General features: G+C 39.3%; 3 protein-coding genes across 6 annotated transcripts; 1 reads left to right on the plus strand and 2 right to left on the minus strand.

Annotated features, from left to right (window-relative positions):
- Positions 1–43,834: 43,834 nt before the first annotated feature.
- AHNAK2 (AHNAK nucleoprotein 2) lies at positions 43,835–116,566 on the plus strand. Of its 2 annotated transcripts, none has more exons than XM_070942290.1 (8): positions 43,835–44,058; positions 87,104–87,171; positions 88,202–88,292; positions 89,938–90,000; positions 92,685–92,826; positions 93,471–93,652; positions 96,372–110,229; positions 112,631–116,566. In XM_070942290.1, exons 2-8 carry the CDS (start codon positions 87,143–87,145, stop codon positions 116,203–116,205), a joined length of 17,940 nt encoding a protein of 5,979 aa, XP_070798391.1. In that variant the 5' UTR covers positions 43,835–44,058; positions 87,104–87,142; the 3' UTR covers positions 116,206–116,566. The 2 variants fall into 2 exon arrangements, with proteins under 2 accessions (XP_070798391.1, XP_070798398.1); XM_070942297.1 differs by having other exon boundaries at positions 43,902–44,058; positions 88,197–88,292.
- Positions 116,567–131,901: 15,335 nt separating this feature from the next.
- On the minus strand, positions 131,902–193,234 carry CEP170B (centrosomal protein 170B). Its single transcript, XM_070931585.1, has 19 exons — positions 193,115–193,234; positions 188,773–188,862; positions 181,809–181,887; positions 174,941–174,999; positions 172,454–172,592; positions 161,454–161,570; positions 158,825–159,301; positions 156,609–157,375; positions 154,294–154,479; positions 152,130–152,262; positions 148,869–150,638; positions 144,195–144,441; positions 141,972–142,131; positions 140,558–140,596; positions 138,756–138,899; positions 138,486–138,574; positions 137,667–137,760; positions 133,585–133,636; positions 131,902–132,137 (listed from the first exon to the last, which is right to left on the minus strand). Exons 1-19 carry the CDS (start codon positions 193,232–193,234, stop codon positions 131,902–131,904), a joined length of 4,998 nt encoding a protein of 1,665 aa, XP_070787686.1.
- A 42,210-nt stretch (positions 193,235–235,444) lies between these two features.
- ZBTB42 (zinc finger and BTB domain containing 42) lies at positions 235,445–239,263 on the minus strand. Of its 3 annotated transcripts, XM_070931590.1 has the most exons (3): positions 239,167–239,263; positions 238,632–238,657; positions 235,445–237,409 (listed from the first exon to the last, which is right to left on the minus strand). In XM_070931590.1, exon 3 carries the CDS (start codon positions 237,393–237,395, stop codon positions 235,965–235,967), a length of 1,431 nt encoding a protein of 476 aa, XP_070787691.1. In that variant the 5' UTR covers positions 237,396–237,409; positions 238,632–238,657; positions 239,167–239,263; the 3' UTR covers positions 235,445–235,964. The 3 variants fall into 3 exon arrangements, with proteins under 3 accessions (XP_070787691.1, XP_070787689.1, XP_070787690.1); XM_070931588.1 differs by lacking the exon at positions 238,632–238,657 and having other exon boundaries at positions 239,167–239,249; XM_070931589.1 differs by lacking the exon at positions 239,167–239,263 and having other exon boundaries at positions 238,632–238,646.
- Positions 239,264–274,674: the final 35,411 nt, after the last annotated feature.

Raw genomic sequence — 274,674 nt, forward strand, 5'->3', positions numbered from 1 at the left:
CCTTTTCTTGAAGTCTCAAGTGATGAAGCTCTCACAACTTCCGAAGGCAACTTCTGTTCCACTGGTTGATTGTTCTCACTGTCAGAAAGTTCCTCCTCATTTCTAGGTTGAATCTTTCTTTGGTCAGTTTCCATCCATTATTCCTTGTCTGGCCTTCAGGTACTTTGGAAAATAGCATATATATTTTACCTTCTCAATTGCTATTCATCTACATTTCTCCCACCCTTTAAAAAAGAGCCCCCCTGCATAATCTCAGTGGTCCAAAGGCTCTTCTCCATTTTCTTTATTACAATGATCACATGACTACATAATGGTCGGCAACCATGGAACTTAACAATGATTCTGGGATGCTATGAACCTACAGAGCTATGTTAAAATAACAAAAGAAGAAAGTGATGAGGTTTTCTGGAATGGAAATCTAACTATGCAGTGATTGGTGAAGCAAGTTTTATGACAGAGGCAGGTCTTGTGAGTATTATCTGGGAAGAGTTTGATTCTGTGACGCCCGAAGACGTGGACAGGATACTGGGCAGACTGAGCGCAGCCACATGTTTACTGGACCCGTGTCCCTCCTGGTTGGTGCTGGCCTCTCGGGAGGTTACACGAGGGGATTATAAATGCTTCCTTGAGTGAGGGTGTCTTCCCTGCCGCCTTGAAAGAGGCGGTGGTGAGGCCTCTCCTCAAGAAACCTTCCCTGGACCCGGCAGTGTTGGCAAATTATCGTCCAGTCTCCAACCTTCGCTTCGTTGCGAAGGTTGTTGAGAGTGTGGTAGCGCGACAGCTCCCCCAGTACCTGGATGAATCGTCGTATCTGGATCCGTTCCAGTCGGGCTTCAGGCCTGGGTACAGCACGGAAACGGCATTGGTCGCGTTGGTTGATGATCTCTGGAGGGCTCGGGACAGGGGTTGTTCCTCTGTCCTGGTCCTATTAGACCTCTCAGCGGCTTTTGATACCATCGACCATGGTATCATGCTGCACCGGCTAGAGGAGTTAGGGGTGGGGGGCACCGTCCTACGGTGGTTCTCCTCCTTTCTCTCTGACCGGTCGCAGTCTGGGTTGACAGGGGGCAGAGGTCAACACCGAGGCCCCTTGTATGTGGGGTGCCACAAGGGTCGGTCCTCTCGCCCCTTCTGTTCAACATTTATGTGAAGCCGCTGGGTGAGATCATCCGTGGTTTCGGGGTGAAGTACCACCAGTACGCTGATGATACTCAGCTGTACATCTCCACCCCGGACCACCCCAATGATGCCCTTGAAGTGATGTCCCGGTGCCTGGAGGCCGTGCGGATCTGGATGGGGAGAAACAGACTCAGGCTCAACCCATCCAAGACCGAGTGGCTGTGGTTTCCGACATCCCGATATAGTCAGTTGGTGCCATCACTGACTATTGGGGGCGAGTCACTGGCCCCCATGGAGAGGGTTCGCAACTTGGGTGTCCTCCTGGACTCACGGCTGTCTTTAGAAGAGCACATGACGGCCGTGGCCAGGGGGACTTTTTATCAGGTCCGCCTGATTCGCCAGTTGCGTCCCTTTCTGGATCGGGACTCGTTAAATACGGTCACTCATGCTCTCGTTACTTCCCGCTTGGACTACTGCAATGCTCTCTACATGGGGCTCCCCTTGAGGAGCACCCAGAGGCTCCAGCTGGTCCAGAATGCGGCCGCGCGGGTGGTTATGGGAGCGACGTGGCGCTCCCATGTGACCCCCCTCCTGCGCGAGCTGCACTGGCTCCCGGTGGTCTTCCGGGTGCGCTTCAAGGTTTTGGTTACCACCTTTAGAGCGCTCCATGGCATCGGACCGGGGTATCTACGAGACCGCCTTCTGCTACCAATAGCCTCTCACCGACCAGTACGCTCCCATAGAGAGGGGCTCCTCAGGGTGCCGTTGGCCAAACAGTGTCGACTGGCGGCCCCCAGGGGGAGAGCCTTCTCTGTGGGGGCACCTACCATCTGGAACGAGCTCCCCCCAGAGATACGGAAGATCCCGGACCTGCGCACGTTTCACCGTGCTCTCAAAACTTTTCTATTTCAGCAAGCTGGCCTGGCCTAACTCCCATCTTTTAAATTTTTAAATTTTTTAATTTGTGATTTTACAAATTGGGTGTTTTAATCTGTGTTTTGGCCGAAATATTTAATAATTTTAAGGGATTTTTTAATATTTGTATTATCTGTATTTTATCTTGGCTGTTCACCGCCCTGAGTCCTTCGGGAGTAGGGCAGTATAGAAATTTGATTAATAAATAAATAAATAAATAAACTACAACAAATAGGTAAATTTTTATTATTATTTATTAGTCCAATTTATATGCTGCCCTTCTCTGTAGACTCAGGGTGGCTTACAATGCATTATAGCAATAGCCTGCATTCTTTTTTGTATATATACCTGCTTATTAGGGCTTTCAGCCCCCCGAAGTGGTGTTGTTCTATACAAAGTTGGCTTATTGCCCCCACAATCTGGGTCCTCAATTTACCTACCTTGAAAGGATGGAAGGCTGAGTCAACCTTGAGCCTGGTGAGATTCGAACTTGCACTAATTGCAGGCAGCTGGCAGCTAAATGCTAGCACTTAACAGCACTTTAGTCTACTGCACCACCAAGGCTCTTTATTTGGGATAAGGAAAATCTAATATCATATCAGGAGAAAAGTAATCTGTGGATTTCAACTCCCAAAATTCCTGAGTCAGTGTGGTTTGCTCGGGAATTCTGGGAGTTGAAGTCCATAGATCATAAAGGGGCTACAGTTGTTCACCTTTGGTTTACCTGATTTCTCTAACTAGTAGCCCTTGTGTGTGCGCCATGAGGTACTAAAGAGTGACTGGAACTTTGTTATTATATATGTTGACTGCAGCAAGAATCCTATGTGCCCCAAAATGGAAAGACACATCAATTCCCAAAATGAAAGAATGGATAGAAAAAGTGATAGAATTGGCAGAGATGGTAAAACTAACTGCTTTAATTAAAAGAAAAAACTTATCCAGTTCTGTTTTCACTTGGAAACCACTTGTGGCCTTTATGCTCAAAACAGAAAAAAAAAATAAAACTTTGATTTTAGGATTTGAAAATTATACTAATTCTGTTCTTATATACAGTAAATGGCTAGTACGTAATTATGTAAAGCAAAAAATTGAGATTGTAATTATATTTTGTATTTTACTACACCAAAAAAATATTCATGGGTAACAAGTACCAGTCAAAATAGCTTCCTCTACTTCGGCCAAGTTCAACTTATGGAGGTCAATGGCATTTGCGTATTACTTCTCACTGGCAACAGTGAGACATTCTCCATATAGCAAAGGAAAAATATTAGGACTGGGGAGCAACATATAGTTTTCTGCATAACATTCATCCTTGAATTCTTTATTCCTTCTCTGTTTTTCTGGTCCTGTCAATGCCCCTCAACTGTGACCTTCTCTATCATTAGCTAAAATAAAAGTCACTGAGCACAAATGGCTGGAAATGATGGTATTGTCATACGGAGGCATTTATTGTCAGATTTTGCCTATGGGTTTCCTAAAAGCACACCGCTATCACTTACAACCTCTTTTTACACGTGTCGTGCAGGAAATTCTTGGTGGCCTTTTGCTCCCTGTGCTTACTGAGAGGATGTAAGAGGCCTCATCTATTGCTTTTGACAATAAATCCATAGGTAGCAATACTGCAAGCAGTACAGGCAAAAAATCAGTTATATACAAGGCAGAAGATGTGTCAAATGATAAAGGAGAACAAGATCATGCTAGCAGAAGCTTCCTAAGTAGTGGGAGTGGCAGGCACTCAACCTTAGGAGAATGTTATTTTGCTAGCCTCCCTAATAGAGAATTCTGGTTTGCCACTGACTCTGTTTTATCAACAGCTTAATCTGTGAGGTGGTTTTCTTTTGAGTGGAATTGGATTACCACTTCTCTGCTCTTTAGGAAGGATAAGGATCACGCTGCTTTTCACTCTGCAGAAGATAATTAAAGGCAATACGATATAACCTTTCAGTACATCTGCTCCATTTAAATGCGTCTGCTAAATTATATCTCTTGCCCCACTCCACCCTCTTTGCATGGGAAATGCAAGCCAGTTTTAGAAATTATGATAACAGTAATAATTTTCTTAGATTTCCTTGGTTCCTTTGATCCTGAAAGATCTGATAGAACTTGAGAAGAACTTGCTTAAATCCCTTCATTACACAAAATAATAATCCGTTAAAATAGTTGGACCAGAGCCAATAGTTAAAGAGGTTTTTTTTTTTCCTCATGAAATGATTGGTCAGAATGAAGAATTAAAAACTGCAGTCTCTGGATCATCTCCAATCTTTTCTGCTCCAACACAGAACCTATTTTAATGTCTATATATGTGTATGCAGATGCTGTCTCTCTCTCCCTCCCTTCCTCCCTCCCTCCCTCCCTCCCTCTGTGTTCTGTATGTATATAGATATACATTCTGTGTGTATGTCTATGTGTGTGTCTGTTCATATTTATTTCAGGGCTTATTTAGTCCCCAATTGGGTCTGGAGATTCTGTTGCTAAGCAAAGTGGCTAAGTGAGTCATGAGCTTTTTTTGCCATAGTCAGTAAGTGAATCATGCAGTCATTAAATGAATCCAGCTTACCCCATCAACTTTGCTTGTCAGAAGCTGGTAAGGGAATATCGCAAATGGCAATCACATGATCCTAAAAGACTGCAACATCATAAACACAAGCTGGCTGCCAAATGCAATAATTTTGATCACATGACTACAGGCACGTAAGTCATTTTTTCAGAGTGTCTTCATAACTTTGAACAGTCACTAAACAAATGGTCATAAATCAAGGACTACCTGTATGTGACAGATACATTGAACTCCAGGTCTGCGTAGAAGTAAGCTTTATTGAGTTTAATATATGTCCAGAGGATTTTACTCCACACCATTTATTCTGCCTTAGAAACTTTGGGAAGTATAGATCTGTGACGTTTGTGGGCAGAAAGGAATGCTCAGTATTGCTCAGTATTGCTTACAATTGTTGATTATTGTTGATTATTATTATTTATTTTTATCACCAAAATAAATAGATGCTGAAGGTGACCAAAAATAAAGAATAGTGAACTGAAAAACCAAAAAAAAAAAAAAGATTGAAGCAAAATAACACAAAATTAAAATCTTCACCACTATAAATTTAAATTTGAAAACAACAATAATATGGTAATATCATTGTTCAGTCTTAGTAGAGGAAGAAACCAATGGTTGTAACAGTGTCCTTTTGTTAATGACCCAATCTGTTACAAATTTGGGGGGAATTTATGTAACTACAGCAGGGGTGGGTTCTACTTACCTTTACTACCGGTTCGCAGTGGGGCCATGCGTGCTCTCGCTTCGCTTCTGCGTGCATGCGCAGAAGCATTTTGATGACGTTGGGATCGGTGGGCGGAGCCTCCCGCCGGTTTTACTACCTGTTCTATAGAACCGGTGCAAACCGGGGGCAACCCAGCACTGAACTACAGGCAGTGATGAAATCCGGCCGGATCTATCCAGCTCGCACAAACTGGAGCACCGGTGGCAGGAGACTCCGCCCACCCGAGATGTCATCACAGCCCATTTTTGACCCTCTGCACATGCGCAGAAGGTTCTGCGCATGTACAGAAGAGGCACGTGTGCTCACATTCCTGAACCAGAAGTGAAGGTAAGTGCCTTTCACCGCTGACTACAGGGCTATGGATACAAAGGAGATAGAGCACCAGGTATCTAATTTTGAATGACATCTATTACAGTTAAGGCAATGATAAATTGTCAAATTCAACTATGGCAACTCGAGAGCAGGCCAGGGATGCTTTGTGAGTTGACATTACGTTTATGTTGTGACCTTTCAATGACCAAGGACACAAATGTTTGTTAATTTGTTTATGAAGACCAAGAGCATCAGAAGGCCTGTTGAATTGGGGGCACATTTATCAAAGTCTCAGGAAGCAGGATTTCCAAATATTGGAGAGTGGAACAGTCTGCATGTACATGTTTATGCAAGGCATAAACAAAGATAAGAACATTTTGTTCTTTTTTTGTTTTGTTTTGTTTTCGGTCAGAAGATCACCTTCATATATCAGCAATTAAATGCGCAAATATGGAAACATCATTTCTGGGATCTCAGAGTTTCAAAGAAAAAAGCTGTTCATGAAGTGTATGTACTTCTTGTACATAGGATTAAATCAGAACATTATACTATAAGGGAGAGGTTTAATTTGAGCAGCATTTCCCTAATCTAAATTTCCTATTTTCCCATAAAAAATAAATTTCAACGGTGGTTGAAATTAAACGGTGGTAGAACCACTTTCAGCTAAAAAAAGCCAGAGATTTTTCTTCTAAACCCGAGCAATGTGGCCTTGAGCCACAGTTGCTCTGAGGAAAAAGAAAAATTTTGCTGCGCCTGTTCACCAATTGCTGTCATTTTTTTTTCCTCATTTGGGACTGATTCTTATGTAAGGTACGTAGAATGACAGCCGAAGTCCTGAAATCCTTTTGATTTTATGACATGTAAGCTAACTTTTCAAATTTCTAGATCACTGCCTGTTGAAAGTTAAAAACAGGATAACCACGTGAATTCAGTTATATGCTCCAAGGGATGTTTACTTCTCTCCATGCTTGGTCTGTTTTTAATGGAAACTTTTACTTCCACTGCTTAATTTCAAGCCAATTTCCTTGCTCCAGGACTTCTGACTGTGGGCGGATATAGGTGTGGGTCTTAATTGTTATAACCAATTTCCTGAAATTGCTGACTCAGGAGGGGGTATTTTAGTTGTAGCTATAGAAACCACCAAAAGCTAACCAATAGCCTCCTATTACAAGACAATGCTTTTATTTGGATGTTAACTGGAAGATGCTTTTGTAGAACCAGTGGCTTTGGGGTCTCAACTGTGCTGACTGCTGACCAGCGTGGCAAATCTAGTATATTGTTGGCCATATGCCAATCTCTTCATAAAAGAAACTTCTGTAAATCAGATTACTCCCTCAAGTCATTTGATGCTTCTATGGACAGTGTGCCGAGTCACAAGGACAAGGTTACATAATGTCAAGTTAGCCAGGCAAAATGAATTATACATAAAACATTTGACTTTCAAGATTAGTTTGGAACCACCCAGATTCTGGGTTGGGTATTCATGCGATCACATTTACATTGCCATGATGAACAAACATAATCATATGCACCACACAATTCTCTTCACATTAAATATCGTATTTTTCAGAGTATAAGACACACCGGAGTAAAAGAGGCATCTTAGTTTTTGGGGAGGAAAATAAGAAAAAAGCTGATTGGCAGGTGGATCAGCCTCCCGGAATACCCCCAATCAGCTGTTCCCAAAGGTGAATTTTAGCAACAGGTTCCTTGGTTGTGAGCTCTGTGCCTTGCTTTTTTTTGTTTTGTTTTTTTGCTTTTGTTTCCTGCCTCTGAAACAGTGGTGGGTTCCTCCTGGTTCCAGCCAGCAGTGGTTATGATATGACATCACCGAACCGATTCTGTCCCCCCCGGCCCCCCCCCTGCATTATACTTACCTTTTATTTGGCCCCACCCCTAATCTATTGCTGCCTCCTGAGTCCCAGCTGATTGGCTAGAGGGGGAAAAAACTGTTTAAACTCTTGCCAAGGGGCTTCAAAGGGCCGCCCTACAGCTGATCAGTGTTAAAAGAAAACAAGTGAGTAGACTGGTGCCTGCAAAAATAAATGGGTAGACCCAGTGGTGGGATTCAGCCAGTTCGCACCACTTCGGGAGAACCGGTTGTTAACTTTCTGAGCAGTTTGGCAAACTGGTTGTTGGAAGAAATTATTAGGGCAGAGAACCGGTTGTTGAATTACTTGAATCCCACCACTGGGTAGACCAGTACCTCCAAAAACAAATGAGTAGACCAGTGCCAGCAAAAATAAATGGGTAGACCAGTGCCTCCAAAAACAAATTAGTAGACCGGTGCCTCCAAAAACAAATGGGTAGACCTGTACAAAATTTTTAGAACCCATCCCTGCTCTGAAAGCCTCCGAAACAGAGCTTCAGAAAAAAAGTCTCTGAAGCTGTTTGGGAGCTTCTTTTCTGAAGCTGTATTTGGGGACTTCTTTTCTGAAGCTTCATTTCTGATGCTTTTTTTCAGCCTCTGAAACCTCCATTTGAAAAACTGGGTGGGGCTACATTCGGAGTATAAGACGCACCCAGATTTTCAACCTCTTTTTTGGGGGGGAAAGGTGTGTCTTATACTCCGAAAAATACAGTAACTCTTTTCCAATTGGGCTAACCCCAAACTTGTCGAACTAGAACTTCAACCATTCTCATCCAGATTGGGGAAAGCTACATTAATCCTTCACATTCCCACTTTCTGAAATGTGGAAAACAGAACAATTTAATGTGAAGGGTTGAAGGTGCTAAAATGTGTGGTTTCATCTGTATGCCTACTAGATGTGGAAATGTTGCTCTACTCCCTTAACACCATAACCAACACCACCACGCCCACTGTTGGCATGCAACCCCTCCCAACACGCTTGCCAACAACAATTGTGATCCATGGGCTAAACATGCTTTGTCACCGTGGCATTATACAAATGGCAACCTTTTTTTTTTATGTACTTAAAGCAATACTATCAATGCATAAGAGAGAAATTTCAGAAAATCAGAGAAATGGAAAGGTTTGCATTCATTAAAAATATGTAAGTTTAAAGCAACACACACACACACACACACACACACACCCCTGTTTAGGACTTGGGCATGTTCATGGCTCTCAGTGTTAAATAACTATTGAGAAAACAAAATTAAAATGTGAAATGATGGAATGTAGGGTCACTATCACAATCAATCTGTTTATTCATTGTCTTGACCACCAGATATTAGAAATAAGATAAAACCACACAAAGGGGCCCAAACATTAAGGCAGAATATACACAAAATAATGTGTACAAAAATCAGTAAAACATTAAAATAGTTTTATTACAACAAATAAAATATTAAATAACATTAGAAACTTTTGATAAAACGTTCTCTCAGCCTGTGCAAAGCTTGCTAATTTCCATAGAAATGTCTCCTTTTCATCCTTGATATTCAATTCAATGTCTCCTTGATATTCAATTTTATAAGAACAAGGTCAAAACACTTTTCTAACCAAGAGGGGTTCACAACTTGATCTCCTCAGCCCCCTTCTTCCCCTTTCCAAGGCATTCTTGATGGAATGGGAATGGAGTATGATTGACATGGGAAGGGTTGACTGTCAAGCTAGCTCACTAAACTGGAATCAGGCCTAAAGGACCTCTCAAAGTTCTTCACCAAATGCACGTACAATGGAACTGGACGGGTGATCTCTCCAGGGAAAAAATAACTTCTCCAACTATTTCTCTATGGCAGAACTCTTGCTTAGAAGTGGCAGGAACATTGCTATGGAAGAAGCCCAGTGGACAGAATTCCTCTTTTATGCCTTTCTCTGGAAATCATTTCAAGTAGAAGATGTCAAGGGGTTGCAAGCTGCTGCAGAAAAAACCCTGCATCCATTTATTAACTAAATATAGGAATACTAAATTTCACCAATGAGAATCTCTCCAAAATTCTCTCCTCCATTGAGGAACAAAAATAGGCAAGAAATTGAATTCCTTTTCATCAAATCAAATAAAAAGGAATGCTCCAAGCTGCACCATTTTATTGCAGACATTCTTACAGCACCTACAGTGGGATGTTACTTGTTGTTGTTGTTAGTTGCGAAGTTGTGTCCGACCCATTGTGACCCCATGGACAACTTTCCTCCAGGCCTTCCTGTCCTCTACCATCTCCCAGAGTCCATTTAAGCTCACGTCGACTGCTTCAGAGACTCCATCCAGCCACCTCGTTCTCTGCCGTCCCCTTCTTCTTCTGCCCTCAATCCCTCCCAGCATTAGGCTCTCCTCCAGTGAGTCCTTCCTTCTCATTAGGTGGCCAAAGAGTTTCGTCTTCAGGATCTGGCCTTCTAAAGAGCAATCAGGGTTGATCTCCTCTAGGACTGACAGGTTTGATCGCCTTGCAGTCCAAGGGATTTGCAGGAGTCTTCTCCAGCACCATAGTTCAAAGGCCTCAATTCTTTGGCGCTCAGCCTTTCTTATGGTCCAACTTTCACAGCCATACATTGCAACTGGGAAAACCATAGCCTTGACTATACACACTTTTGTTGGCAGGATGATGTCTCTGCTTTTTAGTATGCTAATGTTTCTTGTAGCTATATATTAAAACAAGCTAATGCAAACATCTACAAAAAAAGTCAGGCTTCCGTGCCATGTTTAATATTAGATGACATAATCTTTGGGCTGTCTGCCCAAGTGGAATTTCTTTTCCATCCACCTGGTATCTGCATTTAAGAAATATAAAAACATTCCATATGTGTGATATAGGTAGCACTGAGGAAAGAAATGACTAATCAAGGGGAAATTCATTTCTCTTTATGGTTGGTTTTTTTTTTTTAAATCTCTCTTTCCCACCCCATCCCTAAGGCAGACTCTCAGTGCAAAGCAAGCCTGAGCAATCTAGAGAATATTTCCCTCTGTGATGCCAGAATCCCCCTCCAGAGAATGGCGGTTGGAGGAGAGGAATGCCTTAAAAATGATTAAAGGTCTGTGCGTTCTGGTAAAATTAACATCCATCACTGCCTGAGCCAGATTTAGATAATGATCTCCTGGGGGCAATTGCAGTACTTTTCTGGTGCAGCACGTAGGAGTACAACCTTGGCATGAAATGGATTCATAATTCATTGGATGCAGGCATGCCAGTGGCTATTAACGGTTTCCAGAACTGAAACGCACATTCACAATGAGTTGCCATCCCATCCTTCTGAAGTGGTGGTTGGATGACCAAAGATAGGGGAGAAACCTCCTTGGATCAAAGCAGTGCTCTCCAACAGCATCGGGGGGGGGGGGGAGGGGATTTAATCCATTCTCCCTCTGCCATGTTTTTAATCAAAATGTTCCCCTGACACTACTGAAGGCTTCTTTTTAATAGACTCATTTTACCACAGAAAAGAAAGTTAGAAATGCATAAAAAACCAGACAAATCCCATCTCTGCAATAGAGAATTTAGCGATGGGCCAAAACAGTCTTGAGTTTTTCAGAAAATGTTTTCTCCTGTCAAAGATACTTTTATTTATCTTCTAGCTTGTTTTCTGAATGCTTGAGAAATTTCAGATTTCTCTTGGTATTTTTGTGTTAAGTAATGATAAGTCCTTGAAGACCTGATTTTTTTACAGAGTCTGGAGGCACAGTTATGTTAATGGTGTTGGTTGGTTTGTTATCTCGGCTGCTGTATATCTTATTATTTTGCTGTGTTGTTTTTATCTTGTTTTTATTTATTGTTAGCTATCCAGAGTCATATATTTGAGATGGGCTGTCATATAAATTGACTAAACAAACAAAGAAGCCTTATGGCTAAAATGGCAAAACTGTTGAAAAGCTTCCTGTTACACATCTTTCCATCACACTGAAGCCTTCCAAATTGTTCACACTTCAAAATGTAAAAAAAGTCCAATGGAAGGAATTCTCTACTTAAGAATTAATGGAAATGTAAGAAGCCATGATTATATTATTAAAGTCTGAACATTCACACATTGCCCCTCTCCTATTGTCCTAGTAACAACACCCGGGCAGGTGGGCGGAGCCTCGCGCCACCATCACTACCAGTTCTCCGAACCACCTGCCACAATCTTTACCAGATTGCCCAATCCAGTCCAAACCGGGAGCATTTCACCCCTGCTATGGGGTCAAGAATTGGTGTCTTGAAGACTACTTTCTGCAAAGTGTTAACTACCTTCAGAATTTCCTCCCTCCATCTTAGTTGTAAGTTATGCATCTGTAATGAATCATAGATTTACCTCCTTGAAAGTACTACTTTTTGCCACCTTTAAAAGAAATGGTAACTTTCAAGATACTCACCTGGGCTTCTTTCATGTTCAACCAACTTTTATAACATATGTCTGCAAGCAGAAATATAATTAAGTTGCTTGTAATTGAGCAGTATGTTTATATTATCATTTCCCCCTGGTAATCAAATGAAAATCTCAAAATAACATTTACACATCTAAGTTAACCGAAACATAATAGACTGAAATGTTGCCATTTTTTTTGTGGGGAAATGAAAGAAAAAGAAAACCGTTTTGCTCAGAGGAAATTCCAGCAATAATGAATATAGTAAAACAATACTACTATAGCAACCAAGGTTGCCTACTAAAACTAGTTAATAGCGGCTCTTCCCATCATCTTGTCTTGTCACTGACTTTATCCAGAAAGCCACTACCTCACATTATATCAGGAACAGGTAAAGGTAGATACTTACTGAAGCACTCCAAAGGTTTCTAGGGTCCAATATTGACAGCAAAGCAAGCAAATTTGCCATCTCCTAAATTGGATGCTGTATTTAAGAAAAGAGAAACTTTGCATGAAAGGAGCAGATTAGACTTGTATTCTATGTAAATCCTGAATCTGGGATAAAACATAGCTATTCAGGAGAGATTTTTATTGCTTCAGGATGGAAAGTAATATTTCTAATGGGTTTTTTTTTTTACTTTATCTAACACAGCTGCAAATGGAAACTTGATACATTTTTTTCAGTTCCAGAGGATTATTTAGCCATCTGTGGCAAACATGAATATTAGTTTTAAAAATGGCACAAAATTAAGCCAATTAGAGCTCATGACAATAAGTACAGAATAGAAAGAGATGGAACAGGTTCAACTCTTCCATAAGGCAATGTGAGAAGTTCCTCTTATGGAGGGAAATGGGGAGTGAGAACAAGAGGAAGATAGAGATGTTGTGCTAGCCTGTTACCCACTTCACACACACACACACACACACACACACAGAGAGAGAGAGAGAGAGAGAGAGAGAGAGAGAGAGAGAGAGAGAGAGAGAGAGAGAGACTCTCTCTCTCTCTCTCACACACACACACACACACACTGGTGCAGTGAAGAACTGTCTCTCATTGCCAAAATTTACTATTCAACTATTATCTTTCAGCATTGGAAGTAAAATGTGATGAATGCTAGATGTCAGAGGCTTTCCTTCTGCCTCCGCTATCAGACTATCTACTCAGTGCATTCTTATATTTCTTTGTAGAATTGTATTAAATGCTCTTAAAAGGAAAATAAAAGCAAATACAAACAAATATAAGGTAAGGAAAAGAAAGAAATCAAAGAGAAAATTAAAAGTGCAAGAAAGGAAAAAGAAGGAAAAGAAAAATAGAAAAGAAAAAAGATACAAAGTAACTTTTGATTTTCTTTGCAACAGTTATAAGTACAATTATAAATTTACTACCTACTGTATGGTTACAACATAATTCTCTTCATTCTGTAATTTATCCTGTCAAATCATCCAAACCATAAATCATGATCTCATTTTTTCTGTTTTACACAAAGTCCACAAGGGATTTGCTTAGTGCATTCTTTTAGAAGTTATCTTTCAGAGATGAAGTGTGCAGCTAGCCACAGTACACCGTAGCAAAATAAATTTAAGAGAGTAGGGTCCATTATCATTGGGGTTTTCAAATTTGGGAAGCCCAGCCTTACAGACTAGCAATGGGAGCAGAAGGCTGGATTCCAACACTAGATTCACCTCCAATGTTGGAAGCTTGTCTCTAATCCTAATAAACAATCTATAAACTGTTCCAGGAACAATAGCATCTTCTAACCAATTTTGGGAGACTGCAGGCAAGCATCTACGACTGGAGCAGGCTTATTCCCCAAATGGCTGCCATTGTGAATGTAGTCAGTCAGCAAATAGACAAACTAGAATATAAATCAATGAGGAGGCTTAGGACCTGGTTATCTACGGGACCGCCTGCTACTACCAATAGCCTCCCACCGGCAAGTATGCTCCCATAGAGAGGGGCTCCTCTGGTGCCGTCGGCCAAACAATGTCAACTGGCGGCCCCTAGGGGGAGAGCCTTCTCTATGGGGGGACCTACGATCTGGAACGAGCTCCCCCCGGAGATACGGAGGATCCCGGATTTGCACACCTTCCGTCGCGCGCTTAAGACTTTTTTATTTCATCAAGCTGGCCTGGCCTAAATCTTCTCCCCTTTTTAAATGTAAATTTTAATTTGTTTTTAAATTATGGGGTATTTTAAATTCAGCCAAATTATTTAATTCATTTTTAATTTATTTTAAATTTTTGTATTTATGTGTTTTATCTTGTGGCTGTTCACCGCCCTGAGTCCTTTGGGAGAAGGGTGGTATAGAAATTTAATAAAAATAAAAAATAAAAAAAATAAAACTAGAATATAAATCAATGAGGAGATTCATCCACACAGTATTTTATCTTTAAGGGATTTTTTCCTCCTACCCGTAAATGCCCATTTCCAAACCAAACATTGGATTGGAGTGCATCATGGGATTTGCCAGCAGGAATATGTACTTTCAAGCAGTGGGTCACGTATCCTTGGGCAATGAGATTGCAATTAAAGAGTATCTCAACCAATCTGCTCTTCATTACTTTGTTACCTCCCAACAACCTGGTACATAGCTCAATATTATTGTTCCAATTTAAACTGAGAGTTTGAATGCTATTATTGTCCTTCTTGTTTGTGTGGCATTTTGAAGTTTGCCTCCTGCACCAAAATTCCTGTGGTGGGTTTTGTCCCAGCATCACATGATGTATAAGCCAAGTTGAATTTTTGGAAAGAGTAATAGCTGGCAGACTTCTCCCAGGAGATTGGATGTGATTCAGCCTGTAGGCAGACAGGCAAGCAAAAACATCCTTGGAATGCCCCTCCCCAAACTTCAGAATTAACATATTTCCTCTCTGTCATTGCTGCAGTGTTTGTTGTTGCTGTTTTTAAAAGATCTCACTGGATCATCCGTGGTGCTAAAAGAGCGCTGGCTAAGATTGCTTAAGCCGTCTTCTCTTATCTTTTAAATCCCTGTAAACCAAGGAGATTTGTGCCAAGTGATTTTTATTGGAAATGAGAATTTTTTGCAGTTTAAGAATATACATAATGTTATTCTGAATGTCATTGTATAGCCAATGGCCTTTTCTGCAGATTAGATTTCCTATTCCTATATCTCTGTTCATAAATGCATGATGCATAATGATAATAATCAATTATGTATAGTCCAGTATTTTATTTTTACATGCTTGTCAGCAAGGTAGAAATACATTTCCCCAGACCAGCAAAAATTTTCCTCTATCTTTTTCCAGCTCTTCCTCAACTTCTACTTTGGGAAAGCTCTTTGTACTATTTGAAATCAAATAACATTTTCCCCCACTCAGACTTTAATGCAACCCTTTGTTAGACTATCTTCTGCATGTAGGTTTCAATTCATGAAGATGTAATAGATGTAATGCAAGAAATTCAGGCAAAGTTGATTTTGTTGTCATCATCATGTCATCTTTGGCTAATAAACAGCAATACCTTGGAAAGAGAGAAGAAAAAATTAAAACAAATATGATAGGATTCCAGGAGCAGTCGTTTGAGCAATGTCTACAATGTTTATTGTTGTTAGTTGAGAAGTCATGTGCAACCCATCGCGACCCCGTGGACAACATTCCTCCAGGTCTTCCTGTCCTCTACCATCCTCTGGAGTCCATTTAAGCTCACGCCTACTGCTTCAGTGACTCCATCCAGCCACCTCATTCTCTGTCATCCCCTTCTTCTTTTGCCCTCAATCTTTCCCAGCATTAGGCTCTTCTCCAGTCAGTCTCTTCAATATTCAAACAATACTACATTTCTTTAATTCTGATAGTATTCAAAATTATTATTTATTATCTGTTGACAATGTGAAGTCACAGCTGCCAGTTCTTTAGCTAGTGTAGGCTTTCATGTGCATTACGTTCTTCCCAATAGTTATCTTTAACTCTTTCTCAGCCCTAAGAAGGAGGCACCAGCAAATCACTTCTAAAAAAATCTTGCCAAGAAATCTTTAAGGACTTCTCCAGACAATTGCCAGGAGTCAACGATGACTTGAAGGCACAAAAATGTGGTATGTACTGATACCAATATTTTGAAAAGCCACTGTTAGCTACTTCTGGTAAATCAAATCTTGCTGTTACAACTAAAGGTTGTTTTGGTCAGTTGGCAATCTGTATTACACATGCCAGAAGACACAGTGATAGACAATAGAGCTGAACCCACTCTCACAGTGACAGGTATATTTAACACCTACAGGATGCCATATTCTAGTTCCTGGTGTCTGTCCTGTGACATCCTAATTAGTTTTTGCATTCAGTGTTCTAATTCTGAAATTACAGATGTGACACATGCATAATAAAAAATTAGTTCGTTATTCTGGTTGCCCTGTCATCGGACTGCTCTATTTGCCTCAAGGAGGAAATAATAAATAACAATGGGATCCTGAAATAAACTATAAATCAACACACAAAACCAAGAAACTTTCAGTATCACAACCAAGTTAAATTTATGAATTTTCAGGCCCTCAGCCTTTCCATTTCCCAATGCTTCTAAATCAGTGGTGGGTTTCTACTGGTCCACCCCAGTTCGAATGAACCGGTAGTGGCGGTGGCGGGAGGCTCCGCCTACCCACCCGGACGTCATCACGGATGCGCTGTGCATGCGCAGAAGCGCCACGTGCGAGCGAAGCAAGTGTGCACTCTCCCAATTTCGAACCGGTAGCGAAGGTAAGTTTAGAACCCACTACTGTTCTAAATCTACTTTCAAACACAATGTTGATCTACAAGTTAACTACTTTTGGCTCTTTTCAGGCATCAAGGCACTATTTGAGAATCTACAGATCTTGCAGGGAACAGCCAGCCAATCAGCATTTGCAGGCCAGCCAGGAACTGAAAGCTTGGTCCTGTTCACCCAAACACCCTTTCCCAACTTTAAAAATGAAAAGATATTTTATTTTTGCTCCAACTATTTATACCATCTCTCCCAGACTAGATAGTATTCTGTTTCATCCTTTTCTTGTATCTCCTTCGTGAGCTTATCCATGGTATAAATGGTTGGAGGAAAGGGGGGGGGAAGACAAAGGAAGACTAAATAATGGTTAAATGAGGTAGAGAAATATAGAAAGTTTGTGTCAAATGTAAATAAAATAATTAGAATAATATATTATAATGATATATATATATTAGAAATATATATAAGATATAATAAGAAAATGTATAAATATGGATTACTGACGCGAAGCTGTTGAAAAGATGTAAATATGTTTTTGTTTGTTTTAAAAAAACTGTTTAAAATATATATATATATATATATATATATATATATATATATATATATATATATATAAAACGAAAATATATTTTATTTTTGAAGTTCCTAAGTAATATTAAGTGTCCTAATATTGGTGCAGCAACTATATACGCCAACATCCCAGGAGCTAAGAGGGTGAGCCAAGAATGCCTTCAAGTACAAGATGGTGATATATTCGTTTAGAAGTGGCATTCCTGGCCTTAAAATGACTTTTCTCTATTCTGGGGCCCAACACTATTCACGCTGAAAAGATTACAATTCCAAGCATCTGTTAATAGTATTATATAATCAAAAGGGAGGAGGGTTACCTCTTATAAGTCAGCATTTCATTTGCAAAACTTGTAACTTTTTCTTGCACTTGACCTACCCCACTTTATTTGTGATTGTGTTTTCTAGGTAGTATGGGTAGAATATTAGAATCAAAGTATTAGAACAGATCTAGCCTAAATCAGGATGCAGCTATAACCTTCTCAAAATATCTATCCAGCTTCTACTGAAGCTCTCCTAGTAAAGGAATGAATGCTCATCCCCTCCCCTCACACACAAATACACTGTGTGTGTGTGTGTGTGTGTGTGAGAGAGAGAGAGAGAGAGAGAGAGAGAGATTGTTCCACTCCCTTACAGTTTTTATTGTTTTAGATGTTGAGCCAATTTTTTCTCTGGCGTTTCCACTGATTGGATTAAATTCTGCCCTTTTGAACATTAGAAAAAAAACAGTCTCTTTCTTTCTAAATGAAGACCTTTTAGATATTCTAAAGCCACCATCTTCCACCCCGCAGCAAACTTGGTGTTTGCTGACCCCTTTATTTTTTTTTCTTTTGAGGACTACAGATCTAAAATACTGTTTCCGAAAGAATGTGTGCTGTCCGTTTCATCTGCTTTTCATTTCAAATAAGCGTTCTTCTAACCTTACATGAATCCAAACAGCCAAGACACACTTTAAATGCTAACAAATGTATTATCACATGAGCGTTTGTGCTCTACAGTCCTCCCAAGAAAGCTTATACAGTTATACCAGTTTCTAAGATGCCATACATCTGGGTTGCTTTGCCTGCAAGTTTAACGAATCAACACTTCTGAAAATATAAACAATGATCTGTGTTCTCTCTCTCTCTGTTCTTCCCCCGCTTCCCTCCCCCCATCCCCATTGGGGATCATCCGAATAAACTCTTGTAGCCCCACTGCTCCGAAGCCCCCACCTGATAGGTAGGAACAGAAATTGCCCATCCAGCCGGCCACTTTAGCCAGCGAGTGCCAGCCAATCAAAATGAGGGAGCCAGCTGGGAATCTTCCATCAGCTTGGCTGGTCCCTGCAAGGAGGAGTTGCATCCGCCGCACCACTCCCTTTCTCTGCAATGACCTAAAGCAGCAGCTCTGCAAGGCTATGAACAAGCAAGTAAGCAATGCAGAGCCGACCTGAACCACTTGGGGCTCGTCTTTTTTTGTTCTGCCGACTGGGGACTGTGTCAGCAGTTGATTCCGACCAAGCTGCACTTTTAGTGCATTCCCGAAAAAAACAACCACACACTCAACGCTTCTATCTTCTGCACTGGGAGTGATTCTTCAAGGCAGCCTTTCTCAAAGGAACCAGAGAAGCTGTCTCTTCTCTTCTCTCCTCTCCTCTCTTCTCTTTCTCTCTGTTATTGCTGTGCCAACCTAATCCACCAAGATGTGTGACTGCTTTCATCTCGTACTTCCTAACTGGCAAGGATCTCCAGCCAGTGGTGGGCTTACTTTTTTTTCCCTTCTAATACTTTTCTTCTGTGCTGGTGCTGCTGCTATTGCCTGTGCTGTGTTTAAACTGTGTTTGTTAGCTGCAAAGTCGGCCTTTGTGAAACCATCCCTGCAGCTTTTAGGGTGTGGCTAATCCCAGATACTGCATGAATCAGATAAGGAGTCCAGAGGATCCTGCAATGTTCAGTCGGGCGGGCTAAACTTTCCTTTCCCCTTTTCTCCTTGCATTGTGAATCCATGTTTCAGAGCTCTGGCACTATGTATAACTAAGTTAATAGCAATATTTCTGTGCATCAGAATATCCGCTTTTCCCTCAGACTGCATGCTTTCAATTTCACTAGCTTTTTTTAAAAAAAGTATATACAGCAATAAGGCTGTTGGTGCACCGTGCATGGCATGATTTAAAAATAAAGTAAAATGTCTTTTTTAACTGCAATTGAAAAATGTGGCATATGATTTATATGTGCAGACTACAGTGTTTCTAGTAAGTGGTGTCAAAAGACTTAAGCAACAGCAGATAAAGTTAGCATTCTGGTATATGTGAGAGTACTAGTAAAATCATTACGTTGGACAGCAATAAGGGTACACTTCCATAAATTTTAGAAGTTTTGAAAATAATGTCACTTTGTTGCCAGAATCCTCTTGAGAAAAGAGGTAAACAAGAGGGTTTAATATTTAAGAGATGAGGTTTCTAGATTTCAACTTTATACAAAAGTCCTGCACCTTAATATTAAACAAGTTAGAAAAGGCGGGGGAGGGGTGTCAGTGATTGGAAAATCATATTTTATGCATCCCCAGGATTTGTCTTAATTTTTTTATGTGTTTTTGTAAAAGCTCGAATAATGGAAGTAGATTAATTGGTAAGAGTTGAAAAAAGTATAAACAACATCAATAGAATCTGCCCTATTATATTATATTATATCATTATATATTGAATCCATTCTATAGTAAATAGCTACATGTATCATACGCATCATTTTACTACATTACCAGTAAAACATCGCACCTCAACTTTGTGCGCGTGCTGACTACAGATGATGGAGGCTGTAATCCTCTCTATCTGGTGGGTTCTAATCAGAAGATGCCGCAATAGAAATGTATCTTTCTGTTTGCCAAATTTATGAGCAATATTGCTACAAGAGTTGTCCCCTATTATAAAGTAAAGGACATACCATTTTCACACGATAATCACAATCCAAAATGTACCGCCAAGTGTGTGGGAAAAGGTAATAAATGCAACAGTCCCTGATTAACTTATTCCAAAGGCAACTTTTTAAAAAGAGAGAAATGTAGTGGTTTAAGAAATTGGTAGCCTGCTATATGTTTGATATATTGGAACTGTAAAGCTGGGAGAGGGAGAGAAAGAGAGGGGGGGAGGGAGAGAGGGAGAGAGATTCAATATTAAGATGAACATCTGATCATTTAGAATGATTTCTGTTTCTTGCAAGACCAAAGTTTACATAAAACATTTTCTATAATGTGTATCCTTTTACATAGCTGATTTTTAAGCGATTTTAAGAATAATACATGCTAAAAGGCCACTGCTTAAATCTTAAAAGGAAGCCTATTTAATGCATGATTTTGAATGTCTGGTTGTTGGGTTTTTTAAAAAGTATTTTATAATCCTGTTTTTAATGCCCTGGAATTTATAAGACTAACTTTATCAGTTCTTGTTTCTCAAAGAACTGCTACAAAGAAATAACTGTTTGAGCAGCCCTGTTGATTGTTACTACTTTATGGGCCCTTTATGGAAAGAATGGCGTTTTTCCACTGGGAGGAGCAAAATATTAGCTGAACTCTTTCCAAATCCCAAGATAATATTTTGATTAATTATCACGATCTCAATATCCAGGTTTTACAACAAGGATAATGACCAAATGGCAGTCTTAACTTGGAAGGGGGAAATATCTGGTTCCAAAAGACCCACCCATTCCCCCCCAAATAATCCAACTAAGATAAAAATTCTTTCCTCAATTTTACAGTAATGCAATAGCTGTGATGAGAGTCTCAGTGCAGAACATAAAATCATGACTGCATCTACTACTTCCTCTTGTTTTATGGTGGAATTGAGTATAGCCATTCGGATCTGACTTGGAAAATATATTGATGTATTAACCCCTGCCCATCTCCAGTTAATAACTTGATCCCAACAGGGGGTTTATGCTCCTTATTTATGAAGCTCTGGTCGTTAGTTAACCACAAGATTATTCTAGGGAATCATTGTTTTTGAACTTGAAAAGACTAAGATTGCAGCCACAAAACTCAATTAAACATCTGTACTGAAAACCAAATATATCCCAAGAATATAAACTCTGGCATCTCTGCTTTAGTATTTTATTTTCTTGATTTACATAAAATACCTTTTTATCTGAGAATGCACTATGCCTGGTCTTTAAAATGGATGAGATGATAAATAAATATTCTGTTCAGAATATATCTCAATGTTTCTGTCCCACAAAGTATTTAAACAGAACTTTGAATGAATCAAAAATGTAAGTTTGTTGACTTCATATAATTACTGCAATATCTCATTCACACATACCTGAGTAAACATCCCACTGTGCCCTATAATTGCATTCATATATGATCCAGACAGCCAGATATAAAAAGGTCATCAAACTAATATCCAAGCCCTTGCGTTTTAATTGCAGTATAGATCAAGCTGTTTGAACATCAGAGGCAGAATTTCCATCTCACCTCAAATGTATCATGGTTTAAGGTGGAGTCGGCTTGTGCTGGGAACCATCAAGGGATGACAGGCATGTTTGAATCAGCCAACCACTTTTGGAAAATCCATAGTTTGAGAGGAGAGAAAAAGAAGATGATTTTATTTTCAAATCTTTATTGTGAAAGTTTTTCCAGTAACAACAATTAGCTCAATAGAAACTAGACAACTGTAGTTTAGAAGAAATTTAAGATTTTCTTTGGTTCCTGATAGGTCAATACATTGTTCTGCAAGGGAATTTGACTATATTAACCTTCTTTGAGGTATTTTTCTACCTCCAGAGTTTTGACTTTTGGAGGCTTGAAATTACTCTATCTGTATCACTATTTAGTACAATTATGCTTCTTTGTGCTGCAGTAGATATGTTGCATAGCAAATAGTCTGTTTATCTCAATATTACAGAGAATTGTAACAACAAGTTGTGCTTTCTCACACTGTAAAAACATTTTTTTGTTTTTATATAATGGAGTAAAATAACAAGAATCTGTTTTGTTGCTGAACATTTAGGATGCAGGAAAACAATGACTGACTTTGTAGTGACTATGAAACTGTTCAAGAGAAAATTTGTTTTCCGTTCAGAACACATTTCATATAAAGGCCATCTTTAACTATTCAGTGTATTAACCCTTTTACATAATAATGGATATTGTCAAAATCTCTCAATCTTTTAAAAAGAATTTAAGGAATTGTGAGATAGCATTAATAAACAAAATCTATAATTGCAGGCATAGCCCTTACTCAAGGGCGCTTGTAAGCACCGTTTAAAAAGCCAATGTATTGTGAGCCGCCTTGGGTCTTCGGAGAGGGGCGGCATATATTATTATTATTAATTAAATTTATATAAATTTATATATATATATGGAATAAATAAATAAATTAAATAAATAAATGCTTAGAAGCAAAAGCTGACAAAGCAGTAAATCACATACACTTTCTGAAATCGTAACATTGATGTACGGATGCTGTTACCTAGTTTGGGTAATAAAACATCTGCAAGAAAGCAATCAAGCTCAGGGAGCACCAAGGATCCCTCATTTCAACCCAGAGCTACAAATATTCTTCTCTATCAGAAATAATTACAGAAATGACGAGGAAGAAGAAAACTGAGAAATTCTAAACACTGAGAAATTCTTTCTTTAAAAAAATACAAAAGAAATATACAGTAATTCTCATCAACCCTCCAAACTCTGGAGGCAGTATGCCAGAAAGCTGGCACTACTACTGAAAACACTCATTTGTGTAATTCCCACAATAAATCTCTCTGGGTGATTATCCAAATCATTCAAATGTATAGCGGAGGGGGGGATTCCTAGCTAGCCTGTTTTCTGTATTGTTTAGAGGTTTATATGCCCTTAATAAAGCCTTCAATTGCTAAGTGGAGGTGCATGCAATTGTTTCAACTAACGCTATTGTCCGGATTGCAAATATCTGGATGACCACAAGATAGCAGCACAGTATATGACTCTTCTGCTTATTACATTACAGCACATGAATAAGAATTATTAGCAGTGCTGGGAATATGGTGAAGATGCAGAGAAATTCACCAGGAGGAAAATAAAACATGGGGGGGGGAGTATGTGGTATTCCAGAAAGGAGGAGGAGGGGAAGGAGGAAGGAGGATTGTCTGCTGCAAAATCAAGAGCAACACAATGGAAGCAGGAAAGGAAAACAGGTTACAGAGGCCATGCTAAACTCACTCTGACCAGGAGAACCATCAGATGGTAGCAAAAGATACCGGAAACTTTATGCTCCTATCTAATGATTCAAAGCGACTCAGGGAAACTTTTGCAGCCTTGATCTGGCTGATGCTGCCTGCCATATCACTCCACCCACGAGAATCCAGAGCTACGATACTGTTATTTCTCTCCCCAACAGGCTTCAGAACAAATTGCAGACACCCTGCCCTTTCAAACATATCCACTAACTCTATAACTCTTGACTATTGTTAAGATGGAAGAAAGAGCATTTGAGATCTAATGGTAGCTAAGCCATCCCTGACCAGAAAAGGATATACTGTATATGATGAGCCGTGGGCATGCAGTGGTTAGAACGCAGTATTGAAGGATAATTCTGCTGACTGCCAGGAATTTGATTCTCACCAGCTCAAGGTTGACTCAGCCTCCCATCCTTCTGAGATCAGTAAAATGAGGGCCCAGATTGCTGGAGGTAATATGCCAACTCGGTAAACCACTTAAAGAATGCTGTAAAACATTATGAAACAGTATATAAGTCTATGTGATGTTGCTTTTGCTATTGTAACAGAGGTTCCAGCCAAAGCTGATAAAAAGTATTCCTGACCTCAGATGTAAATTGAGCCTCAAGGATGACCATTTTCTGAAATCCATCTGAGTTAATTCAGGAGAATAATGTGGTATTATTCTGACGGCTGTGGCCAGGGGGGCTTTTTATCAGGTTTGCCTGATTCACCAGTTGTGTCCCTTTCTGGATCAGGACTCCTTGAGCACAGTCACTATGCCCTCGTCATTTCCTGTCTGGACTACTGTAATGGTCTCTATATGGGGCTCCCCTTGAAGAGCACCTGGAGGCTCCAACTGGTCCAGAATGCAGCCACGCAGGTGATTATGGGAGCGACACGGCGCTCCCATGTAACACCTCTCCTGCGCGAGCTGCACTGGCTTCCGGTGGTCTTCCGGGTGCGATTCAAGGTGTTGGCTACCATCTTTAGAGCACTCCATGGCTTAGGACCTGGGTACTTACGAGATCGCCTTCTGCTACCAATAGCCTCCCACCGGCCAGTATGCTCCCACAGAGAGGGACTCCTCAGGGTGCCGTCGGTCAAACAATGTCAACTGGCGACCCCCAGGGGGAGAGCCTTCTCTGTGGGGGCACCCGCCCTCTGGAATGAATTGCCCCCGGAGATACGGATGATCCCTGACCTACGCACCTTTTGCCGTGCCCTCAAGACGTTATTGTTCCAACAAGCTGGGCTGGCCTAAACATTAATTTTAATGGGTTGTTTTAGTTTTAATGATATTGGGGCCAAATTATTTAATATGTTTTTTAAATTGCTTTTAATTTTATATATGTGTTTGTTTTATTTCTTGCCTGTGCACCACCCTGAGTCCTTTGGGAGAAGGGTGGTATAAAAATTAGATTAAATAAATAAAATAAATAAATTATGAAAAGCCACTGCCTAAGAAGCTTGTCTTTGCCTACAGGAGGTCATCCATCAGAGCAACTAAGACTGTTTCAGTTCCCAAAGCAGGCTTGAATCTAGATTGCAATGAATCAAGATAATCAAGAATAGCCATTTCAGTAATGCCATCTCCAAAACCTTATTCAGATATGTTAATGATTAAATAGTATTTGTCATAAACGCTTGTCTTCAAAGTAGAGTTTTCAGGAGTGGGTAATCCTATGGCTGGCAGTATCTCTCTACCATGCAAACATATATCCAAGACTTCTTGGATCCATCCTGGTATCACTTCTCAGTTCGTTCAAACAAACCTCAAGGCAACAGTCAAGAGAACACATTGTAGGCCAAATAACCACAAATAATGTGAATACATCCTAAGGCTAAAATAAGGAAGCTATGCAGTAAACCTTCTATGTAAGTTTCACCATTATTATTTACTCTCATGCATGTCTGGCCTACTTCACAACAAAAACTGTTTCATTTGGACATTGGCCAAGCATGCTTAAACCAGGGTGAGACTCTAAAAAACATTCCAGGGGGTTGTTGATAAACATAAAGTTTTCCTACTAGAACCTGTTTTTAGTTCAAAACAGCCACTGAGGATACTGGAGAAATAGCTGCCCTCTGTTATGGAAAACTAGTTTTACGAGTTTCTTCCTAAGGAAGTCAATCTTGTATCCCCATGTACTTTCTTTTAGATGGTACCCTAGCTTATTTCCCACAGCTTTTATTTTACATTATGTTTTCTCTATTATTTTCTTAAGCTAAGAAAATGCTGGGAATATATACATGTTTAAAATGTTGTTGAAAACTGAGATAGAAAATCTGGAAGAGTTAGATATGTAGTTATTTACAGTTCGGTTCTGTGTCCAAGTTGGAACTATTCAACAAATCCCTTAGCTCTGCTTGAAACAGTTCAGCAGGCAGGTTTATTTATTTATATATTTTTGGAATAAACAAAACATTTCCCATTACTTTCAATAAAATGGGGAGGGGTGGCTCATTTTAACAAGCCAAACTTAAAAGACATAAAGTGTGGTCTGTATGTTAAATAGAAAGGAATATAGTCAAAGAAAATTGGCACGAACAATAAGATCATCTGCTACAGCACAACTGTTCAGGGAAAATAAGGAAGTGGTTGTAGCTGAAATGGAATGCACTGAGCCCTAAATAGTGTATAAATGTTCTTTTAAAACTTCATGACTGAACTTGGAAAAAACTCTTTTATTTTGCACAATGCCGCATTTTCCTCAAGTGAAAAAAGAGAAACAAACTAAACACTGATTAACATTTCACCTAGTCAAATTTATTTATTTAATTCAAATATTTTGCTCTACTTTTTATTGCAAGGCATTCAAACAAATTCAAATTATAAACAGTTGACACAAGAGAAAATTATGTGAAACCAGAATGTGGCCACGTGGGTGATTGTGGGAGTGTCGTGGCGCTCCCATGTAACACCTCTCCTGCGTGAGCTGCACTGGCTTCCAGTGGTCCTCCAGGTGCGATTCAAGGTGTTGGTGACCACCTTTAGAGCGCTCCATGGCTTAGGACCTGGGTACCTATGAGGCCACCTTCTGCCACCAAGAGCCTCCCACTGGCCAGTACGCTCCCACAGAGAGGGGCTCCTCAGGGTGCCGTTAGTCAAACAATGTCGACTGGTGGCCCCCAGGGGAGAGCTTTCTCTGTGGGAGCACCTGCCCTCTGGAACGAGCTCCCCCCGGAGATACGGAGGATTCCGGATTTACATACTTTCTGTCGGACCCTCAAGACTTTTTTATTTCAACAAGCCGGGCTGGCCTAACTTCTCCAATTGCTTAATTTTAATTTTAATTTTTGGGCCAAAATTGTTTAATATGTTTTTTAAATTATTCTTAAATTTTTGTATTCTGTGTGTTTACCTTTGGCTGTTCACCGCCCTGAGTCCTTCAGGAGAAGGGCGGTATATAAATTTAAATAAATAAATACGAAAATAATAGCTATTTTCAAGTAAGATATAGGTAGATATTTCATTTAGAATTTGTTCAAGAGATTTAGTTTTGAGCAAGCAATGAAAGAAGCAAAACTTCTCCATGGTTTCTCCATCCAGAAAGATGTCATTTCTCATTATCAATAAGTAACTGATGATAGAACTACCAAGATCAAGGTTTTGCCTGCCAATCCTACAGGGGACAAAAGGTTTTAACTGTGAGCTCTAGCTGATTTGGAAAAAAAAAATAACGATGGAGTTCCAAGGAATCTTGCCGAAAACACTAGACTAGAAAATAGACAGAAAAAGAGCACGGAGTTTTTAAACCAATAAGATGCAGAAGTAGTAATGGCTTATTTTGCCACTGAATTCTGGCATGTAATTCATCAACATTTTATTCATCTTTCAACATAGCTTCAGCTCTCAAAACACGAAATATATACCTGCCCTACAAGCAAACGGATGGCATGACCACATTTATAGAAGAGTATTAACAAAGATTCAACAAAAAAGAATTTGTTCTGGGATTTTGGTGTGTCCTAACTTAACAAACAGCAGTTGTGATTATTGCAATGATGATGCAATGAGGGTGGTGGTGTCATTCCACTGACTAACTGGAAGAGAAAAAGCTACTGAAAAGTCAAAGTCCCATTCAAAGGTGACATTTTCATTCTAGGAAATTAAATTTCTTGAGAAAATATATTAAACTTACCATCTTCACTGAGTCAAATATAAAATTAAGTAGTGTTCAAATTTTCTCTAAGGAATTGTAGGCTGTCATTAAATAAATTAGATGCAGTAATTTTGCAGAAGCTCAATTGGCAAACAGGCGACTGTGTGTAAGTATGAGCAGAAAACAGATTGAAAACCAACTGAAAGAAAGAGCGAGAGAGAGACTTCTGGGGAATTTTTTACACATTCCCTACAGTATTGGCTGAATGGCTTGACCTTAAAAATTTAAAATAATGATTAAAATGGCACTTATTGTGTACTGTGGCACTTATTATTTTATCATATAAAAGGTGCATTTTTCAGCACAACCCTTCTTTTGAAAGTATAAAATACCTTGGTCAAATGTCTTTCTGCAGAAAAAATAATTGTGGAAATGAAGGAGGAAGAGTCCTTGAGAAAAAAAAGGATGTTGCCATTTCAGGATTATAAAATCCAAAATGAATCTGATTTGCATGTTTCGACTTGCCTAATCAATGACAATTTATAACGTCCTTAAAATGAATGCCAAGAAGCATCTAAAAAGCCATCTAGGATCTGAGAAATATATGAGCTCCAAAGATGATAAGCCAGTCCTGGATCAACTGCAATTCCCAGCATTGGGAAATAAGACCAAATGGCTGAATCCCCTAGATCAGCACTGCCCCATCTTTCCTCGAGGAGCTTGAAGCAGCATATTTAGGATTGCTCCTGTATTTTAACCCAAACAACCCTGCGAAGTAGATTTTGCTGTAAGAAAGTGATGGTCTAAACTTTTATGAATAAGGGTGAACTTGAACCTGGATATCTCAGATCTTAGTCTCACACTTTTTTCCACTACATCACACTGGCTCTGAATCTTGTATCCATGTAGTGATGTGCTGCATGGTGCAAGCAGGTTGTTGATAAGGCAGGTAGTTTACCTTACTGTGACATTTGGAGTGAAAAGACCCTTCCCTTCCCCAGTACAAAACAGGTCTCTTTCCAGGTCCCTGAAAAAGGCACCTCATATTTTAGCAGCAACATTCATTCTCCTCCATCAATGCCCCAACAATTAACTCAAGCGTTCAGAGAGCGAGTATGGCTATTAATAAATAAGGTTCCCTGGATAACAGCACACAGGGGTGGGTTTCCCAAAGACCCCACATACAAATATAGACGCACTCAGTTACAGGTGGGATTTAAGTGGGCGACAGCAAATGCAGCAGCACAGAAAAGTGGTCCCAGGACACTCTGACGATGCTCCTCGCCCCAAGACTAACTCCCACGTGCTTGTGGTTGCACCGTGCAACTGCACATGTCCCTGCCTCCTTCCCTGACTGCGCGAGGTCAAATTTCAGGTGATGAGGAAGGAGGGCAGCTTGCTGTCTGTCTTCCAGGGACTTGGAGGTAGTGGCGGTGCCCTCCTGTCTGCGGGCTGGGTTGGATGTCTTCAGTCCTGCTCACTCATCTCCCGGCCCTCGCTGTAGCCAAGGCAAGGAGAATCTGTTTTGCTGACGCCTCGGATGGGACGGGACTTGGAGGCTTACTAGCTCTCTGAGCTGCAATCCGGATTATCACTAGGCGGTAGCAAATATATATATATATGGATTTGCAGCCCAGATCTGGTAGATCCCGTAGCCCTCTCGCTCCCCCTTTAAGGTGCATATGTATGTCTTACGGAGGAAGAGAGGGAATTAAGTGAAAGCTATGCTCGTGTATGTGAGGGAGGGAGGGAGATCAAGATTGGAATGAGGGGAGTGGGAGGCAGAATCACACCGATTAACTGGCATGGCCAAAATGCCCCAAAACTGTATTTGGGGCAACAATTTGAAACGATGACCATGATTTTTTTGCATTCCATTTCACCGTGATAGAGACATTGAAGGGTTCCGGAATTTTTGTAAACCTAGAAAGTTTCTCAATAGTTGCAGAAAAAGAGAGAGAGAGAGATCTACAGTAGTTTGTATAGATCTTATGGGAACACATATAACATTTCTCTTATCTCTTTTCTTCCTTAGTTGAAGGTACATTTAGCCATGAGAAAGCATTTCTCATCACTGTCCCTTCGTGAAATATGTCCATCTTTCTTAGGCTTTATTTCATTGGTATTTCTCTAGATCTGTGGCTACCAGTCCACCCCACTGCATAGCAAGTGCCTAACTGGGTCACCACCCCGCTGCCCAGGCCAGGCAATGTCCTTTGTACATTGCCCTGCCATTGACCCCTAAGTGGGAGGGGAGTGTATTAGAAATTTAAAAGTAGCAGGCCAAACATTCTCCTTCCCATTTGATGCCTGTATGCCTGGTAAGGGAGAGGAAGCACCTGGCAACTCATTTTGTAGGAATCCACCTGCAATATTAATCTAGGGTTTTGTGTGTGGGAAGGGCTCGAAATCTGGCCTTGCATTGGATCCCCTCATTCCTAGAACCAGACCTTCCCAATCAGTAAAAAATATTTTGGAGCTGCTTTTTTCCCCTCAAAGTAAACCTGTAAAAAGTAAGACTAACTATGAAGAATCAATGTGCGATCAAGCCATGCTTCTCCAAAATACTGGATTTACTAAAACCTATCTGTATGGTGTGCATCATATGAAACTTCCTGCAATCTCAAATTCTGATTAAAAATATCATCTGTCCCATGCTGGGATTGGGGAAAAAAAATCCAGAGTGGTCATTTTGGTAATTTAAATCAGAAATAATGGTGGCCGACTCAGGGGAAAAAAATCTAAAGACTTCCAAACTTGCTTCTGGGGGGTGGGGTGGGGAATAAACTGTGATTAGCAGAAGGATGTGAAGAACATTACAGGTGAACTTTGAGTGAAGATTAAACCAGTGGATAGGTAGGGAACCGAATCTGGTAGAGGTAAGAGTGGTTTTCTTTATACTGGTTTTTTTAATCTCACATTTGACCAAAAACTGAATTCAAGCAGTGGAAATCATACCCATTTGAGCCACATCTACAGATTTAACTTGCAGCAAACAATCTGCAATTTAATCTGATCCATTCAGTTAATGAATCAAGGAAGCTTAACTATCTCATATCTCACCCCTGCTTTTTATACCCATATTTCTCAGTGCAGGATTTAGGAGTCTGCAAGATGTATTCTTTCATTATGCACTTATCTTAATCCTAGAATCCAGAATCATCTCAGGAAACTGGAAGAAACAGCAGTTTTACAGGGTAACCATTAATTTACTAATTTACTTATTGGCGTGTATTTCTCAAAAGGGGATTTGAGATATTCACAGTGGAAGAGAAAGATCAGACTCTCAATCTAATAAAAATGACTAAACAGAATCCTTTGGCTTGGAGACCAAATATCATTCAGTACTGATTCTCAAACTCTGAGCAGCAACTCTAAAAGAGAAGAGTTGTTATTGTCATATTCTACTCATCCATTTTTTTTTCCTCTTATCAGGACTAGTTTTAATGGGGAAAAAAGTAGGTTTTGAAATTATTTCAAGAAGAAGAGAACTTTGGAGAAATAGGTGGAAGATTCCTGTTCTTATGTCAATGGACAAGGGGTATGTGGATATGCTACTGTTCATTATATGGTACCTATCAGGGGTGGATTCTACTTACCTTTACTACCAGTTCGCATCGCCCGTGCGTGCTCACTTCACTAACGCCCAGGTGCGCTCTTTTGCGCATGCGCAGATCACCTATGATGACGTCTGGGTCAGTGGGCAGAGCCTCCCGCCGGTTTTACTACCGGTTCTTGCAAACAATTCCTATCTGTCTGGCTTCCAAAGGAAAAACATCAGAAGGTTTTCCCCCTTTAGCAGCGTTACTATCACCACTAAGAAAATCAGAGAAAACTTCTTTCCAATTTCTCTGCCCACAAATCTGATTTTTAAAAAATCAGGGAATCATTTAAAAAAAAAAAAGATTGTTCAACTTCCACCCAAAGTAATGCAGTCTAGCCAATCAGCACTTTCTGTTACTACTTCCAAATCTGCTGCTGGCCTTAGTTTTGAAGAAATCTGATGCTCTTTGAATGAGAATATGTGACGAACATGGAACCTATTAAGTATTTTAATATTCAATGATATGTCATATTATTAATACATATATAAAGGACCTAAGATAACTCAGCAGTATACTATGGTGAAATAAAGAGAGCCTCTGCCCAGATGTTCATAATCAAAAGTGACCAATGGAAAGAGTGAATCATAGACATGATCTAAAGAACTCAGAGTGAGCAATGAAATGCATATCTCCAAAAAAAAAAAAAAAAGTTAAGGAGCAGTAGTGAAAAAATACTATGAACATAAGGGAGAAAATATAAGATAGAGAAAAAATAAAATGCCTTGGCTATTCACTAGACTGTGGATCTCAATAATAGGCAGCAAATTATTAGTTAAATTAAATTATTGATAAGTAGTGTATTTACTGCCAGGCATAATGAAGGGATGCTTTTCTGCCTCATGTATTTATCTTGATTTGGTAAGGTATCATTTGCAGCAAAATATCTTTGATAGGCCTTGAGAAAAAACAGTAAGAATATCATGTAGAGTGTATTAATTAAATATTTATTTATTGAACACATTTCTCTCCCACCGCAATCAAAAATAACCAGGATATATTATCAACGTAGTGTGTAACAAACTGCAATGGCAACAAATGACAACAAAACAAATGATAGTTGCATGATGGCATCAACATGAAAATGCTGCGTAGTAATACATACCTTCTATATAACATTTGATGCAAGACCATAAGACATGGCATTTGCATGATGATGTTATTATGCATATCTTGTTGTCTGCCCCACCCCTATGGACTCCGAACAGTAATTGTTGGTTATGACACAATTCCATGGCATTGCTGTATGAAGATTTGTGACATTTTGGTTGGATCTGGGTTTTGCTTTGTTCTGATGGTACACTTTTAATGTACTTTCTGTCAGGCATGGTTCACCATTCATCACTATTTCTGGACAAGGATGGACAGATCCCTTAATATGTAAATTGCAGAATGCTTGTTGGATTTTTTCATTTCTTCCATTTGACGTTAAAATTCATTCCATGCTGCGAAGACCATGTGATATTCTGTGACTATGTGATATTTTTTCTGTCATAACTCTATGAATCAAAATATTATTAATAAAAGAATTGGGAATTTTCTGTAATTCGTTTTAGATGGAAACAAATTTCAAAGAATGAAGGCAAAATGACATTTGCCCATTTGTGTCAGTATAAATACACATTGCTGATTGGGGGGGAATATGATGAGTTTTCTCAGAGCTGTCCCTCAATTCATAATGATGGTGCCACTCTTTAGAATTTGTAGTTCCCCGCACTAATCCTGATAGAGAGCTGCTAGGAGAGAGCATCATGCTCACTTTCTTTAAAAAAAAATAATAAGAAAATAGGAAATATTCACCAAATATATTTTACTTGTAGAGTAAAATAAGGGTTAACGGAGAGCCAGTTTGGTGCAGTGGTTAAGGCACCCAGCTAAAAACTGGCAGACGGTGAGTTTGAGTCCCACCTTAGACAAAGCCAGCTGAATTACTGGGCAGGACTCTCTTTCTCTCTTCTCTCTCAGTCCTGGGAAGAAGGCAATGGCAAACCACTTCTGAAATCTTTCCAAGAAAACTGCAGGGACTTGTCTATGCAGTCACTAGGAGTTAAGACTTCCTTGAAAAAGAAAAAAAGGGGGTGTGTGGCCAAGAATTCTGCTGGAAGCAAATTAGATCCATGACAGAGTAAATTCTAGCCAGAAGGAAATCCAGTCATTGTTTATCCTTCTGCCCTCTTTCCTCTCCACCCTCGATAACAGGAATAAACAAGGGTTTTACTTATTTCCTAAAATATGCAAGGTGGTACAAAGATAAAAGCCCAATTAGAGTAGCACTTGGTTTTTTTGACATTCTATATAAGCTTCTTTTACAGTGCTTTCAGGACTAGCTTTGTGACCTCGTATTGTCATCTGTTGATTGACTGATTAAAACATTTATATAGCTTCTGATTGGCGGCTCCCAATCAGTCATAAGGCTTCATTTATCATTCCAAAAAGTACTGAGAAACACTGCTTTACTCCTTGAAGTGTGGTGTTGTTTCAGTACAGATTCACAATTCACATGCGGTTTCTAATGCTCCCTGTTCCCAAGCAAATGTTTGTCCCAAAAAATGAATTCCAAATTTAGCTCAATTAAAGATGCATAGATATGTTTCATTTCATAAATACTCTGCTTAATACACAGTATCATGAAATAAATCTTATTTTCCATTTCTCCTCCAAAGAAATTACAATAAATTTGAGCATCAGCCAAATATGAAAGCTTAGACAAATCCTTAGTCAAAGCCACATAATTAGGAAAATTGGAGATTGCCATCTTACTGATTTGTCTAGCTACCTTAGCACCATCTGCACAGAGTAGCAGTGATTTTCCATAGCCTCAGAATCTTCCTTTGTTGAATGGATTAGAATCAATTTTCAAAAAGATTTCTCGTTGCTATCTGATTTTTAGCTGGAGACTACAGAGATGGTCTATATATAAGTGCCAAGCGGCAGCCTCCTCTCCTAATTACGAAACCTGATTATACCACTACTACTCATACTGTGGCAAACATTTGAATAATCCTTGCGAATGTATGCATGTGTGTGCAAATATCAAGTGATTCAAACTCAGTGATTTGCTGTCCTCACCCTGAATATCCATGAATAAGCCTTGTAACTCTGATGATCTTTGTAATTAAATAGATATTCATTTTATCTTGCACACATGTAATGCTTCAACATTGTTCTACAGCACAAATGTTTTGAAGAAGACTTTATTTGATCTTTAAAATACTGTCAGTTGACTCTTCTTTGAAAGCTATCTTCTGTTCAAATGTTCAGTTTTTTTCTTTTTCTTTTATTCAAATGCTTATTTTTCTATTCAAATATTAATTCAAATGTTAATTTGAATGCCTTCTGCTTCACATAAATATTCTAGAATCTGAGTCGGTCCCTGGGACCAAAGATCCAAGCTTTCCAGGCTCATGCTGGAACCAATCATCAGGGAACTTCTCTGATCGGTTCCAGCATGAGCCCAAAAGCTTGAAAGGATAAACCTGTGAGTCCTGGTGACCAGCTCAGATTGGATCCTGCAATATGATCCTGGGGTACACATTATTTAGCTTCACCCGTGATAAATACTCTAGTTACAGCATAACATTGGAATATGGCTACTTATAGGAGAAATATCAACAAAACTCAGTAAACATATCTTAAAGTCAAAATAGAGGTTAACATAGTTATGGAAAGTACAGCTCCAAGTACCCTCTCCCCATAGATTTTAATTTTAAATAAGGTTAATTGCCCTGTAGATTATGAACAGGTTGTTGAAAGACTTTGCTCTATCACAATTGCCCTGTTTGAATAATTTCAGTTTAAATAGGGGAAGTGTCATTTTATGATTATGATAATAAGAACTATGAGTTTGCTTTTCCTGACCGCCTGTCCCTACCAATAGAAGGGTAAGAGCATTGCCTGCTCTGCTAAGTAGGGGACTTAATAAAGTATGTAGATAGGATGGGCATATAGAGAGAATTTACATTGTATACTGTAAATGTTTTCTATATTATGGAAACACAAGGAAATTACAATGTATACCAGTGATGGCTAACCTTTTTGCCATCGTGTGCCAGGAAGGGGGGGCAGGGGAGGTTCGCGTGCATGCGTACCTACACCCATAATTCTATGCGCCCTGCCCCACGCATGCAACCTCCCTCCCCCCCACTCCTAGCACGTGATGGCCCAGTAGGCCTGTTTTTCTTTCTCATCTGGCTCCAGATCCTCTCTATGCATCTGGGGAGGGCGAAAACAGACTTCCCCACCCCCTCGGAGGCCCCCTGGAGGCCCAAAACAGCCTGTTGGACAGGAAGTGACTTTTTTGCTGTCCCCAGCCTCCAGAGACTCCGACGCATGCATGCCGGAACTGAGCTGGTGTGCCAGGCGACATGGCTCTGCGTGCCGCCTGTGGCACGCGTGCCATAGGTTCGCCATCATGGATGTATACTATTTACAAAAATTAACTTTTACATCTCAGTTTTTATTTAGTCATACCAAAAAGCTAAAAACTTTCTAGTAGCTAAAACATACTACAGTCCTTCATTGTCCTATTCCTTTGCTTCTCTGCATCAACCTGCAGAATTATGCAAGGTATCTAAAAATATTCATTTGTCTAGACAGAAACCAAGCTTTTTTTGTTGAGGTAATCATAAATCAAAATTTTAATTATCAGCCTGAATACAAAGTAGATTCAGCTCCAGCTACTGGCTTTGAGTTGTATACTATTTTGACTATTATATACCAATGCATGCAATTTTTTTCGCTTTTATAGAACATCCATATGAGTAATGAAATTAATAAACCATGAGAGAGTTGTCATGGGACAATGTCTCATTTTAAAAATGGGTGTGGCAGCATATGTTTGTTTAGTTTCAGTTTTAGGGACAGGATGATGAAGCAAAGGCTGAATACAGAATGTAATGACATGGCTAATCTCCAACTTCAGTTTACGTAACAAAGATAGTATCAGCCAAACAAGACATCAACTGAGCCAACTGCTAGAAACAATATGGAAACAATGATCACTGGGTTGCCCATTCAGTTGACACTCAAGACTTGCAACCTGAAGAAAATTATATTCTGTATACCTACAGATACATATTCTAGGTACTCTTAGAATAGACTTCAGTTTCTCCCAATCCCAGCTACCTCAGCAAAGGACTGTGGGAGTTGTAGTGCAAATTAACTTAAAAACACATGATTGCTTGTCCCTATTTGAGATTGTTCAAGTAGCTAACCCACTTTTTCAGAAAAAATCTGAAATGGCATGAAGACAATGGTGTTTTTCCGTTATTATTCTTCAGTGTCTGGTATTCCGTTAAATACTTTCTCTGAACATAGAGATTCTATGAAATATCCTGATAGGAAAGAGACATTGTTGGTAGGGTTTTGGCCAAAATCTTATTGCTTATTTCATCTGTAATTTAATATGCTTTCAAAATACAATTATGGCTTTAACCGTCTGCTTTAGATGCATTGTTTTACACCAGAAGGCACCATTTTTGCACATCAGAGGATTAGCGCTAGATCTTCCCGTGCTATGTAGCATATATATATAGGAGATGACCAGGCTGAACCCAAGGAAGGAATCAAACACATCATCAGTCATGAGTCCCTTCACGCCCAAGGAGATCTGAGTCCAGCCCACTGTGAAATCCTTATCTACTGTCAAATTGCTTTGACTGTTAGTAGTTCAGGGGTGTCAAACTCAAGGCTTGGGATTTTAAATTTTATGGATTTGGGGGTTTTAAATTGGGAAGCTAATGATTTAATTCTTTTTTAATTATCTTAACTTTTGTATTTGTATGTTTTTTAATTTTGGTTGTTCACCGCCCTGAGTCCCCTCTGGGAGAAGGGCGGTATACAAATTAAATTAATAAATAAAATAAATAAATAAAAGGCTCACAGGCCAGATCCAGACCGCGGGATGCTTAGATCTGGCCTGCAGGGCCGGCCTGTAAATAGCAAAGGACTGGCCCATGGTTCCTCTGCTAGCAAAAATTGGGACGCATGGGGCCACATGCATGGGGGGGGGGACATGTGGCCCCCACACCCCGTTTTGGCCAGCAGAGTGCTGCAGGAGGCCGTCCAGGCTGAAAATAGGGCATGCGGGGACTGTGCGCTGCCCTGTGCTCCATTTTGGTTGGCAGAGTGTGGCAGGAGGCATCCATCCCATCTGCCGTCCATTCCTTCCGCCATCCGCCCTCTGGTCAGCCTGTGGAGGACAACTTCAATGTTGATCCAACCCTAAAGAAATCCAGTTTGACACCCCTGTTGTAGACAGCTTAAACTTGCAATAAATCTTTATACTCATTTGAACTGCCTGGATCTCCTTATTTCCCTGGAGCATGACAATATCAGGCAGCAAGGGATCTCCAGTGTTTTTGATCTTGGACAAGTACTTCAGCATCTTTCCATGTGATGTTTAGAGTTGTTAAGTCTTCCATGTACATTCTTCATCATGTATTTCGAGGCTGTTCTCTTGGTCATTTAGCACATCATAAGCAGGGAAAATTCCATATGGTTACATACATCCCTTGATGATTGCAAGCATATTACACTCCACTAGGCTCCCCTTCTCATAACAATAGTGCACTTAGCAAAATCCAAAAAGATAGATTGAATGCTGTAGCAGTTAATAATCTATGGTATGAAATAATATTTTCCTGTGATTATGTACTGGTTAAGGCACCAGGCTAGAAACTTCAAGACCATGAGTTCTAGCCATGAAGACAACTTGGTGACTTTATGCCAGTCACTCTCTTCCAGCCCTAGGGAGTAGGCAATGGCAAACTGTTTCCAAAAAATGTGGCACAGACTTTGGTTTAGTTCTTTGTTCAGTTTAGTTCACAAGTGATGAATTGATCACTTTGCTCAATTTAGTCCTTTTTTTCTGATCTGAGAACTACCAGGGACAAACTTTTTTTGGTCCAAGAACTAGCAAGGGAGCTGAACAACACTGAATGGGATTTAAAGTCATTTGTACTTCAGGGTAATTAATATTAATTATAATTAATATATTATCTTTTAGATAACTATTTAACAGATTTTCCCTTTTACTGTATTAAATTACAATTTGATGCACTCAAGGTTTTGGAAGCTTTATGGTACCCCGGGAACAAAAATTCAAATTATGCACTTCAAGCCCAAAGACTGTGCCATTTCCTGTATTTTGTACAGTGGATAATTCACTGCCACTGGTACATAAATGTTAAAAAGATTGTATCAGTAACTCCCTTAATTTCTTTCGCACTGACCTTGTCTCCACTGCTGGAGAATATATGATGCAGCTTTGCATTGAAATGCACAACAGCCAATGGCAATCCTACAAACACCAAATCTAGCTTTTCAAAATGTGTGGGTGAATTTGTAGGTGGCCACTCCAAATGAAAAACTCACAGACACGGAAGGCGGCAGGCAACCCATTAATTGATTTCAGTAAGTAAATAAGATTTGTGCAATGAAATTGTTGTAGGGCTCTACCATTTCAGAGTATGAGCTAATTATTGCTGCCCTAGTTCTTATTATTTAAGAGAACTCTTTCAGCATATGTAAAACTAATATTGAAGTTACTATAACTGACATTAGTTATGTATTGAGGCTGGTTCTAATGAAACCAAACACTGAACAATTCAGGATAGGTCCCAGATCCTAAATTGTATGTTAAAACTGCAACTGTGCACAAATGTTCTTTCCACATTCTCCACTTAAAACTGAATGAGTAATTCCACTAAATTACTCAAGGATTTTCCACAGTGGTGACAATGGCACAATTGCTGAAAGAGTCCCAATAGGGGAGATTTCCCTAGTATCTTGCCTTAGGATTCACCAGGGAAGTGGCAGATGACTGAAAACGTGACTTTATAATGAAAGAGAGAACATCTACAGACATCCTAGGCTACTGCATAATGAAGAGCAAGAACACCATTCTTCATTAAGAAATTCTTCAAAATGTTCTTATCCTTGGGGGGAAAAATTCTAAAGCAAATATTATTTCCTTAAACTCAGCGATAAGTGATCAAAGATATTTTGAGCTTAGCAGACATTGGCCGAACAAAGCAGATTTTATTTTCTATGATTAATTCGATTTACATCCCATCTTTCTTCTCAGATTTCAAGATGGTGTACATTAATACAAGTAGCCCTCAATTTATGAACAACTTAGCAACTATTTTAAGTTACAACAGACCCCACCCCCTTCAAAGCTACTACTAACCTGGTTCCTTCAATGGCTGCACACATCCCCATAATCACATGATCACATCTCAGGCACTTGGCAACTGGCTTACCTTTGACCCACTGCAGGATTCCACAGTCACATGACTGCAATTTATGATGCTTTTCCGGTTTTGCCAGCAAAAAAATGCCGATAGGGATACATTGATAATGACCATGGTGTTTGCTGCCATGTTCACTTAACAATCATGGTGCTTGCTTAATGACTGCTGCAAAAAAGTCATAAAATTGGGTTCAGTCATGTGAGCGCCTCGACTTAATAACCATCATGACCTGGGATGGAAATTCCAGGCTCCATTACAGTTGTAAGTCGAAGACAGCTTCTATCCTCTCTTCCCAGTTTTCTCCACAACAATTGACTAGGAGTGTCCCAAAGGTGCTTTTTCAAGAAGCGACTGGACTTCCTGGTTTTTCTTTGAAGACGTTTTGCTTCTCATCCAAGAAGCTGCTGCTTCTTCCTTTGGGACAACCATGACCTGGATGACTGAGAATCTCCGTAGAAATTGACTATGAGGTAGTTGGAGACAAACATGAGGATTTCCCTGGGAATATCAACTTCTATTTCAAATGCTATTTCATATTAGCATTTTTTTTTTAAAAAAAAGTCTGAAATAAGATTCTATTTTTATAAGCAGGACAATCACAGGCTTCCCCAGCCCTGGCTGAGGCCCACCTTAGACCAAGATTCCTTTTGCCAATCTCTGACAGTACAGTGTATTTGCCTTAATATCTCTGTGCAAAAATCATTTTACACAAAAATGAGTAAAGGGAACTTAAACTCATTTTCCTCTTGTCCTTGGACTGAACTCATGGAAGAAGAATAAATGAAGTGGCAAGAAAAAGATGGACCTTGCCCAAGAGGCACTACAAAGGTCCTCTTGTCAGGAGGCCCTAAAATCCTGCAGCCAACATGGTTGTGTTAAAAATATTAGGAATATTAGAAGCTGGACAACCTAGGTCTTTTGCATGCACAATTTATGCTTTACAATACTTTAGCATAAGAACAAATTACATGCTCACATATGAATGTCAATTTGGGTTTCAAAATTATAGATTCAGTATGGCAAATTAGTAATCTAAACCAGGAAGTATTTTCCCTAATAACAAAGAAATGCATTTCAGGAAAGAATAAGCACCATTTACTATTGCCCTTTATAATCTATCACTCTATTCCAATGTTTCTCCAATTTGGCAATTTGCTAGCTGGGAGTTCTGGGAGTTCACATACTTAAAAGTGGCCAAGTTTGAGAAACACTGTGGTAAGAATTGGCAAGTGATAGCTAGTGCTATGTTTCCACTTTGCATGGGCTAGTATTTTCTGTTTCCCATTGCATTTAGGGTGGGATAAAGGTTTCAGCCCTGTAGTTCTTTCAAAATGATGTTCCTGAACCTGATTTGCTTCTGGCATTTTATCAAAGATACTAATCTGCCATTAGCCCTCCCCTTTCCTAAGGGGGAAATCACTAGAGGAAAGTTTGAAATAAACTTGAACAAACCAGTTCCTGCAAATGCTCAGCAACATTTCTCACTTATTTGTAGCTTGGATGCATCGCCAACCCACTCTGACCTGAAGTCACAATAATATTTAAAGCGAATGCAGTAGCCTGATTCTGGATCACAGTGTCACCATGGGACAGATATCAAATTCTTAAACTGTTGAGTTTAAAAGAATGCAACAGGTCAAGGATTAAGCCAATAAATTGCTTTTAGTTCATTAAAACTGTCAATCACCAGTTATTAATCCCGATGGCTATATATGCTGATTCCAAGCTCTGAATAATTTTTTGAACTGGCAATTGGCAGGGAGCAAAAGAGAAGAGACCCATTGCCCTCATGTCTGGCTTGTTGATATTCATCATTAGTGGGACTGACTTGAAAGAGGTGGCATAGTGGTTAGAATGCAGTATTGCAGGCTAATTCTGCTGACTGCTGATTGCCTGCAGTTCGGCAGTTCGATTCTCACTTGCACTTGTTTGCAAAGCAGCTCTCAAAGAGAAAGAAGTGGGCATGGCTCACCCAGAGCTGCCGCTTCTTTGCAACAGCCGAGGACTTCTTCCGCTTGGAGCTCCAAGCTGCAGGGAGGGGGGGACGCCTGCAACGCCAGCAGCTTCAGTGGGCTCCTTCCCTCAGTAGTTTGTTTTCTTTTACCTAATTAAAGGCTGCTCCATGCCTTTTGATCTTTCTACCCAGCCACTGGCGCACAGCGCCGAAAAGACCTCTGGTCACTGCTGCCATCTTCGCGCATGCGCAGCTTTCTTCTCACCGGCTGAAGGACTTTTCGGCACTTTGTGGACTTTTCGGTATTTTGTGGAAGAGCCACACTCAAGGGGCCAAAGAGCCGCATGTGGCTCACAAGCCGTGGTTTGCCGACCACTGGTATAGAGTTTCGTGCCTGAGCAAGGGGGTTAAACTAGAAGACCTCCAAGGTCTCTTCCAACTCTGTTATTCAAGATAGCCATCATCCTTATGTGCCCTCAGACTGAAGGGCTTCCAACATTTTTTTTCACATTTTACTGATTAACTTCAAGTTTTAATCAGATTAGTTCCTATTTCAAAGGAGCTGTTGTGGATACAGTTTTGTGCGTTGCCTGTGAAGCTATGTTATTTCTCATTTGCTCCTAATCCTCTTTCTTGGCCTACTGGGTTTCTCCTCTGCTCCTGAAGTCAAGACACTCTAATGCAGGATTGTGAAACTCGATTTCATTGAGGCCGCATCAGGGTTGTGTTTGACCTCGGGGGGGGGGGGGGTGGGCGTGGCCAGCTTGACATCACTTGTTGGGGGTGCCTTGGTGGCCCAAGCACCCTGCCAGCAAAAACAGGCTCCTGAGCTCCGTTTTTGGATGCAACAATCTCTTGCAGCCCTCTGCCAGCGAAAATGGAACCTGGGAAGACTACCCATGGCCCTCCCAAGCTTTGTTTTCGCTGGCAGAGGCACTGCAGGCCAGTCCTTTGCTGTTTCCAGGGTGGCCTCATGGGCCAGATCTAAGCACCAGATGGACCGGATCTGGCCCCCAGGCCTTGAGTTTGACACCCCTGCTCTAATGCCTTGCCACGATTCTTCAGCTTTTTTCTGACTGGAATCAAAGACTGTTTGCTATGCAGTTACGTTGAACCTACCGTTTAGTTGGTTTTCTAGTGGGAGAACAAGGAACATGATGGGATAGCAGTTCACAACTTTTTAGCCAACTGGAAGAAGTGCTGCTCAACTCAAGAGAGCACTATCCACGCCTGAGATTTAGTCCTGACCCTGTTAGGAAGTCTTGGCTTTTCTGTCAGGGATTAGGGCCAGGATGAACAGTGATGAGCTGTGAGATAGTTTATTAGGAGTCTCATTGCATTATAATATTGTTTGTTTATCCTGTTATATTATGCATTTATATATTGTTAGTATCCAGAGTCACTGAACTGGATTTCAGCCATATGAAATCCAACAATAAATGGGAAGACCAAGATAATTGCCAGGTGCCTGGGATGTAGTAAAAAAAAATGCCATTTACAATTATTAATTGTTTATTAATATTTATTAAAATTACAGTTGCTTAAAGTTCAGAGGTTGAAACTGGTCACAAAAAAACAACTTGGTTAAACTGACTGGCAGGGGAATTCTGGGAGTTGAAGTTCACACATCTGAAAGTTGCTGAGGTTGAAAACGCTGGGTTCAAACATGCAAGATGTTATTGACCATGAGAGGAATTGAAGTTAGGAGCAACAAATTTGTCCGGGGGGGGGGGGGGGGGGGTTAACCATGGCTGAGTTGAGATGGAGCTGTGAAACCAAAACACTTTTGCCTTACTCTGTTCAAGAAATTTGTTGTTGTTAGTTGCAAAGTCATGTCCGACCCATCGCGACCCCATGGACAATGTTCCACCAGGCCTTCCTGTCCTCTACCATCCTCTGGAGTCCATTTAAACACACCCCACAGACTGCTTCAGTGACTCCATCCAGCCACCACATTCTCTGTCGTCCCCTTCTTCTTTTGCCCTCAATTTTTCCCAGCATTAGGCTCTTCTCCAGCGAGTCCTTCCTTCTCATTAGGTTCAAGAAATGCATGCAGCCAATTCATAGGACATCTGTCACTTAAGCAGCGGCTTAAAGACCCATCACTGCTCAGCGGCCACAAACAATGCATTTTTAAGATAGGTGTGATTGGGACACCGCAGCAGGTAAAGGCTGGGCGGTGGGGGGGGGCGACCCAGTAAGGTACGAGGAGACAGCGAACCTGTATTCCTGCATTCCGGAATGGCTGCTGGTAAAGTGACTTTTTAAAACGAAGAAACCGTTTTGTCTTTGGAAGGCTCCGATTTTTGTAAAAGTGTAAACAGAGAGCTACTCTGGGCTCCTTGTAATGAGTGTTTGTGTGGATCTGCTGTACAAGAATGGGTGTGTGTGAGAGGGGTGGGGGGGGGGAGAGAGAGAAGTGTATTCATGACTCATTGGCCCCAGGCAAGCCTTGAAATGAATCCCGGGAAAAGAGACATTTGTTTTGCCCTAGCCTTCGCAGCCACGGGGATCCCTGCTTCTTTCTTTCTCTCCCTCCCGCTCTCTCCACCCCTGCATCGACATTGGTGCTTGCAAATGTGGGCTTAAAGACAGGAGTCCGTCTTGACAGCCATCGCCCCAGCCTCCTTCCCTCCATGGCGGCGGGTGACTCACCCTCGGCACAAGACCTGTAAGTGACTCCAACTTGAAGGAAGCAGTCCAGCTGTGGTCTTCCTGCAGCGGGGATTGGGTTTCCGCGGGCCGCGACAACCGCCACCGAGCGGGCGAGGACTGCGCGGTTTTGGACGCGAGAAGAAAATTCCCCCCTCGCTCATCAGCACAACTAAGCGGTGGCAACAAGGTTCGTTGGGTTCAATTCCTGGGCGGCAGTTTTTGCTAAAGTCTGCTTTGGGAAAAAAAAAAAAAAAGGAGGGGCTGCTCCGGGATTAGCGTGCTTCGATGCCTTGCAACTTCAGAGCAACTTTCCAAAACTTTGTATCTAAATTGAGGTCATTTGAGGGGGGGGTGTCTTTCTCTCCCCCCCCTCTCTCTCTCTTTCTCTCTCTCTCACCCCCACCCCCATCCCTTGCAAGCCAAGATGAGCATTTTAAATATGTATTGTGTGTGTGCCCGCGTGCAAAACGCAGTGCTAAAGAACGCGGCATGTCCGATTGTTAAAAGAGCTCCGGAGTTGCCAACTGAGAACAAGAGGCACACCCCCCCACTCTTAAGTTTTGTAGTGCTGGAGGAGGAAAAGAGCTAGAAAGATCATAGCGGGATATAATATGCGCGCGCACACCCTTAGTAGTTTAGAAATGAGACTCTTTGGATTAAAAAGGTTAAAAAGACGCACACTATTGAAACTGGCCTGGGGTGGAGATTTTTTTTTTTAAAAAACTGAGTTTTAGAAGGAGTTGCAGTCCAAAACGGTGCAATAAATTAGCTCCTGTCAATACATTTCTCTTGAATTTAGGAATTAAGAACTTGCTGCTGTGTTTCTTGTATGTGGACCTCTTATTGAGCCTGACCCAGTTCTGGGAGGGGGCAGGGGTTTGACCAGGATGGGTACCATCCCTCCAAAATTTCTTTGTGGTAATTTTCTGAGACAGTTCAGTTTGCAGAAGAAAAATGAAACAATACTCAGTCTGGAATTTGGCTCTGTGATGTGGTGTGTGTAAATGAAGTTCATTCATCAAGTGTGGTCTTTTCTAGACCATCCCCTATTACTCAACGCAAAAGTCAGTGCTCAGCATTTTGAACACTGTGGTGTGAATGATGACCCCACCCCAAACCAGTGTGCTGCTATGTGGAAGCACACTGCACAGAACACACTTTTTATAAAATGAAGGACAGAGTTGAGTTTCAGTTGGAATATCCTGGAAGCTTCGTCCTAAATCCCACCTGTAGCAGGGGTCCACACCCCTGCACCTATTTCTTCCATAGAAATAAATAGCTCTCGTCCAGCTCTAGAAAAGTGCTACTGTACCATTTGGGACAGCTTGCTGAAGACAGAGAACTACTGGAACAGAGTGGCTGTGGCAGGTGTGGCTGCAACATAGTCATTTTGCCTTGGGAAGTTGTTTCCCAACTTCGAAAATGTTAAGATATTGATGGCTGGGGAATTCTGGGAATGGAAGTCCACACACCTTGACATTGCCAAGATTGAGAAACACTGCTTTATGCAAACCCACAGGAGGAAAAAAAAAGTCATATCCTCAGTCAGATCAATCCTCCCTCTAGCTCAGGTGTGTCCTATCTACAATTTTCCCTGAGATGGTTCCATGATGTGTGTTAGATCACAACTCGCGTATTCCAGGGGTGAAATCCAGCAGGTTCTGACAGGTTCTGGAGAACCGGTAGCGGAAATTTTGAGCAGTTCGGAGAACTGGCAAATACCACCTCTGGCTGGCCTCAGAGTGGGGTGGGAATAAAGATTTTGCAATATCCTTCCCCTGGAGTGGGGTGGGAATGGAGATTTTGCAGTATCCTTCCCCTGCCATGCCCACCAAGCCACACCCACAGAACCGGTAGTAAAAAAAATTTGGATTTCACCACCATTTCCTAACCATCATGGCCATGGTTGATTTATAGTAGTTCTGCAGGCACTCAAGCTGTGATCTGCTTGTAATTCTGGAATCCTGGATCTCCTGGGCAAGCAAAGCTGATTTTGTATGCAGAGACCGCCTGCACACCTCCCCAAAGAGAGTACAGTACCTGCATTAACCAAGTGACTTATATAACCTCTGGCTCATCCACATGGCAATCAGAACACTGATTTATTTTCTGGGGTTATAAGCAATGACTCCCCAAATGTTTCTAATGCAAGAATTGTCAGATTTATGTTCTTTATAGCTGTCATGTTAATTAATCATGGCCACCTTTTATTTTGATCTTTTGTAGTTCCATCTCTGCAGACAGTCACTCCCAGTTTTAAAAACAACTGTGTGCAATACTAAAACATGTGATACCAATTTATGCAATAAATATTGGCTTATTGGAAATGATCCAGAGCTAGGCATTTGCAAAGCCTGCTTTATTCAGATGTTAGCTCAGAAATCCCATTCAACTGGTCAACAGAATTATAACAGCAGAAATTCCATAATGCCTACTCAGAAATAGGTCTGCTGTGGGGCTTACTCACAGATAACTGTGTGACGGACTATAGCCTTATACAGTAGGCTCATTCGTGTCACTGGACAAACTGAGATGTAATGCAATTGCATCAGTGTTTATTCAGAAGCAAGTCCTTTGACTTTAATGGGGCTTATAACTAAGTAATTGAACAAGATTGCAGCCTTACACAACAAATCTCAAGCTTTATTATGATTACATATGCAGATCTAATAGAAGAAACATCAGTGGCATTTTTCAATAAAAACATTGCACTCTGAATATTCATTGGGCACTGATGGTTCTGGTAATACTGCTGTTAGTTGAATCCCAACTAACTACATTTCAAACTATATAAATTCTGGATCAGAAAATGAAGAATGTTTACTCTACATACTGTCATCCCTGATCGTTGACTATGCCAGCTGGAGCTGCTGGACTAGGAGGCCACGAACACATGGAAGACAAAAAATGTTCCATCTCCTTCCCTAGCTCCTGTTGGTAAAGGACCATAATTGGAACTAAATGAAAGCTGGTGGCCTCCCTCCATTCATAGGCACCTCTGCAAGCAAAGGCCTCATTGAATCTCCTCCTCCTCCCCATTGAAACAACGCAGCAAGTTTTGAAATAATTTTTTAGTTAGAAAACTTTAGCATATCTAAGCCTTTGTTTGCCATGTCTACAGGAAACATAAAGCTCCTTAGTGGATCTTGATTCCTAGTGACTGCATCTGTAGTTTATTTCTATTCACCTTTTCCTTAGGTGCCCCCACCCCCCATCCAAGTACTGTATTGTGTACAGTTCAAAAATGATTTAGAGGAAGTGCTTATAGACATCATTGGTGGCCTAGGTGGCTTAAAAAAAAACCAAGGTCATCCAAATTTAACGTTGGGGCTTGGGGACTTTGGTAGATTCCATTGATGGTTTCCATGTACAATTGTGTAAGTGAGAGTAAACCAGCCAGGTCCGCTCTTGTTTTTTAGTAGCATATTTGAAGAAATTAACCCACACTGATTTTACTTAATTCATCCCTGCAGTTCTTATGATCTTTAAAGAAAAGCAAAAGGGTGTCAACTGTATATTTTTACTCTAATTCACAATTGTATACTATGCAATTAAATGAACTGATGTGATTAGAAATATTATTAGAGCAGATTGCCATAAAAGATCTACTGGATTAGTTTTAACGCTAAATGTGAATGTTTAAGTATCACTATGTAAAAAAATATGTGTATAGGGCTGCTCTCCTATTATTGTTTACTTGGGGGTAAGACCTGTGCAATCAATAATATTGATATCCATGTCCCAAAGGTGCTTTTTCTAAAGGCAACTGGACATTCTTGTTTTTTCTTTGAAGACATTTTGCTTCTCATCCAAAAAGCTTCTTCAGCTCTGACAGGATAGTGGGGGAAATTACAGCTTAAAATCTACAGATTTTTAGGGTTACAATTTGGGATGAACACCCTTTGAATGGTGTGGGAGTAGGAATGGATTTCCAGAGAGAAAAAATTGCAGACTACAGGAACTAGGAGTACTCAGATGACCTTGAGGACACAGATAAACCTCCAAGTGCTTCAACGACCCTCTATAAAAGGATGCAAATGACCAGCTGTCTGCAAGGAATATAAATCCTTTCATTCCCCACTGTGAGGCGACACCCAGAAAAATATGGCATACTTCACTTAATCCTCCAAGGAAAGATTGAAGGCAAATGAGGTCCAGGCAGAAAAAGAACATAGTGACTTCAAAATCTAAGGGGCTGGTTTGGAGAAAACTCAATAGCACTTTTTTGTGCAGCTGTTGATAAAAATAGGGTCGCCAACATGATCACCAACATCCGATGACGGATATGGCACAAGAAGAAGAAGAAGAATTCCCCACTATCATGTCAGAGCTGAAGAACCTACTTGGATGAGAAGCTAAATGTCTTCAAAGAAAAAACAAGAAAGTCCAGTTGCCTCCAGAAAAAAACGGGTGAAATGCTCCTGGTTTGGACTGGATCGCCCAATCCGGTAGCGATGGAGGTGGGTGGTTCGGAGAACCGGTAGCAAAAATCCCTCCCCCCGCCAATGCCCAGCTGAGCCGCACAATCATCAGAGGCTTTCTTTTTTACTTTTAAAAGCATTTTTTCTACAACCTCTTCCGCCGAAAAAATGCTTTTAAAAGTAAAAAAAAAGCCTCTGATGATCGTGCAGCTCAGCCGGGATCGTCAAAGGCTTTTAAAAGAAAAAAAACCTTTTTTTCTTTTAAATGTCTCTGATGATCCAAGCTGAGTTTTTTAAAAAGCCTCTGCCGATCAGGCAACTCAGCTGGGATCGTCAGAGCCTTTTGAAAGCATTTTTTTACAACCTCTTCGCCAAAGAGGTTGCAGAAAAAATGGTTTTAAAAGTTAAAAAAAAATTGGCCATGCCCACCTAGTCACATTACCCCCACCACCACCAAGCCACGCCCATAGAACCGGTAGTAACAAATTTTAGATTTCACCACTGGAAAAAACACCTTTGGGACAACCATGACCTGGATGACTGAGAATCTCTTCAGACTATTGATATCCATGTTAACATGCAGTAAAATGGATTGCAGCAAGGGTTTTACACTTTGGGAGTTTCGTTGCAAGCAATGCAAGTTTCTTCTGAGTAAATGGAGATAAAACAGGTAGCACCTTCAGCTGTTTGTACCCCTACTGTGTTGCTAAATGTACCTGACCATGCATCAAACCAGATGACAAGTTCACATGATCAGCTGACTTTATTGAAAGCCTAAACATACATGCAAGAAAGGAAGGCAAGAAAGGAAACATGAGAATATAATCTAAATTTTCACCTGGTTGCATACTGGTTGAATGCCTATTTATACATTAAAGACATTTGAGTACTGTACAGTAAATATGTTTAAGATAATACAGCAGATACAAACTAATCAAGATAAGCGGAGATTTCATCAGCCATATTTTAACCTGACATTTTCAGTTAACCCAGCCCATGTAATTTATGTCCGGTGTGTCTTACAAATTCAGATTATTTGAGTAAACTATGCTTAAATCAACCATAGATAAATATATTGTGAGAACATGTTACTATCTGATTATTAGAATATCATTCATACCTAACTCCTCCTCTTCCTTCTCTTCTACCTTCTGAAGGCTATAGAGCTGGACACTCTGTGGCACTCTTCAGCGAGTTTTTTTCCCCCAGAAATTTGACTTGACAGCTGCATGTTCTCAGTTTGCATTTAGTAAAGTATTTTATAGTAATAATCAGACTATTTGGTTACATAAATATTGTAGTTCTACTTCCTGTCTCATGTAACTATTTTGAGCAAGTCAGCCAGAAGTCGCAATATATTTTCCTATTATAATACATTTAGTGTGGATGGATACATCTGGTGAAGGCTTGAGTTGACAGAGAACATTATGTTACAACTATAATCTGTGATTGGGAACATCAACTCCTTTTCTGCTTTGCCCTATTGCAAGCAAAATATCAATGGAAAACCAGCCAACCAGAACTTAGCATCTATAAAAAGTAATTATACCAATTTAATGATATAGAGAAGATACGAGTTCAGAGACTTTGCAGAGACCCAGATTTAGAGTGCACATAGTGCCTGTCAGGAATACCGTAAAAAGAAAGGTTTTTTTTTTCTTGGATTCACCTTCTGCAGCTGAAGAAATTTGCCCTTCTATGCTGCACAACCTTAATAATTTCTATTAATTTACAGTATCAAGTACATGATTGTTTTTATCAGAGTGAATTTTTTTCATAGGCTACTGGAATGCTCTCAGTTTTCTATGTCACAGCTTCTAGCAGAATTCAAGAGCCTAGTAAAACATAGCATGGGTTCTTTTCAGCTGATCGGCCAACTGGCTGAATCCTGCTGGTCCAGCTCTCCATAAAACAACCTCTTCCTTTCATTCTCCCTCTTTGAACTTCTTAAGCCAATGAAACAGCCAGCAGGCAGTCAAGTGAGCTAATCGTGCAGCCCTTAGAACCAGGGTTGGGCTTCAAAAATTTTAGTAAGGGGTTCTCTGCCTTGTTTCTGGGTGGGCGTGGCCATGGTGGGCGTGGCCTAGGCGGCCTCCTGCACCACAGCAGGGGGTGGCATTTTGCCCTCCCCAAACTCTGGAGGCTTTCCACGATACTCCGGGAGAGCGAAATCAGCCTCCCCAGGCTCTGGAGGCCAGAAATGGGCCCGTTTCTGGCCTTCCCGAACTTCCAGTAGGCCCGTTTTTTGCCTCTGTGCACGCCCTGCATTTACCTGCATCCAAAACTGGCAGCGTGGGGACTCCGGGGAGGGGAGGGGGGTGGGTGGGGCCAGTCAGGAGTGAGATTTGGGGGTTCTTCGAACTGCACAGAATCTTAGCTAGAGGTTCTCCCAAACCCCGCGAACCCCCAACAGCCCACCCCTGCTTAGAATCTGATAAAGGAAAGAATAAGAAATAGCAAGGCCTGGCAGGTGCCATTCCATCAAGTGCTTTGACAAACTCATTTTTTAAAAAATAGCTTAGGTAAGTGTAACTAATTAGTTGCGGACAAATCCCATTTTTAAATTTGTTTTATTTTGATGATGTTGAAGCAATTAAAGCAGAGATTGTTGCCAGTGGAGATTCAGTCTTATTGCTTACAGATCCACCAACTAAAAAGACTTTGTGCCTAAAGCAGGACTAGAATTCACAGTCTCTTGGTTTCTAGCCTTGTGCCGTATCCACTACACCAAACTGCCTCTCTTGCCAGTAGCCCCACTGCTATTTCAAATGCTGTCCTTTGCAGCAATTCAGCACAGCGTCTACAAATGAAATATCCCATTATGAACTCCTTGATCTTATTAAAAATTGCTGCTGAAGGGGTGCCCCACAAGCTTTATTGTTCGTTTGTTTGAAATATACCGGTATGTATGCCACCTATTCATATGATTCCAGGCAGTGTACAATGTGCTTCCATTAAAACTTTAAGAATCTATCCAGCGTTACAACTACTGTACATTGGTTCAGTTAAATCTTCCTCCCTAAATGCTTTAGGAAAAAAGACAGATTCTACAGTCCTTTTAGTTTCCTAAAGGATTCAAGGGGCTGAGCTAGCCTCATAGATCAAACTATTCTGTTTTGATTACTTCAAACGATAATGTAATGGCAGTAATGGGGGGGGGCTAGGTTTGTTCATGTAACACCTTTGTGTACAAGCTGCTCTGACTTCCAGTTTCTTTCTGGGTACAATTCAAAGTGTTGGTGATCACCTTTAAAGCTGTAGATGGCACAGGGCCAGGTTATCTGCAGAACCTTTTCCTAAAAACATCTAGCGATCCTACCAGGTGATACATGATGGGAAGGTTCCTAGTCCCTTCCCCTAAATATTGCCATCAAATGGGAGTTAGGAAGCATGCCTTTTCTTTGGCAGCCCCTGCCCTATGGAACACTCTCCCCAAAGTTTGGCAAAGCTCTACCTAGTTCCCAGCCTTCCTTAAAGCTTTGGAGATCTGGCCTTTCCCCCAAGTCACTAGGTGACTGCACATCAGAAGTATGACTTGGCGCCAGGTTTTTGTTTTTAATGTGTTGGTTTTACAATGTTAATATGGCTCTTGCATTGTTTTAACTTTTGATTGGGAGCCGCCCAGAGTTTGGTTATAAGATTGGCGACTGTATAAGTATTTTAAACAAATAAATAAGTATCCACAAATGAAGAGGCTGCTACTGACAGTGCCTTTCTCCAGGTTGTTTCTCCCCCATTTCTCTTAAGATGGACACTCATCAAATTCTCTCCCTGCTGTGCCTGTCATACAGGCCTCTGGAGAAGATTATCCTGAGAGGAACAATCCACCTTCACACTTCTTGCGAGCTGTATTTATTTTGACATTTAATTTTGGGGTGATGTAGTTGAGTAACTGATAAAGCTGGCTTCTTTGCTATCCGGGGCAGGGTGGGTTGCTAAATGTTTTCGGTATGGCACTTACATAAAGAAAATTCAGTTCTCTGGCTGGAGGGCTAATTTAATGTTCTCTCAGTATAGTGTGGTAAAGATTATCTCGGTCGCTCCTTAAAAGTAGTTCATCAAAGATGGCAACGTTCCAGTGTTCACTACAACAACTTTTCTTGTGTAGTGAATTAGATTGGAAAGAAAGTTGATAAATGTTTCCTCTGAAACTGTTCTTCTAACTTTTCTGACAGTGGAAAATAGTTTAAAATATATTATTCAGTTCAGTTCTTATTCCAAACAATGAGATCAACGTTTTATTTCTGTGCATCCAAATTTGGGATTTGAGGAATCGTAATAAAAGATTAAAATATATTAAGACAGGTTGGTTAGGCTTAGATTGGAAAGCAGGCCTGTATCATCAGGTAGTCCTTATTTAATGACTGCCTCATACAGCAATGGTATTGGTTACCCCGATTACAATGGGGATTTTAAAAAAGTAACTTTGTGACCAATCCTCACATTGGCAATCTTTGCAGGTCTGGAAAATAAAGGAGATCTCATGTATAATCCGAAGCATGGTTACTGCTTCACTTAGATGCCATTGTGTTTAACAACTGAGTTCTTGGTCTCAATAGTGTCTGCTAAATGAGGACAACGTCAATTATTCCCTAGGATGAATAAGGACCATGAGCTATTGAATTGAGAGCTTATTGTTCCTTAATGTCTGAGGCTGTGGGTGACCTGGTACATCAAGAGTAGCACTCTTGTTTAAAAAAATGTTTCACAGAAACAGAAAGCATCAAAGCACTCCCAAGTCCAACCTGATATTCTGATATTCTGACTGGGACTTTTCACTTCCCAAATTCCGAGCATTATGGCCACAAACAAAAGGAGTGATAGCTGGGGTAACACGGCAAGGTAGCAAATACTACGTTCAATCCTATACCATCACCACCCCAATCTGCAAATGTTAAACTCTGCTGGATTTGTAGATATGGTTGAGTTCCTACATCTCTGTCCTATTTAATTTTGATGCATTCATTCATATATTAACAATGCAGTCATTGTTCATATAAAGTCAACAAGTGAAAGCCTCACATCCATATGACTTTCTGAAATGTCATTTGGCCTCCTCGTTTGATTTGGCTGGAAGAAGCAACAGCTTCACCAAGATGTTCCACTATTTGGATATATTATTCCAGTAGTAAATTAGGGACCCAACAGATTAATGTCTGCAAGTGTTTTAGACTATGTTCAGAGAGGCCTATGTTGTCCACCATTGTCTCTCTTACACATTGCATATCACTAAATTTGTTGCCACCAACTCTTGCTGGTCATATTATTCAATATATTTCTAGTTGGAGAAGCTTTGAATTGAAGATATAACCTTCTGGTGTTGCCTGAAAACCACACTGGACTTTTGAGTGAAATGCCTCAAACTAATGGTTGACAGCAAAGATTATTAGATTAAATTTCATTTTATTTAATTTTACCATAATGACATTTTAAATATAGTTAATACAATCCCTCTTCAGTCATAGATTTAATCATTTCTTCTTTCTAATTAAAAATCAAAGAGATTTATTTATTTATTTATTGTTTCGATTTATATGCCGCCCTTCTCCGGAGACTCAGGGCGGCTTACAATGCGTTAAGCATAACTCCTTCATACTTTTGTTTTTGTTTTGTTTTTTTATTGGTTTTTATTGTGAAATATAGAAATACAATTCAACATTTTTCGGTTCCGTGGTGTTAAATATAAATACATATTATTTACATATTATTTACATAGTATTGCATCTTTGCTTGTATATGATTTGGATATTATTACAAATAGTAATGCACAGTTCTTTATGATCATATATACATGTTATTTACTTGTTGTTTACATAGATTACAACCTTAATTCAGTAATGCACATGGTAATAGTTAACTCTTTATGATCATTATTAGTTAACCTTTATACTTCTCAAACTTCACTTTTTATTTCTTTTCTCTATCCACTCATACCACAGCTCCCACACATTATAGTATTCCGTGTTCTCTCTTTCGTTAAGTTCTAATGTTAGCTTATTCATTTCGGCGCACTCTAATATTTTCCTGATTACTTGTTCTTCGGGTGGTAATTTTTTCTCCTTCCAATACTGAGCGTAGATTATTCTTGCCGCTGTCGTTATATGTATGATTAGATACTTCTTCTTTTTTTCATATTCTGCTTTCAGGATTCCCAGGAGAAAGATTTTCGGTTCAAAATCAATATTGTCTTTTATTATTTCCATAATCCATTTCCAGATCATTTTCCAGAATTTTTTCGCTTGGGGGCAGGTCCACCAGCAATGGTAGAAAGTGTCTTGGTGATGGCCACATTTCCAACAATTGGGACTCATATTGGGATATATTTGGGCTATCCTGGCTGGGGCTAGATCCTTCATACTTTTGTATATACCTGCTTAGTAGAGCTTTCGCCCCCCCCCCCCCAAGCGGTGTTCTTTTTTTTTTAATACAAAGTCAGCTTATTGCCCCCACAATCTGGGTCCTCATTTTACCTACCTCGGAAGGATGGAAGGCTGAGTCAACCTTGAGCCTGATGAGAATTGAACTCGCAGTAATTGCAGGCAGCTGGTGTTACTTAATAGCACTTTAGTCTGCTGTGCCACCAAGGCTGATCCTGGCTTGGGGGAAAGAAAGAAATTTAGGAGCTTCTGAAACATAATTAAGTAGTAGAATCCTGCTTCAATTTTGGGGTGGAATGACCCAGGAACATGTTGGGAGTTGCCTTGGGGAATAATGGTAGTCCTCAACTTATGCCAGGTTGCTTGGCATCCATTTGGATTTATAACAGACCACCCCAGGGCTACTTACGACCCAAAGTTGAAGTTCTAATGCCCTCCCCCTGCAGCCATGTGATCACATGTTGGGTTCTTGGCACAGTTCACATTTACAGCCATTTGCAACATCTTGTGATCACATGACTGCAATTCACAATGTTTTTGTACGGGAAATGGGCATAGTCAAGGTTTGACTATGTTATCAGGCTGGAGGTCCAAGGAGATTTTGCAATCATTCCCTTACTATCATTAATATCATCTTCTCTTATTCTGGGTGCCTTTTTATAGTTATTTTTTAAATTGTGACTTTTATGTATTTTTTAATTAAGTGTTATACGCCACCCAAAGTCACTTTCATGTGAAATGGGCAGCTGTACAAACTTAACTGATAAATAGATGATAGAACAACTAGGTAGGTAGGTAGGTAGGTAGGTAGGTAGGTAGATGATAGATAGATAGATAGATAGATAGATAGATAGATAGATAGATAGATAGATAGATAGATAGATACATACATACATACATACATACATACATACATACATACATACATACATACATACTAGACAGACAAACAAAACTATTGACTCCATTTGAGGGATTGTTGCTGTTCAAGGCTGGTACAACATTCTCAAGAAAGAATAGCAGTGGTGGCTCAGGATACTCTTTTGAAGACCTGGAAGGTTATGTTGCCCTAGGACTGGGAGAACTGGGCTGCAATTGCAGGCAACTGCAAAAAGGCAGTAGAGAGTTCTCTTATACAGTATTGGAGTCTTCTGTATCTCTGCTGCCATCTAGTGGTTGCATCTAATTAATGGTCACAGAGTCTGCCCACTGCAGTTGTCCAAGCTTCTGCCAGCTGCTTCAGGCTATCTACCATCCTCCTGTGGGAAACTGCCTAGAAATTTCCGTGGCTGTGGGCTATTCATGCAGCAAACTATAGCCTGCTTTGTTGTTTTTTTTTTAAGATTGAAGGCCATGCTGGAGCCTTTCTGTTGTGAGCTCAGAGGCAAATATCACCCTGGCTTTGACTAGATGCCACTGGCAACAAGAGGCACCTATTTGTGAACCATAGAAGTAGGGCCAGAGGTGGGCAAAAAAAAATCAAGCTGGCAGCCACAATAGTGCTTCCCTCTTTTTTATGTGGCCACCATCTTCATTTTTTATTTTTTTATTTTTTTTGCCACATGCTGCAGACTCTTCTGAATAAGTTGTACCAAAAGATAAACACTTAACTCTTCACTCCTCAAATTTCAAGCACCAGCTAAGTTTCCAACAAGCACTGGAAAGTACAGTGGACTGGATTGCTATAGAAATTGTAGTGGATCCATATTTAATCTATATAATAGACTGATCAGCCCTAGTGGCTCAGCAGGTATGGGCAATCCATGATCTGCATGTTGAGTGTGCCCTCTTGTATCCAGCTTAAAGAACCCCAATACCCCAAAATCACATTTCAGAAGTAAAATATTGGTGGTTTTTACATTTTGTTTTCAAAATTAACAGTGGGCATGAGAGGAAGAGTCTACTAGGAGACACCTCCAAATCTCACCCTTCAGATCTTTTCCAAAACCTCCCAAATGGTTGCAAACCCCAATCTCTGTTTTGCCGTTCTTTTTTCCTCCTCCAGGGCTTTAGGGATGGGATTTAGAACAGGAAACATCTGAGAGTCAAATCACTCCTATTTCCTTTCTTAAAATCTCCCACCTTTCAAATGGCTTGAAATCATTGTTTGTGGGTAATGTTGGACCATTTTTCAGGATCTGGAGTTTTTGTGGAGAATGGGAGCATCTGTACTTCCCAGAGGATTCCTGCTCCAATTCTATCCTAAAGCCAATAACCCAACCACTAAAACAAAACTGAAAAAAGAGAGATTGTTTAATCTAATCCAGCTACACCATGTCATCACTAAATAATTATGATATAAGATATGTGATCCCTGATCCCTAAATGCTTCCCATCTCTGCAGTACTGCACCACTCATTCTAAAGACCAGTTCACCAATCACTAGCCATGCAATTGTCTCAGAAATACATGTGCATAATGCAGCACCAGGGATAAAAAGCCCTTTCAATATCTAATATTTTTAATTGCAATCCTGCAATGACTTCAGTTCTTGCAGAAGTCATAGTTTCATAGGGCTGGAAGAGATCTTGGTGTTCTTTGAGTGTTAACTCCTTGCCCAGTGCAGGAATCCTCATACCATCTCAGACAAATGGCCGTCCAAACTTTTCTCAAAAATCTTCAGTGATGGAATACCTACAACCATAGGTAGACTGTGCCATTGCTTAATAGCTCTCACTCTCACTCAGTTCTCCAAGAACTGGAAAAAGGTGGTGCAATCCTGTAAAGCACAACAGTTGCAACACACAGCTTCACCCTCAGGTACTGGTTGTTCAGACTTCTGCAGCAGTATCTGTCATCTGAAATATAGATTGTGGTTTGCACCTTCCCAAAGCACTAGTATGATGCCACAGACTAGCTTGAAACATCCTTAAGTCTCTTTATAATCTTGTATATGGAATCTCATACCTATAAATGGATAGAGAACATGGAATTGAGGATTGTCTCCATTGATTATGGGCATTTCTACAGTTCAACAGTTTGATTCAGTGCCTTCTACCAGCAAAAATCTAAAACACTCTTTTAAATTGCTGTAATTTCTATTTAATTGTCCATATTTCCTGTTCCCAACAGCCCTGTATATCAGCCAAATGCAGAAGGTCCTAAGATACAAAAAAATAAGTACAGCAAATGTTTGTACGGAATTTTGGAAAATACAAGATCTGAAAATGTGCTTTTCCCTTAGGACAGGAAAAAGGTGGTTTATTTTTCAGTTAACAGAACTGTTTTCACTCTGGTAAGGGAGCTCATTCCAATCATTAAAATACAGCATTTATTAGAATAAATCCTGGAGTATGAATGGAAACATCAGCTTTTCATATTTACTTCAGAGCAAATAATTGTGCCAACACTATGCAGGGATGCTGTACAACAGTACTGGCATAGTATGAGGCTTAACGCCATATCAACAGTTTTATCCTTCTACCTTAGTGTTGCTAACATAAGTTGGCAGCTGCATTTCCAGGGGTGTGTTTGCCAGCTGAGGAAGACAAACTATTTACTTTCAGGTGGTTAAATTTAACGTGTCACTGGAAGTTGAGTGGTTTGGGATTACAGAAAATATAATTTGAAGCTAAGATTTGCTATAGTTTAGGAACTATTTTCCATAGAAGTTATTCTAAATACTGTATAAATGGTAATCTAAGAATTTGACATATACATATTGGTCAATAGGTCTTATTACGGTAGGTTGTATGAATTCAACCAAGGTCTCAAGGAGATTTTAAAGACGTCTTTAAATTGAAGAGTTTAAGAAGTGATGCTAGGATTTTCAGCCTGAAATAGTCTGTACTGCTTTATATCACTATAGTACTTTGTTCTACCATAAACATGTAAAATTACTAGCTTTGTTTCTCACTATCTTAATCTCAGAAACTAATATTCATGTCCCTCTAACTGAGGCCAAATATTGGAGAAACTAAATAGCTAAATAAACTCAATTAAGAAAAGAGATGAGGGAACAAGGACTTGCTATTAAAAGTCAAGAAAGCAATGCCAGTATTTTAAGAAGTGACCTATTAACAAATCTGAGTAATAAACTCAAGCAGTTCTGGTGCATATTATTGTATTAAGGTGCAAGGTTTTAAGTAGACACGTACAAACCTGGCATGGATTTCCATCTACAGTTTATTTGCATAGGGCTTATTCCCATTTTAATTATTCCTTGAGATTGATGATCTTTTAGTGCATTTTTTTGTTTCACTTAAAGTACTACATGTTTTCAACTTTCTTCATAATGCAGTACATCTCTTTAGTTTTTGTCCTGATTGTCTTCATGTAAAGATGTTTGTTGGAATGCATGAAATATCCTAACAGTATCATAGTCTGTTCTTGAAGAATTTCACTGCACTTTTCTGGGGTCATGTGATTACCATTTGCAACCTTCCCAGTTAGTTTCCAACATGCAAAGTCAATGGGGGAAGCCAGATTCACTTAAGAACTCCAGCCAAAAATATCATAAAATCAAGCCCCACTCACTTAACAACCGCATCACTTAGCCACATAAATTTCAGTCCCAGTTGCGGTCATAAGTTGAGTACTACCTGTATTGTGCAGGTAAGAAACAAGTTACAATGTGTGTTGCAGTTCTGCAGTTAAAGAGGTTATTTGGTGGTAGAGAAATTGTAGTCACTGGAGAGACAGCATATTCCATCAAATATGAGAAAAGCCATTAGAAAAAGATATCAATTACAGACTCAGCAAATAAGCCTCTGAAGATCAATTTATTGCCAATCCGTCTTCAATTCAGATAGATCATATTTTATATATGTATTTATGTACCGGTATTTACTTTTCATAAGTTGTCTTGGAAGCACTTTGCTCTGGTAGGCAGTACAGAAATACTTTAAGTAGATGATTTAATTAATTTTTAGAAACCTATGGAGATTTCTTGTCCATGTTTTGTTTTCCAAAAGAAAGAGCCTCCTTCAAGAATGGATTTGAATGCCAGCAAGTGTTTTCCTGAGCATTTATTGCCCATTTCATAATTGCATATGTTCCTTTCAAGCCAGTTTTCTTTCCTTGCCTCCTTCCCTGGCTCATCACCTTTATACCTTTTGGAGCCATATTGGACATAATGGACCACTGTTTTCTTACAAGCCATCAAGTGCTTAAGAAGCATCTTCTTTTATGAGTACAAGCAAGGCTTTTGTCCGACTGAGTACAAATTGTGGTCATTCAGGAAACACTTTTTTTCACAACATGACTCAGTCCATACAATCAAAGGCCATCACCATCACCATCTCCATGCCCATAACTCAGTATTTCTCACTTGGCAACATGGCTAGCTGGGGAATTTTAGGAATTGAAGTCTACCTATCTTGAAGTTGCCAAGGTTGACAAACATTACCATAACCAATGAATAGAGTAAGCTGAGGTCCAGGCATTCTAAGAAAGCAGAGGTAATAAAATATTGGTTATTGTCAAGTGGAAAGCCCATAGCTGTAGACTAGACCAGACGTTTGAAGGACCATCTTGGAAGATGGGAATAATATTTCCCTATCATGGTTAAAAAAAACAAACATGGGTATCTTGCATCACCAGAAAGGATACTTTATCTTTATTTTATCATCTTCATAGTTCTGCAAAAACAATTCAGGATGGGAGGGAAGAACATCTTGGGAGTTACAATGTGGAGCAAAGGTTATTATTAGGAGCCAGGAAGTTGCTGTGCATATAAAGTGTAAGAGCACTATGCAATTTACAGTGTCCATATTTAAAGTGGCCACATGGGAACCAAACTCAAAATACCATTGACTGTTGAGAATGGAATGGTTAATGCTTCGTGTTCTGCTACCTTGGTGCCTTTTACCTTTGTAATAATCCTTCTCCTGAGGCTGTTTATATTTGCTTCTCTTCCTCTGTATTCAGCACATGCTCTTAATTGCAACCTTATAATAAATACCTATGCCTCTTTCTATGGGTAAAAAAGTGCTGATGCATACAAGGTGCTAATATTAGATTCAGTTTTATGTGATGGAATGATTCACAATATAAACATAGATCTTAAATTGAGTGTATATCCAGCTTTAAAGTACCCTGAGCAGAGTACACAGCATTATTTGGTTGATTCATCAGCAAAAAATAAGAAATGTGAAAAAGAAACCAGAAATAAATGAACTGGCATTCAATAGTATATTCAATTGCAAGTGTGGAAATAATTGCTATAATTTAAATTAAGATAGTACAACTTAAGAGCTGGCTTGTTATTTCTCTGGAAAGCATCTACTCTAGGCGAAAGGCTAGGCACAATTATCAGATAAAGGAGAATATTTGTAGGGTTGAAATGAGGGGATCTGTCACAAATATCACCAAGGACCACCCACAAATATCAAAAGAAACATATTTTGAGATAATCAGAAAAGGCCCTTCTCTTTTTCCTTAGCTTACATGAGCGCATTTATTAATAACACATGAGAAAAGTCCCCTAGCTATAGAATAAGAGATGACTGGCATCTTAGTTGTATTCTACTATTTGGCAAAGTAGATCCAGAGTATCCACTGGAACCCGTCTCTAGGGTTGCATATAAAATCAAGTTAAATTAATTTTGTCAGATTTAACACAAAAAATGCCAAGATTTCATGAGATCCAAACTTTATTATTGCATAGACATTGTAAAAATTACTCTTTTACAAATAGAATACAGAATTTTTAATAGTGATTGATATAGTATAATATTATAGTATTAACTTTCTTGAGACATTTAGATATTGTACTGTTATATTTTAAATCTTTGCTCTTTAGTGTATCCCATCCTTACAACCTTTTGAAGGTGAAGCATTCAAGAATATCCAAATTAAGCAAAAATCAATAAGCTATTTGGTATAAAACAATGCAGGATGAATAGGAAGCATCAGCAAATAGACAAGATACATTAAGACATTTCTCCATAACTTGTGCTTTAGTTTGAGCTAATTTCCATAGTCTCCAAGAACTAAATTTTCACTCATAACTCCCTGATGGTTGAGATGGTGCTTTGGTTTCAAATTCATCTGGAGTGGTTAGCTTCAATTTGTACTGCTATATAGTTGACAGGAAGTGAAAAGTGGAGACAAAAATAATGAGATTTCTCAAAAAGGAACTTACATACATCAAGAAAGAACAACATTTATTGACATTACATAATATATTCTGATTGCAGCATTTAATTTTTGTATAATTTAAAATGTGCTTAATGGAACAGAAGAACATACGAACACTTTTCCTCCTCTTTGGTCTACCTTTGCCAAATTTACTTTGATGTGTACGTGTATATGTATATGGCACACATGAAGACAAGAAGCATGCTTAAAAATAGTTGATTGTTGGGGGCAGATAGCTCCATACTTTTATTTCCAACAAAGTAAAGTTGTTTTCCTTTATCAAAGGGTTTTTATTTTAAAACCAAAGAAGATTTTAACAGATGAAGCTGCTTTTTTTTTCTTTAACACAGATCATCTTAATCATATTTCCAGGTACTTTGTAAGATTAATTGTAATTCGTACATTCATATTTCATTTGGGGGCACTATTTTTACTGGAAAGGTCAGATAATTATATAAAGTAAAGTGATAAATCTAGGCACTAAATAATAAATGCTTTTATGGCTGGCAGACTTCCAGAGGTTCAAGAAAATTGTTTTTGATGCTAGCTTGGAGCTGCAAAGATAAAAAGCAACATATTCAGCTGGGGAATAGCGTTCTTCTTTGTGGGTCAAAAGTTGGACAGGTCTGTTCTAAAGTAAATGACATTAGCTATGCTAGTCACAGGCCATGTTGCCCCTGGAAGAATTTGCTGCTTTGATTTAAATAAGGCTCTTGTCAAAAGTAGGAGAAGTCTAAGACATATGCTGTAAAACTGAAATTGTACAATTGTACAACCTATCTATAAGGAAATAATAAAACATCTATAGCCTACACCTCCTTGTCCTTTTGACAACAGAATAACTTCTGTGAGATAGTATTATTCACCCTGGCTAAAAAAGCTGCCAGCAGTAAAATTCCAAGGAAGGCACACGTAAGAGCTGCATTTCTGGTATTTCTGGATTTTATTTTTTTAACAAGCAGGTTGCACAAGATATTTTAAAAAATTTGGGCTGCAGAATTAATTCTCTTTCATCATTTGTTCTGCTTCAGATCAAATGGATTCCAGCGATATCCTAGCTCTATGGTTCTGAACTTTTTCTTCACCATTGACCCCCTTTTTGTGGCCAGGGATCATGGCCATGGACCACCAAGACTTAACTCAAGATTTAAACCATAACATTTCTTCAAGCCTTTGTGGACCTCCTGTGATGATATTACAGATGCCCACAGGTGGACCACAGGTTGAGAACCACTGTCCCAATTGAAACATATACATTCCTGTAGGAATAACATGATCATCAGATGTATGGCTTTTTAAGTTCATTTCTTGCCTTTATAGCACATCAATCTATATTTTTAACAGAAAAAAAAATAACTTTTAAAAATACAATAATGAAAAATGACTTCAAAGGCAGGACATCTCCAATGTCAAAAAGTTGACAAAACACAGATCTGATAAAACTGTCCCCAAGAGAATGCTTGGTTCAGAAGTTAGTTGGGAATACACCATAGGGAAAAATCTGGGAAAACAGAAGTTAAGGTCAACAAAGAGAGCTGTTAGTTTTTCCCTTTATGTGTAACAATGACTGGCAGAAAGTTTGTAAGCTCAAAAAGAGTTTTATTTCAAAATGGAACCATAATAACAAGCCCTTGTTACAAGGCTTTTTGTACAAAACCTATATCAACAGGTAAATGATAGGGAAAAAAGCTTAATTGTGTCTTCTCTTTACTGTAGAACCCTATCTACAATTGATGTTCCACACAATTCCATCTTATACTTAACTGTTTCTCCAATGTATGAGAAAAAATAGATTCCATTAAGATGTTCAGAACTGGAAATTAAAGCTGTGTCTAAAAGAATCTTTATCTGTTCATCTACATCAGTGTTTCTCAACTTGGCCACTTGAAGATGTGTGATCTCCCAGAATTTCCCAGCCAGCATGAGAAACACTGATCAAGATACTAGCCCCCTCAAGTAGCTTATTTCTATTCTACTGAAACTCTCATGTCTGTAACTTTAACTGGGTCAAACAGTGGGGTCTGTTCATAATTTTGAACCAAAAATTCAACAATTTGAAACTTCAGATGAGCTAGTTTACAGAATCCAATGAGAGTTCCATGGGATTGAAATTTTGGCAAATGTGTGGTTGTTTCAGTGCTGCCCAGAGGTTCAGTAGACCAGTGCCATCCCAGCCCTTCAGAGGCCAGAGGTCCCTTGATTGGCTGCAGGAGGCAGTCAGCTGCAGTCAAGCCAGAAGGAAATTAGAAGTTGCCTTTTTTGTTCTGAGAAATACCTAGAATAGCAGTAATAAACGTTATCAACTGCTTTCTACAGATTCTATGTTATAGATGAGTTTTCATTTTTCCTTTTCTAAAACAAAGATTAAAAAGGAAAACCCATATACTCTTTTTCTCTCTTTCTTTCTTTTTTTCTTTCGTTCTTTCTTTTTTTCCCCCCATCTTTAAATACTTCTCACTCTCTTCGTTTAAGATTTCAGTAGTTTTGGTGCCTAAGTAGGTGTTTCCTTTCTCATCTCCTTGTATTGTTTCCTTAATTTCCATTTTTCAGACCTCAGAGACATAAGCATGCCTTTCGACTGATGGATTTGTGGCTGGCTCTATAGCAACAAACAAAAGCATGAGTCAGAAACTGGCAGGGAGCTGTAAACACATTTTTTTCCCTCTGACATTGCCCAGAGTTTGCTTAATTTTCTAAGAGGTGCTATTGCTACATAACAGTCAGTTAAGTGGGATCTGTTCACACTTTTGAATTATGGATCTGTTTCAAAAAAATAGTGCTGACCCTGGTAATATAGTTGCATCCACAGAAGCTTAGACAATCATCCATTTATTAGTCCTCAAAAATGTTGCAAAATGTTATGCTGCTTTTGCTAGTAGATGAAGCTCTTATTGGAACTAGGCAGTACGCTGGAACTCAATCTCTAAAACAGGTCTAAAGAACATGCGGTCTGCCAAGCCAGACTGCTGATGTTTTTTAAAAATCAATAAAATTACCACCACTGTTGCCACCAGCCCAAAAGATGCACTGCTGAGCAGCTCCAATGCCTCACCGCTACTGCTGACTCCAGCACTGCTAGACGCCAAATAGCTGTTTGGTGCACCTAGTGTTCCTTTTCAGCTCAGGATTTTTAATTTATCAATGTGGCCTTTTCCCCTCTATAAATTGTGCAGGTCTGCTCTAGATGGTGATTCAAAGCACATAGGAATGCAAACATAATGCTCATCTGAAACACCTCAAAGCAGCTCATACTAATCCCAAGGAAAAGGCATGGCTGTGTTCCCATCCCTGTATTTTCCAGAATACTTTTGGACAATCAGATCTGGGGCCATGCAAGGCCCTAAATACCCCTCTTGGGGTGTATCCCAACTTTGGGAATAAGCTGAATCTGCTGCACCTTTCTATCCTACAGTTCTTAAAAACATGAGGTGAGAGTGTAGACTAGGGGTGTCAAACTCGTGAGCTGTGGGCCAAATGCAGTGGTGAAATGTAAAATTTGTTACTACCGGTTCTGTGGGCGTGGCTTGGTGACTGGGTGGGAGTGACCAACTTTTTTTTTTTTTACTTTTAAAAGCATTTTTTCTACAACCTTAAGAGGTTGCAGAAAAAAGTACTTTTAAAAGCCTCTGACAATCCCAGCTGAGCCGCGCGATCATCAAAGGCTTTTTTGTTTATTACTTTTAAAAGCATTTTTTCGGCCAAAGAGGTTGTAAAAAAAATGCTTTTAAAAGTTTTTTTAAAAAGCCTCCTGGGCATGAGGGGCGGGCAGGGATATTTGCTACCGGTTCTCCAAACCACCCCCTGCCGGATCAGGCGATCCAGTCCGAACTGGGAGCATTTCACCCCGGCCAAATGCGTCATGCACTGGCCATGCCCACACCCAGTTTAGCAAAGGGGGGGAAAGTCGTGATACGTCACATGACGTATGAGATTTTTTCCCCCTTTGCTAAACCGGGGTGGGCGTGACCAGCGTGTGACGCATCTGGCTCGCAGGCCACGAGTTTGACACCCTTGGCTTAGTTGGTCTTGTAACCCTATGTTGCAATAACAAAAACTAACACCTGCTTACAGCTCCCACGCAACAGCTCTGTCTCAGTGTTTCCATCCATATGGTGTCATTCATTTATTTGGTGGAATTGCAGATGAATGTCTAATAATGGTTGTACCTAGTAGGAAGCGCTGAGTCAGTGCTGCCAGGTGATTACATTCTTTCCACCTCCACCCAACATAGATGTACAGTAATTAAGTCCTTTACCATTTCTGAACCCGCAGTACAACAAGCTGAATACATAAGCATGTTTCTTTCTAAAGAAAGAAACTAAAAAATATTTTACCTGTTCCTGCTATAAGCCTCCCCTCCCAACAACTTAAACCGGTTTATAGTAGTTTTGGCCTAACACAAACGTGCAAAAATCTGCAAAAATCTGGAGAACTACTGAATTGCTGCTGTTGCTTTTGCAATTCAGATATAGTTGCACTACTAACCGTAGCACTATGGAAATGATCCACCTAGCAGTGATCAAAGCTCCTGGTTTAATTTTTTAAAAAAAATCAAAGCAAGTACTTTTGTGAACACCTCATACCAATCTACATTCATTGGCAAGTGGCCTATTTTAATTCTGGCAAGTGAGAAATTGTCTGGGCAGAGCCAAGTCAGAGATTTATTAGTTTTCATAGCTTTGTTTTCTAACTGGCATTATTACCAAATTCTTGCCTAAGTTAGAGCAAGTTCTTTGCTTAAAGGAGCCCCTGGCAAAGTGCCATCTGGTTTCTTTCCCCCCTCCCCTTTCTCCCTTCTTCACAGATGTGCAATTACTTGGAAGCAACCCTGCTACTGCTAGTATGTATGTAGAACAGTCACTACAGGAAATGAATGCTGATGGCCAGGGAATGGGCAAAACTATGTGCTTTATCCTGAGCCTCCTGATAGTACATGATCAGGTGCAACAAGGGATATTCCCTTGTTGCACCTGACAGTCCCACAACTGTTCCATAGCTGCACTGAGCAGCTGCTGTGCATAAAATAAAAGGACGTATCCTGTTGTCCAAAATTGCCAAAATATCTTGAAGTATCCAAAGAAAGAAGCAGACAGCTAGGAAGCCCACACAGTACTTTAAATTCCTTACAATGCCTTGTAGATGCCTTGTGGTCCCAGAGCACTGTAGGAAAAATTAACTAGTGACTGCAAGCTGAACCATCTACCACAAAAAGTCCAATAGAAGTGCCAAAATACTGTCAATTATTAACTCTCTCCAGAACAAGCTTGCACAGCTTCTGAGTTACCTTGTATGTATGACAGCCAACCAGATGTTCTTGAGTACCTGCCCCCACACATTTTTGTAGTTTTAGACAGGAACTGGATTGGGCTCCACAACTCTGATTGCATCAATCATTACTGATAGACTGATATATTTTTTACCTCAGATCACAGACTGAGCAAACTTGCTGTAGAAGGTTTCCACATTTAATTAAACTTGTCTGAGGCACTTGGTCTTTAACAAGGCTATGCTTTCTTCTCCTACTTCTGACAATAGACACATGTGCACTGTCGCCACTGCTCTGCCTTTAAAAGCAACTTTTAGGTGCAGACAATTCATAGTCTAAGACTTTTTTGACATGGAGCTTCAGTCTTTCATGGCAAAAAAAGGACCTATGATAAGGTCTGCTTTTCTTGCCAAACTCTTTGCAAGCCCTATTCTCTTTCTTCAGTACATCCTAATGGGAGAAGTTGTTGGGAGTGGCTTGGAACACTTCTGCCTGCTTAATGCTCTGTTTTTGGTTGATTGATTATGTCACATGTAAATGCCTTATTCTCTAATATGTAAATAGTATATGAACGGGACATCAGGGGTTAATTTATTCTTCACTTCTTAATGTATTCATACTTCACCACTCCCATACCTAGCTCCACCCATTGTATATATAAAGAGCTGCACACACTCTCTTCCCTGCTTCTATCTGTGAATATTCAGTGAATATAGAATGCCTTATGTAAATAAAAGGAAATATATTTGAATTCTTAACTCTTATATAATTTATTGAGTCTGATCCTGAAAATATCGCAACAAGCTGGTAGCAGAGGATGGTTGAATTGACTCAATAAAAACTTAAATATGCCTAAGAGAGATAGGCCCAACACCAGGGCATACAGCAAAGAAATGGAAACGGATCAAGAAATAATAGATGAGTCCACAAATGCAATTTCGAGAGAATCTGAAGAATACACAACTGAAGACAAAGAAATAATAGATGAAGATGATGACCGAGAGGAAATCAAAATAGAAAACAACGAACTCAGGTCAGAGATATTAAAACTGTTAAAGAGCCAGAAAAACGATGAAAGTCTCATCGCGAACCTCCAAGACATGTTGAAAAACAGCGGAGCAGTGAGAGAGAAGCACATCGCTACTGAAAAGTCAAAAGATTCAAAAATAGTGAGTGATACGACTACAGAAAAGAACGCTATAAAGAAGAAAAACGATCCCGCGCAAAATTTTGAATGGCAGCCATCTTGGTTTCAACAGACCTCCAGAGTGAGCGAAGCAGAGCCAATCAGAAAACTTGATTCAAAATTTCTGGCGCAAAAGACACTACTAGATAATGAAAACGAAAAAGAAAAATCAAACACCTCAGAAGGATCAGAATCAGAAAGTGAAGGTGATTCAACTGATACTCAAATAAAGTCAGCAATGAAGACGCTTTTTGCTGCATTTGGACCAAAACTAAAAATTACCAAAAAGTCAACCAGAAAACAAACGAGCAAGCCAACGTCTCAAAATCTACCCGCTCCCATCCTGACGACGAGAGCACCGACGCCTGAACCAAGAGAGCCCTGCAAATACCGCCCCACACCGCAGACCGATGCAAGCACCAACGCTCTCAAGAGAAGAAAAAGAACAACCGCCATCGTCAGGACCCCCAAGATCGAGCCGGAGACCGATTCATCTGAGGAGGAGCTGAACGAGCGAGCCGCAACGACGAGAACCTCTCACGACGACTCCAGGAACGAAATGAGCAACGCGCATGCGCGAGACTACGCAGACGGCCCGGGAAGACATGAATTGCTGAAAGGACCCTGCAGACTCGTCGCGAGCATTCCCACGCCGTTTTGTAATTTCCAGCATTTACAAGACCACGGACTACCTCCGGTTGTAAGTAATGGACCCAATAATGTCGGAAACTTGCCCAGTGACTTCCCAAAGCTGAGAATAGATGGCATTAATTTACAAGAATGGTATCAGCAGCTCCAGGTTGTCTTTATGAAAGAAAACTTATTGTTTTTCATCACTAATCCCCCCAAAAGACCTTGGACTTTAAAGTTAGACTGCTTACACCATAGAGCATTTTTCTTATTAATTTCTAGTGTATCTCCTGCCATGTATCACAGCATTAAGCAAAATCTGACTGTCTCAGAAATTATTCAATGCATGTTCAATTTGTTTCACAGTGATAGTGTAGCTACTACCACAAGAATGTCTAAAGATTTCTTTTCTTCTAGGATAAAACCAGGGGTTTCCATAAGTGAACATTTAATATCTTTAAACAAAATAAGAGCTGAACTGCATCTAAGGGGGGAGGTGATTTCAGACCAAACAATGAAAAGTGTTATCATCAACTCACTTGACCCATCATGGAACAATTATATGTCACATTTAGACACAATCAATCTAGGATACTTATCCATAGAAAGTCTATCCAATAAGTTAATAGCTGAAGACAATTCAAGGAGGAGTCGCTCTAACAACCACATAGAACACAAACCATATAGAAAAGTAGCTTTCCAAGAAAGATATAATGAAACATTCAGATGCCACAATTGTGGATCCAGGGAACACAATAGAAGAGATTGTCCCAAAATTTCAAAAGAAAGACATAGGTCAGAACACAGAAACAAATACACCTATAGACAGTCTTCCATTGATAGACATAGACATAGAAGCCCACCAAATTACAAAGAGTATAGAGGGGGCAGAGATAATTCAAAGGACAGAAAATCTGGTTCACTGAATGGACTAAACAAGCAAGACAACACTAACATAAAGCAAACTGAGGATAATAATTGGCTTATTGATTCTGGAGCAACCAATCATACCACTAATAATAAAAGTATATTATCTTCATTTATAGAAGATAAATTTGTAATAAAGGTAGCTAACCAAGAAAAGGTCCAAGTATTAGGTAGAGGGAATGTAACCTTACCTGGTCTAGGAAAAATAGAGGGGGTATTACTGATACCTGAGATACCTCATAACATACTAAGTGCCATAAAACTAAGCAGAGATTCTGATATTAATATTGTGTTTTCAAAAGGAAAAGCAACTTTGGAGAAAAATAAAATAGATATAGGTACAGTAATGATTAAGGGAGGCCTACCTTATTTAATAACTAAGGAGAAATGGTTACACAACATTGATTCAAATATGGAAGATTGTATTGAACCAGATAATGGAAACATTAGCAACAGTGACAATGATGAATGTAAAATAGCTCATGATAACAAGGATGCACATAATGAAAAAAAACCAAAAGTAGGTAAGCCAATTCATGATGAGTGTGCTCATGTCTTACATAGGAAGTTAGGACATGCCAGTTTTCCTGTAGTACAGAAAATGACTGAACACACAGAAGGTGTTAAAATAAAAAATTGTGAAAACTATTTGGAATGCTCAGTATGTAAATCTACAAAACTAAAAACTAGTCCCAGGCCTAGAAAATCAACAAGGTCAACCAACAAAATTTTTGATTTAGTACACATGGACCTGGTTGGTCCACTAACTCCATCAATCATTTATAAAAAACGTTACTTCTTAACCATTGTGGACGACTATAGTCGCTATGGATTTGTTTACACATTAAAACACAAAGATGAAACCTTTCAGAAATTTAAAGAGTTTTACAAACGCGTAGAAACACAACACAATATCAAAATAAAACAAATAATGACAGATAGGGGATGTGAATTCATGTCTAAGGAATTCTCCCAATGGCTGAAGGACAAAGGAATGTTACATTACACATCTAGCCCATTTTCTGCGTTCCAGAACGGAATTGCAGAGAGGAAGAACTCAACATTACAAACCATGATTAGATGCACATTGGAAGATGCTGGCTTAAGCAAACAATTCTGGTCAGAAGCCCTACAATATTCCAATTACACACAAAATAGAACTTGGTCCAGCATTGTAAATAAGACACCATATGAAGTGATGTATAATAGGAAACCAAAATTAGCACACATGCACATATTTGGAGTCACCGCAGACATACACATACCTAAACAATTAAGAAGAAAGGGAGAAAATGTGTCTAGAAGACTTAGATTTATGGGATATGAGACAGGCACAAAAGGGTACAGATTCATTGATAATAATAACAAATTTATAGTTTCCAGAACAGCTGTGTTTCATGAACAGGCCAACTGGTCTAAAATACATCTTAATGAAATATTCCCAAGCAACAACACAGATACAAAATCCCAAGAGGAAAGAACTATAGAAAAGCAAAATGACAACAAACATAGAAACAAAACTAAAACATGGACAAACAGTCAACACAAAATAAAGACAGATACATTAACAAAAAAGGAAGCAAGATATTTGCATGACAATAATAGTAAATCTGAGAAAACAATTAGAAACACTAGAAACAAAATGCCAAACAAATACAAAGATTATATAATGCATATGGATGGAGAATCAACGACACCTAACACATATGAGGAAGTGTTAAAACTTCCTCCTAAAGAAAAAGAAAAGTGGGAATTAGCAATGACAAAAGAGATGGAAAGTTTACAAGGATTAAATGTATTTACACCTGCAATTGCACCAAAGGACAAAACAATTATTGGCACTAGGTGGATATATAAAATTAAAAATTTAGAGGGAGGCAATACTCTATACAAGGCTAGATTAGTTGCACAAGGTTATGCACAGAAATATCCAGAGGACTATACTGACACATACTCCCCCACAGTAAGAACTGAAAGTGTCAAAACGGCCCTAGTTGTAGCATCAGCACTCAATCTCGATGTATTCCAGTATGACATACAGACTGCGTATTTACATGCAAAATTAGATAAGGAAATATATGTAAGAGCACCTCACAGTCAATACACAAACAAGAATGAGATTTGGTTATTAAACAAAAGTTTATACGGGTTAAAACAATCTGGTAAACGATGGTATGATTGTTTAGTGAAAGTACTTAAAACTATGGATTTCAATGCTACTACTGCTGATAACTGTTTCTTTGTTAAAAAGGGTAATGATTACATAGAATTTGTATTGATCTATGTGAATGACATTTTATATATAGGTAAACATAAAGAAAGAAGAGAAACATTTGTAACAAAGTTAAATGAACATTTCTCATTGAAATCTTTAGGCAAAGTTAATAAGTATCTTGGTGTTCAAATTAGTAAAACTAGAAGGGGATTCAAGCTTTCTCAGAAAGATAAGATCATAGAACTCTTGAACAAATGTAATCTAAGTGATGCTAAACCCTGTGACACTCCAATGCAAACTGATTTCCTAAGAAATGCAGATGAATCATCCCCTGAATTCAAAGATAACACGTTCTATAGATCAATTATAGGTTCACTTCTTTACATTTCCAATTGGACAAGACCTGATATCGCTTTACCCCTCAATTAATTGTCCAGACATGTCAGCAAACCAACAATGTATCATTGGGAAGCTGTTAAAAGGATATTAAGATATTTAAAAAATACTTTAGATTTTTGTTTAATGTTAGAACCTAATAATGTCAAGGAGCCAAAACTCACATGTTACGCAGATGCAGATTGGGCTGGAGACACTTCATGCAGAAAAAGTACATCTGGTTACTTATTTCTCCTAAACGGTTGTCCAGTTTACTGGTACACTGGCAAACAAGATTTAGTGGCCACTTCAACGACAGAAGCGGAATATGTTTGTTTATCTAAAGCAGCAAATAACCTTGTATGGTTTAATGATTTAATTTCTGATGTTTGGAAAAAACCTGCCCTACCTTTTGTCATGTATGAAGACAATAAAGCGGCCATTGAAATATCTAGATCTGACGCCATTGGACAGAGATCTAGACATATAGATATAAAATTTAAACATGTGAGACAATTATCTCAAGATGGATTTATTAAAGCAGTGCATTGTGAGACATCAGAACAATTAGCTGACATATTGACAAAGCCTTTGCCATCTAAACAACATAAATACTTGACTTCTAAGTTATATGTATTATATTGTTCTGAATCTGAATGTAATAGGTGTAGCATATCGAATCGGCATTTAGAGGGGGATTTGTCACATGTAAATGCCTTATTCTCTAATATGTAAATAGTATATGAACGGGACATCAGGGGTTAATTTATTCTTCACTTCTTAATGTATTCATACTTCACCACTCCCATACCTAGCTCCACCCATTGTATATATAAAGAGCTGCACACACTCTCTTCCCTGCTTCTATCTGTGAATATTCAGTGAATATAGAATGCCTTATGTAAATAAAAGGAAATATATTTGAACTCTTAACTCTTATATAATTTATTGAGTCTGATCCTGAAAATATCGCAACAGATTAGTTATTAATGTTTAAGCCTCTCATTTCCCTCCTGGCTTTACAACCCAGACTGAAGCTGCTATGTAGAATTTGGAAAGGAATTCCTAAGCCAGTTGCCCAACCGTTTTAGATTGCATTTATTTGTACCTGCATCAGCCAGCTTGATATGGATATCAAAGTTAATATTTTATGTAAAAGACGTGCTAGAAAATATATTGTAGGGAATCACTATTCATTTCTGTTGGTGCTTGAATTTATTTTCAGAAATTGAGAATGTGAAATAGTCCAGGACAATGGTTTGGAGCAAAGCAGTCACTCTGTTTTTCTCATGGATGAACTGTGTCAAATGATCTTAGATCAGTGTTTTTCAAACTTGGCAACATGTTGGCTCGGGAATTCTGGGAGTAGAAACTCACATGTTGTAAAAATTTCCCATTTTGAAAAGCACTGAATGATTAAGAAGAATGAGCTCATTCTGAATAGCATAACACTGCTCTTTAACTCTTCTGCACAATTTAAGGAATTTTAATTTTTTAATTTTATCGCATGTTATGCCAAGTCCATTCTTTTGCCAGTTCACTCAGAAACATCTTATGAAATTGATATTCTTTTGAATTGGTGATAAATATTAAAGTATGTAAGCCCCAATTCAAAATGTATCCACAAAGTGTAAGTGTGATCCTAAATCAAAATGGAATTATAATTACATTGTGTGTATGCTTTTTTATTCAATAAAAAAGAATATTTGTATCTCAGGGTTGAACTGTGGGGTCCTTGGTGGTCTCTGTGCTTAGTTGTTTTCTTGCAGACAATTCATTACCTGACAGGGTAGCATTATCAGTGATATTATAGTACTGCCAATGATGTTATCTAGTTGGATAATGAAACGTCTTCAAGGAAACAACTAAGCACAGAGTATCAAGGATCTCACATAGTATAATTACATGGTCACACACAGAGATGTATATTTTCTTTGTTATATAATAATTTTATTAAACATTACAATTAAAAAGACAATACAAAGTGGAAAATTAAAGGATAAAAAGCAAAAATAGAAAGTGCAGAAAAGAAAAAGAGAAATGGAAATAAAAATAAAAACAGGTTCACACTGGCTTCTGAAAACTAGGCAACTCCATTGACGCATTTCACCTCCCTTCTGATGCTTCCTACAACAGTTTTGAGTAGTTAAAAGAGATACTATATTAGCTGATTAAGGGGCTACAAAGAGGTGACATAGTGTAAACTATATTATTACCTTGAAAAGAATTGTGTCACATTTGCAGCATGAAGTGCTTCACTGAGACAAAGCCTACCCATTCAGACCTAAACGTTATACATATTAGCCTAGAAATGTGCACTAAAGTAATTCCTTTGATTTAATATTTTCATAGTTTTGTTTGTTTTAAATTACAATCAGCTGTATTTTCACCAAAGCCATTGTCCTAGCCTACAGCTAGGCTACCCACAAACTAAACCTTAATATATTAAGAATTGTAGTAGTTGGTGAACTTCTTTGTTGGTTAGTGTACTTATTAAATTATTTCATGGATTTTTTATTTTCTTGGTTGTGTATGTTTTTATTTCATGTCAAAATGAGAAAAAAGGTAGAGGATTGACAACATAATTCATACATCATATTCAGTAAAGTTCCTGTTGTGTGAATGAATTTGAATATGGAAATAAATCCTTACATCCCCACCAAAGGCCATAATTACAGGAAATGCCAGAAGTTTTGTTCCCCAACCTGGTGCAGCATTCATCATCCCTAATCAGCAAAGGAAAGTATGCATTTCTTCCCTGAATTGCTTAGCATCAATTAAAAAGAAAGTAACACCTGATTCAGTAAAAGATGTGTTAGACGAAATATCCAGGTCCAGGTCCAAGCCGGGAGAAGGGCACTGGAGATAAAATGGAGGCTGATTGGAAAGAAAGGTTCCCTTTATTGATGAAGCAGAACCACCAACCACATGTGATCCTGGGCAGCTGACAAAATGGAGTTTAGAGTGGGTGGGTTTTTATATTGTTTGGATTTCTATGGGGGTCATGTAGGGGTTGTGTAGGGGTCATAGTTGGCTCTATAGGCAAAAGAGGAAATGCAAATCCTAGGTGTTTGTCTGAGCTAATTATGTCAATCTTTTGTTTGTTGCTTATCTGAGTTTCTGTCTTGACCTAGTCTTTCTAAATGGATTACCAAATCTGCATTTCTAAAAGCTGGCCTCATCAGTTTCTGCTTGGGACAGGGAAACTGGGGCTGGTTTCTGTCTCCCTTAAGATTTTTTAAATTTCTCCTTTAGGGGAAATATTTTATCCTGCCTTTTTAATATTTCCCAAAATACTTCATTCTTCTAGGAGGGGGTGGGCTTCCCAAAGATGCATATAAAGAAAGGTTCTGACCAGTTCAGTAACTGAAACAAGATAACAGATGGTTGTTCTCACTTAAAACAGCTGGCATTCTTACTTTACAACCAGCTAAAAACGGTCATATCAGTCAAAGGGTTAAAAGTGTGAACTAGACTGAATATTCCTTCTCTTATTCTTTCTTCATTTCCTAATCAGCAATGTTGCCAGTTTTCTGAAGTTATACCTAACTTTAATTTACTTGAATGGATATGTATGTGGCTATCTTCAGTTTTACATTTTCCTGTGGTGATGTAATGGGAAATGTGCAGATAATTCTTTGTCCAACTGTTCATTAAGAATTAAATCTGGTTTTATTCTACTGGACAATGAGCACGTGATGGGATAATTAACCTGGACTGTACCAGATTTTAACATCTGGTAAGCATCTAGGTTTTTTGAAAAATTAATAAAACCCAAACAATGCTTAATCAGAAATTACCAAAACTAAATGCTATTTTGTCAGAGATATACTGATTATACTATTTGGGCTTACAGAGTACATTTGTTCCACCATGATGCACCCTTTAAGTTTTAAAAGTTGTTGGCTTATATTAAGAAAATAGCAAGAAATTTCCAGACAGCAATTTCAATTAATTTTCATGCTCAAAAATATGCAACTGTCCCATTTTATTACAACATGGTTATTTGCAAGGCTGGAAGCTGGATTGAGATTTATCAACGATTGGTGCAACCCTTTATATTGCAGACTTGAGCTCCCTTGCCTGGGGTCTACTAGCCTTCTGGGCTCTGAGAAACATTCCTGCCCTCAGGACTTGCCAGCCTTCTGGGCCTTCCAGCTGTACTGCCGGACACAACTGGTCATCTTTCTTGACTATTTTTGGACCTTCTTCGCTTCGCTTTGCTTCTCTTTCTTTTTCTGCTCTCCCTTCTCCACATGCCACACCTGCTGAAGACCAAGCTCCTTTTTAAAGTTAGCTTGATTCAATTTTGAGGGTGTGACCACTAAAGGATAATAGGGAATATGGGTTACTAGATATTTTTCTTTCCAAGGATGATAGGCATAGTTGCAAATTTGAGAGGATTTTATGTGCACATTCACAAAATGGCTGCCCAAGGAGATCTGGCCAGTCCCCAAGCACTGATTTACCAGCATGGGATGGGATTGAATTAGAACCTCAAATCATTAAAAATTCGTTTCACTAACTTTTTATTCAGAAAGACAATGAAACATGCAATTCTGGATAGGCACACATTCCTTTGCATTATCTATGTGAATTGATTAACAGTGTTTATCAGAAAGCTTAATCTTCTTTTCAATAACTGTTTAAATTTTTTATCTATTTTATTTTTCCTCTTTTTTTAACAATGCAAACTAATAATACAAACTTTAACCTTACCAAAACAAAAAGGAAATTAAAAAATTAAATAACTCTTAACAATTAAACTCTTAAAATGACAAGACCAGCCAGTTAGATGGGAAAGACGGTCGCCTAACAATGACATTTGTTCTAAACCCATTTCAAATTTAAATATAAGCTACTGCTATAAAATTGCTTAGGCCCGGGGTACTTGCAGGACCATCTCCAGCCGTTCTCCCATCGTCCTGTGCGCTCTCACAGAGTCGGCCTCCTCAGGGTGCCGTCGGCCAAACAATGTCGGCTGACGACCCCCAGGGGGAGGGCGTTCTCTGTGGGAGCCCCGACCCTCTGGAATGGATTGCCCACTGAGCTCAGGACAGCCCCCGACCTTCTTTCCTTCCGTCGCGAGCTGAAGACGTGGCTCTTCCGCCAATTAAACTGATCCGTTTGGGGGTACACTGGTATAATTTTAAATCGTTTTTAATTGGGTTACTGATTTTAATTTGATATTGTATTGTGATTTGTATTGAAGTTGTCATTTTGTAAGCCGCCTTGAGTCCCTAGGGAGAAAGGCGGCATATAAATCGCAATAAATAAATAAATAAATAAATAAATAAATAAATAAATAAATAAATAAATAAATAAATAAATAAATAAATAAATAAATAAATAAATAAATAAATAAATAAATAAATAAATAAATAAAATTATAGGATTATAAAACAAAAATGTATGTTTTCTTTCAGATGGTCTTGAATTTGGAAAACTTGTTTTCTGTAAACTAAGCACATATTTCCCTAATTTTAGAAATAAGGCCTCAATAGTCCATTTGATTTAAGCAAAGCTGGTTTTTGTTGCTATACATGTCAGATTTTTGAAAACAATGAATTGTTATTGTTGCTCTTAATAGAAATTCTACACAGTGGCTTGTTTCGAAACATTACTGTACCAGTAAAAACATCAACTTCATACTGACTCTTTAGCTGTCAATCTTTTAGGATTAGACTTCAAACTGATTTCTTGAATCCTGCCAAGGTTTCCTTCAGTTTAGATAGCAACATCTAGCAGGCAAATGTTTAGATAAAAAGCACTCTTTAGGATTAGGAAGAATAATTGGAAGCGGGTGTGAAACCAAAATTGCTGGATTGGGGTCAACTGTCTTTGGATATGAGCTTAACAGGAAAATAATATGAAAGGCTAGATTAAGGAAAAGCTTCAAAGGAATGCTGAGGGAGATAAAATCAGGATCCCAAGAAAAGAATCAGAAGTTCCTTTCAGGGAAAGATACTGGATGTGCAGTCATTTTACCTTTGGCAAGACTGTATTGTAGGATGGAGTTTTTGTCAACTTTATTAAATATTCAATGGCAGGAAAAGTATAGCATGGACTAAACAGAGTCCCATTTCAATACCTATTTCAGAGATGTGTATCTGCACAAAAAAAATTTAAGCTAACACCTAAATTACTCATGAAGTAAAAAAAATATGTCTAGTGCAGTTTTCTAGGTGCCTAGTGTGTCTACGGTATTTGATTTAGGCAAGTTAATTTATCTCCCTTGCATGACAAAGCTTGTCAATATTCAGTTGTTTCATGTGTTCAAGATATTCAAGCGTAAAAAAAATCATGAAAGGAGAGGAAACTAAAGGAAAAAGATGGAAACTGAAATTTCCTTAATACAGTTTGTCAAGTATTAGACTAGTGTATGTACACTGTCATATAAGCAACAGATAATATTTCAAAAAAGATACTATGTTTTATAGTATGTTTTTGGTTCTATCAATAAGTGGAAATGTTTAAAGTCATTCCATGCTAAAGGCTGTATGGCATGATGTCATATCCTCCTTTGTGTAGTACAGGTAATCCTTAACTTACAACAGTTCGTTTAGTGACTGTTCGAAGTTACAACGATACTGAAGTGATTTATTGCCATTTTTCACACTTATGACAATTGCAACATCCCTATGGTCACATGATCAGAAATCAGATGCTTGGCAACTGGCTCATATTTATGACAGTTGCAGTGTCCCGGGGTCATGTGACCACCTTTTGTGACTTTCTGACAAGCAAAGTCAATGGGAAAGCCAGATTGCAGTGATTCACTTAACAAAGATGGCAAGACAAGTCGTAAACAGGGCAAAACTCACTTAACAAATTTCTCACTTAGCAACATAAATTTTGGGCTCAATTGTGGTTGTAAGTCAAGGACTACCTGTATAAAGAATTGTAAGGTCCCAAAAATATACTTGAGTCACGAGAATGCCAAAGAGAGAGAGGCTCAAGAAGAGACTTGGAAAATAACAGCTTTTATTTGTACAAAGAAAGAGCTGGGTGGACTTATTCCATGGCATATAGACAACAACCATGCAAGGAAAAAGCCACACCCAAGAAGAGTATGACCCCCAACATCTTATACCCACATGTAGTCAACCAGAGACAAAAGTTTGTTACCCAACATGGACAATGATTTGCCCATGCCCCCCATCCATGGAGCATTCTTTGTCCATTCTCTGTCCATGCTTTTGTTATCTTATAGAGCATCTCTTCTAGCCTTGTGTATTCGTGCTCCTGGACAGCTCCCTGCTCTGCCCCTGTTATCTATGGAGCAGGATGTTCCTGGGTAACTATTTTGTTCTATCTTTCTTATTTACTCACCAAGGGTGTGCCTAGCTTTGAAGCAAACAACAGAAGCGAGAAAACAGATAGCAAAGGTTACAATTCTTACTAAGTGAGGGTTACAGAATTAATTCCTAATAAATAATTCCCAACAGTAGCAAAATATTTATTTACATTTTCCCAATTTAATATATCTTGAACTCAAGCTTAATTAGGATAGAATAGAATAACAGAGTTGGAAGGGACCTTGGAGGTCTTCTAGTCCAACCCCCTGTTTAGGCAGGAAACCCTACACAACTTCAGACAAATAGTTATCCAACATCTTCTTAAAACCTTGCAGTGTTGGAGCATTCACAACTTCTGGAGGCAAGTTGTTCCACAAATAGCACAAGCAATTCTTAACAGAATCAAATAGCAAAGGTTAGATTGATTCCTGTCACTATATCCCTTCAGAATAAAGTGTCAGCCATGTTTGAAATATCTTCCTGTCAGGAAAATATCCCAACTGAAGCAGCATCTTCTGATATCAAAACACTTTGATAACACTAAATCTCCCTGCTTCAGAGATACTATCCTGAAATATTTATATAAAAGACATAGGCAACAGTTTTGGACTGGCAGACATGTTTGGAATGCTGAGAATGTTTTCAAAATGGCTGTCATGGTGATGGGGAGACTTGTTTATTGCATCCAAAATAATTTTGAATGTGGTCTAAAATACCTGCTTTCAGAAAAAAACAGAATGGTGAGATTAATTCCCATTCTCTCTTTTTGTTCTTATTGGAAGCTTTTACATCGATAAAAGGTAAATGTAAAAAAGTATATAAAGAAATAAGTAAGAAAAAAGAAAATGAGTGTGAAGAGCAAAGCAAAGAAAGAAGAAAAAAAACCAATTGAAGAAAAATCAGAAAAAGAAAGCATCTTCCTACCTTCTTTTTATAATTATAAACTTTTAAACATCGCCCCTCTTCCCTCTTTAATACTGCAAAAACCCCTTCAACTCCTTATTTAATTGTGTTTCTATCCTGAAATCCATAAATCATCATTTCATTTGTTTCTGTTTTCAACAAAAAGTCCATTAAAGGCTTCCTTGTCTTATACGAAAGTGCTTTTGCTTTTAGCTCTAACCAAGAACAGGTAGTCCTCGACTTACGACCACAATTGAACCCAAAGTTTATTTTGCTAAGTGTGATATTGAGTTTTGTCCCATTTTTTGACCTTTCTTGCTACAATTGTTAAGTGAATCACTGCAGTTGTTAATCAACCACTGTTCAAAACTGCAGCTTTTTTCCACCTAATAAAAATGTGGAAAGTTTGCTTTGTGGGTGGCGACTTCTACTTTTTAAAATCAAATTAACAAGAAAAGAATAATTAAAATTAAATGTAACATGTATATGAGTTTCATCTTGAATTGGGTAATTTAGATAAAAATTTCCCAAGATTTAAGTACTTACATAGATTAGTAAAGGAATAATATGACATCTGAAAATTTATGACCCAAATGGACAGGGGGGATGAAAAAGCTGTCATGAATGTTTTTTGTCTGCTTTTGTCTCATGGTTGTTAAGTAAATCTGGTTTCCCCATTGACTTTGCTTGTCAGAAGGCTGCAAAAGGGGATCACGTTACTCCGGGACATTGCAACTGTCATAATTGTGAGGCAACTGTGAAGTATCCAAATGTAAATCACACGACTATGGGGATGCTGCAATGGTCATAAGTGTGAAAAATGGTTATAAGTCACTTTGCTGAGTGCCTTTGTAACTTCGAACGGTCACTAAGCGAACTGTTGTAAGTCCCTCGATATAGTCTGTAGTCTATATAATATCCCAAGAAGAATGTACGGTAGTTTTAGAAAGTAAATATCTGAGGAGATTGCTTTTGGTAACAGGAATTTAGAGTTCATGAAAATGTACTTTGTCTACTATTTTACTACAGCATTAATTAATCATTCCATTTGTAATTGGATCTGAAAATTAAAAACTCTGCCGAGAAAGTGCATGAAGTATTAAAGTAAACTGATGCTGATGACATCAAGTGAAAAAAACGTGTTAGTCATTCATACTACAAAAACAGCACATTTGATAGATAGAAGACCCAAAATTGCTCAAACCAAATGGTGTATTTAGGGTTAATAAAGCAACTACACAAATCCATATATATACATGGTATAGGGTCTCCTGCTTGAGCAGTGGGTTGAACTAGAAGATCTGAAGTGATGTAGGGTTTCCTGCCTGGGCAGGGGGTTGGACTAGAAGACCTCCAAGGTCCCTTCCAACTCTGTTATTCTATTCTATTCTATTCTATTCTATTCTATTCTATTCTATTCTATTCTATTCTATTCTATTCTATTCTATTCTATTCTATCTCCCAAGGTCCCTTCCAACTCTGTTATTCATTGCTACTCCATTCTACAATGTAATATATCCAAATGAAAGGTAACATTAAAGATTGCACATGTATGCTTTTCTAAGATTTTTTTTTTTAAAAAAAGAAAGAAATTAGCATATTTGTATTCATAAGAATACATGTCCATCCTGATTCTGGAAGGTGCTATACTAAGTTTGGAATTTGGCTTCTTCATGCCAACTGACAGGGAGAGGCAGCAGTTATGTACCTTTATGAGGATTGCAGTTTTTAATCTGTGCCCCATTGCTTTTAGTGGGTGTACAGTTAAACCAAATGAAATAATTGCTCATTTTAAGGAAAAGACGTAATTTTCCTTACTCTTATTTGGACTGCCTCCTCCTTAGGCTTAACCTTTGAAGATTGTACTCCATAAGGGAAAAGGATATATGGTTTCCTTGACCCTGGATGGTAGATACCTAGGTTCAGAAGTGAGGATTTTGAAATTATTTTCCCATCTTGTCACTACACCTGGTTGTAAGAGTTGTTTACAAGGTTTGTAATAGATCTAGCAATCCAGAAAATTTCAGGCAGCCAATGAATAACAGCAAACATTGATCTAAAATTAAATAACCATACTGATTACCTAAAACTTGGGTGAACAACTCCATTCTCCTGATGACTACAAAATTGTTGGAAGAAATGTCCATCTGGGTTCAGTTCCAAGTGGGGAGAAAGACACTGGAAACATGGAGACTGCTTGGAAATATGGTTTAATGGTGGAGAGGATCACATGGGGTTTTTGGGTCCTGGGCAAAAAAAGAGCACATGGAGTGGAGAGAGGGATATATTTATTCACTCTCTTGGGCCCTGCTTTAAGAGTTTCCTGTTCCTGTACAAGAAATGTAGAGCCTGGTGGTGCAATGGACTAAACTACTGTTAAAGTAGTATTTAGCTGCCAGCTGCCTGCAATTACTGCGAGTTCAATTCTCATCAGGCTCAAGGTTGACTCAGCCTTCCATCCTTCCAAGGTAGGTAAAATGAGGACCCGGTTTGTGGAGGCAATAAGCTGACTTTGTATAAAATAGAACACCGCTTAGGGGGGGCCAAAAGCCCTACTAAGCAGGTATATACAAAAGTATTAAGGCTATTGCTTAAAAGCATTGTAAGCCGCCCTGAGTCTCCGGAGAAGGGTGGCACATAAATCAAAAAAACTAAATGTATCCCATTGGCTGTCAGACTCCCCGGGGGCAGGGGTCTTAGCTAACTTTGTAGGCTGTCTGTGTCCCAGGCCTGGTTGAATCTGGGTGATGATGTAATGAAGGGGCTTTGGGCAATTCCTATTATGGCTTAATGGCTTTGTCCTGGTTTGGATCTTGAGTGAGGGCTAATCCTATCATGTCCTGAGGGCCATGTCTTTTGTGTTGTATATAAGCTGGCCCAGCCTTTGTCTTGTAGATAGGTTGGCACCAAAATATGTGCTGGGGGTGGGGTGGGGCAGGGAGCTGAGGCTCTGAGTTTGTCTTTAGAAACATGTTTCTCCTTTAGGGAAAATATAATATTCTGCCTATTTAATATTTCCTAGAATATTTCATTTTCCTAGAAGAGGGGTGGATGCTAACTTCCTACAGATCTAAAATTAAATAACCATACTGATTATCTAACACTTGGGTGAACAACTCCATTCTCCTGATGACTACAACAGGGGTGGGTTCTACTTACCTCTGCTACCGGTTCGCAACGGGAGCGCACGCACGTGCTTCTGCACATGCGCAGATTGTTCATGTTGATATCCAGGCGGGCGGGCAGAGCCTCCCGCCACTGTTACTACCAGTTCACAAGGAACGGGAGCAACCCACCACTGGACTATAATATAATGCAACAGTACTAGTTGATCAAACTATAATCAGGCCAATTTCAATCTATACTTCATAATCTTAAAGAACCATAAAGAGAGAGGTCATTATGATTTAATTAAGTTAACATTAACTTCAACAAGTTTTTAGAGTGAACTTTTAGGGGTTGGGGACCTCTGCTGTAGGTTGTAGAGAGATAAAAATCTGGGTCAGGTTGTATAGTGGTAGATACAAGTGCCAGGCAAATACTAAAATGGATTTCTACAACCACCTACAGCAAACAAGATCTACAAATCTGTAAGATATGAAATATGATCCTGGCTGTTGAAATTCCCCTCAAAATGAGTAATCAAGCATTTAGACATTTACTAACAGCTGGTTTTGGAAGGTACTAATAACAAGCTTTTGAAAATCAGAAGTAAAACAAATCCAAGTTTGAGTATTTTACTACTTAAGTTAAGATTTGGACAAAAATCTCTAGACTATTTTTTGTTCTGCAAAGATTTGTAGTGTTTTCATTCTTTCATAAATCTTTCACAACTGGCGTTTTGTTTCAGCTTCTTTTTCACAAATATGATGGAATTAGTCACTGCAATTGTTCCCAATGGCCACTGGACTGCTTTCAAAACAAAGGAATAATTTTGCAAGAAAAGTGTAGGAGTAAAGACAGATCAGAACATTTTAGATCATAAGACTATAAAGCATAGTTTCAAAGAGAGAAACTGGAGCTTTTTTAAAAGCTGAAACAAAGCTGATTGGTTCATTTTTATGGGGCACACATAAGCAACTCATGGGCTGTATATGTAGCCACCAGCATCCCTTTTGAAACCACTACAATAACCCTCAGTAGATGAGGGCAGTAATAAGTAAACCTTATTTTAGAAAGGTGTGGCTTTGAAAAAAACAGACATGTTTTCCTTTTCTCTGAGGTAAATCAGTATTATTTCCTCCTTTTGTTTTGAAGAGTTTTAAAAAGCAAAATGGTATCCTAAGCTTTAGGCATTCAATTTTATCTCATTTTTATGATTGTTTGTTCATTCACAAACTAGAGAAAACATGCAGAGCATGGCTTCTAGAATTCTTTCCAACTGCCTCATCAACTATGGGCATAGGAGGTGTCTACATTTAAATTGGTGTAATATTTTGTCTTCTGCTTCTGTGTGTGTGTGTGTGTGTGTGTGTGTGTGTGTGTGTGTGTGTGTGTGTATACAGACAGATAGATAGATAGATTCATTTCTGCTCTTTTCTTGCATTGTGTCTGTGGGTGCTTCTATGTATGTATGTATATATGTGTATATATACATATATATATATATATATATATATATATATATATATATATATATATGTAGGTCTTTGGTTATTCGGGTCTTCTCCCACGTAAAATTGGAAGTGTCTTGGCGACGTTTCGACGAAGTCTCATTCGTCATCTTCAGGCTGGTGTTCTCGGCTTCGTGCTTCCAGGAGCAAATGGATTCCATTGCTCCTGGAAGCACGAAGCCGAGAACACCAGCCTGAAGATGACGAATGAGACTTCGTCGAAACGTCGCCAAGACACTTCCAATTTTACGTGGGAGAAGACCCGAATAACCAAAGACCTACATACAAACACCCGCGAAAACCTAAGAAAACAAATATATATATATATATATATATATATATATATATATATATATATATATATATATATATATATACATATACATATACATATACATATACATATACATATACATATACATATACATATACATATACATATATACATACACACACACACACACACACACACACACACACACACACACCTAGTTTGGGTAACAAAATGTCTGCAAGAAAACAAGCTCAGAGAGTGCCAAGGACCCCACATTTCAACCCTGAGCCTCAAAACCTCTCCTTTGTAAATAGGCCTAGACCTCCTAGTCTTCTTAGGCGGTTAAGACACCTGGCATCTTAACCACTAAACCAAACTGGCTGTCTATTAATAGAGAAAGATGGAGCTTTGGTGACTTGCATGTTCCTCACTGCTTCCTATGAGTAGTAGAACTAGAATAAATTGTTCCAAATCTATATATATAAAAGCAAAAAACACTCATGCAGCATCACAAAATCTCCGGAACCGTAAAGCCTACAAACTTGAAATTTGGCACGTATGTTCCTCTTGACTTCTAGGTGCTCACTTAGAAAGGATTTTTCGAAATGACCATCAGAGCATTAGTATTTCTTATATTATTATTAACACACTCTGATGCTAAGGAGTTAGACATTCTACTCCCCCTCCCCACCTGAAAATAACTCTGTTCCAACTGCCACTTGGGCTTGGCCAGCGCGTGACTCATCCGGCCTGCAGGCTGGGAGTTTGGAGAGGATCAATGGGGCCAGCTGGAGGGAGAGAAGGGGATAAGATAGGAGAAACCTCTGTGGGACAAGCCTGAGGGAAAGAAGGGGATAGGAGAGGATCAATGCGGCCGGCCTGAGGGAGAGAAGGGGATAGGAGAGGATCAATGGGGCCAGCTGAGGGAGAGAAGGGGATAAGATAGGAGAGGCCTCTGTGGAGCAAGCCTGAGGAGAGAAGGGGAGATGAGAGGCCGATCGTAACTACTCATTAATTTTCAAGCTGTAAGTGTCGATTTATCAAGCCTGATCACATAGTTTCATAGCGGAGCACGGGTATTCAGCTAATACAAAAATATATACAAAAATATAATATTTAGTTATTTTATTTACATCCTGTCACAATCAAATATAGAATCTCAGGTTGCAGAATGAATTCAGTTTGTTTGAACATATAGTTTTAATTATACTGTACTAGACTTAACTATGATTGTTTCTTATAAAAAAGAGAAAACAGCAGGATGATTTTTTAAAACAAACTTGGCCTGTTATTAATTTCTTGAAAATAATCCTTACATGCGTCCTACTGAAAATGCAAGTCATCATTTATTGCCCAAATTTTGAATAAGGAATTCATTAATATGTATAGTCTAATCAAGCCAAGCCAAGAGAGATCTGTAAAATGAGTCTTCTCGATTTTGCTACTTCATAATGTTTTTCTTTGTCCCATGAGCTATTGATTGAAGACATCTTTTAAATGAAAAATCATTAATGCACATCCATTAAAAATCCATTGGAGGGCAGAACTAGATGTCCTAACAGATACTACTAGATCAGCAATAATACTTAAAATTTAATTTTACATCAAGCTATACATCGCTATGATGGATGGAACAATTTTGATGCTTTTTCATCCTATAATTCCAGCATCAGGTAGACAGCTGAGACCCGACGATACAGAGGCCGATGGTGAGGCCGATGCAGAAGATGATTCTGTAAGTAATCCAGATTGCTCTATTAGTTTTAATTGGGAATTGCAAAGCTTCATTTCCTTTACCATAGAACATCACAGCAAGAAATCAAGCTTCATCTAATCAAATAAGAAGCCAAATTAAACCATTCTTCTTCCTGTATTTAATCAAAATCTGCTCTTGAAAGCCTCTGCACAATCTGGCCCAAACAAAGTTATTTGTTTGAAACAAAGGTTTAATGCTGTGTTAAGTATTAAATATACAGTTAAGCATATTCAATTATACCATTATTATATCATATAATATGGTAGAATCATAATGGATTTGATTTTAACACAACATTAATTGAAAATATTCAGAAATCATTATCAAGTTTTATTAACTTGAACCTGAACAACTTTAGTCACAAGTTAAACTAAACTAGAGCCTTCTAAAACAAAAAATCCATGGCCCATGTTAGTAGAGTATCTAAAGGAAATACAGGATACATTTAATGATCGCTTCTTCAGAAAGTGTCTGAACTTACAATGGTACTGGACAGGTAGTACTTATGTCCAGTTCTCATATTTACGTTGGTTGCAGTATCCCTGCAGGCATGCAATCACAATGCCACAATGTCCTAACATCATATGATCACTATTTGCAACCATTTAGCTAACTTCTTATAAATTAAGGTTAATGGGAAAGCTGGCAGGAGGTCATAAATGAAAGCCATGTGATGTTCTTGCTTAATGACCCATGGTGATTCACTTAATGACAATGGGAAGTACCAGAATTTCAGTCATTAAGTGACATTATGGTTTTATAGCCACATCACTTACCAATAGAAATTCCAGTCCCAATTATCATTGTTGTGAGGACTACTTGTATTATATCCATTTGGCTAATTTAATAAGAATTTGGCATTATTCAGTATCCTGCTGGATCAAATTAAAGGTATAATCCACCTTTTTTTCCCCACAATAATAATTTTTTTAAGGCCATGAAATTAATAGGAAAACAAATTCAGGAAATAAGAGTAAGCTAATGGTATTTCTCCATTTTTATAGATCAGTGAAGTGACAACCGAAAGTGTAAGACCTAGGCCACAAGGCTCTTCTCCAGTGTATGAATATTGCATAGAAGATGAATATTTTAACAAAAAGGTAAGACTCAAAATGAAAGAATTCATAGCATACGTTTCAGTTACGACAACAAGCTGTAAGCCTTTGGAGCCATTGACATTAGCCCCTTAAAGTTAAAGACAAAATTAATATTGATTGGCTAAAGGGACACCCATTTTTTCCTGCCCTGTATATTCTGCAAGAATATCCTGGGGGAAATGCTGTGCCATTACTTATTATCACTTGCATATGATGAAGTGATTCAGAAATGAAAAGGAAAGCTGCAAGGTTGATTAACGTAATGAAAAAATAGCTTTTTTTTTTTCATTTTAAACTAAATTTAGAGGGTTGTCTCTTTTTAAAGGAAAAGTAATTCTTATCCAAAGTACAACAGTTTTTGTGGTCCAGCCACAGGGAAAGATAGAAGGTGCTGAAACTCCCAGCTTTGAAATTGAAAGGGCAGATGACTGTAACTTATACATCAAATTCCCAGCATGAAGAGCAGGAATTAAGTAAACATTGTGTGTACACTTGCACACAGTTGCTGATGGTAAAAGCACTTTCTGGGCAATTTACAATGTCAGCATTATTTACATATTGTCCCCAACAATCTAGATCCTTGTTTTACCAACTTCGGAAGGATGGAAGGCTGAGTCAACTTTGAGCCCCATCAAGATTGAACTCCAGGCTGTTTGCAGAGTTAGCCTGCAATAATGCATTCTAATCACTGCACCACCTGGCTCCTACATGATGTGCATTTGCACCCAGAGTTGCCAGCAGAGAGTGATGGGCAAGAGAGCATAGTATGTACATTTACATGTAGCGCTTGTTGGCCCAGAGAGTGGTGAATGTGCATTGTATTAGATGTTCTGCTGAAGTCAACTGGGGCAGCCATGAAGCATGATAGTCTATGAAGTTGGAGGAGCACAGAGAATGGTATTCTCTGTAACAAAAGTTGAGGCAAGAGTCTACTCTTGTCATCAGTATAAGTCAGGAGTGAAGCCACCATAGGAGGCTATGGCAGATTTGTTTAAGGCTAGCTTCATGTAAACTGCAGAAGGCAGTTAACTGTAAAAAAAGGCAGTTAACTTTGTCAGGTCCTAGAAATATCTAAAGCCTGCTCATATGTTACCTGCTACTACTTCAGCCTACTCAGGTGGGGCATCCATGTTGGCAAATGATGATCCTGGAAAAGCTATCCTTGTATCTGAGGAAGTGCAGGGCATCTGTATACATGGTCACGAATGTTTTTGACCACGACCAAATCGGGTTCCAACCAAAAACTTCACCCAAAAAATTATTTTGTGGCCAATTTCCCCTTCCGTACCATTCTTTTTTTTTTTTTTTTGTAAGTGCGAAATTTCCAAAATTAGGTTCAGGTCACGACCAAATTGGGTTGTGACCAAAGTTATGGAATTAATTATGGTTCTACTGTACTTCACAGTCCACTCCACCATTCTCCTTGGAGGCCAGTTCTGCTATTTGTGGCATGATATCATTCTTAGCACCCCCTCTTGCTAGGCTGATTTCTGTCCAATGCTCTGATGACATTTTATCCAAACATTGTCAGTGGAACTATGCTACCATCTAAGATATATGGATTTCTGAGGCATCTTCCTTTGGTCCATACCTGGTTCACAGTTGATGTCATACAACTAAGCATTAAAGATTGCATGTTTATTTCCAGCTTCAGCAAGATATAGAGAACAGACAAAGAAGAGACTCCACCTTCAAAATGAGTGATTCACAGGTGAGATTAAGTACATGTTAAGCTTCAGGTGTGACTTTCAATATAGGAAAGCACTGTGCTAGAATTCTTGAAAATCCTGGGTCTCATTAGATGACAATTTATTTTTTTACTTGCATTAGATAGGTACAGATGTTTAAAAATGTGAACTTTTCACTCAGTCACTTTTTGTAATTGAACTGAACTTCTGAAACTGACATGTCACTACACTATTACATAATCACATTAATATTCTATCACTCCAGCATAATTTTAAAATAAGCAAGTTGTATGAATCTGTACCCACTATAACATTCTGCATTTTGTTAATGCTTCTGCACACACAGCCCTGAACACATTCACAGCAAATGATTGGCCCAATCAGCACTGATAACACTACTGCAACTAGAATTGGTCCTTTACATCAAATAAGTGATTGGAACTATCCAACCTGGCAAACAACTGATTTGCTACAGATGCAGTCCTGTTCCAAGAAGGGATATCATTTCTGATAAATGCCAATAATCCTGCTGGAAATTATGCATAGATTCCCTTTGATAATTCACTACACTACTATTATACAGGTAGGCTTCGACTTACAACCATTTGTTTACTGACCGTTCGAAGTTACAATGGCACTGAAAAAAGTGAGTTATGACCGTTTTTCATATTTATGACTATCGCAGCATCCCCACGGTCATGCAATAAAAATCTGGGTGCTTGGCAACTGACTCATATTTATCATGGTTGCAGTGTGCCAGAATTATGTGATCACCTTTTTTGACTTTTGACAAGCAAAGTCAATGGGGAAGCCAGATTTATTTAACAACCATGTTACTAACTTAAAAACTGATTCATTTAACAACTGTGGCAAGAAAGGTCATAAAATGGTGGAAAACCACTTAACAATTGTCACACTTGGCAACAGAAATTTGGGTCTCTATTGTCATAAGTTGAGGACTACATGTAGTTGACATATATCATTGAGAAACATTTCTGTTTCTGTTCTGTTTTAAAGGAGACATATAGAACATAATTTTTCCCCAAACCTATCTAGAGACCAATTGGTAGCATAAGAACTCTTTAATTCAAGTTGGTAAACTAGCTGACCCTTGAACAGTTAAACAAGTCCTTTTAAATCCTTCTAAACCCTTTTAAATTTGGGCTCTCCTATCACATTTTATATCTTAGCATGTATGACTAAGTCCAGTAGACCACTTGTAGTTTTCTGGCACTGATCTATTTGAAATAAATAGGAATCAAATTCTGTGGGAAGATTAGTATGCATATTTTTCGACAATGTTTATTCAAGTTACTTTGATACCTGATTTATTTATAATTGAATACCAATGTAAATAAACAGGATTTGCAAGTGGCTGAAGTAAAATTATAGCCACTGATGTCCTAAATAAATTCATTTTACTAAATTAAAATGAATGAGGGAGGGAGGGAGGGAGGGAGGGAGGGAGGGAAGGAAGGAAGGAAGGAAGGAAGGAAGGAAGGAAGGAAGGAAGGAAGGAAGGAAGGAAGGAAGGAAGGAAGGAAGGAAGGAAGGAAGGAAAGGAAGGAAGGAAGGAAGGAAGAATTAAAGTACTATGATTATAAAATTAGGTTCTGTAGAAGACAAAACCCCATCTTGAAGAAGCCATTAATGTTCTGTTTTTAAGTAGACAATTATATTACCCTAGTATTTTTCAAAATTAAGTACTAGAAATTAAGGAATGTGAGAAATAAGTACTAGTTAAAAAAGCAGAATTATGCAACTGCTAAAATGCTCAATGCAGTCTTGTTCTGCTTTAGCAGAAATATTGCATCTAAATTACAGGAAGTAATATTTCTTTGGTCAGGCCATATGTCCCCCACTCCTCCCTAAAAAAAGGATATGGAGAAACTGGAGTAGGTTGAGAGAAAAGATACCAGACTGGGAAACAATGGAAAGCTTGGAAGGCAAACTGTATGAGAAATGAATAAAGAAATCAAGGAGTTGGGTATAAATTAGCTGGGGGGGAAAGAAAACTAAGGAGTAATGCAGGTACCTAAAAGCTTATTACATGGAAGAGAAGGCAAATCAATACAATCCTGTTCAATTAATATATTTTATAATTTTATGAGTTGCTGATGACTGTAAATTGTATTGTCATAAGACACAGAGGAATGAAGATCAGTGTTCTCAGGGTTCTTTCTTTTTCTGAGGAACCTGGCTTTTGAAAAATATTCATACATATGTATAACATTAAGTATAGACATTTTAAATGGAAGATTTTAACTGGTTAGATATTTTATCATTGCTGACTGTTTAATTCTCATTTAAAATCACTTGTCTTCCATTCCAAAAATACCAGAGAGCCGGTGTTTATATCTTCCAAAAATCTTTATCTGCCTGTCATGGATCATTAATAAATACAAATACTTTCTTGTCAAATCCTACATTCTGATCTTGTGATATAGGATTACTCATCCAGCAAGCTAATAATAAATCTAATCTCTAAAGAAACCTTGTTATCTGTTTTATAATTTTGCTTGTCTTTTGGTGCCAGGAAATGTTTGTGGCTTTTTAGTAAACTTAATATGTGCTATTTCTGGCAATGTAGTACAGTCAAGGTTAGGATTATGTTAATGACAGTGTGAGTGACATCATGACATAAATGAATAGAAGAATGAACTAATTTAGAGATGAGATTTAATGGCATACCTTTTGGAACGACTAGGAATCTATGGAAGTGACATTACAAACCGAAGTGGAATCTGGTGCAAGTGGATTCAGTGTAGCTGGTGGGGGAGCCGAAGGAATATTTGTGAAGCAAGTGCTCAAGGAGTCCCCAGCATCAAACCTATTTAGTCTAAGAGAAGGTACAGTATTGCTCTTGTATTATATTTACATTTTCTCTTAAAACCATTAACTAAGAAAATGGTCATATCTTTAAAGCATACATTACAAAAAGTAATAACCATACAGTACTTTTTAGAAAGTATGCATACCTATTGAATGATGAACATGCTGCAGGGCAGGGACAAAGTAGAACAAGTAGTCCTCGACCTACAACCGGATCAAAGTTATAATGGACCCCCAAAAAGGTACAAATGGCTTGAATTTGAAGGTCTGATGATTGCTCCCCCCCCCGGTCATGTGATTGCATCTTAAGCGCTCAGCAACTGTTCTATATTTATGGCCATTTGCAGCATCTTGCAGTCACATGACTGCAGTTTACTGTGCTTTTTTGCCAACTGCAGTGTTCACTTTATGATTGCCACGTTCACTTAATGATCACAACAGAAAAGACTGTAAAATTGGGTATGGTCACTTGATGACCTGCTTAATGACCAGTGTAATTTACAACCATAATTCCGGGCTCGATTATGCTTGTAAATTGAGGACAACCTGTTTATACTTCTAAAAAGTGAATAAAAAGTGCTTTGCAAATTTACTTTGCAAATTCAGACAAGGAACTGAGGGATTTATCTGATAGTCTGAAAGTCTTGTTTCTGTTTTCTAGGAGATCAACTGTTGAGTGCCACAATCTTTTTTGATAATATCAAATATGAAGATGCACTTAAAATACTACAGTATTCTGAACCATACAAAATACAGTTCAATCTTAAAAGAAAACTTGTTGGGAAAGATGAGCTGGAAGCAATGCATTCTGCAACACAGTCCAAAAAGGAAAAATTAAGTCAGGTAATATATTGTTCTTGAATTATATTATGGATTAAGATGTACATCATGAAAATCTAGCCGTTAGTGAAGTAATTTTAGAACTTTTTAAAAAGTTTCCCCACTTACCCACATAAAATAAAATTTTGAGGCAAAATTTTGAGGACAGATGGTTCTTCTCTAGAATAACTACAACAAAAATACAGTGTTTTCCAAAGTTAGGCTGCATGGAGAATTTCTTATATAAATTATTTTAATTGTTTGAATCAATTGTGATTTTCTTCTTAGCACTGTATCCCTAAAATTTAGATGAGAAAAAGTAACTAATCTAAACCCACTCCGTTTGCTCTTGATCTGCTGCTTTTCTGCTCAGGAGTTATTTGTAAGTAAGGAAACTCAATTCTCAATATAAATTTAACAAAGAAAGAATAATTGTACAAAATAATTTTTTATAAAAACACATTACAGCAATCGTTAGTACTACCTATGGAAAGTAATAGAGTCTGTAATCAGAAATTGAATTTACACAATTCCAGCTGCATAATATGTCCAAAGAATTATTGAAGAATTTTTACAAAGATAAAAGATAAGCATGAAAAAGTATTGAAGAAGGGTTGGAAAGGAATAAAGATGAAGAAAAAAGTGTTACAAGCAGTAGAAAGCTAAGAAAAAAGTGGGGGGGAGATAACTTAAAGAAGTGACTTCCCATCTTTTTTTACAATAGTTATAGTAATATCTGGTACCATTTCCCGCTTTCAAAATAACATAATATGTTATTATGTTAACAAAATAACATGTAGGCTAGTGACCCCCAAGGGGAGGGCCTTCTCTGTGGGGGCACCTACCCTCTGGAATCAGTTGCCCCCAGAGATAAGGAGAATCCAAGACCTTAGTGCCTTCCGCCGTGCCCTTAAAACCCACTTTTTCCAGCAAGCCGGGCTGGCTTAAGAAGAAATTTTAAATGTTTTAACTGGTTTGCATTTTTAATTTTGGGCCAAATTTATATTTATTTTAATTGTTTTTTAATATTTGTATTTCATGTTTTTTTTAACTCTGGCTGTACACCGCCCTGAGTCCTCAGGGAGAAGGGCAGTATATAAATTTAAAAATAAAATAAATAAATAAAATAAATAACATAGTTCCCTTCGCATATATAGCCCTTTTTAATCAGTAAATCTAGAATTTACCATTTCATTTTTATGCATTTTCAGCAAAAACTCTATAAAGAATTTCCAGTCTTTTATAAAAGGCGTAATTAGCCCTTTCCTAATAAAAGAAATCAATTTTGCAAGTTCTATAATATTCATGGTCCAGTCCTCTATTGTGAATATTTCTATATAACGTTGGTACAGTTACAATATACAGTATATCACAGAAGTGAGTACACCTCCTCACATTTTATAAATATTTAAGTATATCTTTTCATGTGACAACATGAAGAGATGACACTTGGCTACAATGTAAAGTAGTGAGTATACAGCTTGTATAACAGCGTAAATGTGCTGTCCCCTCAAAACAACACAACACACAGCCATTAATGTCTAAACTGGTGCCAACAAAAGTGAGTGTACCCCTAAGTGATAATGTCCAAATGCTCCTTCAAAGTCTGGGTCATATCTTAAGTGTGGTTGATGATTGATTGATTTTTCATTGATTTTCCACATTTCTGAACTGCCCATCTCCCTCAGAAAGAAACTCTGGACTGTGTACAATGAAATATTAAAAGTTAAAAATGGTATATAAAAGTTAGAAAATTGGGAAAGAGACAAGGATGATAAAACACTTCTAAAATTAATTAAAAAGTGAAAAAAGAATTCCCCATATAGTACTGATACTGATACCACTGCACCAATTGCCAGTTGGCTTCCGGATGCAATTCAAGTTTCTGGTTGTCACCTTTAATGATTCATGACCTGGATGATGTCACCTTCATGGTTCAGAGCCTGGATGATAGCTGCCCACCTAAGAACATCTAGTAGAGAGGTCTTGTATCTACGGATGCTACAGAAGCATGCCCTTAATCATTAATCAGAGGGCCTTTTCTGGAATATTATTCTACCAGATATTTGGATGGGCCTTTCCAATGTGATCTTCAGAAAGACAGTAGTTGGTAGTATTTTACCAAGCCTCAGATGAAAGATCTTTCTGGATAAGCAAATTTTTAAATCATATTTTTTTAAAAAATATTTTATTCCTGATGCCCATAATTGTTTGCACAAATGGTATTTATTTTAATTCAAATTATATATTTGGGGAGTTGATTATGGCATACTATAATCCTTGTAATTAATGGGACATGGTGGCTCAGTGGCTATGACGCTGAGCTTATTGATCAAAAGGTCGGCAGTTCAGCAGTTCATATCCCTAATGCCACGTAACGGGGTGAGCTCCTGTTACTTGTCCCAGCTTCTGCCAACCTAGCAGTTCAAAAGCACATGAAAAATGCAAGTAGAAAAATAGGGACTACCTTTGGTGGGAAGGTAACAGCATTCTGTTAAATGCCTTTGGCATTTAGTTATGCTGGCCACATGACCACGGAGATGTCTTCAGACAGCGCTGGCTCTTCGGCTTTGAAACAGAGATGAGCACTGGCCCCTAGAGTTGGGAACGACTAGCATATATGTGCGAGAGGAACCTTTACCTTTACCTAAACCTTATAATCAAAAAATAAAATGATATAAATAATACTCTATATACATTTTTTCCTAAACAAACATATTCATTTTAGAATTTTTCTCCCCAGGGAATGGATACAATGGAAATATCAGAGAAGACAATCTCAGAGGGAGATAAAACAAACTTAATTGTAAAACAAAGAGTGGGAAGACCAAAAAGAACCAAAAAGGATAGACTCTCGTGGCCAAAATTCCAGTCCATTAAGGGAAAGAAGATTTTGGGACACAGAAGATCTCGAAGTACATCAGATGCATATGAACATGGAATTCCAGATGTTTCTCCTACAAGCACAGATACAGAATCACAATTCCAGCCAGAAGAAATTCATGGAAAAATTAAAAAACAAAGCCAAAAGAAACTAAAGTTTCCAACTATTGGATTTAAGATGCACAAAAGTAAACAAGAACCATATGAAATAAATCCATTCAAAGAATATGAAGATGGTACTGCTGTGGAACTCTCAGATATAACGACAAGAGAGTATACTTCATTAGATGTAGATAGAAAACCAAAAGAAAAAGAGCCAAAAAGAGATGTATCAGATGCAGTATTTCCACTTCCACAACATACAAGAAAATATCCTGATGTTGAACTAACTCTTACAAAATCCAAAGAGAAGAAATTAAAAACCAATATAGAATTTACAAAACAAGAACCTACAGTTACAACAACACAGATGAAAACAGCAGTAATTCAAACAAAAGACATTACAGACTCTCAGATCAAAGTTTCACAAAATATTCCAAAAATGAAGAAAAAAAAGCAAAAAGATTCAAAAGTACAAATTGAAACCCAATATCAGAAAGAGGAAAAAGGAAAAGAAACAAATATTGCTAGCAAGTATACCTTGCCACAAACTGAAGCTTCCAAAGTTGAGATGGACATCAAAATACCTAAAATGGATTTTTCCATTCCCAAAGCTGACCATAAGGCTACCAAACCTGAGCTTAAGATGGGAGAAATTACTGCTGATATAATCATTTCAGAATTTGACATAAAGTCAACAGCAGGCCAGGGAATTTTGGAATTGAAAACAACAGACCAAGATGAAATTCCTGCAGATGGCTCAGCCATTACACTGGAAGATGACGAAACTAAGTTCAAAATGTTAAAATTGCAAATGCCCATATTTGGGATATCACTTCCCAAACAAAAAGGTATTCCACAGGGAGAACTTTCCATATCTTCCATGGAAACAGACTTCCCCAAAACTGGACTGAAAACGGAACTCAAAACTGCAGAGATTGAAGCTGACATTAAGTTGACAGAAGTGGAGATAAAGGCCCCCAATCTGGATGTGGAGATAGGAGAGAAGGGCAAAATCAAAATGCCTGCACTGAAGATGCCTAGCGTAAAGGTCGCCAAACTCAAAGCACCAGAAGAAGGGATCTTCCTGCCAAAGGTGGAAGCTGATGTCACCCTTCCCAAAGCTGAAATGTCTGATGCTTCAGCAGCCATAAAATTGCCAGAGGCTGAAGGCACCATCGACGGGGGAGGACTGAAGATACACATGCCAAAGTTCAGGATGCCCAGCATGGGATTCTCCAAACCAGACATCAAGGGCCCCAAAGTCGATGTAGATGTCAGTATACCTAAAGTTTCTCTTCCCGAAGCTGAGCTCCACATTGAGAAACCTGAGGTGACGGGAGGAGATATTACCATATCAGCATCAGAAGTAAAGATTCCCACAGGCTCAGCCAGCCTGGAACTCAAAGCTCCCAAAGTAGATGTAGAGGCTCCTTCTGGAAAGGTTTCTGTGCAGGGCCCCGATGTTAAACTGGAAAGTGGGGAGAGGAAGTTCCAAATGCCCAAGTTCCATATGCCCAAATTTGGAATGTCACTGCCCAAAGGGAAAGGTGTCCCAGAGGCAGAAATCAGCGTACCCTCTATGGAAGCAGAGCTTCAAAAGACAGCATTGAAAGCAGAAGTGACCCTGCCCTCTGCTGAGCTGGAAACCGATTTTAAGCTTCCAAAAGTGGAGGTAGCTGCCCCTAGATTGGACGTGGAGATTGGAGATGCAGGCAAAATCAAAATGCCCGAAGTGAAGATGCCTAGCATGACGGTCCCCAAGCTCAAAGGGCCAGAAGTAGGGATCTCCCTGCCAAAGGTTGAGACTGATGTCACCCTTCCCAAAGGAAAAGTGTCTGATGCGGCAGTGACTGTAAAATTGCCAGAGGCTGAAGGCACCATCGATGGGGGAGGACTGAAAATGCATATGCCAAAGTTCAGGATGCCCAGCATGGGATTCTCCAAACCAGACATCAAGGGCCCCAAAGTCGATGTGGATGTCAGTATGCCTAAAGTTTCTCTTCCTGAAGCTGAGCTCCACATTGAGAAACCTGAGGTGAAGGGAGGAGACATAACCATATCAGCACCAGAAGTAAAGATTCCCACGGGCTCAGCCAGCCTGGAACTCAAAGCTCCCGAAGTAGATGTAGAGGCTCCCTCTGCGAAGGTTTCTGTGCAGGGCCCTGATGTTAAGCTGGAAAGGGGAGAAACTACATTCAAAATTCCCAAGTTTCATATGCCCAAGTTTGGAATTTCAGTGCCCCAAGGGAAAGGTATTCCAGAGGAAGAAGTCACTGTATCATCTATGGAAGTGGACCTCACCCAAACAGAACTGGAAACAGAAGTCACATTGCCCTCTGTAGGGTTACAAAGTGACATTAAAGTCCCAGATATGGAAGTAGTAGACCCCAGCGTGGATATGGAAGTTGAATATGATGGCAAAATCAAAATGCCTGGATTGAAGATGCCTAGTATCAAGGTTCCCAAGCTCAAAGGGCCAGAAGTAGGGATCTCCCTACCAAAAGTTGAAGCGGATGTCTCCCTTCCCAAAGGAAAAATGTCTGATGGAGCAGCGGTTGTAAAATTGCCAGAGGCTGAAGGCACCATCGACGGGGGAAGACTGAAGATACACATGCCAAAGTTCAAGATGCCCAGTATGGGATTCTCCAAACCAGACATCAAAGGCCCCAAAGTCGATGTGGATGTCAGTAGGCCTAAGGTCGACATTTGTCTTCCTGAAGCTGAGCTCCATGCTGACACACCAGAGATGAAGGGAGATATTACTATATCAGCACTGAAACTAAAGATTCCAACAGGCTCAGCCAGCCAGGAATTTAAAGCTCTGGAGGTAGACACAGAAATTCCATCAAGTAAGGTTTTTCTGCAGGGTCCTGAAGTTATGCTTGAAAGAGAGGATACTACATTCAAAATTTCAAAATTCCGAATGCCCAAATTTGGAATTTCATTGCCCAAAGGGAAAGATGTCCCAGAGGCAGAAATCAGTGTATCTTCTGTGGAAGGAGAACTGCCCAAGACAGCATTGAAAATGGAAGTCACACTGCCCGCTGCGGACCTTAAAACTGATCTTAAGCTTCCAGAAATAGAGGTAGATGCTCCTAGCTTGGACGTGGAGATTGGAGATGCAGGTAAAATCAAAATGCCCGAAGTGAAGATGCCTAGTGTGAAGGTCCCCAAGCTCAAAGGGCCAGAAGTAGGGATCTCCCTGCCAAAGGTTGAGACTGATGTCACCCTTCCTAAAGGAAAAGCTGAAGTGCCTGATGCGGAAGTGGGTATAAAATTGCCAGAGGCTGAAGGCACCATTGATGGGGGAGGACTGAAGATACACAAGCCAAAGTTCAAGATGCCCAGCATGGGATTCTCTAAACCAGACATCAAGGGCCCCAAAGTCGATGTGGATGTCAGTATGCCTAAAGTGGACATTTCTCTTCCCAAAGTTGAGCTCCACGTTGAGAAACCTGAAGTGAAGGGAGGAGATATTACCATATCAGCACCAGAAGTAAAGATTCCCACAGGCTCAGCCAGCCTGGAACTCAAAGCTCCCGAAGTAGATGTAGAGGCTCCTTCTGGAAAGATTTCTGTGCAGGGCCCCGATGTTAAGCTAGAAAGCGGGGATAGGAAGTTCCAAAAGCCCAAGTTCCATATGCCCAAATTTGGAATGTCACTGCCCAAGGGGAAAGGTGTCCCAGAGGCAGAAATCAGCGTACCTTCTGTGGAAGGAGAATTGCCCAAGACAGCATTGAAAATGGAAGTCACACTGCCTGCTGCGGACCTTAAAACTGATCTTAAGCTTCCAGAAGTAGAGGTAGATGCTCCTAGCTTGGACGTGGAGATTGGAGATGCGGGCAAAATCAAAATGCCCGAAGTGAAGATGCCTAGTGTCAAGGTCCCCAAGCTCAAAGGGCCAGAAGTAGGGATCTCCCTGCCAAAGGTTGAGACTGATGTCACCCTTCCTAAAGGAAAAGCTGAAGTGCCTGATGCGGAAGTGGGCATAAAATTGCCAGAGGCTGAGGGCACTATCGATGGGGGAGGACTGAAGATACACAAGCCAAAGTTCAAGATGCCCAGCATGGGATTCTCTAAACCAGACATCAAGGGCCCCAAAGTCGATGTGGATGTCAGTATGCCTAAAGTGGATGTTTCTCTTCCCAAAACTGAGCTCCACGTTGAGAAACCTGAAGTGAAGGGAGGAGATATTACCATATCAGCACCAGAAGTAAAGATTCCCACAGGCTCAGCCAGCCTGGAACTCAAAGCTCCCGAAGTAGATGTAGAAGCTCCTTCTGGAAAGATTTCTGTGCAGGGCCCCGATGTTAAGCTGGAAAGCGGGGATAGGAAGTTCCAAATGCCCAAGTTCCATATGCCGAAATTTGGAATGTCACTGCCCAAGGGGAAAGGTGTCCCAGAGGCAGAAATCAGCGTACCTTCTGTGGAAGGAGAACTGCCCAAGACAGCATTGAAAATGGAAGTCACACTGCCCGCTGCGGACCTTAAAACTGATCTTAAGGTTCCAGAAGTAGAGGCAGATGCTCCTAGCTTGGACGTGGAGATTGGAGATGCGGGTAAAATCAAAATGCCCGAAGTGAAGATGCCTAGTGTGAAGGTCCCCAAGCTCAAAGGGCCAGAAGTAGGGATTTCCCTGCCAAAGGTTGAGACTGATGTCACCCTTCCTAAAGGAAAAGCTGAAGTGCCTGATGCGGAAGTGGGCATAAAATTGCCAGAGGCTGAAGGCACCATCGATGGGGGAGGACTGAAGATACACAAGCCAAAGTTCAAGATGCCCAGCATGGGATTCTCTAAACCAGACATCAAGGGCCCCAAAGTTGATGTGGATGTCAGTATGCCTAAAGTGGACGTTTCTCTTCCCAAAGCTGAGCTCCACGTTGAGAAACCTGAAGTGAAGGGAGGAGATATTACCATATCAGCACCAGAAGTAAAGATTCCCACAGGCTCAGCCAGCCTGGAACTCAAAGCTCCCGAAGTAGATGTAGAGGCTCCTTCTGGAAAGATTTCTGTGCAGGGCCCCGATGTTAAGCTGGAAAGCGGGGATAGGAAGTTCCAAATGCCCAAGTTCCATATGCCCAAATTTGGAATGTCACTGCCCAAGGGGAAAGGTGTCCCAGAGGCAGAAATCAGCGTACCTTCTGTGGAAGGAGAATTGCCCAAGACAGCATTGAAAATGGAAGTCACACTGCCTGCTGCGGACCTTAAAACTGATCTTAAGCTTCCAGAAGTAGAGGTAGATGCTCCTAGCTTGGACGTGGAGATTGGAGATGCGGGCAAAATCAAAATGCCCGAAGTGAAGATGCCTAGTATGAAGGTCCCCAAGCTCAAAGGGCCAGAAGTAGGGATCTCCCTGCCAAAGGTTGAGACTGATGCCACCCTTCCTAAAGGAAAAGCTGAAGTGCCTGATGCGGAAGTGGGCATAAAATTGCCAGAGGCTGAAGGCACCATCGATGGGGGAGGACTGAAGATACACAAGCCAAAGTTCAAGATGCCCAGCATGGGATTCTCTAAACCAGACATCAAGGGCCCCAAAGTCGATGTGGATGTCAGTATGCCTAAAGTGGACGTTTCTCTTCCCAAAGCTGAGCTCCACGTTGAGAAACCTGAAGTGAAGGGAGGAGATATTACCATATCAGCACCAGAAGTAAAGATTCCCACAGGCTCAGCCAGCCTGGAACTCAAAGCTCCCGAAGTAGATGTAGAGGCTCCTTCTGGAAAGATTTCTGTGCAGGGCCCCGATGTTAAGCTAGAAAGCGGGGATAGGAAGTTCCAAATGCCCAAGTTCCATATGCCCAAATTTGGAATGTCACTGCCCAAGGGGAAAGGTGTCCCAGAGGCAGAAATCAGCGTACCTTCTGTGGAAGGAGAACTGCCCAAGACAGCATTGAAAATGGAAGTCACACTGCCCGCTGCGGACCTTAAAACTGATCTTAAGCTTCCAGAAGTAGAGGCAGATGCTCCTAGCTTGGACGTGGAGATTGGAGATGCGGGTAAAATCAAAATGCCCGAAGTGAAGATGCCTAGTGTGAAGGTCCCCAAGCTCAAAGGGCCAGAAGTAGGGATTTCCCTGCCAAAGGTTGAGACTGATGTCACCCTTCCTAAAGGAAAAGCTGAAGTGCCTGATGCGGAAGTGGGCATAAAATTGCCAGAGGCTGAAGGCACCATCGATGGGGGAGGACTGAAGATACACAAGCCAAAGTTCAAGATGCCCAGCATGGGATTCTCTAAACCAGACATCAAGGGCCCCAAAGTCGATGTGGATGTCAGTATGCCTAAAGTGGATGTTTCTCTTCCCAAAACTGAGCTCCACGTTGAGAAACCTGAAGTGAAGGGAGGAGATATTACCATATCAGCACCAGAAGTAAAGATTCCCACAGGCTCAGCCAGCCTGGAACTCAAAGCTCCCGAAGTAGATGTAGAGGCTCCTTCTGGAAAGATTTCTGTGCAGGGCCCCGATGTTAAGCTGGAAAGCGGGGATAGGAAGTTCCAAATGCCCAAGTTCCATATGCCCAAATTTGGAATGTCACTGCCCAAGGGGAAAGGTGTCCCAGAGGCAGAAGTCAGCGTACCTTCTGTGGAAGGAGAACTGCCCAAGACAGCATTGAAAATGGAAGTCACACTGCCTGCTGCGGACCTTAAAACTGATCTTAAGCTTCCAGAAGTAGAGGCAGATGCTCCTAGCTTGGACGTGGAGATTGGAGATGCGGGCAAAATCAAAATGCCCGAAGTGAAGATGCCTAGTGTGAAGGTCCCCAAGCTCAAAGGGCCAGAAGTAGGGATCTCCCTGCCAAAGATTGAGACTGATGTCACCCTTCCTAAAGGAAAAGCTGAAGTGCCTGATGCGGAAGTGGGCATAAAATTGCCAGAGGCTGAGGGCACTATCGATGGGGGAGGACTGAAGATACACAAGCCAAAGTTCAAGATGCCCAGCATGGGATTCTCTAAACCAGACATCAAGGGCCCCAAAGTCGATGTGGATGTCAGTATGCCTAAAGTGGATGTTTCTCTTCCCAAAACTGAGCTCCATGTTGAGAAACCTGAAGTGAAGGGAGGAGATATTACCATATCAGCACCAGAAGTAAAGATTCCCACAGGCTCAGCCAGCCTGGAACTCAAAGCTCCCGAAGTAGATGTAGAGGCTCCTTCTGGAAAGATTTCTGTGCAGGGCCCCGATGTTAAGCTGGAAAGCGGGGATAGGAAGTTCCAAATGCCCAAGTTCCATATGCCCAAATTTGGAATGTCACTGCCCAAGGGGAAAGGTGTCCCAGAGGCAGAAATCAGCGTACCTTCTGTGGAAGGAGAACTGCCCAAGACAGCATTGAAAATGGAAGTCACACTGCCCGCTGCGGACCTCAAAACTGATCTTAAGCTTCCAGAAGTAGAAGCAGATGCTCCTAGCTTGGACGTGGAGATTGGAGATGCGGGTAAAATCAAAATGCCCGAAGTGAAGATGCCTAGTGTGAAGGTCCCCAAGCTCAAAGGGCCAGAAGTAGGGATCTCCCTGCCAAAGGTTGAGACTGATGTCACCCTTCCTAAAGGAAAAGCTGAAGTGCCTGATGCGGAAGTGGGCATAAAATTGCCAGAGGTTGAGGGCACTATCGATGGGGGAGGACTGAAGATACACAAGCCAAAGTTCAAGATGCCCAGCATGGGATTCTCTAAACCAGACATCAAGGGCCCCAAAGTCGATGTGGATGTCAGTATGCCTAAAGTGGACGTTTCTCTTCCCAAAGCTGAGCTCCACGTTGAGAAACCTGAAGTGAAGGGAGGAGATATTACCATATCAGCACCAGAAGTAAAGATTCCCACAGGCTCAGCCAGCCTGGAACTCAAAGCTCCCGAAGTAGATGTAGAGGCTCCTTCTGGAAAGATTTCTGTGCAGGGCCCCGATGTTAAGCTAGAAAGCGGGGATAGGAAGTTCCAAATGCCCAAGTTCCATATGCCGAAATTTGGAATGTCACTGCCCAAGGGGAAAGGTGTCCCAGAGGCAGAAGTCAGCGTACCTTCTGTGGAAGGAGAACTGCCCAAGACAGCATTGAAAATGGAAGTCACACTGCCTGCTGCGGACCTTAAAACTGATCTTAAGCTTCCAGAAGTAGAGGCAGATGCTCCTAGCTTGGACGTGGAGATTGGAGATGCGGGCAAAATCAAAATGCCCGAAGTGAAGATGCCTAGTGTGAAGGTCCCCAAGCTCAAAGGGCCAGAAGCAGGGATCTCCCTGCCAAAGGTTGAGACTGATGTCACCCTTCCTAAAGGAAAAGCTGAAGTGCCTGATGCGGAAGTGGGCATAAAATTGCCAGAGGTTGAGGGCACTATCGATGGGGGAGGACTGAAGATACACAAGCCAAAGTTCAAGATGCCCAGCATGGGATTCTCTAAACCAGACATCAAGGGCCCCAAAGTCGATGTGGATGTCAGTATGCCTAAAGTGGACGTTTCTCTTCCCAAAGCTGAGCTCCACGTTGAGAAACCTGAAGTGAAGGGAGGAGATATTACCATATCAGCACCAGAAGTAAAGATTCCCACAGGCTCAGCCAGCCTGGAACTCAAAGCTCCCGAAGTAGATGTAGAGGCTCCTTCTGGAAAGATTTCTGTGCACGGCCCCGATGTTAAGCTAGAAAGCGGGGATAGGAAGTTCCAAATGCCCAAGTTCCATATGCCCAAATTTGGAATGTCACTGCCCAAGGGGAAAGGTGTCCCAGAGGCAGAAGTCAGCGTACCTTCTGTGGAAGGAGAACTGCCCAAGACAGCATTGAAAATGGAAGTCACACTGCCTGCTGCGGACCTTAAAACTGATCTTAAGCTTCCAGAAGTAGAGGCAGATGCTCCTAGCTTGGACGTGGAGATTGGAGATGCGGGCAAAATCAAAATGCCCGAAGTGAAGATGCCTAGTGTGAAGGTCCCCAAGCTCAAAGGGCCAGAAGTAGGGATCTCCCTGCCAAAGATTGAGACTGATGTCACCCTTCCTAAAGGAAAAGCTGAAGTGCCTGATGCGGAAGTGGGCATAAAATTGCCAGAGGCTGAGGGCACTATCGATGGGGGAGGACTGAAGATACACAAGCCAAAGTTCAAGATGCCCAGCATGGGATTCTCTAAACCAGACATCAAGGGCCCCAAAGTCGATGTGGATGTCAGTATGCCTAAAGTGGACGTTTCTCTTCCCAAAGCTGAGCTCCACGTTGAGAAACCTGAAGTGAAGGGAGGAGATATTACCATATCAGCACCAGAAGTAAAGATTCCCACAGGCTCAGCCAGCCTGGAACTCAAAGCTCCCGAAGTAGATGTAGAGGCTCCTTCTGGAAAGATTTCTGTGCAGGGCCCCGATGTTAAGCTGGAAAGCGGGGATAGGAAGTTCCAAATGCCCAAGTTCCATATGCCCAAATTTGGAATGTCACTGCCCAAGGGGAAAGGTGTCCCAGAGGCAGAAGTCAGCGTACCTTCTGTGGAAGGAGAACTGCCCAAGACAGCATTGAAAATGGAAGTCACACTGCCTGCTGCGGACCTTAAAACTGATCTTAAGCTTCCAGAAGTAGAGGCAGATGCTCCTAGCTTGGACGTGGAGATTGGAGATGCGGGCAAAATCAAAATGCCCGAAGTGAAGATGCCTAGTGTGAAGGTCCCCAAGCTCAAAGGGCCAGAAGTAGGGATCTCCCTGCCAAAGATTGAGACTGATGTCACCCTTCCTAAAGGAAAAGCTGAAGTGCCTGATGCGGAAGTGGGCATAAAATTGCCAGAGGCTGAGGGCACTATCGATGGGGGAGGACTGAAGATACACAAGCCAAAGTTCAAGATGCCCAGCATGGGATTCTCTAAACCAGACATCAAGGGCCCCAAAGTCGATGTGGATGTCAGTATGCCTAAAGTGGATGTTTCTCTTCCCAAAACTGAGCTCCATGTTGAGAAACCTGAAGTGAAGGGAGGAGATATTACCATATCAGCACCAGAAGTAAAGATTCCCACAGGCTCAGCCAGCCTGGAACTCAAAGCTCCCGAAGTAGATGTAGAGGCTCCTTCTGGAAAGATTTCTGTGCAGGGCCCCGATGTTAAGCTGGAAAGCGGGGATAGGAAGTTCCAAATGCCCAAGTTCCATATGCCCAAATTTGGAATGTCACTGCCCAAGGGGAAAGGTGTCCCAGAGGCAGAAATCAGCGTACCTTCTGTGGAAGGAGAACTGCCCAAGACAGCATTGAAAATGGAAGTCACACTGCCCGCTGCGGACCTCAAAACTGATCTTAAGCTTCCAGAAGTAGAAGCAGATGCTCCTAGCTTGGACGTGGAGATTGGAGATGCGGGTAAAATCAAAATGCCCGAAGTGAAGATGCCTAGTGTGAAGGTCCCCAAGTTCAAAGGGCCAGAAGTAGGGATCTCCCTGCCAAAGGTTGAGACTGATGTCACCCTTCCTAAAGGAAAAGCTGAAGTGCCTGATGCGGAAGTGGGCATAAAATTGCCAGAGGTTGAGGGCACTATCGATGGGGGAGGACTGAAGATACACAAGCCAAAGTTCAAGATGCCCAGCATGGGATTCTCTAAACCAGACATCAAGGGCCCCAAAGTCGATGTGGATGTCAGTATGCCTAAAGTGGACGTTTCTCTTCCCAAAGCTGAGCTCCACGTTGAGAAACCTGAAGTGAAGGGAGGAGATATTACCATATCAGCACCAGAAGTAAAGATTCCCACAGGCTCAGCCAGCCTGGAACTCAAAGCTCCCGAAGTAGATGTAGAGGCTCCTTCTGGAAAGATTTCTGTGCAGGGCCCCGATGTTAAGCTAGAAAGCGGGGATAGGAAGTTCCAAATGCCCAAGTTCCATATGCCGAAATTTGGAATGTCACTGCCCAAGGGGAAAGGTGTCCCAGAGGCAGAAGTCAGCGTACCTTCTGTGGAAGGAGAACTGCCCAAGACAGCATTGAAAATGGAAGTCACACTGCCTGCTGCGGACCTTAAAACTGATCTTAAGCTTCCAGAAGTAGAGGCAGATGCTCCTAGCTTGGACGTGGAGATTGGAGATGCGGGCAAAATCAAAATGCCCGAAGTGAAGATGCCTAGTGTGAAGGTCCCCAAGCTCAAAGGGCCAGAAGTAGGGATCTCCCTGCCAAAGATTGAGACTGATGTCACCCTTCCTAAAGGAAAAGCTGAAGTGCCTGATGCGGAAGTGGGCATAAAATTGCCAGAGGCTGAGGGCACTATCGATGGGGGAGGACTGAAGATACACAAGCCAAAGTTCAAGATGCCCAGCATGGGATTCTCTAAACCAGACATCAAGGGCCCCAAAGTCGATGTGGATGTCAGTATGCCTAAAGTGGATGTTTCTCTTCCCAAAACTGAGCTCCACGTTGAGAAACCTGAAGTGAAGGGAGGAGATATTACCATATCAGCACCAGAAGTAAAGATTCCCACAGGCTCAACCAGCCTGGAACTCAAAGCTCCCGAAGTAGATGTAGAGGCTCCTTCTGGAAAGATTTCTGTGCAGGGCCCCGATGTTAAGCTGGAAAGCGGGGATAGGAAGTTCCAAATGCCCAAGTTCCATATGCCCAAATTTGGAATGTCACTGCCCAAGGGGAAAGGTGTCCCAGAGGCAGAAGTCAGCGTACCTTCTGTGGAAGGAGAACTGCCCAAGACAGCATTGAAAATGGAAGTCACACTGCCTGCTGCGGACCTTAAAACTGATCTTAAGCTTCCAGAAGTAGAGGTAGATGCTCCTAGCTTGGACGTGGAGATTGGAGATGCAGGTAAAATCAAAATGCCCGAAGTGAAGATGCCTAGTGTGAAGGTCCCCAAGCTCAAAGGGCCAGAAGTAGGGATCTCCCTGCCAAAGGTTGAGACTGATGTCACCCTTCCTAAAGGAAAAGCTGAAGTGCCTGATGCGGAAGTGGGCATAAAATTGCCAGAGGCTGAGGGCACTATTGATGGGGCAGGACTGAAGATACACAAGCCAAAGTTCAAGATGCCCAGTATAGGATTTTCTAAACCAGACACCAAGGGCCCCAAAGTTGATGTGGATGTCAGTATGCCTAAAGTGGACGTTTCTCTTCCCAAAGCTGAGCTCCACATTGAGAAACCTGAGGGGAAGGGAGGCGATACTACCATACCAGCACCAGAAGCAAAGATTCCAATGGTCTCAGCCAGCCTGGAACTCAAAGCTCCCGAAGTAGACGTAGGGGCTCTTTCTGGAAAGGTTTCTGTGCAGGGTCCCGATGTTAAGCTGGAAAGCGGGGATAGGAAGTTCCAAATGCCCAAGTTCCATATGCCCAAATTTGGAATGTCACTGCCCAAAGGGAAAGGTGTCCCAGAGGCAGAAATCAGTGTACCTTCTGTGGAAGCAGACCTGCCCAAGACAGAATTGAAAGGGGAAGTGATACTGCCTTCTGCTGATCTTGAGTCCGATCTTAAGCTTCCAAAAATGGAGGTAAATGCCCCTAGTTTGGACGTGGAAATTGGAGATAAGGGTAAAATCAAAATGCCTGAAGTGAAGGTGCCTAGCATCAAGGTCCCAAAGCTCAAAGGGTCAGAAATAGGGATCTCCCTGCCAACGGTTGAGACTGACATCACCCTTCCCAAAGGAAAAGCTGAAGTGTCTGATGGTGCAGGGGCTGTAAAATTGCCAGAGGCCGAAGGCACCATCGACGGGGGAGGACTGAAGATACACATGCCAAAGTTCAAAATGCCCAGTATGGGATTCTCTAAACCAGACATCAAGGGCCCCAAAGTCGATGTGGATCTCAGTATGCCTAAAGTGGATGTTTCTCGTCCCGAAGTTGAGCTCCACGTCAAGAAACCTGAGGTGAAGGGAGGAGATATTACCATATCAGCACCAGAAGTAAAGTTTCCAACCGGCTCAGCTGGCCTGGAATTGAAAGCTTCTGAAGTAGACGTAGAGGCTCCTTCTGGAAAGATTTCTGTGCAGGGCCCCGATGTTAAGCTGGAAAGCGGGGATAGGAAGTTCCAAATGCCCAAGTTCCATATGCCCAAATTTGGAATGTCACTGCCCAAAGGGAAAGGTGTCCCAGAGGCAGAAATCAGCGTACCTTCTATGGAAGCAGAGCTGCCAAAGACAGCATTGAAATCGGAAGTGACACTGCCCTCTGCTGAGCTTGAGGCCGATCTTAAGCTTCCAAAAGTGGAGGTAGATGCCCCTAGTTTAGACGTGGAGATTGGAGATGTGGGCAAAATCAAAATGCCCGAAGTGAAGTTGCCTAGTGTCAAGCCCCCCAAACTCACTGCACCAGAAGTGGGCATCTCCCTTCAAAAGGTTGAGGCAGATGTCTCCCTTCCCAAAGGTAAAGCTGAACTGCCTGATTCTGAGGCTGCCAGCAAAGTGGCGGAAGCAGAAGGTAGTCGTGAGAAAGGCAGGATGAAAATACACATGCCAAAGTTCAAGATGCCCAGTATGGGATTCTCCAAATCTGATATCAAGGGCCCCAAAATAGATTCAGATGACAGCATGCCTGATGTACACACCTCTCTTCCAAAAGTTGAGGTCAGCACTACAAAACCCCAACTCAAGAAAGATGATTTCGAGGGCGACATCAGAATAGCAGCCCCTGAAGTAAAGATTCCATGGGTCCCAGTCACTGTGGAGCTGCAAGCTCCCGACGTAGAAGTACAAGCTTCTTCAGGTAAGATTCTTGTGCAGAGGAAATTTTTTGATCTTGGTGGTGGGGTAGTAAGTTCAAAGGTTCAAATGCTCTTGCTGGGAATTTTTCTTACCAAGGAGAAAAGTGTTACACAGAGACGAGTGTCCCTACCTTCCATAGAAGCAGATCACCCCAAAGCACGTTATCTGAATCCTAGTTGATGAACCTGAAGCTGAAAAACTGCCAGAAGTGGAAATTGAGGGGGCCAACCTGGATATGGAGATAAGAGAGGAAGGTGAAAGCAAAATGTCTGGAATCAAGATGGCTAGCATCAAAGTGCCCAAGCGGAAATCTCCAGAAGTAAAGATCTCCCTGTCATAAACTGAGGCAAATATCTTCCTTCCCAAAGGAAAATAGATTCCCCTCTCCCCGCCCCAAAAAATCAAGGCCAATATTAGTGGTGGAGGCTGAAAGCATAATTGAGGGAAGTGAGATGAAAATTCCCATGCCCAAGTTCAAGATATCCAGCATGGAATTATCCAAACCAGAAATGGGCCCAAGTCAACCTGGACATCAACCAAATCTCAGTTGAAGATATTAGAATTCAGGACTGGCATTAGTTTTTCAGCATCTGATGTAGAGATTCCAGGTGATCGTGGAACTGAAAACTCCTGACTTAAAAGTATAGTCTCCATTTAGCAAAGGTTTTAGGGGGGGCAGGAAACAAGGTTAAGATGGAAAGTGGAGAGAGTTAAGTTGAAAATGCCAAAGTTGGAAATTTCTCTTCTAATGTCTATGGAGATTCTCAGTCATCCAGGTCATGGTTATCTCAAGCACCTTTGGGACATTTCTCTTCTAATGGGAATATGGCAATAAAGGAAAAAGTCTTCTTGCCTTTAACAGACACAGAAGTGTTCAAAGCAGCTGTTTATTGCAATGCTGATTTCATGAGTTATTAATCTCATAGTATATATAAATCTTCATGTTGGATTCTAACATTGAAAATAGTTCTAGATCATTAGAGAAATCTTTAGAAATGTAGTTAATTTTAGCGCCTAAGTGTATTATTTTATTCTTTTGCAACATTTTCTTCCTACAAAACTGACATTCTGTCTGAAGGAAATATTAAGACCAGAATTGCAAGTTGTTCCTATCACGCTAAATCTACTGTAAATGTAGTTTTATTTGTGTGAAGGAACTTAATTGTCAGAATTAACTTACTGTAGTTTGGAAAGGTCTGACACAGGAGTTCCTGTATTGACATGGATATTTTGGAATCTCACTGTCATGTTGGTAGAATAAATACCAGTTTGTTTAAGTTTTTATGTACCTAATTTGGTTTCTCAAAGATTTAAATAGCTCCTTTTAAATCTAACAAAAGTTAAAACTTGCCTATTAGCAATATTATTCTGGCTGAGTTGGGCCGGATTTGACTTAACCTTTATTGTCTACATGTATTCAAATGTAGGAGCTAAAAGTGTATATTAACTGATTCTGATTTTAGCACAGCTAAGAGAAAGGCTGACTCTTCTGACTCTTCAAAGGGAAAGATTAAAATGTATGCAAGATTGAGATATTTCTGATGCAAATTTTAGATGTCAGATCATCTGAAATCTCTGAAGTATTGTGAGGTGTTTCAGATATAAAAATGCATTCATTTTTTTTCCAATTTTTAATTAAAACTGACTATGCAGGAAACGACTATTAGAAGGCTTCATTCTAGTTGCCAAAAATGAAAGGTTTTAAAGCTGAAATACCTGTATTCTGTCACTGAATAATGACATGACAGTGTCTGTTTCTAAGGAAGAAAAAAATATTTCACAAGAAACATTAGATAAAGAAATCATTGACAATGATATAAAAAAAGTATTAAAATGACCAAAGTTAAGGTTCCAAGCACAGAACATTTTAGACCAGCAATTAAAACTTCTACAGTACTGTGTTTCCCCAAAAATAAGACTGGGTCTTATATTATTTTTTGCTCCAAAAGTTGCATTAGGGTTTATTTTCTGGTTAGGTCTTATTTTTGGGGAAATATGGTACTAATTGCATCTGTCTGGCTGATGATCTTAACGGGGGCTTATTTTGGGGCTAGGGCTTATATTACGAGCATCCTGAAAAATCATGCTAGGGTTTATTTTCCAGTTGAGTCTTATTTTCAGGGAAACAGGGTAGATATAGAAATCGGTTTACCTACAGTCTTAATTCCTTCACTTAATGTCAGTTTTTAAAATGAGAGTTATAACCAGATGATGTCGATAACAAAAACGATAAATCAGTAGCAGGAATCAAGGTTCCTAAAATGAAAGCATTGGGAATTAAAGTAGAAAGACTGAAATATTTGTAAGTGGAACAGAAATTAAAATTAAAACCTAAAGTTGTATATAAGAAAATTAAAAGGTAACATTTCAAATGGCTAACTCTGGGATCTCATTTTCTACAGGAAAAGTTCCAGATATTGCTGTAGGCCTGTCCAAGGACGTTGATGTTCCCCAGCTGAAAACAACAACGGATATTATTGATATTGCAGTGGAAGCTACAACATTTGAAATGGAGTCTGATGTACTTGGTGAAAAAAAGGATGTTTTGGAACAGAAAATAAAAATGCCCCAAATTATTAGAGCTGATGTGAAGACTGCAGCAGTAGGCATACCATCTGTTGATATTTCTGTCACACAGTCAGAGGTAAGCACTCAGGATTTACATGGTGCAGCTAAGGAAGCTAAGGGACAGATAACTAAGAGAGGAAGTTTAGATGGAGAAGAAAAAGGACATTTCAAAATGCCTAAATTCAAATTGCCCTCATTGAGCTGGTCCCCTAAAAAGGAAGCGAGCCTTAAAACAAATATAAAAGAACCTCTGGAAGAATCTCATCTTGGCATAGTATCAGATGATATGGGCACAGAACTAAAAGTAACTCTTTCGGAAGATCAAGGAGTTCATATTGATGGAAATGTAGACATAGCCACCAAAAAAGGTCAAGTAAAAAGACCTCATTTAATTATGCCCAAAATTTCACTGTCTAAGACAAAGCTACCAAAAGCAGAGGTAGATATAGTAGAAGGTGATGGAGCTTTGGTGCAAATACCTGACATAGAAAGCAGTTTTACGACAAGAAAAGTAGAGGAAACAGAAATAAGTGTAAAAATGCTGAAAGGTGAAACCAAAGAAATCAAAACATTCCAGACAGATACAGATATCAGCTTACCCAAAACTGATATTAAGGTGTCCATGACAAAAAGTTCATTTGAACAGGAATGTTTAGAAACAGAGTTCAAAGGTGACATTTGTATGGACAGTGCAAGTATGAAATTTGATGGTACAGAGGGGGAGTTTAGGATGCCAAAACTGAAAATGCCAAAGTTTGGCATTTCAGATCTGTCAGAAAATGAAATTTCAGATCTGTCAGGCAGTGGAATCACTTTATCAAAACCTGAATCTGATGCCTCTCAGCTTCAAATGACTACAAAATCTGGTGAACTTGGTGGGAAAGCTCAGCCCTTACAAGTTAAAAGTGATGAAGGAATTTCCGATGAAATTCAGACTGAGGAATCTCAGAGTTGGTTTAAAATGCCCAAATTCAAAATGCCTTCATTTGGTCGAACTTCAAAGGCAAAAAAAAGTGATGCTGAAACTGAAGATATCACTGGAGAAGCTCATGTTACTGAATTACAAGTTGAAGTAAGATCTCCTGAAGTTGTAACCATCTCAAGGGAACTTGACAGTGAAAAAATCTCAGAACAAAAAGTCATGCTTCCTCAAGAGGATGTTAGAGTACAGAAAGAACAGCAGTCTACCACTGACCAATTAATGGGTGGCAGGAAAGCTAGTGACCTGGAGCCCAAAACGTATGCTGATATAGTTAAAGATGGTGCAGAAGGACAAAGTTCTCAAACTGAGTTCATTGGCGCTATCCCAAAGATGGATATTGATAGAAACATCCCTAAAAGTGAGATGACCATTCAACAACCTGAAGTCATACCAGACACTATAGCAGTGGCTGAAGTACCATCTACTGAAATTACTATGGGAAAGAAAATTGATGCTACTATTACAGATCCAGAACCTTTGCAAAGCCTTGATACACAACCTGAAGAGATGGGGACTGAAAAGAAGTCACCCAAAAAGGATTCTCAGGGAAAAGAAAGTATATTCAAAATGCCAACATTCAGTGTGCCTTTGTTTGGATGGTCTACCACAAAGAGCAATGCCATTGTTCCCGGTATTGAATCTGACCTAGAAGAGCCTGCTATTACTCTTTCCAAAGTTAAAATGGATGTTTCAATCACTGATGAAGACTTTGAAATCATTGATTTCCCAGTTGAGGGCTTTGAAAAAGATTTGCCTAAAGAAGGTGAAGTGAAAGCAGAAGAGAAAACAAGTAAAACAAAAGCATCCAAATTCAAGATGCCAAAATTTGCCAACTTGCGCAGTAAATCTCAGGGTGTAGAAATTCAGGTTGATTCACCAAAAGTGCAGACTGAGGTGTCATTAGTTAGACCCGAGGGAGAAACATCAGGAATCCAAGTTCAGGATAAAAAACCTGGAGATGCAGAAGAAAGTTTCCAAATGCCCAAATTCCAAATGCTCAAGTTCACACACAGAATTTCTGAAGGAGAAAAACTGACTTCAGAAGAGACAGTGGATATAAAGGATACTGCTGATGATGATATTTCTCAATTGCAGTTCAAGACTACGTTCCCTGAAGAAAAAGGAGATGATATTCAGAAATCGAAAGTCAGAATTACAACACTGTCTGAACCTGCCATTCAGAGACCACAAGTTGGAAGTAAATTCCAATCTACAGACTCTTCTTTTGTGGATACAACAGTGTATGTGCATAAACAAGTGCCAAAGGAATTCAGTGCTGAATTTCTTAAAGAGAAAATAGAGACCATGGACAGTAATGTTCAAAAGTCAGTCGCTAAAATTACAACACTGAAGGAGCCAGATATTCAAAGAGCACCACTTGAAATTAAACTTCAGCCTGATGATCCATTTAGTTCAAGTGCACCAGTGCAGGTTAAAGGATCAATCACTGAAAGTAAAGAAATAAGGATGGAAAGTAAATCTACCTTTGGCTGTGGTGATGATGCTGAAATACAGGAATCTTTCTCCACTCAAATAGTAAAAGAATCTGAGATTCCTCCATCAGAAGTTAAAACTGCTGCCTTTGGATTTTCGCTTCTCAAAGTGAAAATCCAGGAATCACACGTGAGCTTAGATGTACCAGTCAAGTTATCTTCTACAAAATGTATGGGTGAAATATTTGAGGATAAGGATCATCAACTTTCAGGTACAGGAGAAGCAGCACAAAAGGCTGGTTTGAGTGAAGTGAAACCATCTGATAAAGATAAGGATATAATTTATGAATATATTGAAGGAACATCTTCTGCTGCAACACTGACAACGCTTAAATCTTTCACAGTTGACGTACAGTCTTCTAGTGAATTTGCAGAGAGTCACTCTGAGCTAATAGAGATATCTAAATCTGCTATAGAAATTGCAGAGGAAACGGCATTTGCAAGTAGCACAGACGAGGTCACAGATGAAAATGATAGTAAGAGATCTGGTAGATTTAAACTTTGGTTTCCAAGTATTGGGTTTTCTCCCACTACGGATGACACAACATCAGATTCAAAACCTGAAGCTCAGCCGAAAGTACAGCCTGATGATTCATCGAAATTAGACAGTGACACTGCCAAAGAAACTGAAAAAACAGGATGGTTTAAATTTCCTAAATTAGGTTTTTCATCTCCAACAAAAAAGAGCAAGGAAGTGGACAAAGAAAAGGAAACAGATTCAAAAGAAGGAAAGGGTGAAGAAAGTCCAACAGACAAAAATGAAACTTTCTTTGATGCTCAGGAAACCTTATCACTCAAAGAGAAAGAAGAAAATGAAACCTCAGGTGATATGTCATCAGAGCCCATTGTTTCATCTTCAGCAAGAACTGAACTGATCCTCTTAGAGAAAGGGAAAGCCGAACCCAAACAGGCTCCTGAAGACTCATCAAAATAAAAGTGTTTCTCCCTCCATAGAAATAAAAATACAATATCATCTTGAAAAGTATTTTTTAAAAAATCAAAAAATAATATTGCCTTCATTTCAGCAAAATAAATAAAATGCTACCTTAAAATGATCTTTAAAATACTTTATATTGCAATAGTGTTTATAAGTTCAAGGCATAGTCTTTCGTGTCTTCACAGAAACAAGTATTATCTGCAGTATGAAATACATGTATAAGAAAATCCAGACAGATGATGGACCCCACCATTGATTAAATATATACATAGTTCCAGTGAAACCAACCAAGATATTGTCTGCTAATTTCTGTAAAGATATTCTTTTGCCAGATCTATTTTAGAGAAACCAAAGCAAAACGACAGATTAAATATACTGTTCTGAAAATTACAGTGATTTTGTGTGGGATTATTTGCAAAAAGTAATATGAAATTAGTGGTGAGAGAAACAGAAATATATTTCTCCTTTTTTAGACTTATTTTTTTAACTACATTTATGCTGCTATCTTATTAAAAACATCATTCTTAAACTACTCAGTCTAAGTAAACTAGATAAATGGAAGCAAGAATGTAAATCTTATAAAAGTTACTCTTTTTCACCCAATACAATTAATTGAATCAGTCAAAAATATAACAGCTGGATTTGCACATCCAAAATTTGATTAGTTTTAAACTTAATTTTTTTTCTAATTGGCATGTGATGTGAACCCAATCTACAAGCCAAGAAAATGGGTTAATTCAGTAGCATGCTTGGTAAATAAAGCCCATCATCTCATCCACAGTTCAGGTGAATTATTGGGAGCTACAGCAATTGTGTATCTATTATAAATCTATGTTATTGCCTGTGGTGACTTAGTGCCATATTTTCCATTATATTGTGCTGACAAAGCTTCCAATTTATAGATATATCCTAAGCATTTACCAAAACAGCCTATCTAATTCAAATTGCTTTTGAATTGTCTTTAAAATCAAGAATCTTAATGCTGATATATTAAGAACTTTGTTGGTACTCCATCTCGTGATTAACTGTGTGCCTAGAAGTCAACATCCACTCCCTTGTTGCCACTACGTGGGAGTTTTCCAATGTGCTAAGCAAGAATTTAACACTTTCATGCTTCTCTAGATTCTTATCAGATACAATAAAAAATAGCATTCTTCATACGACATAATGATAATGCATTCAGTTTACAACAGGATATTACTGCCAAGTAATAAAGCGAATTTCCCCTATTTTAATTTTAACACTTTTAATCACTAAAAGAAAGATTCATAAGATCAATCTACCTTAATAAAAAGAATCTTTTGAATCAATCAAGATGGAGGTCCTAAAAAAAGAGGTCTGAAGGGGTTTAATGTCAAGTACTTCAGCGTGATATGATTATAAATTGGAATTCAAATAACCTGAGAAGACAAGAATTGTGTGTGGTGTCATCTTTGAACTACAAAGTATAAATAGAAGAGGACAAGTACACATGGTTTTAAAGGGTTCTTGGAGATGTATAGTTATTATTGGAATCCGGATTATATGATTTCTTTTTTATAAATATATAGCTAACAAAACACATATTTAAAAATTATACTAATTTATGACAAGAATGTAGAATATATTCTGGTTATGCTGCCAATATGGAAATAAAAGCAGTATTGTTTGTATTGTGATAATCACTCTGATTACAAAGTAATGCTATTTTAGCCACACGAAGATGTGCTTATCTGACAATGCTGGAAGTCTTAAATAAACCTATGCTTGAGTCATAGGGTCAGGACTCCTAGTGTATTTGTGAAGAGAAGCAACATACCCCAGAGAGATTTCAAATGGAAGCCATACTTTTTAAATTCCACAATATCATCTCCACTGGTGGTATGAAAGCCCACTGTGTTTTCAGAGGTCTTTGAGAGGACCCTGCATTGGTAAGAGTTGCCTATTCAGGTTTTCTTTCCAAGTCTTCCCCTTCCCCATTTTAATCAGATGGGGTTGACATTTTCTACTCTAGGAATTTATAACTTCATTGGTAGAAGTAGAACAAAATACAGATTTCAGGGAAATTAATATATATATATTTTGGAAGGTGATTAAATAAAAAGGCCTGCAGCAGAGTGAATGGGATTAAAAATACTCTATCTCCGTGATAGCGAACCTATGGCATGCGTACTGGAAGTGGCACGCAGAGCCATCTCTCCGGGCAGGCCAGCTGTCGCCCGTTGCTCTTCCAGGTTTGGCCAGCTGGTCTTTACAAGAGCGGGAGTGCTGGAAACCGGAAGAGCAGCTCCGTGGGGTGCATGCATGCGCCAGGAAGCTGAGCTTCCAGTTTCCAGTATGCACATCTGTGCCGGCCAGCTGGTCTTCATGTGCGCACATGTGCCAGAAACCGGAAGACCAGGTGACTGGAAGCACAGCCGGGAAACTGCTCTTCCAGTTTCCAGCATGCTCCCATTTCGGCACTTGGTGCCAAAAAGGTTAGCCAACACCGCTCTATCTTATCATTTAATGGCTGCAATTCATTCCAGTGAAATAGTCACTAAGCAAACTACATGACTAAGAGTGTGTGTGAGAGAGAGAGAGAGGGAAATTGCAAAGATTTCTAGTTACTGCTGTCTCACTCAGATAAAGACTTCTCATGCAGCAACACCAGCCTCACTCTCAATCATGCATTGTTGTAAGGGGCAGAAATGTGAACATTTGTCAGAAAATGTTTTTTCACTACTGTTTTCCTGCCATAAATAATTGTATTTGCAACAGTTTTTAACTGGGGCCATTGCTAAATGAGGCCTGGCTACAGAAGAGATGAAATTATTTGAATTGAAACTAAAATGAGAAACTGCTAGCAGGAGTACTTTAGATATGTATGGGTACGACAATAATAGAGTATGTTGAAGAATGGAATGAAAATGAATGCTGCAACATTTATTAGTGTTAAAGAAAAAGTGATGAAAAAAATATCAAATACTATCCCAAGTGTCAAAAAGTGATGAGGCTGCAAAGATATAACAAGAAATGTTAAAATATGGATGGGAGTACAACTTCTTTACCGTATCTGAAGACTGCATCTATATCTGACAATTGGAAGATGCTATAATCTGGCAGAAGCCTGATTAAAAAGCCAACAAGAAAAATACGGAAAGTGTTCACATACAAAATAGTTTCACATTTCAACCATTCATTGAGGAAAAAAGAAAGCTTGTTGCATTTGTATTTGTTTAGAGAAAACAAATGATTAAGTGAATAGCCTTGAATTATGGAATATTCAATGGGAATGAAGTATTTAAGGTGGTAAAACTAGAAGAGATAATTACAAATGAATGGGTATGAATGAATGTGGACTGAAAACAAAACTGACCAGTTCATAGAACATTGAGATAGTTTAGTCCTATAGAAGGAATAGATCAAATTACAGAACAACTAACTGAAGAAAGAGTGAAGGGACCAAAACAAAGGGAAGTCCAAGAAAGTTGTGATTTGATAATATCCTCAAAAAGGTGAACAGTTTAAAGAAATGAAGGGAAAACATGATGCAGTTTACTGGAAGTAAAGGTAGGATACAAAGATATGCAATGAATGGAGTTAGTATAAGCTAATTTTAGCTATGTTGCCTTTGTTTCTTATCTCCTACTCTTAATTACAATATGTTTGCTAGCTACTTTTACTCCTTTTTTGTGCTCTGCAAAGCATATTCATACCAAAATGGAGTACCACGATGAGTTAATATACTCTCATCAGAAGTTATATTAATTAAAGAAACATTCCTACTGACATTAGCACACAAGAATTTCTAATTCTAGTCTTTTTTAGGCAATTGAGACTTTAAATTCTTCTACAGTAGTTCTGCCTTGGTGCTTTACTTAGCATAGCTTTTCATTTAAAGAGCACTCGGGTGACTGAAGCAAGACATAACATTTCCCAAACATTGCCATCTTGTGGTATTTGGCAAATAACACAAGGTTTTAACCTATTTAAATAATGGGCTTTGATCTCTAAACTGCAATTTGCAATGATAGAGCCAAAGTTTTGTAAAGAATTCTTTAAGTTTAAAATTCTTATTTCATGTACATATTTGAAATCTGGATGTGGTATAAATAAACATAAAATTCAGCTTCTGTGGGGTATGTTCCTTTGCAATTGGGTCAGACTAAAAATACCACACTATAGAAAAGCACTTTATTGAGCAGTAGGTATCATGAATCAAGTATCCTAATCAGTGGTGGGTTGCCCCTGGTTTGCACCAGTTCTATAGAACCGGTAGTAAAACCGGCGGGAGGCTCCGCCCACTGACCCTGATGTCATGAAAATGCTTCTACGCATGTGCAGAAGAGCACGTGCACGAGCAAAGCAAGCCCCCACGCGTGGCCCCTTTGTGAACCGATAGTAAAGGTAAGTAGAACCCACCCCTGATCCTAATCCATCTGCCAATTCATACATGTTCTTTTAAAACAGCTTCCAGTCAACCCCTTATACACAATGTTAAATGCGAGTGCAAAAAGCAACTTGAAAGACATCATAAAACCTCTTTGATGAAACTTACTTCCATGAAATAAAGCACTTTCCATCTGGTGTTAATTTAAATTCAACACACAGCAAATTTATGAGTAAATTTTCATTAGAAATAATTTCATTTTACGGTTTAAATTCCATCTTTCCAAGCACAGTCCTTCTGCCCAATAAGATCTTCCATATTATGCAGTATTTAGAATTTATTTAGAATTCCAGTCTGACTTACAGGAGCAATTACTCCTGTATTATTAGATTTTTCTTTGAAGAACCTGTTGCCTGTTTTGCAATAAGTCCCATTCCTGCACTGATAGCGAAGTTTTCTTCACACCAGACTTTGAAGTGCTTAGAAACTATATAAAATAAAAGAGTACAATATTGTAGTATGCATTTACTTATTACATATTAACTCCCAAAAGGGCAAAGTTCAGTTTTTTTATTTTAAAAATTGTCTTATTTATCACAGTCCTTCCACAACTTTCTGTTGAGAACTCAAAGAATATATAGGAATCTTTCAAGTGTGCCTTCCATCATTTTATTGCCTATGAGGGCTGTTATGATGAAAGAGAGTAACTGATCATAGTCACTCAGAAACTTCCATAGGTAGCTGGAATTTTAACCTAGATTTTGGCTTAATCATTACACCATATCGGCCTGCTGCAATGATCAATATATGATTTTGGTTAAGTGAAATGAGCATTCTTAAGCAGCTACCACTTTGAAGCACAGCTATAAAATTCAGCAGAGAAGATGAATGAGGAGATATGTGTAATGGTATGTGAAAGTCTTTGATTAAAGGAAGCTCTATACAAGTATAACAAGAACAAGAAGAACACAAAGAAATCCCAAGAAAAACAGTTATCGAACAAAATCAAAGATATCTACCTTGTCTATTTACTAGATACTGAGCTGAAATGTGTTTTAGAAGAAGTAACAAGGAAAACATGTTAAACCCATCAACATACAGAAAATATTTGAAGAGTATCAGACAGAATAAATGAAGGGCAATTCTCTCTCACCCCAAAGTACAGAATATAAGCAGCATCTGAGGAAGGGTTCGAAGAGGTCAAGGTGGCAATCACAACCCTTTATAAAGGAATAATGGAATAATTGTATTCAAGTTTTAGGCAGGCATATTTTAATTGAATACTGGGGAAAATGTCCTAACAAAAAGAGCAATTTAATGGTTTAAGAATGACTAAACCTCTGGTCCCAGTGACCAACCCAAAATGGATCCTGCAATTTCAGAATAAAAGTTTTACTCTTTTACTTACCTATATTTATTTGGGGTGGGTGGGTGTTTCTTTTTAAATGTTACACACAAATATTATGAACACACATATCCAAGTGTCCCTGGGGTCAAATTTGTTTCCTTGTGACTAAAAGGTGACAAGGGCTCTACACACTTTAAAAAAGACTTAGAGGATGTGCTTGGCACTAGACATTATAAAAAAAGCTCTCTGGTATTCATTAAATAATTATGATCTATTTCATACATCTTCATTTTATCCAGCAAAAGTCACCTTAACTTTAAGGAGCAGATTCCCTGAATCTTTCAGGGTTACATGGACACCTGAAAAAGGTCAGGTTATTTGAATGAACAGCTCAGTGCAATATTTACCTGAAGGCCAAGCACTTTTTCCAAATCCCATTTGAAGTATACACCACCTTAATGCACCCATTCATATATTTTACTCAGCAGCAAAAAGAAAGTGCTTTGCCATTGTCATGATCATGATTTCCTTCTAAAATGTTTTCTTAACTTCCCAATCTATAGCCCTGGGATAGCTTGGTAGTCTCCTGTGCAAATTCTAACTATGCCCAACTCTCTCTCTCTCTTTTTTAAGAACAGCCAAAAAGGACTAGATATGGCCATCTACTGAGTTTTAGGGTGGCTTACAACACAATTTTTGAGGGAGATGATCAGACTTCATTTCTTGGATATCCACATGAATGAAGTATTTTACTATGTGTCTCTCTTAAACTTGTTAAATATTTCACATTAAAGCAGCAATGCTTTACACACATTTACAGGTAGGAACTATATTCAGTACAGCTTGTTTAATAGTTAAAAGAAACATGCTTTATTAATATGTAATCTTCATTCAAGTGCTTTTCACACTTCTATTTAATCATGCTTTCTTAGTAATCTATACTGCAGATTTATAAGGCAAGTCAGTATTATTAACTGAATTGGAACTGAGCTTAATTATTCCTGAAATGATAAATCTTATCTTTGGAGTATATCGCTTCAGGTGAGGCTTGACTTGATCCAGATTTGATCCTCCCATTAAAAAATACTTCCACAAAAATATTTCCACTCCAATACTGAGTTTGCTTTCTCCATGACATGCTAGTTTTCTATATATTTGTAAGAAGAAATAGTCAGTCATTGTTTGCTCCCATTTCTAGTCAGTAGTGATACAATCCATACAAATTAATTCGTGGGAGAGATCCATTTTATTCAAATTATTCAAGGACCTATGTTCAGATTTAATGATACCTCTGACACCTTGAAAGATGCCAATAGAGACCTATATACATTTTTCTGCATCATAGATAATATAAAAAATGGCTACAAGATCAAAAGTGCAATCATCGGGGCAAAATGAAGAAAGTGAAACCTAGAACAGAGAAGACATTTAATTACTATTACATATTTCAAGATACTCTCAGAGGAATCCTAACATTACACAAAAAAAAAAAGTATGTCCGTTTTCCTTTGGATTCCTCCACCCCTGCACAGGGGAAGAAACCTTGAATGGGGCATGAATGGAAAATACGGATTAAACTTCCCCAAACCTATTCAAATTGCATCACCATTTATTTATTTTTCTCTCATTCTGGCAATAAAATTAAAATAAAATACTAATAAAAACAAGAAATGGGGCTAGAAATTATAGTCTCACTGCACCCTTTGCATCCTAGCAATCTATAAAAATTGCCAGTATGTAAGAAACTCAGACATCCCATTTTATGTGCTGTTGGGCATCAACATTTTAAGTTTAAGGACTAGGAAAAGAATTGGCTGAATAGCTTTGCTAGTGTTCAAGGAGCAGGCTAGGATAAATTAACCTTTGTATGTCATCTGGAGTCATTAATATGAAATGGATGGCTCTTTAAATCATTTAAAATAAATAGATTTCTGGGACTAGAGCAGAAAGTCTACAATCTCAAACGGCCTGTTCAACCTAGACAGACCTCACATTGATCTGAACTAATTCAATTGTGTTATATGAACAAGCCTTATCCTTTTCATATCCTTGTTTATAATAATTAAAATGTGTCATTACATTCCAGATCAAAATTGAGAGCAGGCCATTTTTGCATGTGCCGGGGCACTGCTGAAATGATTTTATCGATACTCCCACAAAATGTGCGTCACAGAGGTGACTTGCCTATCCTCAGTGACTGGCATGGCAAGTTTGGTCAATTGTAAAACACTCATTTATCCAAAAACAAATAGCTGAAGTTCTTCCCAATCACTTCTTACCATGCCTTTATATTTTTTATCAATTTTACACCCCCATTTTCAATTTAGGTAAACATACTGCACCATCTTCTAAGGACCTGGGCTGCAGTCATGTTTTTGTAACAATAACTATGAGACCCATTTTTAAAACAACATTAATGCTAGAGGCTAGCACTTTGCTTTCAAATACTAACTGCCCTTTTTTTAAAACATAAAACTTAGGGCAGCTGGGGCAGTGGGTTGGGTGGGTACAAAGATTTATAACACACAGCTTTCTCCTGCTCTATCTTTATTTACCAACAGAAAGTCCTCCAAAATCCTAAATACAAGTTTCTTTCTCAACATGTCCAAAACAACATACATTCATAAGTGTAGATATTGAGGCTGAATCCGCAAAGTCTTCTTTGTTCCATAATGAGGGCCTCCTGTTTCCTAATCCAGGCCATCTCAAGAGAAAACACCTTCACCAAGAGTCCTCAATGGCCATTAACATACAGTAATTTAAAAATGCTCAGAATTTTGGAAATTAGTCCCATTTCAGGCCTCTACAGGGCCTCTACATCACACCAGATCTCTTGGCAACTATCAGAAGGCTGATTTAAACAAACGTTTAAAACTATTTCCCATCTGAATGGACCATTGGTTGAATTCCCACTTTACAATGAGGAAGTAATCATTATTAGATAATAATGAAAGCTAGGGATTAAGGCATTCTGATACATACCAGGCCTGTTCAGCAGAAAAGTTACACATATGCAGTCAAGCAATTTTCCCTTGCTGTCTTTAGTTAGACACATTTGGCATGCTTTTTGGTGGAGGAAAAACCCTGCTTGTGTGGGATGGCAGGCCACACAGATTTCATGCCAACTTTTTTGTCCTGAAGGAGAGGAGGGGCACCTCTGCCATTCACTGATGAATTTTCCACCTGGCACAGGCATGGGCAACGAATTCTCTAAAGGAGCCACATGAGAAGCTGAGACTGTTGTGGAGGACCAAACCAATAAGCTGAACTTAATTCTGCCGCTCGTGCCACCCACGTGTTGAGGGAGGAGGGAGCACGAAGCCATGCCTCCCTTTGCCTCAGCCTGGCTGCTGCTCTTCTGCTGCAGGTGCAGAAAAGCTTTCTCTTGCTAGCCGACTAAAGGAGCTGCTTCTCCCACTCCCTGCAGCTTACTTATTTACTTTTCATTTTCTAACTTCCAATTGACCTCATGCTGCCGGACAGGGAGAGCCAAAGAGCCAGATATGGCCCAGGCCCATAAAATGCCTAGGTTTGACCTAGCAGAATAGGACTTTCTCTACTGATCTAATCTTGCAGCTCACTTTCTAAACCACTGCTGGAGACAGAGAAGGAAAGGCAGGCAGTAACCTAAGAATTTTGAAATTCAATAGAAGTTCAAGGAGACTGCTAGAGATGAAGAGACAAAGGTGAAGAAAAAGGTAACAATGATCACCCAATGGAACCTGAAAACTAAATTCTGCGGCATGCAGTAGTCTTCAAGGCTTGCACCCACCAAAGGGTTCTTTCTCTGAGATTTTTTAATTGTCCTGTTTTATTTCATTCAATATGCAATGTTGTGCCTCTATATATCATGCAAAGCTCTCATGGGGTTTTTGGGAGGAGCAGAGCAGTCTTGCGGTTCCTTCTAGCATGTTTCTATTCCACTACAACCACTTCCATAGGGATGATGTTGTTTTGGCTCCTAAAAATGTTTACTCCAAACTCACTTGCATCAGGTGAGTGAATGGTGAAAACAGAGCAGCAGCAATTCACCAATCCTTCTCTTGCATGCTATGGATTTATTCCTTCCTTCCTTTGCTCCCCAGCATTTTATAGTCAGAAAGATGTCTGGAACCTTAAAAAGAAAATCTGTTCCTATAGATTCAAACAGGTGTGTATTTCTTACCTTTCCCAACCTGAAGCCTCCAAAGAGATTAGCTCAGGCCTCTAACTTTGTATAAACCTGGTATGAGAATGATTTATTATAGCAAATTTGTGATAAAATTATATAAAATAACCATTTATTTTGGTTTGAAAGACATCCACATTATTCAGAAACAAAATGGTACAGATAAACTGCCTGTCAAGCAAAATAAATTACTGATTTTTTAAAAAAGAAAATCTAAGACAAAGGGGGGAAAAGCATCCTATTGAAGGTCTGCAGGAATCAAATGGATCTTATAATTATACATAGTATTTTAAAGAGGACATCAAATGAAGTAAAAGATGAACTAAAAATGGAAGTCACTGAAACAGTTTTGGGTTACGCAAAGCTGAATTTCAGTAACTCTCATACAGCTCAGCTTGCTTCAGTGTGGCATGCAGATCTAATACAATGATAGCTGTGAAAAAAAATGTTTTTAACAGTGGAAAACAGTTTCAGCAGAGTAACAACCAGCAGATGCTTAGGCACCACTGAACAGGGGACACAACAGAAAGTGAACAAGTAGTTTTCTGGACTTTGACAATGGCAAGATCAGGAATTCATTTGCGAAGGAAGGAAGGAAGGAAGGAAGGAAGGAAGGAAGGAATCCATTTACAAAAGTGAAAAATCAGTAGCAACTTACACTCCCACTTCTTTCAAAAGTAGGTATCTGTAAACATTCAGGGCAAACATTTCCTTTGATTCATGTAAGGATGACTTGGGGATATACACACATTAGGTTTTTAAAATGTACGGTATATATTTAAGACACTCATTGTATAGCTTAAACTGAAGTGTGCATTTAAGGTCCAAGATATTATGTAAAGAGATTTATCATTTCCAATTGGTTTCAAAGCCTTTCTGGGTACACAGGTTTCATGTGATGTAGAAAAACACTTACCCAATCCATTTCTCTCAGGTGAAATGAGAACAAGTTATACCTTCTGCTAATGTACACAGCTGATCATTCTTGAAAACTTGCCTCTGAAATTTGCCCTAATTTGAATTGAACCCAGCCATAGAGGTAGTCCTCACTTAACAACGGCCCTGTTTAGCAATTATTTAGCAGTAACGATAGCACTGAAAAAGTAACTTTATAGACAGTCTTTGAATTTATGATAGTGCAGCATCCCAGAGTCATTTAATTTCCATTTACATGATTCACAGCTAACTTCCAACAAGCAGTGTCAATGAAGAAGCTGGCATGAAATTATAAGTTGTAGTCATGTGATGTCTTGCTTAATTGTGTGGCATAGCAACAGAGTTGCCAGTCTTGATTGTGGTAAAGCAAGGACTATCTGTATTGGCAAACGTGCAGAATCATATGTACACACACCTCTGCTTGAAATCTATACAAAAACTTTGAGACGGGCAAAAATTGCCCCCATTAACTGCTTTTATTCAGTGTTTTTACATATGTATTTATTTAGCACATTTATGTTACTGCACATTCTCAGACTATATGGTAGTATTATTACCACCAGTTTGAGAATGACAGCATTCATTCTCATTAAACAGATAAACATTCTCTCAATGAATCATACTCATTCAATCTTGATCAGTCATTTTAACCTAAGGGGGATAAACTGTCCCTGTCCGTGCCCCGCAAATTTAAGCTACTCTGAAGAAATTAAACATTTGTCACTGAACTTCAAATGATTTGGGCTTTGTAATCCTTTGAAACTGGCTAGCCAAATATAAAGGTTATATTAAAAATTAAATTTTAAAAACTGTGTATCAGCAAGTAGGTCCCGTTTGACTTTCTGCTAATCTGCTAATAAATGGGACCTAGATTGCACCCACATACTGGGATTAAATGTTTAACAGGCTGTATGCATATTGCACTAGAGGGATCCAATATGAGAATATCAAAGCCACGTGGCTTCTTCTTTGACTTAAATGTATAAGAAGTAATATGCAATCTATTTGTACTATATTAATTGTATAACCTTAGTTTGTTTCAATTTTTAATTTTATGTGTAAGGTAAGCCCAAGTCTTTTTTGCTACTTGTGAGCAAACCAGACATCTATGTTCATGCCTTCTGGATGGTCATACATAGATGTAGTTATGGTCTAGGACAAATGTCTCACCTTAGGCTTGAAAATTTATGAAACATATGTTCATATGTGAATGTCCTTCCACATGTGTTAAGCCTGCATTTTCTAGAATTCCCCAGATAAATGTTGCCTGGGAACTTTGAGAATTCTACATTCTATGAATTTGCAATTCATTCTGTTGAGGAAAGTTGACTGAGAAGATGGCATAAAACTACAAAAGTGCTTTTCTAGGGTTTTTTTCTAAACTTACTCAAACTCAGCCTCTCTCTCTCTGCAACAGTATATTTGGAAGGTAATCTAATGTAGACTTGGTGCTGGCAAATATGGACTAGTGTGATATCACTAGTTAATTCACTAATTAAGGTGAAGAATTTTGATGCGTTTGGGTTGTTAAAGACGGTGGAAAAATTTGGTGAGCGGCAAGAATCGACATGTGACATCTCTATGATTCAGAGACAAGTTTACAAGCAGCCATCAAGTACAATTAAACAAAAGATGTATAAATGAATCTGTAACTGGATCAGTTTCTAATGGGAAAAGTACTGGCAACTTTTATTTGGTGCCTCAACATCAATAGCAGCATTTACATTATTTAAACCCGTGGACAATCAAGTAAAATCCAACTGGATAGCAAAGACTTCCTCTGAGCAACTAAATTGAATTCTTTCATTCATTTTCCAAACCAATTTTACTTCTACTAGAATTTAACATTTTAAATATGTTCTCTATAGCAGGGGTCCCCAACCCCCTGGCTGCAGCCCACTACCGATCCGTGACTTATTCAGAAGCGGACCACATGAGCAGCGGGCCAGTGCACATGTGCACACACTCAACTTGTGTAAGCAGCAGGGCAGTGCGTATAAACCCATGCGTGCAGCTCAAGTTGCTCAAGCTGTGTGCACATGTGGGTATGTGTGCTGGCCCACCGCTCATGCAAGTTGAGCTGCGGGCCAGCCTGCCACTCGCACAACCCGGTTCCCCTTTCCCACCCCCCCACCCCCCGGCCAGGCCACCAAGATTGGGGTCCGCTGCTCTGTAGGATATATCCACACTATCCATCATTTTCAGACCTGAATAAATTACTGTCAATACAGTAGTTCTATACTGCATTCGTTTCTCAACTGTATTCATTTCTTAACTGAATTCACTTCTCAACTGTATTTAATCTGGTGGCCTTCAACAATTATTTAGAAATGAAATGAATATTATAAAAGATTTCCCTGTGTCAAGTGATATCAATAAGTATTTCAAATAGTTAACAGTGCTGTTCTTAATCCCATCCTATTTAAAGCATTGCTGATTTGACAAATGGACAATGCGTTTTAATTGGAAAAATGGGCACTTAAAAATGTTTGCAAAATTATTCTTGATATTGGTATTAAGTTTATAATGGGCAGACATGACAATTATAATACTGCACTACTCACTTGACACATCATTAGCCAAACAAGTTTTAGCATCAAGGTTCAAGAAAAGATGGCACCAATATTAGAAATTGTTTTGTGGTTGGTCAATAGAGGAGGTAAGTATTAATTCATGCTTTTTGTTCTTAGGTGCTCAAATTCCCAGCACAGGAATATTGGATAACACTGAATATTGGAGCAAATTAGTTTACTTACATTGTCCTAGAAACTACATTAAACGAAAACTGTTATATAATTTCCAAGATATATCCCAGGATCTACATTCATTTGAGTAATTTTAAGGCAACAGCTACAATATCACCATTATTTGTGGCAACTTTTTGATAGTCCCCATCTTATAATTTGGAGTGGAAAGGAATATGGAATTCCGAATGGCTAGTTCCAGAGGTCAGAGAAATCCGCTCTTTGATGGAACCAAAAGTTCAGCATAATATTTACTGCAGTGTTTCTCAAATTTGGCAATTTGAAGATGTGTGAACTCCAACTCACAGAATTCCCCCAGTCAGCATAACTTCAAGCTGCAAACTATCAATGCTTCAAACACATCTTCAAGCAGTCAAGGTTGAGAAAAACTGATCTACTGATACAACATGCTATTTTTCCCATGTTGCGTGGGATACCCATTAACACTGAACCAAGCATGAGAGGATCATCTCATGGGGGCTTGTTGAGCATGCCTTGTTGAAGGTCCATCCCAAACCCTGAAACTACATGGATATGGAGAAAGTCTGCTCAAAACAGTTTTCCTAGAGGTACAAAAAAGACCTGTACCTTTCTGCTCTTTAAATAGTGCATGAATGTCAGTGAGATTCAGACCAAGTATACACATGCTAAGTTGTGGTTAGCTTAGATCCGTACTACACAACAAGCCAGGATGAGCAACTTTTTCTGCCTAGCAGCCAAACTATATTTTTCTGCTCTGCCTGAGTCCCAAAAGGGAGATGATATCTGCCATCACTAAAGTAGCCTGAGCCATGATTTGGAAATACATTGTGTTACTGTGCAATTTATAGGCAAAATTGGTACCTGTACCTTAAGCGTTGCAGAGCGCTCCCTCTTCCCCCCCAATCTACACATACACAACCAGGGAATATTGGCTTAAAGTTTTAAATAATGCATTTAAACTGACCCCACCCAAAATTGTACTAAGCCATAAACTGCACAAAGCTGTGCATGGTCCAGAATGGCTCATCCACATAAATAAAATGAGATCCACACAATTGGGTTAAGCATGAGTATCCACTCTTGGGTTTAAGCTTAAGCATCATGCTAAACCCAAATCAAACAAGCCACATGGTGGCTTAGCAAGTTGTGATCATGTTACTACTATGGTTTATAGATGAGTCTTGTGTCAGTTCAGGTATTCTGTCTTAATTAACAGGCCATGGTTAAAAAGACCATGTAAACCTTACCACCATAGTGCTGGGGAGACATGGTGACTACTTGCCCAGTTGTGGAACATTTATATTCTTATGCCCCTTTTTAGATAGCATATTAAAAAAAATATTCAGAGCACATAAACACTTTGTTACATGGAGACTAACATGATACAGTAAGAATTTGGCAACCCGGCTATACAAAATCCTGATTTGGTCATTGAATCCTCTCCTACAGAACTACTTATTTGGATTTTTTTCAAATGAATCACATACAGAAAACAATGCAGCCATATTCACAGCTCTCTTGTCTCCACTCTTTTAACAAGTGGAACAGTGAAAACTGTATGACTGGAAGCAAAATTATTCAATATCATCTTTGCTTCCTCCTCGAAGACATTTTTCAGGCAACTGCTCCTGAATTTGTAAAAGTAAGCTACGCTGCCTCCCTTTACCTGACAGTATGAAAAATAAATCCTGACCAAACCATTTGAATACTCCGTATTTAAAATTAATTATACAGCACCAGCTATCCACTGTCTCAAAAAGTATATTTTCAAAATGGATTCTATATACAACTCAACCAATTGCTATGAACAGGCTATATCTGAGAACATATCAGAGCTTCAGCAATAGAGAATGAAGAATATGCAAGGTCTGCTTTGTTATGGCACAATAGAAGAATGGCACACCAAATTGTTTTCTGTTAAAAAAAATTCTCATGTGGATGTGTTGTTCCACACCATTAGCCTTTCTTCCCCACAAAGGGCTTCACCCAAACTTCAACAGCCCACGTAGCAGAGATTGTACCTTTCCCATGTTGTGCAATGTGCTAACAATCTAAACAACTGTTCCACGTGGACTTGCCCACAACCACTCACACACAACTCATATGCAATACTAAACGCCACAGTAAATGACATACTACAGGGTAAGCAATAGAAAATATTCTGTCAGATCACATATTTCTCCCCATCTGGAACAAATGTTTTATCATGCAGGCCAGTAGGTCCAAAGTTCAATTTCTGAGTGTAATTCATTTTCTTGACAGGTGACAAAGACTCCAACACAGATCCAGAAGTGTTGTTGGCAGTCCTGACTTTAGCTGCTTCAGGTTGTAGCACAGAACAGGTCTTGTTATTGGTGAGCAAATCCAAATTCCCGCTTGGGTCAATGATGGCGTTTATAACTGCCAAAAAGGGAAAAAGAAGCATGATCAGCCAGCCCCCTTACTAAATTCCAACCTACTTTTTCACTTGATATTTGATACCTGAGCAACAACTGAATGCATGGACAGTGAATGGCTTCCATTTCAGAAGCATGATCTCCAGGCAGATACAATATTTAATGTTATGAAAGTTCATTCTGTGATAGCTGCTTTGCGAAGACTGAATTATATTGATTTGATTTATATTGCTGCCCCTCTCATATATGTGACTCCAGGTGGCTTACAATAAAATACATAAAATATGTGAAGTTTCCGAAAAATGCTTTAGTTAATTCAGGAGCCTCGAGCCAAGTTTCAAAAGAAATGCAGTCATTTATTAAGAGCAACATTCCGGCAATTACTCAAATGGAGTCAGCTCTAACCCCACGTACTTTCCGGGCCTCCATGACCCTGTCTCCCCCCTCCTCCCTGGGCATGTCATAAATCACATTCTCCAATGGACCACGTTGGCGGGCTGTACAAACCCCACCCCTCCTGCTGACTCCGGTAACCTAGGATACAATCTGGAGAAAGACATGTGTGGAATCTGTTTTCAGTTGGAGCAGCCAAGCAGCTCCGTCAGTTCTCCCTCCCCCCCCTCCTGCTTATGGCAACTTGAAAGCTGGTCTAGAAAGCTTTGCAAGTTGACATAATACACAATATAAAAATAAAATACATAGTAGTTGGGCATCATCTAACTAATTACTGTATCCACATACTGTAGCTAGAGATAGGCTCTATCACATGTCTTGGGCCCCGGGCTTGGGGACAAAACCAAATTACAAGGGCCTTATGGATACTCCTTAACTGAGAGTTCTTGGGGCATGCATCTCCTGCTAGACTGGTAGAGACAGTTGGGGACAGACAGTCCCATTAGTAAATGGGTTCACTCCTAAGCCATGAAGGGTTTTTAAAGGTGAATTGAATTGAAGCATCCTGAATTGTAGCTGAAAGCATATCGGCAGCCAGTGCCACTCATGAAGCAGTGATGGCATATGCACCAAGCAACTGGTTGCATTCTACACCAGTGGAAATACCAATACCCCTTGAATGCAAATATACATTCATCCTCACTTGAATGGAAGGAATATAAATCCTTCCATTCCCCGCTATCCTGTCACCGAAGAAGCTTCCTGGATGAGAAGTGAAACATCTTCAAAAGAAAAACAAGAAAATCCAGTTGCCTCCTAAAAAAACACCTTTGGGACAGCCATGACCTGGATGACTGAGAATCTCTACAGATCCTCATTTGAAGTTGCTCAGCAGACATTTTGTTTTATCTGAAGACAAAAGTAAGTCTTATTTTACACTCCAACACATGGCATGTGGGCAACATCTTCAGCTTTCTGTTTTTCAAAACTTAATCATATTCTTTTTAAGGCTAATCATTTACATCAAAAAAAGAACTATGAAGACAAATATTACAAACCTTCAAGTTGCTTTTGGACTCGGCGAAGCTCCTTCAAAATAGAGCTGATTTCCTAGATTTAAAAAATTAAACAGTGATAAACTTTAGCAAAATAGGCCTGTAGTGTACATTTTTAAAAATTCAATTAAACCGATTTATACTTAGTTTCATACTTGATCTAACTTGTTTTGAACAGCATATACCAAAATATTTTCTTTAAATTTACTTTTAAAGATTTACAACTGGATTTCAATTTCAAAACTCTTTAGTTTTCATTATATTATATTATAATTCAAGTGCTGAGTTGCATAGTGTGAATTTTGTCAGTAGAATATATGTTTATTTACATGTTTCCTCAAAAGTAAAAAGAAATAAGATTAAAATCTCAGCCAGTTCCCAGCCTGCTTTTAACATCTCCTATTTACCACTTTCGCACCCTTCCATGGCTGGCATGGCTCCACGACTGTATTCAAGATCAGATTTATGCGCTTTAAGGAATGCCCCCCATTCCTGGAAGTGGCCTACTGACCTTGCCAAGAAATAACTCAAGGACAGGTCCTGGGATCCCGAGAGGTGGCACGAGGGCATGGGGGATTTTAAAAGGTTTAAAAGTTCTTTGTATTCTTTTTAAATTTGCTTTTTAAGGGGTGGGAGGGAGGATGTAACGTGTACGACCGGGATGGGTTTGGGGGGCAACCCACAGGCGTCGGGACTGGGTCTTAGGGGGGGACGGGGGGGCTAGTTCCTATACTGGGGAGGGCGTTTCCATCGGCACTGTGGGTGGGAGGGGCATATATGGTGGGAGCAGGGGGCCATATAGTGTTAGGAGAGGGCGCACTCGCTACATGTGAGTGATTGCGCGCTCCGGCCCCCAATGCTCTTCTCGTTCCCCAAGTTGTTCGGACCCCCAGGGCCTGGGCCTCCGGTTGATGTTGTGCAATGCCAGGTCTGTGGTAAATAAAGCCCCCCTCATTTGTGATCTGACTCAGGAGGGGGGTGCGAACCTGGTAAGTATTACGGAGACCTGGTTGGGCCAGGAAGGGGGGTTCTCCTCGTCGAGATGTGCCCACCAGGTTTCTATGCATTCCATCAACCAAGGTCCAAGGGGAGGGGCGGGGGGGGGTGGCGGTTCTGGTAAAGGAAGGACTTGCTCCAAGGGAGGCCACTGTACCTCAGATAGCCGGATGTGAGTCCCTCCTTGTGAAGTGGGGACATGGAAGGCAGATGGGCTTGCTGATTACGTACCTGGCTCCCTGTCACGTGTCGGCTGCCCTGCCTGAGCTGCTCAATGTGATTGCCGAGGTGGTGGTGGAGACCCCCAGGCTTATGGTCATGGAGGACTTCAACTTGCCATCTGCTGGCAAAGCATCTGAAGTGGCCCGGGAGTTCATGGCTTCCATGATGGCCATGGACCTGACCCAATTAATTCATGGACCCACTCACACGGGAGGACATTCTCTGGACTTGATTTTTGTCTCTGGTCAGTGGATGAATGATCATGAGATAGGGGAGATAGTGACTGAGCCCTTGTCATGGTCAGATCATTCCCTTCTTAGGCTTGACTTTCTAACCGCCACACCCTGCCGCAGGGGGGCGGAACAGACTAGATGGTTCCGCCCCAGGTGCCTGATGGATCCTGATGGGTTCCAGATGGAGCTTGGGCCATTCCCTGAGGCTCTGACTCACGGCTCGGCTGAAGAATTGGTGGCCGCCTGGGATAGGGCGGCCGCTGACACTTTGGACCGAGTCATGCCTTTGCGGGCTCTGACCCGTCGCCGAGTTTACCTGGCTCCTTGGTTCTCCGAGGAGCTGAGGGAGATGAGCGCTGGAGAAGATGCCTGGAGAGCAGTTGGAGGTCTAGCCATTCCGAATCTGACTGAACACTGGTAAAATCTCATATTAAGACTTACCTAGTGGCGATAAAAGTGGCAAAATGTAACTATTTTTCCGCTCTTATTGCATCTGCAGATAACCGCCCAGCCGCCCTGTTTAGGGTGACCCGCTCCCTCCTCCATCTGGGAGTGCGGGAGGATCCCTTACAGGGTCGGGCTGAGGATTTTGTCCAGTATCTGCATGATAAAATCACTCAGATTCGGGAAGGCTTGGTCTCTGACTGGGTAGGTAAAGACGGGATGATGGAGGCCAGTCTTGAGAATGTCATTTGGGAAGAGTTCGATCCTGTCGCTCCTGAGGATGTGGACAGGATACTGGGATGGCTGAACGCAACCACATGTTTATTGGACCCGTGTCCCTCCTGGTTGGTGCTGGCCTCCCTGGAGGATATGCGAGGCTGGTTCTAGGGGATTATTAACACTTCTTTGAGTGAGGGTGTCTTGCCATCCGCCTTGAAAGAGGCGGTGGTGAGGCCCCTCCTCAAGAAGCCGCTCTGGATCCGGCTGTTTTGGCTAACTATCGTCCGGTCTCCAACCTTCGCTTTGTGGCGAAGGTTGTTGAGAGTGTGGTGGCGCGACAGCTTCCTCGGTACCTGGATGAAGCTGTCTATCTAGATCCGCTCCAGTTCGGCTTCAGGCCTGGGCACAGCACGGAAACAGCATTGGTCACGTTGGTGGATGATTTCTGGAGGGCTCGGGATACGAGTTGTTCCTCTATCCTAGTCCTGTTAGATCTCTCAGTGGCTTTTGATACCATCGACCATGATATCATGCTGCGCCGGTTAGAGGGATTGGGGGTGGGGGGCACCGTCCTACGGTGGTTCTCCTCCTATCTCTCTGACCGGTCGCAGTCGGTGTTGGCAGGGAGGCAGAGATCGACCCTGAGGCGCCTTGTTTGTGGGGTGCCGCAGGGGTTGGTCCTCTCACCTCTTCTGTTCAACATTTATGTGAAGCCGCTGGGTGAGATCATCCGTGGTTTTGGGGTGGAGTTCCATCAATACACTGATGATACCCAGCTGTACATCTCCACCCCAGGCCATCCCAACAATGCCCTTGAAGTGATGTCCCGGTGCCTGGAGGCTGTGCGGGTCTGGATGGGGAGAAACAGGCTTCGACTCAACCCTTCCAAGACCGAGTGGCTGTGGCTTCCAGCGTCCCGCTATAGCCAGATGGTGCCATCACTGGCTATTGGGGGCGAGTTACTGGCCCCCTCGGAGAGGGCTCGCAACTTGGGTGTCCTCCTGGATGCACGGCTGTCTTTAGAAGAGCATATGAAGGCCATGGCCAGGGGGGCTTTTCATCAGGTTCGCCTGATTTGCCAGTTGCGTCCTTTTCTGGATCGGGACTCCTTATGCACAGTCACTCAGGCTCTCGTCATTTCCCACCTGGACTACTGCAATGCTCTCTACATGGGGCTCCCCTTGAGGAGCACCCGGAGGCTCCAACTGGTGCAGAATGCGGCCGCGCGGGGGATTATGGGAGTGATGGGCCGCTCCCATGTGACACCCCTCCTGCGCGAGCTGCATTGGCTCCCGGTGGTCTTCCGGGTGCACTTCAAGGTGTTGGTTACCACCTTTAAAGCGCTCCATGGCACAGGGCCTGGGTACTTATGGGACCGCCTTCTGCCACTGATAGCCTCCCACCGGCCAGTATGCTCCCACAGAGAGGGACTCCTCAGGGTGCCATCAGCCAGGCAATGTCGGCTGGTGACCCCCAGGGAGAGGGCCTTCTCTGTGGCAGCACTTGCCCTCTGGAACGACCTGCCCCCAGAGATACGTAGGATACTAGATCTCCGTGCTTTTCGCCGTGCCCTCAAAACTTTTCTATTTCACCAAGCTGGGCTGGCGTAACCCCCACCCCCTTAGATATTTTAATTGTAACAGATTTTAGTTGGGATGTTTTAAATTTGGGCCAAAATTTGTTTAATTCTTTTAATAATTTTAAATTTTGTATTGGATGTTTTTTATTCTTGGCTGTTCACTGCCCTGAGTCCAGCAGGAGAAGGGCGGTATAAAAATTTAATAAAATAAAATAAATAATAAATAAAATAAAATAAAATCCAAATCCTGAGCTAATTCCACATTTTGATTTTTGACTTTCACATTCATTCCAAGACTTAAAACGTTTGCATATATAAATCCAATAAGTTCATCAACTGATATTTTTAATAGCAAAATTACAAAGCACATAATTTAAGAAAATATTTCCCACCTTGTTTGATGTCTTTAAAATTGGCACTTCATTTTCAGAATTAATTTTGGCTTCCATTTCTTCCCATGTCCTCTCAGTATTCTGGAAAAGAATTCTGATACAAATACATAAATGTTGTTACTTCCAAAGTATAAAACAAACCTTCAGAAATAGGTGCTTTTATTTATTGTGACTATAAAATAATATATCATCATATTCAGATTAGAAGCTACCGGTAAATGTTTCCTTAAAATGGCCACCATGACTAATACCTTCCCAGTTTTTTCTGGTAAGTCTCCCATCCAAGTAATAACCTGCTTAGCTTTTCTAAATTCACCCAGGTTTGGCTTGATATGGATACCCACTTAACAGAATTTTATATCCCACTTTACAAAAATCAAATGTTTTATAGTAGTGATTCAACCACACAGTCTTTTTATATGTATATCTCTGTACCCTACGTTTCAGTATACCTGAATGCTACAAATTATCTATACCAAATTATCAAATTATCTATACTGATATACTGGCCATTTGAAAGCATATTCAATCAGTTAATTGATTTAAAAAGTTAATTATTAATATTTAAATCTTATTGAATAAATTCCAAGCATGATTATTTGAAATAAGTTCCAAGAGTTCAAGGAGCCATGTTCAAGACTATGATATAAAATTTAATATCCTAACCAAGATACAAATGCCATTTTAATTCTCTCCTAAATTGAGAGCCAGTATTAATCAGTGTCATTTTTCTAACTCTGGTATGAAATGCTAGTCTCCAGGATCCATAAGTGGTTACACAAGAGAGCCATATACGGTAGATTGGCACCATACACTCACTTCATTTTCTCTGCCAAATTTTCTGTATTTTCCCGAATGGTATGAGATAACTGGGACACAGGGTTTAGCATCAAATTGTCAAAGATCACCTGGAATACAATTACCAAAACAAATTTCAAAGACAGCATTTTTAATGTGAGTATTTTTGATAACCTTCACCCAGTTATTCATGGAACTGATGATCTCATTCGGAAGTAGTTTCATACGTCCATATCTTAGACATGGAGGAATTTAATTTCCTATACTTCCATGAAATGGAAATACACTTGCCTCTTCCCTGTTTCTTATCCGTGTTCTTTTTGTGATATCCTCCTCCCGGCTGTCATTCATATTTTGGTCAAAATCACGGAATTCCAATGAACCAGGAGGCACCTTTTGGAAGTTTAGACTTGCTTCTGGTATATGCTGTACCAGCTTAAGAATAAAAAATAAATGCTAAATTGAATTATCTAGTTGACAATATAAGAATTAACAAGTAACTATGGTGTGATCTTCTAATACCAGTCTTCTTCATCTAGGTGGGATCAACACATTACGTGCAGAGAAGCTACTGAAAATGACACGTGGTGTTGAGTTCGTCTCCTTCATTTCTATAAAGCATTGCACAATTTACTCAGTGACTCAATATTAAGTAGTTTGTTCTCTTACTGCAGCTCTATGTCACTGCCTGCAAATGGTGGCAAAATTCACAATAGAAATTATATCACATCTTTAGTGAATATTGTAGTATCCAATATAGGAGTGTCATTTTCACCAGCTTTCAGTATAATACATATTACTAGTACTATTCAAGCATTCCAAAATGTTAGAATCTCATTTCAAAACACAAACTAGCATCAGATGAAATGTTCTACTAAAAATTATGCAACTGTAGAAGACAGTCCACATTCAATGGACTTTGTCATTTTATCAATTAAAACTTTCCTTTAGAGAGGGGTTTCTGTTTTGTTTTGTTTTGTTGGAAATATGAATGTGAAATGCACTTAAGATTTCCATGTGCATAATCCTAGTAAGACACCATTTTTTACTCATGGAGCTTTTTAGAAATAGATATTTGAAATTTTACTAAAGCCCCTACAATGGATCCATTCCTAGTGGCTCTTCCTCCAACTTCAGTATCCTGGAAGACTGACTGGAAACCCATGAGAAGTAAACGAGGAATACAAACAGGGCAGGATTCACAATTGCAAGAATAAACCTATATATCCATGCAGTTGCAATTGTATATGATAGGTCGTTCAGGCAGGGCTTCTCTGAATGCATAAACACCCAAAGGGCAAAGGTAGAATACATGCCCTTCCTTCTGCGCATTCAACAAACGCAATAAGTGTGTGACATCTAAACTTGCCCATAGCATGACATGGTTTTATGCAATGAATGCTGTTGATGTGGAGGTAATGAGTTCTAGGGAGAAGGGGGGAAGAAATTATCATTCCCAACTGAGTACAGGTAGTCCTCACTTAGTGACCTTTCAAATTTACAATGAACACTCCAAAAGGTACTTATGACCTAGGTTCAAAATTGTGGCATCCAGGCCACACACACCTTCCGGCCATATGATCACGCTTTAGGCATTTAGCAATTGGACTGCACTTATAGCTATCTGCAGCACCCTAGTTATTTCTAGTTTCCAGCAAAAACCAATGGGTGAACAATTGGTTTGTTTAGCGACCACAGTGTTCACTTAACAACCATGGTGTTTGATTTATGACCATCTACTTAACGAGCACAACCAAAAATATCATGAAATCAAGTCAGCCACATGATGACCTGCTTCACAATTGGCATGACTCAGAACTGTAATTCTGGACTCAATTGTGGTCACAAGTCAAGGACTATCTGTATTCCTTAGGCATTAACTTTTTAAGTTCAATGTTTATTTGAATATAACTAGGTGAGGAAAAAATATAGGGATTAAGCTCTAAATCTTGGTGAAAGAAAATTTAAGATCGAAAGAAGGATAAGAAAAGGTAAGAAAGCTGAAAAGAATGAAAAAATGAAATAAAGAAAAAAATATTTAGAGAATACTAAAAGATTTTAAAACAGAACATTAAGTGGGATGGAAAATGCACCTGATATGGAATTGCTGCCTGCAAAGCTGAATGAGCAATCTGTATTGAAAGAAAGGAAGAGGGGAAGGGAGGGAGGGATACAGAGCAGTCAGTGCTGACCATAAGATTAGAAGAATTAAATGCAAAGTAGAGGGTAGCACAATCAAAAAGGCCAAATCAAAGAGATAACAATACCCATCACATCTAGTGCTACCCGAGAACCATAAGATTTCTATAACACCCTGCTACCATATAGTAGTCATCTCAATTTTGGCAACCTAGCCAAAATCTCATAGCCCTAAACACAAATAAATGCAGCTGGTACCAGCTTGCCCTCCTGTGGCACATCTTGGGAAGTGCGTGAGCGGAGCTGGTAAATTGGTAGCAAACTACTACTTTGCAATAGCAATGTGGCTAATGTAACAATGCCATACACTAATAGTAGTAATAATAATACAAAGCGCAGCCTGGATTTCAAACATTCTTGTTTACCACACCCAGATGTGTGGACAGTGCAGTACTGGAATTGAATCATAGAGTTGGAAGGGACCTTGGAGGTCCTCTTCTTCAACTCACTGCCCAAGGCTGGAGTTGGGAGATCAGGGGCAGAATTCTCCAGGATAGAAACCAGAATCTGGCAATCAATCCCATTTAAAAGCCCAAATGTTAATCTGGTCCCAACTGGGTTCATTTCTATCATTACAAGGGATAGTTTTAGATCTTGATGGTGAACACACATGGTAATTTAAATACATACAATCAATCTTCTGGGTTTATTTTAATTTTGGGTTTGGATAAAGAGAATGAAATAATAGGCAATGGGTTAAACACATTTTAAAAAAACAAGCTGAGACATTCAGTATGCAAAAGGTCTCTCATCCTCTGAGGAAAATTTAGAGGCACAGTCCTACAAAATATTTGCAATCTCTTACTCCAATTATCAATGGAGTACTAACTTTTCCAGAGTTTGTTTTAATGCTGTCCCTTCACCCATGCTGGAAGGTACATTCCAAAAAAATCCAATATTACAATGTTCATATGGGTCAGGTATGACTGAATCCATGAGTCATGTTTTTCTTGGTTGTGCCTTTTATACAAGTTTAACACAATGGTTTATCCAATCATCGCTTTTAAAAAAAACCCTCTCTTCCAAGTTGTAGGGTTTTAGGGTGATTTTTTTTTTTTACCACAAACTGCAAAATACCATATGACTGACAGAAATCCTAAAATCAGGTGTTTCATAGCCAAATTCTGCTATTTAGCAACATGGGTATGTGGCAAGAAGTTTACCATTTCAGTACAGAATAACCATACAGTATATAGAGATAACCTTGCTTGCATATGAAAATAATTGAGTGCTTTATTATGAATCAGGCTGGACTTCTGGCCAATGACGTTGCACCCACTCATTCACAACCTTAACCAGCTCCCATACCTCTTCTCTTGCCGAGATGGTTGAAGCAGGGGTGTTAGGCACAGAACTGTGGGCAGTACTTGGGCCTGTTCCAGATGAGCTCTGGGAATCGCCATCTCCAGCAACATCATGAATCTCTCGCGCAAGGATTGCTACATCTTTTACCAAGGTCTGGCTTAATCTAGAAGAATGGTATGAACACTTTAAGCAGGGCTGATAAATTTTAATACAATGTATTATTCATAACTAGAAGGAACTTTCTGTCTCCTTCTACATACAAAATAAATAGAAGTTAAAGAGTTCAGAGAGAAGGATTCCTGACATGGAAGCATATAAAATGTAATCTAGATGCTAATTATATTCAATTAGAAAAACACACTGGGTCTAGTTTTGCTACTTAAAAACTATAAAAATTGTTTCTCATGTAACATTCTCATCAAACACAGCCAGAATGGCAATGGGAAAGGCCCAAAATCTATATTACACTGTGATCTAATGAGTCAAATTGGGGTTGAGTATGCAACCATGCCATAGGACATCAAAAATTACAAAGTACTTAGAAAACAGTTATATGTTGAATCTAAATTTGATCTATGCAACTTAGTATTGTCACTGTCATTTCAAGGTTTCAGATTTCGGGCACCAGACTGTCCTATAGTCCAGCAGGGACATGGGACTAACAGAACAAGGGACCCTGAGTTGACTGTTGAGCTAGCAGAAGACCATTTTCCTAATCAACTGCTGAAGTAAGGTTTTCCAGCTATTCCCAGTAGTCGTATTACCTGCCCTGCTGCCTCAATTGCTTGGAATAAACAAATCATTAAATATGTCAGGGCAGTAAAATGTATCTGAAAATAAAAATGCAATTGTGACAAATGCTGTGGGACATAATTAGAAATGTTCTGGTTTATGTTTCTAAATCCCATTCTACAAAGTTGGGTTTTCCAGAATTGGAACCTCTCTTTTAATCATATAATCATTGTAACATAACCATTCCAACTTACTATTTTAAACTGCTAATTAGATACAGTACATTTGCATTTTCCTAAACTGAAACATGTTGAAGGAGGTAAAAACTTCACAGCTTTTGAGGCTGGAAAGAGTAATGGCAGCAGATAAAAAGTGGCAGGACTAAAGATTGCCTATTATGGGGCCTATATTACAGTTTTGCAAGTCCCACACCTGAAAATACAAACAAAAGAACCTGCGCTGCTGATCTTCAACCAATCCAATCTGTGGAAGCCCCAAGAGTTGCCAAAAACACAGGCTATCCATTCTTGGGTTGGAGATGCACAGTGGGCTGAAGCAGCAGCTGAATGGAAAAGCACAATTTCTTTTTCCTGTTATTTCTTGATAGGCATGGTAACATGAAGCAGTTCTCAGTTATGACAAGCTTGTGTTGTGGATGGTAGGAAACATGAGGCACCACTAAAACAAGCGCTAAAAAGTGCTAAAATCACTGTACAACATACTCACCATATTGGTTCATTTAATGCCAAACTACCCTTTCCCCCCGAAAATAAGACCTATCCTGAAAATAAGCTCTAGCATGTTTTATGCATGCGCCTAATATAAGCCCTACCCCACCCCCCAAAATAAACCCTACTTAAGAGCTTGCGCAGCCACCCAACTGCCCATTCCATCTGGTTGCTCGTGATGCCACGGCCATGAGGCGAGGCAGGATGGTGGTGGAGCTGCCCCACGCATCCGGCACCATCTTACCTCAGGGCCCTCACAGCCAGGCCATCCACACTCCGACAATTGCCTTCGGGTGGCAGCACCATCAGCCATGTGCAACAGGAGCCCACATGGCCACTGGCTCACTTCTGCTTTCTCGCACCTGCAACAGAGCAGGAGGCCAAGTGGCATGTTGGTGCCATGGTCACGAGGCAAGGCAGGTGTCGGGGCATGTATGGCCTGACTAAGGGGGTCCTGAGGTAAGCTGGTGCAGGGTATGTGAGGCAGCTCCAACATCAACCTGCCTCGCAGCAGCTGGAGTGATGCACCAAGTGGCCTCCTGCCTCACCGCAAGAAAATAGTAGAAGTGGGCCTCCTATACCTGGGGGAAAAATAAGACACCCCCCAAAAATAAACCCTACTGCTTATTTTGGGGCCCAAAAGAAAACAACAACCTGGTCTTATTTTTGGGAAAACACGGGTAGTTTCTCTTTGGATTCAATGTAATTTTTTCTCACCTGTGTCTACTTCAACTGTTTGATCCATTGCTCAAAAGTTTTGCCTCACCTGGCTATTTCTGCTATCTCTGCAGTCTGCACAATGAAACTGTAGGGATCCTGTTCACCATAATCTTCATCTTCCATCTCTCGGCTGTTGCTATGCTTCTGTTTATTCAATCCGGAGCTGCGGGTCCTGGGAGTCTGGGTGGCTGTTGAGGTATGGGAGCGTTTGTGTTTAGGGGAACTGTGATTTGAGCCATACTCCTCCTCGGAAGTGGAAGTATAATCTGAGCCCTGATGCCGCCGCCTCGAAGCTTATATAAAATGAATTGGTTTTCAGATGGTGGTAAGGAAGAAAAAAATTGAAGAAAAGTAAAGACAAGACTTCAAAAAAGCCATAACACAAATGCAATCAGCCCAAGAAAAGAAGGGGTAAGAAAACTTCTGTGCATACCATGAGATGGAAGAGATTTTTAATAGGTGAAAATCAAGTAGCTTGCACTTTAGCTGGAATGGATGTAGATGACCCAATTATCACACACTTATCACACATCTGTCATACACTGTATTTCCAATCATCTGGTAGCCACTTGTTAATGTTTTCATCATTGCTTGATAAAACATGCTCCCCTGTGAAGAGATATTATTCCATTTGGAAGCTGAGCTGATTACATGCTCAACTGGATCCCTTTCCCCAGCCCCTCAATCAGGTAGGACAAGGCCTGGCTTCACTGAAATGACACAAGCACTGGAAAAAATAAAACAATGCTCCAAACTGCACAAAATCTTCAAATTTCATTTGAAATCTCCTTAGAGATTTTTAGTACAATTTCCATGTACTATGATACCTCAAAAGATTTTAGATGAGAATACCAAACGTCTTGCCTGAAGTCTTGAAAAATATGAAAAAAATACAAAACCACCAGAAATTTAATGATCTTCTGAGAGATCAGCTATCTTTTACAGTATTTTTGTGGTTCCGTCAAATTTAATGTTGCCAATTCCTGTTGTTTAGGAACCTTCTGCAGTTTTATCTAATGTGCAAAGATTATGGGTAGAGTTAGATGGGCACATAATATTAGGGATGAACTGTTTCACATTGACCCATGCTCTACATTTGTTAGTTCCTCATATAGCCAACAGAGCTACAGGCAGACAACCAGGGAATAGAGTTACAGGCAGACAACCAGGGAGAAGCAATTCATCCTATAGGGTTAAGAACCAATTTATATCAATCTCTCAAGCAGTAGGAATAATTCATCAAGTCAAGCACAAATGTGTGATGAAATGTGTGGTAAAATGGTCATCTCCCATCTGTCTGTTGTCATAAGTTAAATTAATCATTATCAATTAACGAAAAATATTTTGCAAGGTAGATATACATATAACCGTAAACTTTGACACGGTAGGATTTTTCTACACGTGGCATGGATTTTTCATCTCAATGTGCACGAAAGGCCCCAAAAGAGACAATTAGGCAAGTTAGTCTTCCATGTATTCACCTTAGGAATCATTAATTTCAGATGGCTCCATTTCCAAGTACAAGTAAGTAGCTCTAAGGCCAGCAGGAAAAGCAGAAATGGTTGGCTTGTTTATACAGTCAGGAATACTACAGGTTCCAATAAAGGAGAATATTTGTAGCTCAGGGTTGAAATGAGGGGTGCTCTCTGAGATTGCTTGCTTTCTTCCAGACGTAACATCATCAGTGCTGGTAAGCAGCACACCCCACTCCTTATACTAGACCCCTCATACTACCAATTAAATTGGTATTCAATTCAGCATTGCTATTTTTTATTCAGTGGTTTCAAACTTTCCGAAGCTGCTTATAAGAGGTTTGAAGATGGAGATAACAATTTTAATAAAACAATGGTTCAATCCTCTCAGCAGTATGTTTACAGCTAAACTATTGACTATAGAAACTGCAAAAAGAAAAAGAAAAAGAAAGCAAAAATTCAAAACTTTAGATTGGAGCTTAAAAAAAAAATCTTAAGTCTGCATTCTATACTTTATAGTGGCTGTGACAACATGGCGGTAAAGAAAATTTAGAACAAAGCCAGTGAGCCAAAGCCTTTATTTTAAATAAGACTTTTTTCCTTTTGCTATGGAATGACCCATTTGATTCTGAATTGCCTTGTTTATATTTATTAAATTTATATGCCATCCATCTCACTATTGTTTGACTCTGCAGCTTGCAACACCACATCATATGCTGAAGCCCAGAAAACTACCCAATAGCTAACAAATCTAGCTTGTTTTAGACACTATCTACATTAACTTACCGCAATTTTCTAACTGCTAAAAACTGATCTTCATCTTCTGAGATGCCAGAAATGAAAATCAAGCCTTTCAAAAGAGCTTTTATTCCTGAATTATAGGCTTTACCCTGATCTCCAATCTCTACTAAACTAAAAGCTCAAGCCAACAGACACAGGCTGGTACTACATGGCTATTTATCTCCGCAATGAACAGCAACCTACAGACGACTTCAACTTTCCAAGTTTGATTTTAATTTATACCATCCAGCAACTAAGACTTGTTAACAAACAATGGGGAATTAATTACTTCAGCATTACTGATTGCGTAAACAGGCAGTGAGTGAAAAAGAAAACTCTGCAAGAAGGGTAACTTGGTAGTCTCACATGTTATATGTGAAGTCTGTGTGTGGCCTTCAAATTGTACATAATGATGAAGAGTTAAAGGCAAAGGCCTGCCGAAATCAGATGTCCCTGGTTGCATTTGCCGAAGGACTAATCCAATGATTTTTTTCAGCTCTCCTGAACCCTGTACAGACAGTCCTTGACGTAGGCCACAATTGAGCCCCAAATTTCTGTTGCTGAGCAAGACAGTTGTTAAGTGAGTTTTGCCCCATCTTATGACTTTTCTTCCCACAGTTGTTAAGTAAATCACTGCAATTGTTAAGTTAGTAACATGGTTATTAAGTGAATCTGGCTTCCCCATTGACTTTGCTTGTCAGAAGGTCGCAAAAGGTGATCACATGATACCAGGACACTGCAATTCTCATAAAACATGCTAGTTGCCAAGCATCCAAATCTTGATCACATGACCATGGGGATGCTGCAATGGTTGTAAGTGTGAAAAATGGTCACAAGTCACTTTTTCATTGCTGCTGCATCTACAGTCACTAAACAAATTGTTATAAATCGAGGACTATCTGTAACTTCCAGAACTGTTGGACTATACTCCAATCTGTTTTTGGAAAGTAATGATTCAGAACTGCTATATGAGGTTCTTTTATCTAAAATAACACTCAGTTTAAAGTTATCTATGCTTATTTGTGTCTCACCCATCCCATAATGAATTCATAAGAGACAAAACCATGTTGTATAGGCTATTAGTCAAGACTGAATGTTGAAACACTTGTAGAACTGCCCTTCTACAAACTAGAGTCAATATGAAGTAGAAAGTCCACAACCTACAGGGCATTAGTTAGGATAGAAATATTAGTCATGTGGTGATTGGTATGGACTCCCAATCTTAACTTCTACACTGAAACTTGTTAGCCATTGCTGCAAAACACTAGAAGACAGAAACCAATTCATTTGAAAGAAAGAGTGGGCAAAATTAAGATTGAGGTGAAAACTGAAATAAGCAGCTTTGCCCCAAAAATACATGATCTGTAACTTTGGGTCCTTACTGTCCATCATGTGTACTATTATTTATGTAGTCCATTTATATGTGGTGCCATCATTTGAACAGCACTTGCCTTAAATATTCACAAAAGATAAACCGAAATTCCTTATAAATAAATGGTTCTGCATATTCCAAACTCATTCCCTGGGGATACATCAAGTTATAGTAATTTCTTACACTCTTGGTTTCTCCCAGTGCTAAATAAAAAACACAGGAGTTGGTTAGTAAAATCATGCAGTTTGGCAGGAGTTTCTTTAGATTCAGGGAACTTGGTGCCTTCAAAACTTTTGTGTGCCAACTCCTATTGGTCCCAGATATTATTGCTACCGGCCAAAATTGTGGGATGTGCAATCCAAAATATCTGGAGACATAGTGTTTCATACCTCATCCTACACTGATATGACTTGAACTATGTGTGCATATCTGATGAAAATGAGCTACACTGGCAAATTGTCTTTTCTCTGAATATAATCCTCTACAGAGGAGACCATGTCAATTATAGCTGCCTTGCCATTTGAAGCTTTAGAGTTGTTCTTTTATGATTTATTAAATTTATATGCTGCCTGTCTTCACTACTAAGTGACTTATATCACACCTATTTTGCTAGTATAATCTAGAATTCTAATTTAGAAGACACTGGAGGGAGATTTATGATTCCCCATAAATTGCTTGATGTAAGAAATATGCAGTTTTGGCACTTTCAGGAGCCATAGAAAATGCAAAAGAAGGATATTGAGGAAATACAACCATTTTTTTCCTAGCCACAAGTAGAAGCATTTTATCAGTACCTTATCTAAGGAGCTATCCAGAAGAGTGTGATGGAAATTATAAAAGACTGGACATGCAGGATGGAGACACGGTGACTTTGAACATGACAGTTGCATTATAATAGCCTTTGAGATTTGAGATAAACAAATAAGAAAGGAATTCTGTTTTGATTATTCAAATGCAAAAAGTAAAAATATGAAGGAGGATTATATTATGACAAGGGGTTAGAGTCATCTCCGTTATCTTTTGCATAACTTAGGCAATTTGTGTTGGAAAATCATAATTATAAATGAAAAAAAAGTGCAAAGACCCAATTACTTACTGGAGGTAGAGCCATATTTCACACTGCTGGAACGTGTCCTGCTGAAAGATTGCTTGGAAGCAGCTACCACTGATGCTGTTTTCTTAACAGCAGTTTTAGCTTCTGATACAAGCGGTTTTCGAGTAGAATAGTACGACTCTGCACTGCGCCCAGAAAAGGTTGGCTTTGAGGGGGCACTCTCAGAGTCACTTGGCACCGTGAAAGATCCTGCCCGTTTCCTTGGCATGGCAAGAATGTCAAGCCTTGAGAGTTTCTTGGCCTCTACGGGTTGCTTGGAAGATGCTGTGGTTCCTTCAGGATGTGCTGCTGTTTTCTCCGTGTCGGCACTCTCGTTGTCTGAGGTATCTCCCAAGCGGGCTCGGCGAAGTTTGGAGGCTCTAGTGGGCCTTGGGGTCGATAGACTATTTGACCTGGTAAGAACTTGTTGAATCTTTTGCACCGTTGTGGTTACCTTGCTGTGATCTTCTTTGGTTGACTGTGAGAAAGGCTTCTTTTTAGAAAGAGGCCTTGAGGGGGGTTGTTCCTGGTCAGAGGAGGCTATTTCACTTGGAGGCAAATACGGGAGGCTGCTACTTCTCTCATCATCTGTGTAATCCTGAGATCCACTTGTTCCTACGCTATGTTTCACTTGAAAACGCCTTGCATTTTCACCTTTGCTCCCAGTCTCCGGTGGAATTGATTTCCGTTTTTCTGAAAGCCTGTCACGTGCACTAGCTTGAATATTTTGCTCTTGGCCAGATGATGTGGATGATGGCCTCTCTTTCTGTAAAGGTGTCACCGGTTTTTGCTTTGGTGGGTGACTTGGCAGATTTTTACCACTTACCAAGCTGACAGTGCTGGCTGTGTCCACATCAGACTCTCCAGATAAAGAGTCTTCTAAGTGCCCAGAAGGATTTTCTGGAGCATCGAGCTGGTGAGTTTGACAAAGAATTTTGGCTTCCAAGGCTGCCAGGGCATTTTCAGTGTCTTTAAGAAGGAGATGGGTCTCAGGATTATAGTCCATACGATTTGCTCGTGTGACCTCAAGATCTTTAAGTAGAGGATGACTTGAGATATGCGGTAGCCTGTTTTGAGGAATGTTGCTGCTTGACTTCTCTTTGGTAAAACTCTCTTGTCTAACAAAAGATGAAATTTCTTTTGTGGCTACAGTTTGTTGTTCTGGTAGTCCCTGGTGTAATGACATAACCATTTTTCCATTTGAGTAAAGACATGTATTGTTCATTCCTTTGGCAGCTGTCTTTCCATACTTAAAAGGAGGTTCTTCTTTGTCTATTTCAGGAGGAAGAGGTATGCTTGAGGTCAGCTTTGAAGGAACCCCAATCTCTTCTGCTTCATCACCCATATAAAAAGATGTTGACAGTGGATCACTTAATGCTCTCAAGCCTGAAAGTCTTGGCACAGGACACTGAGAGCTTCTAGACTTTGCACTTTCAACCTTTATTCGATTCTTTTCAGACATTTTGGTGGCATCTTGGCTTTTCCTACCTTTTTCCAAGTTGATACCATCATCAGATTTGCTGGCATCACTAAGGCTATCTGGATCCAAATCTTCCTGAGTTAACAATCGACTGTCAGAATCCACATATATTTCTTCCCTGGAATCATTACTAAAGTTCCTTTGGGAAACTTCAGGAAAGGTTTCGTGACAAATTAAAATAGTTGGTGTTGGACTTTCCAATTTTTCACCTGGAGGGAGTTGAGGAAGAAGTCGTCTGGTCCGTGATGCCACTGAAATCTCAGATTCTCCCAATCTGGAACTGGAATCCTTTTCTGAGAAAGATAGGGAGACAGTCATTAAACTCAAAAATTAGGATATCTTGTTGTATGCAAAGATAGACAGCTTTGTGTCATCTTTGTCTTTCTTGTGTTCTTAGCTTTGTCCCTTTGTCCCACTCATCACACTCCATAGAGAAAAATACTACTGAAACTGCTTTTACCCTCCATGGAGTTTCTTGCCAAGATTTTAGAACTGATTTTCTAGAATTCTAAAATATTCCAGAAAGCATCATAAATAAATTCAATCACATTCCATGGGAGAAGAAAAGACATGAAAGAAGGGAATTGGCACAGAAAACTTGTTTCCATGTTTAGTGTTTCGATACATGGAGAACAACTAAACTCTGCTTTAAAATGTGTCATTTGAAGGCATTTCATCTCTCCCTTTTCCAGAATTTTTTTGACATGAGTAAATTATGGCAGCATGAACGGGCTATTTCATCAAACTCAAATTATAGGATACAATATTTTTAAGCTTAAGTTTTAAACTTCATCAAATGGATTCTGTCGGATTTCAAGCCAATGTCTAATACCATTGGTTATGGCATTTTTCTGAACAACTTGACGGAACTGAGACTTGAAGTCATTGCATTGCAACATCTCCAATCTTTCCTATTAGTTTGTGTCCAGATAGTATGAAGTGAGTGAATCCATAGATAATGGACCTATGAAGTCCCACAGGTTTCTGTCCTGTTTTTATGTAGTCTCATTGGGAAGGGTTCCTCTGGAGTGAAATGTTAATAGTGACATTCATCTCTACTATTTTATAAAATCTAACTCCAAATGACTGGTTGATACGCTTTAATATTGCCTAAATGAGATGGTGAGATGGCAGAGGTGAATAACCTGAGATTGTATCAAGAAAAGATGGAGATTTTGTTGTCAGTAGGGATCCCATATTATATTGGAATGCAACGATTCATGAATAAGTTACATTCTTCTGAAAAATCTGGTTCACAGTAGGGGCTAGCTCCTTCACTATATGCTGTCAAAGGATTGCCAAATGACAAGGAAAACTTGGCATTTAATTTAGTGTGACAGCTGTGTCCATTTCTGAATTATCTACATTCTATCTAAAATATTGCAATGTAGTATATGCTAATTCAGAGTCATTGACAAATAGACGGCCTATATATTTAAACTAATAAACCTTGAGTTGAAAAGTTTACATTGATACAAAGTACACCTGCAAAGTAGTTTACTTTAATCATATCACTTCAATACTGAAAGATTTACTAGCCAATTTGAATTCCAAAGCAGAAGCTACTCACATTTGGGCATGGGGGAAGTTCTTCAAGAATCACGAAGTTTGATATTGCTGCCTATATAAAGGAATTCTTAGCAGCAAAAATAACCAGTTTAGGAATTACAAGTTTGGAATATAAACCTAAATTTAAAACAATGGAAAATGGGTACAGAAACAAGGTGATTTTATACAATTAAAATCCTTTGAAATGTGAGAATGATATCAGTTGCTTTACGTACCTGTGCTAACCTGACAGAGGGAGCCCTGCTCGGCTTCCCCAGCTCCAGGGGCAGAACCTGAGCCTGTGTAGCTATCTGCAAGGCTTGCCCATCTTGAGACCCATTTTTGGCTGCTTTGGGCTGAAGATGACATCTGCAAAAGGCAAAAGTTGTGAGATGGTTAAAACAAGATCATCCGAAGTTTAGTGTGGCATTTTAAAATTCCATCATAGCTAGATATTCATAAGTAACTGCTATGCTGAAGCACAGAGATGGATTCAGATCTGAGTTTTGAAGGAAAGCGAGGGATCAATGGAAGCTTCAATGGAGAAAAGATTTTTTTCCTCTTCAATCCCCCTACAGCAGGGGTGTCAAACTTGCAGCCCATGGGCCGCATGCATCACATGCTGGCCACATCCGTCCCCCGTTTAGTGAAGGGGAAAAAATTGTGATATGTCACGTGACAACAACGTGACACCGCAAGTTTGACTTCCCTGTTCTACAGTTCCCAATGCTGTCCTTTCAGGTTTTTCTAGGTAGTCCAAAATTGCTACCCGCTTCTTCACCCAGGGCAATAAATATAAGTCAGAATCAAACTGATTACTGATAGTAATCAAAGTCTAAGGACAAATATGAGCTTGTATTACATGATACTTACAAAATGGTAAGAACTTTTTAAAGTCAACACAAACTCTACACTATCGTTTATTAATATCATATTTGTTTAAACATTAAAATCATATATTTCAAACCTAGGCTGGAAAACTCCCAATCAGTACATTTATATCAGCATCAAAGTAATATATTCTATGTGTAAAAAAAATCAGCCATAGATCAAAACCTTAGTTTTAAAATAATAGAAGATTGAAGTAATGTAAGGGGTGGATTTAGTTCATTAAGTTTTTTTTTTTTTCAAATTCTCTTGTACCTGTAATATTAACATTGGTTTGGTTATCTATTGATTTACACTGCTGTGAAATTTCTGGATATGTAGATATAAAAGAATGCAGATAAAAACATTAGTCTCTGTCCATAAACTCAAAAATAAGACCCACTGAGTTACTCCAAAGTAAATGGATATGGACCTGAAGTCTTAAATATTTTAAGGTGTTTCAAAATAGTAGGGATGTTAATTCTAATCCACACATTATACATACGATTATTCACTTTCTATAATAAATTGCACACTGCAGGTTATATTTCCAAATAGTTTCTCCTAGAATTTATAGCTGGCTATGTATTTACATTAGCATTTTTTTATTATTAAAAAAACCCTGTGCACCATATTGCAAAAAGTAAAACCCCACTTTAAACACATTCCCATCTGCACATTAGTCTAGGACATTTGTTTCTTTTTTGCAACTGAACTTTTCAAGCATCTCTAACTACAAATCCATTTTGTGCACCTTTTGAGGCAAAAAGATATTAATTATCTGGTTAATATTAATAAAACATCCTACTGTAAGTGACATGTACCGTATTTTTCGGTCTATAAGATGCTCCAGACCATAAGATGCACATTAGCTTTAGAGGAGGAAAACAAGAAAAAAAAATCTGCCTCTGCCTCCCAGCATCCATCCGGTATTCATCTGGCTAGCATCCTTGCAGCAAACAGCAAACAGCCTGGTCAGCTTCAGCACATTATCGTAGCCCCAGCATGTGCCTCATCAGGGCTCCGCTCCGTTGCGCCCACCACCAATCAGCTGAACGACAGCTGGATCCCGGCCTCCCGTAGCCCCGCCGATCAGTGGACTGGTCGACCAGAAACGCTGCCATTGCTGCCTCCTCCGTGTCTGCTGCCTCTGCTGGAAACGCTAGAGCCTTTGCTGCTGAGCAGCTGATTACTGCTGATCAGTTGTTCCAGGCGGCGGGAATTCCCCAGGGCGAGCAGCAGTGGCGGTGACAGGCAATGGCAAACGCTGCTGTCGCCGCACCAACCCCTCCCCCCACCGCAATATTCGCTCTATGACGCACAGACATTTCCACTCACTTTTGGAGTGGGGAGTGCATCTTATAGACTGAAAATTACAGTAGATTCAAACTTTTGATTACCATAAATTACATCAAAAGGAAACATTCTTTTAAAATTGCATTAATATTAATTGCAGTCCTTTTCACTTAAATATTCAAGCCAAGTGTGTAGATGAACAAGAAGTTAAATACTATGTATACATATCCACTGTACCTGTATATCTCCATGATGACCGCTTGCCACTTTGGATGCAATGACCTGCATCATCGTCACCTTTGGAGTTGAGCCATTTTCCCCAAGCAAATGATTGTGCCCTAATTCTTCTTTTTCACCTTTTATAACAGGCCTGAAGGTTGAAGAAATTCTGGAAAATTCAGGAGACTCCAAAACACCAAAAACCTGGTAACAAGAAAGACAAAGGAAGCTTAAACAAACCCCCCCTTAACATCCTCATAATGATTCATCTTCAATTCTGGGTTAACAGGTTAAGAGTCACTTTCTTACAGGTTTTTTTAATTTTTGCATGAAAAAGAATCAAGATCTGGGAGGCCAGAAGCAAGCAAATGAGGTTCAATTAGGCAGCTATCAGGTGTCAAGGATGTTACTCTTGCAATTATTAGTCTAGTATGGGATGAATCAGTGAAATGTGTCACCACGGAAAAACTGGGAAAGGCAAACTTTGCCTTCCTGATATTTTGAGCTTCCAGGTCCACCACTGTCAATCCACAGGCTGAGATGCTTGACAATATGATAGCGGTATTGTAATTTAAATTACTGGGGATGATCAGGGTACCTCTCCTTTCACATCTTTTTTTAACCATATTTTATCTATTTTTGCATAAGAAAGCATTAGTTTAGACTTTAGAACAAATAGGGATACAGCATTATCAATTATTATACATGTTTACCCGGCCTGTAATTATTAACCAGAATGCAGGTGTTCACAATCCCCCTATTCTTGCAGTTAATGCAAGGGCAGGTTTATCAACCCCAAAGAGGCAAAACTGTTATAGTAGTTCACAGGGTTCCTTGAACAAGCCGTAAGAATATATACACATACATAGCAGAGAACGTGTGCAATTCAAAGTTAGCCTGTTGTATTGTTAGCTATATTTCATAGTTGTAAATGTCATTCCCATACTAGATAACATGATCATGCAGGGATGATGAGGGGAAATGAAGTCTCTTGCTTGGCAATGGTTTGCATCTCAGGAAAGTTAGACACTTCCCTGAGTGGGAGAGCAGCTGTTGTAATTACAACCTCCTGTCCTTATTTGGTACAGTTCAAGGCAGCATGCAAAAATGATCCCACCTTCCCACAACAACTTTGGGGGTTGGACTAGGCTGAGAGAGTCACTGGCTGAAAGCCACTCAGCCAAAGAGAGGCCTAATACTCACGATCTCCCAGTTCCTACGTAGTTTTAACTACGTAGGAACTGGGTACTATAACTACTGTACCAAATTCTCTTCATAGTTGAATTCCCTGGAAAGCAGTTAATTGCATGGAAATGAAACAGGATCTAAGCCTATTTGTCTACTGATTGCAGCTTGGTTGAGTGCCCTGTTTCTAAGCACTCTCACATTTTTTTAAACCTGGCTTGTTCTAAATTTTGCATTATTTCCTAACTGAAGTGAGATTAGTGACATAGCATTGTATCTTTTGACAACCAGCAGAAAGCACCAGCAGGTAGCAGTCAAGATGCTTGAACAGTCACATTTGACTGGAAGGTTACAAGCTGCATAAGCCTAGCTAAGAAAAACAGAAATCCAGCTCTTTCGAATATTGCATGTAACACAACACAGCCCCAACATCCTCTCTCTTTGTACATGAAATGATTTTTTTAAATTTTGTGTAAAAGATGCAACCCCTGATCAACCTTATTTATTTATTTATTTACTTACTTATTGAATTTAGTTGCCACCCATTTCCCTGATAAGGCAAACTTATCACCTCCCCTGTTATACATGATAATTAAGACTTAGCTACTGCAACTTTTTGTTCGAGTGGAGGCATGACATTTTCAGTCAGGATTATCAGATCAGGATTCAGCCACAGGGTTTGTATGATCCCAACTCTTTGGCTCTTACATACACAAATCCTTTGGCCCTTTTCCATAAATGCCTTACTTAAAGGTGGCTTTTGCAATAGTTTTAGTTGCACCAGGTTAATCTGGGTTTTCATCAAAGAAGGGTTTGGCTGCTACCAAACCAAGCATGATAAAAAGAAAACTAGTTTAGAATTTGCCATATTTAATTCAGTGCAAGCGCAAGTAAACTCAGGAGCAAATGCAAAAGGAGGCCAAGGAAAGGCTATTAATCCTATTAATTTAGTTGGTCTGCAGCACTTTAGTGGATGTTGTTGTTAGTTGCGAGGTCATGTCTGATCCATCGCAACTCCATGGACAATGTTCCTCTAGGCTTTAATGGATGTACCAGGCCTTACTATTTTTACCCCAAAGTTTTGGTTAGCAAACTCCAAATGGCAAAAGTGCACTAGTTCCTTTTGTTTCTAAGAAATATGAGCTTACCTGATCAATCATTTTTCGAGCTTCTTCTACTTCTTTATCCTGTGATTCAGTTTCAATAGTGTAAGTGCCTGTTTCACTCAAACTATCTTCCTCTTCCTGTTTCCTAGCTTTGGCCAATTTAGGATCAGCAACTGGTGGAGGAATTGTTTCTGGTGCTGTTGGGACAAGTACTGTCCGTGAGCTTAGTGGTGTTGGCGCAGGAGGGGGCTTTTCAGTGTTGGGCTGAGTTGCTTGAGAATTTTCCCTTAAACATTCAGCAACAAAATCTTGAGATAATTTTGACTTCCTTCCAACACTTCCATGACTTTTTACAGATGTTCGTGATGTGGAGGATGAGGAAGGGCTGATCCGCTCATCTGCCTTTTCCCTCCTGAAGGAACCTGCTCTTGGAGTGGTGAATGCATTGCTTGGCCCTTTGGTCCCTGTTGCAGGCGGATGTTGGGAGGGCATAGAACTTACTGGTTTCTCAGCAGGCACTGTAATTTTGCGTTTTTCAACTTTTGTCTTCAGGGTGGGATCAACCTCATTTTGGGTAGAATGGCCACTGTGTGTGAAAGACTGAGATCTTTTCTTCCGGGGCATATCATTATCAAAGAACTCAATGACAAAGGCCTGCTGATTGTGGAGCATTTCCTGGGGATCACGTCGAATTTGGCGCTGAAGTTTGGCTTGCTCTACCAAATGTTCATTGCTAACTGTCTCTTTCTCTGGCTTAGGTGCTACTTGGTCCTCTGAGTCACTTTGGGTTCCATCTTCATGTCTGTTACCTAAAGAATTGGAACATAGATCAGATTGTTCTAGGATAAGGCATGCTTCCTTTCTATGTCAGTATATCAGTAATGTCTCCTTGCCCCTTCTTTTAGACAGCATTAGACAACCCAGGACATATTGGGTCCTCATTTCAGAGAAATTTCCTTACCTAAACAGATAAAAAGAATTACTATGGGCAGACAAAAAAATCAGTGGGAGTGAAAGCAACTTTCAACTGTCTTTAGGCTTCCCCACTGATTCTTCTTGTGAAAAGCACGCAGGGATGTTAGAAATGATGACATGACCACAGGTGACTGTGGTGGCATGGCAGTACTGAAGTGGCCACAACTTTATCAAAGTTCAGTCCAATGGGATTTGAGATGAATTATTTAAAGGTAAAGGTTCCCCTCGCACATATGTGCTAGTCGTTCCCGACTCTAGGAGTTGGAAACGGAGATGTGCTCATCTCCGTTTCAAAGCCGAAGAGCCAGCACTGTCTGAAGACGTCTCTGTGGTCATGTGGCTGGCATGACTAAATGCCAAAGGCACATTGAGCACTGTTACCTTCCCACCAAATGTGGTCCCTATTTTTCTACTTGCATTTTTTACGTGCTTTCGAACTGCTAGGTTGGCAGAAGCTGGGACAAGTAACGGGAGATCACCCCGTTACATGACACTAGGGATTCGAACTGCTGAACTGCCGACATTTTGATCGACAAGCTCATCATTTTAGCCACTGAGCCACCGCGTCCCTCCATATTATTTAAGGGAGTCCATTTGAGGTATATTGCTTCAAAAATTGTTGCCCTGTGATATACCATTTCACCCAATTGAAAGTTACAAACAGACAAAACAGGATATTTTTAATAGTGTATATATATTTGTCTATTAAGGATTACCAATTACATTTACACAGCACTAGGAATTTTAAACCATAGTTTTTTATTTAAAATATATACATTTTAGGTCTTAAGACTTTTTTTTTCTGTAACGATTTGAAATTGTAATCTGAAAAGCTCTTCCTTACAACAAACATATTACCTTAAAGAGAGCAGTCAAATGGTATGGAAGATATATTAAACCCAAGAACCACCTTGTTGACATTTTTTACTAGAAATTCTCTATAATGCAGGAATCCATAAAATGTGTAGTTTCCTATGTCTTCCTATTCAGATTATTTGTTAGGGGTCACCACAAATCCAATGATTGTTTCTTCAAATCATGTTCCAAAGCATGCTTGGAAACTTCATTTACAACGAAACAAGGCCTGCAGAGCTTCTCAGGCTAGCTCAACCCTTCTCAGAAGGGAAAAGAGGTTTGAACCTATTTTGTCTGGATTTCTACATGGTGCTCCTGCTCAATATCTTTTACTTCCAAAATTTCTCTGGCTCTGAATTTTATTGTTCTATTTTTTACATATAACCAACAAAGGATAGCGCATCAATGCCTTTAGTGAGAGGTTTTACCTTTCAGAGTCTTCACATGAACAGGGAGGTCACTTTTTGTACTATATACATCATCTCCGGGAGACTGCCTTCTTATGAGACTTGGATCATTATGCACCAGCCAGTCAGCCACTTTACTCTCCGCGGAGATAATTTCCACATGGCCAGCATCCTTGCTGAGGTTCCGTCTCTGCCTGAGGGAAAATTTAGTGACGTGGTCTTTTATCTTCATTTTACCTGGAGTGCAATCATCAAACTCAATGGTAAAAGAAGCATGGCTCTGCACAACAGGTAACACTGCCACATCGACATCTTTGGTGGGGATCTCATGGACTTGCACCTCTGGAGTTTTTACTGGCTGATGGAATTCTTTTGTTGGAATTTCAAAGTAGCTGGGTTCCCTACGGAATGCGTAGACAGACTCGCCTTGAGATTCTCTGTAGCCACTGATGTTACCATTGATTTCTTCTTCGTGTTGGACTAAGTCTTTTGTTCTGTCTATATAAGGAGGGAAACGGCTCTCAGTTAAGTTTAACACCCATGAAATGTCAGCAATTTCACAATTTAATAACTTAATAACATAACAAGTAATGCAGGTCAAACAACAAACCAATCCAAAACAAATATTAAAACGAATCACATCATGTCAAATTCCAACAAGCAGACGTAGAAAACTATCAGGAAAAACTACTTTTTTTTAAAAAAAAATGTTCCTTTGGGGCTCTTTTGAAAGACGGTAAAGAGAGATCCTTGCATACTCAGCTGATCCTGAGTTCCAGAAGCATGAAAAGGATGTAAGCCTTGTTCCTGCTATTCTACTCTTTCTCACAGATTGGCAGACAAGAGGGGGCCCCAGTGGATGAACAGATATATCGATATGGACTAAGGCAATCTATCTTGGTCCCTAAACACTTAAAGGTTAGAAAGTAAACAGCAAAGTTTATGGAGATTCTCAGTCATCCAGGTCATGGTTGTCCCAAAGGTGCTTTTTCAAGAGGCAACTGGATTTTCTTTTTCCTTGAAGACATTTTACTTCTCATCCAAGAAGCTTCTTCAGTTCACTGAGGAAGCTTCTTGGATGAGAAGCAAAACATCTTCAAAGAAAAACAAAGGAAGTCCAGTTGCCTCCTGAAAAAGCACCTTTGGGATAAACAGCAACCCTTTGAATTGGGATGGGAAATACGCTGGCAAGAATTGTAGCTGATGAATTATGTATATCACATGATCTGACTGCTCAGTATCTGTTACTACCTGGACAGCCATTTTTTGCTGCCTTGGGAAGTTTTCAAACACTCTTTAGAAAGCAAAATGTACTATAATTCATCTAGCCAAGACAGCACCAGTTAGAACTGCTAAGATTCACCTTGGAGCAGTGGCTGCCTTTGTGCCTACTCTTGCTCCTTTCAAACACCGTCTTCCCTTTGGAATACCCTTCCTTTCCATGCCTTACTTCTCCCACACCATCTTCATTTTCTGCTTAAAGACAAAGGTTTGGGGGGGGGTTTTTTTTTTTTTTTTTAGCATATAAAATGGCAGTGTTTTGCTGGTAGGAACTGCGTATATTTCTCTTATTTCTCTTCCCTTTTTAAATATGTAAATTTTAATCTGTTTTTAAATTATTGGGGTATTTTAATTTGTCTGGGCCAAAAAGTTTAATTTGATTTTATCGGGTTTTTAAATTTTGTGTATTTATGTATTTTATTGTTGGCTGTTCACCGCCCTGAGTCCTTCGGGAGTAGGGCGGTATACAAATCAAATAAATAAAATAAAATAAAATAAATAAAATAAAATAAAATAAATAAATAAAATAACATTTATTGAGGGTTAAGAGCAGCAGTGTGAGGGGACACATCACTCATATACCGTATTTTTCGGAGTATAAGATGCACCTTTTTCCCCCAAAAAAGAGGGTGAATATCTGGGTGCGTCTTATACTCCGAATGTAGCCCTGCCCAGCTTCTCAAACTGAGGTTTTAGAGGCTGAAAAAAGATTCAGAAACGAAGCTTCAGAAAAGAAACCCCCAAACACGTTCTTTGTGCTGAGATTCATCCTCAGAGTAGATCAGGATGTTATTCCAGATAAAGGACTACAAATTTATCAATGAAAACAGAGCTTCAGAAAAAAAGCCCCGAAACACAGCTTCAGAGGCTTTTTTTTTTTCTGAAGCTCTGTTTCAGAGGCTTTCAGAAGCAGAAAAAAAGTTTTTTCTGAAACAGAGTTTCAGAAGTTTCAGAAGCAGAAAAAAAAAAACAAAAAAAGGCAAGACACAGAGCTCACAACCAAGGAACCTGTTGCTAAAATTCACCTCTGGGAACAGCTGATTGGGGGTATTCCGGGAGGCCGATCCACCAATCAGCTTTTTTCTTATTTTCCTCCCAAAAAACTAAGGTGCATCTTTTATTCCAGTGTGTCTTATACTCTGAAAAATACGGTAAGCAGAGGTCAGGGCACTCCATGGGCCCATATTCTCATGTTGCTTCTCTGCAATCCTTCCTTCCTAATAAATGCACCTGTAGATCCTAATGCAAGACAGGTGTATCTTAATAAATAAGGGCAAGATAGAGATACTAAGTATGGAAGGGTTGGATCCTAAAGCTTATTTATGAAAAACATGACTTTGCTGCTAAATGGGAGCTAAGCTATACTGACCTGAATATTGTTCTTCGGGCCTTCTTTCACCTGTTGAATCCAGTTTATTGTTGGCATCATCCTCTCCCCACCATGATGGCCGGCCATAGAGTGGTGTGCGATAAGTAGTTGTCACCTCTGGGTACAAAAAATGTAGACAAGAAATAAACAGGGAGAAGTATGTGTTTTAATTAAGAACAAAATATCAACCTTAAAATAGTCAACCATTCACTTGTTATCTACCTGAAAACAATACATATTTTTTAAACAACTTCAAACTTCGGTTTCAAATAATTATTCGGACTACCTGGATAAATTTAACCACAATTGCATCCAGTGTATAAAAATATACAGGTAGTCCTCAACTTACAACAGTTTAGTGACTGTTCAAAGTTACAATGGCACTGAAAAAAGTGACTTATGACCATTTTTCACACAACAACTGCAGCTTCCTCATGGTCACATGATCAAAATTCAGATTATTGGCAATTGGTTCATATTTATGATAGTTGCAGTGTCCCAGGGTCATTTGACCCTTTGCAACCTTCTGATCAACAAAGTCAATAGGGAAGCCAGATTCACTTAACAATCGTTTTACTAACTTAACACTTGCAATGATTCATTTAACAACTGTGGCAATAAAGGTTGTCAAATGGAGCAAACGTCACTTAACATCTCATTTAACAACATAAATTTTGGGCTCAATTGTAAATCGAAGATTATCTGCACTTAAGAAAGAGAATTTACAGAAAGGCAGCAGTGGCACAATCTGAAGGTTCATTTATTTATTCTTCACATTCCTCAAAGGTGCAAGGTTGGCTTGTAATCAATACTGGCATAATTAAAAATGAATCAATGTAACACCTGCATCAGGCCTCAATGCAAGTTACAATAAAAGATAATAAGATCATCATCATCATCATCATCATCATCATCATCATTATTATTATTGGGACATGGTGGCTCAGTGGCTAAGACGCTGAGCTTGTCAATCGAAAGGTCAGCAGTTCAGCGGTTCGAATCCCTAGTGCCGCGTAACGGGGTGAGCTCCCATTACATGTCCCAGCTTCTGCCAATCTAGTAGTTCGAAAGCACCTAAAAAATGCAAGTAGAAAAATAGGGACCACCTTTGGTAGGAAGATAGCAGCGTTCCATGCGCCTTTGGCGTTTAGTCATGCCTGCCAAATGACCACAGAGATATCTTCGGACAGTGCTGGCTCTTCGGCTTTGAAACGGAGATGAGCACCGCCCCTTAGAGTCGGGAACAACTAGCATGTATGTGCGAGAGGAACCTTTACCTTTTAAGATCCTTTAATTTGTCCAGTGGTTAGAACGAAAACAGATCTGTGATCCATGATTTAAATGAAAATTTGCCATCTTTTTCCTAAGAATCTGCATGACATTCCCATGAATTGGCAAGTAGGCAGCTTTAATATTGGCAATAGTCTTACAGTCATCACAATATGTGTTTCTCCTCTATATTATTGGCTACTGCTGACAGGAAAATACATAAAGTCATATTGTCAAGGCTCTGTTGATTCTACAAACTTCTTTGGAATTAGAAGAAAAACAGTCCAGGTCTACCATGTGCTTAGCATAACCTCAAATTTGACCATAAATATTTATCCAATAGTCTGTCCAATTCCACAACTAAAAAAACATGATTCCAGCTCTATCAGGATGGAAATAATTTTAAAAAATGGAAAAGCAAAACAAATTGGAGCATGTTGCCATTTCTGTATCTTATTATGCATTTGTTTTTTATAGCACACCCCAGTCCAAGGATTCTAAGAAGGATACAACAGAGTAAAACTGTAAATATAATAACAACAGATCAAACAAAAGATTCATATTATACTTTTTCTTTATTCTTTGTTAAATAAATCCAAGTTTGGCTGGTTAATCCCAATTCAGGATTCTGTCATCAAAAACCATGACCTACAGCCAAGAGCATTTGCCAGGAAAAGTATGGTTAAAAACATGAACTGCAAAGAACACTTTTACATCTTGGGACGAGTCAAACATGAAGAGAATTCTTCTTCTGGAGACATTTACCCCAAATTAGCTTTCATAGATAAATATGTAATTCTGTTAACATTTAAGAAAAGCCCAATTAAGCAATACCTTTTCCTCTTTAAAATCATTTTTAACTCTATTATCACTATTTCTTTGCAGTAGTATGAAGTTAAGATGATGTGGCTTTTGACAGCAGAGCACCAACAGAGAAATAAGCAGTTCCTACCCTCCAATTTCCATCATGCCCCCTCACATGATTTTGGCACTGCAGCGTTTCAGACCCCTCTTTCTAATGCAGAATTTAGATTAGTGGCATTCTGGATGGACAACTAGAAGACAACAAGACAAACTGTCTGTCAATTGACGATTATTTGCTCGGAAGGGTGCGCATGTATAGAGAACAAGGATAAAGTAATTTGGGTGGCATAGGTCATTCCAGAGACCTAGGGGTGTAATGGAGAACATACAAGCCAGTTTGCCTTCTGTTAACTGGGTGCTTTAATCACAGTCACAATGGCAGTCTTTCTATAAGAAATCTGCAATATGTTTTCAGAATTCAAATGTATTTGCCAACTCTTATGTTCCAGTTATTTTCCGTCCATAACATAGACAGAGGTAAACTTGTAAGCATTCTTCACCAGGCACAGAGTCTAGCTATGCTTAGGTTGTTACGTCATATGCCTTGGGACTATTAATTTTCACTGCAACTTAAACAAATAGTAAATAAACTGCTCTGTCATTTTAACTGTATTAGAGCTGGTTTCTTTGAATATAGCTCATTAATTATCCCCTTCCCTCCACCACCACAATTTTTATGCCAATCTATCCAGATGGCACTAATCCCTCAAGCACATTTCTTGCCTCATCAATTCAAGCAGAAAGCTTAAGGAATGCAGAGTAGGGAATAGATCTATTTAAAGATAGGATCAAGGTCAATCGGGCACTTGCCTACTGAACTACAAGTAATCCTCACTTAATGTCCATTCAATTGGTGTCAGTTCAAATTTACAATGGCATTGAATGATTCTCGGCGCAGTATGGAGTGGCAGGGAAAGCTGGTGGCAGTGGGTAGGTGGGTGGTCAAATGGGTAGAGATGGTGGGAGTTAGGTGGATGCTGAAATGTAGGCAATTCTACTTCCTTCCAACAATGGGTTGGGTCTGGATTGGAAATGAGTCCTCGTCTAATGACTGAATGGGATTTGCTCAACAACAGCAACTGGTAATACTGGAACTGCCATCACTAAACCAAACTGTCATCTGATATTTCACTTAACAACCACATTGCTCAGTGATGGAGTTTTGTCCCAATTAGGGTTGTAAACTGAGGACTATAAGCATTTTTGTCAGTGTGATAAAGTGAAAGCAACCAATAGGCATGTGACCTCTTTACAGATTGACCCTTGCAGCTGTCATCTATTAAAAACACTGGGGTGGTAGGGTCAGCATGGAATTAAACAAATTAAAATCAACAAAAATGGAAGCATAGGTTCTTAGAGAAATGTATTTAATCCACATTTGTTACTCAGTTTGAAGCACCAGCAATATGCTAAAGAAGTTCTTAAATAGTGTGTATGCAATCCGAGGAGGAGAGGGAAGGGAGGGAAGGGGAGAGAGGCAGAGGGAGAGGAAGTGGGAGGGAGGGAGGGAAAGAGAGAGAGAGAGAGAGAGAGAGAGAGAGAGGGAGGGAGGGAGAGGGAGAGGGAGAGGGAGGGAAATACACACAAATGTGCACACCTACACACCCCAAGAATTACCCAGTTGACTACTATGTAAAACAAAATGCTGAACTAAAGTGAACCTTGGCTATTCTTATGGTCTTACACTAAATAACCACAAACTTCATTATTCATGGTCAATCTTTATATAACCAAAGCATTACTGACAATTAAATAGCGGTATCGGCAAGCGTGATAGAACCAAAATAATGTTATTCTTGAAAATGAGGTCCCCAGATCTGATAAATGGTTCCATTTTTAAAATGTAACTTATGCTGAAGAGAAAAAGAATGTGAAGGTGTGAACTTTTCCAGGAGGAAATAGTGTTAGCAAACCTAGGATAAAGGCAGAAAGTCCTCAACTGAAACAGATGATCAGGGAGGCAAATTATTTCCTGATTCAGTGGTAGATTTTGCTTACAGAGAATTTAAAAGAAGAGAAAAAGATGGAAAGGAGTCTTGTATTGAGACTAAATGGCAGTCTGAAAGAAAGCCTGCTTTGTCTCTCAGAGATGGCGACAATAATTATCCAAAACTATTTTGTTCATATCCATAGCCTGGAGAGGGGTAGACTCCCCTGGTACATTTCTAACTGTCTAACTAAAATTGTCTCTCTTCTCAGGGCTATGGTTTCAGTACACATTAATGAACAAATATATGAAGTCCCCTTATGTCGAGTCACATCTCTACTTCATCAAACCGAATACTATTTGAGTTACTAGCAGCTGTTTTAAGGCAGACATATTTCTTAACCCTGCTATCTGAGGTTATTACAAAGTAGAAATACCAAGAACTGAGAACCAGTAGCATATTACCTCTGTTTTACAAGGGCGATGTAAATCATGTCATAAAAAGTGAAACGTGAAATAGATGTCCTTCCATTCTTTCACAAAGCATATAGAATGCCCAAACTAGAGAGGACCAACCTATCAAGAATGCTGAGCATTTTAGACAGATAAACATTTTTTTAAGGAAAGGCAAGTCCAAAAAAAACATATGGGAACAAAGCCACAGCAATCTGTACAGCTGCTGGCAAAAAAGAAGCCAACTTGTAGGCATTTTTATCCTACTTCTGTTAAACCAGTGGTTCAGTCACTATTTTGCATGAAATGGTTGTTGATTCTAGATGTCGTCAATAAACTTCAATTAAAATATCTTGGAGATATATAGTATAGCAATTACAAATTGCTTCATTTAAGAAGACTCTGGAAAGTTCTGGAAAGTTTCCCTCTGGAAAGCAGAGGGAATTGCCTATATTTACATCATCTGGAGACCTTGCACTTGGTTTTGCTGCTGAAGGAGGAAATCATCAGTAAATGCGATAATGGCAGGGATCAAAAAGAAAGAACAAAGAACAAAAAAAAATCTAGCAAGCAACTGAAATTAAAGGACGGAGAGTGGGAAGCATGTTAATTTAGGAAGCCTTAAAGACAGCAACACTCATCCATATCTACTAAAAAGTCAGTGACAAGGAACTGGAAGATTAGAAAGAGCAGTCTGCCAACTCTCTCCAGAGAATGCAGTTGTGCTAAAAATACTGTCTAATCAAATGTAAGGAAGAAGAGCTATAATATGATTTTTAAAAAACTCCCAGAGGCAGCTTTCAATTGATATCTCATCCATATTTGTTTACTCCAATACAGTATATCAGCCTGATTTTACTGAATTAAAAATCCAAATGCACATGTTTTCAGTTTAATCCACCTAACGTAAGAGGAAAGTTTTTATGTACAGCCATAGAGGGCCAGCATCACAGGTGGGTTTCAGCAGGTTCTGACCAGTTCTGGAGAACTGGTAGTGGAAATTTTGTGTAGTTCGGAGAACCGGTAATAAAAATTCTGACTGGCCCCGCCCCCATCTATTCTCTGCCTCCCAAGTCCCAGCTGATCCGGAGGGAATGGGGATTTTGCAGTAACCTTCCCCTGGAGTGGGGTCGGAATGGAGATTTTACAGTATCCTTTCCCTGCCATGCCCACCAAGCCATGCCATGCCCATCAAGCCACACCCACAGAACCGGTAGTAAAAAATTTGAAACCCACCACTGGCCAGCATCTAGGATAGGAAGAAACATCCTTTGTATCTGAAGGTCATTATAATTTGGAATGAAACTTTTTTTAAAAAAAATCTGTATTTGTATTGAACATACAGTAGCAGAGTAATTAATCCTACCATGCTTGTCAGTGCCAACTCCTAGTTCCTATTTCTGCATGCATAGTTTTGTATTAGAGAAATCTTGAATGCTCATCTTTTTTAACCCATTATTCATACCATAGAACTAAATACTTTAAAACCTTTAGTTACAAAACAGCCACTCACACATAAAAAGCATCCATGCAATCTTAAGCAACTGCCAAAGAAAAAAAATGTAATATTAACTATACTGCAGAAATCAGACTTGCAATACAGCTTCTTCCACCAAATTGTTACTTCCTTCAGGCTGAGAATATGAGCTTTAACCACCTTCTACTGCAGTGGTTCTTAAACTGAGGGTAATTCAGGCATATTCTGGGGGTAATGGAGCAATTTGTAATTGCTTGTTTGTGAGTTGGGGATCCACTTTGGGACTGCCACTGTCAAGATACTTGTGAAAAACAACTGTCTGAAGGATTTTTGGGGGTAGGGGTGGGGTAGTAATTACATTTGAGGCAGAGTCAAACAGATTAAGGATCACTGTTCCAGAGAGCAATGCAGCATGTTACCTGCTGCAATTACTAGGTCCATCACAGATAGAGCATATACATATGGGAGAATTGTTTAACCAGAGCATAAAAATAATAAGGAAGCAGATCTATAAACAACCATGTATATGCACACACGCACACCAATTTAAATACATAGAGGACAAGATATATGAGGTAGTCATTTTTCCCCCCTTCTATCATTATCCAGAAGGAGAGGACATATTTCCATGAGTTTTTTGAGCATCTGTGATTTGCATGGCACTGGCAGTTTTTCTGGGTTTTCCTTTAAGTAGCTTTATTGTCTCCAGTCATCAATTATGTTTTTAGAGCTTAGAAATTCTTGGACCATCAGTGAGAATCACCCTCTTAAACATCTGTAGGAAGTTAGCACCCACCCCTCTCCTAGTAGAATGAAATATTCTAGGAAATATTAAAAAGACAGAATATTATACCTCCCTGGATGAGATATGGAGAAACATCCAGGGAAGTATAATATTCTGCCTTTTTAGTATTTCCTAGAATATTTCATTCTTCTAGGAGAGGGGTGGGTGCTAACTTCATACGCATCTCTTTCTTCGTGTTTTTGTCTTTAAGAGCATGAGAGTTCCCTTTTTTTGGAAATTAAGACAAATATTATGCTTATATTTATTTTTTTAGAAATACTTTATATATTGCCCCAATTGACAAGATTCCAGGTACTATAGTAAGAACAAACCAAGAACAGAATTATCTCAAACAAAATTTTTAAAAAGCTTCTTTTTTACATTGTCTTCCCATCCCCCTCAATTTTAAAGACCTTAATTTAGTTCCAAAGCATTTAATCCAAATTAAATATTTACTTACATGATTTACTTAAATGAATCATGCCATAATAACAGCTCCTGGCACAAATTTGCTAGTCAAGGTTTAACCAAAGTTTCAGAATAGTAAAGTCTACAAATGAGTAGATCTCCTTTTCATTTAGAGACATTCATAATTGTATTTTCTTTTCACATTTTTTTTTCTTTTGGGGTTGCTTGTATGAGATCATACTTCTACACAGCATAACAGTCAGTCTTGAGATCCATTCATTATTGTTCATTCTCTGAATTTTGGGTCTCTGCATTGCTACTTGTATAGTAATATATACTTAGACGGGCCACTTTTCAGCCACTGATCTATTCTTGGAAAACAGTTAACTGATTACACCCAAGAGGAGGTCAAAATACCTTTCTGGAAGCCACATAGGCATGGAAGACAGGGCTTGAAAATGCAAACACAACCAGATGAAATCACTTCCAAGAATTCCTAGGAACACAACTTATCATCTTCCGTTATATTGATTTATTTTGCCATGCTATTTATATTTTATTTCTGCAACAAACAAAAGCAATTTCTGAAGCCAAAAAGCAACACAAATCACATATTATCTGAGTTACAGAAATCATTAAAAAAAAATCAAACTGCAAAACTGCTTTGCTGTAACATCTTGTTTAAAAATGTTGTGAGAAGTTCGAAAATTTGAATATATTGCCAGTTATGATAGATCAAGGAAAAAAAGGAAGATGTTGGATTTGTTTTTGTTTTGCTTTTAAATTTCTTAAAGTATTGTTATGCTTTTATTGCTTCATGCATTTTTAGCTGATAAACTAAATATTAAAACTTTATGAGTTGGTTTATAATTGTTGGTACCAATGATAGACTGATGGTAAGACAATGAGGAAAATTAAAATAAAGTTGTTTTTATTGTTTCCCCAAAGTTGCAACAGGTGATTCAATTTGATTGTAATTTCCTATGGAAATACGCTCATCAGAAATTTTGCATTCTCTGCCCCATGAATCATCTAAACCAGTGTTTCTCAACCTTGTGAACTCTCAGAATGGTGAACTGAACCTTGTAAACTCCCAGAATTCCCCATCATGATTGGCTGAGGAATTCTGGTAGTTGAGATCCACCCATCTTAAAGTTGCCAAGTTTGAGAAACTCTAATCTAAACTGTTCATACATGACTTACAAGAGAAAGACAAGTTTGCCTAGCCTGCAGATTTTTTGGAACACCTATTCATTTGCCTACTAAAAAAAAAATTATAATAAGCACGTACACAGTCTTCAAGCAAGAGAAGAAAAACAGCAAGAAAAAAATGGAAAAGACAGATACAGGGAACTTATTTTAAACTCTAAAGGCATAAAATACTTTAAAAATATTAGACAAGAGCTAATCTAATAAATAAATACATACATAAATATTGAAGTTGCTTAAAATGGGGGGGGAACCCTCACATTTTAAATAAATCTCCTCCAAAATCCTTCTGATAGCTTTTAAATTTAATAATAGTTAGCTTTTAAGTTTATCAACTTTAAGTTTATTTTTTTTTTTTTTTTTTTTTTAATTTGATTTATATGCCGCCCTTCTCCGGAGACTCAGGGCGGCTTACAATGCTTTAAGCAATAGCCTTCATTCTTTTGTATAATTTATACAAAGTCAGCTTATTGCCCCCACAAACTGGGTCCTCATTTCACCTACCTTAGAAAGGATGGAAGGCTGAGTCAACCTTGAGCCTTGGAGAGATTCGAACCAGCAGAAATTGCAGGCAGCTGTGTTAATAACAGGGTGCACTAAACCCTTGTACTATCAAGGCTCTTGATTTATTTATTTATTTATTTATTTATTTATTTATTTATTTTTGAATTTCTATACCGCCCTTCTCCCAAAGGACTCAGGGTGTGTACAGCCAAAAATAAAACCATGACAATATAAAAATTAAAAACAATTTAAAACAATTTAATAAATTGGCCAAAAAACTCTAATAAAACAACCCATTAAAATAGTAAAATGTTATTATTATTTAGGCCAGCCCTGCTTGTTGGAATAATAATGTTTTTAGGGCGCGACGAAAGATACGAAGGTCAGGAATCCTACGAATCTCCGGGGACAGCTCATTCCAGAGGGTAGGGGCCCCCACAGAGAATGCTCTCCCCCTGGGAGTTTATAACGTGCTAATGTTCAACTGAGGTAATTTGAGTGTGACTTTCAATTCAAGTAAAGATGGGACTATCAGCCAGAGTATGTTGTGGTGAAAATACACAATACAAACAACTGCAATATTAGGGGATCCTTTATATTATCTAGGCAGCGTGATGGCTCAGGGGTTAAGACGCTGGGCTGGATAAACTGACAGCCTGGGTTTGAGCCCTTTGCGCCTGTTGACCGGATGAGCTCCCATCTTCGCCTACTTTCTGTCCACCTAGCAGTTTGAAAGCATGCAAATGTGAATAGATTAATAGATACCACTTTGGTAGGGAGGAAAACGGCATTCTGTGATGTCATGCTTGCCACATGACCATGGAAGCATCTTCGGACAGTACTGACTCAATGACCCTTGAAACAGAGATCCCCCTACAGTCGGTTATGACTAGTGGAGTAAAATCTGAAGGAACTTCTTTCCTTTTCCTTATTAAGTCTAATCCCTTGCTCAATAAATGCAGTGACAGTTTTGTTTCTAAAGGCAGTCTACAAATATTTTAAAAATGATAAATATAGCATCTCAATCCTCTTTTGACTAAATTATTGATCCCACTGCAAAATTGATTTCATATCAAGCACATGAATACAGCATACTGTATACACTGGGTGCACACATAATAAGATGCTTTTTCTAACAATCTATTAAAATCTATCACTTTAACCTTTGGATCCCAGTTTCCCTCTGGAAAATAAAGAACAAGCTTCAATAACCCTCTTCAAGCACTAATTTCAACTTCAATAGGAAGAAACAAAGGAGGTAGTGGTTCTCACTTATATTATAATGCTACTCAGGGGTGAAATGCTCCCAGTTCGGACTGGATTGCCCAATCCGGTAGCGATCATGGTGGGTGGTTCGTAGAACAGGTAGCGATGACAGTGCGAGGCTCCGCCCACCTGCCTGGTTGTCATTACTTCCTGGTTTTAACCAGGAAGTAATGTTTTGTACCCTCTGCGCATATGCAGGTTTTGCTTTTTTGCTTTTAAAAGTAAAAAAAAAAGCTCTGATGATCACAGCTGAGCTGCGCGATTGTCAGAGCCTTTTTATTTACTTCTAAAAGTATTTTTTTACAACCTATTCGCCCAAATAGGTTGTAAAAAAATGCTTTTTAAAGTAAAAAAGAAGATTGCGCACCACAGCTGATTCCCCTCCCCGCACGCTGTTCTACTTATCCCAAGCCTCCTTTTGGCGTGCACTGCGCGCACGCACCTTGCATTTGGTGCATGGTATGCACTGCGCATGCACAGCCAGCGAACTGGTAGTAAACCAGTTCAGATTTCATCACTGATGCTACTCATGCAGCATCAAGCAGATGAGCTCTGTTGTTACAACTATGTATTTTTCAATGAGTAGGGCATTTTATCATTGGCCACTGACAGTTACACATGGTAATTTTTTCTGTGTTTTAATCCTTGTCAGCTGCCCAGTCACTTATATGAGAAGGATGTCTATATATATATGAATTAATTCACCATCATTTTAGCCATTGCCTATCCACTGCAGGATGAAAGCCTCTTTCCAACCTAAGTAAATATAAATCAGAATTCTAGAGAAGAAAGGCCTTTCCCATATCTTAATTAAGTGACTGATTTTTCTAAACAGGTACCTGTAATTGCTTTCTTCTCTCCTTTCTCCAGCTTGGTTTGGGACAATTCAATATTTCCATCATGTTCCATTGGCTGTTCTGCTCTTTTCATTGCTGTGCCTTTAAAGCTCATCTGAAGTTGGCTGGTATATTTCTCATGCTGAAAAGGAAAGGCAAGAAATTTGGTGTGCATACTCCGAAATGAGCAGGAACTCACAAAGAAAGGTTATTTTGTACGGTAGATGGTGAAAAGGATTTTATACCAGGAAAATAACTGTGAAATATTGCATTATCTATTTTTCCAGAGTTTTGGTTCTAATCCTAATCTCTGTATCACACAATTTGTGTTTTTAGAAAAGTTTCAAGTTTTGAATTAGGAGGCTTCAGCAATTTATCTTTTTGGCCACTGAACAGCAATTTCTGAAATGATACAAAAGCAGAAGGAACAAGAAACACAAGTGGCTCCTGTTCTTCCAGACATGTCTAATTTTAAGCAGAATACTTCCATCCTCTCCCCACCACACCTGATTCAGGAAGACAAAGCGTTCATATTTTTTAGGATTACCTTGCTCACTGCTTTCAGCAGAAAAATCAGATGTATGGATTAAAACTGACAACTCTTTTAAGTATTACTCAATTATTTTTTTTTAATGTTTATTGATTTGTATTCCACATTTATTATTAACAAATAACTCAAGGCAGCAAACGTATCTAACCCACCTTCCTCTTCCTATTTTCCCCACAACAACAACAATCCTGTGAGGTGGGCTGGGCTGAGGGAAAGTGACTGGCCCAAAGCCATCCAGCTGGCTTTCATGGCTAAAGTTGGGCTTGGACTCATGATCTGCTCCTTTCCAGCCTAGTGCCTTAAGCACTAGACCAAACTGGCCCAAATAAGAACAAGCTATAAATATACAAGGATGAAACTAAATTATAAAGTATTTTTGCTGCCAAACATGGAACAGGAGGCCAAACCTTTAGGCAACTTCTTCCTTGCACGTAACATTAAATCTTAATGTAGAGTTACATGCAAATCTACCCCAGGCAAATCCTGGCATACAGGAAAAGCTTGACTCTGTTGCAGTGGAGATACAAACAAACAAGAGGCAAGGTACACAGATGAGTTCATTTCAGTAGCTTGGCAGCTGAATTCATTTAATTTATTATATTTTCAGAGACAAAATCAACAGGTAAACTTTAGGAATCTTTGGTTGTTTGGGTGAAAGTGTATGCAAATTTAGAGAAAGGTAAAGAACATTGTGTTGATATAATCTGCTGCTGAAAGTTAAGTCAACTATGTCCATTTTAAATGGCTGTTCTTTGCCAAAATACTGCCCCATTAGCTTCTCACTGAAATTTGGGTAAGGTTATCAATCAGTACTGCTATAAAGCCCATGATTCATGTTTTCTGACCAGCAATGGCATGAATGTAATGAAAGATGGCATCTTTCCCGCAACGCATATTTTCTCAAGAGTTGGGCAATCAAAACACAGTTTATAGCCCTACTTTGTGCAAGCCAAGATTTTTCAATGTTTTTAATTGATTTGTTTTAATAAATCAAATCTCTAGAACTCATGGCTACCAGTAAAAACCTGATAATGTGAAGGAATCCTGTCCTAAGGGCTAGGTGGAAGCGTAAAATTATAACTCTGGTCTTGGCAAAACACAGAATTGCCTTGGGGGAGATTAGCCGTGATCTAAGATTATTTCAGCATCTCGTGTTGGTAATTTCTCATGGGAAAGCTTTGTGCAAATATATGATAGAGGTAGTACAAATCTGCATCTCAGGTTTAGCAGAACTTTCACATCAAAGAAGCTTAAGCAAGAAAATATCTAAACTGACTGTGCCTGGTTTCATGCTGGGTTTTCTGAGGACGAGCACATGAAAAGTTCATTCCAATTATTATACATATGAACTCGGATTTCAGTGATTTTCAAATCATTCATTTTTGTAATTTTCCTGAATATAATGTGTTTTGGGAAAGATTTCTTGAACTTTCTGCTTTGAAAGATTTGGAAAAGTAGAGTTTTTAGCAGCTAATGCGTCTAATAAATTATATACGTTTAGAAAGTCAGAATTGGGCATCTGAACAAACAAAAATAATAAGTACAAAGCAATTTACCAAATTGACTACTTGGCTACCTAGACCTGTATTACAGGTTTTCTAAAAGTGACAAGCCACTTTCTATTACGTTCTCTAGTTTGATCCTGATTTAAAAGAAAGTTCTTTAGGACTGAGCTTAACATTTTTATGTATAAAATCTATACTGAGCTTTCACTATATGAATGATTTAGGACTACAGCCCTTCTGTGAATTCTGGTCCTTCCTTCCTGTCTTGCTTTCCCTTTTTTAAAAAAAATCTATGTAAAAGATGGCAAAAATAAAATAGTGTAGTAGCACTGATGCAGGTCAGTTAAATTCCCAGCAGAATTCACTACTAAAACCATGGCTTAAGTATTTTATTTTTCTTCACTTTGCCACTTAAAAGAGAACATAAATACTTACTTTTAGCACTTCTTCTGGAACCTTGTGCTGGATGTGTTCTAGGACATACATGTTTGCATGTAGAAAAAGTATTAAGGAAAAATGCAGCTTCAGGAGAACATATGTTAACAGTAACTTTCAAGCAATCTATCATTCACACAAACAAATCCCATCTCTTTTGGGATTATTTTAAACAGAGGTAGGCAACATTTCACCACATGAAGCCTTCCAAACATTTCAGGGCTACAATGTTGGGGGAAGGTAAACTCAAAAAAGGTGGAAAAACCAGGACTGATAAAGCAATTATTAAAGGGTTAACATATGGTGCATGCAGTAATACTGATTCATTGATCAGCATTTGAGAAGCCAAAACAGATACATCTTGATATTTTTTTTCTATTGAACGATTTATAACTGGGCATCATAAAAGAGAATTTAGCTATCTGGCATTATTGCAACTCTACAGAGGAATTATTGAGTCTGTCATCTGCACCTCTATAACTGTCTGGTTTGGTTCTGCAACCCAACAAGACAGACACAGACTTCAGAGCATAATTAGAACTGCAGAAAAAACAATTGCTACCAACCTGTCTTCCGTTGACGACCTGTATACTGCACGAGTCAAAAAGAGGGCTGTGAAAATATTTACAGACCCCTCACATCCTGGACATAAACTGTTTCAACTCCTACCCTCAAAACGATGCTATAGAGCACTGCACACCAGAAAAACTAGACACAAGAAGTTTTTTCCCGAACGCCATCACTCTGCTAAACAAATAATTCCCTCAACACTGTCAAACTATTTACTAAGTCTGCACTACTATTAATCTTCTCATCGTTCCCACCACTCATCTCCTTCCACTTATGACTGTATGACCGTAACTTTGCTTTGATCCTTACGATTTATATTGATATTGTTTCCTGATTGCTTATTTGTACTCTATGACATGTTGTACCTTATGATTCTTGATGAACGTATCTTTTCTTTCATGTACACTGAGAGCATATGCACCAAGACAAGTTCCTTGTGTGTCCAATCACAGTTGACCAATAAAAAATTCTATTCTGTTCTGTTCTATTCTATTCTATTCTTAAAATTTTTATTATAACACAATATGACAAACACAAAACATACACACACACACACACACACACACACACACACACACACACTTTTTACAGCTATTTCATGGTTTCTATTCTATTCTATCTTGTAAGAAGCCTCTATTTAAGGTCATTTTTGTTGTTTCTTATAAGCACTTTTCTTTGTTTAGAATGAAAATATTAATTCTAATAATAATAGAGGAACAATCATGACTTTTCTAAAGATTGACTGAATCTAAAATCTTCTCTGTAGGGAAGCCCAAGCTATGAGATGCTCCAACAGGAATCAACACCACATGAAATGGATGATATCACTCCTTTCCTTGTTTCCCCTACTTTTTCTTACAACTATTCATCATACTACATTACATACTAACTGACAGAAGGAACTCAGGAATCCCTCAATGACTGCATCAATTTGGGCATATATTTGCAATATGGTTCATTAATGGGCTCTTATGGAGAATTGTTCATTATGAAGGGGTCATTTTTAACAATAGCGATTAGCAAAAAGGGACAACTTACACATCCCAGAAAGGTTGCCAACATACTAGTGTATGTCCCACTGACTATCAGAAATAAATAGTATAATAGAACAGCAGGAAGTAACACACCTATCTAATTCCAACGATGACTGATAAGGTGGCACATCGCGAGCTGCACTGGCTCCCAGTGGTCTTCCGGGTGCGATTCAAGGTGTTGGTTACCACCTTTAAAGCGCTCCATGGCATAGGACCCGGGTACCTTCGAGACCGACTTCTGCCACCAATAGCCTCCCACCGACCAGTCCGCTCCCACAGAGAGGGTCTCCTCCGGGTGCCATCAGCCAAGTTATGTCGGCTGGCGACACCCAGGGGGAGGGCCTTCTCTGTGGGAGCCCCATCCCTGTGGAATGAACTGCCCCCCGAAATACGAAAGATTTCCGACCTCCGGGTGTTTCGCTGCGCTCTGAAGACCCTGTTGTTCCGCCAGGCAGGGCTATTAACATAACGTTTTAAATTGGGGTATTTTAAATTTCTGGGATTTTAATTGGAGCCTAATTATTTAATGATTTTAAATTTTAAATTGTTGTCGTGTTTTTGTGTTTTTAAATAGGCTGTACACCGCCCTGAGTCCTTCGGGAGAAGGGCGGTATAGAAATAAAATTATTATTATTATTATTATTATCAACAGGAAAACTCCAGCTGCAATATGCAGTCCCTGACCAACACCATCATCATCACATGGCAATTCCCAAACTTTTATTAATTGGGCCATAAATATTTTTTGTCTAAATTAAAACTGAATCCCCTCTTCACCATTCCACTCAAAGAATATCCATTTCTCTAGGCTGCTGTATTTATTTATTTATTTATTTATTTGTTTAAATTTCTATACCGCCCTTCTCCAAATAGGACTCAGGGCGGTGCACAGCCTAAGTAAAAACAAAGCATACAAAATTTAAAAAACAGTATTAAAATAATTAGATATTCTGGCCGTGAATTAAAACAACCCAATTTAAAACCAATTTAAAATTTAGCTCAAGCCAGCCCAGCTGTAAAGCAACAGTTTCTTGGGAAAAGAGATGCCGATTAAAATTAAATTAAAACTGCCCTGAGTCAATCAGATATTGAGATGGGCAATGTATAAATTTGATTAATAAATACAATGGCTTTTAGAAATTTGATCTTTGCCTTGACTTAGTTCACAGATGGAATTATTCCTGCTAAACAATGGAGATGTTTCTGAGATTTCTTGTGCCTATCACAGGCATTTGTCATTCCTTTCACAGGTTAAATCAGGTGCAGCTTTATTCTTTCCTTCATTGCTCACGATTTCCCAGCAGAAAAGAAATATTAATGCACCGAGGTGCCTGCCTGTTCTAACAAGCAGGGAGAGTGTTGGATGCTGCCCAAAATAGTGGCTTAATTCTTCAAGAGTGTCATCTTGTCTTTGCTGCACAGCTGGGGAGCCAATGCTGCTAAGTTCTGTGTCTGCACTGCACAGAGCGCATCTCCTTATTCAATCTCTGCTCGATGACAGATCCTGGCAAGAGCTCCGTCTTCTGCTCTGCAGCGTTCAAAAACCAAAGTGTTTCTTTCTAGGATGGCGGACCTTCCCTATAAAAATCAGTCTTTGGTTAATGAGGTTCTATCTCCACAGAGGCACTGCAGCATCTGAAGGAAAGGAGGCAGATGCTTGCAGTGGCACTACCAAGGGCAAATTCCAGTTTGTCCAAAGAAAGAATGGACAAATATTCTAATATACATTGCAACAGCTCTTAGTTAAAAAGAAAATCTAAGTAGCAAAAAGCTCAGAATTCAACAATTCTTGGGCATTTTCTGGAAGCTCTCACAGAAACATCATAGACTGTGATTGTCTGTGGAGATTCTCAGTCATCCAGGTCATGGTTGTCCTAAAAGTGCTTTTTTCAAGAGGCAACTGGATTTTTTTATTTTTCTTTGAAGATGTTTCACTTCTCATCCAAGAAGCTTCTTCAGCTCTGACTTCCCCCCCATCCAGTCAGAGCTGAAGAAGCTTCTTGGATGAGAAGCGAAACATCTTCAAAGAAAAACCAGAAAGTCCAGTTGCCTCTGGAAAAAAGCACCTTTGGGACATAGACTGTGATGTTTCTCTGTGCCATATATGTGTGTATATGTGTGTATATGCATAATGGTTCTCTTTTGAGATCTGAATGCAACGAAGTTTCATTTTAATGTAGGCTGATTAGTGTACATTTCAAGTGACAAATATTCTGTTCTGTTCTGTTCTGTTCTGTTCTGTTCTTCTATTCAAAAGCTTGAGGGAATGCATTTGGAGACCTGGAAATCTCATTCAAGCAACTGACAAAACCAGGTTCAGTTAACTGACTTAACTGAAACTGTTATTCAAATAAAGCTGCTCCTTATGAAATCTTGAAGCTTGACTATTCAACTTACCTCTATCAATGGAACTTGAATTAACTGCCATAGTTATGTTCAAGCAAAGGAATGCCACTATTGCATCTCCAATATGCTTCTATCTGACATGATCATCCTCTTCCAGCAAACTTTGATCAGAATGCACATGGAGTGGTGGGAAAGGAAGCGATCGCTACTTAGCCAGCAGCATCGCGCAAATCAAACTGCTAATCAAGGGACAACAGATGCCACAACTTGCTTGTCCTCCAACAAAAATAGCAAACTGCCACAAGCAATACCTCATTTGAATCCATTTGCAATCTTGAAAACCTGGTATGAATTGCACACTAGCCAAGCTTTTTATTCCTAACCAGAAACACTCAACATGTGGGACATCCCCACAGGAAAAAAAAAAAGTAATTGTAATGAAAAATGACAACAGTAAGATTTGCACAGGCTCTTGTCACAGTTCCAGAACACAGTTGGGCTGCATTTTCCCAAAAGGGTGGGGAACAGGAGGAAATTAAGAATGCCAGAAAAAGCAAGACAAGATTGTTAATGTTACTTTAAAGAAAGCAGTAACAAAACAAGGACAAGCCATATTTTGGCACCGTAGGAGAAATCTGCTTGTTGGCTACAGTGGACAGATGTGTGCATGGGAACTCTGCTGATTCAGGGAATGTAAAAATGGAGTAATCTATAAAGAGCCAAGGGAAAAGGGAACTTGGTAGGGGAGTGGTTTTCTCTTTTTTGTTTCTTTATGCTGATAGTTCAGTAGAAAAGGGAGGAATAAATTGAGCTGAATTGTGGAAGCATATCACTTTGTTTTTAATGATTCTATTTCAGCAAAACTCTCCTGTTTTCTCTCCTCCCTTCTTTATCTAGAACACATGCACACACAAGCACATACACACACATATAATTTCAGACAGTCCTATGTCTGCTGCCAAGAGCTGCCAAAATGTCAACCGTGCCTTAATCTAGTCTTGGGGGCAAAAGGGTTCCTTGCCAAGAAAAGAATATACGACAGTGGTGCCTGGGCTTGCACCCTAAAACACAATGCTAAACTCAACGAAGCAAGAGGAGAAAAACTCAGAATTGAAAAATGGTGTAGATCACAGGCATAATTCTGGAAGTTGTTGATTAGTGGGGAAGAGGAATTTAAGCCCTGACCTGAGTTTTGCATCCAGGTTGCTCATTGAGAGAAGACTGATGGGAAAGCTGTGATGAGAATGAAATTGCAAGTGTCAAGCTACTTAACCTGGGATCAAGCTGTTCTGTGACCGAGTAAGCCATATTCTGTACACCCCAAATCTCTTCTCAATACCAACATAAAAAGAGATGGATTAGTCTCCTACACTCCGAAGTATCTTAAACCTGGAAGCAAAGAAATATAAAGAAGGATACAGGACGAATTTTATTTCAGAAAATGGTGTGGGAAAGTAATAAATTTGCATAACATAACCAAGAGTAATCACATAAAAATATTTTCAAATACTCTTCAAATGCCAGCAGTGGAGTAAATTGGCCCACTTATTGTTGTCCACACCAACTTGCATCTTAAGAGTAGCAGCAATTAGCAATATATTCCTCTGCTTATAAACTTATAAACTGTGATCTCCCAGTAACTCTCAGGTGGGAAAATGTATGTATTATATTTTGAAGACACATTTCGGAAATAAACCAAAAAGTAGAAGGGTAAAGATCTCAACCTCATAAAGCTCGCACTTACAAACACTCTGCATTTTTTATCCACGTGAGACTATTTGTTCCATCAGAACCAGCATTGACTAGATTGATTTATTACCAAGATACAGTTTGCAAATCTTTCCAAAAAGAGTTAAGTGTGGACATATCTTCATTTCATAACTAATGGCAAGTAAAATGTTATAGATTGCAATTCTTATCTAGAAGATATAAATATACATACAAAAACAGAATATTGTTACTGCCAAGAGAAGATCCATCAAAATCTTTCAACAGGAAAATTCTTACACTAAAGCTAATAAGAAGCAGCTGTTTCATCAAGCTCAAAATTGAACCCATTTTCAGTTTTGCCAAGCCCCCTCCTCCATGTAAGAGACCAAAGATCTTCAACTTCTTTGTTGAAGGCTCAGTGAAACAAATATTATTAATAAGCTGCTTTTTTTGTTAAGAGTTCGATTTACATAATACAGGTGGATCTCATTAAAAACCACTTGTTCAGCGACCATTCAAATAAGTAGTACTTACGAATGGTCCTTGAAATTTCAGCCATTGAAGCACCCCTGCAGCCACATAATCATGATTTGCAATCTTCTCTACTGGCTTCCCACAAGCAAAGTCAATAGGGAAATTATCAGGAAGTCTGAAGCCATGGTCACCTGAGGTTTCTTGCTTAATAATCCTTGCAATCCTTGTTTAACTACGGCAACCTGGTACATGACATCACACATTACAATTGCATCACTTAGTGACATAAATGCTGATCCAATTACCATAGTTGTGAGGACTACCTATATGCTAACAGCAAACAAACCATAGATAACTTTGCATGAAGTATGAACGCTGCCATTGAATGGGACTATTCAAATCTGCCAAAGGGAAATCCAGGGTCCCATCCTCCCAACAATATTTTTTAGGCTGAGAAATAACCCAAGATCAAAACTACAGTTCATGGCTGAGTGGGATATAAGCCTGAATCTCCCCAGTTCTAATTTGATACCAGACTAACTCTCAGAATGACAGCAACAAAAGAGCATATATTTTCTTGAGTTCATGCTGGTGATGTTCCAAGTGGAATATAATTCATATAATCCAAATTTCAATTTTATAAAAAAAATAAGACAGTGTTTTTCTTAAAATAATAAATCCTGAACCTTGACGATATGTGCACTTGTGCTTCTATGACACATCCAAAAGGATATCATAGCCGAAACGAATCACGTCATTCAGTTTTAGTGTGATGTACTTCTGGTCAGGGATTCGTATGTCGTTCACAAAAGTCTATGGAAAAGAAACACAAAAAATATCATTCAAGTGACATGTGAGGAGGAGGAGGAAGTCAGTGTGGGTAAGTTTAGAGAGGAAGCTGTCTTTAGCTTTACAAAATATCTGTCTATCCTTTGCCGATCAACTGGTACCTCTTTCCTTCCCACATACAATTCATTTGGTTCTTGGTCGATCGGCCCCTTTCTCCTGTTACTGAAAACAGCTTCAGCAAAAGACACTATCAACTGCATTTCAAAAAAAACAAAAAAACAAGCAATCGCTTTTTGTCAGCCACACAAACCATTTGACAGAGCAACTGAGGCAATACCACAAGTTTATTTTTCCAAACCATAAAAGCTCCCTTATTGCATTTTCTGGCTAAACAGCAAGCCTTCTAAAACTTCAAAGGAACCAACTTCACAAACTTAACCTATACTTTTAAAAGCATTTAAAAACATACAATGTCAGTAATCTTTATAACAGATACAAATTTATAACAGGCTGGTTAGGATTATCCACATAATGAAGACAGGAAAGAGGGCCCAGAAAGGAACAGTCACTTGTCTTAATCCATGGCTGAAAAGGAATTTGGACCAAGCATCTCTTCCTTAACCACTAGATAACAGAAATACTGAAAGTGCTTAAATTTATTCCAAAACAATTGCAAGAAGTAGATACTGCATGTCATGGTACATCTCAAAGCCAGAGAGACTTAAGTATGATAAATATAGAGTACTGTCTTCATGCAGAATTGCACTATACTAAAGATTTCTCTGTCAAGTCAGGGAACATGACACTCCAGGCTACATGTGTTTTTTGTGATTGACTCCCTCTCTGTCCACAATTGCTGAAAACTGATGACATGGTTTCTTTCCACTTTCAGACAGGAAACATATTAAAAACAAGTAGTGAACACTACTTTAAAAAGATTTAATGTTGTTCAGAAAATAAAAAGCTGCCCAGAGTCGCTTTGGTTTGTGAGATGGGTGGCATAAAAAGTTATAAATAAGTAAGTCCTACCTAACAGGATTTTTTAAAAAACAAAAAACAAAAATCTGACGAAGCCTTACCTTGAGTGCAACATAGCTATGACCACTCTGTATCACTTCCCATCTACTGTACCCCTCATCATACCTCCATCTTAACTTTAAACTTTATTACTGTCAAAGATAAACATATAGTCCTGAGCTCTAAAATACTGCCCATCTCAGTAGTGTTAAAACAGCATGTGTTCTAACGTTTTTCTAATGTTTTAATGTTTTTCTTTTTAATATTTTTTATGGGATTGTTCACATTGTTTTATTCTTGTTGTAAGCCGCCCAGAGTCCCTTGGGAGTTGGGCGACATAGAAATGCGACAAAATAAATAAATAAATAAATAAATAAATAAATAAATAAATAAATAAATAATAACAATTGAAACAGTTCACAATACTTTACTAAGAAATATACTTTATTTTTGGCACCAGGGTGCTGCACCCAAACATTTATCAATGATGTAAGATTCACTGAGAGGCATCCTCAGTGTTGCAAAATGTGTCAAGACAATCTGAGAGGACTGCAAGAGATGGGGGAAGCATTTGGAAAAACCATCCAGCTGAAGAATTTGCAATCTGTTCTATTGTATGTATACTGACTGCCAATGTGCATCAATGGCTTTATCCTTCTTTGATAGCTAGAACAAGAAATACTCTGCAATTTGATAAGCCAACTATAACAGATAACTGTTGCTCTTCAGTAAATGGGATTGCTTTGCAAAATGTTTTCAGATGCCAGATTCTAAGTGAGATCCAAACTTTTAAGTAAAAACTACCCTAGGGTCCAGGAAGACAAATGCAGAGAACATGATTTTTTTTTTTGGCTGATATTAGTTTAACGTGATTGGAAACAGAGGCGAGTCATGGCAAGAAAAACAGTTTTATTTGCACCAGAATACACAAAACTAGAAAATGTTGGACACGGTCAATGTTTTACAGATGGGCCTTGGGCAGCACCCAGGCCCAGGAAATTATCTGAAGCGAGGCCTTCAGAGGTGGTGCAGACTTAACTTCATTTTACCCTGTTTTAAAAGTGTGGGTGGGGAAGAGAAATGTCAAGCAAAAGGCTCTCTCCAAAGAACTCTTAACTATCTCACCATGATTGCAGTCAAGAGACATCAACTATCAACAAACACCTAGTGCAGATACAGTATTCCTCCTCTCCTTTGAACTAAAAGATGCAGCCACCAAACAGGCTCATACAATCTATTTCACCTGCCTTCCTCTGTCCCTGGGGAATTTTTTTGTCATTCCAAGCTGGGAGTTAGTCATGTCCACAATAGCATCTCTACTTTTTTCTATACTATATTTCACTAACCCTGATTATGTTCAATTTACTGTTCAAATAATGGGCTAGAACTGAGTCTCAGGGAAATCTTTTTCCTGCTCCTACTTTCAACTTGGGAGATATAAGAGTTGGGGCAATGCTCTGCTTCTTTGTAGATTTTTTTCTGTTCTTCCTTTGTAGAAACAGACTTCAAAAAGAAACTGGAACATTAAGACCAAGATGAAACTGCCTCTTTCTCACTAAACTTGGGTGGTTTTCAGAGCAAATAGATGCTCATTGCCTATCTCTAAGTCCATCTTTTTGTCAGAGCTGCACATTCTGTACCAACAATAGCAGCACTCTTGGAACATCTGGCCGTCACTTTCTTCCCCACACTGAAGACATATTGAAATTTATCCTGTTCCTCATGACTGTTCAATGCAATGGCATAGTATCCTCTTAAATAAAGGAAAGGATAAGGAACACAATATGTTTGGGATACAATTGAGACTTTCAAGGTTATACTAAACCATACGTACCACTGACCATGGTGCCTGAAGCTGCTGGCACTTGTAACTCAGGGGCCGAAAGTTCTCTCCCTTTTTCTCTCTTTATGATGGGAGACTGAAGAGATGGCAGCTACAAAGCTTCTAAGGAGCACCACCACTGCCAGCTGCAGATTCACCATCTGCTTTCAATATTCCCCTCTGTAAATATCTAAAGTACCCCTCCCCAACCCAATTCTGTCATAAACTAAAATCTCCCTGATCAGGAGATTATAGCCAATACTAATATGCAAAATAATCAGATCTAGCTCTAAATATGCAGTGCAGTAAGATAATGCAATGCTTCAGATTCAAAAGCAGAAACATATTTTTAAACTCATGTGAGACATGTAGAACTTATGGCAATTTTTAAAACCAATTATATATTTTCCTGGACTGTACTGCTGTTGCAGCTGCAGAGGGCAGGTATGCAATCCCAGCAAACAATACAGATATTTAGGAATTTCTGTCAATTTTGTGAGCTTCCATGGTTGACACAAGTTTTTCCCTTCAAATCCAATGCATTGTTTAGTCCTATAAGATGAGATATCTCTGGACGATAGATAGGAGGTGGATATTCTTTTCATGAATTCCTTATGGTCCCACTTCATCTTGACTTCTACTTTGGATGATGAATTCTTACTCTCTTAATGATCTCCTTGAAATAACAAATGCCTACACCTACAAACCAAGAGGATTAGAATAAATTTCTTTGGCACCAACAAGAAAACTATAAAAGTCAGGATAAGATTACTTTACTTTCTGAAGTGTAATTCTCAAGCAGGCACAAACATTGCACAGCAGTGCTATCTACTTCAGGTTATGCCAGGTGCACAAGAAAAATGTGATCTCCTGTAGCAGTATTCATCAATCTGAGAAGTTTGCAAATACGTTGGCTTTCAACAGTCATAATTTGCAATCTAAAAGAACTTTAGAACTAAAGTCAGCATATAGGGAAAATGTTAAGATAGGAAAGGCTGATTAAAATTCCTAAAAGCCACTGAGATAGCCAAGAATATCAATAAAGGCATGATCTCCAAATGAAAAGGGTAACAAGGATCTTGCTTTCCCAAATTAGATACTGGGGATATACTCAAGGCCTTTGCTCTTGTATGCCTAATAAGCCTGCAACAGTCTTGTCATGCACAAATATATTGAATCATAACTCTGGTCTAATTAGCATTTTACAATGATTCTTCCAGCTTGCAAATGTCAGAAATTAACCTAATTTTTTTCTATGCAAACAGCATGGTTTTGACTACTAAGTTGTGCTCTTCTCACAAAAGATGTCATTCATTCCTCAAATTGCTTGGATCTACTTGGGTCAACTAGAGGTACTACAATGGACTCTATGAGGACTTACCCCAAAGACTGGCCAGAAGCAAGAACTACCCTGCTAATCAGGACATGGAAATATGACCAGATTATACCTATGGTGAATGATCTGCACAGATCATTAATTGCTTAATAAGCTTGGTTCAAAATGTTAAAGCTCTAATTGGATATCTATCTTAGAAACCTATTTAACATCAGAAGCTGCTCTAAGAATATCTCATTTGCAGAAGCAGACAGAGAAAATGGTCTTTCCCTGCACTCATTGCTTCCAAACTATTGTGATTCTGGATTTATAACTGGTCTCACTTCATTCAGCTTCTTCTTCATTTGGAGGGTGGTGGTGCGAGAGGAGTTATTATTTTAATACAAATATACAAGTTGTTAAAATTCTCCTCATACAATTGACACTTCTTTATCTTGAAACATGACCTTTTCCCTTTTTATGTACAATGCACCAAACTAAGTGACTCATGCAGTCCATCAACTTGTTTCAATGGGAACAAGATTCCCCACAAGTAGCCTGAAGTTCTCAAATGCAGGTCCTAAGATTATCAAACGTATCAAGGAAATGCCTGCTGGACAAAGGCAAGGTCATTTAATCCAGGAAGTCATCACACAGTTGCTTCAGAAGCAAATGGGATCTGATCCAGGAGGCAGATCACCTTCAGATGATTAGTGCATTTCTTCAGCAGTACTTCATGCAAGGGAATCCTGGGAATCCTCAATGCCATGAGGTGGTGTCACCCTCAATGTCACCTCATTCTTGTTCTCAATGTTGAACAATGTAGTGAGAGTTTCAGAGATAAAAAACCTACAGGCCCTGACTCCCCTATTCCTTTCCATTGGCCTCAGATTATATTTTCCCATAATTTGGGGGCAAGGAAAAAATGTGTAGTGGATGCCCTTAAAAAGTGTTAATGTAATCCGAGAAAACAAGAAAACCTTTAAAACTTCTCCAAAGTGGAGGGGAGAAAAGGGTAGGAAAAAAACCTGAAAAGCTTGGTGCAACCGTACTTTCAGCTCTGAGGCTCTTGCTCACTCTAAAGTTTTTTACATTGGGCTTAATAGAGGCCTCCCCCATTATGGTGTTATTTTCATCTGTTCTGCATGTTATTCTTGGCTGCTAGCTGCCTCATGAAAAAAGGGAATAATTCCAACGATAATCCTCTTGTAGCTATCAACTAATGAACATGCAATAAAGGAGGCAGATAAATGATTATTGAAATATCTGAATAATGATTTTATGTTATTCGTTTTGTACAAAAATAAAGCTGTAAAAATTAACTCTTTTAAAAAATCAAGTTTTAGTGTTGCTCTTATTGCCACTCTGAAATTTATCCTAAACAGCAAACAATTTGAACAAGGACAAAGGTAATATTTAAATACATTTCATATGAGTCATTTGTTTCATACCCTACTCTAAATTCAATACTTGTATTTCAAGTACACAAATCCACAAAATATCTCTTCCCCAGCTCCAGATTCAATACTCCAGACTGAACAGCCACATTCTTTAACAAGGAGTAACAAACTCATGTAAGCAATTCTGTGTCAGCTTCCTATTAATAGTAGTATCTCCTATTGCTTATGTTATCTGAACAATGTGTGATTTTTCCTAAAACAGCACATTTCTCCTGGTAGACACCCTCATTTGGTCAAAACTCAGATTTTCTAGTTTTGTAATTTTTAGTAAAATCACTCTTATTCATTATTGGAAATCATCCAATACATCACTGATATTATTTACCTGCTATAACAAGCATTCCCAACCTGTTATCTTCCAGCTATGCTGTAATAAAACTCTCCAAATTCGCCTGGTTTGTACATAATGCTGAGCCACAATCAATGGACTTAAGAATCATGCTAAGTCACAAACAAGCTAGGTATAAAAATGTGAGTTTGACTCAAAAAAGGAGGAGGTGAATGCCAAGCTATTACAGGAAAAGACATCTGAGTCTTGAGAAATTAGAAAGTGTTAAAAAGAAATGCAAAAAATTTTGATTTGATTGTGTAAGCTGGTACATTAAAGGAGAGGGGGGCTTTCAGATTCTGTAAAAATACTCGAACTGCATTAAAGTGCATTTTAACACTTCTAATAATTCCTGTTTCCTGATCATGTCTACCTTGAAGGGTTAACACTGGGCGATGGCTTAACATTCTTAGGAACAAGCTGTAACATCTAACATTGGTTTAAAAAACAAGTAATTGCAGCTCAGCCAGTAGGCAAGGAATAAGGATGGCCAAAAAAAGAAACTTAGATTACTATCTTGTCTTAAATCAGAATAAGCCTTCCAGGTGAGTACAAATTTATATTAATCTACTGAAAGTACAGAAGATTGAGTTATTTGGATAGCATTGATAACAAACACACACACACACACACACATATGAATAAATGTTTATTAAATACTGAATGCTTTCACACAGCATACTAAGTAAAAATCAAGCAAGTCATACTATAATTTAGAACAGTCTATGAACAGCTAATCTGAACTTGTGGCAAAACTAACTAAGCATCAACTCAATAAAGGAGCGGCCACATAAATCCTGAGATTTCACAAGATTTATCAAAACATTTAAATATTTTCTTTTAGAGCTTATCCTATTAATTCCAATTCCAGGTGTTTCATTTCATTTCTGCAAACTGGAATTGAAAAGTCCACCTACAAAAATGAAACCTGGATATGCACCCTTTGGTACTCAGGGTTATCACTCACCCCATTTAAGCTTCCAAGATCCTTCACCCAGTGCTCATCTTTTTCCTTGTCGTAATTGATGACGGCATGCTGCTTATCCACACTGCGAGACTGGGAAGACCAACAACATTAAATTAGGAAGTTATAAGACAGAGATTGTTTTAATAGCTCCAATGATATATCAAGAGAGATATTAACACAAAAGGAAATGTACCTGTTTAACAGGCATAGTACCTAACAGATTAGGACAATATTACTCAGTAGTACCCCCTCCATAAAAGTAAAATATCTTACAATACTGCCCATCCTGGCATTTACTTAATCAGATCTTAACCTTGCTGATCATGTTTCCTTTGCTTGCCTAGGAGCTACCTACTACCATGTAAAATGATGTTAATTGTCTGGATCATTTCACAAATCTGGTATGGAAAGGGAGTTCCAAAGGCCATCACCCCCCCCCCCCTTCCTTCTTGTCCACAGAGAGCATTCAGCTATGTCAGTCTCCCTACCACCAACACACCACCTACTAAACAATACCATTCAGCCCAAACATACCTCAGTTGAATCTGCATATGGTTAAATTAAAATGGATATCTTGCATGTTGTGGGACTCAACATGACTCAGGGTACTTTTAAAGCCACACAGTAATGTGTTTCTATTTTCTTTGTGATTGGGGCATAATGTAAACAGTGTTACCGGTATGATTTCCTGGGCTATGAGAACTTCACAAGTGATGCTCTCTATAAGGCAGACCAATACAACATTATAAAGCAGATCCCATCTTTTTGGGAAAAAATCAGACTTCAGAATACATGTTTATGTATATTCCTCTTTTCTAAATTCTGAATGCATGAATTTATTGCTTCTAAATTGCAGAAAGCAAGCATTTATACCAGCTATTTCTTTACAACCAGTTCAAAGTTCTAGAAATACCTGAGACATTCCCTACTACAAATAGAAGGAGTACTGCACTGCACAGCAATAAAAAGAAAACTAAAGGGATGAAAGGAATTTTGTTAATGACATCTGAAGAGACTAGTTCGATCTTGTTTTCCCAAGAAAATGCGCAGGGAATCTTAAAAGTTTTATTCTTTTATTCATTGTGCAGACTTATGTAATCTTCAAGAACTCCCAGTTGCTTATAACAAGCTAAAACATCCACAGAAAATTACAAAGGAACATTAAAACTTTCCCAGTAAAAATGCATCAGCATAATAACATACTGAAGGCAAAAAGAGAAAACACCCCAATTATTTTTCCAAACTTCCTTCAGAAAAATACATTTTTAATCAATTTTTGGAGAGCTAAAGAGAAAAAGTTAGATTGTTTCCTAAAGGAGGCTATTTTAAAGAACACCTTCACTGAAAAATGTTTCTGAGCCCAAACCCCATAGAAACCAAAATGCAGGATTGCAAACAGGACCTCTCAGGACACGACTTGGGCAGATTGATTCTGAATGGAAAAAGGGGTCCTTCAGGTACCCAGCACCCTCCTATGGCTAAAATCAGAACACTGCACCACTAATATGTAGAGATCCAACCCTCAGATGCCACAGTCCTACCTATCCTGTTATTCAGCAAAGTGAAGTTACCGTAGTCCAACAGGATTTATCCTTTACCTCACAAGAAAAATGTTATGGGCCAATCCAGTTGCTTTTAGGGATAGAAGCTGAAAAACTGGTTTCAAATTTGTCAATGGAGCATTTTTGTACCATTAGTTTTGCTCCCTGCATTAGGAAAGGGGAGGGGAAACATTCATAGTATAAACCCAGCAAGAGAAACCAGCATCTTAGAAGCTGCTGAGATACAAATTACTCAAGGAGGACGTTCAGGAGAATAGCCAATGTCACTTCTCTCCAGGTGTTTTCAAGTTCTCTATTCAGCTACATTCAGTCTTTCCTAACCTCTGTTCCTAATCTTTAATTAGAATATCAGACGGGGAGAATTTTACTAGGAGGACAGCAGCAAGGCTTTCAATTACTATCACTTTTTTTGTTGCTTTATCACTAAAGTAGGGTGAGAAGTAATGCTTTGTCAGCTGGTTTAGCAGAAAAACAAAAGGCCGCAGAGGTTATTTTAATGTCTATAAGGAGCGTGCTCCATAGGGAAGTACATATATTTTTAAAGTATCAGTAACTTCGAAATAAGAGGTGTTACTCAATAGCTCTGTATTCATCTGCATATTGAATTCCATCACTTTCTAATTAGATTTATTCAGGAGAATGGTGTTCTTTTTAAAAGAAATTGATTACCTCATCAGTATTAGTGTGGGACATGGAGCATTTTTCTGAATTAGAGGCAAAGTTTGCTCTTCTCAAAACAAGGCAGTCACATATTACACGGATGCAAAGAAAAGAAACGGAAGATTGGAATGAGTCGCAGGACCTCTAAGAATCTGTGGAAAACCTAATTAATGCTGCCTTCCATCTACTCTCAAGGATGAGAAACTGATCTCTAAGAAATCGTAATGCTTCTAGAACTCCTCCAGCTGCCCATCATGATTTGGGCTACAGTACTTAGCAGGAAAATTTGCTTCATTCTCATTCCACCTCCAAAACAACGTAGGAAATGGGTAGGGGGAGCTGGCTGACGCAGCAAAAGTCATTGAAAGGTAGATTACTTAGAAATCTAGAAGATTTACAAGTTGCCTGTTAAAGTGCTACATAAGCACAACACAGAATAAAAGGAAAAGATGCAAAGTTGTTTTCTTAAAACGCTCAACATTAAGCTGATATAATTGTCCACTCTACCTCCTAAAGTATATGAGTATGTCCCATCACATATTTCTGCTACTTTAATTAACATAGGCCTAATGCTTTGCTACCCCATGCAAAAGAATTCAGATCAAAGTTCCATGTCATTCAGGGGAACAAATATTTATAATAGCAGCCCAATTATCCATTTGTGGAGTTGTTCTATTTCCTCCATAAACCTTTTCCTTCAGTGTTGGCTATTTAGTGCAAGTTGGAATGTCTGAAGCACAGATCAAGCATATGTCAACTCTACAAGTCCAGGAGCATTTCCAAATCTAAACACAGAATTCAGAGCAGACGTAGAAGTGAATTCCTGGCCAAAAACCACCCCCACAGCAACTGAGTTTTGTCCACAACTAGTTCAAACATAAAGCCTTAACAAAGTTCCCATTTTTCAGTATATAATAATTTCATCTTCCTTAATCATAATGAGTATGTTGAATATTTTCAAATTGTGAAATAAGTCAGAAAGCTTATAGAAAGATTAGGAGTAAATCACATTTAAAAGAAAACAGTTGTTAGTTGTTCTATAAGTAGATATATACCGGTAATTAAGTATTCTGTTCAGCCAAACTGTTTAGCTTACAATCTTTGTTTAAACCAGTCTTTCCCAATCTTGGCAACATTAGATGTATGGACTTCCAATTTCCAGAATTCCCCAGTCCATACAAGTTAATAGGATTGGGAAACACTGGTTTACACCAACTCAACTATTGCTCCATATTCTCAAAAGCTGTTAAGAAGAAATTGATGCCAAGCCTTAAGATCCGGCCCAAGGACAAACCCCAGCAAGCATCTAACTCACATAATCCCCAATTCATTTGGCACATCCTTAAAGACTACTTAAGAAGCATTATGTTTGTTATTGCAAGTAAAGAAACTACAATTATTAGACAAAATGCGAGTAAACCTTTTAAGATGAATTAAAATAAACTAATTTCAAACTATATATTGTAATTTATATCTCACTTTTCCTCCCATAGAAATATAGTTAAGATTGTTTCAATTGTTTTGATTTACCATGACAATAAACCATGGCTTGTTTTAAGCACTGTTTGTTGAAAGGCTAAAATGCTGGATTCACTATTACACTATTCAATAAACCATGTTTTACGAGCCACATTAGTGAGTTCACATATTGGTATAAGTCATAAAACTAATCACATTATGGCTTAGGCACTATATTTAAAGCAGTATAATATGTTATCTGAACCAAATTCTGGTTCATCTAAGGTGAATATTTTCAAGGTTTTTTTTCAACTTTACCAAAAAAAAAAAGGAGGGAAATATCACCTCCCAAAGCTTTATGTGCTTGTGTTGATCATGAGAAACTATGGTTCAGACAATAGCTGGAGCTGGGGAATTCTGGGAGTGGAAGCCCACAGCTGTAATGGGGGGGGATGGGGTCCATCATATCTTTGAACGATTGCTAAGCAGTCTGTCATAATTTGAAGCCTGCCTGTATAACAAAGATGCCTATGGCTTGACTTCAATCATCCCTTCCTGCTTCAAAACTGAATATGAATAATGGTAAGTATTATGGTTAGCTGAAATCCTGCTCTCATGATGAGAATTAAAACTCTGCCACTTTATGTAGAGAATGCATTTACCTGGAGCATGAGTTCACAGTCTTCCCTGCCAACAAATATCATCTCCCGAGGAAGCCGATGGCGAATACCTGTCCCACTCACCAGGAACCATGATGTCGTGCTCATTTTGCTGTTTGGCATTTTAACTTTTCACCATCCTATCTGAGCAAAAGAGAAAATCTGGTTAGGTTTGTAATAATAATCTTTCTAGAAGTCCAATTACTTCTGATTAAAAATCCATCATGTTTATATTACAGAAGATAGACACTATACAGTATGTGTCTATGTCCCATTACAATAACAATCAATGGTTGATATGAATGAAAGCTCAACAGAAGCCAAGCCGGGGAAAAAATTACCAATAGAGAAATTAATTTCTCAAACACATTAAAGAGAGACAAGACAGTTTGTCTGTTGATTATTCTGATGTCCTAATAGAATATAATTTTCAGTCCAATACAAAACAGTCAAGTACGTCAGCAGAGCAATGAATGAGGCTTTAAGAGAGAAGAGAAAGTAGTGCATCTCGTACAAGATTCAGAGACAGAACATAAAGAAGATATATACTAAGGTATAAATTTAATTTTGAGGGGTCTTTGGTGCTGATGTTACCTACTTTGGGTAATGAAACATCTGCAAAAAAACAATCATGCTCAGAGAGCACCAAAGACCCTTTATTTCAACCCTGAGCTACAAATATTCTCCTTTAATGGTACATTTATATTTTGTTAGCAAATTAAATTGTCTGGCATTTAGACAAACTGTAGGTTACACAACATGCTAAAGTACAAAACAACAAAACATATCTAGTATGCTGTGCAAATGTAACTGACATGGTTTAGCACAGTGTATAAATTCAGCCTTGTAGTCAAGAGTGGTCCTTCAAAAAAAATTGTGACTACTTAATCCCCATTTAAACTGATAATCCCGATTTATTCCTCTTTTAAAAGGCTATGGTTATAACTCAGGGTTTGCTTTTAACTCATTACTCTTGGAGGAGGGAAAATGTCTATGCTGTTCATGTTTATTTATTTGGTCAATCCCAATTAATTAAGATTTAAAATACTCATTCATTAAATTTATATTTACTTCAGGAATTCAAGGCAGCGTACATAGCATACCTGCCTCCAAATATTCTCTTAACAACTGTCTTATAAGATAGATTGATCTAAGAGACAGTGATTAGCCAATAGTCATTCAAAGAGTTTTTAAAATTGAGATTAGACCTGCAATTAAATCTCACCAGATATAATTCATCATTTAAACAACTCTCAAATATATACCACTCTCAAAATTCTATAATATCCAGGCTTGTTATATCTGACTCCATCTACTGACCTGTAGTACAGTAGTGGGGAAACTCACAACCTGCCAATCAAATGTCGTCCCTGAACACTGTTGGTCATACTTCAAGCTTTATTGAATTTATGCTGCTAAATTTCAGAATGACACTCCCAAGAAAAACAATCCTAATTTTTTACTCTGTTTCCAAAATAATAAAGAAGCATTAAAGTATTAGTCTTTCTTTAAAAATGCTTAATAATTAGTTTGTTTGACAGGACTAAGGAGATCCAGGTTCAAATATAAACTCAGCCAGGAAAGTTCACAAAGTGACTTGACTCTTTTACTCTCTATCACACCAACCTGTGTCTCAAGATTGGATAGGTAAAAATCATGAGAATTACCGGTAGTACTACATGCATCAAAACTACATAATCTTCTCTGGGGCAAGTCATTCAAGGAAAGAAATGAAAATATTTTTGTTTTTTTAAAAAATTGTAAATTTTAATTTCAAAAATTAATTTCAGGAAAGCATACACGAAATATAAATTAGTACAATTTACAGAAATAAAGGACAATAACCATAAAACATAGAAAACACAAGCATATTCAACCAGAAATAAATTTCTGCATGTTGGTCTCCTTTGAAAGGAAAAGGTGACAACACTTTTGCATTCTCTTTCTATAAATAATAGGCATTAAATTAACATATCCAGGAAGCAGCAGTGGCAGAAAATTAGCATATCAAATAGAAATACTGGCAGCAATAACAGATCTCTGTATGAACAATTTTACTTATATATTCACTCCCAACACAGCTTAAATAATTTAAAAACAACTCCTTTCTCCTAACTTTCTATCAGGCAGTATTTAATTATCTTAATAATACCACCTGTGTGTAGGCTAAGAATACTCAGAATTAGGTGTATCTATTTTAAAAAGCATTTTATGCATTTCCAAATATTCTCATCAAAAAAATGTCATCAAAAAAGCACAACAAAGAATGTTCTTTCTGCGCCAACTCAGAAAGCTCAAACTGCCCAAGGAGCTACTGATACAGTTCTACAGAGGAATTATGGAGTCTGTCATCTGCACCTCTATAACTGTCTGGTTTGGTTCTGCAACCCAACAAGACAGACACAGACTTCAGAGCATAATTAGAACTGCAGAAAAAACAATTGCTACCAACCTGCCTTCCATTGAGGACCTGTATACTGCACGAGTCAAAAAGAGGGCTGTGAAAATATTTACAGACCCCTCACATCCTGGACATAAACTGTTTCAACTCCTACCCTCAAAACGACGCTATAGAGCACTGCACACCAGAACAACTAGACACAAGAACAGTTTTTTCCCGAATGCCATCATTCTGCAAAACAAATAATTCCCTCAACACTGTCAAACTATTTACTAAGTCTGCACTACTATTAATCTTCTCATCGTTCCCACCACTCATCTCCTTCCACTTATGACTGTATGACTGTAATTTTGTTGCTTGTATCCTTACAATTTATATTGATATTGTTTCCTGATTGCTTATTTGTACCCTATGACTATCACTGTGTTGTACCTTATGATTCTTGATGAACATATCTTTTCTTTTATGTACACTGAGAGCATATGCACCAAGACAAATTCCTTGTGTGTCCAATCACACTTGGCCAATAAAAAAAAATTATTCTATTCTATTCATTATTTATTGAATGTACAGCACATACAGGTGCTCGAAAAATATATAATGTTCCATTTTATTTCTCCCCATAACAATCTTATGAGGCCTAAAGCCACTGCGGTGGAAGATGGATTGCTAGAAAATATATAATTACATAGGGATTTCTTTTTCTATGTAATATTTATTTGATGGCTTAAAACTAAGCACCATCTTTCCTAAAAATTAAAAACAGCAATAAAATAAATATTTTTAAATTAGCCAAACAACACAAAAATAGCCAAAGAAAACAACTTCCACAGAAGTATTATTAAATATATTTGTTTCATTGGCATGAAACAATCTGGTAAGCAGATAGCCCAAATTTGGTAATGTGTTTAATAATCATATTTGAATAACACAACATTTCCAAAATTAGATTGAAACTGAAAATAACGTCAACATCCAAATGAAGCACAATTCTTTTTTAAAATCTAAGTTTAGGAGTTTAAGAGGAGCCAGATTTAAACCAGATCCACTTTGTCTAGAATCTTATTCCCAGGGATTGCAAATCAGATATCTGTCAAGCTTTCTCAAGTCATGAGGACAATAACACCTCTCCAAACATTTCTTAGCAACTGATAATAGAGGCAATCTATATCTATTAAACCAGTATGCATTTATGCTTTTTCCTCCATTATTTGTCTGATCCCCTTTTAAAGCCATTCACATTGATAATTTTCTTTAAATGTTGGGACAGTTCCTCTATTCTGCTGGACAAATGACCTTGCATTACAGGAAAAGAATAGGAATGAATCTGGATGAGCTTTCAAAACCATAAATATTCTGCAAGACTTTTAATATTTATCCTCTTTATCTTATCTCATCTCAATTGACTTTTTTGTAAATTAAAAGAAAATGGTATGTTGTAACTTTTCCATTCAGTTCCAGGACCATTTTGGCTATCCCTTTGACTATGTTTTTACTCACCTTTGCAAACAATTATTTTTTAAAAAATAACTGTGATCATTCCAGTGTGTTTCCATGGAAATAATTTATTCTCTGTGGCACAAACTTAATGCAGCAAATTACTAAAAGCAAACCCATTAACCTATAACTCCAGAACCTATGAAGAGACTCATTTGAAGAAGTTGAGCACAGAATGCAAGAACTACATACAATTTTAGAATGTAAGCATAGTATGAAGAAAGATTGTAATCCTAGAAACATTTAAGCAGGTCTAAGTCTCACGAAACTGAAGAGCCTTACTCCCAATTAAATATATTTAGAATTGTATTCTATGAGATTCAGCTCTAGAACAAGTCAGATTCAAACTGTTTGCAAATTCATAAGAAGAAAGACTAGAATTATAACTCCCATAACCCCCATCCTACAACACAAGCATTGTATGTTGCCAATTTCACAGCAGCTTCTCATAGGAAAATGTGCAAAACTGTGATCTCATGACATAGGTGTGCTCTACCACACAAAATAGATGAATAGCAACTCATGTGGCTGCCATTGTTGTATAAAGTAATATTAACAAGGTACTATTCTAGCATTCCATATAGAAATTAAACAAATTGAACTTAATACCCTCCAATTGTGTGAATCAGAACTGTCATCTTCCCAAGCTTATATATTCAGTGGCCTTATTGGTACTTACACAACACAAGCTGGAGTTATTAGAGACTGTCATTCAACAGAGCTGAAAAGCTTCAAGGTGGAAAAGTCTGTTCATTCTACTTTAGTCCTGCCACTATCTAACATATAAAGATAAGAACCTGACCTATCCCTGAAAGGATTATGAAAATACCGGATGTGTTACTGTAAATACAAGATGCTTCCTAAAAATCCAACTTGAAATAAAAGGAGGTCTGAATTTTACTCTAACACAGCATCTCTCTTTCTCAATCTGCTTGCTCTTCTAATATATGCAACTAACTGCAAAGCCATGTTTGCATCTGTTACTAGAAGGAAGGGAATAAACATGCTAAGCAGGCTCTTATTGGTCCCACAATGCAGACACAAGTCAGGGCAGTAATCAAAGCTTGCAATGCTTATTTTATCTCCTCCCTGCCCCCCCCTTCAGCGGCTGTATCTTTAATCATCTCGCTAAACCTCAGAGGTGGCAAATTCAGCAGCCATGAGTGCTTATTATGAACATTTTCTGAAAAGGAGGGGAAGATTTAAAGGAAAACACAGACAGGCAGGCCTCAATAATCCATCTGATGGAGGGGGAAAGGGGAAGAAGAGTTTAATAAGGAGAATAGGGAAAAATGCAAGAGAGCACAGCTGTGGAATGGAGTAAATGAAACAAATTATTAATAACAGGTTAATAACAGAAGGACAGGAAGGAGCTTAGATCAAAAGAAGAACATGCTCAAGGATGATTGCCTGGTTGGCAGCCACCAAATGCCAGTTCAACTACCTAGGCCAGGATTCATCCCAGATCTTTCACCATTATGAAGCCACTGCCAGCAGCTATCCACACCTTAAGAGAAAAAGGGTGGAGGAAAAAGCCACACCAAGAGTCAAGCCAAGGTGTGACCACAAAACTGCCAGCCAGCTTAAACTGCCTTTCTTCCAGAAAATCTTTGGCAGATCAGTGGGAGGGGAAATAGGGAACAGAGGAGAAAGATGAAGCACCTTTAACATTTACAATTCCAAAACCTAGGTTGGAGCACCATGATTTCTTTGTTTAGAAAGAAGACTGAGGCAGCAGCAAGCATTGGCTCAAAGCAGGGGCAGAGGGGGGGGGGTTATTAGTTCAATGAAAATTATGCTGGGTGGCGGCAGAGCAGGTGACAGAAGAACTAGAGAGGAAGAAAGCAAAGAGGGAATCCAAAGTTCCACTAATCCCATATTATAAACCTGGCAGGAGACTTTTTTTTCCCCTTACACCTGCTTTCATTGAAAACAATGCCCTACCTGTAGTCACTGAAATACTAGTCCCCCTCCCCCTCCCTGCAACTTGCACACCTCTTCCTTGTTCTTTCCACACAGACACGCCCAAGTGACACCCACAGCTCCGCATCCCAGCTGGAGAAGTGGATGTATTGCCTCCGTTTACCTGGCCAGGACTCAAACGGCTGCACCCCGCAGTCTCCTCTCTGCCACACCTGCAGCCTTGCCCGCTTTCAGATCCTCTCCCTTGCTCCCAGCCAGAAGCCTCTTACGGCATCACGAGACTCTTTGTTATATTCACATCTGCTTCCTTTCTTTCCACCCCCCCCCCAAAACCCCCAAATCCGGCGGTAGGGATAGTTCTCCCCCCCACCCCACCCCCCGCGCCGTCTGCCTCTCCCACATCACCAGCTCCACCCGCCCCCCCCCGCGGTCCGATTCTGCAGCAAGGCTACGGCGCCCCCCCTCCTCCCTTCGCCTTCCCTTCCCCTCTCTATCCGCAATCCCGGGCCCGGCTGCTCATCCCCGCAGGGAGGCCTCCGCCTGGGTTGCGCGCTCCGCAAAGCGACCAGGTGCTGCTTCAGCGGGCGGAGGCCTCGGGCAAAAGCCCCGAAGGCAGGATCAGCTGTTTCCTGCCTGAGGAGAGGGAGCCGGCCTGGACTTCCTTCGGCAGGGAGACTGGAGGGCTGCTTCTTCCCGTAAAATCAGCCGCCTCCCAGTTACCTGTCCACCTTACCCTGCCCGCACCAAGGGCTCCGACTTCCTGCCTTTCAGCGCTGCGCCAGGTGAGAGCGGCCCAGCCCAGCCCAGCGTGGCGGCGGCGGCGGCTGCCTCGAGTCTCCCCCTTCAGCCTCTTCGACTAGGCGCTGCCATTATGCCGTTGCCCGCATTTGCTTTTCGGGTTCTCTCTTCCCTTCCTCCTCGGCGCCGGGATCGTTCTCGCTGCCCAGGCACGAACAAGCAGGCAGCGCCGCCTCCCGCCTTGACTTGCACAGCAGGTTCCAGACGCCAAGGGGCGGCTCTCGCCTTCTCTCTCTCTCTCTCTCTCTCCTCCCCCTTCCCCTCCCTCGCCTTTCTGCGCCTTATGCTCAGCCTTAATTCTCCCTTCCGGGCAGCTCCGGCAGCAAACCGCCAGGTTAGGTCAGGTGACGACGGAGCGAAACCTCGTCCCGCCAGACTGGGGCGGGCCGACGCGAGAGGCGAATGCGGGACCGGTTGGCTTCCCGCTTTTGCCGGAGCTCCTCCGGAGCTTGCTTGAGACTGCGAGACCGACGGGTTGGAACAGCCCCGGGGGCGGGATATTCCGCGAGGAGCAGCGGCGGCGGCGGCGGTAGCAGCACGCGGCGTCCTCCTGGGAAAGAAAGGCTGGGCGGGGGCGTTGCGAGGCGGCAAATAATTGGGGGGGGGGGGCGCAGTTGGAGGAGGTGGGAAGCAACAGACTTCAGATGAATCCTGGCAAGACTAAAAAGGCTTTGGATTTTGGGCCCTTTTCCAGAACTATGCAGTCTTCGGTGCTGGATGGAGTTGCGGTGCCCCAGACAGACCTGATGTGCAACCTGGGAGTCCTTTTGGACTCACAACTCCTTCTGAAGAGTAGATGTGCCGATGCACCAGTTGTGTTCCTGTATTGGAGAGCTCAGCTCATAGTCACTCATGGTCACCTCCCAATTGAAATACTATAATGTGCTCTACATAGGACCCTTGAAGGGTATGGAGAAGCTTCAGGCTGGTGAAAAATGCAGCAACACCAGCAGTTATGTGTGCCTCTAGAACAGCACATGTTACACTTTTGCACTGTGAGCACCATTGGTTGCCAGCCTGCTTCTGGATCCAATTCAGGGTGCTGGCTTTGATCTTTGAAGCCTTTCATGGCAAGGGCCAAGTTCTCTATGAGGGACCACTTCTCCCCAGTTACATCTTCCCATCCCAATCAGACCCAGCAACATGCTGTAGGTCCCATCTTTTAGGGAGTTACACTTGGCAGGCCCAAAAAGATGGGGCTTCCCTGTAAAGGGCACTCACATTATGGAAGTAAGGTCGAGTTTATCCTTACTTACTTTCCAGAACTCCTCTATCATGCTTTGTCATCAGGCATGAGGGTCTGAGGGTGCTATTGAGATCTTGAGGCTGCTCCTTTGCTAATCTAATCCAGAGTTCCCAAAGTTGTGCTTTGTGGAGTGGCAGGGGGAGAGGGGATGGTTCTGCACAACTGTGCATGTGCGCACAGCTCCATTTGCTCCATTTTTACATGTTCTTTTATATCTTTGTACGCCATCCAGAATCACTTCTTGTGAGATGGATGGCTATAAAAAAACTTGATAAATGGGAAGGAAGGAATCATGCTGTTCTGCTATCACTATATAACTCAAGATGGCCAATAAGCTGCTCGAGGACACCCATTTACTTCCAGAAATTTTTTAATTTTGGAAATAAATGAAGCAATACATTTGATTAAGGCAGTGTTTCTCAACCTTGAGAACTTTAAGATATGTGGACTTCAGTTCCCATAATTCCCCAGCATGGCTTAAAGTTAGTCCATACATCTTAAGGATCACAAGTTTGAAAAACACTGGATTAAAGTATTGTCATCCTGCTGGTTTAAATCATCTTAATTCAAAACTATTTTAAATTTGTCCAGTTTGGCCCCAGATCTTGAATGTTATTTTATTTTTAGTATTTGCTTTGTGACAGCTGATATTTAAAGAAAATGGTTGCTTTGGTTGAAGGTTATTCAAAGTGAGTAAATCAGCTGGAGGAAGTCAAACAACATAAATAAAAACTAATCAATGTGAAGGTGCATTTGGTCAATATAAATTCTTCTTGAAGATGAAGCTTTCTATAAGGAATTACCCTTCCCCTAAAGTATCACACTGAACATTTGAAAATACTCTTTGAACTTTTGGTGTACGTTTCAAGATGTGGTTTTTCTGGGAAAAATTGAATGAGAAAAAATTTCCTGTAAAATCATGTTTTGAATTAGGACATTTTTTTTTCATTATTTATAGTCTGAATAAGTATTTGAATTCTATTTTTTAATGTGAAAAAATTAAATCTGGTGTATTTTATGAGGTTAGGACATTACATTAAAGGAACTTCAAACTTTGATGGAAAGAAAATACTGGTATTGGAATGTTGTAAACAGGATTGGGGAACAGAGAATAGTAGTATACATTTAGCTTATCAGTGTTAGCAGTGTACATTTAGCTTATCGGTATTTTAGAACAGTCACTTGAAAAACAAACATCAAAAAACTTTGAAACTACAAAGCTTGCCTAAAATAGAACATTTCTGGTTCACGTCCCTGATACATTTATTTTCAGAGTGCAGCTATAGTAGTGAATGCATTTAAACTACAGCTTTATGATGCTTTCAGGGAAACCAGTGGTGTCAGACATAATCAGGAAAATCTCATCAAAGTGGATTAGTTAAATTTGGACAGGAAACCTAATAATAAGTCAGAGGTCCTCAAGTGGCACAAAAGACTCAACTGACAAAGATGAGACCCTATCTGAAGAGGACAGCAGGAAGCAGGACCTTGGATAGCTCCAGATTGTGCCAGTGGGAGCTCTTGTGTTACACCGGACCACAAAATGAGGGTGTTGCCTCAGCACCCTCCTTTGCCTTCATTTGTGATAGTCCATTCAGTTCCACATTCTTTGGGGGATTCAGCAAAATTATTAAAAATATCTCACTTGATTTTTACTTTTTGACTTTTCTGATAGTGGGAAATACAGTAAGGCATGAACCTGCAAGACGCAATAATGACAAGGGTGCATCCTTGGGCAGGTGATTCCCAGAATGCACTTCTTTTGGGAAAGTAATCTAATTTTCTTTCATCATCTGTAATCTGAAAGTTTTTTAAAAAAAAATTGAGATCCTGATGTTTACTAGTATCGTATTTCCCAGTTTGACTGTAGCTATCTGTGTCATGGTTATTTTATTTTTTAATGGATGATGCAATATGTTCTATGTACTCCTAAAGATTCAGTTGATACAAAATGTTGTAAGTAGACTCCTAACCAGTATACCCTTACAAAGTCTATAACATCAATACTTCCAATGTAAGTACTTTCCAAATATGTGTACTTCAACCAGCAGAAAAACTAATAGGGCCATTGCTGAGATTTCTGAGATTCAGAAGAGTACACCTATTTTACTCTGCCTGAAAATCCCAAAAATGAGAATAGGAGTTGAAAATACTGAAACTTTTGAATAACTTGTTATAAGCTATATCTAATTCAGATTGTTAGGTAATTCACTGTTCTATTAAGAATTACTCTTAGGGGAAATGGGGTATTTTCACATCACCTTGCATTTAAAAAAGTCATTAGTAGAGCTTTGCTATCATCAGCATTCTCTATTGCCCTGATGCGACCAGATAGGCAATTCTGATAATTTTCAGCTAATTAAAGGGCCATGTTATTCCCAGTGATTGTCTATATACAAGAATTAGCCAAGCAAGCTAAACTTCCTTTTTTCTCCTAATAGCCATATGTCAGAGTCACAGGGAATTTATTAATAGAGATCAGTAAGATACTGAATTAACTGGTATGTTTGCACAACACACTTAACACAGAGATCAGTTAAAGACTTAGTATTCTATTAACCTAAAGACATTCACATGATTTAAATGTTCTAATTTTTCTACTGGCATTGTATTGACCTACTCTATTTGATTTGTTTTAGATTTACTGTGTTGTTTGAATCCAGATTTTTTTCCCCAGTAACCAGATTAGATATGTTATGTGTTCCCAGATAATTTATTGAACAGTATTGATTGATTGATTGATTGATTGATTGATTGAATTTTGTCTGCCCAGCTCAATCATCATAACTCCAGGTAGCATACAATAAATAAAAAACAAAATAAAGAATTCCAAACAAATTATTTCCTTCTGTTGCAAACACCTGTTTTGCTGGTGCTGACTCTTCTGGCCTTGCTCTTTGGAAAAACTACTTGTAGCTCATGTGTCTGCCTAAATTAATCAGGGGTTGGGCCATCAGTAACTGTTCCTACTTAAACAGTCACAACATGGCTGAGAGCTTTTTCTCATCTACTGTCAATATTAAAAGAACCAGCTTCTGCCAGATTTAAGTCAGCAGCCTGATCTTTCAAAAAGTTTAAAAAACAATAAACACTTCTTTTTATGGTCCTTTATCAAGTTATTTTTGTGGAATATGGCTATTATTCAAATAATAGCGTTTAACAACTGTTTTAAATGGTAACCATCTTTTGAACTATTAAGGCTGTATATTTTAATTATGATCCTAAAATGGATTGTGAAATGTTATTGTATTTATTTCTTGGTGTTGTATCTTAAGATGTATTACACCTTATAACTAAACCTAGCTATAGATGCATGAAAAGTCAGACCATTACTACCATATCTGGTAGTGTTAGCCGTAAAATATTTGAAAGCTAGTCTTAAGATGCATTTGGAATAAGACACAATCTGATGTATTTCAGGGATATTGATGTAGGATTGTATTTTTTTTTTCTTATTCAGGTGGAAGGGTGATATATAAACATATCCCTCATAAAGTTTAACCCAACAAGAATATGAAAAAGTAGCTACAGTATCAAGCAGTGGTGAAATCCAATTTTTTTTACTACCGGTTCTGTAGGCATGGCTTAGTGGCATGGCAGAGGAAGGATAGTGCAAAATCTCCATTCCCACCCCACTCCAGGGGAAGGATAGTGCAAAATCCTCATTCCCACCCCACTCTGGGGCCAGCCAGAGGTGGTATTTGCTAGTTCTTTTTAAATTAATTGGTCAAGAACAATCTCTGTAAGGGAGATTAATTGTTAACAGTCCAGCAAGGCTGATTAATAGAAACTTAAAAGCTGGTAATTGGATACCCAATAAGGTTTAACTATCAGTGTGTGGTGAAATTTATGTTTTCTCTGCTGGAATTGGAGGAAGTTGGAAACTATTTCTGTAGTTTGGGAAAAGAGAAACAAAACTATGAGCTACCCTACCTTGTAGACACCATTGCTGCAAAAAATATAAGATAGCATCTCTGCGTAGGAACTAGTTATTGTTTACTTTAATGTGCCATCTCTTTACATGTGTATAAATCAAATAGTCAAAACACTAGGCTTTCAGTCACTACTCCTCAAAAGTAGCCAATTTTGTGTCATACTACCTGAAATCTGTAGCCATTTGAAAGGAGGAAGGCAATAATTAATATTATGAACCATGATCTTGGAATTGGCCTTAGAGGCTAGTAATTATGATTGTTAATATGATGGGAAAGGGAATAATAATTGGGACTTAATCATATTTAATCTAACATAATTGCAGTTAAATTAGATAAAATGAAATTTAGGTCCAGCTCTGCCCATTTTCATCCTGGGTATCCCTCTAGCATGCTACAAAAGGCAAAAATGCAATCCTAAACCTGAAAAAAAAAATAGTTCAACAGTTTCATTTAAAGTGCTGCATATACATAAACAATATTTCTTAACTTAATCGCAAGGTTTTCGTTTACAAATAATGACATCTTTTCCCATCTTTTAAAGAAATCCAATAAAAATTTAGTTGGAAAGACACTGGTTTGCAATTTGCTAAAGCTTCAGACTCTATGATACAATAGATGATGAAGACGTATCATCAGGGTTTGTTGCAGAAGAGTTTGATTGTGTCTTCTATTGCAATTATTTCCAGGGAAAGAGATCATTACAGATAACATCCAAAGGTCATCTTGGTATAAGAGAGACAGACTGCAAGTTGGGGCAAGGCTACTGAATAATAATCATTATTCATTGTCTACCAGACACAGCTATCAGTCATAGATAATTTTTTCCCCCTAAAATAGAAGTGGGCGTTTCTCATTTTAATTTTGCTTTGATAGGACAGATCTTTTGGTGCTTTGGTTTTGTTTGGGGTTTTAGATAATTAAATGATTGGCACCATTAAGCGCAAATTTTTTTTAAAAAAAAGCAGTGTACACTGTGTTGTATCGTTTGGGTTTCATATTTTTGCATATATGATCTATACATCTACAGGATATTAAATATTTATCTTTTTTCTAAATGGCAAAGAAAAATAGTTTGATTTTTTGATGACAGTAATTTGACCTCCTTAAATATGCTCCCTGTGGAAAAATCTTTAACTTTTCAGTTTGTGTGTCCATCTGTTAAAATCAATTTCTGGACCTGCCTAGCAGGCTAAGCATAAGTGCCTATGTACTTAGGAGATATGTACAATACTAAAAAAAAGCTCAGGCCTATATTATACATCAGTTTAAAAACTTAAGCAGATCCTGCTTGTTCTCCAATTGAATTAAAATGGATGTTGGGGAGAGGCAGCTTAACCTATACTCCTTTACTGAACATTTCCACAACTTCACCTCTAAACCCTGTTACAAACTAGGAGAATATATAAAATATTGATCTCTTTGGTAGACTCCTCCCATGGGACCCCTTTTACCAAGTAAAAGGATTTTGCCTGCACAGAAGCTCCACTGTAAATGTAAAGTGAAAATTCAAGCAAATTTTCCACAGCAGTTGATGAGGAAATGGAAAATATAGGAAAGTGAAAGGAACAATTATATAGAGACATACAATTTCAAACCAAATTGGTATAGTCACCCTGGGTAATTCATTATTTATCCTCCACCTGAGTCCTTGCTTCTCCTTCCTCCCCCCACCCCCCAGCGCTATCCTTGGTTTTATGGAATTTAGAATATAACTGAAAACAGCCTCTTTGAGCAAAGCAATACTTGGCCTTTCTAATCAAAGTCTCTATTTTGGTATCCGAATGGGCAGTAAGCCTAGTACACACCAAGGAAGGTGATAAAATCACATTTATGTCAGGTGGATAATATTGCCTTCCTGCCGTTAAATCTTCCACGCTCAAAGAAAATTAGGAAATTTTCGTGTTTACAGGTGGGTCAATGTATAAGACGACCAATCTGTTTTCGCTGTTCTTCCTCTTTTCCAGATATAGCTGCCTCTCAAAATCAGCTACATATTTCTATAAAAGTATGTGTGGCTTGCTCAAATCAAGTTAACTGTCATGCATGTGGGTAAACGCTCTTAGAAATGGCAAGAAGCTTTCTGGATTTCAGGAGTTAGATATTTAGATGATACTCTGCTTTTGTGATTTTGGGGAGAAGGATTTTTATATACGTATGGGAAGAAATATCCATCTGGTTCAGTTCCAAGCTGGGAGAAAAGCACTGGAAACATGGAGGCTGATTGGAAAGATGGTTTATTGATGAAGCAAAACCACATGTGATCCTGGGTAGCTGACCACATGGAGTTGAGAGTGGGGAGGGGTTTGTACTTGAGCTTCTTGTTCCTATGCAAGAACATGTATTCTATTATCTGTTGTCAGATTCCCATGAGGCCATGTAGAGGTTATATAGGGGTCATAGCTGGCTCTATAGGCAAAGTACAAATTCTAGGTGTTTGTCTGAGCTAAGTTTGGTTGAAGTTTCTGAGGGTGATGCAATGAAGGGGTTTGTGTTCTGAAAGGATGTTGGGTAATTCCTATTGTGGCTTAATGGCATTCCTCTTGTTTTGGCTCTTGGGTCGGGGCATTTGCTTATGCATAAAGCTACCTAGATACTTGGCTTCTTTCAATAAGCCCTTTATCTCTTAAGTGCTGACATCTGCTGAGGGCTATTAAGAAAGGTGGGGGCTGCTTTCTGTCTCCAAGAGCATGTTTCTCCATTCTTCCTTTAGGGAAATATAATATTCTGCCTTTTTAATATTTCCTAAAATATTTTAGTCATCTAGGAGAGGGATGGGTGCTAACTTTCTACATAGGTTTCATGCAGAAGGTTAAAAAATCCATTCCTGACAGGGTCAAAAAAGTCTTCTCTGCCTAAGATCAACAAAAGTAGAAAATTGTTCCTGTTGTGGTATTTTCCTGGGCTACATGGACAAATATTTGGAGTGGTATAAAATAGATTCCAAGGAACGGCCTATGGGACTTTCAGAATATGAAGTAATTTAAAATCATGAATGTACACTCTTGGCAAAGCTGATGTTATCTTTATATTACTATAAAAATACACAAGAGGGTGCTCTCGACTCAGTATTAGGCAAGAGTATACCAATGTCTAAACTGTTTCCATTTACATGTACTTTTATGAAATCAGGTGCATTTATATTAATGCAAGTGTATCACATAAGACAAATGAAAGATTCCAGTCACCATATTTTTACCAGTTAAATACTTTTAATTTGATATTTGTGAAAATAAAAAAATTAGCTGCTTTATAGAATTTGCTTTTCCAGAAGTTTAATAGGCCCTGGTTATATGAGGGGGTTACTGTGATAGTATGATGACTTCATAGGAGTAAAGTTCATATCACATTTCCTGCAGGAAAGGTGTAAAAAAAATGCCCACCTGCCTTGTAGAAAGAAAGTAGGGCCTATATTTTGGTAGGAAATATAGCCTTAGCCTTAGGCTTCATGTCACACTTCAGAAAATGGTTGCAGTGAGGAGAAAATGAGGTAATCCTCATCTAGTGACCACCACTGGGGCCAACAACTCAGTTGTTAAAAGGGAAGAGGTTGCTAAGTGAAACCATGATTGTGCTTAACGGTTTTTTTGTGTTTTTTTTTAATTTGATTTATATGCCGCCCTTCTCCGGAGACTCAGGGCGGCTTACAATGCGTTAAGCAATAGCCTTCATACTTTTGTATATTTATACAAAGTCAGCTTATTGCCCCCACAAACTGGGTCCTCATTTCACCTACCTTAGAAAGGATGGAAGGCTGAGTCAACCTTGAGCCTTGGAGAGATTGGAACCAGCAGTAAATGGCAGGCAGCTGTGTTAATAACAGGGTGCGTAACCACTGTACAATCAAGGCTCTTTTATTTCAGCTTTCCTTCATTTTATAGACCTGCAAATGTGATCATTGCAAGGATTGGTCACAAAGTTCCCTTTTCATCTCTAGGTGACATACACTTATATAATATAGGTAGTCCTCACTGAGCAACTGCCTCATTTAGTGACCATTTGCAAATAGTCCTCAGTAAGGACCGTCTATACCAGTGATGGCTAACCTTTTCCTGACCGAGTGCCCAAAACACGCACACATCCGAACCCCAAAAATGCAATGCACGTGCGGATCCTTCGCATGCACCCCTGGCCTGCATGCACCCTGCCCCCCTCTGCATCCGCACGTGCCCCCCACATGCGCCCCCCCCCCCCGTGCCTGCACGGAAGAGACTGGCCAGTAGCAGGCGCGCGCACATACATGGCAGAACTGAACTGGGGTGACAGCTCACGTGCCCACAGAGAGGGCACTGTGTGCCACCTGTGGCACGGGTGCCATTGGTTCGCCATCACGGGTCTATACTGTATAGTTGTACGTCACCTAGAGCTGCCTAGGTGATTAAAGGAGGTTACAGATGTTTAGCTAAATAAATTAGACAGCAAGTTCTTTATTCTAGGTTGGGCAACTCCCGATATTGCATCTCTTAAGTATAGCATCGTTCAACCTTCCTCTCATCTTAACAAACGTTGCAGTTACAGTAAATATCAATAGCCTTTTGAAATTTTCCAATTTGTGAATGAATTCTCCATATGTCTTCAAGGGAATGAGGAATTCTCCATCATTTCTACACTCTTAAAGTGGGCAGGAGCTCATGATGGCATGTTGTAACCTGCCTTAGTTTGATGCGGATTAGACCAATCACCATGTAAAGAGAGAGAGACCTGTTGTCTTCATGGATGCCTGAGCATCTTAATCCTGCTATGACTTGTCTTGTAATTAGAGTCCTTTGTATATATTGTTGCACAACTTAGGATCCTGATCCTGCACTGCCAATGGCCCAAAAAGAGGTTTTTAAAAAAGACAAGAAACCTGCAATGCCAGAGGCTCTACAATGGATAAGTTTCCATATCCTGCCAAGCCACATTTTTAAAACTACAATTTGAAATGTTGTACTATTTAGACATGCATAAGGAAAGATCTATAAGAACAATAGAACCTGCTCCACCACAAGCAAAACAGAACTAGCTCCAAGGAGCAGCTATCTTATTGGCATCACAAGTCATATAACAAGCTGGTTTTCAGACTCTAGATAAGGGTGGGAGTTACAATGCAGAACTGGATTTCTGATACATTTTATTATCATAAAGGAGTTCCTATTGTAAACTATAATATCTTCAGAAAGTTATTGGAACTATGTAACAGGAAGTTACATAGTTAACTGCTTGGCGCATCCTGCCCTAATTTTACAATATATATCACACTGATACAAATAAAGGATCAATTCAATTCAAAGTGCTGATACTAACATTTTAAATACGTAAATGGCCAAGAGTCCAGAGTCTTGATAAATATACAGTAGCTCTTCCTGTATGAACCAAGACCAGTGAAAACATTTTCCATTTTGAAATTGACACATAGAGGTCATGCCATTTTTCTTAGCCATTGTACCAAGGAAGTGCCATTCTCTAATTAGGAGTCAATGTCACTGCAGTTTAGTGATTAAGAGCGGTAGATGCAGGTTCAAATCTCCACTCACTTATTAATCACACTGAATCCATTTGATCCATTAATTTCTCTTCAACCTGAGGCAAGGATTGTTTGCCAGGATATCATGGTTTGTTTCTTGGATGTATCATGTATTCATTTTATTTTATTGATTAATAGGTTGCCTCAGTCAGCAGAATCCTAGGTGGTTTACAGGATGCAACAGTGAATGAATGAATTTTTTTTTTTTAATTTGATTTATATGCCGCCCTTCTCCGGAGACTCAGGGCGGCTTACAATGCGTTAAGCAATAGCCTTCATTCTTTTGTATATTTTTTATACAAAGTCAGCTTATTGCCCCCACAAACTGGGTCCTCATTTCACCTACCTTAGAAAGGATGGAAGGCTGAGTCAACCTTGAGCCTTGGAGAGATTCGAACCAGCAGAAATTGCAGGCAGCTGTGTTAATGACAGGGTGCACTAAACCACTGTACTATCAAGGCTCTCTTTTTTTTTTTTGAATGAATGAATGAAAGAATGAATGAATGAATGCCACAGAATATATAATTCACAAAGAAAATATGGAGAAAAAAATATCTATTAAATTGGGTCATCCCACTGAGTGGGGTCTACCACACATTCTAACCTAGGATTTGCTTAAAGAGGGCATACTTTCTAGAACAATACTTTCTGCCTGGCTTGAAGGAAACCTGAACACTGATTAACTGATTGATTTGTATGGTTAGGTGAAAAATAGCAGTTAGCAGTGCTTAGAGGTAGATTTAATGGAAATTAAATACATTCTAATAGGTTTTAAATCAAATGTGCTCAACTTGTAGTCTCAAGGTCACCTTTCGAAAGACTTGGTAGGAGCCTTGCTAGTACAGTGGTTTAATGCACCCTGTTATTAACACAGCTGCCTGCAATTACTGCAGGTTCGAATCTTACCAGGCTCAAGGTTGACTCAGCCTTCCATCCTTTCTAAGGTAGGTTAAATGAGGACCCAGTTTGTGGGGGCAATAAGCTGACTTTGTATAAATATACAAAAGTATGAAGGCTATTGCTTAACGCATTGTAAGCCGCCCTGAGTCTCCGGAGAAGGGCGGCATATAAATCAAATTAAAAAAAAACAAAAAACAAAAACTTGGAAGCAGCCCAGTAGAGACCTCCAAAACTGTTACCCAATTGTAATTCTAAGATGACACTAGTGCGAAAACTAAATACATGCTATAATAATAATGTCAATTATATTATATCCTGGCCCCAAACAGATTGGGGTTTTTTGTTTGGCTCAAGCATGCCTTACAGGAACATTTGTACAAAGGGATTTGGTAGGGATAACATTTTAGATACGAGGCAGGAAAATCTATGGCTACTTTAATTCTGAGCTCGAGTGAAAAGGGAACATGACATGAAAGAGGAGTTTGAAAAAAGCTGTAAGTAGGTAAGAATACTGAATCTATAATGTAGATTTCCCAGTGGGGAAAAATAACAATAAGACAGGGAAAGAACCAACAAATAAACAACCAAAAAACAGACCAAGAGAAATACAAGAGACCAAGGACAATGAAAGTTTATCTGTGCCTCCAAATCAGTGTTGACTCTTGGTGACTACATGGAAATGTCCCTGTAGTTTTCTTGACAAGATTTTGGAAGTGATTTGCCATTACCTAGGGCTGAGGGAAAGTGACTGGTCCAAATTCACCCAGTTGTCCCTACAGCGGGACTAGACGCCACAGACTTCCAGCAGTTTCTAGTCTGGTGTTTTACCACAACACAACACCATACTGATTCTCTAAAGACAATGGAAGTGACAGGCGTGAAATCAGATAAAGATTTAAACTATGCAATCAAACTTTCTCCTTCAGATACATACTAATGCAACTGCAGATTTAATATTTTTTCAAAGTCCATATTCTTTTGAACTTAATTCTTTATTGCATAGAAATTGATAACTACAATAAAAATAGATTATCTGTGCCGCTCTTACTGTGCCCCTCTTACTCTTCAAATGAGGAAAGATAACTGTATGCTCCAATTATTTAGTGGATTGAAGACCTGATGTAACTTGTGACTTACAAACAGTAGATGTGGATTTTGGGTATTCATGAAACTTTATTGAAATTGTAGTATAAAATGTCATAATATGTGTATAAGGAAGCCTTTTTATACATACGCTTTTGTTATTTTTGTTGCAATTTTACCTGTTTTATTAAATAAATAAAGGCAAAAATATAGTTGTAGTAGCAAATAATACTGATCTAGTAACAGGTGATACTGATCTAGTGACAAGACAAAGCTATGGGGGTTCCTCAACCCCCCATAGCTTTAACTTTAACTCTCTACTGTGGACCTCACCTCATTCCTAAGAGGTCTGTAAGGGGGCATGCATAAGTACACCAGTGTGTCTACCGTCCCTGTCCTATTGTCCTCATTTATTTGTCCTCATTTCATGTGCTCATATCTATGTTTATACTTATACCTGTTATCTCGTACATGTTTGACAAACTAAATAAAATAAAATAAAAAATAAATATGTGAGATAATCCATCTCGCCTCTCGGCTGCTGCTCCTCCATAGTATAGCTGTGGTGTTAAATTTACTCATTTTTAAAGTTCTGTACCCGGAAAGTCTTAGTGTTGTAGCATGTTCTTATAAGGATAGTCAAATGTGTAACAGAAAAAACTTTTCAAAGCCTAAAAAGGAAAAAAGTTATTTCCAGACAGAATGCCGAGGACCATTCTGGAGAATCACCACTACCACCTCAGAAGTAGGCCTCAATAGGTTTCTTTCCTTGCTTGACTTTCATTAGCTTCCCATTATTCCCAGCAGACTAAGCTTCCCTGGTCTGGGAATTTATCTGGAGGGCGTCAGATTGGAGAAGGAGAATGAATATGCATATTCATATGTATATTTCTGTGACTTTCATAAAATTCAGTTTGTGTTTGTGTGTGTTTAAGTGACCTATTTTGTCCTTTAACAATTAAAAGCACAATTTGTGTATATGGATATGAGCTCTTACTGAAGCGGCTGCTCCTGTTGCCAATTATAGAAAAGAACTAGCTAGAATTTGGACCATGGTTTCTGAAAGTGATTTTTCACTGCAGAGATTCATGAGCTGGTAAACTGCTGGTTGAAATATTGTAATAGGGTCCACATGGAGCTGCTTTTGTAAGTGATACAGAAATTTCAACTAGTGTAAAAATTGGGCAATTGATTTTTAGCTGTGTTTATTAGATCGAAACACATTGCACCGATCTTGCATGAATTATTTTGGCTGACAGCCCAGCTCAAGGTGCTGTTGCTCATTTTTAAACATTATAAATCAATAAATACTTCAAGTAATTCCTTGGCCGTACCTTCCTTCTGAAAACAGATTCTTCAGATGAATCCCCTTTTAAATTGCATTAGCTACAGGTCTAAAATTATGCATATCAAAGGAAAGAACCTTTTCTTTGGTGTTCCACTAAAGCTAAAGTAGATTTAACACTAAAATTTTTAGGGTGACAAGTCAAGATCTGCTTCAACATTTTAAATTCACTTTCTTCATTCTGTTCTTCCCTATAATTGTATGGTTTTGCTATTTTCAGCCTTGTTGTTACTGATGGTTGATATATCGACTTGTATGTTTATTTACGTACTTTCCACTCTGGAATCCACCATAATGAAGGTTGAAAAAACACTTTTAGATTGAATAAATAATAAATATAAACTGATTATATTTGATTAAAATGGGTGAGGCACACACTCATAAATAAAATATTTTAAAGCTGTTTTTGCACAATACATTAAAACATGGTTTACTAATTAAATTTGACTCCAGTATAAATCATGCTAAATGATACACCATAGGTTACAAATGGCAGAAGCTGAGTTCACAAAGCACATTAAACCCTAACAATCCACTTGTTACCTTAGTATGTTATACTTTTATGTAACACATAAAAGATGGAGGATCAGTTGACTCTAGATCCTTCTGACTTTAAGCCATGCTTGTAGGCAGAAATGAACTATCAACATTTGAGGAAGAGTTAGTGGAATAAGTGATGTGCATATAGAGGATTTAGTATCCCTGACTCTTTTTTTGGCTTTGTGAATGTGATATTTGATGTTCTGACATAGTATTGCCGACTTTCAAATGTGTGATGGCCTTCAATTTCCTTTGAATGAGAGAGCACCAGATATCTTTGCATTTTTAAAATTTCTTTGAAAGAGTACAAGCAAATTGGTTTTTACAGCAGTCAGCAAAGTTGCTGATAAAGCAATAGATTTCCAGATCAGCAATATGAATCCTCTGTTGTCTTCTTATCAAGAAGTCCCTATAGCATAATAGACATTGCTTAAGACCAGAATGACAGGACTAGAATTACTGTATCTAGCCTTAAAATTCCAGGCTATCACAAATGGCAGCAACAAGACAGAGAAAACTGTAACTCGTTTTCCGTGTTGCAATGCTCATCTGGAATTGTGCAATTCAGATATGATAGCACTAGGCAATACTTTAGAAAGCTGTAACTAAGTACCTTGGTCTAATAATGTTTATGATGGAGTAGAAAAATTTAAACATTTAAAATTTACATTTTTAAAAAATTATATTTAAAGTCCCTTAATCTGGAGTCTGGTACTTTTCCTCCTTTTTCTTACTTTCCTTGAAACTTGGCTCTTGACCATTGGAAGTCCCTGCATTGATCAAAAGTCTGATCAACTCATGTTCTGAAACTTGGGCCTGAAATCCAGTATTGCTGCTAAGGTATTGCTAATCCATCCGATCTGGCACTTTGCCATCTAGGTCATATTAAATTGCTGAAATTCAAAATGAAGACCATATCTTTGCCACAGTGATCGTTTCTTCCACTAATCCCAAATAAACACACTGATTACTGCTTTAAAAGGTGTCCAAACTTCAGAACTGCCTTCTTTTCCACCACACTTACAGTATGAAGGAAGTAATTTCTCTCCTTATCTAGATAGTAGATTGATCATGAAAAACACTTCTTATACACAAGCCTTCACTGAGGAGATAATGGGGTGCTCAACCTTCAAATAGCAACATTTCTGAGGCAGCCAAGAGACACAAAATGGGCATACAATATGGGTGCAATTGGATTGGTAGAAAAGCTGTTTTTTGTTTTTATTATGATACATCAATTTCAAGGCTTATCCTAGAGTTTTTCACTTGTTTGTTACCTCAGAAGAGCAGAAATTGGTTCTTTCATTCTTTAGCAGCCATGATCAAAAATATTCTCCAAGGGTCATAAAGATTTTGGGATGGAGGGCTTCACATTGTCCACCTCTATGTTGGAACCTTATAAAGCACAGTTGGAACATGCAACAAAATATTGCTGTGTGGAACTGTCCTATTACATGCAACACCATTCTGTTTGATCTCGTATAATATATAGCTAACATCCAGTTAGATTAGTTTTAGGAAATACCTTACACCCCCTCCAGACTTTTATTTTCTTAATTCTATCTGTATTTTTGCAAAACCCGGGGTTTTCCCAGCTTTGTTCTTTGCATGAATGTAGCTGTTTTTGTCGCATAATTTATACCACTCGCTTTAGAATACAGGAGGGAGAGGCAGTTCTGACCATTGATAAAATATGCATCACTTCAGAGTTTTTCCAGTATGTTTTGGGGAACATACAGTACATCATTCTTAGAACTATCTTAGTTGGTCAAGTAAAGGGGGAGAGCTCATTCTTGTTCTAGTCACAATCATACAGACCGTTCTGGCAAATGAAGATTTCTGTAAAGATAACTTAGAAACATATCTAGTTTTTGTATTTTTCTTGATGGGCAGAGCGAGTCAGTGTGGATGCTGCCTAATTATATCACAGTAAATCAGAATCTCATGTGTGAATGCTCATGTGTGCCTCTCAGATTATCAAGTCCCATGGCATCCTAGGGATGACAAGGTTAGTGCCTCATCTGATATAATGGGACAGATTTGTTTTAAAACAAAGCAAACGGTTTAAGCTTAGCCTTCGCTGTCAGCTTTTCCAGACCTTGGACAAATTATTTCTTTATTGTCTCAGTGAATCCCTGAGTCACTTCCTGTCAATATTTACTAGTTTCCTTTCAGTGCATTACAGAATCTCCTCATTCACATCAACGGCTGGCAGCCAAAGATTCTGCCCAGTTCATTATGCTCCGTGATTTGAGTCATGAGCGTGATCTGGCATTCAGTAGCCAGAGTGCATCAACAACTCTACTTAAAATAAAATTGTAGCCTTTTCTAGCACTGTTCAGAGGCTTTTGCCTCTGCTGATTTCAAAGCCAACCAATCCACATTCCTCCCTGAAATCTGTATAGTAACATGGACCAGAGAAAACTCTACTGGACCAGAGATGCACCTAGTGTAGCATCCTCTCTCCTAGCCAAACAGATGCTCCTGAGAAACCCATCCAGTGAATGTTATGGACTAAAAATCTGCTTTGAAAAAGACAGTTCCATATAGTCATTAATCAGTCATATAGGATGCTATGGCTTTTAATTTTTTTAAACCCTTTCTTTAAAGCCATATGCTGCTGATTCTACATTTATGATTTTCTTGAGTTGATTATGCATTGTGGGACAAAGAAATTCCTTGTGCACAGTCCAAATTAACTGCCAACTAAGTAGAAGAAACATATTCCCACTGTGTATGCATCCCACCTATAGTCATTGTCTTCTTTCCACCTTGAAACACCCTCAAAAATTTAGGATCAAACCAGAACCTAGTCTCATTCAATAAAGTCAGGCGTGTTGATTTGCCTTTCAAGTATGCATGTAGGTGACTGTATTTTAAAACACAAAGATGGAAGTGGCAGCACTTGCTCTTGTAAAGACTGTAGCTCAGCATTGCTGCATAGATTATATATGTAGACAATTCTAGACCAAATTTTCACCACCTTTAAATCCAAAGGTGCTTTTTTCAAGCGGCAACTGGGCTTTCTTTGTTTTTCCTTGAAGATGTTTCACTTATCGTCCAAGAAGCTTCTTCAGTTCTGAGGCTTCTTGGGTAAGAAGCGAAATGTCTTCAAGGAAAAACAAAGACAGTCCAGTTGCCTCTTGAAAAAAAAGCATCTTTGGGACAATCATGACCTGTATGCCTGAAAATCTCCATAGAAACCTTTAAATCAGGTCAGGAAAGACTCTATTGTAAGTCTTTGTAAGACTCCATGTTGACAGTACTGAACTGAAATGACCAATTATCAGCAACTTACTTTTAGATTTTATTCCAATGCAATAAGGCAGCTTTTTTTTCCTGCTTCTGACTTTATACTTAACCTAAATTTGTCTCCCTTCAGAGGGCTATGAAGGTAGGAAAGAACAGAGAGAAAGAATGCTCAATATTCGGAGGGATGCCAATATCCTATCTCCACTTGTGAGCTAACCTTGCTTCAAAGAATGTGAATCAATTATTCATTAAGTGAAAATGCAGACTTTTATTATACCAGATGTTTCTCAGGATGTTTGATGCTGCCCATTAACTCACCCTTTGGATTTAATTGCTTTAACTGATAGTTATAACTCAAGGTTAAATGACTTCATACTTTTTCTTATGTCAACGTGAGTGAAGGATCCACCTAATATAAGGATGAAGATCAAAGTGTTGTGCTGAAGGTTTGTGGCTGAATATTGGTCAATGTCTTTCTTTTAAAAAGGAACAATTGGAGGACAATTAAGATCAGGACGATGGCATGGCTGAATTCATACAATGCAATATATCCTAATGTCAGATTAAGACAATACAAATGCTCTGTTCTCATAAGAGTCAAGACTATTTTTAAGTTCAGTGGTACAGCATCTGCCATTTATCTGCAGAAAGTTCCACATTTAATTTAATTGCAGGCATATTCAGAAAGGTCTGGAAAAAATTCTATCACTAATTGTAGAAAAAAGATGCACAACATTTTTTGGAATCAGTGCAACAGTTGCCCTTTAAATAATATGCTGGGTGGGGGAAGGGATCACATTCCCAAAAGTTGACTACAAATTCATTTAATGCAGTTAATATTATATTCTGTACAACTTAATCATTTCCTTAGGGAATCCTGAGAAATCCTGGGGTCCATGGCTTTGAGGAGAGGACATTTCTAGTGTACTTAACAGAGAAAAATGAAACCAATGGTCTGATTGAATTATTTCAGCCACATCATCATCCATTCCATTTGCAGATCATTCCTGGCCAAAAAAAAAAAAAAAAAGCTTTCATTTTATCATGGTGCTATTGTAGAAAGCCTTACAAAGTGTATTGTCTGATTTTCATTTCCAGATGAAGATACATTCAAGAATGTTTTATTTTTATAATACATAATTTGTTTTCAAGAACTCACTAGCTAGAAAATAAAAGGACTTGCATCCCAAAGCTGCATGCAACTAGTGCCACAAAAGTTGCTGTTTAATAGCATTTTCTTAAAAGACAGAAGAAAATTATTATTTATATGGGGATATTCACATGAATAAAGGAAAGGCTTCCTTTGCATAGAGCCTATAGGTATTGTAGTTTACTTTTCTGCTACCCAATACTCATGCACTCTTTAGTGGTTAACTCATAACTTGCTGCAAAATTACAATCAAAATTGTCGTTATCTCAACACCATTTGGCTTAGCCCACTTTGACTGATTTTCTAATGAGGTTCGAAACCGCAAAAATAAATAGAAGTCTTAGTAAGAATAGCTTTAAGTGCTAAATGTCAAATAGCATGCAATGGCAGTTAAAGTAAAAAAAAAAGGGGGGGGGGAATCACCGTACAAAGAAAACAAAGAGCAATGTTACTCCCAGATGTCACTTTGTTTAAGGATAAACAAGTCTTCAAGAAGCCCTTTGGTCTCCACCTGCAGAAAAGAAAAAGAATTCAGTTTATGTATAAGGAAATGAAATTTTTGCTTTCTGAAGGCAAGTGCAGCCCACTGGATTTTATGCAACTTGCCCTTGTGTTGCCTCATGCATCAGTTTTTGATCAAGTATTTATATCAATGATGTGCAATATATGGTCTTCCAGTTATTCCAGAACTTCATGAATACTGCATATACACTGTTATGACAAACCAAATTGAATAATGGTTCTATGGTGAGGCGAGAGAAGAATTTTAATTATAATCTAAATCCAGGATCTGCCTTATGGATTTTTGTCCAAATCATGGCTTCTCATGTCAAGTGAAAAGGAGAGTATGTGTATTAAATGTTAATTTGCTTCACTTTCTAGATCACCCAGGTATATTAGAAAGGGGTATATGAGTATATCTCCTACAGGTACTGGGGGTACGGGAGGCAACTGAGGAAAGATTTAGCCCAGGGGTGTCAAACTCACGTTATCACATCATCATGTGACGTATCGGGACTTTTTTCCCCTTCGCTAAACCAGGGGTGGGCGTGGCCAACACGTGACGCATCCAGCCCATGGGCCGTGAGTTTCACACCCCTGGTTTAGCCTCTCCTACCCCGCATGAAACGGTTATGATTCTAATTAGGATAACCTGCATCTTTTCTTCTTTAACAAAAATGCCTGGCAGTCAGTACTACCAAGATTGCTGGTAATATTCTGCCAGGTCATCTGGCACAACATCTATGATTAAGTCTCTTAATAATGATTAGCACTACAGTTACCTAGGTGTGTTGCATCAAAGCTTCTCCAATTCATGAATTCTAGCAGACAAAATCCATGGTGAGGAATGATGTAAATTGAAATACTGCAATTTTTTTTGTTCCCTCTGAAGCCAGATGGTAGTAGCAGCTGCCTGGCCTGGCTTGGCCTGAGCTGGGAAATGAATCAGGGTTGGGCCTGTTTAGTACTTGGACAGGAGGCCACCAGTTAATTTCAGGGCAGTTGGCTGGTCTGGAAGGACAAACCAAATCAAAACATTCTGGAAGGATGCAATGGTAAACATCTTCCATATTCTTGCCATCTTTGCAAGTCTGTCACTGGGAGCAGAGCTCAACACTAGGCCATATTTTCCTTTTTAAAAGAGCTGCTGCAATTTTTTCACTCATTGCTGCTGCTTCTTGGATCATTTCCATAATAGAAAATTATAGAAGAATCCAATCCTTATAGTAGCAAGAGAAAGAATTGTTGGCACAATGATGCATTGTCTCATGTTCTTTGTGGCTGTTTGTTAATAGAGAATAAAGGTGTGTAAATGAAGGGCTGGGGAGTAAAACTGGGGTTGCCAGACTGTTCCACTGATGCCATAAAAAATAATAAAGTCTCTTGCTTGCTCCCTCTTTATAGCATCAAGATTCTTCATGGAGCAACAAAGAGCAGGCAATTAATTGCAAGAGAGAAGAAGTCTGCATGATTCTTGATTCACCTTTATTACCAAATAAATCAGGCATTCCAAATGTATCATACATCTAAACAAGTCCACACCGCTGTTGGCTAGTAGACTCATCCAGCAGAATCCTGGATGACAAAGAAGATATGCAATTTTTGTGTTTGTCATGATTGTGTTCCGTATTGTAATGTATTTTTGTGTACGTGACAGAATGACTGATTTATTAGATTCGTATCTTGACTTTCCTTCAGGAGTTTAAGATGACTTAATGGTGATGTCCTTCATTTGATCCCCATAACAGCAACCTTGTGAAGGAGGTTGACTGTTTTCTGTAGCCAAAGGTGAATTTGAATTGAATGAGAAATTTTTATAATTCAGTCTGTAGATTACTTTCTTTTACTCCCTGATGCACTTTGTCCTTTCCCAGTTCAACTTTGGAGTATCATTGGAAAAATATTATTATTCACCATTATAAATCCAGAGCCTAATGGAGTTGAATGGCTATAACAAATGTGAATAAATAAATTAATCATAGCTGCTGAATGAGCATGTGATTTTTCTGTTTTATCTTATATCTTTTTAAATAGCTCACAAAAGGAGTGAGGCTAACTATGTTCTTCACTCTTCTCCTTGATTTAAATTGAATCATACACACAGCTGGTAACTTTGGTAACTTCTTGATTAATGCATTGACTGAAGCATTTAATTATTTATTCCAAGGGCTGGAATTAAGGGCACTTACACAGCCACTATTTTCACTCCTTTCCTATTTGGCAGCAGAGTCATTCTACCGTACTCTTGTCTCAAGGACCACCAGTATTCCTTCCAGCTGGCCAAAGAGGGCTGAAAGAGCAGCAGCCAGTAGGCACTCCATCTGTTATCAACATTTCTCTTTACCAGGTTTGCTTTTCACAAGAAGAAAAACTGGGGGAATGGCCACTGTAGGGGAGAGTGACAAACTCATCCTTTTAAGTACCTGGGAAATAATGGGTAGAATTCCTGTTAATAGGAAATCACCTGCCCTCAAATTCTGCTGGAAACATGTTCAGTAGGCTTGTCATCTGAACAGATGCTGAGGTGTCAATGAATTAGTTCTTGGGTTCCCTATCATGCCCATTGTGGGGACATAGGTATGGTTGGGGCAATGCCAATCTGAGATCTGCAGAGTTTATGAAAGGGGCCGAATAGGGTAGAGTCACCATGGTGCATAGCACCATATTTTGCCACTGTAGTTCTGATAGAACAGGTTTGCTAACCTTTTGAAGTGCAAATCTGCAACTGTAAGGCTAGATGACCGGGAAGACAATAGCAGGACAATCTAAATGAGTAAATGCATTACAGGATATGTTTGTCATCCTTGCATTGCTCGGAAGCTACTTCTATCTCTTGCTTCATAGAGATTGAAGAGAAATGCAGTTTCTGTGGCCCAATTCACAATGTAATGATTGTACATAAATGTTTCACGTTATTGCTACCATATAAAACCAAATGGATAGATCTGGGCAGGGTAAATGTATATGTTCCTATGTATCTCTTATATAATTAAGAGCCAATAAAAACTGGATTGACAAATCATGCTCAGCCATTATTTTAGATATGGTTTAGTAAGTGAGTAAGCTACAGTAGCTGTGATAAGCTTACCCATAATTAACCAGACCGGGATTCATTAATTCAGCCCAGGTTTCTGAGTCCATATGGCACTAAGTCATGATAACTATACGTGCTGTGTTCACACAACACTTGAGGTTAAATATGCCTAGTTTGCAGTTCAGCATGCCAAGTAAACACAATGTAAAGTTGAGTTCACAAATTATTTCAGTTTATGAAATGGAATGTAAATGTAGCAAATCCATAGTAAAGCTGAACAAGGCATGTTGTAGCTTAATGAAATATGTGGGCTTATCTCTTGTATAAGAAGTTTGCACCTAGAAAGTTGATCTTAATGGATGCCTCCTACCTATAGAATTCTCTGCCCAAGAAACAACAAAGCAGCCCTCTCAGCATCCAATTGTAACTTTTTTTTAACTACACCCTTAAGCCAGGCTTAATGTTCATTAAACTTATTTATGGAATCTCCCACTAACCTTGCATATATTTCTTCTTAACTATTATTCAGACGTTTAAATAGTTTTGTTAGTAACAGATCTTCATGGTAGGAACTATGCATTTAAAATACCGCAACTACGTGCTGTTCTCAGAAAATTTCCAGCATTATTCAAAATTGTCAGTTTTCTAGCAGATGTTACAAAAGTAAAACTCGTCCTTTGATTTGCTACACATCTGTGGTTTACATATTCCAGTTCTTCCTGACATTACAGCTCAGTTAAAAGTTGGTGAGCCATGTCTGATGTCACTGTATTTAATAACTGACCCCTGATTAAATAGGATTATCTATGTAGATAATTTAGAAACCTGGGCAAAACTGTCAACGTTTTTCATAAACAATAAAATTGGAAAATATCCAGATTTCTATTTTTAACTAAATTAATCAAAATAACAAATGTGGCCAAAACCTTTGGTCATCCTACAGATGCTTAAACAAATGAGATAGTGGTGTGTTCCTATTTAGCTTCTTCCCTATTTAATGCCAAGCACCCAACTAACCTATAAAACCCTTTTTAGAATATCAGATTTCTGGGTACAAATCTAAGCATTTGACTCTTTGTTTTTGAGCTCATTCTTTCCATCACAGGGTCCAAAGGAATGCAATCTGTCCAGATGCCAGCACTTCTTAGGAAACAGGAATACGGCAGCTTAAAGAGCTTATTCATTAAAGAGAGAGCTAGGAAGAAGTAGGAAAACACAGGGGATCCTTAAGCTGCCTTGGTAGTCAGCTGGATCATATGGGTAGTGAAACTAGAAAAATACCTTATACAATATCAAGCTGTTTTGTCTATCAAACATACCATTGGCTTCTTTGATTTGCAATGGATCTTCAGATCTTTAAGACAGTTTGTTCCTATCACAAGATACCTAGTCCATTTTAATTGAAAATGTTAGGAAGAGAATTTGGAGTATTTCATGTACAAAAAATGAACAAAAAACAGGATATAAGTCAACCAATTACACAGACAGACTGAATTACCCTCTCCTTTACTAACTATCCTATTTTTCTGAAACCTTTGATAGCTTGATAGCTCCAGATGTGTTAGGTTTGCAGTGCTGGCTGGGAATTTTAGGAGCTGCTGTCTTAACTCATCTGGAGTGTTAAGTTGAAGAAGAATGACCTGCACTAATTCTCACTGCCCCAATTTAAGATGGCTGAACCTGTACTTAGCGCCCCCCCCATAGACATATGTAGGTAAATGCAGTATATAGTAGCAGGTATTATGCTTTAATATATGAACTAGGCCAAAATTGAATAGATAAGCAATCTTGTAGAAGGTAGGATCCATTACATTACTGTAAGAATTTAGGACTGTAATTTGAATGTCAGCAAGAGATGCACAATAAACAATATACTGTAGTCTCATTAACAAGGTTAATCCCAAAGAAAGCTCATCTGAAAAAAAACATTCCCCAAAAACTCAGTTTAAATGTTTTATATGTGATTGAAGTGCATTTCAGAAATTTACTTTTCATTTCTATTTAAAAAGGAACCTCCCTCCATTATTTCATCTCAATCTTTTTCCTCTCTCTTCTCCCCCAGTGGGAGAATTCTGAACTCTGCTTTCTAATCTAAGATATTAAAGCTTGTGAATTGTTGCTCAGCATTCCCACAAAAGCAGTTGACTTTATATCAACTTAGCTTACTGAGCGTTTTCAAAATAGGTCAGAAGCATTCAGCTTTTTCATCCCTCCCTTTTAAATGATGCTCCAGCTACATAATTATTGAACTCCTGAAACATCTTGGCTTTGGGCTATGATTTAAGAAGTATCAAACCAGAAATTTATCTCCGGTGAATACATTGCTGTAGAGTAGAATTAAATAAGGAACATAGGAACAGAATATTTTTATACTTTTCTGTAAAGCAGCTCAGAACAATGTTGGTTAACCCCCTTACCCTCCTCCCCCAACACTGATCCTCAAAACAAACTTGAAAGATAAATAGAAAAGAAATAATGTGATCCAAATTACACAGTAAACTTTTATTTTTTGTCTAGCTGCAGATCTGAATACAGTTCCCATCTTCCTGTTGTTCTTAAGTCCCATTGTTCTTTCATACACTTCAGTTTTCTTTTGTCATTTTCTGTAACTTGGTCAAAATGCCTGGAACTCAAACTAAAACAAGGATTAAAAAGCAATATGACAATTGTGATAAGAAAATAAGTACAGTAGGGAAATTGTGGACATTAGGAAAAGAAAAATGTGTCAGACTTGGTGTAGGTCATTGAAAAACCTTATTGTGAATATGAATGAAAGCAGAAATCTACAGTTTAGTGATAGATAGTTGCACATAATCCACCAATTTATTTATTTATTGTTTATTTATTGGTTTGATTTATATGCCGCCCTTTTCCGGAGACTCAGGGCGGCTTACAATGCGTTAAGCAATAGCCTTCATACTTTTGTATATGTATATTAGTATATTGTATGTTAGTAGGGCTTTCGCCCCCCCCAAGCGGTGTTCTTTTTATACAAAGTCAGCTTATTGCCCCCACAAACTGGGGCCTCATTTTACCTACCTCAAAAGGATGGAAGGCTGAGTCAACCTTGAGCCTGGTGAGATTTGAACTTGCAGTAATTGCAGGCAGCTGGTGTTACTTAACAGTGCTTTAGTCTGCTGTGCCACCAAGGCTCATATGGCTCACCAAGGCTCATAACCACCAATGATTGGTGGTTAAAGAAAAATGAGCCATTTGCTTTGAAAAAATTTTGAAAGCTGGGGGACAACATAGAAGAGATTTGGTGATGTAAGAATGAATGAGAATGAAGATTAGTTGGTGAATATTTGCTTAGAAGTGGATCTTTTTCAAAGTTACACTGATTAATAAATCTATTTATATGTGCCTGTAACAAAAGAACGAATATAAATCTGAAAAAAAAAGATTGTTTATGATGAAAACGCGGTAGAATTAGTGAAATATATTAAGATGATGAGAGGTCTCAATACAGTATAGATCATTTTTTGGTAGTATCAAGAATGATGGCAATTAACAGAGACAGAAAAAAATGCAGAGCAATTTTGAAGGAAACAAAAACAAATAGTTTTGGAACTGAATGACAAAGGTTAAATAAGGCACCTTCCGAAAAGTGAAGCTGATTAAAAACAAAATTGTTAAATGAGTTGGAATGGAAATGGGAAAAAAGGTATATATAGATAGTGTTATGTTTATGAATATAATAAAACAAATGCTGTAAGTGCCCAAGGGGAAATAATGATGGACCTCATAAATGCTGTAAGAATCATTTAAAAAAAGTAAAACTTCAGTTAGGTGATGTTAAGTGAAGGAATGTTAAGATATAAATATGATTTGCTTGCAAGGATTCCCCAGTCTTGTTCTCTTAAGCAAAGCATTAAATGCAAAACAACAAAGGGAGGTTAAATTTGTAAATGGGACTGGATAGCTGTTTAGCATAATTTTGATTGAAAGGGGAGAGTGAACAAATTTTGAAAAGTGCAGTGTACCTTTATGCCAAATAAGGAATGTGCAGACCAGATTTTTCCTGTTTAGCAATAATGTATGAATTGAGAAATAAAGTTCACTGCACTGTGCTGATTTCCAGAATTTATGGCATAAAATGAACAGCCTTGAATTATCGAATTGATCAAATAAAGAACTTAGTTATTGAATTTGCAAGAGATGTAGGATGAAAGTAAAGCATGTCAGAGAATAAACTGAATGCTTAGCAACCACACCGAGCAGGAAATAAGACAAGGATAAGTGGCATTCCTTTAGTTGTTTTTGGGATAAACATAAAATGACTGTACTAGTACTAGAAGTGTATTGGTTGACAATGTAAATGTGGGGTGTGCCTCTATATGCAGATATCTTGTTGCTAAGTAGTTGAATGATTTGCAAGAAATTTTAAAAAGATTATATGTTTCAATAAAATGTGAACCTGAAAATGAATGCACCAAAGCCAAAGATAATTATGTTGGAGAGGAAAAATTAAATAGCAATAGCACTTATATACTTATAGACTTATATACTGCTTCACAGTGCTTTACAGACCTCTACTAAGCAGTTTACAGAATCAGTATATTTATTGCCCCCAACAATCTGGGTCCTCATTTTACTGACCTCAGAAGGATGGAAGGCGGAGTCAGCCTTGAGCCAGTGAGAATCAAACTGCTGGCAGTTGGCATAATTAGCCTGCAATACTGCATTCTAACCACTGCGCCACCATGGCTCAATAAATAGCATTATTGCAAGTTAATGTAGAAGACAGAAAACTATAGAAAGTTGATAAAATGTGTGAATATTGGTAAAATGTTTCCTAAAGATAATAGAGGCAGAAATGTTACAACATGCAAATTCTGGTAGAAAATGGGTAGCACATGATCTGTTAGGAGGAAGGTAGGTCAAAATAAGTACAAATGGTTGTCTATAAGAGCCCTTTTGCCCCCTTCCTCATGTGGAAATGAAGTGATTTGAGAAGTGCATGTGGTAAAATTAGAAGAAGTCAGATCATGAAGGTATGGTACAAAAGAATGCATCCAGTAGAAAAGAAATAGGTGGATGTGCTGCTTTGGGCAGATAGAGCAGGGGTCCCCAACCCCCAGGCCTCAGACTGGTACCATTCCATGGCCTGTTGGGAACCGGGCCACATAGCTGGAAGTGAGTGGTGGGATGAGCGAGCAAAATTGAAACCCTCAATCCATGAAAAAATTGTCTTCCACGAAACCGGTTCCTGTTACCAAAAAGATCAGGGGCCAAACTGATCAAACTGAGAAAGGATCAAACTGAAAAAAACAATACATGAAGGAAGGATTGGGTTGAAATAAAAACTAAGACTAAGAAACTGATGGATGGAATAAATGAAATCCTGAAAAAGACAGAGGTGAGAATTTAAAGAACCTAAGGCAACATTGAAAGCAGTTACAAATATAGCTAAGAGTAGTTATTAGAGACAGGAGAGGACAAGAGAGAAATGGAATGAAGTCAAAGTCAAGTAGATTTATTTCTTCTTTTTCTCTTTCAGTTCTTTAGTTACTATGTCTTATTCCTTTCCTGTACTTCATGCAATACTCTTATTCTAAAATAGCAGGAGTGAAATGTGAATGTGTGTATGTGTGTATGTATAATCAACAGGTCTTTAGTAACAGGGTTCATGCTATGCCACATCCAAACAAACCACATTATGGCTCTTTTTTTATGTTGTGTGACCTTGGCTATTCAATTGACATGAATCATTATCCAACTACATACTCAGAGAACATATGTCAGACTGTGGGCTGCCCAGCCCCCCGTCTCCTTCCTTGGTATCTCAGGAATTTTGATGGGATCAAGTTGGTGCAAGAGGGGACACTTTGTAAATCACAGAAAAGCTTACATTTCCAATTGAGTTGGAGGACCTGGGTGGGAAGAGGGTAGGCTGAGTCTTCTCCCACTCTCACTATATTCCTGACTCAGCATCTTTGCTGGGATGGGAGCACTGGGAGAAGTGGAGCTATTGCTGCAGGAGGAGATGAGTGTTGTGGCCACATGTGCATTCTGTGTGTTTTTGGGGAGGATTTATGTCTCCCTAACCATATGTTAGCTCTAAGTCTGGGTTAATTTGATATGCAAAGACACAGTTAAATTGAACTAAGCAACCCACAGTTACAGATTATAGCCAAGGCAAAATATCTTTGTTATAATCTGGGTTTTTATCCGAGTGCAGAGAACATGCTAAAACAAACCAGAACAAAATTTAGTATAACGCAGAACTGAACATATTATGTTAAATAAAAATAAAATAAACCATGGCATGCATCTTACTCTGAATCGAATGTACAACACTATGGCTTGATGGAACATGCGAAACTTGTCATATGTTCAAACACCTACAAGAGTGGTAGGAAAGTTGAAATAATGTAAAGGAACCTGGACATCATGCAAACAAGCTCCTTGGCTCCTGTGACCTTGCTGCATTTTGGCAGCACAGTGAGATTCAGCTGAATCATCATCTGACAGCCTTAACAACCATTTGCAAAGAACAGAAAATCAATAGGAGAAAGACTTGGAGGAAAGGAACTCACTTCAGTTCAGTGTCATGAACTGAAATTGATGAACTGGAGGATACTACTGGAGGAGGCACCCAGCAGAGGGCAACAGCAGGAGACTTAGCGTGAATACAAGCAGGTGGCTTAAATGCCAGCTTTCCGCCAATGACCCCTTAGCCTTTGGAAATGCTGTCAGTTCTGGCCAGCATAAATTGTTTTTGGCTAGGAATCTGCTGCTACATCAGATTTTCCTCCCACTATAACTTGTGCCAGCCTTTTCTTACAGAGATACTGCAGAAGCTGTCACTTTGAAGCTCATAAATGGCCAAGAATATTAACGGACTTCTTTGTTATTTTGTTCAAACCAGGTTGGCAAGTCTTAATTTTCTAGGGTAAATCGTTCTGAAAGGACACAAGTGCCAGATGTGTATACTGAAGTGTGCAGCTGTGCTGAAGAAGTGGTATAAAACCAAAAGATTTGGGGGGGTAGGGTAGAGTTACAATAAACAAATTAGCTCAATTAAAACAAGGTAAGTAAAAAAAGAAAATTAATGAGATGAAAGGAACTTGCCATGAGGACACCTTTGTCTGACTGCAGTGTCAAGAATGGCAGAGTTCTCAGGATTTGAGGGGCAATGCCAGACTGTCCTGCCATTCTGCGCTGTAAAAACAATTTTTATGGTTCCAGAATTTGAATCAATTCAGGCAACACTTTTGAGATTTAGGTCTGAATTTACATACATACCTCTGCATAGATCGCTTTTGATAAAATGCCATTGCAGTAAAAAAAAAAAAAGGCATATTGAATGCATACAAGAGTGTTTCACCACCTTAACAAGACATGTGGACTTCAATTCTCACTCAGCATATGGGCTGGGGAATTCTGGAAGTCGGAAGTCCACACATTTTAAAGTTGCCAAAGTTGAGAAATGCTGTTTTATAGATCACTTTTTTCCTCAGCCCTGATTTATGACAAGGAATTCCACCTTGCTTCAGCAAGATATCATCAAATTGCCTCCAACCCCTGGTGACTGGACAGATACTCACCATTTCAACCAATCAACTGCGACTTTGCCAGGCACTTTCTGATGGTTTCCTTGATTCCAATCGTCTACCTCGCCCCTTGTTTGCCCCCTTGGAAATTGTAGTGGTGGTGGTAGTAGACAGCTTAATTCCAGTCCTTGGAGATGCTCATTTTATTTAGTTCTCTTGTGGCTTTTTTCTATGGAGACCTACCCAGCCTTGTTAATTCAGGAATGCTTGGGAGGACTGGATTACAAGTCACATGGAAAACAGAACACCGTGTTTTTCTCCTAAGGCAAATCCTGTAGCACAGAGGACAATTAGCAGTGAATAAAGTTTAACCCTCCCATCTTTGTGTATATCCATTTTTCTCTCCTCCTGCAAACCACTTTTAATCATTTTCTGGGGCATATTTCTTAAAACTTTTTATCACATAGATAGTATTCAAGAGCCAAAGAGCCTGTGATGGATGTGACCCAATTTCATATCACAGGGGGATCACTTTCATACATTACAGTGAATCGTAATAGAGATGACTTAGTCCTGTATGTGACTCAGTTGTGCAATTTATAAAGCATGGATCGTACCTTGAAAGTGTTGCATCAATTCTGGCAATTGTGGCCAAAGCCTATTATTGATTGGACAGCATTCATGCAAGTTTTCATGTACATTTGCAGAGAATTTTCCCACGAGCATTCTATGAATATTCATGAAGCAGGAAAGTTTAGGTGCATGGTATTCTCATATAATAAGTAGTAGCAATGTTCAAAATTGTTGATATCTGTGCACTGAATAAAAGCATATTTTTCTTTCTTAGCATATTTCAAGCGAATGTTCATAAGCATGTACATGTAAACAAGCAGGCATCTGTGACTGACTGCAGATTTCTGAAGCATGTAGAGTGTATTGCAGGACAAATTCATATTTCTTTCTGTGTAAGTGTGAAAGGCTTACCTTTCCTATCTACCTGAGGCTAAGAGTTTGCTGACGTAAACTTTTCAAGCCCTAAGTGGCTTGAGATCAGTCCAATTTAGAAAGCAGCTTCAATCTCCATTTCCTACTCAGTTCTAGCTAGTGTATCCACAGGTAAAACTAATTACCTTCATGACCATGAGATGCAGGACTTTTTAGTGACAACCCCACACTTTGTCAATTGGATTTTTTTTGTAAGCTTGACCTACATTTAGCCTTTTCAGAATAACCTTGAACATTTATTTCTTTACTTGCACATGTTATTTAGTATGGATGACTCAAAATTGTTTTCCTCTGCTTGCCTCTTGTATTGAATCTTCTATATCATTTCTCTTGAAACATCACTTTTTGAAGGTTTCATTCTGAACAATATAAATGTTTTGAAATAAATAAAAGACTTCACTTATAACTCTAGTGTGTTTTATTCAGTAAAGACAGTTCTAATCACGATTGTCACAGTTTTTTCCTTTTTTTAAAAAGCACATACCAACACACAATTTTTTTTAAAAAAAAGGAACAAAACCACACAGAAACTAGACATTGAAGTTTGTCAAAGTCATTTTTATGCGATTGTCGAACCTAGCCTAAAATACAGCATAGAACCAACAATGAGAGGGTGAGGGCAATAATTCACTATAAAACAGTGAAAGAACTTTTTTTTAATAAAATATAGTTCAATCCAATAGCTTTTCTACATACTATACACTATAAAAACTCTCCCACAAAAATTAGTGTCTTTAAATATACATATTTGAATCTGAACTGCACCAAGATTAAAAGCAATTTAAAATAGCAGATTTTTTTCTTTCAAACATTAACTTCACAGTATTGGTTTGAAGTAGAAGACAAATTCAGTGTTTTAGGTAAAGCTGTACTATGATAAAATTCGGACTCCAATGAATAAAATCAGAACGGAGCCCCCAAATTTCCAGTTATGCTCTCTGCAAACCAGAGCAGCTGCTGAATATTAAGGAACAAACCTAAGTATACAGTGCTTAGTAATTTTCCGTGGAGTAAAGAAACATAAAAAAAACAAACAAAACATGCTCAGAACTATTGCAACAATTTTTTAAAAAATCCAAAGAATGAAAAAGATACTTAAATAAAAGTGCAATCTTTTTTTTTTTAAAAAAAAGAAGTGATTAACCCAGAAATTTTGGGAAAGAATAATAAAAAGACAACACTTCAACAAATCCCTTAGCTGGATGCATCTGCCACCTGTTCTTTTTTTAACTGCAGCAGAGAGCATCTCCAAAAAATTAAACTTAGCTAAAAAACAAAAACCTTAAATCCAACCCACTGGTATCCTATGGCACTTAATTTTAAATCCTTCAACAAGTACCAAGATAAGAGGCAAATGGGTTCAGGGACCCAGGTACTTAAATCCTTCCTTGTAGTGTCCCTTGTATTGCGCCTGGGATAAAGCATCTTTTCATCGTTCTCCCCTGCAGTCAGGAAAGGAGAGCTCTTTGCAAACAATCAAGGCTCCATATTGAGATGGGTATTCTTCCGCCATTCCACCCAGCATAGGATCAGCATATAAAGAGCACTACATTCTGTGTACTGGTTCACATGTTCACACATTCACTTTGTAAAACATGTACAGTAATAAAATTAAAATCACCAATTTCACACTTGTTATTCTGAAAAAGCTCCACAGCAAGCATTCCTTAATTTAAAAAAAAAAAAATCTAATAAATACTATATCAAGTATCATCAGGAGGAAAATATATATAGATATATAACTTAAATTTTAAAAAGAAAAGAAATAACTTAACTTGAAGGTTTTGTTCAGTGCTATTTCCAATCTGGGCCAAGGGGTGGGGTAAAGATATGAAGAAAGGACACAGTACTGTTGTCACGTGTCTTAGGAATATGGTGCTCTACCATGTGCCTTGTTAGTAAGAATGTTTATACAGTCACCAATTACCTACAACCAAGCATTCCATAAATGTCAAATTTCACACACTATGGCCACTATCATTTAAAATAGGTGTTAAAAAAGCTTGCACCATAAGTTTTCATCTGAATAAAAAGGAGTCACTTATCCTAACATCTCCCTCTCCAAAACAGCTATATTGCTGTTAATGTAGCAGTTATGCTTTTTCATAGCACTGTTTCCTAAATATTTTGGCTACAATTCAAAGGGAAATGCATAAAATCAGGAAGGAAAAAAATTAAAACTGAGACACTGCTTTACATTAACTCTGGAGATGTTATTGTTTACATGCCTTTTCAGCAGTGGGATATATTATTGTAAAAAAAGATTCTAACAACCACCCACAATCAGAATTTTGGCTGAGCAATATAACAATCCTCTGCGGCAACGTATGCAACCTCCCTTTTGGGGAATTCTAATAATTAAAGGGAAGTGCTGGATAATATTTTTTGCAACATTAATATTACTCACCTTTTCAAAAAAAAAAAAATCATTTCAGTGCATCCAAAATGACAGTAAATTTGTTTTGGCAATCCTTCTCTAGTCCCATTCATTGAACGTCATCTTCTCAGAAATCTAATCACTTATACTTTTTTTTTAATATAAATATTTCACATATGCAAAAATATATTTTGTGGATATCTGAAGGCATGTTTAATAACATGGCAGGCAACAGAATACCGGAATTAGGTAGAAATAAGTGAACATCCCAAATTTGTTCCAAAGGTATCACAACATTTCAATCTGTTTTAAATTCTCCAAAATACCACACAACTTAAAGCCATGCTTTGCTTATAAGTTCATTATGCAAACTAATATCAAGCCTTCCCCATCTATGAATCAGTAGCATTTTACAAGATTTGATCTATGAAAATGAACTGATATTTCAATAAGAACACAAAGTATTCTACAGCAGAGGCAGCTATGGGGAGACTTCAGAGGTAAACTGAATGTCTTTGCTGGCAGATCTGCTTCCAAGAGAACAGTTCCTGCTCCCTTGCAGTCCTATGGAGTAACTCACACTAATTTAGCCTTAACAAGGTTCAGTGCCACAAAATGGTTGTGTGTTTTATGGAGACCAACAGATTCCCCCATAATTTGAAATGCAGAAGAGATCTTTTCAAAAACCTATTTTTTTGAAGATAAAAAAAAAAAGGCATGTGCGTATTATTACCAAGTTTTTTTCCCCCTCAGAAGGAAATTATGCATTAATGTGACTGCCATCTCATCTGATTCTCTCATAACTTTTCAAGGCCCCATTCATTTGAATCCATTTTTCTTCTTCAAACCCAAGTCTATGTCCATCAACTGTTCCAGCCGAATGTGCTTTAAGGGTCAGTCAAAGGCTGATTCTTCAGTTTCCAAGAAATAGCATCCCCTCCCCCCCCAATCAATTGACTTCCTGCAGCAGCCAGATGTTTTAGAGATAGGTCTAAGTCTGTGCTAATGGGAGTAAAGCATGTGTGAATGCGTAAGGAAGAACATTCATCCTTAATACACAAATTATCTGTTTATGTATGAACAGATGGATGGGCACAGCAACTATGAATGCTTCATAGAGAAATGTCTTCACTGGCCTAGTTCAAATAAAAACAGGCCTGTGAGACTCAGTTTGAATTATTCAGTGCGGGAGGGAGAATAGTGTAGTCTGATCTTGCACTTTTAGCAGAATTCTGACATATAGAAGTCAGCCTAGGCATCACCATTTCCTAATGACTGCAATCAAACAACAGTATGGGGAAGATTAATCACAGTTGGCAATCTAAGACCAAAAATAACTTTATAGTTGATGGTAAGTGAGGGCTGGATGTTTCACATGTAGCAAAATAAGGACTAAAAAGGCAATGGGCCTTCAAATACCACCACTTATTTTCATTGTCAAAGTAAAACTATTACAGTATGTTTCCACCACTGAATAATCTGCAGTACCTTGTTGACTGTGAAATCCCACCCCTCCCCATCCTAAAAACCATGCCTGTCAAGTAATTTAAAGAAGGAAGGGATCTTTTGGGAATTAGGAACTCTCAACAACCTCAATAGCCAAAGAACATTTTAAATTTTAAAATTCCAATTCCCCCCCCCATCATTTACCTGTAAAAAGTGCTTTTGTTAGAAGCAAAACTAGAGGACTACACTAGGAAGTATGAATGTGTTGCACTGAGTTATAATGCCTGCATCTTGATTCTCTCCTACACTATTTCAAGATTCATCTTGAAAGGTTCTCTCCTACATTTCCTTCAGCATTAATCCAGGTATGAATGCACAGGTAAGCTCCTTTCATTCCACCCGATTCATTTCACAGCAGGTAATTCATATTAGGGGATGGAGGAACCACTCTGGCTTTCCATATACAAAAGCCAAAGTTCACATCCACAATTCTATACATGATAGCTAAGAGGGAATAAGAGAACACACAATCAGGGCCACCTTTGAATCAGAGCTGCAACAATACTAACAAAGGTGGAGAAAAAGTATTTCACTACAATTCACAAGAAATGTAAATTCAGAGAGAAATTCCAAAGTATTGGCAAAGGCAAAAGAGTAGCAGCACCAGTGAGGCTGATGATTTGGCAGGAAGAGTTTCAAAAGAATAAAACTATCACCTGCTGATAAAGGGGGAATTTTCAGCCTCACCTTACATTGATTTCAAGGCCTCTTCAAATTATAGTGAAAATTATCATAAGAATTCTAGACAGTCCCCATGAGGCACATGAACTCAGATTTCTTTTCTCTCATACACTTCATAAATAAAAAGTCTATCCCTCCCCCCTTTGAATTTTTGCTTGTCTGGAACAGATTAAAAACACTGACTAAAAAAAAAAAGCTACATCCAAAGCAGGAAAGGAACTGGGGCCATTAGAACTCTGAAATTGCCTACTTGAGGCATCTGCACTGCAGATACGAGTGCTAAACTGGAAGGAAGGGAGGAGCTGTTATGCAGGCAAATCTAGTATATCTCACCCAAGGAGCACTTTTGATCAAGGTTTCTATTTTCCTCACCATATTTCCAACTTATCAGAAGCACATCCACCAAGACAGAAGCATACCAATTACAGTAAACCAAAGAGATTAAATCAGCTTCTATCCAAGAACTCAAATTGCGATTCAACTTGTTACTCCAAAACGAACAGAATATTAAGGGTAATTGCAGGCCTACAGTAGGCCTAAAGATAGGGAAAATGCCCAATTGAAGCCTTCCCTCTATGAAATGTAGAATTACATTCTCCCAACCCCTCAAAATATAATTTGCCCGAAGTGAATCAACAGAGTAAAGAAGTCCAATAAATGGTGCCTTTTGGCAACTTCTCTCAAACCACCAGTGACTTTACAAGGCCACAGTGAAATTTACGGATGTGTCTGTATAAATCGCCTGACTGAGTGAATCGTCTCTCGCACCACTTGCAGCCATGGGGCTTTTCCCTCGTGTGCACCACTGCATGGCGGCTCAGGTTGTGAGAATACTGGAAGCTCTTCCCACACTGACCGCAGGTGTACGGCTTCTCACCCGAGTGAGTCCTCTCGTGTCTTTTCAAAGTGTACATACAGGAGAAAGTTTTGCCACAAAGTGTACAAGTAGGCACCGAACCATCAGGGGAAAGCCTGGTTCTTGAAACATCCTTATCGCGGAAATGAGAGCTGAGATGCAGCTGGAGGACATGCGGGCTGGGAAAGACTTTGCTGCAGAGTGGGCAAATACAGATGTGACCTGGAGGTACTAAGACCCCCAAGGACGGAATGTCAGAGGAATCCATGTCATCTTCACTCACCTCCCGCTCGTGATCCAAGTCTTCCTCTGGCTCTTGGGAATTGCCATTCCCTGCAAACACATTTCCCAATCCTGTCATCAGGCTCTTGGCAGAATTCCCCAAATGCTGATTTTCTAGGCACCTTGCCTCACTCTCTTCTCCATCTGATAAAGATTCTGGCTCATCCTTAATCAGGGGTTTGCTACTCTGCTGCTGACCATTGGAAGCCAGCTGTCCAAAGACATAGGAGGGGTGGAAGGAATCCTTCCCGGCCACAGACTTGAAAGACAGGTCTAAAGCGCATTCTATGCCAGATGAAGCCAAGGAGTGGTTAAGAGATCTTTGGGACAAAGGTCCCACTGAATTACAGACATTAGCTCTTGTTTTCTCAGCTGCCACGGTGTCCAATTCTGCTTCTGCTAATGCAGAGTTGATACTTACAAATTCAGAGGACCAGCCCAGATAGCTACTGTCCTTTTCTTTTCCAGCTGATCTTTCATATTCTGAAGCAATCAATTTTTGTTTGTTCCCGGGGCTGAGCTCACGCCCCAAGGGCACTCCTTCATCAAGGACCCGCATGTCTCTTTCCAAAGAGATCCCACTGCCGTTCATCTTTTCATCCCCGCACAACTCCTTATCTTTCAGCTTGCCCTTGCAGACTTTCACAATGTCGTACATGTGAAGGTAGCTGGCTGCAGCCAGCACATCTTCAACCGGGAGGCTGTTGAACTCCAGCTTGCCTTCGTACATGAATTCAAGCAGCAAGCCAAAGGCTGGGGCTGTCACAATGTCACTGTTCAGATGCACAATGTCCCTTTTGTCTAGCTGGTCCCTGTAGAAAAGATGGAAGTACATGCTGCAAGAAGCGAGAACAGCTCTGTGGGCTCGGAACTGAGCGTCTCCAACTAAAACAGTACAGTCACACAGGAAGCCCTGGTGACGCTGCTGACTCAGACACTGCAGCAACTGCCGGCTATGGTCTGGGAACTCCATTCTTCCTTCATAACCTGTTCAAAACAGGAAAAACTTGAATGCTACTCTAAACCACAGGGCTTCAAACCAGCTATTAATAAACAAACAGATTGGCTGGGGAGGGGATAACTGGAACCTTGGGGATAACAGTTCACCTGTTAACTGATTGCAAATTTTACTTAATTTTTTTTATTTTCAAAAATGCTTCCCCACATCAGAGCACCTGCTTGAAAAACAGGAAAAACTTGACTCTTAAGTAAACCAAGGCTTCTAAGGAAGTTACGCCTCCAACCTTTGCCACTCAAGGCTTTAAAACGGAGGGGGGGGGAGAGAGAGGAGGAGATTGACTTCAGAGTTTTATGCATTCCTGGAAATCTTAACTCCAAGGGATCACCATAACTGTTTGATTTTTAAAAAATGTATTCTGCACCCACCCCCCTTAAAATATTATTAATCCAAGAAAAAGCATAATCACATTGGCTTTGTTCCTTTAAACCATCACTTGCCCTTCAAAACAGAAATCAGAGTTATATAAGAAGGCATAGTTAAAACTAAGATGCAACTCTGAAAAGTTATTCAAAGCAAAAAAACGCACACACAAAAAACCCTCCCAATATTTTGCAGTTCCTCCTCAGCTACCTGTAATTAAGGCTCCTCTGAGGAGGACATAATATCTCAGGGACCTTACCTTGAATAGCCGGGGAATACAGACTGAAGGGTTCACAGGGAGGAAAACGAATCCCCCTCCCAAAAGTTCTAGAACAGCCTAAGCTTTTTGCTTCGGGTCTCCCCTCCCCCCATCACCCAAATGTTTGGGAAGAGAAGAGGCTTTCGCTAGCCAGTAACGGAAGAATGCTTGTGTGTGTGTGAAAAAAGAGGGGGGGAGAGAGAGGGGAAAAAAAAGAAAGGAAAGAGCGTCTGGGAGGGAGGAGAGGGATGGGAGGAGTGCTCCGTTTGCTAATTACACCGCAAGCTGGAGAGTCAGCTGCTCTGACTTCACTGCGATGGAAATGCTACCTCCAGCTGTGCCCCTTTTAATGCCATATGTTACTTCAAATCTAGCTACCAGCCAACCACAGCTTGCTGCCTTTTAAAGTTCCAGCAACAACACCCCCCCCCATTTATAGCCATCTATTAAATCTCAAACTTAAACCGAGTCCTTCCCTCATTCTAAATCCTGTCGCCGCCTCCCCCCCACCCCACCCTTCCACACCACCCCAGGAAAGTTGCTTAAATAACAATCTTATTACTAGTTACCCTTAATGGAGGACACACAGCTTGACCTTTGGAGAGGTGCGCGAAAGAGCAGCAGCAGAAGGAAGGGAGGGAGGGACGGGAGAGAGAGAGAGAGGAAAAAAAAAAACAAAGTTCGGGATTTGCAGTTTGCAAACTTTTAAGGATCCTTCTTCTCTTCTCTACCTCCCTCCCCCCCCCCATTTTAAAAAGCACATCGCCCTCTAAGGGCTAAGATGCCTTTGGGTGATCTACCCCACGACCGCTCTCTCTTATACTCTAAAGTAGCAACAGCACACACACACACTTCACACCACCAGTTCTTTCTAACTTTGTAAGGCAATCCGTTCAGCTTCCCCCTTTGTGCTCGGTGCCCGGCGGAGCCAAACGCATCCAGCAAACGGCCCAAAATAGCGCAGAAGCCGAACACTCCGGAGGCAGCAAATGGGATCTCTGCCGGGGAACCCGAAAGGCCTCTCCGCACCCACCCCCTCGGCGGAGGCTCGGGTGAGGGATGGGGAAAACCTGCAGCTTGGAAATATGCTGCTCGGCTACTCACCCGCCTGGCCAGGCGCTGCTCAGAGGTGCCGCTGGAGCACGGCATGTGCTCGAGTCTTTTTTTTTTTTTTTTCTTTTCTCTCCTCCACTTCCCTGCCTCAAACTCTACGCCTTCCCCAGATGTGCTTCCCCCTCCTCCCTCGGCTGCTCCGTGTAGCTGCTCCTTGTTGCTGGTAACCCAGCGGCAGCGCTCCTGTGTGTGTTGCGAAGCAGGTTGTTAGCCAGGGCGCTCTCGCGATACTTTCCGGGGCCCGGGGTGGAGAGGGGGGGGTAAAGAGAGAGTGCGCGCGGGCTTTCTTTTCGCTTCTCGGTCCTCACACAATAGCGATCCCAGCCGAGCTCCAGGCGCTGCTGGCGGGGCGCTGCTCCTGACGCGCCTGCGGCCGGTTGTGTGTACTGTCGTCTGACTGCTGCTGCTGCTGCTGCTGGCAACCCCAAGCTTAAAAAAAAACAAAACACACACACACAAAAGTCCCTCCTCCCTTCCGCCGCCAGCCTGCCTGCCAGGGCTTCTGTTCTGGGCAGCGGCGGCAGCAGCAGCTGCTGTGGGTCCTCAGCTGCTTCTTTGCATTTGTAAATCCTGCTCGGTTTTTTTTTTTTTTCTCTTAACTCAACCCCCTCCGTCCCAGTCCCAACTCGCTGGCAGCTTAAAAGGCTACAAGGAGGGAGGTGTTCGTGGCCAGGGGTGCAGCTTTTGCAAAAAGGACCCGCTTTGAGCAACTAGGAAACAAAAAGAAAGGAACGGCTGTGTATGGGGGGGGGGGATGCAAGTATTTGTACGCAGTAATGGTTCACAGTCAAGACCTCGGGGAAAAAAATAGCCTGTGTTTGTTTTCAGACGGGAAAGTGTAGGATGAAGAGATGAATTCTTCCTCCTCCTCGCCCGCCCCCCCCAATCCCTCCCTCCCTCCCTCCCAGAGTAAGGCAATCCGCCGCTAAACATGAGAAGCAAAATAGCGAATTTAATTCCAGGAGCCTGTGTTGGATTCGGGCTTGTGCTTCCCTGTAGTTTTCTCGACAACTGGCAGCGGTTCGTTGCCCCCTTGGCAGTTGTTGAAACTCCCGATCGGTGCAGTGTTTCTGTTCGAAACCCGCCTCGGTAGTGGGGTTCAATAACACGGGATTCCTCTGAGCGCTTTTTACACAAGAGCCCATTGACAGACACGTGCAAAATCGAGCGGACTGATTTTTTTTTTTTTCCTGAATCTTCACAAGTGCACGGACTAACGCTATTGCCCAACGTTATTTGCTATGGGTCCCAATACGGGTTTTGAAACATCAGAAATATTACACAGCGCGGCGACATTTATCCAATTGAAATCAGAGGAAGGCTACAATCCTATATCTTAATAATCATCATCAATGGGAACACTGGATAAGTTCCAAGTACCGGTAGGTTTATTGAGCTACTGCGGTGCAATGTTCTAAGATTACCGAAAAGCAAGCCCAGTTTGCAATAATTTATTGCAAATCGGCTGCAAGGATGAGATGTCATACATGATCGATACAACCTGTGTTTTATGTACAATAGGCAGAAATGCCACCTTGCAAAGGAATCGCTTGGAACTAAGGAACGATATTGAGTGCAATCACAGATTGACAGGGGTAACATTTGAGTAGATAAGCATAGAATTGATGGACTGCAATTGAGCACATAGAATATCATTGTTTAGGATAGCTTGATGTTTTATTCTGGGTTGTTTTAAAAAAATAGCAGATTTCTTCAAATTCAAAATTATCCTAATGCGCAGTTGCCACAGGAATTTCAAGCAAACCAACTGTGCCTTCGCATTGTCTACGGTTTGACAACTGGTCTTAAAGCCAACGTAAATACGCAATCCTCCCTACGCGGCCAAGGGCTACATCAATTTACCTGGGAAGGAATGAGCTCAAATTTTGAAGCATTTGATGAGACTTTTCCCTAAAAATGCGGGGGTTCGCTTGCACCTTTACTTGATCACATTGGGTCTGGAGTTGACGCTTAGCGGTATGCTTGCTCACATTAATTCTTAAAACATTAAATTAAATTAAAACTAATTCTTAAAACAACTTGTTAATAATCCCGCAGCTTAACTTTAAAGCAAGCAGGATAACTTGCTTTACTCCCATCCTAAAGGTTTTTTTTCCCCCCACCACCATACAGAATGTTTTAGGTTTGTAAAAATCCCAAAGTTCCGCTAATCGCAGCGCACCGGATAAACTGGAAGGATTCTGAACTTCCCCGCCCTCAACAACTTTTACACGTGCCCAATTTGGTCAGTTTGCCCGGGAGGGTGGAGCCAGTGGCGAACTACCGCTACTATTGGCTCCTTTCAAAATGCTCGCTTACAAATGTCTTGGTAGTTGGTCTTCGTTGCAGTCCTGTATAGCAGAGGAAACTGAGGGCGCCTCTGCCGGAAAGACGCGCGTACGTGAGATTGCAAGCCGGACCACGTGGCTGGCATTACGCCATGAGACTGTCATCGAGTAGGCTTAACTGGCCAAAGAGTTGTGGGTTGGGGGAATGTTTGTGGGGTATGATCGTTGGTTTGTTTGCATACTTATTTATTTCCACTTATATGGCAGCCCATCTCATATTAAAAACTCTGACAATATTAAAATGTTTTAATGCTGCAACAAACCATAAGAAACAGCAGAAAACACATGAAAGCAACACCAAAGTTCTGCAAAAGCAAACGGATAGCCAATATGTATCGCTCAGCCACACCTTGTGGTTTTCAGGCCTGGTGACATCTATTTACCTATTTATTCCGCTTTTTCCTGCAGTGCTTGCAGGGTTAATATTGGATTTCTCTTCACCCTGATTTTAAAATGCTTATGTTTATTTTACATTACTTTTAGCACTGCTTATATTATTTGCATTTTAATTGTTCTATTGTCAAACCATTTTGAAATAGTAATAAAGTAGTAGCATAGTAGAAATACAAAAAACAATTGCTACCCAAGTTTGGGTAGGTGATGAAAATGTCCTCTTGCCTTGCTGTATGTAAGCATTCTGATGCTGCAACCTGCCAGATCTCTTAAATAACAAAGAACAAAGTTGCGGCTACAAAACAGATATTTGTTTTCTATCTTCTCTCTCTTTCTACATTTGACCACCTGGATGTGAATGTTCTTTCTTTTTGCATAGATTAGAAATAAGAAAAATAAAAAATCTGCCATGTGAAGCTCAGCTTTCTATTTTTTTTCTTTTCTTTCTTGTCAGTGTTGACTCCTGGCAACTGCCTGGACAAGTCCCTGCAGGGTTTTCTTTTGGCAAGATTTTTCAGAAGTGGTTTGCCATTGCTGCCTTTTCCTGCAGCTGAAAGTATGTGGCTGGCCCAAGGTCACCCAGCTGGCTTTGTGCTCAAAGTAGAACTAGAATTTACAGTCACCCAGTTTCCAATCTGATACCTTAAAAGAACCAAACTGGTTCTTTTTTCTAGTATTACTTCTCCATATTAGGGGAAAGCAGCATTTGTTGAATTTCTAGCTCCCCTGCAACTTTTAAAGCTGCAGTTGCCTTACCAGAAATAAAAAATGGGAGCTTCCTTTCAAATGCAGCAAACTTTTTTTGTCTAGCAGAACTTCCAAGATAGGAGTCATCAATCCGCAACAGATCAGGAGGGCACCAGATTGGGAAGGATACTTTTATAAGAGTTCTACACCATATCATGCTTCATGGAGAGGATAATGCATTATATATAGTTATTTGGGTACATGTGGGGTGGCACACTCCAAAAGTTGCCAGATCAATCCAAAACCTAAATCTGAGAAGTCAAATGTAATACTGTGTGTAAATCTCTGCATACTCCCAACTTTGGGGCTTCAAATATGAAGTGCTGCACCACCCAAGTCCAACAATGCTAGATTGACATCTGTCCAATAATTTCTCAAGTGTTTGCTTCCCTGGCAAAAAAAGACTTGTATTTTTCTACCTTTTCAGGATATTTGATGTTTTCTCAAATGTGTCTTCATGGTATTGGGGTGGAGGTGATAAATATTTTAAGTGGAAAATATATGCTATACCACTGACCTATGTTTCCAATTTAAACAAGACCCTGGTCACTTAAGTATCTTTATATTAGATTCCCATGTGCCAGTACTGTTCTTAATCCATGTATTAACTATATTTAGAATTTTTAGAATTTTTTAGAATTATTTATTTATTAACCAAGTGTGATTGGACACACAAGGAATTTGTCTTTGGTGCATATGCTCTCGGTGTACATAAAAAGAAAAGATAACATTTGTTAAGAATCATAAGGTATAAGAATGATAGTCATAGGGTACAAATAAGCAATATTCAGAATGTATACATACAAAATATATACATACAGAATTTGCTCACCAGTTTCTGCCTAGGGCAAAATGTAAGCATAAAGCTATAAGTAGGTTAAAACTCCTTTAGGTTGATTTTGAACTTGGGGCATATTATAGCATTTGTAGTTTCATTGCAAATTTTATTTTATTCAACATTTCTGGGCTCATATTGTATAGTGTTTATGAGTAATTGCAGCTTACTGGTATCAAGCAGTAAAGGTAAAGGTTCCCCTCGCACATATGTGCTAGAATCTAGGGGGCTGTACTCATCTCTGTTTCAAAGCCAAAGAGCCAGCGCTGTCCTAAGATGTCTCCATGGTCATGTGGCCGGCATGACTAAATGCCAAAGGCGCACGGAACGCTGTTACCTTCCCACCAAAGTGGTCCCTATTTTTCTACTTGCATTTTTTACGTGCTTTCAAACTGCTAGGTTGGCAGAAGCTGGGACAAGTAACGGGAGCTCATCCTGTTATGCGGCACTAGGGATTCAAACTGCTGAACTGCCGACCTTTCCATCAACAAGCTCAGCATCTTAGCCATTGAGCCACCACGTCTCTTGATGATGTCAAATATTTAACTAGAGTCAAACTATGCAATATTTACATTTTAGCTACAATTATATAGGGATTGGGACCAACAGTTTGTAATAGATTGAATGAATTCATGTGTCATGGCCCTGTCGCAGCCTGAGTCTGCGGAGGAGGATGAGTGGCAGCTGGGGCCAACAGAGGTTGAAATGGTGGCCTTGTTGGCTCTGGAGGAATGCTGGAAGGAGCAGGAGAAGGCAGCCCCGGGTCCCTCAGGCCTGGGATGGCTTGCCAGCAGGGAAGAACGGGGGCAGGATGAACAAGAGGGGGGGAAGACAGGGCAGGCAATGGAGATGAGGAGCAACGGAGCTCAGGCAACGAGCAAGGACCACCCCCTCCTGATCCCCGAGTACGGAGATGGAGAGAAGGCTGGAGTAGCGCAGGCCAACCCGACAACTTGGTAGGAGAGCACCCTGCCCCTCTTCACAAGAGACACCTGGGGTCTGAGACTTAAGGAGACGCCTTGGGGAGGGGTGCTTGTCGGGAACAAGTGCTGAATTTGTGGAGTTTTGTGTGCCGTTGCATACGTCTGGAATTCGCTGGACTTCTTGCCTTCTTGTTCCTTAGCCTTATTGGACTCATTGTCTTCAAGCCACCGTGCTAACAGCATTTTGCTGAACTACTCACAGCCAGAGGCCGCTGGAGGTGTGTGTGAGCACTTTGCTCAGGGACTTGCCATAAATGTGGGAGCATTTGGGGGAAAGTTGGAGCAATAAAGGAGAGTTTGAACTATCAGCTGGCTGTGTTGCCTCCGTGCCTTGCTCCAGGTCATCACGTCATGCACTAATAAGGTTTGTTTCATTCTGTCCTAGCTTCTTCTATTAATCCAACCATATGTATAATTTATGGCTTAGCAAAATGTGTGAATCTAGCCCATTCTAAGTTATTAATTGTTCTGTACTTAATCAAAACAAGATTTGTAGCCGAATGCATGAAGTTATTGGCTTGAGATAATTAAGGACTGTGAGGTGATCAGAACCCCTTAATTATGATTTGGCTTGTTTTTACGACCCTTGATTTTGGAGGTACAGTGGGCAAAAACCACCTTGGAGCATTCTGAAGTTTTCATTATGGTGTAGGGCTATCAGATGCCTTTATTTCATAAGAAAACTCATATGCTCCAAATAATGTGGACAAAGTATATTCTCTAATTTTCTATTAGAAAGCATATTGATGGGCAACTCGGAAAGAGAGAATAGATTCCCCTACAGAGTAAACAATCAAATTTAATAGATCTTTGTTTAACGGACTGATAACACAACAGACAAAATCTATCATATACTATATCCTTTATGCCTATATAAAATCCCATTCAACATTTTGCTTTAATGGGTAGCATTTCCTCTGCTAATCAATTAAATTGAGGTTTACTCAACTACCATGCTGGAGATATCTTTTTGGTGGCGAGCTGATGTTACTCCAATGTTAGAAAATAAAGTCCTGCTTGAATAGCAATTTCTTTAAAAATGTAAAGTACCTAATTAAAATCTGAATTAAAACATAACAGATGCTAAAACCCCACTCTGCCTGCTGGCTTTATTCCAACTACCAAATCTCATCCTAGATTAAATATATAAAATAAAAATCTCACTGTCCTGCTGTAACTACTTAGGCTCATGTTTTGGCAGCTCTCCAGAGAGAAATGGCTGGGTCATAAGGCATCTCTGAAGACCTGGTTTCTGAGGGACGACTAAGAGGTCCACAGCACTGAAAACATATTTTGGTCAAAATTAAAACTTTAAGACAATAAAATATTCTGTTTGGTTGTGTTCAATGTATGGTTTATCCCTGGCTAATTATGACTTATTTGGACAATGCAGGAGCCATGGATAACATTTGTTAAACTGCTCATCCAAATCATAATTTTACTCCTGGTCTAATTTAATGTGTAGGATATATTATGTTTCTGCCTTGAAAACCTGGACACTACATAAGAGATTCTAGCTCTAGATTGTAGAGCTAGAGACCACCTGAGTCTGACTAATAATGTTTTGAGGGGTTTTAAATAAAATCATTGGCATCCTCTCAAGAGACTATGGTATCATGCTCTGGAAAGAGGTCCTAAAACAGCATCTAGTGTGACTAAAAAGGCCAATTCAAGAATGGCAATCCCTTCCACACTGAGGGCAGATACATTCTGTCCCCTGTCCAGGCAGGCACTCAATGTTATTTAATGCTTCTTCAGTTACCACATTTTCTCTGGAATATAACTCAGAGTAGTGCTGCACCCAGCGTGCCATCTGCTGTGCTCGGTCCTGGATAACCTCACCTGTAGCAGACTTCAGAGGGGCAGATTTCTTCTGTGTTGGACCTAAGGCCTGCTTGATGCCATCATACATCCCCTTGATGTTGCCTGTGTTAGCCGCTATCTGGATCCGAGAGCAAAGCTGCAGCCAATAATCATTAGCACATCTCCTGGCGGTCTGTTGGACTTTGCTACGAGCAGCTCGCAGAACCTGTAGGTTGCGCTCACTGGCTTTATATGCAATTAGAATTTTTTCCTCAATGGCTGGCGTCAACTCCTCCGAATGGGCTTCAAACCAATCTGCTGTCTTTCTGATCTCCTTACCAAATACTGACAATGGTGTTATAAACAGCATCCTTGAAATATTCCCATCGTTCAGATGCATTTACTTTAGCTGGCCCTGGGAGTTTCCTTGAGTGCTTGTGCAAATTCCTCCACTTTGCCCTGATTGCGGGTCTTGTTGATGTCAATTTGTGGTCTTCCTTCCTTCTTCGAGTGATGCAATCTCTTTGTTTGCAGTTTTATTCTGCTGTACACCAAGGAGTGGTCTGTATCGCAATCAGCACCCTGATGGCTGCGTGTGATTGTAATATTGGATTAGATATTAGTGCAACATCTGGCAGCTGTGGCTAGGGGGACCTTTGCACAGGTTCGCCTGGTGCACCAATTGCGACCCTACTTGGATCAGGAGGCTCTCCTCACAGTCACTCATGCCCTTGTCACCTCACGGTTAGATTATTGCAACACGCTCTACATGGGGCTACCCTTGAAGAGTGTTCAGAGACTACAGTTGGTCCAGAATGCAGCTGCGCGAGCTGTCATGGGTGCACCTAGATACACCCACATTACACCAATTTCTCTGTGAGCTGCACTGGCTTCCTATTGGTCTCCGGGCACAATTCAAGGCGTTGGTTATTACCTTTAAAGCCCTACATGGCTCAGGGCCAGGCCATCTTCGAGACCGCCTTCCAGCGGTCCAGCGACCAGTAAGATCCCACAGAGTTGGTCTCCTCCAGGTCCCGTCAACTAAACAATGCCGGCTGGCAGGCCCGCGGGGGAGGGCCTTCTCTGTGGCTACCCCAGCTCTCTGGAACCAGTTACCTCCTGAGATCCGGACTACCCCCACCCTATTGGCCTTCCGGAAAGCAGTGAAGACCTGGCTTTTCCGGCAGGCCTGGGGCCGTTGATCTCACTGTTGCAATCTTGCGAGATCCGGCCATGAATGGTGTGCATGGGCTTTTAAAGTCGAGCTGGTGCCAATGCTTCGATCTTGGATGTCTCCAAGAGACTCTGTGTTGAGGCTTTGTTTTAAAGTATGTATTGCTAACGCAAAGACCATAGTATCAGCAAAACTCCAGCAGTTGTTGGCCATTTTCGTTCATCTTTCCGATGCCAAACTGACCTAAACAAGTGGGCCAAGAACTATAATCAGCCCCAACTCTGGCATTAAAATTGTCAAGGATAAACAGTGGTTCTTTCTCAGGGTTTTTCTTGATAGTAGCAGCCAGATCATCGTAGAATTTGTCTTTGGATTCTACTGAAGATGATAATGTCGGAGCATATGCGCTAATAAGAGTAACCAGCCCTGCTGATGAGTGGAGCTGCAAGGACAGAATTCTTTCACTTCCTGCAGCAGGTGGAGTAACGGATCCTAGTAGGGTGTTTCTGACTGCGAAGCCAACCCCATATTCCCTAGACTTGTTTGATGGTTTTCCCTGCCAGAAGAACGAGAAGTTTTTCTCCTGAATAGATCCCAAGTCTAACAGTCTTGTCTCTTGAAGGGCAATGATGTCCATCTGCAGTCCGCTCAACTCCATGTCAATGGCAGCTGTCTTACGTACGTCATTTATCTCTTGTAAATTGTCAGAAAGGCCAGGGGTCATTGTCCGAACATTCCAGGTGCCCAACTTTAGAGCTAAAGTTTTCTTATGTTTGTTGCATAGTGCAAAGTTATCGATCTGCTTGTCGGCTTTGACCCTAAACCTCATGCACCCTGTGAGGTTAACAGACCGTGGCGAGGCAGCACCTTACTGGCTGGGGGCTGCCCAGTTTAAGGCAGGCGGTAGCTGCCCAATGAGGTACAATGACCTCTCCCACCAACGAAAGTGGCCCCTGGTGTCATGCTCTACACCAATCAAGCAAAGACTTATAACCGGTAACTGCCACTTCTCGTATTGTTTCAATGCTGTATGCAAAGCTGGAGTGTCCTCTCCAGAGCACAAGGCCTGGGTAGATTAATATGGAGGATAGACTGTTACCCAAGCAGCAGATCCCCCCTCTCCATGTTGTTGATATAGTCCAATGGAATGGCAAAATAGTCCAATGGAACGGCAAAGTCGATATGATTAGTTCCAGCCACGTCGCAGGAGTTACCAGAACATGATTGTACACAGTCACAAACTGCTTCCGGGACTCCGGCTCTGGATTTTGCCTTGAGGTTTCATGAGGATTTTTATTTAAAAATCCTCATGAAAAAGTGCTGAAAATCAATGGCCTGTACAATATGCTCCTACATGGAGCCTATTCCCATTTATATAAATTAAGCCAAAATGGTTCTTTTGCATTACAGTCTGAGCTGCAAACAACCAAACCCTATTTTAGCCTCACACAAATTGCACAAGTTCTTCTGGGTTCATCCAGCAAAGTCACAGTAAACTCAGCCAAGTTATTTGCTTGTCAATTGCTTGTTATGTTTGTGAATCCAGCCATTTGAGGTTTATTTATGAACCCATTTTAAAACACAGCAACCAGTAGTGGATTTCAAATCCCGTTGCTACTGGTTCGCTTGTGGGTGCGTATGCATGCGCAGAAGCATCCAGGCGGGTGGGCGGAGCCTCCCACTGCCGCCGATACCAGTTCACCCGACCCGGGGTGAATCGGTAGCAACCCACCACTGACACCAACCCTTAATAAGATGCATAAATGCAGTCTGAACTCGTATCCAAGCTAGGATATCTCAGAGTGGCATGTGGAATTTATTCCTCTTTCTTGCATTGTATCCTCTCAACAAGTAAGATATAACTTTATAGTAGTATGAAGGTTTAGGGTAAAAGAAACTGCCCTGTTTCAGAGTTTGAACTAAGCGACTATAGAACTTTCCTCTCCCACACACAATAACTTGGATTTTTCTCATCTCAGAAATTTAGCCATTGTCAACAGTACTGTATATTAATTGATTTGTTTTCCCTACAGTTTTTTCCCTTTGTTATTGTACGCAGGATTAGCTTAATAATTGCCACTGAAAATTATGGGATGGATATTCTATAAATTCATTAACATACCATTAATCTAACAGTTTTTAAGCTCCACCGGGTTGGAAATTGATTTTTTGTTTATTTACCCTTCATCATGGAACTTAGGTTAAAAAAGAAACAGTTAAAAAAGAAATAAAAGTAATTTAAACATCAGGGAACATGCTAATGAGTAGATAATAAAATATAATAACTTGAACATAAATGAACAAATAATGCACATCTGTTGTGAGAGCTATGATAAACCATCCATCCAACCAACCAAAACATATTTGGACTCCAACCAATCTGAGAGCTCAGTAGTCAAAAATTGACTACCTCAAAATTAGTTTCAATAATAACTGCAGCACAATTTTATCAACATCTTTGATATGTGTCTTATTCAACACATTATACTAACCTACTGTTTAACTTTACTGACTAACTATGTCTAAACTGCTAGGGTGACACATTAAACCATAGTTTTGATTAGTGATTTCAACTCTGTATTAAATCTTAGTAACTAAATAGATGGATCTCCTTCAGGATAATCAGTCCTTAGTCTAGCTAGCTTTTCATGTCTTCCAATGATGGACATATCACTGCTGTAATCATATCCATCCACCTTGCTGTTGGTCATCTTCTTTTCCTTCTATATTTCCCAGCATTATAGACATTTCAAAGGAGCTGGGGCTTTATATAAAATAGAAGAATTTGTTCTTTTGTTGTGTATAAAGTGAAAATTCAGGATTTATTTGTTCTATGATCCATTTGTTATCTTGGTTATCCATGGATTTTCAGGATCTTCTCCAACACCAAACTTCAAAATCACCAATACTGTTTCCCATTTGCTTCTTTAAAGTCTTCTTTAAACTTTTCCTTCCATAGAGTGACACAGGAAAAAATATTGCCTGCACAATTCTGATCTTACTAGCTACAGAGTCTAGATACATCCCAGCATCTGAATATCTTTTCCAGTCTTCATTGCTACCCTACCAAATGTTAGTCTGTGGCATGTTTCTGGACTACTTTACTGTTATAAATCCTAAAATATAGAAGTTATCCACCACTTCAGTGTCTTCATTGCCGGTTATAAGGCTAAATGCTGTATTTGTCATTAGTTTGATCTTATAGAACACAGAATATAGACTGAGTTGGAAGTGACCATGGCAGTCTTCTAGTTGACACAAGCAGGAGACCCTATACCATTTTAGACAAATGGCCGTGTAATCTCTTCTTAAAAACCTCCAGTGATAGACCATTCACAACTTCTGAAGGTAAGCCATTCCACTGATTAATTGTTCTCACTGTCAGGAAATTTCTCCTTAATTCTACAATGGATCTCTTTTTGATAAGCTTCCATCTGTTACTTCTTGTCCTGCTCTCAGGTGCTTTAGAGAATGGGTTGACCCTTTTTCTCTCTGACAATCCCTCAAATATTGGAAGACTGCTATCATGTCACCCCTAGTATTTGTCTTTGTTAGAGTAGACATATCAGGTTCCCATAACTGTTCATCATATGCTTTAGTCTCCAATTCCCTAATCATCTTTATTGCTCTTCTCTAGACTTTTTGTAGAGTCTCAAAATTCTCAATAGCTTTTTTGTTTCATGGTGACCGGAACTGGATGTAATATTCCAAGTGTGGTCTTACCAATGCAGTATAAAGTGGTACTATCACTTCACATGATCTTGAAACTTTCCCTTGACGCAACCTAGGTCTGTATTAGCTTTTGTGACAGCTGCAGCACATTGCTAGCTCATAGTTAAGTGGTGGTCTTCTAGGACACCTAGATCCCTCTCAGTTGAGTCAGGTATTTTCTATTCTTTATCTGTGTCATGTGCTATACCATGCAGGAGACATAATGGCCTGCAAACCAAAATGGATGGTACAACACTTCACATGATCTTGATACTATCTCTCTGTTGATGCAGCTTCTCCACAAACCATTTTTCTGCAATACAGCTTCTTTCTTCCTATCAGAATTTTGAAGTGAGAAAATTATTTGTGCACACAATTTTTAAACATTTCTCCTCTGCCTCTCTATTGTTTAGTTTTCAAGGTGACTTGGTAGATTTACAGTGTCATTGACAGATGTCTATTTCACTGAATTCAGTTGGCTTAGTCATGCTGGCTGGGGATAATGAAAATTGCATCCCAATGCATCTGCAGGGCACCTTGTTGGGAAAATACTTTCTTTGGCAATATAATACAGAGGAATATGCCAGAAAGTAGTTCTGTAAGTCCTTTATAGAGAATGTAGTAATCTACAAGCAGCTCCTTTACCAGCCTTGGCTGGACAAAAGCCCCTTCATCATGATTTTACTGACTTGTTAAGCAGAAGTTGTGACTCCATGTTCCTTCAACATGATATCAATACAGACATTTGAGGGAGGGGGCTTGGATAGGCAGTGACCTGCTCATGGCAAAGGACTGGTGGTAATGTTCTCATGTTCAGTGTATGTGAACATGTGCTGTTTCCTTCTAGTTCAAATCTAGATCTGGCATGTGACCACCAACATGAGTATCATGTTTCGAGACAACATGTTTGCCTGGAGGCTATGAAGATCTAAACTGCACATGACCCAGTCCATAAGACTTGGAATTGAAGTCCTGCTTAGGGGGCTCTTCCATGAATCTAACAATAAGACCCAAAAGCTGAAGAAGAGCACCTTCTGGGCAAGATGCTGGACAGCGCATCAGTTTGGCCTAGTTTGTCCATAGTACTAGACAAACACATATAATAGCATTCAACAGGGTGGCACCAACAGAATGACCCAACTGATCACCACTAAGATGTCACACATAAGTTATCATAGAATAAATTCAGCCTTGGGGAGATCCATTTTTAGAAAATATATGATATCCAAGGATCACTGATATAATGTGATTAGGCAAAAAAATGGCTAAAAGTTTTAGGCCTTTTTTTTCACCTTTGGTTGAAAAGATTACTGTTGCCTCACTGATGCTAAAAATTGCAGGGCATCCCCACTTGTTAATCACATTGCGCAACAACTGGCTTGGCATGTACATAATGCTAAATGATGATTTGTTGAATAAGGCACAATGACTGGCTTCGTACATTAGACTAAGCTAAAGCCAAATTGAATTCCTGCCCTCTGTCCATGATATCTTCATATTGTTTTCTCCAGTTTCCACATCTTGGTCTTTTAGTCTGATGCTTAAAAATCATCATAGAACTGGAATGTGAAGGATTGGACTTGGGACTTTCTGAATGCAAAGCCTCTGTTTTATTACCGAGCAAGAGCCCTTCCCTTTGTGGATAAAGTATCCAAAGTATTAAAAACAGAGGAGTGGTCACACAATGTTCCTCCTCTTGAGAACCATCTGCCAGGAACTGAACTTCTCTTCCTTGTTTTTCACTATGCTGGTGATGAAGTTCTGTTTTGTTGAGCTGGGTGTTATGGTATCTTCTCTACTGCCCTGCCTTTGTTTTTGTTATTTAGTTGTTCAGTTTCAAAGATTAAAAAAGCACAACCCCTTTAGAGAAGTAAATACTAGTTAGAAAGGCAGGGATCAGATTTTCCAAGGTCAAACTTTTGACAAGGAACCAATCACATTTTTTTTTCTTTTTCTTTTTTGTTTGGCTTTGCATCTGTGTTTTTAAAGACAACCTGACAGTTATTCAGTGGGGGAGGAGATAAAGCGGTCTGTATAAACGTTCCTCTGTTTTTGTCTCCGGTAGAAGGAAAAAAACCAAAGCTGAAACCGTTTGCAGCATCATGATAAACACTGGCTCTGTTTATAGCAGACACAAATACACACCCCAGTATGAAATAATGAATTTGGTAATATATTATTAAACAAACCATATTTTAGTGTAATATGTATTTTGCTTTTACCTCTAAATAAGATTAATATTTGATACGGTTTGACAATGATGTAATTTTTATTTTATTTACTCCTTCCTTTAGAACAGTCATAATCGTAATGAAAAGTGGGTAACAAATTTCATTAAAAAAAGAAACAATAGTCTGCAAGCAATAAATCATTTATTTATTAAATTTATTTGCCACCCATGTCACTACAGGCGATTCTGGACGGCTTACAACATTAGTTGTAATGCCATTGCCATTGCAGGAAAGTAATCTCAGTTAGTTGGTATTCGGATGACTCATCTGCAATTTTATTTCTTTGTTTATTTATGCATTTACATAGCCACCCATTTATGGTAAAAAGCATAAATACTTAGTATAACATAACAAAATAATAATAATAATAATAATAATAATAATAATAATAATAATAATAATAATAATAATAATAAAAAAAAAAAAATTAAAACATGCTAAACAATGAAATGGCGAACAAAACTGAAAATTTCAACAATTCAGTCACTTTGAGAATGAGATGGCTGGTACCTAAATATGATAAAAAAATAAATAAGCCAGGTGCAGTATTCACATAACACACTAGCCCCGTGATGGCGAACCTATGCCACGCGTGCCAGAGGTGGCACGCAGAGCTCTCTCTGCTGGCATGCGTACCATCATCCCATGGTCATCCATGGTGTTTCTTTCATGAGCTTCTGTTTCCCTGCAAATGACAAAATAGAAGCTCATGAAAGAAAAAGATCTTACCTCTTGCCGCGCTTGCCAGTGTTGGGATGCCCCGCCTCCCGCCAGCCAGTTGGTCTTCGAGTCTCTGCTGCGCATGTATACATGTCTGTACATCAGGGGTGGTTTCTAATTTTTTTTACTACCAGTTCTGTGGGCGTGGCTTATTTTGTGGGTGTGGCTTGGAGGTCATGTGACTAGGTGGGCGTGGCTAGCTGGTCAGAGTCATTTCTGGAAGGTCCTCGCACTTACGACCAGTCCTCGCACTTATGACCCGACTCATTTGTTTGCTTTTAACACTGATCAGCTGTAGGACGGCCCTTTGAAGCCCCACGGCAAGAGTTTAAACAGTTTTTTTCCCTCTAGTCATCAGCTGGGACTCAGGAGGCAGCAATAGATTGGGGGTGGGACCAAATAAAAGGTAAGAATAACGTGGTGGGTGGTGGGTGGGAGGGCGGGGGGGGAGAACCGGTTCGGTGACATCATATCCTCACCGCTACCGGCTCGGCCAAACCGGACCAAACCGGGAGGAACCCACCACTGCTGTGCATGCATGTTCACACGTACCTTTCAGTTTGGGCATGTGCAAGTGCACAGTTTGGGCACTCAGTGTCTAAAAGGTTCACCATCACTGCACTAGCCAATAAACCGAGCACAGAGGCTAAATTCACACATCATGCTAGGCTAAAATTGAGTTAGTGAGTTTGTCAGCACAGCCTTAATGTACTTCCAAAATAATATAGATGATGATGATGATGATCCATTCAGTCAAGTCCAATTCTTCGTGATTCTAAACTTGCTGTAAGTCCCCAATTATTGAATAAAGCAGAAATGACCAGGTTAATGAATAAAGCAAAATCATAATTACAGTTTGTGTGATCAAATTCACACTTCATACTAGGCCAAATTCAAACAAACCACATTATGGCTTAATGCAAGAAGAGCAACCTGTGATATCAAGATGGACATAGCCCCCTATCTGTTTTCTTCAGCCTCTCTATCATGTTGCTCCCCAAACTGCAGCATGACCTCCCAGCACTTTGAAGTATGAGGTACATACACATTACAGCTTCAGCTCTAAAATATGCATGATGTAGTTAAAAAGAAGCAAAACGAAGAAAAACTCACTTCACTCTCAAAAAGATCCAAACCTCATTTACTGTATGAGCATAAATGGCCCTGCCTACAGTATACCAACCTTACCCATTCCTTCAGACTCTCAGCCCATGACATCACTGCAGAGGTCATGGAGTTGGGAGTGCCAGAAGTGGGAGACCATGGGATTGTTAGATGGCAAGTGCGACTGCATGATCAAACTGCACCCCGCTTTTTATGTGTGTCACCAGCACAATGCATGTGAAACAGGGTTAGGGCTTCAATTACACTGTCAAAACTTCCATCTTGACTTCTTTGAAGCTAATGCCCCTGCCAGGAGAAAAGATGTAAGGTCTCAAGTCATTTTTTGACCCCTGTAGAGAAAAATATATCATGGATAAAAGCTGAGGTGCTGTCAGGACTCAAATCCTCACTGCAGGTGTGGTAGCTCTCTCAAAGCACCAGTTGCAGCAACTAAGTGCAGGCAAAAAAAATTTAAAAAAAGGTTGAAAATAGAAATCATTAGCATAGTATAGAGCAGTGTTTCTTAACCTGGGTAGCTTGAAGATGGGTGGACTTTAACTCCCAGAATCCCCCAGCCAGTAGCGCTGGCTGGGAGATTCTGGGAGTTGAAGTCCACCTATCTTCAAGCTTCCAAGGTTGAGAAACACTGGTATAGAGGAAATAGGTACCATATCAGCTGTGGAACAGCTGATGATACAAAATCAAAAGGTTAAGAGAAGAAAGAGGCATCCAGATAAAATCCTGTATCAGAGATGTCTGCAAGGGTCAATAAGTACCATGAATCCGAATATCTCAATTTTTTTATGTTAGGCTGTGTGTTGTATAGTAATGTTGCACTGAAGTCTTTAGTTAGTTCTGTATCTATGGATGTGAAGAGTGTTGTAGCATCAGATGAAATCATCATTTCACTTTCTTGTTTACCTTCATCCACTCTTAATTTAATTTATTTTACGTTTTCACGTCCACAATTAACACAATCTTTCAGTTTAAAGAAAAAATAATAATAGTAACCAAAACAAACTAAAATTCCAATCCCAAACAAAAAGAAAAACAAGGAGGGGGGGAAACTTGCTTGTCTTCTATATTATTAGGTGCTGCATTAGTAACTAGACCATAGTTCACTGATTTACTGATAAACTATAATTTAATCAGTACAAAATAGTATCATAAAGTATCACAAAATCTCTGCCACAGTAACACAATGGCACATTGGTTTGTGCATTTTATGGCATTCAGAGAAGCTTGGGAGAACAGTTCCATAGCATTTTGTCTATCGTCCCTCCTTTTTCTAGTTTGTCCTTTCTTGGCTGGATTGTTTAGCATTCTCTTATTTTGGTTGTCCACTTTATATTTAAGGTTTGTGTTTAGGGATTTGTAGATTTCTTTGTTCTTCCAGAGTTAACTTTCTCTATGTATTGCTTAATGCATTGTAAGCCGCCCTGAGTCTCCAGAGAAGGGCGGCATATAAATCGAACAAATAAATAAATAAATAAATAAATAAATAAATAAATAAATAAATAAATAAAGTACCTTAGTGGAGATTTGTCCGCATACAAATTCCTCCCCTGCCTTCTGAAGCATTTGACATCCATATGTGATTCCAATAGTAGAGAATATATGGAGGTTAGGGTTGGATTGTTAGTTTCGTGGTATTCTCTGAACTTGGCTCTTTTGCTGCAGACATTTTACTACCTAACATCATCAGTACATGAGAGAATGAAGTTTGCTGAATGCCTATACATAGAAGCTTGCTCTGTCAATCTTAGTGGAGGTGTGGTTTCTTCCTTGATAGTTCTGAAATTAGGGTGTTTTTGTTGTTTTCCCTGAGTATCTAGAACTCTTTCTGACTTATCTTGGGTGGGTTGCTAGCAACAATGGGTTTTGGACTGCTTAACTGTAATGTGCCATGGATAAATTCAGCAACCAAGGTAAATGGGCTATCCATTCCCAGTCATATGCTCTCAGACAAACCTACTTTCTAGGTTTGTTATTGAGAGGAAGAATTGGAACAGGAAGAGCAATGTATGCCATTTTGAGCTGGAGGAAATATGAGATATAACAAAACAAGAATTAAGCCCCTCTCTTTACTCTGGAGTTCCTTTCTCAGATCTGATAACTTTCATATTCTGATAATTGACTGCCAATGCTGAGCCATTAATCTTTTGTTTCCTAACAAAGAATATGATTGGGCCAGCAGGTTCAGCATTCATCTGACACAACATTAAGAGGTAGATTAGAATGAAGAGCTTGTTACTACCCATATAAAGGCAGACAAAGAGGAAATACAAGCAAATGTCACAGTCTTGGTGCCTACTGCTAGGAATACCCTGTCTGATACTTATCCACCTGATCTCACATATGGAAATTATAATAAATTAGTATAATGCTATGGTTGAGAAGGCTCACTCCAGAGACTGTGATCTTGTCTTCAGGATTTATGTTGTGTACCATTCCCCATGTATAATCAAAAATTATATGCAGCAAAATATTGCAGAACTGAGAGAAAATGGTAAATGATTTCCAGCAATGGCTGCATTTATATGGCATTTCACTTATGGCATTGTTCTAGCATGTAAACAGCTTGTTCTTAATGGCTTTTTAGAAAAAATACCCAGATCTGAATTCATATGACAAAACTATAGCAAGAAATCATATCCAAATTTCATAAAAGTATGGCTTCTTTACAGATATCTCCTAGGCTTTCATACATTATGTAAATTTATCCTGGATGATAAAATTTCTATTCTTGTCTCATTGTTTTCAGAGACATTTGAAAATATACTTGAGGAAAACTCTTAGCATCAAGATGGCAAAAGTGTCTGCACTGGTATTAGCAAACAAGTAGGTAAGTTGCTCATGAGAAATCCTCAAATACCTTCAGGGAGGTAGTTTTAGGTCACTGAATGATTTATTGGACATTAAAATTAACTTCAGAATGGACACATGTTGTGACCTTGTTGGAGAATCAAGGCAATATTCCAGAGAATGCAACAGCCAGATGGACAGAATCCTATGTTTCTGCCTGTGGGAACATGGCACTCCATCTATTCTGGAACTGCTGTGGTGTCACTCCATGACTTTCAGCAAATTTTGGCATGGCAATTGCCACATCTCTACTTTTTAAAAAACTGGTGTTTTTTGTTAATGATATTGGACATACAGCTTTGGGGCATAAAAAGTTCTTCCGATTCTTTAATGGCAAAGAAGAAAACAACCTTTGATCCTATCAGCAAAAACTTAGAGAAAGTTTCATCATACTCAAAGTGGTTTTCATTTATGTGATAAACCCTGCAGACATCTGGCAGAATGTCTGATAACATGATTTCTGTTCCAGTGGAACTGAGCTGAAACATCTGTTTGGGGAAAAAGAAGTAAAAGGAATGTTTAATATAATTAAGTGTAATATATTTGTTATCCTAAATATGCTGCACAGAGCCACTGAGAGTGAGACAGCATATACATTTTAATTATTATTACTATTATTGTTGATCATACATTCATGCAGATATTTAGGCTGGATTTGGCATTTTTATTCACCTGTTGAATTCTTCCCAAGGAATTAGGATAGGCAGATGTTGTTGTTTGAGGATGTTAAAAAGTATCATTGCAGGATATAAACTATTCCAAGTAAAGCTGCCTTTTGCAATTGACTGATGGTGATTTTGTCAGTGCTGATGCTGTTCAAGTGATGCTCCAGATGTTTTGGAATTGCACCCAAGGGGCCTATTACTATTGGCACTATCTTTTCTTTTTTCCCCCACAGTTGTTCTATTTGCAGATCTATACATTTGGTGATTTTATCCAGTTCTGTCTCTTCTATTCTGTGGTCTTCAGGTTCTGCTGTGTCCACTATCTATACTTTTTTCTCTTAACAACTATTGTTAAGTCTGTGGTGTTGTCCCCAACAGATGTTTGTCTGTTTGAACTGTGAAGTCCTAGAGCACTTAGGCTTCTTCATTTACTAAAACTTCACCTGAGTGGTACTTCTTGCAGGTATTTCAAAGTCTTTACTACTTTATTATGCCTATGTGATCTTCCTGCAGCAACTGACTAGGTGGTCCACTGTTTCTTTAGGTTCTTTGTAAATGCGGCATTTACTGTCTGTTATTGACCTCTTATTTTTTACTTTAAATGCAATTGTTCATTGGTTTCAGGCAGCCAGAATTAGCCCTCTGTCTCTTTCTTCAACTTTCCTGCTCTTCGCCATTGCCAGATCTTATTACCTGCTTTACCTGCTATTTTTTACATACTGGTCATGTAATACTTTGCCTTGCCATGTCTCTTTTCTATTCATTTGGTCTTTCTTATAAGTGAGTTTGGCAAACCAAGTTGTCTCCAGTATTCAGTAAGCCTTCAGTACAACTTCTTCCTTGTCCTTCAGATATTCTTCTGATTTTCTTCTTCAATTGTCTGGTGTATTTGCAAAATTCCATGCCCATCTATGCTCCTTGGTGAATAGTAATTTTCAACACTGCTGCGTGGATGAAGGGCATGATTCATTGTCATTATTTTTCTAGTCTTCCTATCCAAGGTTTCTACTTCAGCTTGAGTCCACTCAACTATTCTAGCTGTGTATCTAACTTAAAATTGCCCATGTGTTCATTGCCTTGATGGTATTTCCTCCATGAATTTGGATTTTAAGTTCTTAGAGAACGACTAGTGGCAGCAGTCTTCCAATATTTGAGGGGATGTCATAGCAAAGAAGGGGTCAACCTATTCTCCAAAGCACTTGAGAGTGGGAAAAGAAGTAAAGGATGGAAACTTATCAAGGAGAGCTCTAACCTAGAAATAAGGATAAATTTCCTGACAGCTAGAACATTTAACTAGTGAAACAGCTTGTCTCCAGAAGCTGTGAGTGCTCCAACACTGGAGACTTTTAAGAACAAATTGGACAGCCATTTGTCTCCCCTATAGGGAGCATAAGCAGGGGATTGGACCAGAAGACCTCCAAGGCCTTTTCCAACTCTGTTATTCTCTATTCTATAACGTTCTTGACTTCACTGTACTGGATGTTGTCAATCTGAAGGGTGCCCAGGTATTTGTAGTGATCTGCTTTGTCCAGACTTTTGATATTATTTCTATAGGGCACTTTGATGCCTTCTGTTCTTATTATTTTTCTCCTGTTGTTGTTACAGGTAGCACATTTGTCCAGTCCAAACTCCATTGCAATATTTTGGCAATATTTGGACAGTGTTGAGCAGCAATTCCATTTCAGATGGTGTTTATACACCATCAAATCGCCCATTTAAAGGGGATGAGATACTGAAGGGTGGCAGATGTTTTTGATGTTTGATAGCCATGGCCTGACTTATTCAGTACTATTGTCAGACAAATCAATGCAGTGACAAAAAGTAGTAGTAATAGTGAGTCTCCTTCAAAGATTCTTCTCTTGATGTTAACCTCTCCCAGTCTATCAACATTGCCCAGCAATGGTCTTCTATTGTGCCTTTGAACTAAGTTTCTACTGACTCCTGTTATTTCTAGACACTTGATTATTATCCAGTTGTATGGTAGGAAGTTGAATACCTTCTTGTAATCAATGCAAGCTACCTTCAAATTGGGTTTTATTTTCTTACAATTTTCTAAAATCACCTTGTCAATTAGGCAGTTATCTTTTGTCCTCTGTTGTTTGAGTGATTTGCGTCTACTCAAATGGAAAGAGCTCATTTTTAACTAGATGTGGTTGACTGAATCAGCTACCACATCAGTTAGCAATTTGAAAGTTGTTGGTAAGCAGGTAATTTAACCTTATATGAGGTAAGTTTTGCCAGAGGTTAATCAATCTTCAATTTCCCCTTCTTGCAGTATGTTGTTAAGCTGTTTGACAGCAAGTGAATCATGACCAGTCAGATATTTCAACCCAAAACCATGTGGTTCATCTTCACTTAGTGCTGTCCAATTCTTGATCTTCCTTGCCTTCATTTGTAAATAGCAGTTCATTATTTCTTTGTTTCCAATCTTTGTATGTTTCCAATAGGTAAACAACTTTTCTTCCATAGTCCTGTACCTGTTGGCCCTGGTTGCTCAGCCAACAGTCCAGAGCTTGTAGCCCATTTGTCACCAGAGGTACAGGAACTCCAACACCTCCAACAACAAGGAGTAGTATGGTCCTTGTTGACTCAGATCACAGCCAAACCAGTATATGTTTCTGTAAATTATATCTCACCATATAGGAGAGACACGCTTTTTGGCTCCTCTGATGAGACCTATCTAGTATGATTGAGCCTCTGCTTCACAAAGGAAGGTGGTTCAAAGAGTGGTGAGGATGGCAGAAAAGACCATTGGTAGTTCACTTCCTTCTATCCATGACATAGCACGTAAGTGATGCTTGAACAGAGTCTGCAGGATTGTCTGTGACACTACACATCCTCTTCACCACCTGTTTTCCTTGTTACCTTCTGGGAGGAGGTTTCGTGGTATCCGAAGCAGAACATCCAGATTTAGTCACAGATTTTGTTCCATATAGCATCAAACTTGTGAACTCTCTGGTTTCATGTTATGTATGTGTTTGGGTAGATACACACTTTCTCTTGAGAGCAGGCAACAGAATTTCATTTTTAATATGGGCCGCAGTGGTGGGTTGCCCCCGGTTTGGACTGGTTCACAAGAACCGGTAGTAAAACCGGTGGGAGGCCCCGTCCACCACCCCAGATGTTGTCGTCGGCAATCTGCACATGCGCAGAAGCCAGGTGTTCGTAAGCATGCGTGATCCCATTGTGAACCAGTAGTAAAGGTAAGTAGAACCCACCACTGATGGGCCGGTGTGCTTGCAGTAAAAAAAAATGACAATAAAGCTATCTTATCTCTGGCATAGCTCTCATCCTCCTGGGAGCGCACAAGCCCTACTACCCCATCAAGGCAGAGCCTAACTGGAAATTTTTATTTTTATTATTGTTGTTGTTGTTATTATATACTGCAGGAGAGCTTCAGCTACTGGGAGATTTAATATTTTAAATAAATACAATAATTTTCTCCAAAAATTATGTAAGTTTATATTTATTTTGTTATTCATGTTATTGGTTTTCATCTAGTTCTCCATCCTTTTATGACCATCTTGAATCCTCTTTCTGTTTTTATTCTGGCTTCCTATTGGATACCATTTGCTCCAGAGAAAGGGACTTCACAGTACTTGTCATCCCAGCAGTGAAAGCAGACTTACTAAAAAGCTGGTAGCCCAGTTTAAGGCTGCAGCTTGGCCACTGATTCTAAGTAATGGTTGGATGCACTTTTTTTAAAGTAAGAATTTCATTTAATTTTTGAGGAATGTTCTGTCCCCTTTAAAGTAAATAGTGTCAGGACAACTAAATGTAAGAAATTAATCACAGTAAATCTGCTCTCTCCTATTGCATAGAATTTATTTATTTATAAAATTTATTGGCCACTCATTTTACTACAGAGCAGTCCTGGACAGCTCACAATCATAAATCAACCAATATAATAATAACTTGCCTCTTCTACCACTTTAAAAAATAACAGCAATAAATTTGGAGTAGCATCAAGGAGAACACACCCCAGGCTTCCAAAGGTCACATGTGAGTCTGAGATCCCAGTATCCTTCTTCAAGGAATGTGCACAGTTTCATTCATTAGCAATTACAATAGATCAAACTGCTATTAAAAGTGCAGCCAAGACATTTTCCAAGACTTTGGCTGCATGCATGAGTTATTGGACTAGAATTAGATTACATAGGTGTGAATGAAAAATTTTAGAACATGAAATGCAAAAAAAGTTACAGAAATTTTACAAAAATGTTAACTGTTTAACAAATGACTATGCAATTTTTTACTTCTAGAATATAAAATAACTTCTGAATGCCTTTTAACTAATTTACTTTAGGTTAACGACTGTGGGGAAAAACTGTTTAGACCAGGGGTTCCCAATTCCCAGTCCATGAATTGGCACCGGTCCGCAGCATGCCAAAAACCAGGCCGTGCAAACAAGGGAAACCCCATCAGTGGGATGCAGGCAGCACACAAAATCATGCCCTCTCCATCTTCAGAAAAACTTCTCTCCATGGAACCAGTCCCTGGTGCCCAAAAGATTGGGGGCCACTGGTTTAGACTATTCTATTTTATTATCTTAGTGAATTTAGTCAATAATCAGAAAACAATAGGCAGAATAGATTAACACTGTTAAATTGGTCTACACCTTAATTTTAGTTAGAAGCGCTAGTTTTAAGGTGTGTAACTCATATCCTTTGTCATCTTATGGTGAGACTGGAAACTGTATTATTTCATGACAATTATACTTGAATTCAAACAATATCCTATACTTCAGTTGGTTGCTTTCATTTTGGCTTAGTGAGTTGTAATCCAGCCTATTATGATTCAGTAACTTTTAAATAAAATTGGTTGATGTGTGAACCCAGCCAATTTGCACATCACATTAAGCCATAAATCATGCTTTATAAAGCAGAATGGTAAACCGAAACCAAGCCCATTATGACTTAGCAGTTATGTGAGTACAACCAATATGCTTTTAAGAATGCACATACAAGTAGCCCTTGATTTACAACTACAATGGGGATCAAAATTTCTAAGCAAACAGTTTGTTAACTGTGTTGCACCTAATTTTACGATCTTTTTTGCAGTGATCCACAGCAGTTGTTAAGTGAATTGCTCAGTTGTTAAGCGAATCTGGCTTCCTTCATTTATTTTGTTTATTGAAAGCCAGCTGGGAAGGTGCAAATGGTGATCACATGACCTTGGAATGCTGCAAAGATTGTAAATGCAAGGACTGGTTTTAAACCACTTTTTCAATGTTGTAACTTCAAATGGTTGTTGGGTAAATAGATATAAAAATAAGGACCACCTGTATTCTTTTAGAAACCTTGGAAGAAGAGGAGAAACTTCCTTAGAAAAATTCCAAAAAATTATCTTTAAAGAAAAGATGTATAAAATGACATATTTCTGCTTTAGCTATCAAGCAGACAGAAAAACCCAACTGATTCAGTTTTAATTACTGTGATGAAGAAAAGTTCTGTTTTATTTATTTTATTCCACCTTTCATCTGAGTACTGCATTGCAAATAATTATACAGCTACTGACAACACACAGACTCTCTGCCAGAAAAAATAAATAGCACTTCCATGTCAACAGCTATTCAGTGTCAATGTTTCAGCATAACTGTCCTGGAAGTTTGATTGGTTTGTTTTAAAAATTTTTACATACTTCAAAAAACAATTTCCTAGGTCTGCTTTAGTTAGTTACTGATAGGCAAATCACTTATTATGGAGTTACCACTTTGGGAGGTTTGGTTTTCTCAACACTTGGGAGAAAAAAAAAAGACTAGAATGCTGTTTCACTTTCAAAGATAATATGAGAAGGGTAGCAGAAATTTCCCTAGAATGATATATTTCAAGAGGACAAATTCAGCAGAACCCAGGGTTACAATTTATCAACTGATGGAGGAGATACTTTTGGAATCTTGTAGAAGATATTTTGTTTCTGTCTGGAATAGTTTGGAGGTTGCAATTTTTGCTTTTATTAGTACAGACTTGTTCTGATCCGCTATTCTACAGTTGCCATCCCTATAAATGGGTGAGCAGTGATCCAAAATCTTAATCCAGCTTGGCTTTGCAATTTGCTGAAAACAGCTGCATTCCTAGAGCACCTTTATTATTTTCAAGGGGAATATATTGATTAGGGAAAATGATGAGATGTAAGATGAGTTGAGGGAATAGAGAATAACCTTGTATTACTTAGCTAGTAGTAGCCTTTTAATGTTTTTGCTAGAGAAAAACAGTAGTATAAGGATGTTGCCATCTGCAGCTGGCACAGAGACATGTAGCTAAGGTGGAACCTGGATTGTATATTGGAACAAGCTATAAATGGATGTATTGACATATGCTAAGTCATAGACCATTGTTTATAAACTATAACAGTTGAGTTTTCACAACAGGCTATGCTAAAACGAAGCAAGTCACATAGTTTAGGGTGGCTTAGAAAACCAGTTCTTGCATTGTTTGAAACATAAATGAAGCAACTTGGCCTTTTCCTACCTCATTGTTTGTATTTTCTTCTGGATGACTAAGAGTGATTATGGAGCAATATTTGTAACCAAACTTAGCCATTTGTATTCTTTGCAATCTATTGGAATTTTGGAAACAAACTGCATGCGTACAGGAGTTTGGACTCTTATCCGTCTATCAGTCGGATAACCCCCTGAAATAACCAGTGTGGGGAGAAGCCAGCAAAAAAAAGTTCAAGTTCGAAAATGGATTAGATGTTGCCACGGCTTTGAAGAAAAGCATTTAGAAAAAATTACCTTCCCTCAGGGAGAAGAGGCTGGACAGTGACTCAGAATATTGTCAGCTGCTGTAGTGTAAGTTTCTTTTCTACTTGATTGTGTGGCCCAGAGTTCACAGTATGCTGCCTGCCCTGTGGATCCCAGTATATACTTACAGACAAAAATGTAGTAACATAATAAAAGGAGAGAGATGAGCTCCCCCCTCCCCAAAGCAATGCATCAATTCTGAATAAAATTTCACACATAAACACACCTAGAAGCACCTTATATGCCCTAGCCAGATTAGATTCTCAGACAGATACAATACATGACAGAGATAGCATATCCATGTATAATAGATACACACACACACACACATACACACACACAAACTTCATTACACAGAAGAAATTACAAATGCCTCCTATGACCCCTGCTGGTAAAAGTATTGGAGAAGATTCCAGCAGCCATGTTCTGCATGATTTCCCTGCCACGTTGTTGCCTAAGACAATCTGCTTCAGCATGATGTTCTTGACATCACTCCCAAAAAGTTGTCATCTTAATCCAGAAGTCCCTAAAGTCTTTTTGAGCCAAGGGCACAATAACAAACCTGAAACCTTGTTATTCAACTTGGGGACACAATGGCTGCCTTTAGGGTTGTGGCTTTGCAGGTTGACCAGTCACTCAATACCTGTTCACTGGAAAGCAAACTGGTAAATTTGTGCTCTGAGAAACCTTCTCAAGGTTTTTCTATCAGCCTGAGGTTTTCTTTATCTTTTGAACAGATAGTCATTAACCAAGCCAGCTATGTAATATTTCTATTTTCTCTATAGAGAACTCTATAAGTTCTCTATAGGTCCTATATGACTTTAAAGGAAATTTTTGAAATAAAAGATAATTCTGGAGATTTGTGCTTTGTTCTTTAGCATACCCCCCTTTCCTTTAAAATATAATGTTTTAAAAAAATTAAAATGAGAGCAGATCAGGAGTCCTGATGATGCCAAATAAGTTCATGATCATATTCTACACATAGTTGTCACAGTGAAGATCTCATCATTAAAACAAACATAAAATAAGTTGTGGTTGCCCATACTACAAGTCAAAGACATATTGGAATAATAGAACAAAACGTCAGCCTTTTCTTTTAGGCTAAGAATTTTGGAATTCCAGTCCAAACATCTGGCGGGCCTGACCTTTTTTAAAAAAAATAAACAATCTGTACCACTTCCCTTTAACAGCAGCCCTTCATGTAGATGACAAACAGGTCATATGAATGTAAAGGAACACAATAATGGGCAGCCTCTGGTGGTCACGATGATGCTGAACTAAAGTTCCTCAGAGCCTCAGTCAACATAACCAAGGTGGGAGATGCTGAAAGTTGATGAAAACTTCTGGAAGGTCACCTGTTTCCCACCCATCTGGCTGGAAATGTTATGGGAGCCAAAGCCCAGACTGTCTGACTCTGAAGCATACTAGGCTGGGAGAGGCTCTACTGATGAGAAACAGCTTCATCTTGCTTATTACAAGCAAAGACTGTACCTGGCCAAGATGGTTTTCTTTACAATCATACATTTCAATAACGACAAAATACAAAGAATGATGTTTAGACTGCATTTCAAAAGATATTTTTGTGGAATAAATTTCACAGAGTCTTTAAAACAGGATTATAGTTTTTATGTGCCTTTTCAGAAATGTAATCCTTTAAAACTACCCCTCTATGTTCTTTCATGTGGGATAGTGGCACATTCAGAATTATAACAACAAATTATTTGAATTATTATAGAGATTGTTCAATTTGCAGATGCCCCTGGTATAACCCAACATAAGTACGTCACAGTTTAGGTCAAAGTCAGACATTTAATAATTGCTGAACATTACATAAATGAAAGACAGGAAAATCGCTTGGCCATCTACAACTCGTGAAATGCCTGGCTGAAAGGAATGTAATACAGGTAGTCCTCATTTAGTGACCACAATTGGGACCAGCCCCTCAGTCATTAAGCGGATCAGTTGCTAACTGAAACTGTGGCTGTGCTTATCAATTTCAGCTTTCCTTTACAAACCTGCATAGGTCATAAATGTGAGGCTTGGTCATAAAGTAGCTTATTTCATTACTTCATAACTACAGTGCTAAGCTGTAGCTATTAGCTGTCATATAGTTGTTAACAAGGTAGTTGCTAAACAAAGCCTAACTTTAAATACCTTATCTGAAAACATTCAATGAAAAATGCAAAACCTTTGCCGAAATGAAGAACATTTCTTGCAGAAACTTTCTGGCTTTCTGCAGTCATTCAAGGCTGTCTAACATCCAGTTAGAGAAGTTGTTTATGTTGCTCTTTGTAGCTGATAGGAGAGAGAGGATAGGTAGGTTCTCATAATTTTCTCACAGTCTTTCCCATAGGCTAGAGAAAGGGTAAGATTGAGCTAGATGAATATTTAAAAACAAAGTTTTATGGGAACAGGAAAAAGAACATTGAACATAGAATAATAGGGTTGGAAGCAGTGGTGAAATCCAAATTTTTTTACTACTGGTTCTGTTGGCATGGCTTGGTGGGTGTGGTGTGGCTTGGTGGACGTGGCAGGAGAAGGATACTGCAAAATCTCCATTCCCACCCCACACCAGGGGAAGGATACTGCAAAATCTCCATTTCCATCCCACTCTGGGGCCAGCCAGAGGTGGTATTTGCCAGTTCTCCAAACTATTCAAAATTTCCGCTGCCGGTTCTCCGAACTGCTCAAAATTTCCGCTACCGGTTCTCCAGAACCTGTCAGAACCTGCTGGGTTTCACCCTGGTTAGAAGGGACCTTGGAGGTCTTCTAGTGACTCTAAACCCTGTTCAGGCAAGAAACTCTATATGAGGGGTGTCAAACTCAAGGCTCAGGGGCTGGATCTGGCCCATGGGGTTCTTAAATCTGGCCCACAGGGCCAACCTGGAAACAGCAAAGGACTGGCCCGCAGTGTCTTGGCCCGGCCCAGGCCAACTGGGCACTGATCCACAACCTGGTGGTGGCCATTTTCGTTGGCAGAGTGCTACAGGCAGCTGTCGCTGCCGAAAAAGGAATGCCCCCCCCCCACACTGTTTTTGCTGGCAGAGTGCTAGCAAAACAAACTCACTTGCCCTCCGCTGCCTAGGGCTCAGGACAGCCTGTGCTGCCTTCCAGGGATCCTCCACGTGGTCTGAGAGGGACGGTGAGGCTCCTCTGGAGGACAAGGGTTTGGTGCTCTCCCTAGTCTCACCTTCCTCCACTGGAGACAATGGATTCCCCCCCCCGCCTGGGCCACCAGAGGTGCCCCCAGCACGAGTGACGTTGAGCTGGCCCCACCCCAGCCATATCCACCTGGCCCACTGAGGTCAAACACAACCCTGATGCGGCCCTCAATGAAATTGAGTTTGACACCCCTGTTCTATATCATTCATGACTGTCTAGACTAAGAAATGTTTATGGAAAAGAAGGACTGTTTAATGAAAAGAAGGACTGGGAGGATATGATAGCAGTCTTCCAATATCACAGGGGCTGCCACAAAGTAGAGGGGGGTCAAACTATTCTCCAAAGCACCTGAAGGCAGGATGACAAGAAACAATGGATGGAAACTATAATCAAGGAGAGAACCAATCTAGAACTAAGGAGGATTTCCCTTACAGAACAATTAACCCCTGGAATGTCTTGCCTGGAGGTTTTTAAGATTGGACAACCATTTATCTGAAATGGTATAGGGCCGTGATGGTGAACCTATGGCACGGGTGCCACAGGTGGCACGTGGAGCCATATCGGTGGGCACGCGAGCTCAGCACATGCATGTATGCGCTGGCCAGCTGATTTTCGGGCCTTCTGGGCCCACCACACAGGAAACACACTGTTTCTGGCCTCCGGAGGGCCTCTGGGGGGGGGTGGAGAAGGCCGTTTTCGCCCTCCCCAGGCTCCTAGAAAGGCTCTGGAGCTTGGGGAGAGCAAAAAACAGGCCTATGAGGCCCACCGTGCCATCGCGTGCCAAAAGCGGGGGGAGCATGGGGGAGCAGGGGGCATAGAATTATGGATGTGGGCACGCGTGCATGTGACTCCACACTCCCCCCTGCTTTTGGCACGCGATGGCAAAAAGGTTAGCCATCACTGGTATAGGGTTTCCTGCTTGAGCAGGCTGTTGGACTAAAAAACTTCCAAGGTCCCTTCCAACTCTGTTATTCTGATTCTTCTTGAAAACTTCCAGTGATGAGCACCCACAACTTCCAGAGGCAAGCCTTTGTAGGAGTGTGAAGGAAAAATAATTGGCTTATCATGTTGTAAATAAATCTTGTCCCAGTGCTTGCATGGCAGAAATTGAAGTTAAAATAAAACTTGTGTTCATAAAAAAATAAGATGTGTTATAGGATGTGTCTTGGATCACACCCATAAACTACAAATATTATTTGTGACATAGCTGTTTCCTGGACTAATGAACACTCCATTTAAGAAGATAGTTTATTCTGTTATATGATAACTGTGTTAGCTATGTTTTATGTCTTTTTCTTTTTTTTCTTTTTGTTTATTAAAAATGAAAATGTTAATTTATTGGAAGCCTGATTATGGTTCTAATAACGTAACTTACGTGAGCAAAATTACAAGATGAATATATATAGATATATAGATGCATACACACACACACACACACACACACACATTTAATTATTTCAAGGAGTTCTGCGCTGCTTTTCAAAGCATTCATATTCCTAAAGGCAGCATATATGACATAAAGGCTTTGTAAAACTAACAATATCCAAATTATTAAGTTAGAAGAACAATTTCACTTTAGGCCAACTATCCTGAAACATATGTTTAAAGTTTCTAAATTTTAGGTAAAATGCAGCTTTAAAATTCAGCAGCTGTTTTAACTTTTGACAGGGAATGGCCCAGAGTTGGTTATAAGATAGGTGGCTATATAAATGTTTTAAATAAATATAAATAAATAAACTAAATGAAGACTGAAATAAACACTTTTTTTTTTTTTTTTTACAAAAACAAGCCAACAATTGTTTATTTTTGCTTGACTTCCTCCATTCCAAATGTGGTTCTCAGAGATGAATGCAGTAGATTAATCTGGCAGGGAACCAATCCTCCAAACAATATATTCCTGAATATTTTTTTATTAAAAAAAGATTAATAAAACTCTTCCTTTAAATTGGTGTATCATTCTTATTACTAGAGCTCACTGACGTATTTCCTTCTGTCTTCTATGTTTTACTGACCAATGTGTGGTTTGCATGATATGTAAAGCCATGCAATTTGAAAATAAAATTTGGTTGCTGGTTTTGAATTCCAGTTTGTATTCAGAGAAATTATAGTCACACGGGTTGCTAATCTTTGGCTGAGCCAATCACCTGGGACAGATAGGGAGTTACAATAAAAGAGAATATATGTAGCTCATATATGGAGCACTGAAGATGTTACCTAATTGGGTAATGAAACGTCTGCAAGCAAATCACCAAGCTCAGAGGGTATCTCAGACACCATATAAAAGGAGTTATTTAGGTGGTATTAATATGGTGATGTAGGTACCCATTAATGGATTTTTCCCATTAACTAATGACTGTGATTTAGCATAGTTTGTGGAGATATCCATTTGCGTAGTCCTGGTTCGTACATTTGCTCTAAACCATGGTTTATAAATCAAAATGGCTGAGTTTGCACAATATGACAAGCCAAAATTCAATAACCCATTTTATGGTTTAGCCCAATCTGTGAATGCAGACAGTGCCCTAAAAATACATTGTGCAAAACAAACCTCTAGAGATCATGCACAGTTTTGCTATGGAGAGCTTGGATTCAGTACAGGAGAGCTTATTTTAATAAGACAAAGGGCACCAAATATTTCTTGACTGTGCTTGTTAAAACAAAGAAAAGCCAGCCAGTTTCAGCTGAATTTGCACATAAGAGCACTTCGCATCTCAGAATAAATAAATAAAAAAAGAACATTTGGAAAGTCTATTTCAACAAAGAAAAGGAGTTAGAACGTAATAATGGCGAAACCTCCTCTACAAAGATAGTTTTCCAAGATACTGTCAAGGTATCAAGGAGAAGATTGTATAATCAGGATTCTCAAAAATCCTTGCTACAAATACAAATCTCCACCTTAGCTTTAATATGCACTCGAAGGTGCTAAGTAAACAGACTTTGACAAATCAATTTTTTCCCATAAAACATAGAAAGCCATCTCTTGAAGACAAGTAAAAGGAAATAAAATGTGGCAAATTTTTCTAGGGGTTTTTGCGTGTGATGAAAATATATAGTTTCCCATTTGTTTACTTACAGTAGTTTCCCTGCAGAAGTTTTCATTGTGAAGGTGGTTTCAAACATGAGGTATTAAAAGAAATTACAATTGTCTAGCAATATTCTAAACCACAAATAACATTCAAACTGCATGTTAAAAGGAAAGCCAAATAAACTGCATTTAACATGATGTGTTAACAATTATGGGGACTTTGACAGGAGCTGGGGAGCAGGAGGCCTACTTCTTTTCTATGTGCACCACACATATGTATGAATGGGAGAATGCTTATGGCATAACAACATAATGCTGCTTGTCATTTTGACAAAAGGAGCAAGATCCTGCAGATACCCATAACAATAGTGAAGATGCCCGATGCAACTAGGTAATTGAAGTGCCACCCCTCAACGTCGCATGCATATACAAAGGGACAAGGGTTCAAGCATACAGTTATAATTGTCATCTTGACTCCCCTGTCTTCCTTTAATAGATCCTGAGAATTTTTATAATGTCCTCAGAATAGAACTAAATGTGCCAGTTAAGACGGACTTGCTTCAATACTTTTATTCAAAAGGGGAGAGATTAAAATACAGGTTTTTAATGCAAACATTGCATCTCAAATGTTATACAATATAATATAATTGACAATAACATAATCCAAGTGCCAGCTATATTTTTAAGAATACTTGTCAATGTTCCAAATTGTGTTCCAAATTCTGTTATTCTCCTGGAAACTGGGCAATGCCCTTTGAAAACAAAAACTTGGCTATGTACTGTTAACATTTTGGTTGCAAATACATGTTCTCAAAAACAAGGAAGGATTGCTATAGTTGATTCAAATGATTCTTAACAGAGATGCAAAGTTTAAATAGGTGACTCTAAAGATTGGTTAGGTTGTGATCCTAGTTATTTGTAATCCAGGGATATAATATCAGTGTTTTATTATATTAAACAAAGATTATGGGGAAACTCAGTACAGGAATTAATCGTGAAAGCCATTTACAGGTTAAAAATCTACCCACAGATAAAAATCCTAAAATTACATTGGCAACAGCCAAATTTTTAACTATGGCTATAAAAGCCAGGTCTTTAGTAACCTATTAGTAATTTCAAATTTTAAACATTTTATATAATATTTATCAATTTATATTATTTGTTAAACTGTTTGATCTAATGTCAAACATTTAGATTATATGTACACTTTGCTATTTGGTTTTTTTTGTTTTTACCATAAATATAATTATGTGTGGGGAGGGTCAATTATATAGTCTTATATTAGAAGTTATTAATTTTTTTAAGTTTCAAAGGTGATAAAGTATTTTAGCTTAAGCAAGAATTTGGAAACACTGGGTTCATACATCATGCTAAAACATAATGTGGTTTGTCTGTTTGTGGTTTATTATGAAGTGCAAATCCAGCCAGTGCCATTTATAAACCATTGCTTAGTGATATATGTAAGCCCAACTCATTGTGGCCTATTCAATAAATCAAAATTGAACTTAAGGCAAGTCAAGTGAGGCTTAACAATAAAATATAAAATATACATTTGAGATGTGTATTCCACCTTTTCTCTGGGCCCTTAAAACCTATTTCTTTCAGTTAGCCGGGCTGGCCTGATTTTATATTGGTTTTTAAAATTGATACTGATTTTAATTGAAATGTTTTAAATTATGGGCCAAACTTTATTTAATTATTTTAAAATCATTTTAACTTTTGTGTACAAATGTTTTATTTTTGGCTGTTCACCGCCCTGAGTCCGAAAGGAGAAGGGCGGTATAGAAATTTAAATAATAAATAAATAAATAAATAAATAAATACATAAATACATAAATAAATAAATAAATATCAATGTAAAGATGCTTTTCACTCATTAGATTTACATTCTGACATATTTCTAGCCAGTGCAGGCAGCATAATTATCACTCCCTCCTCAAACACTTCCCACAACAGTCCTGTAGAGTAGATCAGGCAGAAAGAAATTAATTGGCGCAAAGTCACCTAGTAAGATGTTTATAATTAATTGATTCACAGCTCACAGTGACTCTGGGTGGCATGCAGATTGTTGGAAAAACATTAAAACAAGAAAACAAAACAAAACAAAACAAAACAGAAGACTGCAGAGATAAACCCAGATGGGAACAAAGAAAAAGAACAGGGTTTCAGTCATGCTTGCAAAGTGTTTTCAGCACCCTTCAAAACAGCAGCAGGATGGGGGGCATTTGAATAGGGGAAACCTCATTCCAGAAGACAGGTACCGTCACAGAGAGGGCACATTTCTGGGATTCCAATAGCTGGCATTACTTAATCTGAGGAACTCAGACTGTGCCAACCTGCTAAATCGAATCCACAGGGCAGATGTTATGAAAATAGGCAGTCCCTCAAGAAACCAGATTCTATGGCTGGAAATTGATTTAAATTTAGATTTCTCCACTCTTTGTCCAACACTATAACACAAGGGTTTTCAAATTCTGTGGAATCAATTTAAAAAAAAATATCGCAGAAACACCCCCCCCCCCCCAAGCATGAGGCCAAGTTCTAAAGGTAGAAAATTGGCTATGTTCAAGTCAACTTTTTCTTCCCTTAGGCTTAGCCTCCCACAGAACTCCTCACAGAATCTAATTGTTGCGGAATCCTGAGCTTCCATGGAACATAGTTTGAAAAACCCTGCTTTTACCAAGATGCCATTCTGGCTGCCTGGTTAGCATGAATCGAAGCACAAAAACGAAGTTAAGAGTTGGCTTCAAATTTTGGTGTTCAATGGAAATGGTGGCTGGTCACAGAATGGAAGATTAAGATGAAAATATTTTTTTAAAAAAAGATGCTACCAGATTTCATCTCATAATATTTTCGTTCCTTCCCCTTTAAGTATTACTGCTATATTAAGCATTATGTATGACTGCCCTCCAGGTATTACATATTACAATACTGTGTGGTCTTTTGATGTTTCTGTCACTTTGAACATGGCTATGAAACTTTATTCCA

The sequence above is a fragment of the Pituophis catenifer genome, unplaced genomic scaffold, assembly GCF_029215685.1.
Source record: "Pituophis catenifer annectens isolate HBS135680 unplaced genomic scaffold, rPitCat1.0.hap2 SCAF_1, whole genome shotgun sequence".
Taxonomy (NCBI): Eukaryota; Metazoa; Chordata; class Lepidosauria; order Squamata; family Colubridae; genus Pituophis; species Pituophis catenifer.

Bases quoted from the DNA above. Each gene is read 5' to 3' on its own strand.
- AHNAK2 (XM_070942290.1), top strand. From the start codon at position 87,143: ATGGTGAGGCCGATGCAGAAGATGATTCT. The intron at 87,172-88,201 runs GTAAGTAATCCA...TTTATAGATCAG, and splicing joins CCGATGCAGAAGATGATTCT to TGAAGTGACAACCGAAAGTG. The intron at 93,653-96,371 runs GTAATATATTGT...TTTTCTCCCCAG, and splicing joins AAAAGGAAAAATTAAGTCAG to GGAATGGATACAATGGAAAT.
- CEP170B (XM_070931585.1), bottom strand. From the start codon at position 193,234: ATGCCAAACAGCAAAATGAGCACGACATCATGGTTCCTGGTGAGTGGG. The intron at 150,639-152,129 runs GTACGTAAAGCA...TATCTTTCTCAG, and splicing joins CCTCTGTCAGGTTAGCACAG to AAAAGGATTCCAGTTCCAGA. The intron at 138,575-138,755 runs GCAAGTGTATTT...ATTGTATTCCAG, and splicing joins GGATAAGAAACAGGGAAGAG to GTGATCTTTGACAATTTGAT.
- ZBTB42 (XM_070931590.1), bottom strand. From the start codon at position 237,395: ATGGAGTTCCCAGACCATAGCCGGCAGTTGCTGCAGTGTCTGAGTCAG.